Genomic DNA, 243,793 nt, shown 5'->3' on the forward strand with positions numbered 1-243,793 from the left:
GCAGGACGTCAGACTCACAGAAACAGAAGCCTGCCCTTGCAAGCCCACCTTTTTGATACTGCTTTTAACTCCTAACCCTTATTCACTTGTTCAGAACCCTTATTTTATCATCCTCACTTTAATATTCCCTTATCTCTTGTTTGTCCTGTTTGTCCTAATTAGATTGTAAGCTCTGTCGAGCAGGGACATGTTCAAGTGTACAGCGCTGCGTACGTCTAGTAGCGCTATAGAAATGATAAGTAGTAGTAGTAGCTTGGACAAGCCTGATTTAGAGGGTGCAACATTTTAAATCTAAACATCAATTATTCATATTTATTATTTTTGGAGAGTCAATTTGTAGTTGCACTTTTTCATTTTGGGAGGAGCAGGGGAATTAACTCCAGAGCCGGATTTAAAATTTAAAGATTCTGGAAAAGAGCGAAGATAGAAGAAATTAGAACAGGGGATTCTCAATCCAGTCCTTGGGACACACCCACGTTTTCAACATATCCACAATCAATATACATGTGATAAATTTGCATGCACTGCCTCCATTGTATGGAAATCGATATCAAGCTTATTCATTGTGGATATCCTGAAAACCTGACTGGTTTGGTGTGGACCGAGGACTGGGTTGAGAACCCCTGAGTTAGAATGTTCTGGTGGCACTTCTTTGAAGTGCATGTCTCTAAAGCACGGGTAGACAACTTGGGTCCTCGGGGGGCCACTACCCAGTCAGGTTTTCAGGATTTCCCTAATTAATATGCATGAATCTATTTTCATGCTGCGCCTCTTTTGTATGCAGATAGATCTCATGCATATTAATTGGGGAAATCCGGAAAGCATGACTGGGTTGCAGACCTTGAGGACTGAGTTTGCCCAACCCTGCTTTACAGCAAAGGGAAATAGACCCCTCTTTAAATAAGATATTTGGCATCTTCAACATTTGGCACTCTAGGCATTGTCTATGACTAAATCTGGGCAAGATGAATTCTTCATTTTTGTTTTCCAAACCCCACCATAAACATGACTCTGGCAATGTCCCCCCCCCCCCCCCCCCAAATAAAAAAACCCGACAGGTTTTAGCCAGAATGAGTGAGTGGAGGTCATATCATAGGCTGTAGTCTCTGACATATGGACCCCACTAGTCTAATCATAACCCCACCACAGTTCAAAACAGTAATATTCAAATTTTTCAAGGAGGGGAAGTCAAAAGTGTGATTTTACACTTGTGTTGTTTGCCTGAATTTTTTAACAGAGAAACATTTTTTTTTATTTTAATGTATATGTATGTTTTGTACTTGTCTCTTTTGGCTTTAAATTCAGAACAATTGCCAAATCAGCTGGATGGATTCTTTTTATGTGAAGATGTTTCCTCCAGGGGGCACTGAAGAGCCACAGATAATGCTGGGGAGTTCCTCTCTTTACAGGCTGACAGTGAATTTTGAAATTCTTTAAAAAGTGAGGTATATGCATGCAATCAATACCTCAGGGCAATGCGAAAAGGTCTCGTTCCTTCTACTCTAGAAAGAGTGTCCTGCACCAGAGAGAATTATATTAATTACTGCAAGCTATTGGGCATTGTATGACCCATGCAACATGTAAAGATCAGATTCAGAAGTCAGACTTAAATGGTAAAGATTTTCTTGGGTTATGCACTGGGCTTCTGATTTTAGGTTTTAGCCAATAAACACTGGTAAAACACTTCTCTTTGTATTTTCTCATCTCTCTCTCTTGCCTTTTCTTTTATCCTCCACTTGGATTTTGTGCCTTTTCTGTGCCGATGACTCCTAAGTGATGTATATTTTTGATTCCACCAGAAAAGTGATCAAGAAATAAACCTGTGGTTCAAAAATGCTACTAAAGACATTTTTTCTCTCCTCAAAGAACCCCTAGTTAGCTGGAAAATAAATGCCTACATTTTACAAACATCTGAGAATAGAAGCCCTAATTATGACATAAAGAGATTTTTCATCCTGCTGCAACACTGTAACACAAAATCTTTTTTACCAGTTCCTGTCATGCAGCAAGGCATGTTTATCCACTCCTACCCTAGCTGAGATAAAATTTAACCATCTCTCTGACCTCATGTGCACCTTTTGTTAAATTAGTCACCTTGGGGCCCTTTTACTAAGCTGCATAGTAACATAGTAAATGACGGCAGAAAAAGACCTGCACGGTCCATCCAGTCTGCCCAACAAGATAACTCATATGTGCTACTTTTTGTGTATACCCTACTTTGTTTTGTACCTGTGCTCTTCAGGGCACAGACCGTATAAGTCTGCGCAGCACTATCCCCGCCTCCCAACCACCAGCCCCGCCTCCCAACCACCGGCTCTGGTACAGACCGTATAATTCTGCCCAGCACTATCCCCACCTCCCAACCACCAGCCCCGCCTCCCACCACCGGCTCTGGCACAGACCATATAAGTCTGCCCAGCACTATCCCTGCCTCCCAACCACCAGCCCCGCCTCCCACCACCGGCTCTGGCACAGACCGTATAAGTCTGCCCAGCACTATCCCTGCCTCCCAACCATCAGCTCTGGCACAGACCGTATAAGTCTGCCCAGCACTATCCCCACCTCCCAACCACCAGCCCCGCCTCCCACCACCGGCTCTGGCACAGACCATATAAGTCTGCCCAGCACTATCCCCGCCTCCCAACCACCAGCCCCGCCTCCCACCACCGGCTCTGGCACAGACCATATAAGTCTGCCCAGCACTATCCCCACCTCCCAACCACCAGCCCCGCCTCCCGATCTCGACTAAGCTCCTGAGGATCCATTCCTTCTGCACAGGATTCCTTTATGCTTATCCCACGCATGTTTATATCGGTGCTATAGCTGCATTTAATGTCATAAAATGCAGTACTTTATTAGATAAATGATTATGTATGAAGACAGAAACAAAAGCATTGAAGGCTAATGTCATAGGCATCTGGGAAAAGGGATATATGAAGTCACTCACCAAAACCTTTTCATACAACGGGGCATAATGTTATCAAGTAGACAGACATATAGAGACAGTCATAAAGGTGTAATATCATATAAAAAGATGACAAACATATAAAAGCAAAGTCAAAAAGGGATAATATCAAACATCATGAAAAGCATCATCGCATGTAAGAAGACTTAACTGCAGTTAACTTAGATAAAGACCTGTGCGGTCCATCCAGTCTGCCCAACAAGATAAACTCATTTTACATGGTATGTGATACTTTATATGTATACCCGAGTTTGATTTGTCCTTGCCTACCTCAGGACACAGACCGTAGAAATCTTCCCAGTACTGTTCTTGTACTAAGTTCTGAAGCTAACATCGACACACCTTAAAATGTACACTCATGCCCATCCCTATCTACTCAGTCACGATCAGGGCGTAGACCATAGAAGTCTGCCCAGCTCCCGTTTTGTTTACCATTACGGGTGTCGCCACCCAATCTCCGCTAAGATTCCACGGAACCATTCCTTCTAAACAGGATTCCTTTGTGTTTATCCCATTGTAGGGTTGAGACTTTTAAGTAGAATCAGCAGGGTAGGCCTTGTATATCTGAGTTTGATTTGTCCCTGCCTTTCTCAGGGCACAGACCATAGAAGTCCGCCCTGCACCGGTTTTATTCTCCAAATACCGGCGTCGCCACCTAATGTCCACTAAGATTCCATAGATCCATTCCTTCTAAACAGGATTCCTTTGTGTTTATCCCACGCTTGTTTGAATTCCATTACCGTTTTCATCTCCACCACCTCCCGCGGGAGGGCATTCCACATATCCACCACCCTCTCCATGAAAAAATACTTCCTGACATTGGTCCTGAGTCTGCCCCCCTTCAACCTCAATTCATGTCCTCTAGTTCTACCGCCATCCTGTCTCCGGAAAAGGTTCGTTTGCAGATTAATACCTTTCAAATATTTGAATGTCTGTATCATATCACCCCTCTTTCTCCTTTTCTCCAAGGTATACATGTTCAGGTCAGCAAGTCTCTCCTCATACGGTTTGCAACGCAAATCCCATACCATTTTCGTAGCTTTTCTTTGCACTGCTTCCAGTCTTTTTACATCTTTAGCAAGATACGGCCTCCAAAACTGAACACAATACTCCAAGTGGGGCCTCACCAACGACTTGAGAGGGGCATCAACACCTCCTTTCTGCTGCTGGTTATGCCCCTCTCTTCGCAGCCTAGCATCCTTCTGGCCATGGCCTTGTCGCATTGTTTCTTCACCTTCAGATCCTCCGACACCAACACCCCAAGGTCTCTCTCCTCAGTCGAGCTTACTAATCTCTCCCCTCCTATCCGGTATCTCTCTTTTGGGTTTCCGCACCCCAAGTGCATCACTCTACACTTCTTGGCATTAAATTTTAACTGAAAAACTATTACAGAAACCACTCTTTTTCTTAATGTTTATTGATCTTTAAGTGTGGTTTCTGTACTAGTTTTTCAATTTTTACCGATTTTTATAGGTCACCCAGATTTTTGAGTAGTATATTAAATTTTAACTGCCAGACCCTCGACCATTCTTCTAATGTTCAGAGATCCCTTCTCATCGTTTCTACTCCCTCCAGGGTATCCACTCTATTAGCTATTTTCGTGTCATCCACAAAAAGGCAAACCTTTCCTTCCAACCCTTCAGCAATATCTCCCACAAATATATTAAACAGAATAGGCCCCAGCACCGACCCCTGAGGAACTCCACTGCTCACCTTCATTTCCTCTGAGCGGATTCCATTTACCACCACCCTCTGCCACCTGTCGGTCAACCAGTTTCTTATCCAGTTTACCACTTTCGGTCCTAAGTTCAACCCTTTCAGCTTATTCACAAGTCTTCTGTGGGGGACCGTATCAAAGGCTTTGCTGAAGTCCAAGTAGATTACATCTAGTGCATGTCCCTCATCCAGTTCTTTGGTCACCCGGTCAAAAAAGTCAATAAGATTCATTTGGCAGGATTTTCCTTTGGTAAAGCCATGTTGCCTAGGGTCCTGTAACCCAGTGGTTTCTAGAAAGTTAACTATCCTTTTTTTCAGCAGCGACTCCATTATTTTTTCTACCACCGACGTGAGACTTACTGGTCTGTAGTTTCCCACTTCTTCTCTGTCTCCACTTTTGTGAAGAGGGACCACATCCGCTCGTCTCCAATCTTGTGGAACCTCTCCCATCTCTAAAGAGCTCCTTCAGTATCCTGGGATGTATCCCGTCTGGCCCCATAGCTTTGTTCACCTTCAGATTCTCCAGCTGTTTATAAACTCTTTCTTCCGTAGACGGCGCAGTATCCACTCCATTCCCAGACATTCCCTCGGCAGCCAACCGCGGTCCTTCCCAGAATTTTCCTCTTCGAACTCCGAAGAGAAATAATTGTTTAGCACGTTCACTTTAACTTCATCACTCTCCACATAGCCATTCTCATTACCTTTCAGTCTCGCAATTCCATTCCTATCTCTTCTCCTTTCTCCAATATATCTGAAAAAGGTCTTGTCACCTTTCTTTAGATCTTTAGCCATTTTTTCTTCCGCTCGCGCTTTCGCTAGCTGTATTTCCCTCTTCACTTCTTTCAGTTTAATCCGATAATCTTTTCCGTGATCCTCTCGTTGAGTTCTTTTGTATGTCTTGAACAAAGCCTCTTTTGCTCTTATTTTTTCAGCTACTTGTTTGGAGAACCATATAGGCTTCCTGCTTCTCTTGTTTTTGTTTACTTTCCTCACAAAAAGATCAGTCGCCATATTTAGAGCAGCCTTTAGCTTGGACCACTGTTTTTCCACATCTCCTGCACCTTCCCACGCCAACAGCTCCTTCTTCAGGTATTCCTCCATTTTATCAAAATCAGTACGTCTGAAATCCAGTACTTTGAGTTTTGTGCGTCCACACTCCGCCTTCACCCTTGTATCAAACCATACAGTGTGATGACCACTATTACATAGGTGGGCACCCACTAAGGTATCAGAAACACTACCTCCATTAGTGAGCACTAGATCCAACATCGACCCTTCCCTCGTGGGTTCCGTCACCATTTGTCTGAGCAAGGCACTTTGACAGGCATCCACAATCTCCTTACTTCTTTCTGATTCCGCAGATGGGACGTTCCAATCCACGTCAGACAAATTGAAATCTCCCAACAGTAGCACCTCCCCTTTCATACCAATCTTTTGAATATCTTCTATCAGATCCTTGTCTAACTTCTCCGTTTGCGCAGGAGGTCTGTAGATAACTCCCGTGTGGATACAGGTTCCGTCGTCTCTTTCCAGGACGATCCATAAAGCTTCTTCTTTTCTGCAGGTTCCCCGCATTTCAGCCGCTCTGATATTCTCTCTCACATACAGCAGTGGCGTTCCTAGGGGGGCTGACACCCGGGGCAGATCGCCGATGTGCCCCGCCCCCGGGTGCAGCGTGACCCCCCCCCCCCCGGCGAAAGGACCCCCCCACCCTGGTGAAATAACCCCCCCCCCCGGGTGCACGCCGCTGGCGGGGGTGCCGCGCGCTGGTCAGCTTTGTTCGTTTTCATGCTCCCTCTGCCCTGGAACGAACGAAGCTGACCAGCGCGCGGCACCTCCTCAGCGGCGTGCACCCGGGGCGGACCACCCCCACCGCCCCCCCTTGGTATGCCACTGACATACAGAGCCACTCCTCCACCTCTTCGACCCTCTCTAACCTTCCTAAAAAGATTATAGCCCGGTACGGTCACATCCCATTCATGAGAATTGTTGAACCATGTCTCCGTAATAGCAACAATATCCAAGTTTTCTTCAAACATCAGGGCTTGCAAGTCTTGAACCTTTTTACTTAGACTACGAGCATTTGTGCATATAGATTTCCATGTGCTTAGTGAGTTTGGCTGGTTTTTTATATTTACATGACCTTTCCCTCTGCCATCATGTTTATTCTGGGGGTGACTTTCCGATATCCCATTTCCTTTTGTCACCCCCACCCTCTAGTTTAAATATCTAGAAACATACTGTCTGAATTTCTCCCCAAGGACCCTTTTTCCCATCACAGAAAGATGTAGCCCATCATTACAGTACAGCCTGTTATTTTTCCACGTATTACGCCATTCTCCTATGTATCTGAAACCTTCTTCTTTAAGACTCAAGCAACTTATTGAATTCCTCTGTTTTACATAGTCTTTCCTCTCCCCTCCCCCAATGTAGGAATTACTTCAGAAAAAGCCACAGTCCGAACCAAAGATTTCAGTCCCTCCCCAAACTTCTGGAACTCTCTCTGTGCTGTAAACCTGCTATTGTTGGCCAGGTCATTTGTCCCCAGGTGAATTACAACATCAGCGTTAGAAGCCTCACTCTCTTCTGGGACCACTTTCAGTATTTGGCCTGTACATCTTGTAGCTAAAGATCCTGGAAGACATTTCACTACGTTGGAACCCCTGAACTGTGCTCCTTAGTTAATGCCTCTGATAATGGAGTCTCCGAGCAGTAATAATTTTCTGCTTTTCACAATTCTGTCATTAGTTGGGGGTTTGTTTCTGGGGTTGTGTTATTTTCATTGCCTCTGGTTCTACCACAGTACTTCTTTTTTCGCTATCATAATGACGCAACGCTGGAAAAGAATTTGACAGGGCCAAAGCTTGGAAGGGCGAGTGTTTCTGTGTCACAGATCTTAGTCTACCAGAGCCTACTGTGACACATCTATTCCTCTGATGTTTCATAGTTCAGAACTACCACCTGGCCCGAACAGTAATTTCATTTTTTACGCGCGCCCACTATGCACGCTGCAAAATAGGCGGTAATCAGCATTGTATACGCACTGACAATTATCGCCCGGTTAATGCATGAGACCTTACCTCTAAGTGAATGGGGTGGCGGTAAGGTCTCAGGCCCAAAATGGACACACACCAATTTTCACTTTGCCACACGTCCATTTTCAGCCAAAAAAAGAGTCTTTTTTGCAGATGCGCTGAAAAATGGACCTATGTGTGTCCAATACATGCGTCTACATCAGTGCAGGCCACTTTTTGGCACACTTTAGTAAAAGGACCCCCTTATTTTTCAACTCCTCTTACCTATTTATATGTTAACCATCTCTCTGACCTCATTTGCAACTTTCTTTAAATCAGTCACCTTACTTTTTAACTTTTCTTACTCTCTTACCTATCTATATGTTCCATCTTTGCTTTACCCTTCACTATCAATTAAAATGTTCTATTACATATTGTGTTGACATTGTAAGTAGTATACTCTCCAGCTTATAATCGAAAGAGAAAAACGTCTATGAGGCATATTTTCAAAGCACTTTGGGAGGCTAAGTTCCATAGGTTTCTATGGAACTTTGGGAGGCTAAGTGCTTTGAAAATGAGCCCGATTGCGACCCAAATCGGGAGATGGGCGTCTTTCTCCCGTGGGCGCCCAAATCGGTATAATCGAAAGCCGATTTTGGGCGTTTCCAACTGCAATCCGTTGCGGAAATGGGTAAAGTTGACGGGGGCGTGTTGGAGGCGTGGTGAAGGCGGAACTGGGGCGTGGTTATCGGCCGAGGAGAGATGGGTGTCTAGATGATAATAGAAAAAAAAAGGCGTTTTTACCGTGATTTTGGGTCACTTTTTTTGGACCCTTTTTTTCACGAACAGGTCCCAAAAAAGTGTCCCAACTGCCCAGATGACCACTGGAGGGAATCGGGACTGACCTCCCCGGACTCCCCCAGTGGTCACTAACCCCCTCCCACCAAAAAAAAACCACTTTAAAAACTTTTTTCCCCCCTGCTTACTGGGTCAGAGTGTGCCCTGTTTTGTTTCCGGTAGTCCATGAGGTAGTGGCCATTTTTGTAAGCCAGTTTTAGATCCCTTTCACGCGTTAGCCACATTACAGAACTTAGTTCTTACCTTGAATGTGGTTGAAAGAGGGCATTGTACACCATTCTGCCAGCTCTGACCTACTGCTCATCTCAGTACCAGGGAGACTCGTTGCCAGTGGGGCACAACCTTTGATCTGCAGTTAACTGTGAGTAAGCATGCTTATTCCAATAAAGGACGTTTTCGTAGAGATTAGTCTTCAGGTGTCAACTGGTGTGCCAATGTTATATAGCAGCAACCAGTCCTAGAGGCCTGCATGTATGCAGGTCCCTGGAGCACTTTTAGTGGGTACCGCAGTGCACTTCAGCCAGGTGGACCCAGGCCCATCCCCCCCTACCTGTAACACTTGTGCTGGTAAATGGGAGGTCTGCAAAACCCACTGTACCCACATGTAGGTGCCCCCTTCACCCCTAAGAGCTATGATAGTGTTGTACATTTGTGGGTAGTGGGTTTTGGGGGAGGGGGGTTGTGGGCTCAGCACCCGTGGTAAGGGAGCTATGCATGTGAGAGCGTTGTCTGAAGTCCACTGCAGTGCCCTCTAGGGTGCCCAGTTGGTGTCCTGGCATGTCAGGGGGGCGAGTGTACTAAGAATCATGGCCCCTCCCACGAGCAAATGGCTCGGATTAGGACGTTTTTGAGCTGGGCGTTTTTAGTTTCCATTATCGCTAAAAAAACAAACGCCCAGCTGAAAAACGTCCATTTTTTTCGAAAATACGGTCTGTCCCGCCTCTTCACGTACCCGTTTTCGGACATAGACACCCATGGAGATAGGTGTTCGCGTTCGATTATGCCCCTCCACGCCATAATTTGTGTTGTTGTTTGAATATTTTTACTGCTGTAATTGCCTATTGCTCATGTTTGAGTGAATTCCTTAAAAAAAGCGGTAAATATATCATAATAAATAAATTCTTGGGGGGGGGGGGAATTGCTGGGTTGTGCACCTTTTTTCCTGCCTTCTCATATGTCACTTCTGCAGTGTGCCTGTGCCATTTCTTCAACTTAGTAACATAAAAGTGAATTCATAGAGCTAGTTAATGCAAGTGTGAGCATTTTTACAAGTCTGCCAGATGCCGTAAGTTTAAAAGTCAATAAACTGACCTTCAGTGGTGCAACTGCGACTCTAAAGAACATAATTCTTTTTAATATTTGTGTCAAGTACATTTTCAAGGTTGGCAGCATTGTGTTCTACTGTCTTCCAGTCTGTCTCTTTGTGGTTGGTAGGTTGACAGCTTACCTTTCTGCATTGTTTCATTGCAGGGAAGAGAGGAGGCCTTAGTAATAAAGCCTGCATTGTTTAAACTTCCTCACTGTATCTAATTTGCTGAGCTGGCAAGAACAGGTTCAATGAGTGCACTACAGTTAGGAACCATCAACAAATTACACACAGTCGTGAAGTTACACAGTTGCTGATCTGTTCATGTGTATTTTATGGTAAGTTTTAGGGATCAGCCTACCAAAAAAGGATATTTCCCCCCAGATTCTATATATGTTGCCAAAACTGCGCAAAGTTGGCAATGCGGCCAAATTGAACGTGCAACTTAATTAGTTAACAAGCAAATTGGTGACCAAGCAATTACACACCACTGTCTAGTGCCCACCCATCCAACCTGTTGGTCCACCCAAAAATTGCCTTCTGGCTACGCCACTGCAACAAAGGTACAGGGGAGGCAGGGAAGAGGGCTGTTAGACCACCAGGTTGGGGGGGGGCTTGGTCTGCAGCCCACCAGGGCTTTTTGGAGGGTAATGCAAGGGGGGTTAGGGGGCTGGAGATCCACCAGTCCTCCAGTCCCTATGTTGCTGGCTTGGGGTCAAGGTTCGGTGGGGGCACTAAGCCACCAGGGCCTTGCTGTTTGGGGTCTGGTGGTCCCATGGACCTCTAGCCCCTGTGTTTGCAGGAATCCTCCTGCACTTTACCCTACGATCACAGATAATAGCGCACATTAATTTGCATGCTATTATTTCTGCTCATAGGGGCGGTAAAGCCCCACACTGTTCCAGCGCTATTTTTAGAGCACTGTTTGGAACAGTGTGGGGCTTTCGATCATCTGGGCAAAAGGGCTAGATTTACTAATTCCCTTACCTCTTAGTTGTTCTGTCTGTTACCTGTCTTATTTAGATTGTAAGCTCTTTGAGCAGGGACTGTCTTTTTGTGTATGGTGTACAGCACTGCGTATGCCTTGTAGCGCTATAGAAATGATAAGTAGTAGTAGTAATTGTAAAAGGTGCCACTGCCTTATTATGCATTAACAAGCAATAAAGTGTATTTTTACTGTAGGCCCAATTTTATGCAATGGGACCTATGTGCGCTAACATCCTAAATCTTTAGGTGCTCATTTTCAAAGCACCTAGACTTACAAAGTTACACGGATTGTTATGTAACTTTGTAAGTCTAGGTGCTTTGAAAATGAGCCTCTATGAATTAAAATGTAATTTAGCACACACATGGATTAATAAGATTTTTATCACGCCCTGTGTAACATGCCTTGTACTTCCCCAGATCTATAGACCCAACCCACCCACTGCACCACAGGGAAGATAATGAACAGGGAGTGATTTTTTTTTTTAACCTGTCTCACTTGTGCCCTGTGCAGCTTCACTGCTGTCACAACTCTCAGATCAGCCCTGTGTTGACTTTTGGGAAAGAAACAGAATGGAAACGTAAACTTAATACTTGGTTTGCTGATTTGGATGAATTCAGACTTCAGATGTTTGATCTGGAATGAGGACTCAGTTTTAGAAGCTGCAGATAAGGCAAAGAGACACAAATCATCAAGATAGACACGGTGGACATATCCTTAATTACACAAGTTGTTAGCTTGTGCTGAGTATATGCAGGCAATATTCCAACTTATACCTGAAAGGTCTCCACATCTGTACTTTGAGCTTTGTAAATCAGTGTGGAATTCAAGGTTTGAGCAGACTCAGCTAAATTCTAAATGTCAGTGTTACTGTTACATTGTAGAGCTGACACATGAAGGGCATAAGTCTTTTGCCAAAAAATGGATGTTACAGTCACATGCATAGATATGCTCTGAAAAAAAATGTTACATTACGTAAAAGCTGTTCTGTCAGTTTTTGTCTCATACACGCAGATCATCAAAACTTGAAAAGCCATCACAGCTTTTTATTTTCAGTTCACGTGGAGGGGAATAATCGAATGGGGCGCCCAAGTTGTCATGAGGGTGTCCTCGCATGACGGCCCCGTAAAGGGGGCAGGGAAACCCATATTATCGAAACAAGATGGGTGTCCATCTTTCGATAAAACGGTCATGGATGCCCAAATGATGAAATTTAGGTTGACCTTATAGATGGTCGTCCTTAGGTCGTTTTTGAGATGGTTGTCCCCGGTTTTCGGTGATAATGGAAACCGAGGACGCCCATCTCAAAAATGACCCAATCCAAGCTATTTGGTTGTGGGAGGAGCCAGCATTCGTAGTGCACTGGTCCTCCTGACATGCCAGGACACCAATCGGGCACCCTAGGGGCCACTGCAGTGGACTTCACAAATTGCTCCCAGGTGCATAGCTCCCTTACCTTCGGTGCTGAGCCCCACAAACCCCTCCTAAAACCCGCTCCCCACAACTGTACACCACTACCATAGCCCTTAGGGATGAAGGGGGGCACCTACATGTGGGTACAGTGGGCTTCGGGTGGGTTTTGAAGGGCTCACATTTACCACCACAAGTGTAACAGGTGGAGGGGGGGGGTATGGGCCTGGGTCCGCCTGCCTGAAGTGCACTGCACCCACTAAAACCTGCTCCAGGGACCTGCATACTGCTGTGATGGAGCTGGGTATGACATTTGAGGCTGGCATAGAGGCTGGCAAAAAATGTAAAAACAAATTTTTTGGGGGTGGAAGGGGGTTGGTGACCACTGGGGGAGTAAGGGGATGTCATTCCCGATTCCCTCCGGTGGTCATCTGGTCAGTTCAAGGCTTGGTCATGAAAAAAAATGGACCAAGTAAAGTCGGCCAAATGCTCGTCAGGGACGCCCTTCTTTTTTCCATTATCGGCCGAGGACGCCCGTCTCTAAATCATGCCCCCGTCCCGCCTTCGGTACGGTGCCGACACGCCCCCGTGAATTTTGGTTGTCCCCGCGACGGAAAGCAGTTGAGGACACCCAAAATCAGCTTTCCATTATGCCAATTTGGGCAACCCTGAGAGAAGGGCGCCCATCTCCCGATTTGTGTCGGAAGATGGGCGTCCTTCTCTTTCGAAAATTCGTCTGATAGGGCTTCTTTTACAAAGCCGCGCTAGTGATTCCTGCGTGGCAAACGAGAGGAAGCCCTATTCAATTCCTATGGGTGTCCTCTCATTTGCCACATGGAAATTGCTAGCATGGCTTTGTAAAAGAGGCCCATAATTTTTATTGTATTTTAGCAAAAAATAGAATATAAACAATACTTTATAGAATAAAAGAAGAACTATCAATAAACATATAAACAATAACCAATACAATAAGATGATGGAAAGTATCATGTAGATATTGCTATTAAAATGAAAGAAGTATATAATATCAAAAGTATTAGAATATAAAACATTTTTATGCATACAAATAATACTTATAGAGAATTGAAAATTGTAAAATTAAAATTAAACTGAAAAAAGGAGTGCCCATGGGATGTCAAGGTACACAGTACCAGGGGCGTAGCCAGACACCCAATTTTGGGTGGGCCTTGGTCTAAGATGGGTGGGCAGAAAAACTGCCTTGTCCCACAAGTGATTTGGTCTCTCCCTCTCTCGACTGCATGCCATATGGTCTATCAAACGTCCCCCCCCCCCCCTGCATACCTTATAAATAGCAGATTTTCACCGGCAGCGAGCAGCAACTAATACACATTGCTCATGTTGACCCCAAAGCCTTCCCTCTGATGCATCTTCCTGTTTCCGCATAGGCGGGAATACATCAGAGGGAAGGCTGTGGGGCCAGAGTAAGCAGTATGTATCAGTTGCATCTCACTGTAGGTGAAGATCTGCTGTTTACAAGGTATGCAGGAGGGACAGTTGTTGGGAGTTTTCAGTTGGTGGGGCTTGGGGATCCTTGCCAGTCACATCATAGGTGTGTTGCTACTGGGTGGGCCTGAGCCCAAAGTGGGTGGGCCTGGGCCCACCCGAGCCCACCCTTGGCTACGCCACTGCACAGTACAGAGAGGCAACTGGTAACCAAATTTTTCAACTGATTTATCTCTATCTGAAGTTCAGCGCATTTCATTACAGAATACACTGAGTGGTGCATGTAAATTCTAATCAGTGCCAATTAGTGTTCATTATTACTTGTTAAGTGCTGTTATCAGCTCATTAGCTTAAGTTACGCACATTGTTATAGAATCTGCGCCAATTTCAGCGCAGATCTCTAGGCACGCTATATAGAATCTGGGGGTTTGTGTGGGGTCCATGGTGCTCTCATTGATTAAAAAGTATAATGATTGAGTGAGGCTAGTAGAAAGAGTGGGCCTATTAACATAACTAAAATAATTTTGTCAGTCTATGTCATTGCCAAACAAATTAGCATCCATTTCCCATGTTGTTTTTAACAATTAACTGAGGGGAAATCATTTATTTCTCATTTTCTTATAAAAGAATGAGGTGGTATGACCTAATATAATAGCCAAATTGCAATATTTTTTTTTACTTGGATATCATTTTAAAGTGTACTATATTATAAATGCTATGTTGTAATTGTATCCAATTTAAAATTGTGTGGTGGGAAGATTGTATTTCTTAATTAAAAATTGAGAAGTTACAAATGAATTCTCAATAATAATTTGCTTTAAGGACCATATTCCAACTTGACACCAAGGGCCCTGTTTTTACTAAGCAGCACTAAGGGTGTATTAGCATTTTTACCACTCACTAAACGCTAAGTTGCCTATAGGAACATATGGGTGACTCTAGCGTTTAGCATGTGCTAAAAACGCTAGTGCAGCTTAGTAAGCAGGGCCCCAAGATTGCCGCTATAGAGTTTTATTATCTATCATTACTCTGGCATTATGCCACATGGGAGCAGTCATAGATTGCCAACAAGGAACAGCTAAGGTCTTATCTAAAGCAAATAAAGCAATAAGGTTACATCTTACGGGTCAGGGGAAATGTTTGAGAGTTTAGTATAAGGCAGACATTTAAGAGGCATATTATGAAGAAGTGCCTTTTCTAACAGGGGCCAATCAAGACTGCAAGATTGATCAATACGATTAGCAAGGTGGTAAGTATAAAACTCAGGGAATCCAACACCTCTGTCTTCTTTAGAAGATTTAAGAATCTTTAATACTATTCTAGATTGTTTTCCTTTCCATAAATATTTAGTGAGTATTTTAATCAATATTTTTTTTATAAAAAACAGAGGGAGCCAACATCGGCAACATACTAATGTAGTAATCAATAGCAGGCATAAGTGTAATTTTGATAGTTTCAAATTGTACCCCACCAAGAGACTGTTAATGGGGGTCCATCTGAAGTAAGGCATCTATTTTCTTTAGGATGTTATTCATATTTATTTATTTATTTATTTAATTGCATTTGTATCCCACATTTTCCCACCTATTTGCGGGCTCAGTGTCATTTGTTCTCTGCCTCTATGGAAAAGCAAGCCCAGATATTTAATAGATAAGGGAGATCATCGAAAGTTAGCAGATCTTAAATCTGTCTGTGTTGTGTGGACATTCATGGGCACCATCTCAGATTTATCCAGGTTAATTTGAAGAAAAGTGATTGACTAATTTAAGGAGAGCCGGAATTGATGCCATTGGATCTGTCAAAAAGATCATAAGATCATCTGTGTATGGCAACAATTTGAACTCATGCCTATCAATAGCCACACCAAATAGTGTAATTTCTAATGGCAATCAATAGAAGTCAGACTGAATAAGGTAGGGGATAGTGGGCATCCCTCTCCAGTACCCCTAGCTAGACTGATATTAACAGAAACATCACCATTATCTGAATTCTAGAACATGGTTTAGTATACAATACTTGCACCCATTTAACAAAGTCAGAACCGTATCCAAACCATTCAAGAATTTTAAATAGATATGGCCATTCAATCATATTGAAGGCTTTTTCTGAAAAATTAAATTTTGGTGTTTGTAAAAGTCAAAAGATCATGAAATGCTCTTGTACTGTCTCCAAAGAATCTTCCAGACATAAATCCAACTTCATTAGTGTTGATTAGACACCCAAGTATAGATTCTAGTCTTGTAGCCAAAACTTTAGCCATGATTTTACAGTTCAAATTAATTCTGAACTTTGGTTATGTCTCTTCCTGGTTTGGGTAAAACAACTTGTGCTTCACCAGACTGACCTTGTGACGTGGGAGTTTGCCATAAGAAAGAGCACAAAATGGAAGACGAAAAATATAGCAAAATTCAACCATGTACCCATCTGGTCCAGGTCCCTTGTTGTTAGTCAGACACTTAATGGCTGAGGTTATTTCTTCAACTTTGATTGGTGCACCAAAATAATCTTTTTGTGCATTGGAAAGTACTGGATGAGGCAAGCTTTCTATTAAGTTATTCATAGTGTCTGTAGGATTTGCACAAGAAGTACTGAACAAGCGCTGATAATAGGTAACAAAAAATGTGGAAATTTCCTTATCCATGGTAGCAATATGATCATTATCTAAATGTATAGAAGATATACGATGTCTTTACTTTGTGAGTAGTTTACCAGCTTTATTAGCTGAAGTATAATGACCAGTTTTATGCAAAGCTAGATTTTGGTTAGCTTGATAGCTACACAATTTATTGTATTCATATTTAAGTTGAATCAAAGACATAAGCATATTATGGCGTTTAGTAGAAATATGAAATTGTTCCAGATCTTTCATTTCATTTTCTAGTTGAAGAAGTTGTATGGATTCCTTTTTTTTCCAGGCAGCAAAACTTACTATTTCACCACTTAAACGGGCTTTGCAGGCTTCCCAGATGGTAGGTGGTGGAGGGTCTATATTATCATGCAAAATGAAGAAGTTCATATCATATTCTAATACACCTGATGTATAAAATCAGGTGTATCAATATTGGGTGCATATGTCATAATTTTATAGAACCAAGCTGTTGAATGGAAATCACACATTGACCATTAAAATCAAAAGATTGTTGTAGAATAAAACTACTCTTCCTTTTTTAGAATGGGCAGGTGCATAAATTGAGTGACCAATCGAAGATTGTATAAAAATTAAACTTTATACAATTAGAGTCTGATAAGTGAGACTCTTGTAAATAGCAATATATCAAGACTGCATTTTTCAGTATGGTTAAAAATGTTTTGCATTTAGTTGGATGATTCAGTCCATCGATAGTCCATGAGGCTATATTACAAAAGAGTAAATCAAATCATGTCAAAAAAGCTTGAAGATTGCAGTATACCCAATAATTAGCATTAAAGGTGCATGGTATAGCAGTAAAATCAAATACAAGTTGACCAAATCAGTATTCCCATCATGAAAACTGTTAAAATAAAGAACTAATGACATTCCAGTAGACATTCCAAACATATGGAATCTTAAACGGCTCTCGATCTCTATATTAATAAAATGAATCTGTCAACCCAGATAAAGGGAAAAAGAAAAAGTAAAAAGTAATGTTTATATAGACAATGCGTAAAGTGAATATAAATTTTGGAAGAGCATAAATAGAGTCAGAAACATATCACATATCTTATGCGAAATGATATAATGATATAAAGAGACATTATATTGTAGGATTTTTTCCCACCATGGACCAGGATGTGACGCATTAGTAGGTAATTGCTAGGATGGTGAATGGTGGGCCCTTTCAATTTCAAGGATCAGATTAAAATCAATATTTAAAACGGGTAACCAATCAGTCAGAAAGAATATCATAGTTTGATTTTTCTGCTCCTTTTGGAAAACCTAAGATCCTTATATTATTTCTGCGGGATCTGTTCACTAATCTTCAAGATCCTCTCTTAGGTCTTTAATGGCATCAGAACTGGATTCAACTAGAGGCAATGCAGCTTCCAGCTTCATCATGTGTTTCTGTAAGGCCTCAGCGTACAATTGAGAAGCTGCGATTTTAGCATGTATTTCCTAAATCTCCTTTCTCATGGGAGAATTCAATATCTGAGTAAAGAATGTCTTTAATAGATTTAAGTTCAGAAATTAACGTGTTTTCAGTATTTCCACTAGGTTTGTCAGGAGAAAGTAAATCGGATTTGTGGCGTTTAAGACCAGAAGCCAAACTGAATTGACTCTCAGCCTTCATTATAGAAAATAATATTGCTAAAAAATAAAATAAAATAAAAAAACAAAATCTGGGATGATGAGGTGGTTTGCTGCGATGATGATCTAGGTAAAACATGGACAGCTCCAAGCTTAAGCTGCTAGGCTGTCTATGAGCAGAATTGGAGGACTGCTATCACAGATTTTTGAGTGGTTGTGTCCTCCATAAATTTCCAATTCCAGGCACTTACATTGGATACAGCGATTTTCAGCATGGAAAGTCATGGAGGGCTGCAGACAGGTCTGAATTTTAGGCCAGCCACAATTAATTTTTAGTTAAGTGTGTATATATATATATATATATATATATATATATATATATATATATATATATATTAGTAGTGCTGGCTTTAAAAGGTGGATGGGGGGGGGGGGGGGGGGGACATGCAGAGAAACACCCCACAATATTGTCAAAAGATGTATGGGAGCACAATCCACCCAACTTTCTCGGTGCTGGGAAGGGAGTTTCTGCCATCCCTCAAAATCACAGGTTTGGGAGCGGTCAGTGACCCGGCCCTTCTTCCCAAATCTTCACCTAGCACCTCACCTCTGAGCTTACAGCCACTACCACTGGCTATAGAGACAATAACTGTTTACTGTAGACAGCTCAGGATATCAGTGCCAATGTACGGTCACCGCCCGCTCTTTATATGTCATGCTCGTGGCACGAGTGAGAAAGGGGGGGGGGGGGGTAGGATGTCAGAGGACCTGTGGCCTCTTGTCAGTTCTGAACTCTCTTCATTTGGTTCCTGTTGTGTCCCTGCAGGAGCAGCAGTGACAGCCTTGTGAGACGACCTGCCTGAACTTAGCACTGGAAGCAATTACCTATGTTGCCCATGCCTAAATTTGGGCCTGACTGCTAGATGATTTTGTTACTGAACAAATGAGAATAAAGTGCTTCCTGTGTGTGTGACATCTGCACAATACTGTATGCTTGCAACATGTGGCAAAAATTCCTATACCCATTCCAGTCTGATAAATTCTAATCTGCTAAGGTAAGGCCACTATGAATTACAGTACTTTTTAAAGATCCATTTGTCGGTAACTGGTGTCACTCTTGCATAGGGTTACCATATGGCTCCAGAAAAAGGAGGACGGATTGAGCCAGAGTCCTGCACCAATTCCGACGGGGGTGGGGTGGGGGTGGGGGTGCAGCTCGTCCCCAAAGACAGCAACGCCTATCATAGTAACATAGTAGATGACGGCAGAAAACCAGTCTGCCCAACAAGATAAACTCATATGTGCTACTTTATATGTATACCTGACCTGAAGTGACTGTCTTATAGCAGACTTTTTATCTGATCAGGTTTAAATTAAAAGACACACTCTCTCTCTCTGGGGAATAAATGATGTATGTATGTGGCTTTAGTGTTAAGTGCTTGAAATAACTGAGTTTAAAACATGTAGCATGCCACGATACAGAAATGTATTGTTAGGTTCATGTGATGTGAAGGCATTACTTGTCAATAAAAGTAGCAGCAGCAGCCAGCACTGCAGCAGCCCTTCCTCAGCGCTCTGTTGCTTCACCCCACATGAATATTTATAAGCCCTTATCTGCGTGCTGAAGATTCCTCCGAAAACCAAAGGAATTTGCAGCTAGCTAGAAAGTCCCAATCCGGGAAAGAGAAAGAACTAGAAAGTGACAGTTCCATTCCGAAATAGGAAGTTGGCTGCTGCTTCGCTGGAGGCAGCAGGGGAGGCTCGCGCGCGCGCCCCGGCCTCGTTTCCGGAACACAGCGACGGCCCCTACGCATGCGCTCTAGACCGGCCCCGAGGTTGCGGCAGTTGTGCAGTTTGCTGTGGCAGGAGGAGGAGCGCTGTAGCGGACGGTGAGCGACGGCTGGTGGGGGTTGGAAAGCGAACTCCTCGAGGGTCCCGGCGAGATAGCCGTTATCCGTTCCCTAGCTCCTGTTAGCTGGGAGAGTGGGGGGGGACGTGCGGCTGGGCTGGGGGGGAAACGCGGCGCGCGGGGAAGGAGGGGTGCGAGGGAGTTAAAACAATGACCCAGATATTCGCCCAAAGGGGCGAGGAGGAGACTTCCCCTTCCCTCATCGCTTGTCCTCCCCCACGACGTGGCGGGCGCCAGGGCCCTTGGAGAAGGAGACCGTGGTGGGAGCCCCTCCTTCCAGGTGGTACTGCGGTGACGGCCAGGAATTGACTTGGAACAGCACCCCTGCCTCAAAGCTCCTTTGAGCTGGGAGCTCCGCATTGGCTAGTGATGATATTTCTAATAGCCCACTTTTCAAAAAAAAAATTGTTTAGGGTACGAAGCCCACTTTGCAAAGTGAAACTTTGATGGTTGCTAGGAAAAAAAAACCCCAAAACCTTCCTAGCCTTTCCTTTGTATGTGGAATGTTTGTGCTTTCCAGCACTCTTTACCTACTGATTGTCTCTGCAAGAAGGGCAGGTAAGGGTTCTTATGAGATTGAAAGGTACCAAAGCAGGGAGAAAAAAAAAAAAAAAAGAGGATGCCATAGGCGTGTTTTATAGAATGGTAGCTTAGCAGAGATCTGTTGAATTTCTGTGTACTGGTCAATGCAGGGGCAGACTGAGAGTGATCTGGGCACTAAGGGTCATGGGCCACTAACCACCTATCAAAAATGATTAAAGTAGATGGAATCTCGGGGAGAATGGGCCCCTACTGATGTGGACCCTTGGGCACTGGCCAATTATCCCAGTGGTTTGTCCGCCCCTGGGTCAGTGCATAAGTACATAAGTATTGCCATACTGGGAAAGTCACTTAACCCTCCGTTGCCCCATGTAAGCTGCATTGAGCCTGCCATGAGTGGGAAAGCGCGGGGTACAAATGTAACAAAAATAAAATACTGGGAAAGACCAAAGGTCCATCGAGCCCAGCATCCTGTTTCCAACAGTGGCCAATCCAGGTCACAAATACCTGGCAAGATCCCCAAAATGTGCAAAACATTTTATACTGCTTATCCCAGAAATAGTGGATTTTCCCCAAGTCCATTGAATAACGGTCTATGGACTTTTCCTTTAGGAGGCCAGCCAAACCTTTTTTAAACTCCGCTAAGCTAACCGCCTTTACCACATTCTCTGGCAACGAATTCCAGAGTTTAATTACACATTGAGTGAAGAAACATTTTCTCCGATTCGTTTTCAATTTACAACATTGTAGCTTCATTGCATGCCCCCTAGTATTTTTGGAAAGTGTGAACAGACGCTTCACATCTACCTGTTAAACTCCACTCATCATTTTATAGACCTCTATCATATCTCCCCTCAGCTGCCTTTTCTCCAAGCTGAAGAGCCCTAGCCGCTTTAGCCTTTCCTCATAGGGAAGTCGTCCCATCTCCTTTATCATTTTTGTCACCCTTCTCTGCACCTTTTCTAATTCCACTATATCTTTTTTGAGATGCGGCGACCACAATTGAATACAGTATTCGCGGTGTGGTCGCACCATGGAGCGATACAAAGGCATTATACCATCTTCATTTTTGTTTTCCATTCCTTTCCTAATAATACCTAACATTCTATTTGCTTTCTTAGCTGCAGCAGCACACTGAGCAGAAGGTTTCAACGTATCATTAACGACGACACCTAGATCCCTTTCTTGGTCCGTGACTCCTAACGTGGAACCTTGCATGACGTAGCTATAATGCACACATTAAATGTCATCTGCCATTTAGACTCCCAGTCTTGTAAGGTTTAATTTTTCACATTCCTCCCGCGTTTTAACGACTTTGAAAAACTTTGTGTCATCAGCAAATTTAATTACCTCACTAGTTACTCCCATCTCTTGGTCATTTATAAATATGTTAAAAAGCACCGGTCCCAGCACAGAGCCCTGGGGAACCTCACTAACTACCCTTCTCCATTGAGAATACTGACCATTTAACCCTACTCTATTTTCTATCTTTTAACCAGTTTTTAATCCACAATAGAACACTAGCTCCTATCCCATTATTCCAATTTCCTCTGGAGTCTTTCATGAGGTACTTTGTCAAACGCCTTCTGAAAATCCAGATACACAATATCAACCGGCTCACCTTTATCCACGTGTTTGTTCACCCCTTCAAAGAAATGTAGTAGATTGGTGAGGTAAGATTTCCCTTCACTAAATCCATGTTGACTTTGTCTCATTAATCCATGCTTTTGAATATGCTCTGTAATTTTGTTCTTAATAATACTCTACTATTTTGCCCGGCACTGTCGTCAGACTCACCGGTCTATAATTTTCCGGATCTCCTCTGGAACCTTTTTTAAAAATTGGCATTACATTGGCCACCCTCCAATCTTCCGGTACCACGCTCAATTTTAAGGATTAATTAACATATTTCTAACTTCTCCGCAAGCTAATTTTTCAGTTCTGTCAGTACTCTGGGATGAATACCATCCAGTCCAGGAGATTTGCTACTCTTCAGTTTGTAGAACTGCCCCATTACATCCTCCAGGTTTACAGAGAATTCATTAAGTTTCTCTGACTCGTCAGCTTTGAATACCATTTCCGGCACCGGTATCCCACCCAAATCTTCCTCGGTGAAGACCGAAGCAAAGAATTCTTTTAATCTCTCCGCTATGGCTTTGTCTTCCCTGATCGCCCCTTTTACTCCTCGGTCATCTAGCGGTCCAACTGATTCTTTTGCCGGCTTCCTGCTTTTAATATACCTAAAAAAATGTTTTTTACTATGTGTTTTTGCCTCCAACACAATCTTTGTTTCGAAGTCCCTCTTAGCTTTCCTTATCAGTGCTTTGCATTTGACTTGACATTCCTTATGCCGTTTCTTATTATTTTCAGTCGGTTCCTTCTTCCATTTTCTGAAGGATTTTCTTTTAGCTCTAATAGCTTCCTTCACCTCACTATTTAACCATGCCGGCTGTCGTGGTCTTCCATCCTCCTTTTTTAATATGCGGAATATATTTGGCCTGGGCTTCCAGGATGGTGTTTTTTTTTTAATTTATTTATTTATATGATTTCAATAATACAAACAAACAATCATTTGTAAGGTAATACAGAGAAATTATATAAACGGAAAATACATCTAAATTAAATGAAACATTTGTATTTACTCTTCCTCAGACCACCATATGGAGGGGGAGAGTGGTTTTGTAAGTACAACTCAGGGAGTATGTAACACTGAGGCAACTTTTTCTCTGAGGCTAATCCTGATCTTCATCCCTATACATCATCGCTGAGAATTATTCATATCATTCAACTAGAAGGTCTTTTAGAGTCCAGAAACGTCTTTAATTGAAGTGGATCAAAAAAAACATATTTAATTCCAGATAGGCGAATTAAGCATTTACAGGGATAGGCCAGCATAAATGTTGCTCCCAATCCCTTAACATCATTCCTCAAGAGTAAAAACTGTTTCCTCCTTTGTTGTGTAATCTTTGCTACATCTGGAAACATCCAGACTCTCTGGCCACAGAATAATTTTGAGGAATATTTAAAGTAAAGTTTCATCAACAAATTTATATCTTGTTCAAAGACTAAAGTCATAATTAAAGTTCCTCTTGTTGTAACATCTCCCATGGAGTCTTCCAAGATAGCAGTTAAATTCTGAGTATCAATATCCAAAGCAACCTTCGCTGACTCAGAGACATCTCTCTCTTTTGAAACATTTGGCAAGTAATACACTCTATTACAAGGGGGGATATCTGATGAAGAAAAATTCAATATTTCTAGAAGGTACTTCTTAAGGAAATCACGAGGTGTCATAGTTGGTAACATTGGAAAATTCAGCAATCTCAAGGTTAGTCTTCGATTATAATTTTCTAACTGCTCTAACTTTCGAGCCGAAATTATTTTATCTTTAACCAGAGTCTCCATTACACTTTTGACGAAGTTAACATTCGTTTCCAATTGCCCAATCTGTTTAGTATGTTCTTGCTTTATATTATCTAAGGAATCTGACATAGCAGTCAGTTTACTCACAACTGTAGACATCTGCTTAGTAGAGTTTGCCACCTCAACCGTCAGCCTCTGGACTGCTTGCCAAATAACTTCCAATGACGCCTCCTTGAGCTTTTCCTGCTCCTCGATGTTTCCAACCGCCTCTCCAGAAGATGAACCACCGAGCAGGCTCAAAGTCGACACATCGGACGCTATCTGGTCTGCTTCATCAAATCTGGAAGCGGCTGGGCAGGGAGGCGGTCTCAGCATAGGCGGCGAAAAAGTAGTATCCAACCCCTGAGTCAGTGCCGCTTCCTCGACATCGCTCAATGCCGGGCACGCCGTCCTTGTTCGGGAGGTAAGCACCTTACATACCGATCGAGTGTTAGCTGGGCAGGAGACGATGTTAAAGGAAGCGACGATTGCCCCCTTGTTGTCCCCTTTCTCTTTGTGTGCGGCATATCAAGTTTAGAGGATAAAAAATCTGAATCGGTAAAATACCCGCTAACACAAAGAACGTTGCAGGTCTAGCTAGGACGCCATCTTGCCACTCCCCCCCAGGATGGTGTTTTTGAACAGCATCCACACCTGATGTAAATTTTTGACCCTCGCAGTTGCTCCTCTAAGTTTTCTTTTCACCGTTCTTCTCATTTTATCATAGTCTCCTTTTTCAAAGTTAAACGCTAACATATTTGATTTCCTATGTATACTTACTTCAAAGCTAATATCAAATCCGATCGTATTATGATCACTGTTATCAAGTGGCCCCAGCACCATTACCTCCCGCACCAGATCATGCGCTCCTAGCGTGTCCCGATGTTACTTTTATGCAGTCAATATTCGGGTAATTGAAATCACCCATTATTATTGTGTTGCCCAGTTTGCGTCCCTAATTTCCTTTAACATTTCTGCATCTATCTGTTCATCCTGGCCAGGCGGATGGTAGTACACTCCTATCATTATCCTTTTCCCCTTTACACATGGAATTTCAATCCAGAGGGATTCCATGAAGTGTTTTGTTTCCTGCAAAATTTTCAATCTATTTGATTCAAGGCTCTTGTTAATATACAATGCTACCCCTCCACTAATTCGATCCACCCTACCACTACGATATAATTGGTACCCTGGTATGACAGTGTCCCACTGGTTAGCCTCCTTCCACCAGGTCTCAGAGATTCCTATTATATCTAATTTTTCATTTAGTGCAATATATTCTAACTCTCCCATCTTATTTCTTATGCTCCTGGCATTCGCATATAGACATTTCAAACTGTGTTTGTCGCTCCTATTTACATCATGCTTAGTACTTGACAGTACTAATTTGCAATCTTTTGTCTGATTTTTATTTTTATTTAGGGACACCTGATCTACTACAGTCTCTTTTGCAACCTCACTATCAGGATACCCTATCTTCCCTGTTTTGGTGATATCTTTGAAAGATACCTTATTGCGAACCATGCGCTTTTGAGCAACTGTCGGCCTTCCCCCCCATTTCTAGTTTAAAAGCTGCTCTGTCTCCTTTTTAAATGCCGATGTCAGCAGCCTGGTCCCACCTGGTTAAGGTGGAGCCCATCCTTTCGGAATAGGCTCCCCCTTCCCCAGAATGTTGCCCAGTTCCTAACAAATCTAAAACCCTCCTCCCTGCACCATCGTCTCATCCACGCATTGAGACTCTGGAGCGCTGCCTGTCTTTTGGGCCCTGCGCGTGGAACAGGTAGCATTTCAGAAAATGCTACCCTAGAGAATCTGGATTTGTGCTTTCTACCTAAGAGCCTAAATTTGGCTTCCAGAACCTCTCTCCCACATTTTCCTATGTCATTGGTACCCACATGTACCAAGACAACCGACTCTTCCCCAGCACTATCTAAAATCCTATCTAGGTGACGTGTGAGGCCCGCCACCTTCGCACCAGGCAGGCAAGTCACCAGGCGATCCTTACATCCACCAACCACCCAGGTATCTATATGCCTAATGATTGAATCACCAACTATAACAGCTGTCCTAATCTTTCCCTCCAAGGCAGCACTTGGAGACATATCCTTGGTGCGAGAGGATAGTACATCCCTGTTGGGCAGGTCCTGGCTACAGGAGTACTTCCTACTTCACCAGGGTGATGCTCTCCTTCTAGGAGACCGCCCTCCTCCAAGGTAGCACAAGGGCTACCAGACTGGAGGTGGGACTTCTCTACAACATCCCTGTAGGTCTCCTCTATGTACCTCTCTGTCTCCCTCAGCTCCACCGTCTGCTACTCTAGCCTCAAGAGAACGGACATGTTCCCTGAGAGCTAGGAGCTCTTTGCATCGGGCACACATATGACATCTCACCAACTGGGAGATAATCATACATGTGAGCACAGTGCTCTTTTGATTATTAAACTAATATGCTTGCCTTCAGCGTGGTGTCTGCATATTCCATTGTTAGTATTTGGTGGGCATCTGTGGTGCTGAATCCCAGCTAGAGGGAACAGAAGGAGGAGAAAAGTGGAAGCCACTTGAGTTGACTCGGGTAGAAAGGAGTGCGGTAACAGTAATGGCTTGGAGTGCCTGGACAGATTGTTTGGGTTTATGCTTGAGGAGGGGACCTGTGGAGCCTCCATAGAGTTTGCATGGGTATCAGGTAATATATAATGTAACCTTGCCTACACACAGTGTGGTTCTCAGACTTTGTGCATACCTCGCCACACTCTCCTCTCAAATGCCGATACCTCTTCTGTTGCTATTTGTTGGTTTTAGCTAGTAATGTTACAGATGGTAGAGTTTATATAAAAATTCTAATTCTTAAGTTGTCATGCAATGTTTGCTTTGGAATTAAAAGTGGATAAGTTTAAATATGGGTTTCATTCAGTCTTATTTTGTACTGACTACATCATAAAACAAATGCTTATTGGATAGCCTCCCAAGCAGTGGTTACAATTGCAGAACCATAGTTATTTAATAGCTTGCATTTTTGCAGCATCTTTGTTGCAAACAGAATTATAGGGTGTTATACAGTTCCATTTCAGATACGTACAGTCTTTGTTAGCGCTGGTCTGAAAGGCCTTCTAACTAGTTTTGCTTTGTTTTCTGTATGTTGTCTCTGATAGGAAAGCGGGGGAAATGAAATGTGAATGTTGTCTTTGCATATTTGACTGTACTGTTTGACAGCTAAGTTTACATAAACTTGGGGAAAGAGCAGGAAGTCAGTGAGATTCAGTCACTCTATGGCTTTTCAGGTCAGTGATTTCATTAGTAGACCGTACCTCCTCAGTGTTATAGCCTGTGTTACATAAGAATAGCCTTACTGGCTCAGACCAAACATAAGAATAGCCATACTGGGTCAGACCAATGGTCCATCTAGCCCAATATCCTGCTTCCAACAGTGGCCTATCCAGGTCACAAGTAGTTTGTATAAATCATTTTTTTATTGAAATGGCAAATGACAGACTCATTACAATGGTGACATTTTTTTACAACTTATAAACCAACTCCCCCCCCCCCACACTCATACAGCTCGGCCACGTCAAAGCTAAATATTTAAAAGATAACTTCTTGTGCTTGAGGACTGGAGGCTTGGGCCCTCATCCAAGGATGTAATCTGTTGTTTTTATTTTTTTTTATTTTTGTTACATTTGTACCCTGCGCTTTCCCACTCATGGCAGGCTCAATGCGGCTTACATGGGGCAATGGAGGGTTAAGTGACTTGCCCAGAGTCACAAGGAGCTGCCTGTGCCTGAAGTGGGAATCAAACTCAGTTCCCCAGGACCAAAGTCTGTCTAACCTCATCTGAAATAACAACAGTGTTCTCCAATGGTACAGCGTTGGCCCTATAAGTAGTTTATAAAGTATACGCTATTCCATGGGTTATCAGTGTAGCCATTTCAGTGCAGAGGTAATATGGTTGGATTTGGGACTGCCCAGTACAAGTTGTGGTGCTGCAGTGGCTGAAGAGTAGAAACAGGCCATTTATAATCACATTTCCAAAGTCCCATACAAGGCCTAATAGGTGCTTGGCAACTACATGGAAATCATGCTCTGCTAAAACAGGACACAAATGTAAATTTATGTAATGCATTTTGAATTACAGCTGTAAAATAGGAATGAAAGGTTAACTGGGCATCCTTATCAGCTAATCAAACCGCATATAGAGGAACAAAACTCTTATCCCAAGTTACAAAAAGGGCCTTGGATGTGTGGTAATTTACCATTGGGACCACAAGCTGCCAGCCTGAAGCTGAATATGTGAAAGCTATTGGGCAACAGAGGACTACAAGGACCATTGATTAGGGGCATTAGTTGCATAAAACAAAGTAATATCTGTATAAAAATGTTATAAGGATGGTCTGCATTCTCCGAGGACAAGCAGGCTGCTTGTTCTCACTGATGGGTGACGTCCACGGCAGCCCCTCCAATCGGAAACTTCACTAGCAAAGTCCTTTGCTAGCCCTCGCGCGCCCGCGCGCACCGCGCATGCGCGGCCGTCTTCCCGCCCGAAACCGGCTCGAGCCGGCCAGTCTTCTTTTGTCCGCACTCGGTACGGTCGTGTTTTCGCCGTGTCGAGCCCCGGAAAGTCGACCTCGCGCGTCCAATTTATTTTGAGCGTGTTTTTTTCCTTCGGAAAAGTTTTCTCTTAGTCGGGAAGTGCTCCGGAAACCCCCCGCCGGGTTTCGTGTAAATCCTCCCCGTACTTCCAGCTTTTTGCCCCGGTAAGTTTTCTTTCGTCGTCGGGGTAGGCCTCTTTTTGGCCTCGGTCGAGATTTTTCTCCCTCTAAATTTTGGTGCTTCAAATTTCGCCATTTCGGCTTTTGATTTCGCCGGCGTGATTTTTCCGCCCATGACATCGAAGCCTTCCAGCGGCTTCAAGAAGTGCACCCAGTGCGCCCGGGTTATCTCGCTCACTGATCGACACTCGTCGTGTCTTCAGTGTCTGGGGGCCGAGCACCGCCCTCAGAACTGCAGTCTGTGTTCCCTGCTTCAAAGGCGGACTCAGGTAGCAAGACTAGCCCAGTGGAACGTGTTGTTCTCGGGCTCTTCGTCGGCATCGGCACCGGGATCTTCGAGTGCATCGACGTCGTCAGCGTCCAGACCATCTTCCTCGGCCGCCCCTGCATCGAGGCATCGGGCCTCTGCATCGGAGCCGAGACATCGGATAGCTGCATCGACGTCGGTGGTACCAGGACCTCGTCTGCTGATGTCGTCGGACGGTGGTGCATCGGGTGGAGTGCAGGTGAGGGCTGTCCATTCCCCTGCTGGTGGCGGTGAGCCCTCGGGTGGGTCTCCGCCTACCCTGAGGGCTCCTGCGGTACAGCCCCCCCGAGATCGACCTTCTTCAGTCTCGGCCCCGAGGAAGCGACGGATGGATTCGACGTCCTCCTCGTCGGTGCCGGGGAGCTCCGGTGACATGCTTCGGAAGAAATCGAAGAAGCATCGACACCGGTCTCCTCCCCGTGTCGGCACCGAGAGCTCTGGGTCGCCGAGGGATTCGGCACCCAGCAGGCATCGGCACCGAGAGGACCGCTCACCCTCTGTTCAAGAGGTGTCGATGCGCTCCGCTCTGGACAGCCCGGAACAGCCTCCACGCCCGGAACAGGTACTGACGTCGACGCCTGCATCGACCTCTCAGCCTTTCTCTGCAGCCACTCTAAACGAGAGCCTCCGGGCCGTTCTCCCAGAGATTCTGGGAGAGCTGTTGCGCCCTACCCCTCCGGTACCGGCGGTGCTTGCGCCTCCGGTACCGTCGAGCGTGGCGCCGGCTGGCCCATCGCCCAGGTTGAGGTCCCCGACGTCGGTACCGCGTGCGGTGCCGACCGCGGCCACCTCCCAGGAAGGCTCCCCGACCACGTCGGCGGAGGGAGCTTCGCCGATGCGGGCAAGGGAGTCTACCTCTCGACGTCCCCATCGTGGACGGGGTTCCACGGAGTCGAGCAGGGCGAGGTTGCAGACACAGGTCCGGGAACTCGTGTCTGACACCGAGGGTGAGGCCTCGTGGGAGGAAGAGGAAGATCCCAGATATTTCTCTGACGAGGAGTCTGAGGGTCTTCCGTCTGATCCCACTCCCTCTCCTGAGAGACAGCTTTCTCCTCCCGAGAGTCTGTCTTTCGCTTCCTTTGTCCGGGAGATGTCTACGGCCATCCCCTTCCCGGTGGTTGTGGAGGACGAGCCCAGGGCTGAAATGTTTGAGCTCCTGGACTATCCTTCTCCACCTAAGGAAGCGTCCACTGTTCCCTTGCACCATGTCCTGAAGAAGACATTGCTTGCGAACTGGACCAAGCCATTAACTAATCCCCACATTCCCAAGAAGATCGAGTCCCAGTACCGGATCCATGGGGACCCAGAGCTGATGCGCACTCAGTTGCCTCATGACTCTGGAGTTGTGGATTTGGCCCTAAAGAAGGCTAAGAGTTCTAGGGAACATGCTTCGGCGCCCCCGGGCAAGGACGCTAGAACCTTAGACTCCTTTGGGAGGAAGGCCTACCATTCCTCTATGCTCGTGTCCAAGATCCAGTCCTACCAGCTCTACACGAGCATACACATGCGGAACAATGTGCGGCAGTTGGCGGGCTTGGTTGATGCTCTTCCCCCTGAGCAAGCCAAGCCTTTTCAGGAGGTGGTCAGGCAGCTGAAGGCGTGCAGAAAATTCCTGGCCAGAGGAGTTTATGACACTTTTGATGTTGCGTCCAGGGCCGCTGCTCAAGGTGTGGTGATGCGCAGGCTCTCATGGCTGCGTGCCGCCGACCTGGAGAATAGAATCCAGCAGCGGATTGCGGACTCGCCTTGCCGTGCGGATAACATTTTTGGCGAAAAAGTCGAACAGGTGGTAGAGTCTCTCCACCAGCGGGACACCGCATTCGACAAGTTCGCCCGCCGGCAGCCTTCAGCTTCTACCTCTACAGGTAGACGATTTTTCGGGGGAAGGAAGACTGTTCCCTATACTTCTGGCAAGCGTAGGTACAATCCTCCTTCCCGACAGCCTGCGGCCCAGGCTAAGCCCCAGCGCGCTCGCTCTCGTCAGCAGCGTGCGACTCAGCAAGGCCCCGCGGCTCCCCAGCAAAAGCAAGGGGCGAGCTTTTGACTGGCTCCAGCAGAGCATAGCCGACATCCAAGTGTCAGTGCCGGGCGACCTGCCTGTCGGAGGGAGGTTGAAAGCTTTTCACCAAAGGTGGCCTCTCATAACCTCCGATCAGTGGGTTCTCCAAATAGTCCGGCAAGGATACACCCTCAATTTGGCCTCAAAACCTCCAAATTGTCCTCCGGGAGCTCAGTCCTACAGCTTCCAGCACAAGCAGGTACTTGCAGAGGAACTCTCCGCCCTTCTCAGCGCCAATGCGGTCGAGCCCGTGCCATCCGGGCAAGAAGGGCTGGGATTCTATTCCAGGTACTTCCTTGTGGAAAAGAAAACAGGGGGGATGCGTCCCATCCTAGACCTAAGGGCCCTGAACAAATATCTCGTAAAAGAAAAGTTCAGGATGCTTTCCCTGGGCACCCTTCTCCCCATGATTCAGCAAAACGATTGGCTATGCTCTCTGGACTTGAAGGATGCCTACACACACATCCCGATACTGCCAGCTCACAGACAGTATCTGCGATTTCAGCTGGGCACACGCCACTTCCAGTACTGTGTGCTACCCTTTGGGCTCGCCTCCGCGCCCAGGGTGTTCACAAAGTGCCTAGCTGTGGTAGCAGCGGCGCTTCGCAGGCTGGGGGTGCACGTGTTCCCATATCTCGACGATTGGCTGGTGAAGAACACATCCGAGGCAGGAGCCCTGCAGTCCATGCAGATGACTATTCGCCTCCTGGAGCTACTGGGGTTTGTGATAAATTACCCAAAGTCCCATCTTCTCCCAGTGCAGAAACTCGAATTCATCGGAGCCCTGCTGGATTCTCGGACGGCTCGCGCCTATCTCCCAGAGACGAGAGCCAACAACTTGTTGTCCCTCGTCTCGCGGGTGCGAGCGTCCCAGCAGATCACAGCTCGGCAGATGTTGAGATTGCTGGGCCACATGGCCTCCACAGTTCATGTGACTCCCATGGCCCGCCTTCACATGAGATCTGCTCAATGGACCCTAGCCTCCCAGTGGTATCAGGCCGCTGGGGGTCTAGAGGACGTGATCCACCTGTCCACGAGTTTTCTCGAATCCCTGTTTTGGTGGACGATTTGCTCCAGTTTGACTCTGGGACGTCCCTTCCAAATTCCTCAGCCACAAAAAGTGCTGACCACGGATGCGTCTCTCCTGGGATGGGGAGCTCATGTCGATGGGCTTCACACCCAAGGACGTTGGTCCCTCCAAGAACGCGATCTACAGATCAATCTTCTGGAGTTGCGAGCGATCTGGAACGCTCTGAAGGCTTTAGGAGATCGGCTGTCCCACCAAATTATCCAAATTCAGACAGACAATCAGGTTGCCATGTACTATGTCAACAAGCAGGGGGGCACCGGATCTCGCCCCCTGTGTCAGGAAGCCGTCAGCATGTGGCTCTGGGCTCGCCGTCAGGGCATGGTGCTCCAAGCCACATATCTGGCAGGCGTAAACAACAGTCTGGCCGACAGGTTGAGCAGGATTATGCAACCTCACGAGTGGTCGCTCAATTCCCGTGTGGTGCGACAGATCTTCCAGGCGTGGGGCACCCCCCTGGTGGATCTCTTCGCATCTCAAGTGAACCACAAGGTCCCTCAGTTCTGTTCCAGGCTTCAGGCCCACGGCAGACTGGCGTCGGATGCCTTCCTCCTGGATTGGGGGGAAGGTCTGCTGTATGCTTATCCTCCCATACCTCTGGTGGGGAAGACTTTGTTGAAACTCAAGCAAGACCGAGGCACCATGATTCTGATTGCTCCCTTTTGGCCGCGTCAGATCTGGTTCCCTCTTCTTCTGGAGTTATCCTCCGAAGAACCGTGGAGATTGGAGTGTTTTCCGACCCTCATCACGCAGGACGACGGGGCTCTTCTGCATCCCAACCTCCAGTCCCTGGCTCTCACGGCCTGGATGTTGAGGGCGTAGACTTTGCCTCTTTGGGTCTGCCAGAGGGTGTCTCCCGCATCTTGCTTGCTTCCAGGAAAGGCTCCACTAAGAGAAGTTACTTCTTTCATTGGAGGAGGTTTGCCGTCTGGTGTGACAGCAAGGCCCTAGATCCTCGCTCTTGTCCTACACAGACCCTGCTTGAATACCTTCTGCACTTGTCTGAGTCTGGTCTCAAGACCAACTCCGTAAGGGTTCACCTTAGTGCAATCAGTGCATACCATTACCAAGTGGAAGGTAAGCCGATCTCAGGACAGCCTTTAGTTGTTCGCTTCATGAGAGGTTTGCTTTTGTCAAAGCCCCCTGTCAAGCCTCCTACAGTGTCATGGGATCTCAATGTCGTTCTCACCCAGCTGATGAAACCTCCTTTTGAGCCACTGAATTCCTGCCATCCGAAGTACTTGACCTGGAAGGTCATTTTCTTGGTGGCAGTTACTTCGGCTCGTAGAGTCAGCGAGCTTCAGGCCCTGGTAGCCCAGGCCCCTTACACCAAATTTCATCACAACAGAGTAGTCCTCCGCACTCACCCTAAGTTTCTGCCAAAGGTCGTGTCGGAGTTCCATCTGAACCAGTCAATTGTCTTGCCAACATTCTTTCCCCGTCCTCATTCCTGCCCTGCTGAACGTCAGCTGCACACATTGGACTGCAAGAGAGCATTGGCCTTCTACCTGGAGCGGACACAGCCCACCAGACAGTCCGCCCAATTGTTTGTTTCTTTTGACCCCAATAGGAGGGGAGTGGCTGTAGGGAAACGCACCATATCCAATTGGCTAGCAGATTGCATTTCCTTCACTTACGCCCAGGCGGGGCTGGCTCTTGAGGGTCATGTCACGGCTCATAATGTCAGAGCCATGGCTGCGTCGGTAGCCCACTTGAAGTCAGCCTCCATTGAAGAAATTTGCAAAGCTGCGACGTGGTCATCTGTCCACACATTCACATCTCATTACTGCCTGCAGCAGGATACCCGACGCGACAGTCGGTTCGGGCAGTCAGTTCTTCAGAACCTGTTTGGGCTTTAGGATCCAACTCCACCCCCCGAGGGCCCTGTTTGTTCTGTTCCAGGCTGCACTCTCAGTTAGTTGGTAAATTTTTTAGGTCAATCTCAGTTATGTCCTCGCCGTTGCGAGGTCCAATTGACCATGGTTGTTGTTTTGAGTGAGCCTGGGGGCTAGGGATACCCCATCAGTGAGAACAAGCAGCCTGCTTGTCCTCGGAGAAAGCGAATGCTACATACCTGTAGAAGGTATTCTCCGAGGACAGCAGGCTGATTGTTCTCACAAACCCGCCCGCCTCCCCTTTGGAGTTGTGTCTTCCCTTGAAGTGTATTGTCTTGCTACATACTGGACTGGCCGGCTCGAGCCGGTTTCGGGCGGGAAGACGGCCGCGCATGCGCGGTGCGCGCGGGGGCTAGCAAAGGACTTTGCTAGTGAAGTTTCCGATTGGAGGGGCTGCCGTGGACGTCACCCATCAGTGAGAACAATCAGCCTGCTGTCCTCGGAGAATACCTTCTACAGGTATGTAGCATTCGCTTTATCTTCACATAGAGGATGCAAATAGGTATTAAAGAGCAAAGCTGAAAGGGTTGAGCCTTAGTGCATTGCTTGTAATCGGATGCCGGGAGGATACAGTTCCCCCAACATGGATCTGTTGCTAATGCCCAGAAAAATAGTAAGAAAACCAGTGGTGTACAATGCCACCAATGTCCATGCGGCTCAATTGGCACAGTAAAATATAATTGACAGAATCAAATGCTGCTGTGACATCCAGAAAAAGTAGAAGGAAGGCTTTCCCTGGCAATTCCAAACCCCTGTATAAAAGTGAAAGGGAATGGGACTTGATATACTGCCTTTCTGTGGTTTTTGCAACTATATTCAAAGCGGGTTATGTGGAGGGGCATAATCTACTCGAAAGGGGTGCCGAAGTTTTCCTGAGGATGTCCTCGCAGGATGTCCTGGCGAAGGAGCAGGGAAAACCGTATTATCAAAACAAGATGGGCGTCCATCTTTCGTTTCGATAATACGGTCGGGGACAGCCAAATCACGAAATTTAGGTCGACCTTAGAGATGGTCATCCTTAGAGATGGTTGTCCCCGTTTTTCGGCAATAATGGAAACTGAGGATGCCCATATCAGAAACGACCAAATCCAAGCCATTTGGTTGTGGGAGGAGCCAGCATTTGTAGTGCACTGGTCCCTCTGACATGCCAGGACACCAACCGGGCACCCTAGGGGCCACTGCAGTGGACTTCAGAAATTGCTCCTAGGTGCATAGCTCCCTTGTGTGCTGAGCCCCACAACTGTACACCACTACCATAGCCCTAAGGGGTGAAGGGGGGCACCTAGATGTGGGTACAGTGGGTTTCTGGTGGGTTTTGAAGGGCTCACATTTACCACCACAAGTATAACAGGTTGGGGGGGGGGGGAATGGGCCTGGGTCCGCCTGCCTGAAGTGTACTGCACCCACTAAAACTACTCCAGGGACCTGCATACTGCTGTCATGGAGCTGGGTATGACATTTGAGGCTGGCAAAAAATATTTAAAACATTTTTTGGAGGGTGGGATGGTGGTTGGTGACCACTGGGGGAGTAAGGGGAGGTCATCCCCGATTTCCTCCAGTGGTCATCTGGTCAGTTTGGGCACCTTTTTGAGGCTTGGTCGTAAGAAAAAATGGACCAAGTAAAGTCACCCAAGTGCTCATCAGGGACACCCTTCTTTTTTCCATTATCGGTTGAGGACGCCCATGTGTTAGGCATTCCCCAGTCCCGCCTTCGCTATGCTTCTGACATGCCCCCGTGAACTTTGGTCATCCCCGCGACGGAAAGCAGTTGAGGACGGCCAAAATCGGCTTTCGATTATGCCGATTTGGGCGACCCTGGGAGAAGGATGGCCATCTCCCGATTTGTGTCGAAAAATGGGCACCTTTCTCTTTCGAAAATAAGCTTGATATTATATATAGGCGTTTATTTGTACCTGGGGCAATGGAGGGTTAAGTGACTTGCCCAGAGGCCACTCTCCAATCTTCAGGTACTATGGGCGATTTTAATGACAGATTACATATTACTAACAGCTGGCCTCAGCAATTTCATGTTTGAGTTCTTTGAGTATCCTTGGACGTATGCCATCTGGTCCAGGTGATCAACAAAAGATGCAAAAGCATACTAGACGAAAATGCACCCTTGCGAACAAGAACCATGCGCAAGCATAACTCGATACCACGGTTCAACGACGAACTGAAAAAACTAAAAACGTACTCCAGGAAACTCGACGAGCATGGAAGAAAACAAAAGATGAACACACACTAAATACTTGGAAACTAACTCAAAGAAATACAAATACGCAATAAAGCAGGCCAAAAGATCATACTATAATAAAATAGGGACAGGTTTTAAAGACACAAAGAAACTATACCAACTCGTAAACAAACTCCTAGACACCAACTTGGTCACCACAACAAATACAGACATCCCATCTGCTGATAAACTTTCTAAGCATTTCAATGAAAAAATTATAAACTTTCGCAATTCACTACCTCAAGACACCACTGACATCGAACTTTTCCTCAATGAGCTGGACCCCGCTACTGAAGGATACCTGGCCGACTGGATGTGGCTGAACTTTGCCCTCCTTACTGCTGAAACAGTCACCTAGGCGATTAACAAGTTCTCCAGCACCCACTGCAAACTAGATACCTGTCCCAACTATCTAATGAAATCCGCCCCTGGCCGCTTCATAGGGGACCTCACATCCCACCTAAACTACATGCTTCAGCAAGGTCTCTTCCCCAAGAAAAATGGAAATATTCTACTCACCCCGATACCAAAAGACACAAAGAAAAAAATGAAATTAAATCTCCAACTACCACCCAGTAGCAACGATCCCGTTAGTAGTCAAACTGATGGAAAGCATGGTTACCAAGCAACTTACAGATTACATATACAAATTCTCAATACTATATGAATCACAGTCAGGCTTTCGCCCCCTTCACAGCACTGAAACAGTACCTCTCACTCTCCTAGCCAAATTCAAGCAGGAAATAGCAACTGGCAAGAACATTCTCCTTCTCCAATTTGACATGTCTAGCGCATTTGACATGGTAAATCATAATATACTAATAAGATTACTAGATAAGTTCGGGATTGGTGGAAACGTACTTAGCTGGATCAAGGGCTTCCTAACCACAAGATCCTATTAAGTAAAATCAAACTCTTGCATATCACTATCGTGGAAAGCAGACTGTGGAGTACCACAAGGATCACCCCTATCACTGATCTTCTTCAACCTAACGATGACCTCATTAGCCAAATCCTTAGCCACCCAAAGCCTTAACCCTTTTATATAAGCAGATGATGTCATAGTGTGCATTCCGTACAAATCCAATCTGTCTGAAAGTACCAACGAAATCAAGCTCAGCCTAAACATCATGGTCTCATGGGCAAATGCATTCAAACTAAAACTCAACAAAGAAAAAACACACTGCCTCATCCTCTCATCCCAACATAACACGGACAACCCTACAATTATCAACACCCCAGACTACACCCTTCCTATCTAGACAGCCTGAAAATCCTCGGCATCACAATAAACCGTAACTTAACGCTAGAGTCAAGTGGCGTCCACAACTAAGAAAATGTTCCACTCTATGTGGAAACTCAAATGCTTGAAGCAGTTCTTCCAGTGGGAAACATTTCGCAACCCGGTACAATCAATCGTACTAAGCCACGCTGACTATTGTAATGGAATTTATGCGGGATGCAAGGAACAGACCTTAAAGAAACTTCAGACCGCTCAAAACACGGCAGCCAGGCTCATATTTGGAAAAACACGATTCGAAAGCACAAAATCCCTCCGCAAAAAATTGCATTGGCTCCCAATCAAAGAATGCATTGCCTTCAAAATCTGCACCCTGGTTCACAAAATTGTATACAGTGAAGCCCCAGGTTACATGACAGACTTGATTGATGTACCAACTAGTAACACATCCGAATCAACACGAACGTACCTAAATCTGTACTACCCAAGCTGCAAAGGACTCAAATACAAATCAACTTACGCGTCCAGTTTTTCCTTCATAAGCACACAACTGTGGAACGCATTACCAAAAGCCTTGAAAATTACAAACGACCACCTAAACTTCCGGAAAGCACTAAAAACTAACCTGTTTAAAAAGGCATACCCTACCGACCCAACCTAAATGTCTAACCCCTGCAACACAACAAAACTAAAGCATGTAATGGACATAACTCAACCCTTCTGCACTACGACTCCCATTTGTGGCTGTGCCACACAAACTTTATCTTACCATAGCATCACTTTGTATTTGTTCTGCAAACGCCTCTCCGGTATCATGTAAGCCACATTGAGCCTACAAATATGCGGGAAAATGTGGGATAGAAATGTAATAAATAAATAAAGTAAATTTTTCAATTTGGCTCAGTAGATCTTCCAGGTTCACCAAGATTTCTTTCAGTTCCACCGCATTATCATCCGGTACAGACAGATCTCTTACATCTTATTCCGTAAAGATAGAAGCAAACAATTCATTCAGTTTTTCCACTATGGCTTTGTCTTTCCTGAGTGCCCCTTTTGCTTCTTCTGCTTCTGATGTACCTGAAAAAGTTGTTAGTGTGAGTTTTAACCTCTGCAGCAAATTTCTTTTCATAGTCTCTTTTTGCCTTCTTTATTAATGCTTTGCATCTGACTTGCCTGTGCTTATGTTGCTGCTTACTTTCTTCATTTGGGTCCTTTTACCATTCTTCAAAGGACAATCTTTTGGCTGTAATGGCCTCTTTTACTTCACCTTTTAACCATGTTGGCTGTTGTTTTGGAGTGGAGGAGTAGCCTAGTGGTTAGTGCAGCAGACTTTGATCCTGGGGAACTGGGTTCGATTCCCACTGCAGCTCCTTGTGACTGTGTGCAAGTCACTTAACCCTCCATTGCCCCAGCTACAAAATAAGTACCTGTATATATGTAAACCGCTTTGAATGTAGTTGCAAATTACCACAGAAAGGCAGTATATCAAGTCCAATTTCCCCTTTCTTTCCACCTTTGCAAATACATGGAATGCATCTGGACTGGGTTTCCAAGATGGTATTTTTGAATAATGTCCACGCCTGATTTAGTGCCCTAACCTTAGCGGCCAATCCTTTTAGTTTCTTTTTAACCATTTTCCTCATTTTATTACTAGTAAAAAGGGCCCGTTTCTGAGAAATGAAACGGGCACTAGCAAGGTTTTCCTCGGAGTGTATATGTTTGAGAGAGTGTGTGTGAGATTGACTGTGCGAGAGAGAGGGAATGAGAATCAGAGTGTGTGCCAGGGGCCCATCACTCCCTCCTCCCTCCCAGTTGCAGGGTCCCCCTCCCCCCCTGCCTCCAAGTTCCAGGGTCATCCCCTCCCTCCCTCCCAGTTTCAGGGTCGTCCCCCCTCCCAGTCCCAGGGTCCGTCTGAGTTTCAGGGTCCCCCCACCCTCCGTCCCTCAGAGTTTCAGAGTCCCCACCCTCCCAGTTCCAGGGCCACCTTCCCTCCCAGTTGAAACATCTGTAGCCTTGTTTCTGATGGAGCAACAATTTAAAAACGACAATGTGGAGCAGCAGCTGCTAGGTTTGTTTGGTTTAGAGTGTATGGCAATGACTGCAGCGTGGGTGAGTAAAGGCAAGCTCCTAAGAGTCTGGGAGGAGTTAATTGTTTTAGTTGCAAGGAGCTGTGCACCCCAGCTGACCTTGTTAATCACCCAGGGCAGAGTTCAGGGCAGAGTTAATTGCTTTACTACCACTCCAGGTGCCTGAGAAAACAATTATCTCCCTCAGCTATTTCTCTCTGCTTGTTTTACGACTCTTTTCCTTTGTGTACTTGCTAAACTGGATATCTATGCCACCTCAAGTTTCCGGCTGGAGGCTTCAATTAGAACGTTGGAGGTGCCTTTTATATGTAGAGATAGTCGCCCTTTCCAAAATTAAATGCAGCTACAGTAGATTTCCCTTGCGGGTTCATACCATATAGTAGCTCAAACTTGATCATGTTATGATCACTGTTTCCCAGGGGACCCAACACCACCACTTTTCACACTATACCCTGCATGCCACAAAGGACCAGATCCAAAATGACTCCCTCTGTCATCGGTTCCTGGACCAGTTGCTCCAAGAAGCAGTCATTTATTACATCTAGAAATTTTATCTCCCTGGCACTCTCTTGATGTATCATTTATCCAGTCAATATCGGGGTAATTGAAATCACCCATTATTATAGCGTTGCCCAATTTCCCAGCATTCCTAATCTTTGTAAACATTTCTTTGTTCATCTGTTTGTTCTGTCCTGGTGGACGGTAGTACAACCCTACAAGAATACTCCTTCCCTTCACACATGGAATTTCTATCCATAATGATTCCATGTTGCTATCTGTGTATGTCGAATGTTTATTTTATTTGACTCAATTCCCTTAACATATAGCACAATCCCCCTCCAATTTTATCCTCTCTTTCATTGTGATACAATTTGTACCCTGCTAACACAGTGTCTCATTGATTGTCCTCCAAGTCTCTGAGATGCCTGTTATATGTACCTCATCATTTAGTGCTATATACTCTAACTCTCCCATCTTATTTTTTAGGCTTTTAGCATTTGTATATAGGCACTTCAAATTGTGATTTTTCCTTTGATCTACAAACTGCTTAGAAGTTGAAGGTCATTAAGCACACCTGGCTTGCTTTCAACATTGTTGAAACCTCTCTACTGGGATTCCCTAAATGTCCTGTTTCAATAGTTTCCTTTAAGGATACTGTACACCAAACCATGTGCTCCTGGGCGACTGTTGGATCCCCCCCGCCCCCAATTCTAGTTTAACAGCTGCTCTATCTCCTTTTTAAATGTTAGCTCCATCAATCTGGTTCCATCCCGGTTAAGGTGGAGCCCATCCTTTCAGAACTGTCTCCCCCTTTCCCAGAATGTCTCCCAGTTCCTAACAAAACTAAATCCCTCATCCCTGCACCATCATCTCAACCATGCATTGAGACTTTGCCTGCCTTTTGGGTCCTGTGCGTGGAACGGAAACCATCTCGGTGATCTGGACTTCAGCTTTCTACTTGAGAGCCTAAATTTGGCTTACAGAACCTCCCTCCCACATTTTCCTGTCATTGGTACCCACATGTACCAAGACAGCCAGCTCCTCCCCAGCACGATCTAAAATACTGTCAAGATGACGCGTGAAGTCTGCCACCTTCGCACCAGGCAGGCAAGTAACCATGTGATCCTCATATCCACTAGCCACCCAGTTATCTATATGCCTAATCAAATCACCAACTTCAATAGTTGTCCTAACCCTTCCCTCCTGGGCAGAAGCTCCTGGAGACACATCCTCAGTGTGAGAGGATATTGTATCCCCTGGTGGGCAGGTCCTGGCTACAGTGTTACATCCTACTTTACCAGGGTGATGTTCTCCTTTTAAGGGGGAGTTATTTTAGATCTAGTCCTTAGTGGAATGCAGGGCATGGTACAAGAGGTAATGGTGTTGGGTCCGCTGGGAAACAGTGATCATAATATGATCACATTTGAGCCGATATCTGGAGTGAAGTCAGTAAAGAAATCTACTGTAACTTTTAATTTACAAAATTAGGAAAATGGTTAAAAAGAAGCTGAAAGGGTAGTTTAAAAATACCACTGATGTATTCCACGTATTAACAAAGGTGGAAAGAAGAGCAAATGACAGCCAGCGTGGTTAAAAGGTGACATGAAAGGAGGCGATTAGAGCCAAAAGAGCATCCTTCAAAGAATGGAGAAAGGATGCGAATGAAGAAAATAAGAAGCAACATAAGCACTGTGAAGCTAGTTGCAGAGCATTGATAAAGAAGGCTGAAAGAGAATATGAAGAAAAGCTCTTAGTAATGCCTTTTTCCTTAGTGTATGCAGCAGATGAATCCAAGAACTGGTGGGTTGTGTCCATCTACCAGCAGGTGGAGATAGAGATTACAAAGCTGAAGGCAGTGATACCAGACGGCCAGCTCCTCCATCACCTCAGTACATCTCTATCTCCAGCAGGTGGTTGATGGCACTTCAGCAGCTCCTGGATTTGTCTGTTGGGGATACTCCTGGGTCCTGTGGGCCAGTTGAGTTTAGGGGTGTCTAGCTGGTGGTGCCGACTTTGGGGGCATACTCAGTCTTCTGGGCCCCTGCTTCACCCTTTCCCCCCTTGCCTCCTGGTCTTTAGAGCTATAGCCTTCCTCACCAGTAAAAAGAAAACAAACAAAAAAAAAAACACCCAAGAGAGCTCCTTTGCTTTCATTTGGTGTTAAAAACAAAACAAAACAGATGAAACAGAAGATTTCTGACATGACCGGGCAGGACAGGGTTTCCCTGTCTTAGTGCTGTGCTTTCAGTCTGTGTGCCGGTTAGGCAGCAGGCTGCTGCATCTGTGGGACTCTGCTTTTCCTCTGGAGACACCTGCTGTTTGGTGGGTCCCTGCCTTTCTGTTTCGGCGCAGGGGTACCGTGCTTTAATATGGGCGACGCTGGCGTTTGAAAGCTGTGCCCTCTGCGGTAGCAGGTGCTGTGCAGCGGGATTCTGTGTGGTGGCGTGTTTGAAAGCTGGGGGGGGGGGGAAGTGCTGAAGTTCCCCTTCTCCGAGCAGCCTTTTCCCGCGCTAAAATGGCGGGAATGTGCGCCATTTTGCTGGCGTGGCCCTATTTTCTCCTGATATCAGCTCTGATCCTTTCCCGCCCTGCGGCCTTGATGTGGGCAGGGGGGAGGGGTGGCTTCTCCTAAAGGACCTTGTGTTCCATTAGAGACTGCTGGTCCAGGGGATTCCCCTTTATTTTCTCCAGCCTTTGGTTTCCTTTACTAAAGTCACTGTTGAGTCAGAAACTGTTTGCGTGTAGCTGGGGCAGTGGCACAAACTCTTCTCAAACTGCCCCCACTATGCAAGGGGATCCAAGGAAAGAACAGAATTACTTTAAGCTGTTTCTATATCTTCTGAGCAGGATCGCCTCTGCTCTGGGACCCTTAATTTGAACTTGGCCTCAGTAGCCCTTTTCGTGATTGGGGGAGGTTTTATGCCCATCTCGGGCAGATGGGTTCTAGAGGGCTAAGTTTTCCAGAAGGAATCTGATGGTCCTGTGACATGCCTTGTTATTTTCGGGATGCACGTCAGCCACTGGGGGCTTCTTTGGGATTCACTTATCTTGATTGGTTTGTTAACTTTCTGTGATGTCTTGTACCGTTGCTGCTGGACTGGAACATTGATTTTAATCACAGAATCACTATTGCACGAGGGTGAAGAGGCCAGCAGCAACGGTACAAGACTCATCACAGAAAGTTAACAAAACAGCCAAGATAATCCAGAAATCCATCTACCTATTACTAACATTATAACTGACCGCAGAACACTTTTATTTATTTATTTATTTATTGTATTTGTATCCCACATTTTCTCACCTTTTTGCAGGCTCAATGTGGCTTACAATGTATCGCTCTTGGTGGATAATAGAACAGAAAATAGATAATTAGTGTTACATAAAGATCATACATGACATAGTAGAAGTTAAACAGTCTTACAATGTATCGTTCTTGGTGGATAATAGATCGGAAAATAGACAGTTTTACGAAAAGATCGAGCATAACATAATAAGAAATAAGAACAATCAGATATTTATTTATTTATATCAAAAACTGTTCCGATTATGGGTAATATGGAGATGAGTTACATTTACACTTGTTGGTCTTTGTGGTATGCCTTATTGAAGAGGTGGATCTTCAGAGATTTGTGGAAATTAGGTAGTTCATGAATAGTTTTTAAGTTGCGCGGCAGTGCGTTCCATAGCTGTGTGCTCAGGTAAGAAAAGTTTGACGCATGCGTTAGTTTATATTTTAGGCCTTTGCAACTGGGGAAGTGAAGGTTAAGGAACGTGCGGGATGATCTTTTAGCGTTCCTGGGTGGCAAGTCTATCAGGTCTGACATGTAGGCTGGGGCATCTCCGTGAATGATTTTATGGACTAGGGAACATATCTTGAACGCAATACGTTCTTTAAGTGGAAGCCAGTGTAGCTTTTCCCTTAGGGGTTTAGCGCTTTCATATTTTGTTTTTCCGAATATGAATCTGGCTGTGGTGTTCTGGGCGGTTTGAAGTTTCTTGATGATTTGCTCTTTACAGCCAGCGTATAGTGCATTACAGTAATCTAGGTGACTAAGCACTATTGACTGTACCAAGTTGCAAAAAATAGTCCTAGGGAAAAAAGGATACTCTTTTTAGCTTTCACAATGAATGACACATCTTCTTGGTTGTATTTTTCACTTGGTTTTCAAGTGTAAGATGCCAATCAGTGGTGACTCCAAGAATTTTCAGGGTGTCCGAAACGGGGAGGGACAGGTTTGGTGTGTTTATGGTGGTGATTTTGGTTGTGTTATGTTGCGAAGCTATTGTGGTTTAATGTGACAGGCTGGTAGGCAGGGTCAGTGCTGTGATGGTTGGATTCTGCTGGCTGACTCCGTAGCATATGGTTATATGGCACAACAGCAAATTCTGAGCACTGCATATTAAAAATTATATATATATATATATATATATATATATATAATACATTATATAAGATACAGGAGCATATACTGGTGGAATTATTGCAATTATTGATTTACTTGCGCCAGCTTAAATAGAAGGGACCCCTAATTGTTGCAGTAATTAAATTTTAACTGCAAAAAGGAGATAAGGAGGGCTAAGAAGGACTTCGAAAAAAAATTAGCGTTAGAAGCGAAAACACATAGCAAAAGGTTTTTTAGGTATATTAAAAGCAGGAAGCCGGCTAAAGAATCGGTAGGGCCGCTGGACGACTGTGGTGTTAAAGGGGCGATCAGGGAATACAAAGCTGTAGCGGAGAAATTAAATGAATTCTTTGCTTCGGTATTCACTGAGGAGGATTTGGGAGGGATACCGGTGCCGGAAAAGGTATTTGAAACAGACGAGTCAGAAAGACTAAATGATTTCTCTGTGAACTTGGAGGATGTAATGGGGCAGTTCTGCAAACTGAAAAGTAGTAAATCACCGGGACCGGATGGTATTCATCCCAGAGTATTAATAGAGCTGAAAAATGAACTTGTGGAGCTAGCTGCTGTTAGTAATATGCAATTTATCCCTAAAATCAGGTATGGTACTGGAAGATTGGAGGGTGGCCAATGTAACGCCGATTTTTAAAAAGGGTTCCAGAGGAGATCCGGGAAATTATAGACCGGTGAGTCTGACGTCGGTGCCTGGAAAAATGGTGGAGGCTATTATTAAGAATAAAATTACAGAGCACATACAAAAGCATGGGCTACTGAGACAAAGTCAGCACGGATTTAGTGAAGGGAAGTCTTGCCTCACAAATCTACTGCATTTTTTCGAGGGGGTGAACAAACATGTGGACAAAGGGGAGCCGGTGGATATTGTATATCTAGATTTTCAGAAGGCGTTTGACAAAGTGCCTCATGAAAGACTCCAAAGGAAACTGGAGAGTCATGGGATCGGAGGCAGTGTATTATTATGGATTAAGAGCTGGTTAAAAGATAGGAAGCAGAGAGTAGGGTTGAATGGTCATTATTCTCGATGGAGAAGGGTAGTTAGTGAGGTCCCTCAGGGGTCTGGGCTGGGACCGCTGCTTTTTAACATATTTATAAATGACCTTGAGATGGGAGTAACTAGTAAGGTAATTAAATTCGCAGATGATACAAAGTTATCCAAGGTCGTCTCGTCACGGGAGGAGTGTGATAGATTACAAGAAGACCTTGTGAGACTGGGGGATTGGGCGTCCAAATGGCAGATGAAGTTCAACGTTGACAAGTGCAAAGTGATGCATGTGGGAAGGAGGAACCCGAATTACGGCTATGTCATGCAAGGTTCCGCTTTAGGAGTTACGGACCGAGAAAGGGATCTGGGAGTCATCGTGGATAGGGCGTTGAAATCTTCAGCTCAATGTGCTGCGGTGGCTAAAAAAGCAAACAATGTTGAGTATTATTAGAAAAGGGATGGAAAACAAGCATGAAGATGTTATAATGCCATTATATCGCTCCATGGTGCGACCGCACCTGGAGTACTATATTCAGTTCTGGTCGCCTCATCTCAAAAAAGATATAAAGGAATTGGAGAAGGTGCAGAGAAGGGCGACAAAAATGATAAAAGGGATGGGACGACTACCCTATGAGGATAGGTTAAGAAGACTAGGACTCTTTAGCCTGGAGAAAAGGCGGCTGAGGGGTGATATGATAGAGGTCTACAAAATAATGAGTGGGATAGAGTGGACAGATGTGAAGTGTTTGTTTACGCTTTCTAACAATAATAGAACCAGGGGACACAAGATGAAATTAGAATGTGGTAGGTTTAAAACAAATCGGAGAAAGTTTTTCTTTACTCAGCGTGTAGTTAGACTCTGGAACTCATTGCCGGAGAAGGTAGTGATGACAGCTGGCCTTGCTGATTTTAAAGGGGGTCTGGACAGATTCCTGAAGGAAAAGTCAATTGATCGTTATTAAATTTTGGGTTTTTGCCAGGTTCTTGGGGCCTGGATTGGCCGCTGTCAGAGACAGAGTGCTGGGCTCGATGGACCTTTGGTCTTTTCCCAGTGTGGCAGTGCTTATGTACTTGTACTTATGTAGACCCTTGACCATTCTTCTAACTTTTGGAGATTCCTTCTGATCGTTTCTACTCCCTCCAGGGTATCCACTCTATTGGCTATCTTCGTGTCATCCGCAAAAAGGCAAATCTTTCCTTCCAACGCCTTCAGCAATATCTCTCACAAATATATTAAACAGAATAGGCCCCAGCACCAACCCCTGAGGAACTCCACTGCTCACCTTCCTTTCCTCCGAGCGAATTCCATTTACCACTACCCTCTGCCACCTGTCGGTCAACCAGTTTCTGACAGGTGGCAGTCATGAATCATGACTGCCTGAATACCACCCCTTCCAAAGCAATCCTCTAACCACATCATGGTTTTAAATATTAAACTTTGAGTAGTTTAATGGTTAGTGCAGCAGGCTTTGATCGATTTCCACTGTTGCTCCTTGTGACTTGAGGCAAGGCACTGAACCCTGCATTGCCCCAGTTATAAAAACTTAGATTGTGAGTCCTTCTTGGGACAGAGAAAGTACTTATACATAATGTGTATAGCACTGTATACGTCTATAACGCCATAGAAATGATTGCTATTAGTAGTAGCTTGTTCTCCATTTATATACTTAATATGGGCAATTTTTAAACGTCAATGACCTGGGTAAATGGGGTATTTCAAAATTACCCATTCTGCAGGTAAAAGTAGATGCTGATGTTTGTCTGCATTTAAGGAGCTGCATCCCCCTCTAGGAACTGCCACCCCTAAGTGACCATCTAGTCTTCCTGATGGTTATGCTGGCTCTACTTATGTGTTTAATGTTTAACTTACCTGAGGGCTTCATCTACTCATCCCTGACAACCCAAGTTTAGATCAGTTTATTAATTTTCCAGATCAACCATTAAGCATGTGGTAATTATTATGTGGAAATGATCTTAGTTTAAAGCTTACCTATAGTCTTCTTTAACTTGGTGATCTCCCTTCATCTGTCAATGAGGTCCCCTTTAGAGAATGACATGGGGATGGGGGTCCCATGTTAAAACAATGGTAGCAGAAAAAAAAATGTGTGTGTTTATCGCAGTTACGGGAGCAAAACCTTTTACAGCCCAGCAGGAACAGTAAAAAGCTTTGCTCCCGAGCTTAAAAAAAATGCATTTGCTGGTCCCGCATGCCACATCCCCCTGTCTGCCTGTCTTTCTTCCCTCTCTGCCGGTCCTGCCTTCTGATGCAACTTTCTGTTTAGCAAAAACAGGAAATTGCATTAGAAGGCAGGACCTGGCAGAGAAAAGGCCCCAGAGCAGGCGTGTGGAGATCGCCGTCAGCTGCATGAGAGTGCTACTGTGGTGGGAGAGGAGGCGAGGAATACACAGTGCTGGACTTGCAGGGGGAAGGAGTTGCTGGAGGGGCGGGAGGGGGGCTGCTGGACCCGCAGGTGGAAGGGTGTGCTGGAAATGTGGGAAGGGGCTGCTGGACCATGGGGGGGGTGTGAGGGGAGTGAGGGAGGGAAGGGCGAGAGGCACTGGATCCATGGGGGGGCTGCAGGGAAGGGAGAGAGGTGCTGGACCCATGGGGGGCTGGAGGGGAGAGAGGTGCTGGACCCGTGGAGGCTGGAGGGAAGGGAGAGAGGTGCTGGACCCGTGGAGGCTGGAGGGAAGGGAGAGAGGTGCTGGACCCATGGAGGCTGGAGGGAAGGGAGAGAGGTGCTAGACCCATGGGAAGGGCTGGAGGGAAGGGAGAGAGGTGCTAGACCCATGGGAAGGGCTGGAGGACAGGGAGAGAGGCACTTGACCCATGGGAGAGGGCCTTCTGGAGGAAAGGTAGAAGGATGCTGGGCCCTTGGGGGGCTGCTGGAGGGAAGGGAGAGGGTTGCTGGACCTGCATGGGGGAAGGGATAGAAGGGAAGGGGAAGAGATGCTGAACCAAAGGGATAAAGGAAGAGGGAGTGAAATACTGACCACACAGCAGAGGGAGGGCGGAGACACATTGGTGAGGGGAGAAGCTGGATAAAGGGAGGTATATAGAAACAGAGGAGAGATGATGGGCATGGTGGGGATCATAGGAATAGGAACTCAAAGGGGAGATATTGCATGCATAGAATATGGTCACAGAGTGGCAATGCCTGGCATGGGAGGGGTTATATAAATACGGAAGATGATAGAAATGGAACACAGAAGGGAGAAGATGAACTGGGGGGGGGGGGCATAAGGACACAGAGGAGTGATACTGGACACAGATGGAGAGGATAGGGACATAGAGTGGTGATGATGAATGCGGGGATATGGACACAGATGCTGTACAGGGAAGTCCAGGGGACACAGAGAAGAGATATGCTGAACATGGGGGAAGATTAGTACACAGCGATAGAAGATGGATGGTGTGCATGGAGAAAGGTCAAATGGGCAGGAGACCCTGGAGAGTGAGTTAAGAGCAGACAGAGGAAAACAGAAATCAAAGCCTGGGGCCAACATGATTTGAAAAATAAAATGACCAGACAACAGAAGGTAGAAAAAATAATTTTATTTTCTATTTTGTGATTAGAATGTCATATTTGAAATGTGTATCCTGCCAGAGCTGGTGCTAGAATGGCTGGGGCCCAGGGCAGAAATTTGAGAGGGGACCCTATCAGGCAGTGAGGCATATTTTCAAAGCACTTTGGGAGGCTAAGTTCCATAGGTTTCTATGGAACTTTGGGAGGCTAAGTGCTTTGAAAATGAGCCTCAATGTCACCTTCAGCTTCCAGCAGGCTTAGGGCTGTCTTTGGCCAGGGAGTAGTTGTCCTAGTTGCACTCGTCTACACCATCCCTGGCATGTGTCATCTTTATATTTTGCATGGTGGAGGAGGAAATGCATCTCTTTCTATTTCTTTGGTGTTGTACTACATGTGACTTCTTGAGATTTTGGTTTAATTTGTTTATCATTTTTGGTCAGCTATTTTGTGTTTGGCGTTTGTGTTCTGTGTGTGTGACGGAGGTGTTCTGTTAGCATGAATTTTCTATGTAGCATTCTGTAGTAATTTGACTTGTTCGGTTTTCCTGATAATGGAGGAGATATTTGTGTGTGTGGGGGGGGGGGGGGGAGACAGAGGTTTTGTTGATCCTTGTACTGTATTTTGTGATTTTATAAAACAGTTTTTTTTAATAATATATTTTTATTGATGATGTAGCACAGTCAACATTAATACAAAATGGCGTTTGCCTTTCCAATAAGCCTTATAGCATCAATCTGAACATTTGACAGTCTACTCCATCAATGATTTTACATTTTTGTAACCCCTACTAAAATGATTTAAGTATAAAATCATAACTGTTTGAGGCTTGTGCAAATGGGATTGTACAGAACTCGCGAGGATGGGGACAGAGCTTGCTGGGACAGGGACAAACTTTGTCCCCGTGTCTTTCTCTAGTCCCCTTGTCTAGCCCACTTAGAAAATGGGAAACGGAAATTAGAAAAAGAACAAGATGAAGGACAGGCTGAGATTTTCTTTAAGTCTATGGGATACATTTTCTGTAATCTTTATGGGAGCTTTTGAGCAGGAGGTATGCACTATTTAAGGGAAAGATTTAACAAATAGTGTACAAAAATAAAAAATCTGTAATTTTTGAGTATCTTGACAAACCTTTATTTTTAAAGGAGAATAAAAAAAATTGGGGTGGCCACCTTTAGTTTCTAAGGGCTTCAAACTCTGATGATGCATTTGCAGGTGATGTCATGCAGCACAGTGTTGGAGGAGACACATGAATGTCAGGCACAGACAGAGCACTGGAGACACTAATTTTTTGGTACAGTAATTGAGACAGGAAACCTTAATCTTGAAAATGGGTGAGTACAGGCAGCTATATAGAGAGCAAATAGTCTGCAACACTAAGAAATATAACATTGAAAACTGTTCCTAGTTTAGAGTTTGATATAGTGATAACTGGATTATGATGTGCCAGTACAAGGTTATTAATATTTTAAACATTGTTATATTGTAAAAATAATTACACATACTTTTAGATAGGAAAATCTCCTCCTTGCTGTACTGCATCTTAAAGTACCAAAACGGTATGGTATGTCCTTTTTTGGTTAACTTTACCTTTATTACTTTACATTAGAACCAGAGCAAATTTTGCACAGAGCAACCTTGAATATGCATAAAAAAAAAAAGACAACCACTTCTATTCATTGAATCCCATCCTACAATTTGAGGGAAGTGGAGAAGTACGCAAATATTCAGGAGGACACCTGAACAGATTGCTCCTTACAACAAACCAAAACAAACCACTCAACTGTAGCACATCTGGTCTTAATAATAGAAACTGTTTCTTCTGCATGGCTTAAGCCACATATGGAAAGAAACATGTTTTACATTCCTGGAACAGGCCTCATGATGCTTAATAAAGAGTTGCAAGACCTACTCTCTGGCAGTAATACAAATTGAACCATCAAAGTACAAGGAACAACCTTTAAGTTATCCTTCTCTAGAGTGAGTTACATTTAGGAAATCAAATGATAGCTGAGAACAGTAGGGAAGAGGAACATCTATTCCCTTTTTTTTTTAAGGAGGAAGAAAATAACTTTGACAACAGAAGGAAGAGACGTTTCTGCAATCTTCAATACACTTAAAAACATATGATAGTGCTATCTCCAAGTGTTAGCATAGTTACTTTAAGAAGATTCATGAATCTTAAAGTTTGACATATGGACTGTATTCTCCAGTCTTTCATTGTTATCATGTAAACTATATTATCATTTACCAAACAGTCCTCCTTTTTAGAAAACATTTTAGTCTATTTCATCCAGTTTATTGGAGTTCAGTTCACTTTATTTTCCAATAAATAAATTTTTCCATATAACCTTGAATTTGGGTGGAGAAAGACATCTCTAGTCCCATGGTAAAGTTAGGGTAAGGTTAATGCATTTTGATATGCCACCTTTCTGTAGTATAGCCAATGCAGTACACATATCCTATATAATAATTCTCACCTCCAACGTTCTGACTTGCCTGGGACCGTGGCTCATTCCGAGTTGGTCTGCAAGGATCCGTAGATCAGGGTGACATCACTGTAGCCATTATGATGTCAACTTCAGAACCCGGGGGGGGGGGGGGGGAACATGCCTCACAGCTGATCCATGTCCAGAGGAGGGTGGCTGGAGGGGGGAGAGAGGAGGGTCGCTGGACATGGGTGGCGGCAGGGGGTCACTGGACATGGGTGGCTGCAGGGGTGGCAGGGGAGAGAGGATGGTCGCTGGACATGGGTGGCGGCAGGGGGTCACTGGACATGGGTGGCTGCAGGGGTGGCAGGGGAGAGAGGAGGGTCGCTGGACATGGGTGGCAGGAGGGGGGCAGGGGAGAGAGGAGGGTCGCTGGACATGGGTGGCTGCAGTGGGTGCAGGGGGAGAGGAGGGTTGCTGGACATGGGTGGCTGCAGGGGAGCCGAGGAAAACCTTGCTAGCGCCCCTTTCATTTGTGTCAGAAACAGGCCTTTTTTACTAGTTATATATAAAGGCATATTTTCAAAGCACTTTGTAAGTTTGAAAATGACCCTAAAGTAGCATCCCACAAGTTCTCTGTAGTCACCTTAGCAGGTTTACTCATTGCTGTGAAAATTAATTTTTGATGGTGTTGTAGATCCTTTCTCCAAAATTCCAACCAAATTACATGGTTTCAGGTCCACTGATGTGGATAGACTCTTTCTCCGAGGACAAGCAGGCTGCTTGTTCTCGCATGTGGGTCGGCGTCCACGGAGGCCCAGGAACGGAGCATTTTTCCAAGCAAAAATCCTTAGAGTTTTGTGACAGCTTCCGGAGTGTGAGGGACTCGCACCTCGCATGCACGGCCATCTTCCTGCCTCAGTTTTTTCTTTTTCCATGGAGGAGAGTGGCTGCGTGTCGGTCTCTCTCCCTCAGGCCCAGAGAAAGACTTAGGCGTTTTAGCGCTGTTTATTCTGCTTTCTTTTTTGTTTTAGTTGCCTCTTTCGTCTTTTTCTTTTTCCAGTTAAAAAAAACCCCTTATATTCTTATTTTTTTCCCTTTTTAAGTTTTCTTTCGCTTTCGTCGCGGCCTTCTTAGTCCGCACATACGCGGTTCTCATTTTTGTGCCCTCTGTTGGCACAATAGAGCCTTTTGATTTCGCTGCCGCAATTTTTCCACTCGTCATCGAAGCCTCCCAGCTGCTTCAAAAAGTGTGCTCGGTGCCGGCGGTCCATCTCAGGTACTTACCCGCAAACGTGGTGCATCCAGTGCCTTGCGCCCGACCATCGCCCAGGTGCTTGTAAGTTGTGTCTGAGCTGGAAAAAGCGGACACAGGCGCTGAGAAGTGCTTTTCAGGACCGTATTTTCGGAGCTCCGACTGATTCCTCGGCGTCGATATTGGCACGGGGATGGCATCGATATCGGGAGTTCAGGTAATGGCTGTCCGGACATCACCACTGGCAGGGAGTAGTGAGCCGTCAAGTGGGTCTCCACCTGTCTCGAAGGCTCCTGCTGTGCAGGCTCACCCCCTACCCTGTGGAGGCGTGTGGATTCCACGTCTTCATCAGTACCGAGGAGTACTGGTGACGTGCTTCGAGTGAAGGCGAAGAAGCATCGTCATCGGTCTCCTTCGAGACACGGTACTGGGAGCTCCGGGGCGTTGAGGGATTCGGCACCTTAGAAGCGTCGACGCCGGGAGGAGCGCTCATCCTCCATACAAGAGGTGTCGGTGCGTCGATCTTCCAACAGCCCGGTACCGCCTCCTGGACCTCCACAGATTCTGATGCCGACTTCTGCACCGACCGCACAGCCTTCCTCGACAGCGGCTCTAGATGAGCGCACACGAGCCATTCTTCCAGGTCTTCTGGAGGGGCTGCTGCGTCAGTCTGCCTCAGTACCGGGGGTGCTTGCGCCCTTGGTACCGTTGATGGAAGCGGCAGCTGGCTCTGTGCCTGTGGTGCAGTCCCCGACGCCGGTACCGCTTGCGGCATCGGCCTCGGCTGTCGACGTCGCTGGAGGGAGCTTCATCGCCGCTGGCATGGGAGTCAACTTCTCGGCATCGCCATCGAGGACGGGGTTGCTCGGCGTCGAGACAGGCCCGGTTTCGGATTGCAGTTAGAGAACTCTTGTCCGATACTGAGGAAGATGCCTCGTGGGATGAAGGGGAAAATCCCAGGTATTTCTCTTCTGAGGAGTCTTGTGGTCTTCCTTCTGATCCAACTCCTTCACCTGAGAGGAAGCTTTCTCCACTGGAGAGTTTCTCCTTCTTGTCATTTGTTCGGGAAATATATGTGGCTGTTCCCTTCCCTGTGGTATCTGAGGATGACCCCAGGACTGAGATGCTTGAGGTCCTTGACTATCCTTCGCCACCTAAGGAGTCATCCACTGTCCCTTTGCATAATGTCCTTAAGGAGACATTGCTTAGGAACTGGATGAAACCGCTAAGTAATCCCACCATTCCCAAAAAAAGCTGAGTCTCAATATCGGATTCATGGAGAACCTGAGTTGATGAAGTCGCAGTTACCTCACGACTCTATGGTTGTGGATTCCGCTCTCAAGAGAGCCAAGAGTTATAGAGATTTTGCCTCGGTGCCCCCGGGATGAGATTCTAGAACCCTGGACTCTTTTGGGAGGAAGGCCTATCAGTCCTCTATGCTTGTGTCCAAGATCCAATCATACCAGCTCTACACGAGCATCCGCATGCGGAACAATGTGAAGCAATTGGCGTACTTGGTGGACAAGCTCCCTCTGGAGCACGCCAGGCCTTTTCACCAGGTGATCAGGCAGCTGAAGGCGTGTCGTAAATTCCTGTCCAGGGGTGCTTACAACTCTTTTGATGTTGCATCCAGATCCGCTGCTCAAGGTATAGTGATGCGCAGACTCTCATGGCTGCGTGCCTCTGACCTGGACAATCGGTTCCACCAGCAGCTTGCGGATGTTCCTTGCCGGAGGGGATAATATTTTTGGCGAGAAAGTTGAGCAGCTCCACCAGCGGGAAACTGCCCTCGACAAACTCGCCCACTGGGCACCTTCAGCATCTATCTCATCAGGTAGACGTTTTTTCAGGGGAAGCAGGAATACTCCCTATGCTTACAATAAACGTAGGTACAATCCACCTTCTCGACAGCCTTCTCAGGCTCAACTCCAGTGTGCTCGTTCTCGTCAACAGCATGCGCCTAGACAGGCCCCTGCAGCTCCCCAGCAAAAGCAAGGGACGGGCTTTTGACTGGCTCCAGTTGAGCATAGCCGCTATAAAAGTGTCTGTGCCGGACGATCTGCCGGTCGGAGGGAGGTTAACATTTTTTCATCAAAGGTGGCCTCTCATAACCTCCGATCGATGGGTTTTACAAATAGTCCGGCTCGGATACTCCCTCAATTTGATTTCCAGACCTCCAAATTGCCCACTGGGAGCTCAGTCCTTCAGCTTCCAGCACAGGCAGGTACTTGCAGAGGAACTCTCCGCTTTTCTCAGCACCAATGCGGTCGAGCCCGTTCCACCAGGGCAAGAAGGGCTGGGATTCTATTCCAGGTACTTCCTTGTGCAAAAGAAAACAGGGGGGATGCGTCTCATCCTAGACCTAAGGGGCCTAAACAAATACCTGGTCAGAGAAGTTCAGGATGGTTTCCCTGGGTACCCTTCTTCCCATGATCCAGAAAAATGATTGGCTATGCTCTCTGGACTTAAAGGATGCTTATACACACATCCCGATACTTCCCGCTCACAGGCAGTATCTTCGATTCCGTCTGGGAACACAGTACTTCCAGTATTGTGTGCTACCCTTTGGTCTCGCGTCTGCGCCCAGGGTCTTTACAAAATGCCTGGCAGTAGTTGCAGCGTCACTACGCAGACTGGGAGTGCATGTGTTAGCTTATCTCGACAATTGGCTGGTGAAGAACACCTCAGAGGCAGGAGCTCTACTGTCCATGCAGATGACTCTTCAACTCCTGGAGCTACTCGGGTTTGTTGTAAATTACCCAAATTCCCATCCTTCCAGTTCAACAACTAGAATTCATAGGAGCTCTGCTGGACTCACAGACAGCTCGTGCCTATCTTCCCGAGGCGAGAGCAGACAACCTTCTGTCTCTAGTTTCCATGGCCAGAGCATCTCAGCAGATCACAGCTCGGCAGATGTTGAGGCTTCTAGGCCATATGGCCTCCACAGTTCATGTGACGCCCATGGTCCACTTTCACATGAGATCTGCTCAATGGACCCTAGCTTCCCAGTGGTATCAAGCTGCAGGGAATGTAGAGGATGTGATCCAGCTGTCCACCGACTTTCACAATTCCCTTCAGTGGTGGACAATTCGATCCAATTTGACCTTGGGACGTCCTTTCAAAATTCCTCAGCCTCTAAAAGTGCTGACAATGGATGCATCTCTCCTGGGGTGGGGAGCTCATGTAGATGGGCTCCACATTCAAGGAGCTTGGTCGTTCCAGGAATCAGGTCTTCAGATCAATCTCCTGGAGTTGCGAGCGGTCTGGAACGCTCTAAAGGCTTTCAGAGATCGGCTGTCCAATCAAATTATTCAAATTCGGACAGACAACCAGGTTGCCATGTACTACATCAACAAGCAGGGGGGGGCACCGAATCTCGCCCCCTGTGTCGGGAAGCCGTCCAGATGTGGCTTTGGGCACACCAGCATGGCATGCTTCTCCAAGCCACTTATCTGGCAGGCGTAAACAACAGTCTGGCCGCCAGGTTGAGCAGGATAATGCAACCTCATGAATGGTCACTGAACATGGGCATAGTCCGCAAGATCTTCCGAGCATGGAGCACCCCCTCGGAGGATCTTTTTGCCACTCAGATCAATCATAAGGTCCCTCAGTTCTGTTCCAGACTTCAGGCCCACGACAGACTAGCGTCAGATGCCTTTCTCCTTCATTGGGGGAAGGGCCTTCTGTATGCATATCCTCCCATACCTCTGGTGGGGAAGACTTTGCTGAAACTCAAGCAAGACCGCGGAACCATGATTCTGATTGCGCCCTTTTGGCTGCATCAGATTTGGTTTCCTCTTCTGGAGTTGTCTTCCGAAGAACCGTGGAGATTGGAGTGCTTTCCAACCCTCATCACTCAGAACGAGGGGGCGCTTCTGCATCCCAACCTCCAGTCTCTGGCTCTCACGGCCTGGATGTTGAGGGCGTAGAGTTCGCCTCCTTGGGTCTTTCTGAAGGTGTCTCCCGAGTCTTGCTTGCTTCCAGGAAAGATTGCATGAAGAGGTGTTACTCTTTTAAATGGAGGAGGTTTGCCGTCCGTTGTGACAGCAAGGACCTAGATCCTCGCTCTTGTCCTGACCAATTTACTTCAATTCTTTGAAGGAGTAAACAAACATGTGGACAAAGGGGAGCCGGTTGATATTGTGTATCTGGATTTTCAAAGGGCGTTTGACAAGGTACCTCATGAAAGGCTACAGAGGAAATTGGAGGGTCATGGGATAGGAGGTAGTGTCCTATTGTGGATTAAAAACTGGTTAAAAGATAGGAAACAGAGAATAGGGTTAAATGGTCAGTATTCTCAATGGAGAAGGGTAGTTAGTGGGGTTCCCCAGGGGTCTGTTTTCGACTGCTACTTTTTTTTTTTTAATTTATAGAAGTCTTTATTGAACATTGGTAATCAAACACAACCAAAAACCATCTTTACATTGTACAAATAGGTTATACAATCTCACCACCTAACCAGGTCATTTTAGTCAATGTAACAGACAAACCAGCAAACAAAGTAACAATGTCATATTAGAAGCTCTGTATACTTCAAACTTTTATTAACATTTTCTTTTCAGTACTAAAACCCGTAATCCCCCACCCCCTTCCTTCCAGGTACCCCCCCCCCCCCCGTACTTTTTATTCTTTCAATGCCTATTCCTGATACTAGTTACAAACTCTTTAGAAAAGTTGTCCCAAATGGAGTGCCATCTATTCATCTGTTGTTTTCGTTCAGCCAGCAACCTCTCCATCTCACAGATGTATCTCAGCTTAGCAATCCACTTAGTTAGTGAAGGGACCCCCGCCTGCTTCCAGTGGGCTGCTATAACCACCCTCGCAGCCCCCACTGCCTGCTGTACCATTATTTGTTGAGGCGGTTTTAAACCTGGCGGCTTAGCAGTAAACAAATATAACCCAAAAGACCAAGGGATCTCACAGCCCACCCACTTCTGCAGCCTTCCATGGACTGATTTCCAAAATGCCCGAATTTTTACACAGCTCCACCACACGTGTCCCATATTTCCCCTCTGACCGCATCCCCTCCAACACAACCCCGAGGTGCTAGGGAATATTCGTTGGATACGGTCCGGTGTGAGGTACCACCTAAACAGTACCTTCACTGCGTTTTCTTTGAGTGGCACGTGCGTATACACTCCCACCGCCGCTCGCTCTATCCTCTCCCACTCGGTCCCCCCCAGGGTCACTCCCAGCTCCTTTTCCCATTTCACCCTATGCAGGGTGTAACCAGGAGCCTGTGCTATAATATTTCGATACAGGTGTCCAATCAGGCCCCGTGAAACTACACCTTTACTACATATCTCCTCCAAATTCAGCCGCTCTCGCTGTAGTACTTGCCTAACAGCCTTTGTGTTGAGGAAATGGTGGACCTGACGATATGCAAAACTATCCCCCTCTACAACAGAATATCTCCGCTGCAAGGTCGTGAACGGTAGCACGGAATCATTTTCAATTAATTGACCCCAAGTTCTCAGTCCCTCACTGTACCACCTAGTAAAAGGCCCCATGACACTCCCAGGCAGAAACAGAGGATTAAATGCTATGGGTGCCATCTGGGTCAATACACAATGTCCCCCCGGGAATAGACTGTCCCAATAGTGGAAAGTGACACATATGGACGGACACACTTCCTGTCCCAGGGCCCGAAAGGCCCCAGGCAACCACATGAGCGCCCTCAGCGGCCTGGACCCCAGTGAGTGCTGCTCCAAAGATATCCATTGTCTGTCAGGATATTCATGAAACCATTCGATAGCGGCCTTCCCCTGAGCAGCCCTGTAGTACCAATTGAGATTTGGAACCCCCAGCCCTCCCTTTTTCCTACTTTGGTAAAGAAGCTGACGCGCCAAGCGTGGTCGCTTGCCTGCCCAGACGAATCGCACTATAGAGTCTTGTAAAGAGGCAAGAAATCGTCTGGGCATTAACACAGGCAGCGCTTGAAATAAATATAACAGCCTGGGCAGCACGTTCATTTTAACTACGGCTATCCTACCAAACCAGGAAAACTCTTGTGCCCCCCATCTTTCCAAGTCTGCCTTTATGGTGTTACCCAACCCCTTGTAGTTAGCCACAAATAACTCAGAGAGGTCCGAAGTTATATTTACCCCTAAATATCTAATCCTCTTAGTGGCCCATCTAAAGGAAAACGTTGCTTTCAGGGAATCCACTTCCTCCGCCAAGAGTGTAACATTAAGGGCCTCGGACTTTGTCATGTTGACTTTAAACCCCGACACAGCAGCATATTCTCCTATAAGACGCATAAGAATAGGGAAAGTAGTCAACGGACGAGAGACGTAAAGCAGGATGTCATCTGCAAAAAGGGCCAACTTATGCAAGGTGTCAGCTATTCGAACCCCCGAGATGCCCGGTTCCAGCCTCATCTTTGAGGCAAATGGCTCCATAACTAGGGCAAACAAGAGCGGTGACAGGGGGCATCCCTGCCTAGTCCCCCTATGTAACGTAAACAACTCTGAGTTACTCCCATTGACTCGTATACATGCCTTAGGGGCATCGTAGAATGCCTGGATCCACCTCCTAAACTGATGCCCAAACCCCATTACCTCCAACACTTTATACATGAATGGCCAGTGGACTCTGTCAAAAGCCTTCTCAGCGTCCAAGCTAAGAAGGCACAAAGGCTTCCGACTTCTTTTTGCCAGGAACATAAGATCTAATGTACGCCGGATATTATCCATAGCTTTACGATGAGCCACGAATCCCACCTGGTCTGGATGAATAAGCGTCGGCAGCACAGGCGCAAGTCTATTCGCCAGCACCTTTGCCAGGATTTTGACATCTGCATTCAACACCGAGATGGGCCTATAAGAGCCACACTCGGCTAGGTCTTTCTCTGGTTTAGGCAGCACCGCGATCCAGGCCTCCATCATAGATGGGGGTAAGTTCTCCCCACCTCCCACTTGGTTGAAGAGATCAGCAAGTAATGGCGCCAAATCAGGGGCAAACTTTTTATAAAATTCGTTAGGGAGTCCGTCCAACCCTGGAGATTTGCCAGATGGCAAGCCTTTAATAGCCTCTTGCACCTCAATTGGGGTGACCGGCTCATCTAACAGTTCCCTATGCCCTTGAGTGAGGGAGGAAAGCTCGCCATCTGCCAAATATGAGTCAATAGATTCCAAAGAAGGGGCAATCTCCTGAGCATATAATTCTTTATAATATTCCATAAAGCGTTTACGGATCTGCACTGATGTTGATAACATTGTGCCTCTATCATCACGCACTTGCTTTACCGTACGATCCACCTTTTGTCTACGTAGCTTTATAGCTAGAAGACGGCCTGCCTTATTAGAGAATTCATAGGCTCCCACCCTGCGCCTATCCTGCACCCAGCCAAGTTGTTCCGAGTATATAGAGTCCAGCATCGTCCGCTCTTCTCGCAGCTGTTGTAAAACCTGAGGGGACCTCTGTGCCTTATGCTGCCCCTCCAGCTGTTGTATACGCTCCAGACAGCGTGCTATTTGTAACCTACGCACTTTAGAACGCTTACTGGCTATTTTTAAAAAATAACCCCTTGATACCGCCTTCATGGCGTCCCATACTACGGCTTGCGAGGGCACAGAGTCTATATTAAGCTCCAAGTACTCCTTCAACATTTCTCGATAGCCTACCCCCACCTTTGGCTCCTGCAATAGGCTAGTGTTCAAGGCCCATCTCCTATCTTTGCTTTCGGCCCGTATACTTGGCAAGGATACCCACACTGGAGCATGATCGGAAATAGTTGCACTACCCAGCCCCGCGGTCGGCCCCCTTTCTGCCAACGCAACATCCACAAATATATAGTCTATACGCGAATATGAATCATGAACACCCGAGTGAAATGTATAGTCCCTCTCCTCCATATGTCCAAAGTTCCCAAGGAATGTACCAAAGATTCAAGAGCTAATGTCTCTTTTTTCCCCCCTTCAGATTTGGCCTTTCCAGAACGATCCAAGATGGGATTCATAATTGCATTAAAGTCACCCCCAAATATTAGAGAACCCTTTACAAACCCTGCCAATGAGTTCTTTACCTTAGCAAAAAACTCTACCTGCCCACTGTTGGGAGCATACACAGAAGCTATCGTCAAGTCCACCTGCTGAATTTGAACATGCATAAAGATAAAACGCCCTCCCGGGTCTTTCTTAACTTGTAATACCTGCGCCCCCACAGATGAGTGTATCATGATCGCCACTCCACATGTTTTTGATGCTGCCATGGAAGCACAATAGACCCCAGGGTAACCCGAGCAGGACAGAAGCCTTTCATACTTGCGGTTGAGGTGCGTCTCTTGCAAGAGGACCACGTGCGGCTGGAGCTGCTGCAACTCTTTATATAGCTTTTGCCGCTTTTGAGGCATATTTAGGCCCTTCACATTATATGATAATACTTTTAGGTCCATACTCATCATCTATCGTGGCTAATACTTGTATCCTGAGTATGTTGCATTAATTCACCGGTCCCGGCAACTATATTTCCCATAACCAGCATCGGACCTACCCCTTGCACCCTATATCTTCTATCCCGCTCCCACTTCTGATCTCTCTTCCTTATCCCTTCCCTCCGCCCCCCCACCAATAGAGAACCCCTTGAAACCCTCCCTCCTCCCTGCCCTCCCCCCTCCACTTCCTCCCCCCCTGTCGTCAACCCACCAGTCAGTGTCAGCTATCACTGAATGGGATTATAGAGGAAGCAAGCTACAGACCCGAAAAGCTACCCTTCACCCCTCCCCCGCAATAGTCCCACACCCCAACTTTAATATACATTTATCAAATTCTATCCATTCACCCACCATCCATCCATCATGTCAAAATATGTTACCATCTGAGCATAAACCAGCATCCAAACTGAAGAGCATGTCCCAAAGCATTCGAACTGAGTTTTACAGCAGACTCATGCTAAACACCTCAGTCACGATGCTTAGGGGCCCTCTGCCCAACTCTCTTCCATTTCTGTAATTTTGCTTTCGTGGACGATGCCATCTCCGTTGGCGGGGTCGCCACGCTAGTCAGACCCGCTTCATGAAGGCTCTTCCATGCATCCGCTACCCGGCGTAACCGGAGCTGTTTACCCTTTAGTTCAAAGCATACCGCAAAAGGGAAACTCCAGCGGTATGCAACCTTCTCCTTCTGCAGAATCTCTAGGACTGGCTTCATTGCCCTTCTCTGAGCCAAAGTATATAACGATAAGTCCTGGAAGACAGTTACTCGCGAATCTTTGTATTCCAATGTGTTGTTTTGGCGAGCCCGTTGCCAGATTCGGTCCTTGAAGGTGTATGACACGAAGCGCACCACTATGTCTCGCGGCCGATTTCCCACTGCTTTACCCAGAGAGCGGTGCGCTCGCTCGATCATCATTTCGGTTGAAGGACAGGTCTCACCCAAAATTTGTTCGCACAAGGTGCGTATGACAACCGGGACATCCTCTCCGCCGCTGCTCTCCGGCACCCCACGAAATCTCAGGTTTTGTCGACGACCCCGATTTTCGAGGTCGTCCATTTTATATTGTAAATCCTCGGCTTGCTCCGTTAACTGAGAAATGCGTGATTCCATCGCCGCACTTGTTTCAGCCTGCTCCTCCGTTCGTTCCTCCAGGGCCTCCACGCGGCCACCCAGCTCCCGTAAGTCAATGCTGATGGCGTCCACATGTTCCAAGATCTCCTGACGGGAAGCCTTGATTTCCTCCCGTATCGCTTCTAGGCATCTCGTTAAATCTTTAGAGTTAGATTTCTTTTTTTGTGTTAAGCTTCGTTGGTCCACTTGAGAGGACGCTGTATCTGAGTCGGACGATCCTCGTGGCTCCGGGGACGCATGGCGGGACAGGCCCTTCGCCAACTGCCGAGTGGAATGCCTCTCCCCCTCTCGGTGTTGCTGCCCCGATAATTTACTCACCGTGGTCAGCAAAGCTCACTCTCTTCTCTCGATCGAGGAAACGGCAATATTAGAGTGGATGGGCACGGATGATGGCTCAATGGTGCGGGAAAGTGCAGGAGCTAGATGTTCAGGCAGCCATCTAGTCTCGTGACGTCACTTCCTCTCGACTGCTACTTTTTAACATATTTATAAATGACCTAGAGATGGGAGTAACTAGTGAGGTAATTAAATTTGCTGATGACACAAAGTTATTCAAAGTTGTTAAATCGCGAGAGGATTGTGAAAAATTGCAAGAGGAGCTTACGAGAGTGGGCGTCTAAATGGCAGATGACGATTAATGTGAGCAAGTGCAAAGTGATGCATGTGGGAAAGAGGAACCCGAATTATAGCTGCGCAATGTAAGGTTCCACATTAGGAGTCACCAACTAAGAAAGGGATCTAGATGTTGTCATTGATGATACTTGGAAATGGATCTAGGTGTCGTCATTGATGATACTTTGAAACCTTCTGCTCAGTGTGCTGCGGCGGCTAAGAAAGCCAATAGAGTGTTAGGTATTATTAGGAAAGGAATGGAAAACAAAAATGAGGATGTTATAATGCCTTTGTATCGCTCCATGGTAGACTGCACCTTCAATATTGTGTTCAATTTTTGGTCACCGTATCTCAAAAAAGATATAGTGGAATTAGAAAAGGTGCAGAGAAGGGTGACAAAAATGGTAAAGGGGATGAGACGACTTCCCTATGAGGAAAGGCTGAAGCGGCTAGGGCTCTTCAGCTTGGAGAAAAGACGGCTGAGGGAAGTGGAAAGTGTTGACGTGAAGCATCTGTTTACTCTTTCCAAAAATACTAGGACTAGGGGGCATTCAGTGAAGCTAAAAAAATGAATCTGAGAAAATGTTTCTTCACTCAACGTGTAATTAAACTCTGAAATTTGTTGTCAGAGAATGTGGTAAAGGTGGTTAGCTTAGCAGAGTGTTGAAAGGTTTGGACAGCTTCCTAAAGGAAAAGTCCATAGACCATTATTAAAATGGACGGGGGAAAATCCACTGCTTATTTCTGGGATAGTACTATTGTGGGATCTTGCCAGGTATTTGTGACCTGGATTGGCGCTGTTGGAAACAGGATGCTGGGCTTGATGGACCTTTGGTTTGTCCCAGTATGGCAGTACTTATGCTGTCATTCATGTGTGACAACTTTGTTCTCGGAGAACACCTGTTGCAGATATACAACTTAGTTTTATGGTTACCCTGAAAAATTGATGGACTTGGTTGTTTCAGAAGAATATATAGGAACTTGTAATGCTGTGCAAGAAATCCATGTGTGAGTCATTTTGTGTGTTGGCAGACAGGGCCAAGGCCCAGGGGTATTATGCACCCTATATGGCAGTGGCACCCTAGCCTAGTGCCCCTTCCTCCCTCCAATTAACTTTCAGGCACCATGGGCCCCACAACAGTCATGATCACACCAACACCATGGCTCCCAGAATAATCTGGGTAAATGGGCAGTTTGAAAATTGTTGCCATCCCTGCTAGTAAAATTACTCCCGTTAATTTATTTGGCTTTGTGTAGTTGTCGGGATCAATCATTTTTTGCTTTGACCGCAGCTATTCTTTGGTGCCCCCCTCCCCCCGAAGCTGCTGCCCTAGATGACTGCCTAATGGCTGGACCAGCTCTTGTGGCAAAAAGGCATAATTTTAACAGCTTTATGTGCTACTTAGGTAAGTTTTCTAACAGCAAGTGTGTTTTCCAAGTGAATATTTAATGCTGCTGGCAGTAGTGTTGGTGATTCTTGTAGGTTTCTGCCATATAACAGTAAAGAACACTTCCATATCATCAAGCTGATCAATCCATAGACTGGTGGTTGTGTCCATCTACCAGCAGGTGGAGATAGAGAGCAAACTTTTGCCTCCCTATATGTGGTCATGTGCTGCCGGAAACTCCCCAGTATGTTCTCTATCTCAGCAGGTGGTGGTCACACACAGCAGCAGCTCTGGCTAGGCCTCCAAGCCTAATCCTTAGGTTTTGTTGAGGCCTGGGGTTGAGGGCTCTTTTGAGCAAGTGCAAACCTGGTGGTGCCAGGTCCCTCCTTTTCTCCCCCCTCCCGCTGGCTCCGTTTAAAAAAAAAAAAATATATATTTTTTTAAACGTCTTTAAAGGCGTTTAATTCGACGTTTCTTTAAACGTTCATTGCAGCTACTCACTGGGACACCAGTTCGTTACAGCTCGGAGCGGCAAGCAGGTAATTTTACCTTTTTATAGCGGGCAGGGGGTTCCCCGATTCTTCTCCTCGTGGCAATGGCGTCGGAGGGCGAGGGCGCAAAGGGTCGCTCCCCGGATCGCTGGAGCGCTTCTAGAGGGGATGCGGGGGTTTTACAACCTGATTCGCCCTTGATGGGTGATAGTTTAGTGACCGATGAATGTCCCGGTCGTTCCTCCGGCGTGGCGGTTTTTTCCCGCCATAAACGCCCATCCCCCGCTCCTCGCCTCCGCCATCTTGGCCGGCCACGCGGCTCGGACGGCTTCTTCGGGGCCGCCCTTGAGGTTGGAGACATTAATGCCATGAACGCCCTTAATTTGGGCGACGGCACAAAAGCGGCTAAAGTTAAGCGCCGTTCTTCCCGCGCGGCTCCTTCACGGAGTTTCGCGCCGGACGCCATTTTGGATGCGCAGCATGTCTCTCCCCCGCTATTGCGAGCGCCGGTTGAGAGTGCGTCTAGGGCTGTTGCCCAGGCTGCGGAAGTGCACAGTCTGGGGGGTTTCTCCCCCGAGTTTGTTTTGCTGCTGCATCAGGCTTTCCTCATGCAAAACGCTGCCCCTGCTCCCTTTTCTGATAAAGAGGTTGAGGTTCCCAGAGGTAAACGCCCTCGGGTTGATTTCCAGGCCTTGGAGGACTTTTGTCTCCTCCGATGTAGATGAGGGCAGCGTGTCTGAGGTCTCCCAACGATCCTTTGCGGATTCCTTGGAGGAGATAGATCCCCGCTCGGATGGAGCGGATGACCCCTCTGCAGCGCGGCTTTTTAGCCCAGAGGATTTGCCCAACCTGTTGTTACAGGCCATGGACACTTTGAAGATTTCCTCTCCGGAGGACGTCTCTCCCTCAGCCCCTGTTGGCTCTGCCATTATGCTGGGGACGAAGCGCCCGCCTAGAACCTTCCACGTGCATGATGCCATGCACACCTTAATTGCGGCTCAATGGGATGTCCCGGAAACGAGCCTTAAAGTGGCTAGGGCTATGTCCCGCCTCTATCCTTTGGCTGTGAGTGAACGTGAGGCCTATCTGTGGCCTACCGTGGATTCTTTAATCACTGCGGTGACTAAGAAAACGGCGTTGCCGGTGGAAGGTGGCACGGCCCTAAAGGACGCCCAAGACAGAAGATTGGAGGCGGCCTTAAGGTCGTCCTTGGAGGCAGCTGCTTTAAGTTTGCAGGCCTCAGTTTGCGGCTCCTATGTGGCCAGGGCGTGCCGGACTATGGTGCAGCGGGCTTCCCCCTCGGATCATTCCTTGAGGGCTGATTGGCCGGCCCTGGAATCGGGCTTAGCCTATTTGGCAGACTTGCTGTATGATGTCTGGAGAGCCTCAGCTAAAGGCATGGCTCAGACAGTCTCTGCGTGGCGGTGGCTTTGGCTGAAACATTGGTCTGCTGACCACGCCTCTAAATCCCGCCTGGCTAGATTGCCTTTTAAAGGCAAGCTGCTCTTTGGGGTCGAGCTGGACAAAATCGTGACCGATCTCGGCACGTCTAAGGGCAAGAAATTACCAGAGGTCAGGGCTCGGGTTAGTACTCGTCCCGATACCTCCATACCGCCCGGGCAAGTCGGGTTCCTCTGCCCCCTCTTCCTTCAAGAGGAATTTCTCCCCCAAGCAGCATTCCTTTCGCAGAGACCGCCGTCCCGGAGGTGCTCCCTCCGGTCCTCCCCCAGGGTCTCGTACCCAATGACGGGGCCTTGGTCCACGCCCCAGTGCAGATTGGAGGACGGCTGTCCTCGTTTCTGGGCGAGTGGACCACTATAACTTCAGACGCGTGGGTGCTGGAAGTCATCAGAGACGGATACAAGCTAGAGTTCTGCCAACCCTTAAGAGACGGGTTTGTACTCTCTTCCTGCAAGTCTCCGGTCAAGCTGTGGTAGTGCAGCAGACCTTGGACAACCTGATCCGCCTGGGTGCGGTCGTTCCGGTGCCAAAAAATCAGATTGGCAAGGGACGTTACTCCATTTACTTTGTGGTTCCAAAGAAAGGAGGTTCTGTCCGGCCTATCCTCGACCTCAAAGGGGTCAATCGGGCCTGGAAAGTGAGGCACTTTCGCATGGAGACTCTCCGCTCTGTTATAGCGGCAGTGAAGGCAGGAGAGTTCTTGGCTTCCTTGGACATCAAGGAAGCGTACCTGCATATTCCCATCTCTCCTACTCTCCAACGCTTTCTGCGTTTTACAGTCCTGAGACGACACTTCCAGTTCAGAGCCCTCCCTTTCGGGTTGGCTACTGCTCCGCGGACCTTTTCCAAAGTAATGGGGGTCATAGCGGCCTTCCTGCTAAAGGAAGGAGTACAAGTCCATCCTTATCTGGACGACTGGTTGATCCGAGCCCCCTCTTATGCAGAGTGCGGCAAAGCTATGGACCGGGTAGTTGCTCTTTTGAGCTCCCTGGGATGGATCATCAACTGGAAGAAGAGCCAGCTGCGCCCGACTCAGTCCCTGGTGTATCTGGGAGTTCGATTCAACACCCAAGTGGGCAGAGTGTTCCTGCCAGACAATCGGATTGTCAAGCTTCAGGCTCAGGTGGACTAGTTCCTAGTAGCCTCTCCTATTCGGGCTTGGGACTACGTGCAGCTGTTGGGCTCTATGACGGCCACGATGGAAGTAGTGCCCTGGGCCAGGGCTCATATGAGACCACTACAGCTATCTCTGCTGCTGCGCTGGACTCCGATGTCGGAGGATTATGCTGTGCGCCTTCCCGTGGACCCAGCAGTGCGCAAGGCGCTGAGCTGGTGGACGCAGACAGACAAGTTGTCTGCAGGATTGCCTCTGGTGACCCCGGAGTGGATTGTCGTCACGACAGACGCCTCTTTGATGGGCTGGGGAGCCCACTGCTTGGGAAGGACAGCGCAGGGGCTCTAGTCTCCTGCAGAGGCAAGTGGTCTATCAACCTCCTGGAACTCAGAGCCATTCGCTTGGTGTTATTGGAGTTCATCCCGGTACTCGTGTTGAAGCCTGTACGGGTCCTGTCGGACAATGCCACGGCTGTGGCCTATATCAACCGCCAGGGAGGTACCAGAGCGCCCCTCTAGCCAAGGAGGCTATGAGTCTTTGCCAGTGGGCGGAAGCGAACCTGGAGCAGCTTTCAGCGGCCCACATTGCCGGAGTCATGAATGTCAAGGCGGACTTTCTCAGTCGCCATACCTTGGAGCCCGGAGAGTGGCAACTATCTGCTCAGGCGTTCTTGGACATCACGAAGCGCTGGGGCCAGCCGAGCTTAGATCTGATGGCGTCATCGGCCAATGGCCAAGTGCCGCGCTTTTTCAGCAGAGGACGGGACCCTCGATCCCTGGGAGTAGATGCTCTTCTCCAACAGTGGCCGACACAAGAGCTCCTCTATGTGTTCCCGCCCTGGCCCATGTTGGGCAGGGTGCTAGACCGGGTGGCAAAGCATCCCGGCAGGGTAATCCTGGTGGGTCCGGATTGGCCCAGACGTCCCTGGTATGCGGACTTGTTCAGGCTCTCAGTCGACGATCCTCTGCGGCTGTCAGTGGAGCAGGGCCTGTTACATCAGGGTCCCGTGGTGATGGAGGATCCCTCTCCCTTTGGTCTTACGGCCTGGCTATTGAGCGGCAGCGTCTGAGGAAGAAGGGCTTCTCAGACAAGGTCATCGCCACTATGCTGAGAGCGAGGAAGCGCTCTACTTCTACTGCTTACGCCAGGGTTTGGCGTATCTTTGCAGCATGGTGTGAAGCAGGCTCACTTTCTCCCTTCACTGCTCCAATTTCTTCAGTGTTGGCGTTCCTGCAAGAAGGTCTGGAGAAAGGCCTGTCGCTCAGTTCCCTTAAAGTCCAGGTAGCGGCTCTGGCTTGCTTCAGGGGCCGCCTGAAGGGTGCTTCCCTGGCTTCGCAGCCAGATGTGGTGCGCTTTCTCAAGGGAGTTAATCACCTGTGCCCTCCTCTGCACTCAGTGGTGCCTGCGTGGAATCTCAACCTGGTGCTAAGAGCATTGCAGAAGCTGCCTTTGGAACCCTTGTCGAGGGCATCTCTGAAAGACCTGACGTTGAAAGCAGTCTTTTTGGTGGCTATCACTTCAGACAGAAGAGTTTCCGAGCTCCAGGCGCTCTCATGTCGAGAGCCTTTTCTGCAGTGCACTGAGGCAGGAGTGACTATTCGCACAGTGCCTTCCTTCCTGCCCAAGATTGGTTCTCGCTTCCATGTGAATCAGCAGCTCTGTCTCCCTTCCTTTCGTAGGGAGGACTACCCAGAGGAGTACTCCGCTCTTGAATATCTGGATGTGAGACGAGTCATCATCAGATACTTGGAAGTGACCAATGATTTCCGGAAATCGGATCATCTGTTTGTCCTGTTTGCAGGTCCTCGTAAGGGTCTGCAGGCTGCTAAGTCTACAGTGGCAAGATGGGTCCAGGAAGCCATTGCAGCGGCTTATGTGGCCGCGGGGAAGGTGCCGCCTATCCAGCTGAAGGCTCACTCCACGAGAGCTCAGGCGGCCTCGATGGCAGAGGCCGGATCCGTCTCCTTGGAAGAGATATGCAAGGCGGCAACGTGGGCTTCGGCTCATACATTCTCCAAGCATTACCGTTTGACTGTGGCTGCACGGGCGGAGGCCCGGTTTGGAGCTTCAGTGTTGAGGTCAGGGATTTCTATGTCCCGCCCTGGGTGAGTACTGCTTCGGTACATCCCACCAGTCTATGGATTGATCAGCTTGATGATATGGAAGGTAAAATTATGTATAATCATACCTGATAATTTTCTTTCCATTAATCATAGCTGATCAATCCATAGCCCCTCCCAGATATCTGTACTGTTTATATTCTGGTTGAATTTTAGGTTCAAGTTTAGCCTTCAGTTACTTCAGGAGGACTTCGTGTTCAAGTTCTTCTTTCACTTGGATTCTTCAAGAGTTGAGACGACTTTGTGTTACAGTGAGCTGCTGCATTCCTCTCCCCTCCGTTTTACGGGGCTGGATTGAGACATAAATTCTGCCGGCACTCCCTCCCGCTTCGTGCGGCTGTAGGGCAGCTTTGTACCCCTCCCGCTTCGGCGGTGTTAGGGTCAGTCAGCTCCTCCCGCGGTTGCGGTTGCAGGATAAGCCAGATCCCCCCGCATTGGCGGGTGTGGTGTCCCTCCCCCGCTCCGCGGGGATGAGCTGGACGGATTCCCCTCCCCCACTTGTGTGGGGATGAGCTGGGTTAATTCCCCTCCCCCGTTTCGGCGGTGGTGAGCTGGGCAGAGTGTCCCTTCGTGGGTGTAATTCTCTAAGTGCTGAGTCCTGCGGATGGAGCTTTGATATCGACATACTGAGGAGTTTCCGGCAGCACATGACCACATATAGGGAGGCAAAAGTTTGCTCTCTATCTCCACCTGCTGGTAGATGGACACAACCACCAGTCTATGGATTGATCAGCTATGATTAATGGAAAGAAAATTATCAGGTATGATTATACATAATTTTACCTTTGTACTCACCAGTGTGAGCTATGCCATGCTTGCAGGATGCTTTAGGAAACATCTCAGTCTTGTAATGTTGAAATCTGTTGTTAACTACATTTCTAATACATAGTGAAGCATATAGATTCATTACAAAGAAAAAGAAGAATGAAACACACTATGGGCCTCTTTTACGAAACTGCGCTAGAGATTCCCATGCAGCAATGCCAACGAAACCTATTCAGTGAATGAGCTTTGTGAGCATTGGTGCGCTGGGAATCGCTAACGTGGTTTAGTAAAAGTGGCCCTATGTTTCACTTATTGGGTCTTCTGAATTACATTTACACTATATGTGTTCTGAAGATGAGAATAATTTTCACTAATATCGAGGTCAATATTCAGCGGTGGGGTCTGTTCATTTATCCATTTAAATTAGCACACATTGTCAGCAATCTATCTGTATAAATGCTTCTGCTGAAAATTTACATAAAACTCTAAATAGCTACTTATATTTGAAGTTGCACCAGCTATTTACCCACCATCTCATTGATAACATATATTCAGCAGCTGAATGTATGACTTCAGCTCCTTCAGTTTGTCCCCAAACCACTTCCCTTTTTTAAAATGCATAACTTTGACTGTTTTATGTTTAAAACTGTTGAAGTTGTGCAGACACCTGGTGCACTGTAGAAAGAAACATTTTGTGGCTTGCGACAGTGTTACCGACATTGTTCTGATAATTACTCCTTTATCTGTATTTCTCTGGCCGGTAAAGTCTACTACTTAGACAAAGAGGAATTTAACAAGACTGAAAATAAGTATCATTCAAGAAGAGCCTACCAAGATGAGCACAAACAAATATGTTAAATATATTTATCTGTATCAGGGTTGTACAAAACCTAGATGCTAGATTGCCATGGTAAGAACATAAGAATAGCCATACCGGTACCTGGGATTTTCCTGCACTCGTTTGTGGTGGCCAGTTCTAGTGCAGGAATGTTGTCCTTTTATGCGCCCCACGGCTCTGCTTTGAGTCTGAGCTGTGCGGTGCAGGGAGGCCAGTATTCCTGCTCTGATAGTGGCAGTGGCAGAAAGGAGTAAGCTCTTGTTTCATGGACAGCAGGATGAGGATCATTCCGGGAGAAGGATGAGATTGGCTATCTTCCTGGGGAGAGGAATAGGGCCAGGAAAGTGGCTGACTGGTTTGCTGGGGTGGAGATAAGGGTAGGAGGGTGGCTGACTAGCTGGTTGTTGGGTGGGGAAGACTATCTGGGTTGATCTGATTTAAGGAAGGACAGAGATATGAGATAGGGGAGGGAAACTAGTGGCAAGAAATGGCCTAAAAGAGAGATTGGGAGACAATAGGATGGGTGATGATAGGGTGGGGAGAGGAGAGAGACTGGATGGGGAAGGGGGCTGCTGGCTATGTATTTCTGCTAGTGGCCTGCAGGGGTGCATTATGGGCCTGATTTACTAAGCTTTCTTTTCCCTTAGACCGGAAATAGGAAAATAGCTTTAGTAAATTAGGCCATAAAGGAGCTGGAGTGAACCTCTGAAGAGATTCCCTCTTTCCCCCTTCACTCCTGAATGTCAGTATTGAAAATGGCTCCTAAATCAAAGAAGATTTATCAAGGCTTGATAAAGATATATGTCTAGGCTTTTTTTTTTTTTAGCCTGGTAGTACCTCCTTTTCTCTTTTCTTCCAACTGAATTGGAACCAGTTCTAGGATTCTGATACCATGAATCGTTTGCAACTGCTTGAGGTATTTTTCCCATGTTTTAATGATCCTGCTGTTCCAAATCTTGTGATTATGAGGATTTCCTTTTGCACTCTCATCTTACGTACCTTCACCATATATGAAACCCCTCCCTCATAGCTATAAATGTGTCATGTCACATGAAGTTATCTTCAAGTTATCTTATAGTTCTTATTGCCTCATAATGTTATCTTACTTTGTCTTCTTATAATTCCTCACCATGTAACCCATAATCAAATTGTAACAAATTGTATTTCCATCATTCATGATGTATTGTAAGCCATACTGAGCCTGCAAAGAGGTGGGAAAATGTGGGATACAAATGCAATACATAAATAAATGGTCTTGAAGCTAGGAACCATATACAAGGGCATTTTTGAAACAGAGCTGCCACTGAGCCATCAGGATACACATGATGAATTTTTTTTCTGATGTCTTCCTTTGTATAATATTTCTAAGACTTCTGGCTGCTATGTTTCTTAACTAAAATGTTTTATATTTCAGCTAATATGATCAATTACAGATTGATAACTAAAATTAAACCACAGAAGTAGTAGCAAATGAAAGAGTCTGAGGCCTAAAATTCATGATGTCATGAAGCCTCACTCTTCTTACCTTTCTTCATCAATGCTTATTGCATCTTACTAATATCTTTAGCTGGGTGGTGTAACAGGCTGTATTTGAAGTTCTCCGAGGACAAGCAGGCTCTAATATTCTTACATGTGGGTTGTCGTCTGCGACGGCCTAGGAGACGGAAAAACTTCAAAGCTGAAGAGCCTTCGCAAACATTCCACCGCACGGGCCAACCCACCGCGCATGCGTGGGCGGCTTCCCGCCCGCAATGCAAACGTGCAGCACTTAGTTTTCTTTCCTCCGCGGTCCTACACGGTCGGGTTTCTTTCTACCGCTGTAATTTTGGCTCTGGGAGACGACGACAGCGTTTAGCGCTGTATTCTTTCTTTTATTCATCGCCTTTTGACCAAAAAAAAAAAAAAAAAAGATTTTTCCTGTAGTTTTTTCCTTTTCTTAGATTTTTCTTCACCCTTTCTAAGTTTCCTTTATTTTAATCTCAGCCGCCTTTTAGGCCACTGGGCCGGGTCTTTTTCCCTTTTTTGTGCCCTCTTGATAGGCACCATCGAGCCTTTTGATTTTGCCAACGCTATTTTTCCAGCTATGTCATCGAAGACTCCCAGCGGCTTCAAGCATTGTACTCGCTGCAACCGGACCATCTCGAGCACCGACCCTCACGCGTGGTGTCTTCAATGTCTTGGGCCCGACCATCTTCCAGCTTCTTGTAAGTTGTGTAAGTTAATGAAGAAGCGGATCCAAATGGCTCAAGAGGCTCAGCTTGAGGAACTTTTTCCTGAGCGGTCCGGTCCTTCAACTTCGACCTCAGTACCGAGGGCATTGGCGTCGACGTCAAGGGAAGCAGCGACACCGAGAGTGCAGGTAATAGCTGCCGAGAGACTGCATCGAGAGCAGTGAGGCATCGAGTGGGTCTCCACCCATCTCGAGGCCTCCTGCTATGCAGGCCCCCCGGCTCCGAGGACGCGTGACGATTCTATGTCATCCTCATCGGTACCGAGGAGTCTCGATGACGGGCATCGAGCGAAGGCGAAGAAGCACCGTCATCGATCTCCTTCCAGACACAGTACCGAGAGAGTTGGCACCCAAGAAGCGTCAGCGCCGGGAGGACCACTCACCATCCATTCAGGAGGTGCCGATGCGTCAGTCATGTGGCAGCCTGGTACTGGCTTTCGAACCCCAGCAGATTCTGGCACCGTCACCTGCACTGGCCCCACAGCCTTTTCCGATGGAAGCTCTCGATGAGCATATCCGGGCCCTTCTTCCAGAGCCTCTGGAAGGGTTGCTTCGTCAGTCTGCCTCTGTGTTGGGGGTGCTTGTGCCTCCCGTACCAACTGTAGAAAAGGCATCTGGGCCATCACCTGTGAGGAGGTCCCCGCCCTCGGTGCCGCTTGCCACCCGGGTCGACTCCCTTTCGACGTCGGTGGAGGAAGCTTCACCGGAGTCCAGGCAGGGGTCGACTTCTCGACATCCCCCACGAGGTCGTCGATCCTCGAAGTCAAGGCAGGCTCGGGTTCGGGCTGCTCTTAGGGAGCTTCTGTCCAATACCGAAGAGGAGCGGTCATGGGGAGAGGAGGAAGACCCCAGGTACTTTTCGGAGGAAGAGTCCTGTGGGCTTCCCTCTGATCCTACTCCACCGATTGAAGTAAGGATGTCTCCACCTGAGAGTCTTATTTCTCAACCTTTGTGCGGGAAATGTCTAAGGACATTCCCTATGAAGGTTGTGGAAGAGCCCAGGGCTGAGATGCTCGAGGTCCTGGATTATCCTTCACCTGCAGAAGTTGCAACGGCCCCCCTGCACAATACACTCAGGAAAGTGCTGATGCGGAACTGGTCTTGCCCTCTCTCTAATCCTGTGGCCCCCAAGAAGTCCTAGTCCCAGTACGGAGTCCATGGAGAGCCTGTAATGGTGAAGGCCCAACTTCCTCATGATTCCATGGTGGTGGATTCTGCTCTCAGAAGAGCCAAGAGTACTAGAGACTATGCCTCGGCGCCCCCAGGCAGCGAGTCTAAGACCTTGGATTCTTTTGGAAGGCGTACGTATCAGGCCGCAGTGCTCGCCGCCAAGATCCAAACATACCAGCTCTACACGAGCATTCACTTACGGAACTTGATGAGGCAACTGTCCAGTTTAGTTGAAGCACTTCCTCCAGAGCTTGCTGAACCTTTTCACCAGGTGATCAGGCAGCAGAAGGTGTGTCGCAAATTCCTGGCCAGGGGGTCTTACGACACTTTTGATGTAGCATCCCCAGTAGCTGCTCAAGGTATAGTGATGCGCAGACTCTCATGGCTGCATGTCTCTGACCTGGATCAGAAGACCCAGCAGCGAATGGCGGGGGGGATATTCTCTTTGGAGAGAAAGTAGAGGATATGGTTGATCAGATGAAAAAGCATCATGATGCCATTGATTCTCTCTCCCGCGGGACGTCTTCTGCTACTTCATCCTCATCCAGGAGGTTTTTTGGAAGGAGGAGGAGTGCTCCCTATTCCTATAATAGGCGTAGGTACATTCCTGCTTCTCAGCAGCCGGTTCAGGCTCAGCCCCAGCATGTGCGTTTCCGTCAACACCGTGCACCTAAGGCCCCCAGGGCTCCCCAGCAAAAGCAAGGGACGGGCTTTTGACTGGCTCCAGTGCAGCATAGCCGCAGTAAAAGTGTCCATACTGGTTGACTTGCCTGTCGGGGGGGAGGTTGATATTTTTTCACCAAAGGTTGCCTCTTATAACCTCCGACAGGTGGGTTCTTCAAATAGTCCGGTTAGGATACACACTCAATCTGGCATCCAAGCCTCCAAATTGCCCAATGGGAGCTCAATCCTTCAGCTCCCAGCACAAGCAGGTACTTGCAGAGGAACTCTCCGCCCTTCTAAGGCCAATGCGGTCGAACCCGTTCCACCAGGGGAAGAAGGGCTGGGATTCTATTCCAGGTACATCCTTGTGCAAAAGAACACGGGGGATGCGTCCCATCCTAGACCTAAGAGCCCTGAACAAATTCCTAGTCTGAGAAAAGTTGGATGGTTTACCTGGGCACCCTTCTTCCCATGATTCTGGAAAATGATTGGCTATGCTTTCTGGACTTAAAGGATGCCTATACTCACATCTCGTTACTCCCAACTCACAGGAAGTACCTTCGATTTTGACTGGGAACTCAGCACTTTCAGTACTGTGTACTGCCCTTTGGCCTAGCATCTGTGCCCAGGGTCTTCACAAAGTGCTTGGCAGTTGCCGCAGCATCGCTACGCAGACTGGGAGTGCATGTGTTCCCTTATCTTGACGATTGGCTGATGAAGAACACTTTGGAGGCAGGGGTTCTACGGTCCATGCAGATGACTATGCAACTGCTGGAGCTACTGGGGTTTTTAATAAATTATCCCAAGTCCCATCTTGTTCCATTGCAGAAATTGGAGTTCATTGGAGCTCTGTTGGATACACGGATGTCTCGAGCGTATCTTCCCCAGGCAAGGGCAGACAGTCTTCTGGCTCTCACGGCCTGGATGTTGAAGGCGTAGAGTTCGCCTCCTTGGGTCTTTCTGAGGGTGTCTCCCGAGTCTTGCTTCCAGGAAAGATTGCACGAAGAGGTGTTACTCTTGCACGAAGAGGTGTTACTCTTTTAAATGGAGGAGGTTTGTCGTCTGGTGTGACAGCAAGGCCCTAGATCTTCACTCTTGTCCTACACAGACCCTGCTTGAATACCTTCTACACTTGTCAGAGTCTGGTCTCAAGGCCAACTCCGTAAGAGTTCATCTTAGCGCAATTAGTGCTTATCATTGTTGTGTAGAGGGTAAGTCTATCTCTGGACAGCCTTTAGTTGTTCGCTTCATGAGAGGTTTGCTTTTGTCAAAGCCCCCTGTCAAACCTCCACCAGTGTCATGGGATCTCAACGTCGTTCTCACCCAGCTGATGAAAGCTCCTTTTGAGCAACTGAATTCCTGCCATCTGAAGTACTTGACCTGGAAGGTCATTTTCTTGGTGGCTGTAACTTCAGCTCGTAGAGTCAGTGAGCTCCAAGCCCTGGTAGTGCATGCACCTTATATCAAGTTTCATCATAACAGAGTAGTCCTCCGCACTCATCCTAAGTTCTTGCCGAAGGTAGTGTCGGAGTTCCATCTGAACCAATCAATTGTCTTGGCAACATTTTTTCCCTGTCCACATACCCGCCCTGGTGAGGGCAAGTTGCACACCTTGGACTGTAAGAGAGCATTGGCCTTTTACGTGGAGCGGACAAAGCCCTATCGACAGTCTGCCCAGCTGTTTGTTTCTTTTAACCCCAACAGGATGGGAGTTGCCATCGGAAGACGCACCATCTCCAATTGGCTAGCAGATTGCATTTCCTTCACTTATGCCCAAGCTGGGCTGACTTTAGAGGGCCATGGCACGGCTCACAATGTTAGAGCCATTGCTGCGTCAGTGGCTCACTTGAAGTCAGCCTCCATTGAAGAGATTTGCAAGGCTGCAACGTGGTCATCAGTCCACACATTCACATCTCACTACTGCCTTCAGCAGGATACCCGATGCGACAGTCGGTTTGGGCAGTTGGTGCTGCAGAATCTGTTCGGGGTTTAGAATCCAACTCCACCCTCCTAGGCCCATTTCTGTTTTGTTCCAGGCTGCACTCTCACTTAGCTGTGTTCCTTTTCAGGTCAATTTCTGTTATGTCCTTGCCGTTGCGAGGCCCAATTGACCAATGTTCTTTGTTTTGAGTGAGCCTGGGGGCTAGGGATACCCCACATGTAAGAATATTAGAGCCTGCTTGTCCTCGGAGAAAATGAAGATACATACCTGTAGCAGGTATTCTCCGAGGACAGCAGGCTCAATATTCTTACAACCCTGCCTCCTCCCCGTTGGAGTTGTTCCTTATATGTTTTTGCTTTTTATTGAACTAAGTGCTGCACGTTCACGTCACGGGCGGGGAGCCACCCACGCATGCGCGGTGGGTTGGCCCGCGTGGCGGAATGTTCGCAAAGGTTCTCCAGCTTTGAAATTTTTTCGTCTCCTGGGCTGTAGCGGACGACGACCCACATGTAAGAATATTGAGCCTGCTGTCCTCGGAGAATACCTGCTACAGGTATGTATCTTCATTTTTTTTTTGTTACATTTGTACCCCGCGCTTTCCCACTCATGGCAGGCTCAATGCGGCTTACATGGGGCAATGGAGGGTTAAGTGACTTGCTCAGAGTCACAAGGAGCTGCCTGTGCCTGAAGTGGGAATTGAACTCAGTTCCCCAGGACCAAAGTCCACCACCCTAACCACTAGGCCACTCCTCCACATGACACTACTTAGAAACATAGAAAAATTAGGCTGATAAAGACCATATGACCTATCCAGTCTGCCCATCCATGCCATCTACTCTCCCTATCACTTCTTAGAGATCCTGTGTACTTGTCCCATGTTCTCTTGAATTCAGATACTCCACTACTTCCACCAGGAGGCTGCTCCATGAATTCACCACCCTTTCTGTGAAGAAATATTTCCTCAGGTTACTTCTTTGAGTCTGTGCCCTTTCACCCTCATCCTGTGCCCCCTCGCTCCAGAGCTTCCTTTCAGTTGAAAAAGGCTTGCCTCCTGTGCTTTTATGCCACATAAGTATTTAAATATCTCTATCATATCTCCCTTATCACACCTTTCTTGCAAAATATACATATTGAAATCTTTGTTTCCCATACACTTAGACAAAGATCACCAACCATTTTAATAGCCGCTCTCTGGATCGACTCCATCTTGTTTATATTTTTTTGAAAGTGTGGTCTCCAGAACTGTACACAATATTCTAAATGAAGTCTCACCAGAGCCTTATGCAGGGGCATCATTTCTGTCTCTATGCATGCCATCACCTTTTGTAAAAGTCATCACATAGAATCACACCTAAGACCCGCTACTCTTTGTCCCCAAAAGTTTTTCACCTGCTAAACAGTACTGTTCCCTTGGGTTTTTGCAGCCCAAATGCATGACCCTGCATTTTTTAGCATTAAATGTAAGCTGCCAAATTCCATACCATTCTTCCAGCTTCGCTTAATCCTTCCTCATGTTATCCACACCATCAGGGGTATCTACCCTGTTACAGATTTTGGGATCATCCGCAAAAGGCAAGCCTTACCAGAGAGCCCTTCAGCAATATCGCTTACAAAAATATGTTAAAAAAAAAAAGCAGTCCAAGAATGGAATCTTGTGGCACACTATTGATAACATCCTTTTCCTCAGAATGAGCTTCACTACCCTCTGTCACCTTCCACGCAACCAGTTTCTAAGTACTACTACTACTACTACTTAACATTTCTAGAGCGCTACTAGGGTTACGCAGCGCTGTACAGTTTAACAAAGAAGGACAGACCCTGCTCAAAAGAGCTTACAATCTAAAGGACGAAATGTCAAGTTGGGGCAGTCTAGATTTCCTGCGTAGAGATATAGTGGTTAGGTGCCGAAGGTGACATTCAAGAGGTGGGCTTTGAGTAAGGATTTGAAGATGGGCAGGGAGAGGGGGCCTGGCGTATGGGCTCAGGGAATTTATTCCAAGCATGGGGTGAGGCAAGGCAGAAAGGGCGGAACCTGGAGTTGGCGGTGGTGGAGAAGGGTACTGAAAGAAGGGATTTGTCTTGAGAGCGGAGGTTACGGGTGGGAACATAAGGGGAGATGAGGGTAGAGAGGTAAGGAGGGGCTGCAGAACGAGTGCATTTGTAGGTTAGTAAGAGAAGCTTGAACTGCATGCGGTACCTGATCGGGAGCCAGTGAAGTGACTTGAGGAGAGTGGTGATATGAGTATATCGGTCCAGGCAGAAGATAAGACGTGCAGCCGAGTTCTGAACGGACTGAAGGGGGGTAGATGGCTAAGTGGGAGGCCAGTGAGGCGTAGGTTGCGGTAGTCGAGGCGAGAGGTAATGAGAGAGTGAATGAGAGTTCGGGTGGTGTGCTCAGAGAGGAAAGGGCGAATTTTGCTAATGTTATAGAGGAAGAAGCGGTAGTTTTTGGCTATTTGCTGGATATGCGCAGAGAAGGAGAGGGAGGAGTCGAAGATGACTCAGAGGTTGCGGGCAGATGAGACGGGGACGATGGGGGTGTTATCAACTGAAATAGAGAGTGGAGGGAGAGGAGAAGTGGGTTTGGGTGGGAAGACAATAAGCTTGGTCTTGGCCATGTTCAGTTTCAGGTGGCGGTTGGACATTCAGGCAGCAATGTTGGATAAACAGGCTGATACTTGGCCTGGGTTTCTGCAGTGATGTCTGGTGTGGAGAGAGAAAGCTGGGTCACTTTAGGGCACATACTGAGGGCACTCTGTTTACTTACTAGTCATCTAGGTGGAACCGTGTCAAAAGCTTTGCTAAAATCTAAATATACCACATTTAGTGCTCTCCCTCAATCCAACTCTGTGGTCACCCAGTCAAAGGAATTAATCAGGTTTGTCTGACTAGACCTGCCTCTAGTGAAACCACCATGTTGCCTCGGTCCTGCAATCCATTGGATTAAAAAAAACTTCACTATTCTCTGTTTTAAAAGTATTTCCATGAATTTACTTACCACAGAAGTTGGACTTACCAGCCTGTAGTTCCCAACCTCTTCTTCCGTTTTTTTGGAGAGGGACCACATCTATTCTTCAGTCCTCCGGGAGCACTCCTGACTCTAGGAATGCATTGAAAAGGTCAGCAGTGGAGCAGCTAGAACTTCCCTAAGTTCCTTCAGTACCCTTGGATGTGTGCCATCTGATCCCATTGCTTTGTCCACCTTCAGTTTAAGCCAGTTCCTCACAAACATAGTCCTCGGAAAATTGTTCAGGGATTACCACCCCTCCTTTCCTGTTTGTGTTTGTGTTCTGTGGTTCTGCTCCCATCTCTTCAGCTGTGAATACAAGACAGAAATATTAAGCAATTCTGCTTTATCTTTATCAGCTTCTACATCCTCCCCTTCACCTTTGAGTCTCACCATGCCACTTTTGCACTTTCTCCTATCACTAACATGTCTAAACAATGTCTTGTCCCCCTGACTACTGTGTTCCTCTTTTTGCGATCTCTTGTAGTTTACAAAAGCTAACCTCTTTTTTTTTTTTCTTACCTTTTCAGCTACTACTTTTGAGAACCAAAGCAGCCTCCTTTTCCTTTTATTTACTTTCCATACCAAAAGTTTTGTTGCCCTTACAATAGCTCATTTCAGTTTTGCCCACTGCGTTCCAACTTCTTCCAGATATTTCTATCCAGACAGCAACTCCTTGAGATAATCCTTCATCTGAATAAATTTAGGGGTTTTTTTTTGTTTTCGTTTTTTTTTTTTTGAAGTCTAGAACCTTCACTTTTGAATGAACCCTCTCTATACCGATCTTAATATTAAACCACACTATCTGGTGATCACTGGATGCCAGATGATCATGTACTATGTGTGCGCCTGATGCAAAGAGCTCCTAGCTCTCAGGGAACGTGTCCGTTCTCTTGAGGCTAGAGCAGCAGACTTGGTGGAGCTGAGGGAGACAGGGAGGTACATAGAGGAGACCTACAGGGATGTTGTAGAGAAGTCCCACCTCCAGTCTGGTAGCCCTTGTGCTACCTTGGAGGAGGGAGGTCTCCTAGAAGGAGAGCATCACCCTGGTGAAGTAGGAAGTACTCCTATAGCCAGGAGCTGCCCACCAGGGGATGTACTATCCTCTCGCACCAAGGATATGTCTCCAAGTGCTGCCCAGGAGGGAAAGGTTAGGACAGCTGTTATAGTTGGTGATTCAATCATTAGGCATATAGATAGCTGGGTGGCTGGTAGACGTGAGGATCGCCTGGTGACTTGCCTGCCTGGTGCGAAGGTGGCGGGCCTCACGCATCACCTAGATAGGATTTTAGATAGTGCTGGGGAGGAGTCAGCTGTCTTGGTACATGTGGGTACCAATGACATAGGAAAATGTGGGAGAGAGGTTCTGGAAGCCAAATTTAGGCTCTTAGGTAGAAAGCTGAAATCCAGATTTTCTAGGGTAGCATTTTCTGAAATGCTACCTGTTCCAGGGCCCAAGAGACTGGCAGAGCTCCAGAGTCTCAATGCGTGGATGAGACGATGGTGCAGGGAGGAGGGTTTTCGATTTGTTAGGAACTGGGCAATATTCTGGGGAAGGGGGAGCCTATTCCGAAAGGATGGGACCAGGCTGCTGGCATCGGCATTTAAAAAGGAGACAGAGCAGCTTTTAAACTAGAAATAGGGGGAAGGCCGACAGTCGCTCAAAAGCGCATGGTTCGTGATACGGTATCTTTCAAAGATATCACCAAAACAGGGAAGATAGGATATCCTGATAGTGAGGTTGCAAAAGAGACCATAGTAGATCAGGTGTCCCTAAATAAAAATCAGACAAAAGATTGCAAATTAGTACTGTCAAGTACTAAGCATGATTTAAATAGAAGCAACAAACACAGTTTGAAATGTCTATATGTGAATGCCAGGAGCCTAAGAAGTAAGATGGGAGAGTTAGAATATATTGTACTAAATGAAAAATTAGATACAGTAGGCATCTCTGAGACCTGGTGGAAGGAGGATAACCAGTGGGACACTGTCATACCGGGGTACCAATTATATCGTAGTGATAGGGTGGATCGAATTGGTGGAGGGGTAGCATTGTATATTAACGAGAGCCTTGAATCAAATAGATTTAAAATTCTGCAGGAAACAAAACACTTCTTGGAATCCCTCTGGATTGAAATTCCATGTGTAAAGGGGAAAAGGATAATGATAGGAGTGTACTACCGTCCGCCTCGCCAGGATGAACAGACGGATGCAGAAATGTTAAAGGAAATTAGGGACACAAACAAACTGGGCAACACAATAATAATGGGTGATTTCAATTACCCCGATACTGACTGCGTAAATGTAACATCAGGACACGCTAGGGAGGTAAAATTCCTTGATGAAATCAAGGACAGCTTTATGGAGCAGCTGGTACAGGAACCGACGAGAGAAGGAAAAATTCTAGACCTAGTCCTAAGTGGAGCGCATGATCTGGTGCGGGAGGTAATGGTGCTGGGGCCGCTTGATAACAGTGATCATAATATGATCAGATTTGATATTAGCTTTGAAGTAAGTATACATAGGAAATCAAATACGTTAGCGTTTAACTTCAAAAAAGAAGACTATGATAAAATGAGAAGAACGGTGAAAAGAAAAAGAGGAGCGACTGCGAGGGTCAAAAATTTACATCAGACGTGGATTCTGTTCAAAAACAAATCCAAGAAGACAGGAGGAGCCTCCACAGAAAGTCAAAGCAAAACAGCAAAAGTAGAGGCTGACAAATGCGCAAACCAATAGGGAGATAATATCAAAAACCAGTTTATTCAGAATATTCATATCAATATCAAGGACCTTGATATTGATATGAATATTCTGAATAAACTGGTTTTTGATATTATCTCCCTATTGGTTTGCGCATTTGTCAGCCAATAGTTTTTCTGTTCAAAAACACCATCCTGAAAGCCCAGGCTAAATATATTCCACGTATTAAAAAAGGAGGATGAAAGACCAAACGATAGCCGGCATGGTTAAATAGTGAGGTGAAGGAAGCTATTAGAGCTAAAAGAAAATCCTTCAGAAAATGGAAGAAGGAACCGACTGATAAGAAATGGCATAAGGAATGTCAAGTCAAATGCAAAGTGCTGATAAGGAAAGCTAAGAGGGACTTCGAAAAAAAGATTGCGTTGGAGGCAAAAACACATAGTAAAAATTTTTTTTCGGTATATTAAAAGCAGTAAGCCGGCCAAAGAATCAGTTGGACTGCTAGATGACCGAGGAGTAAAAGGGGCGATCAGGGAAGACAAAGCCGTAGCGGAGAGATTAAATGAATTCTTTGCTTCGGTCTTCACCATGGAAGATTTGGGTGGGATACCGGTGCCGGAAATGGTATTCGAAGCTGACAAGTCGGAGAAACTTAATGAATTCTCTGTAAACCTGGAGGATGTAATGGGGCAGTTCTACAAACTGAAGAGTAGCAAATCTCCTGGACCGAAAGGTATTCATCCAAGAGTACTGGTAGAACTGAAAAATGAGTTGCGGAGCTATTGTTAGAAATATGTAATTTATTCTTAAAATCGAGCGTGGTACCGGAAGATTGGAGGGTGGCCAATGTAACGCCAATTTTTAAAAAAGGTTCCAGAGGAGAACCGGGAAATTATAGACCGGTGAGTCTGACGTCGGTGCCGGGTAAAATAGTAGAAACTATTAAGAACAAAATTACAGAGCATATTCAAAAGCATGGGTTAATGAGACAAAGTCAACATGGATTTAGTGAAGGGAAATCTTGTCTCACCAATCTGCTACATTTCTTTGAAGGGGTAAACAAACATGTGGATAAAGGGGAGCCGGTTGATATTGTGTATCTGGATTTTCAGAAGGCGTTTGACAAAGTACCTCATGAAAGACTCCAGAGGAAATTGGAGAGTCATGGGATAGGAGGTAGTGTTCTATTGTGGATTAAAAACTGGTTAAAAGATAGAAAACAGAGAGTAGGGTTAAATGGTCAGTATTCTCAATGGAGAAGGGTAGTTAGTGGGGTTCCCCAGGGCTCTGTGCTGGGACTGCTGCTTTTTAACATATTTAACATATTTATAAATGACCTAGAGATGGGAGTAACTAGTGAGGTAATTAAATTTGCTGATGACACAAAGTTATTCAAAGTCATTAAATTGCGGGAGGATTGTGAAAAATTACAAGCGAACATTATGAGACTGGTAGTCTGGGCGTCTAAATGGCAGATGACGTTTAATGTGAGCAAGTGCAAAGTGATGCATGTGGGAAAGAGGAACCTGAATTATAGCTACGTCATGCAAGGTTCCACGTTAGGAGTCACGGACCAAGAAAGGGATCTAGGTGTCATCGTTGATGATATGTTGAAACCTTCTGCTTAGTGTGCTGCTGCGGCTAAGAAAGCAAATAGAATGTTAGATATTATTAGGAAAGGAATGGAAAATAAAAATGAGGATGTTATAATGCCTTTGTATCGCTCCATGGTGCGACCGCACCTCGAATATTGTGTTCAATTGTGGTCGCCGCATCTGAAAAAAGATATAGTGGCATTAGAAAAGGTGCAGAGAAGGGCGACAAAAATGATAAAGGAGATGGGACGACTTCCCTATGAGGAAAGGCTAAAGCGGCTAGGGCTCTTCAGCTTGGAGAAAAGGCGGCTGATGGGAGATATGATAGAGGTCTATAAAATAATGAGTGGAGTTGAACAGGTAGATGTGAAGCGTCTGTTCACGCTTTCCAAAAATACTATAACTAGGGGGCATGCGATGAAGCTACACTGTAGTAAATTTAAAACGAATCGGAGAAACCTTTTCTTCACTCAACATGTAATTAAACTCTGGAATTCGTTGCCAGAGAATGTGGTAAAGGCTTAGTGGAGTTTAGGAAGCCGGCCAAACCTTTTTTAAAGGAAAAGTCCATAGACCGTTATTAAATGGACTTGGGGAAAATCCACTATTTCTGGGATAAGCAGTATAAAATGTTTTGTACATTTTTGGGATCTTGCCGGGTATTTGTGACCTGGATTGGCCACTGTTGGAAACAGGGTGCTGGGCTCGATGGACCTTTGGTCTTTCCCAGTATGGCAATACTTATTTACTTATGTACTATAGCATCAGAAATACTCCCCATGAGTAAGCACTAAGCCCAATATGACCCCCATCTTGCGTGGGTTCTGTTACCAACTGCTGGAATAGTTCTAAACCCTGTAGAGAATCCAGGGTTTCCAATAATGGGGATACCCCAATCAATATCTGGCATATTAAAATTACTATGCCATGTTTGATTTATTCTTACTGTCCACCGTCTTGAGTGAATTCCTTCAAAAAGACGGTAAATAAATCCTAATAAATAAAATTACCTATTAGTAGTACTTCCAATTTTGAATGTCTTCAATTAAATCTCTGTCCACTTCGTCTGTCTGTGAAGGAGGCCTGTATATCACACCAATGTAAATGTTTTCCATTCCCTCTTTCCAGCTTAACCCACACTAGCTCTTTTTTACCCTGTAGGTCCTGCAATTTTGTGCTTTAATATTATCTTTAACATATAATGCCACTCTCCCTCCCTTTCCTCCTACCCTTTCTTTCCTGAACACATTATAGCCCGGTATAACTATATCCTAGTTACGGTTCTCTGTGAACCATGTCTCTGTGATTGCCATCAGTCTCTTCCATCACAGCCTCGAGATCTAAAACCTTGTTTCCTGTACTTTGGGTGCCTCTTTTTCCCATTTGTGTAGAGATATTTAATGTTTCACTTACCTTAAAAATTGTAGGAAGTCACCTCTAATGGGTGATTTAGTACTTCATAAGTGATAAAAGTATGATTTAGAATCTTACTGAAATTGAGCTTTTGTTGTATTATTTTCATGTTGATAATGGCTTAATATATATTTATTTGTTTAGCTTCAAGCAATCACCATAAAGATGACAACCTCTTGGAGTGATAGACTGCAAAACACAGCAGACCTACCAGCTAACATGGATGGACATGCTCTCAAAAAGTACAGGCGTGAAGCATATCATAGGTATGGTGTTCTGGACATGATCATTGGTTTGTGCATGTGAAGCCATATGTGTATGATGTAGAGAATATTCTGTGACTTTTTATTTATTGGGATATATTAACTGCCTTTATGAAGAGATTCACCTGAGGCGGTGTACAGCAGGTACTATCTAACATAAAACTTACAATTTTGTTAACAGCATAATAATAGTAAAATGACCAAGTATAAACATAAATATAATAAATGAGGTAAACTTGAAAACGGCAAGTAGGACTACCATGAGTCAGGATCAAAAATATACATATTTATCAGAACTGAAATTCAAATAACAGAGATATATACCTGTAATAAGATGTCAGCATAATACTAATGAAACATCTAATAAGCCCACATTAAAACATTCAGATTATGTATGACACCAATGGTTTTCTATAGCATAGCTTACCATATAGTTGAGGTGCCAAGTACAGATATATAGATATGGACAAGATGGTATAGTACAGAGTCAATTGGGATAAATAGATGGGTGGCTAAACTCAAGGCAAATTCTTTGTATAGTTAAACAAGATATAAAGACTGATCTGTTAACCGGTGCAGAATGAGTCAGTCACCCAGTGCATTAAAGACTTGGGAGAAGAGCCAGGCTTTCATATGCTTCCTGAGGTAGTCTTGAGTTATACATAGCCCCTCTGGGAGTAAATTCCAGAGTGGGGAGCTACACCTGAGAAGGTTGGCTGAGGGGTAACACATTGTACAATTTCTTTTGATGAGGGGACAGATAGTGCTGATCTTTGAGAGAACCTTAGCAGTCTCAAAGGTGTGTAAAGAGTCAGAGGGCCTTGAAAATAAAACATAAGAGTTTTAAATTTAGCCCTGTAAGGTACTGGTAGTCAAGTGTAGTTTTTGCAGGAAGGGTGTGATGTGGTCACGCCACTTGCATCCTCCTGTCAACTAATTCTGAATTAGTTGGAGTTCATGCAAACCCTTTTTGGTTTGACCAGTGTGCATGACATTACAGTAGTCTAGTCATGTGACATGGACCACTCTGGTCAGACTCCTCTTTTCAATATATGGAGAAAGATTTCATAGCTGCCGTAGGTCATAGAGATAATTTTTAAAGGTTGTTTGAATTTTCAGGATCAGAGTGAGTGATGAGTCTAGCAGTATTCCAAGATTCCTGATTTGTGATTTTAGGGGGAGTTCATACTTCCCAAAAGTTATTTTGAAGACAGATATTTGTCCACTTGTGTTTGGTACCCAAAGAATTTCAGTTTTATTTGGGTTCAGGCAAAGTTTGTTGTTGTTTGCCCATTTCTGAATTGCAATTAGGCAAGCAGTCAATTTTTTCAGAGCTGTGGGTAGATCTGGTTCAGTGGGTTTGAGCAGTTACACTTCATCGGCATAGATGTAGAATTTTGTGTCCATTGACTGAAGCAGCTCAGCCAGAGGCTTGAGGTAGGTATCTATAAAATGGGGGATAGTATGGATCCCTGTGGCACCCCACAGTTCAGTGCCCAAATGATGTGCTGTTACTGAACCGAACTGATTTTTGTCTGTCTGACAAATAGGATTTGAACCACGTAAATATTGTTCTCCGAGGACAAGCAGGCTGCTTCTTCTCACATGTGGGTCGTCGTCGTCCATGGTGGACCCAGGACTGAGATTTTCTAGTAAAATCTAAAAGAGCTTTGTGACAGCCAGCAAAGCACGGGACGGAGGCACTGTGCATGCGCGGCCATCTTCCCGCGCGCGCCCATTCCCACCTCAGTTTTATTCTTTTCCGCGGTGGAGAGTGGCTGCTTGCGATCTCTCTCCCTTCGGTCCCAGGAAAGACTTAGGCGCTTTTTCCGTGTGCTGTTGCCGCTTTTTTCTTGTTTCTAGTCGCCTTTTTTCTTGTTTTTTTTATTTTCTAGTAAAAAAAGAAAAAGAATCCCTACTTTTTTTCCCCTTAGCTTTGCCCTTATATGTTTCCTTTCGGTTCCGTTGCGGCCTTTTGGGCTGCCCGGCCACAGTTTCCCTTTTTTTTTTTTGTGCCCTAAGTTGGCACAATCGAGCCGTTTGACTTCGCCGCCGCGATTGTTCCGCTGATGTCATCGAAGCCTTCCAGCGGCTTCAAGAAGTGTGCTCGGTGCCAGCAGTCGATCTGAGTAAATAGCTACTTAATGGTGGCATTGCAAAACAAAAACATATCAGTGTTGTAGAGCACAATTTTTTCTTGCAGATGATACTGTTCACAAGCTGATTCAGGCAGACTCTTTTTTTTAATAATTGGCTTTGAACTTTGGTACATTTTACCATTTGCGCTGACAGTGCCAACTTTGAAGAGATCCTGCTGGGCAATTATAGATGCTGGTTAGTTGCAAATCTGGCAGTATTATGTCCAGCACAAGCATAATGCTTGTTCAAAATTTCAAGTCCGTATCTTTGCATGGAAGTTGTTGCGGTCTGAATATTGGTCCATATATGTTCTGATGAGTCACGACCAATTTTGATGCACACTTTGAGTCAACTTGTTTGACTGGATTTTGCATCCATAACGTTAAAATGTATTTCATCGGAATTAGCATCAAAAACTGTACAGGATTTGAATTTTTTAGCCATTCTTATAAATGTGTTTGGATTTTATTAGACCCCAAAAATGGCATTTTGGTAAATGTTGCGCGTTCATGGACTGACAATCTTTCAGAAAAGGGGGGTCTAGATCTGCAACTATTGCAGTTAGAGACCTCAGATTTGAACAAAATTGGAGAACATGATGGTGGGAACTTTTTTAAATTTTAGACCACTTGGCATGGAATGACCCAGGACTCTTATTACTCTTATGCAATACCAACAATTAGTGGAACAACTTCATGGAGTAAAAAGCTTCACAGGTGACATCAAGATGACTTTTGGCAACTTTCTTTAGAGGAACATTGAGACAAAGGTACTTGAACAGGAATCTATATATAAATATCTAGGAGTGGAGGAAGGAGTGACAATTGCCTAAATCAGTGAAAGAAAAGATCAGTAAAGAATATTACAAGTTGATATTTAAAATCTGTACTCTGGTTAATAAAATTATTCATTGCGAATCCCAGATATATATGTTAGACCTTATAGATCTACCAGCAAGGAATACAAAAAGTTCATCACGCACATTCTTGAACCGCCACTACCCCAACTGTAAAGGACTTAAATATAAATCAATATATGCATCTAGCTTCTCCTACATCTGCAGGCAACTTTGGAACGCATTATCGAATACCATAAAAACAACGCATGATCTAGCAGCCTTCCGGAAATTACTTAAGACTAACCTGTTCAAAGAGACTTATCAAAAGGATCCTTCTTAAAGACCTGATACCAAAACTGTACCAGAATAAGCTAACATTGAACTATTTTTATTTGGTTACTTTAATCACATTGTCATTATTGAACGTTTTACATTACCCTTGATTTCAAATACCTGAAATGAATTGCATATCTATTCACTTATTTTCTTCTAATTTACTTTATATTTTCTATATTTTAATTGTAATAACATTTTGTACTTCTCATTCTGGAAATGGCACTCACCACTACTGTATAATGTAAGCCACATTGAGCCAGCAAAGAGGTGGGAAAATGTGGGATATAAATGCAGAAAATAAATAAATATTGAAGAGTGCCTTGACATCGCTGAATAAGATACAAGCCGTTAATCAGTTGGCAGTCACACATTCTTATATTGCTTTGGAATTGTGCACTAGTCTCTTAAAGAGCTTGAAAAACTGGATGTGCAAAAAAGAGAATCCTCCCCACTTTACCCACGAGCTCATATATAAGACTTACTATATACCAAGACTACATTCCCCGAGCAGAAATAGATTATACCACTATCATAGACTTCCAGGTTTACTTAATGGCATCATCAGAACTAGCTATACAAAAGGTGTGGTGAATATGAATATAAACTTCCTGAAGCCATCTCCATCATTAAACTTAAACAAGGGCATTTGATATACTGCCTTTTTTGAGGTACAACCAAAGCAGTTTTCATGTTATATACAGAATCTCAGTCTCTATCTCTCTCTCGTGGGCTCTAAGTCTTAAGTTTTTGTACCTAGGGCAGTAGAGTGTTAGGTGACTTGTCTAGAGTCACAAGGAGCTACAATGGGAATTGAACCTAGTTCTTCAGGCTCTCATCCCCCTGCACTAACCATTAGGCTACTCCTCCACTCTGAATGATTGAGAATTTATCAGTGTACATAAGGAAGGAAGCAACAGAATTTGCAAAAGAGGAGAAAAAAATCTTCAAAGAATTAGATCAGCAAATGAGGAAAAACAAGTGGGAAATACAAAGTGTTATTCCAGGATCCATTTGTTGTTCAAAATTGGATGCATGAGTGGTGGTTAAGGTCAACTGAAACTTAAGAAAAAGAGATAATGGCAGCACAAGGCAGTGGATTACAGACGAGATATACCGTTTTTTTCTTTTTCTATGTTGCTGTGAACCAACAGTCTTTTATTGATTCTGCAAGAAAGAGCTAGGAACAGTTACACAACTTGTAGCTGGCTACAAAGTTCTAATGGCAGAAACTTTCTATACAGAATGGCACAATAAGGAGGACATCTCATCCTTTGGAAACTTTGGAAACATTATACTGTTGTACTGGAAAAGCACTGGGATCATGACCCAAAGAGAACTGTGTAGAATGAAGAGGTTATGATCATCTGGGACATTTCCATTTTTACTGATGAAAAGCTGGATGCAAAGAAACAGGACATAGAGGTAAAAGCGAAAAGAACCAGAACAGCATTGATCATAAAGGTGTCAGTCCTGAGTAATTACTCTGTGAATCGTGGGAGAGAGAGAAGATCCTCAAGTACCAAGAAATGTAGTCAGAAACCAAGAAAATCTGGCAGAAAGATTACAGAAGCATTGTCCATCATTTGGGTGCCACAGTCTTGATTAAAAGGAATTTTCTTTTTTTTTTTTTTGCTTTATTTTTATTTAATTTAGTAACATTAATATCTTGTTACAGCAATTCAGAGTCAGGCATATATCAAGGAATTATCAAGCAGTATTAGGTAACAAAAAAATCTCTTCCTCAGACTACAATTGAGATAGGGCATGAAACAAAAAGATAAGGAGATCATTTAAAGAAGAAAGAAAAACCAATAAAGAAAAGCCTAATGTGGAAAAACAGCCCCCATCTATATTCATACCAGTTGATCCTCTGAGCTAACTTTTCAAGTCTAGGAAAGCACTGAGTTATTCTGGCATGAAGAACACATACTTAATTCCAGCATATTTTAATATACATTTACATGGGTAACTCAATAAGTAAGTAGCCCCAAGGTCTTTGGTCTCCTGTTTCAATGCCAGAAAAAGCTTTCTACATTCCCGTGTAGACTTAGTGACATTGTGGTACTCCCAAATTCTCTGACCATAAAACAGCCCTTGTGAGCGAGCAATGAAAATATGGTCTTAATATTGTGTTTAAATCTTGCTCAGATACAAAAGAAATAATTAGAGTAAAATGCTTTAATATCTCTGTAATTGCTTTAATAAGTCAGATTATTTACGTCCAGTTTTTTTTCCACATCCTTGCATGCCTGGATGCACACCTGGATCCGTCTTAGAAGAAATATAATTCTGTTTAAAGGAGGACTAATTTCAGGGGTAAATTTCAAGACTTTCAGAAGATATTTTCTAAGCATGTCATCAGGGGTCATCACAAGAAACTTGGGGAAATTCAGGACACGAAAATTAAATCTTCTAAGATGATTTTCCATTTGTTCAATTCCTTTGAGTCACCATTTTATCCTTCACCAAGGTAGTAGAAAGTGCTTCGAGAGATTTAACAATCGTTCTAAACACCTTCTATATTAAAAGAAAGCAAGTCAGCTTTACTCACAAATGTTGAAAATTCACCCATCAATTTGGAAACCATAGCTTTTGAACTCCACAGTGCCCTCCAGATACTCTCCAAAGTTATCTCCATGGGGGAGTCATTCCCAAACACTCAGTGGGACTCTATCACAGCTTCAGACTTGCTGGCAGCCTCACCCTCTACACAGGACTTCCAACCCTCTTTGAGAATGGAGCCCTGCTTAGAAGCTGACCAAGAAAGGGATCTAGGTGTCATCGTTGATGATACGTTGAAACCTTCTGCTCAGTGTGCTGCTGTGGCTAAGAAAGCAAATAGAATGTTAGGGATTATTAGGAAAGGAATGGAAAACAAAAATGAGGATGTTATAATGCCTTTGTGCTCCATGGTGCGACCGCACCTTGAATATTGTGTTCAATTGTGGTCGCCGCATCTCAAAAAAGATATAGTGGAATTAGAAAAGGTGCAGAGAAGGGCGACAAAAATGATAAAGGAGATGGGACGACTTCCCTATGAGGAAAGGCTAAAGCGGCTAGGGCTCTTCAGCTTGGAGAAAAGGCGGCTGATGGGAGATATGATAGAGGTCTATAAAATAATGAGTGGAGTTGAACGGGTAGATGTGAAGTGTCTGTTCACGCTTTCCAAAAATACTAGGACTAGGGGGCATGCGATGAAGGTACAATGTAGTAAATTTAAAATGAATCTGAGAAAATGTTTCTTCACTCAACGTGTAATTAAACTCTGGAATTCGTTGCCAGAGAATGTGGTAAAGGCGGTTAGCTTAGTGGAGTTTAAAAAAGGTTTGGCCGGCTTCCTAAAGGAAAAGTCCATAGACCGTTATTAAATGGACTTGGGGAAAATCCACTATTTCTGGGATAAGCAGTATAAAATGTTTAGTACATTTTTGGGATCTTGCCAGGTATTTGTGACCTGGATTGGCCACTGTTGGAAACAGGATGCTGGGCTCAATGGACCTTTGGTCTTTCCCAGTATGTACTTATGCAATTATGTACCTCTGCCGGACATGGAGGAGGGCAGACCACTAGAGGAGAAAGAGTTGTATCAAGTCCTAGAGTGCCATAGACTCCTTCCTCTGGCACCACAGCAGGATGCAAATCTCTCCTTCATTTGCTGGATGGGTGACGAAGTCCTGGCTGGCGAGGGAACTGGGCAAACCATTCCCTTATGTTTGGTATGTGGCATTGGTCTCAAAGGTAAAATTCTCTAGCCAAGCAAACGGACCTCTCCCTGCTGACAGCCTCAAGCCGCCATCTTGCCACGCCCCAAAAGGAATTTTGAATCACACTTGGCTAGGTTGCCTATACATTTTACATTCTGTGAACTCCAGAAGGAAGCTCTCTTTGGCATGATGCAAGTACTATGGCATGCAGTAGCGATAAATTTGACAGATCATATTCCATATGCCTTGGCTTAGGAGTGAGTTTCATTACTGTCATGGTGGTGTGCACAAACGTAACCCATTTGGAGACATTGCCCTCAAATAACTGTTTTGTATGCTAAAATATAGTTTGTGTAAATTAATTCTCTTTATTTCTTTTCTCTCTCTTCCATTCTCTTTCTCTTCTTTTTCATTTGCATACCTCTCTCACTCTCTCTTTCTAGACAGATTTTTTTCTTTTTTTTCCTTTCTTTTTCCCCTGTTAGATCTAATCCCTTTGTAATATAGTCATTCTTCACTTCATACCTCATGCTCTTATGATTATTCCTCTTTTTTTCCACATGAAGTAATATGGTAGTCTAAACTACAGGTCCGACTGTGTAATTTGATGCAGTTTTGAAAATGTGTGGAAATTTCAAGTATATGTAATCATTATAGTTGGTTGTGAGAGTTCATCTCTATGCTGCTGTCTGTGTACTTTGTTAAAGAGGAAGGATAATTCATACATGAGTAATAAAAGAAATATTAATACATTGTAGTTAAGGACACCTCCTACACTTTCTGCTTGTTCAGTTGTCAGGGTTAGGTGGCCTGTTAAGGTTGCTGAAAAGAAGATTGTCAACTTGTATATGAGAAGATACAGGGCCAACAAAGAGGTGGTGAACTACAAGTATTGGTGATCCAGTCTGAATATTTCTCAAAAGAAAGCAACTGAACTTATTTTGAGCAACTAAATTGCCTAGGCATCATCTTTGCTTCTGTGTAAATTCAGCTGGTCTGTTTTAATATTTACTGTTCATGAAAAAAGTTAATTTATCTATGAAAGCTAATTAACATTCAAGAATGGAACAGATTGGGATGTTGGCTATTCTTCCTGTTGATATGAACAATGAAGCAGAATACAGGTATGTTTTTTTTTTCTGCATTAGAATATTGCTGATTAATATTAAGATTGACTTGAATTTCTTCTAAATAAGTTTTATCAGTCTGAATCGTGAGATACAAGTTCTTAATTTACACTCATTTTGAATTTTCTTTTTTAAATGATGACTTTTTCATCTGCAGAAGTTCATCGTTGTTTCTTAGAGGGCAATGTCTCCAGATGGGTTAATTTTTCACATACCATGAAAGTAATGAACCTCACACTTAAGTCAGGTTATATGGAGTTTGATCTTAGTCTCTCAAATTTACAGCTACGCTTTGGGAGAGATGAGAGCATTCTTCTTGCTATGCATTTGGTAATTGCTATTCAGCCAGTCTGAATCTAAAGTATGTTTTGAGTAAGTGGAACACTTTGGGGTACTTTTACCAAGCTGCGATAAAAGGACCCTTGTGTTGGCGTCAGTGTGCAGGTTTGCCGCATGCTGAGGCACCCTTTTACCATAGTGGGTAAAAAGATGTTGTAGTTTTTTTGTTTCTTAAACAAATGGCCATGCTGTAAGTTAGGCACTTGCTGCACGGCCATTTCCTGAGGGAGCCCTTACCGCCTCCTGTTTAGGAGGTGCTAAGAGCTCCCGTGTTAACCCAGAAGTAACCGGACACTGTGCAGCGCTGCCCAATTACCACCAGTTAAGCCCATGGCGCTAAAAAAAATTAAATTATTTTTGAGCAATGGAAATGGCGCATGGCACACACTAACACTACCACTGGGCTTCCACATGGCTTAGTAAAAGGTCCCCTTTTTCTTTAATGATGAAAAAGGGCTTGGTATTACCAACTCTGAATCCTAGTCAATAACAATTTCAGTGGAAAAAAAATAAGAACTCTTTGTTGCATTGTGTAATTAAGGGTTATGTTGAATAGAATTACTTAGTTAATTGATCAGCTCCTGGTCTGAGTGTGTTGTCCTTTGCCCTAGGCCCCTCTAAGGTAGAATAGATGATTAGCTTGTCCGTGGATCTGTGCCAATAAGGGTACTACTACCTGAGGAGGAAAAATCTGGTAAAAATAAGTAAGTGTAGTCCATCAGGAAATACAAGTTAATCTACAAGACAAAGAGAAGGAAGTTTTGAGTGAGAAGTTTTCCTGTGAGCTAATTAGTTTAATAACAGGTTTGTTAATAGTTGTACCAATTATATTAATCTTAATGGAGGTGCAATACAGTGACTGTTGAAACAATTAAACTATATCATCTGCCACGTTATAACATGCTCACACAATGGTTGACATTATTTCATTGCTCACAACCCAGGAATGTTAAAATTGTTCATTGAATAAAAATCTCATCCTACCTCAGCATTAGGAATCCTCTTGGTGCAGTTGGTAGGTAGCTTAACTAACTGCACTCAAATTTCATACTGGGAAATATTTCAGGTACCCAGCCTCTGGCCAACTCAGCCACAGTTAGAGTACTGGGCCTTGTTGGGGGTTAAAAATGACAGGGGAAGGCAGTGGCAAACTACACCGCTGATTGTCCACCAAGAATCTGTCATGCAAGTGGTGGCTCCTGTAAGCCATTTGTGATTTGGTACTTGCATACAGAGGACCACCTTTAGCTTTTCACCTCAGCATTACTAAGCTTATTTTGAATGAGCATTAACTGTGTAATTAATGTGCTGTCTTAATATAATTTCTAGGTTTTGTGCACTAAAATTACTTCTCGTATGCAATTGGGCGGTTTTCCGCGACCCGCTGCGGGAAATTTTTGCCTGCGGCGGGTTGCGGTTTTTTGGGCTGGTTTTTGGGCTTCAGGGCGGTTTTTTGGGCGGCTTTTTGCTTTTTTTCGGCCGCGGGGGGCGGGGTTAGTGACGTTTTTGGGCGGGGTTAGTGACGTTTTGGGCGGGCCGATGACGTGGGAGGCGGGGCTGAAGACGTGGGAGGCGGGGCCGATGATGGGGAGGCGGGGCCGATGACGTGGGAGGCGGGGGCGGGGTTGATGACGGCGGGGGCGGGGGTGATGACGCGGGGGTGGGGGTGTCAGGGGCGGGGTTTGTGTTTGGGCGGGTTTTGGGCTGTTTTTTGGGCTGGAAAAAATTTTTCCACCTGGCAACCCTGCTTATAGCAGCAGCTTCAGAGAGCATTTTCCATCTCACAGATAGGCTGCAGAGAATACCTTCTCCTGCTTTAGACTTAGCCTGGCCTCAGAATGACATCCTATAGTATATCTCCTATCAAACTGAGCTCTCTTTTTCATCAAGCACTGCCATTTCCTCCCCTCACCCTCCCCACTGACAGTTTGAACTTCGTGGGTGTGGCTTGGATCTCTTTCAGGGAGAGAAAACTAACAACTTATAGCAGCAGCTTCAGAGAGCATTTTCCATCTCACAGATAGGCTGCAGAGAATACCTTCTCCTGCTTTAGACTTAATCCCGCCCACCCTACCCCTCTACCCACCCACCCCTAGAGTGACATGTCTTATATAACCTCCCTATCAACCCACTCATTACTTTACCTCACCCATTTCTATTCTTCTATCACCTTCTCCCACTACTCCAACCAGAGTTACACCTAATCACACTGACCACCCTTCAACATCTTCAGTCCTTCTGTGACTGTTCTCTTGTGCTTGACTGCTTAAATATTTTAAATTTAAATGCTTTACTTTTTGTCTATTAGATTGTAAGCTCTTTGAGCAGGGACTGTCTTTCTTCTGTGTTTGTACAGCGCTGCGTACACTTTGTAGCGCTCTAGAAATGTTAAATAGTAGTAGTAGTAGGATGAGTTTTTTTGAAAAATATACATTTGTGTTTATCTGATAAAAGCCTGATCAGTGAGGTATGACTGTGTGTGGAATTCAAGGAGTTTAGGGATGATGCTTGGAAAAGAGATGGCTAAAGGGGATATGATGGAAGCCTATCGAATCCTGAGTGGTGTAGAATGGATACACCACTCAGACCTCTGGCACAAATGGAGTAGCTGGACAAGAATCTGATAGAAGATATTCATAAGCTTGGTATGAAAGGGGAGGACACTATTGTTGGGAGATTTCAACTTGCCTAATGTGGATTGGAATGTCCCATCAGCAGAATTGGAAAGAAGTAGAGAGTTCATGGATGCCTGTCAAAGTGCCTTGTTCAGACAAATGGTGGTGGAACCCACGAGGGAAGGGTCGACACTGGATCTAGTACTCACAAATGGAGGAAGTGTTTCTAATGTCTGTGTGGGTGTCCACCTAGGTAATCACACAATATGGTTTGATATAAGAGCAAAAGCAGAGTGCAGATGCACAAAACTTAAAGTACTGGATTTCAGACATACTGATTTTGGTAAAATGGGAGAATACCTGAAGAAGGAGCTGATGGCATGGGAAGACATAGGTGACGTGGAAGTGTAGTATTCCAAACTGAAAGCTGCTATTAATATGGCAATTTATCTGTACACAAGGAAATAAAAACAAGAGAACAGGAAGCATATATGGTTCTCCAAACAAGTGGCTGGGAAAACATGGGCAAAAGAGACTTCGTTCAAGAAATTCAGTAGAATGCAACAAGAGAATCACGGAAAAGTTAACTGGATAAAACTCAAAGAAGCGAAGAGGGAAATACAGCTGCGAAAGCGCAGGTGGAAGAAAAACTGGCTAAAGATGTAAAGAGAGATGACAAGAACTTTTTCAGATATATTGGGGAAAGGAGAAAAGATAGGAAGGGAATTGTAAAGATGCTGAGAATAGCTATGTGGAGAGTGATGAGGATAAAATTAATGTGCTAAAATGTTCATGGAAGAAAATCCGGAAGACCGAAGGACCGTGGTCAGCTGCCAAGAGAATATCTTGAGAATGGGGTGGATATTGCACTGTTCACGGAAGAAAACATTTATAAACAGCTTCAGAATATGAAAATGTACAAAGCTATGGGGCGAGATGGGATACATCCCAGGATATTGAGGGAGCTCAGAGAAGTCCTGGCAGGATCTCTTAAGGATTTATTTAGATATGGGAGAGGTTTCGCGTGATTGGAGATGAGCAGATATGGTCCCTCTTCACAAAAGTGGAGACAGTGAAGAAGTGGAAAACTTTAGGCTGGTAAGTCTTACATCGATGGTAGGAAAAATAATGGAATCACTGCTGAAGGAAAGGATAGTTAACTTTCTAGAAGCCAATGGGTTACAGGATCCGAGACAATGTGGCTTTACCATTGGAAAATCTTGCCAAACAAATCTGATTGACTTCTTTGACTGAGTGACCAAAGAACTGAATGAAGCATATGCACTTTATGTAATGTATAAAGCCTTTGATACAGTCTATCACAGAAGACTCATGAATAAGCTGAGAGGGCTGAACTTAGGACCTAAAGTGGTGAACTGGATAGGAAACTGGTGACTGACAGGTGACAGAAGGTGGTGGTAAATGGAGGAAAGGAAGGTGAGTAGTGAAGTTCCTCAGGGGTCCGTGTTGAGGCTGATTCTGTTTAATATATTTGAGAGACCTTGCTGAAATGTTAGAAGGAAAAGTTTGCCATTTTGCGGATGATATGAAGATAGCCAATAGAGTGGATACCCTGGAAGGAGTAGAAGCAGTGAGAAGGGATCTCCAAATGTTGGAAGAATGGTCAAGGGTCTTGCAGTTAAAATTTAATGCCAAGAAATACAGAATGAAGCATTTGGGATGCAGAAATCTAAAAGAGATGTACCAGATAGAAGGGGAGAGATTGGTAAGCTTGATTCAGGAGAGGGATGTTGGGGTGATTGTGTCCGCAGCAGCTGATAGTGCACTCGTTGCACACGGACTCATGCAGTGGATACAGGCACAGGACAAGCCAGTCTGCACAAGTTATAAAGATAAGTGCTCTTTTTGTACTGAAGCACATTCAGTTTACTACTTAGCTTGAAGCTTAGAACTCAGCCAGAGATTGAGTCAGTGTAAATTGCACCAGCAATGTATGTTTCACCACTTGTATAGTGTCGTGGTTTAGACACCATCTTTGAAAGTTTTTTTACGTGCCGATGATAAAGAGAGGATCTATTTGATCCGGTTTAGCTCTAAAGATAATTTATATCCATGAGCTCTTTGAGGCCGTTTTTCCTTCTATGAACTACACAGTTCTGATAGCTTCTTGTCTATTTATACCACTTGGGGGATACATAGTTTCATGGACCTATTCTAGCGATTTGTTGTTCCCACTTCCCCTTATTATCTATTTAGTGTTTACTATACTGAACAGCTGCTTGATTGAATTGGCAGTCTGTGCAATGCCTTGAGAGAAATAATGTTTTTTGGTTGCTGATTGCCTTCCAAACTCTGGGAGGTGCCGTTTGTTTCAGGTGGTCACTTAGGGGAAATTTAATTAGAAAATGGTCCGACCAATACTGCTATCCCAGAATTCTGGGATGTCAACCCCTTTGTAGTATGTGACCCTTTTCATGGTTTGTATCACCTGTATGAATCCTAGTTCTGTCATCGTCTCCAGAGAGGCAGCTGTGGTGGTATCAGGGAGTTTGATGTGTAGATTGAAATCTCCTATGATCACCATCCTAGGATAATTCAGGGTCACTTGAGTAATCAGGTCTAGGAGTTCGTGCACAGATAATGTGTTGTTACTAGGTGCTCGGTATACCATGAGTAGCCAGATTGGTTTCTGCTCTTCAAGCTGGATTAAAAGAGATTCTGATTCATGTACGCCACATAGAGCCTGCCTTGGTGGGAATATGTGGGATATAAATGTTGACAATAAAATAAATAAAATAAAATTTAGCTGGAGGATGGAGATTCTGCGCAGTTTTATTGTATTCTGAATTAAGATTGCTACCCCTCCACCTTGTCTTCCTGGTCTTGGTTGATGTTGGACATTGAAACCTGTTGGGTATAGTTCAGCCAGTGGTAAACCCCCACTTTAATCTAGGCAGGTTTCACTTATTACTAGGATGTCAAGGTGCTGTTCATGTATGACCATCATGGTTCACTGAAGATTTCTTTGCAGCTGATCTGGCATTTACTACTTATCATTAACTAGTCCTGTAGTTCCCAAGGGTGGTCTTGGTTGCTGGTAGTAGCTTTGTTGTGGCAATGAGGTGATCTTTTAAGTACTGTTATGTAGGTGTTTGACCTCTTGCACTTTTACCTTCACTGTTGGTTGGTGGGGATTATAGTTTCCTCTCCCACACACCACTGGGATCCCCGATGTCTCTTGGTCTGCCGGACCAAGGCACATTCTTTGTCAGAAACTAGTTAGGCAAATCTCAGTGGGTGGCACTGCACCCTGTGGATCAGTAGTCTTACTAATTGGCAATGTAGGATTAAGGCTTTAAGTAATCAACTGTTTTGTAAAGTTGTAAATTCAGACCAGGCCTGGGAGATCAGACTTCCAGTAATAACGAAACAAATGGCTATACTTAGCACTTCTATGTCAGTTTCTTTGGAGACTTAATGCAGAGGAAGTTGATGGTGAACTTTAGTTTTAACGGAATGTAACAGATTCAGAATCTTAGAAATATTTATTTAGTTAAAATAAAACTTCAATTCATGGATTGTAGGTACGCGCTTCTTAATTTCTGGTTCTGATATCCTGGATGGTCCAATTGATACAGGTTGCTGTAGGCTTTTCTGTGGCAGATTGCACTTGGATATCCCTATGGTAAGAAAGCAAATTGACACAACCAGGCATCGTTGGGCTTTGACCCAAACTGGATGGGGAGTAGCCATCAGGAAGCACACGATTAATTGGTTAGCAGATTGCATCTCCTTCGCTTATGCCCAGGCTGGGCTGACTCTGGAGGGTCCTGTCAAGACTTATAATGTCAGAACTATGGCTATATCGGTAGCCCACTTGAGGTGAGCCTCCATAGAGGAGATTTGCAATGCTCTGATGTGTACATTTGTCTGTCTTAATAGGATACCTGATACGTCAGCCTGTTCGGTCAGGCAGTCCTGAAGAATTTTTTCGGTGTCTAGAATCCAACTCTACATAAGTACATAAGTACATAAGTAGTGCCATACTGGGAAAGACCAAAGGTCCATCTAGCCCAGCATCCTGTCACCGACAGTGGCCAATCCAGGTCAAGGGCACCTGGCACGCTCCCCAAACGTAAAAACATTCCAGACAAGTTATACCTAAAAATGCGGAATTTTTCCAAGTCCATTTAATAGCGGTCTATGGACTTGTCCTTTAGGAATCTATCTAACCCCTTTTTAAACTCCGTCAAGCTAACCGCCCGTACCACGTTCTCCGGCAACGAATTCCAGAGTCTAATTACACGTTGGGTGAAGAAATATTTTCTCCGATTCGTTTTAAATTTACCACACTGTAGCTTCAACTCATGCCCTCTAGTCCTATTATTTTTGGATAGCGTGAACAGTCGCTTCACATCCACCCGATCCATTCCACTCATTATTTTATACACTTCTATCATATCTCCCCTCAGCCGTCTCTTCTCCAAGCTGAAAAGCCCTAGCCTTCTCAGCCTCTCTTCATAGGAAAGTCGTCCCATCCCCACTATCATTTTCGTCGCCCTTCGCTGTACCTTTTCCAATTCTACTATATCTTTTTTGAGATACGGAGACCAGTACTGAACACAATACTCCAGGTGCGGTCGCACCATGGAGCGATACAACGGCATTATAACATCCGCACACCTGGACTCCATACCCTTCCTAATAACACCCAACATTCTATTTGCTTTCCTAGCCGCAGCAGCACACTGAGCAGAAGGTTTCAGCGTATCATCGACGACGACACCCAGATCCTTTTCTTGATCCGTAACTCCTAACGCGGAACCTTGCAAGACATAGCTATAATTCGGGTTCCTCTTACCCACATGCATCACTTTGCACTTGTCAACATTGAACTTCATCTGCCACTTGCACGCCCATTCTCCCAGTCTCGCAAGGTCCTCCCTGTAATCGTTCACATTCCTCCTGCGACTTGACGACCCTGAATAATTTTGTGTCATCGGCGAATTTAATTACCTCACTAGTTATTCCCATCTCTAGGTCATTTATAAATACATTAAAAAGCAACGGACCCAGCACAGACCCCTGCGGGACCCCACTAACTACCCTCCTCCACTGAGAATACTGGCCACGCAATCCTACTCTCTGCTTCCTATCTTTCAACCAGTTCTTAATCCATAATAATACCCTACCTCCGATTCCATGACTCTGCAATTTCTTCAGGAGTCTTTCGTGCGGCACTTTGTCAAACGCCTTCTGAAAATCCAGATATACAATATCAACCGGCTCCCCATTGTCCACATGTTTGCTTACCCCCTCAAAAAAATGCATTAGATTGGTGAGGCAAGACTTCCCTTCACTAAATCCGTGCTGACTTTGTCTCATCAGTCCATGTTTTTGTATATGCTCTGCAATTTTATTCTTAATAATAGCCTCCACCATCTTGCCCACCTAGGCCCAGTTTTTTTGGTTCCAGGCTGCACCTTCACAACTAGTATGTAAATAGTTTCAGGTTAATTGACTTTGAGGCCTCGATGCTTCGAGCGCCTATTGTCCTAGTATTGTTTTCAGTGAGCAAGTTGTAACTAGGGATTCCCAGCTGTGAGAATACAATTGGCCTGTTTGTCCTTGGAGAAAGCGAAGTTACTCATCTGTAGCAGATGTTCCCTGAGGAGAACAGGCCATGTAGTCTCACAAGCCCTCCCAGCTCCCCTTGATGTTGTATTCATTAGCTATTTTACATGACTGGGGGACCTGCACTTGCACGTTGGTTAGGAAGGCACTAGTGCACGCGTGGTGGGACGCTGCTAGACAATTCTACATTAATCTCGGTAGTCAGTGTCCGCACTGGGCTCCATCAGATGATGTCACCCAGCTGTGAGAATACTTGACCTGCTGTTCTTGGAGATCGCCTGCTACAGGTAAGTAACTTTGCTTTATGAATACATAACAAAGTTGTACGCATTTGAGACAGAAAAGAAATGTTTGACAAGAGAACTAGTTGGAACTTAATTGTATTCTGAATTTTATGCATATGGGAACCTGGTTGTGCTATGAATCTTGAATAAAGAAATATGAAAAAAAATGGCAAACAGTATTGCAACGTACTTTAAGTATAAACATAAATTATTGAATTAGTGTAATGAATCAGAATTCTGCCAATTAATATTCCTCCCAATATCTTTGAAGGGATTGGTAATTCCTTGGGATAGCTAGGACAGTTTTCTCCGATTTGTATGATTCTTTGTTGGAATGCACTTCCCACTGATAATTAAGACTTATCTGTTTACTTAATTTTGTTTGACTATTGTACCCTGCACTTGATTTTATGTATTTTTGTATGATGTATTGCTTGTATAGCTATTTTTATTTGCTGATGTAAACCGCACTGGATCTGTTTGGGAAGGGTGGCGGTATATAAGTATGCATTGACATTGACATATATACATGGCTGCACTTCCCTATACATGTTTGACAAAAACTCTATGTTCAGCTCGGCAAAGCCTTTTGTGAAATGCCACTAGAGTTTAGCACAACCCAAGCTAGATGTCTCATTTCAATATTCTATATAAAATGGGCCTTTAATTCTTCAAGTTAAGATCCTAAACCCTTTGAATATTAGCCTTAAGATCTTTATTAGGTGGGTATTAGTTTAGGGAGGTGGTGATATTTGCATATACATAGAAATACAGAAAATGGTGACAGATAAAGACCATAAGGCCTATCAAGTCTGCCCATCCATACCATCTATCCCTTCATCTGCCTTAGAGATCCTATGTACTGAATTCAGATACAGCCTTCATCTCCATCACTTCCCCTGGGAGACTGTTCCATATTTCCACCACCCTTTCTGTAAAGAATTATTCCCTTTGATTACTACTGAGTCTGTTACCTTTCACCTTCATCCTGTGCCCCCTCTTTTCAGAGCTTTCTTTCAATTGAAAGAGATTTATCTCCTATGCATATATACCATGGAGGTATTTAAATGTCGCTATCATACCTCCCCTCTCCTGCCTTCCAAAGTATACATATTGATATCTTGACAGGACTACAGATCATTTTAGTAGCTGCCCTCTGGTCCAACTCCATCCTGCTTATGTCTTTTTGAAAGTGTGATCTCCAGAATTATACACAGTTGTAAATAGTACTGTTTTTAACTGTGCCGTTTTAAGTCTTCATTCTTGTTATACTGTGCTGCTTTTAAAATTTGGTGCTATGAAACACCATAGGTATGTATCTTTCTGCTAGTATGATTAACACTCATTTTCAGGCCTTAGGCTCCTTCAGGCTTTACTCAAAGGCTTCTATTGCCTAAATATTTTGTTGTGCAGTAGAAGTGGTATAGTTGATGACAGACTAAAACGTACCTGGCAATTTTTATTTCATTTATATAGCTGCTGGTCCCTTGTGTGTGAATTTCCACCTTTTTTTTTTTTTCTTCTTGTAGGGTCTTTGTGAACAGAAGCTTAGCCATGGAAAAGATCAAATGTTTTGGTTTTGATATGGACTACACCCTTGCTGGTGAGTACACAGATACAGTAAATAGGAATAATACTTTATAATGCATTCATAGTTTTGTGGGGAGAGTCCCAAAAACCATATGTGTAGCTCAACATAGTACACATACTCTACAAAGTTAAGAAAATAAAATTATTGAAGGCCATATAAAATAAGCATTTGCTGCAGATAAGCATTAACATTTGATATGACTCCCTGAGTCGGGGTCTTGCCAAAACTGACCCAGTGTCAGAAGTTTTTTTTTTTTTATTCTTTATCATTTTTAATCAATTTACAAGTATTCACACTTGAATAGGAAAATCAGATTAAATCATTTTACAAGAATATGTTCATAGTAAAGAAATAAAAAAAATTAATACATCTTGCATTAGACCACCAAATAGGGGACAAAGACCGTAAATGCACTCAGGAGATGAGAATCAAAGCAAACTTTAAAGAAAGACTTAACAGATTATCCACTTTATACTATCAATTCCTTGTCATCAAGCAGATGAAGCCATTACGTATGGGTTGTGTCCATCAACCAGCAGGGGGAGATAGAGAGCACTAAACTTTTCACAGTGCCTCATGGCCAGCCAGCTCCACTGCCTCTTCAGTATTCTCTATCTCCCCAAGCAGGGTGGCTGCAGCTTCTTCGAGCTCCATCAAAAATCTGCCTGGGGGTGGCTCCTGGCTTGCCAGTTGTTAGCCGGGGTGTTAGAGGCTATAGCAGCTTCACTTTGAAGGCACATAGGTTAGCCCTTTCCCTGCCTTACCCATGCCCCCGTGGATGTGGACATATTAGCTTGCTTTTCCCTGTCCTTTCCCACTCAGTGGATGCAGGCACATTGGTTTGCCTTTCCCTGCCTTTCCCACTCATCTGAGCCTCTGGAGTTCTTATTACCTCTGCTTTCCTCACAGCATTAAAAAAAAAAAAGTTGTGTCGCGCTTTGGCGCAGCGACGTTGGAACAGAGGTTTTCCTTTTTCTTCTATGGGACCGGAGCTGTGATACTCGGTCCGGTGAGGTAAGAGTGTTTTCTAACTCCTCTGGGGTGGGCCCTTGATCGGGGCGTTTTTGGCGCAAAACCACCATTTTGAATTTTCCCGCCGTTTTCGGCGATGGCTGCAGAGAATGTAAAGCGCTGTTCCCGGTGTGGCAAGCGCAAATCAGCAGCGGGGCTCTGTGAATCGTGCTGTACAGGTGTAAGAGCTGGCCCGAGCATGGCGAGCGATGATTCTTCCCGCTCAGAGCTGGCAGAGGACGCCATTTTGAATTCTCCACATGGCGCGGCCTCCGTAGAGACGGAGAGCCCTAAGCCCGGGGGGGGGGGGGATCTCGAATTGAGGCTATTCAGGGAGCGGCTAGCCCCGGACGGGATCTGGGTGCCCAGGGCGAGTTTTTCTCCCCTGATTTTGTGTTGTTATTGCATAAAGCATACATGCTGAAAAGAGCTCTCCCTCAAGGGTCATCTGAGGCCCCTTCTATTGTTCCCCCCAGTGGATTCTGGCCTGGGACTGCCCGCTGAGGCTATTTTCCCTGATAAATGGCATAAAGAAAAGCGTAGAAGGGCTAATTCCCCTTCAGATTGTGGTGCACCTCCTTTCCCCCCCCCCCCCATGGTCGGGCTGTGAGGATTCAGAGAGTTCTGGCAGGCCTTGGTGGTCTGAGGAGCCAGGTGCAGAATTACCACAGGATCTGGATGATCCGTCCGCAGTGAGGATTTTCCACCGTGATGAGCTGCCAGCGCTTATTTCAGATGCCCTACAGGTCCTTTCTATTGAAGAGCCTGACAGTGGCACGGCCTCCTCTGTGAATCCTAGGATGGCTAGTACCAAAAAGCCTGCTCGAGCCTTTCCTTTGCATGACTCCATCCAAGAGCTTATTTCCGCTCAGTGGGCTGACCCCGAGGGACCTTTGAAAGTTTCCGGGGCTATGGGGCAATTATACCCTCTGCATGAGGAGCATTTGGCTCGCTTTGCAATGCCTAACGTAGATGCCCTAGTCACTGCGGTGACAAAGAGAACTACCCTCCCTGTGGAAGGAGGAGTTGCCCTGAAGGATATACAAGACCGTAGGCTGGAAGCAGCACTTAAACGGTCCTTTGAAATTGCAGGTCTTACTGTTCGGGCGTCTGCATGCAGTTGTTATGCTGCTAGAGCCTGCCTGGCGTGGTTGCAACAGGCAGTGGAACAGCCCGGAGATGGAGCGGAGCCCTTCTCGGATGTGGCTCCACGGCTGGAGTCGGCCTTGTCCTTTTTGGCTGATGCCCTTTATGATATTGTCAGAGCTTCGGCTAAACAAATGGCAGTAGCAGTGGCGGTTCGCAGTCTTATTTGGCTACGACATTGGGCAGCGGACATGGCCTCTAAGCAAAGGTTGGTGAAGTTGCCCTTTCAAGGCCTTCTCCTATTTGGTGAGGAGTTGGGAAAAAAATTGTTAAAGGCCTGGGAGATCCTAAACCCCAGCGCTTGCCCGAAGATAGGCCGAGGCCTTCCTCCAAGGGCCAGGCGGTCCACTCCTCTTATAGACCTCGCTTCCATGAAGCTAGAAGGTACCGCCCGGGGCGTTCTGCTGGGTTCACTTCTCGTGGCCGTTTTTCAGCAGAGGAACTCCTTTCGCTCGGACAAGCGTTCCGCAGCCACCGGCTCTAGGCCTGGAGTTCAGGGACGACCCTCTCAATGATGGTGCGCCGGCCCCCTCCTCGCTTCCTGTCATCGGAGGACGTCTTTCCCTCTTGGCTGAGGAGTGGGCCAATATTTCCTCAGATCAGTGGGTTCTGGACCTGATCAGAGATGGCTACAGAATAGAATTCAACGCCCTAATAAGAGACATGTTTGTGGAGTCCCGATGCAGTTCTGCCACCAAACGGGCGGCGGTAGAGGAGACTTTGCAAGGTCTGATTCAGTTAGGGGCCGTGTCCCCGGTACCTCCCGCCGAACACGGCTACGGCCGATACTCCATCTAATTTGTGGTGCCACGAAAAGGTGGGTCTTTTTGCCCTATTCTGGACTTAAAAGAATTAAACAAGTCCCTGAGAGTGCGGCATTTCCACATGGAAACCCTGCGCTCCGTCATTGCTGCGGTACAGCCAGGAGAGTTTCTCACGTCTCTAGACCTGAAAGAAGCTTACTTGCACATACCAATTTGGTCCCTGCACCAGAAGTTTCTGAGGTTTGTGGTGTTGGGAAAACATTTCCAGTTCTGGGCCTTGCCTTTCGGCCTCGCCACAGCTCCCCGAACCTTTTCGAAGGTAATAGTGGCAGTAGCTGCTTTGCTCAGGCGAGAAGGTATCAGGGTTCACCCGTACCTAGACGACTGGCTCATCAGAGCAGACTCTGTAACAGAGAGCTATCAAGCTACAGCCAGAATGGTCTCAGTACTTCAATCTCTAGGCTGGGTCGTCAATATGGCCAAAGGTCACCTGACCCCCTCGCAATCTCTAGAATATTTGGGGGCCAGGTTCGACACAGTCTTGGGCTATGTATACCTACCCGAGCTAAGGCGGTGCAAGCTTCAGAATCAGGTCCGTCTGCTCCTGAGGATGCCCCGCCCGCGAGCTTGGGACATTGTCCAGCTGCTGGGATCGATGACAGCCACATTGGAAGTGGTGCCCTGGGTGAGAGCGCACCTGAGACCTCTACAGTATTCCCTACTTCAAAGATGGTCTCCAGTTTCTCAGGATTATCAATGCAGACTTTCTTGGCTCCCTGCGGCCCGACTCAGCATGGAGTGGTGGCTCTCAGACAGCATGCTGCGGTGAGGAATGCCGCTGGCGCTCCCCGATTGGTGTCTAGTAGTGACAGATGCCAGCCTGAAGGGCTGGGGCGCACATTGCAAGGGGAAGCATGCCCAGGGTCTATGGACACCCGAGGAGTCGGAGTGGTCCATCAACCGCCTGGAGTTGAAAGCGGTATTTCAGGCGCTTCTGACCTTTCAAGTGACCCTGGAAGGATTGGCTGTCAGAGTGATGTTGGACAACACGACAGCAGTGGCCTACATAAAATCGACAAGGCGGCACTCAGTGCAGAGCACTGGCTGCGCAGGCCGAACAGATTTGCCACTGGGCCGAGCTGCATCTTCCGTTTCTGTCGGCAGCTCACATTGCAGGTCAGAGCAACGTGCAAGCCGATTATCTAAGCAGGCATCAGATCGATCCAGCAGAATGGGAACTAGCAGATGAAGTATTCCTGCAGATATGTGCCAAATGGGGCAAGCCCGTGATGGATCTTATGGCGACAAGTTCAAAAGCCAAAGTCCCGTTCTTCTTCAGCAGACGGAGAGATCCTCGCTGGGCAGGGTTGGATGCCTTGACTCAGCCCTTGCCTCCGGGCCTACTATATGTGTTCCCTCCGTGGCCCTTGATAGGGCGCGTGCTCCTGCGGATTCGGCTGCACCCAGGAGAAGTGGTCCTCATCACCCCGGATTGGCCCAGGAGGCCTTGGTATGCGGACCTCCGACAGATGCTAGTGGAGGCTCCCCTTCCTTTACCTCTGGTACCGAACCTGTTGTCACAGGGCCCGGTAGCCATGGAGGACGCCTGCCGCTTTGGTTTTATGGCATGGCGATTGAGAGGGCGCAATTGAGGGATAAAGGCTATTCAAACACAGTCATTTCCACTCTCCTGTAGGCCCACAACCGCTCCACTTCCGTGGCTTATGCCAGGATTTGGCGCCAGTTTGAGTCTTGATGTGCTTCAAAAGCGATCACCCATGCGGGCTCCTGTCTCGACGATTCTGGACTTTTTGCAGGATGGTGTACAAAAAGGCTTGGCCTATAATTCCCTGCGGGTGCAAGTGGCAGCGTTGGCCTCCCTTCGTGGTAAGGTTGAAGGCGTGTCTTTAGCTGCTCATCCAGATGTGGCACGGTTTCTTAGTGGGGTGCTTTGGCTCCGGCCTTCCGTGCGAGCACCCTGCCCAGCTTGGAACCTGAGGCTAGTTTTGAAGGCCCTGCAGGCTTCTCCTTTTGAGCCGCTTTGGTGAGCATCGGAGAAAGATTTGACACTAAAAGCCGTTTTTCTTGTGGCCATTACTTCGGCGAGACGGGTGTCAGAGCTCCAGGCGCTGTCCTGTAGAGACCCATTTCTGCAATTCTCAGAGTCCAGGGTCACGGTTCGGACCGTGCCTTCCTTCATGCCTAAGGTGGTTTCAGCGTTTTACCTAAACCAGCCTATTTTCTTGCCCTCCTTTGATAAGGAGGAGTTTCCAGAATCTTTTGGGCAGTTGCACCTGTTGGATGTGCGCAGGACTCTGCTGCAGTATCTGCGAGTTACTATCTCTTTCAGGATCTATGATCATCTGCTTGTTTTGCTATCAGGTCCTCGCAGAGGGTCTCCAGCGTCTAAAGCCACTATTGCCCGCTGGCTCAAAGAAACTATCTTTTCAGCTTATCTGCTTGCTGGCTGGTCTCTGCCTGTAGCCTTTAAGGCGCATTCTACCAGAGCGATTTCTTCCTCTTGGGCTGATCCTGGAGCACTCTCTCGTCAAGAGATATGCAGTGCAGCAACATGGGCTTCTAAGCTCTCTTTTGCCCGACATTACAGGCTGGATATGGCTGCTAGGAGGGATGCGCATTTTGGAGCACAAGTGCTAGCGTGTGGTGTGACCTGTTCCCACCCTATATAGGGATTGCTTTGTTACATCCCATACGTAATGGCTTCATCTGCTTGATGACAAGGAAGGGAAAATTAGGTTCTTACCTTGGTAATTTTCTTTCCTTTAGTCATAGCAGATGAAGCCATGAGCCCTCCCTGTATGATTGTATGCTGTGAATCTGTTTCAGGTTCTGTTCTTGTTTCCTGAAGTTCCTTCCTTGGGAGAAAGTTGGAAAACAGTCTTCAGGATTCATGTTCACTTATAGGAGGATGAGTCCATTCCCTCCAGTTTATGTTTTGGAGGATGAGTTTATTCCCTCCAGGAGGTTGCGTGTATCCCCTCCAGTTATACAATGAGGACGAGTTTATTCCCTCCAGGAGGATGTGTTCATTCTCTCCTTTTGAGTTCATGCCCTTGTTAAGGGGCCATCGTTCGCTGTGAGGAAAGTTCATGTTATTCCCATTGCGGTTTGCCATACTGCTTTGGAAGCTTCAAATACCGAAGAGGCAGTGGAGCTGGCTGGCCATGAGGCACTGTGAAAAGTTGAGTGCTCTCTATCTTCCCCTGCTGGTTGATGGACACAACCCATACGTAATGGCTTCATCTGCTATGACTAAAGGAAAGAAAATTACCAAGGTAAGAACCTAATTTTCCCATCTTAACCCTGAAATCAATACTGCTTGGCTCCAACCTGTTTCATGACAGCTTTTTCTGATCTATAAATTGTTTCAAATGGTCAGGTATGAAGAAACCCAGTGTCAGAAGTTTTGAGTCTCATCATTAAGCTGCACATTAAGCCAGTATCGCCTTATGGATGGTCCAAGGCCCCCCCCCACCCCCCCCACCCCCGTTTTTTTAAATTTACATTTCAAAATAACATTAAATTCCTTGTCATCTATTCCAGACCATTCCAGACTAATAGGTCATGTCCGTCCACCAGAGAAGGAGACAGAGAATATAATAGTTCCAAGTACTTCGCCTTTAAGGGTATCGTGCAGCCTGGAATGCTCAGTATTTTTCTCTGTCTCCTAGTGGATGGTGGATGGATTGTTCAGCTCCTGGTCTGGTTTGTTCAGGTGTCAGTTGAGCAGTGGATTATAGCTGATTGACAGCTGAGTTATTTGGGCTGACTTCCTGGAATGGATACATGCAGGAGATCTACAGTACATTAACATAATACATGGAGCCTATATAATGAGAGAGCAAGGAGTGAACCTTTCAGTGTTACCAAAAATTGCACGCGTGCCCATTTTGAGCACAGTCTAATTGAATAACAAGGTAATTAGCTCCAGTTGGCTTTTTAACAAGAGCAATTGGCACTAATTAAATTTAAGTGTGCATTTAAAAAAAAGGGTGCAGAAATGGGGTCCTGGGCAGAACGGGGGCGTTCCTAGCATTTACACTTGTTATAGAATTTAGTTGCGTACATTTGCACCATGTTTCAGTTGGTGTAAATGGCCTTGTCTAAATCTAGGTGCGATCCCAGGTTGTAAGTGTTACTCTATAAACCACAGCTACCTTTAAACACGGCTTATAGAATAGTGCTTTTTCTGGCATCATATATAGAATTCACCCCATAATATCTTATGTCCTAAAAATAATAATGTTATATGATGTGAAAGGACAGGGGACCATGAATTAATATAATCACCAGCAACTACAGGATCCATATAACAGCTTTTTCAAACATATGCTGGAATGCCACTGGGCTGGGAACAGCTGCCTTACCTCAGGTGTTTTAAGAATAAAACATCACTGGCACCCGTCTATGCCATATCCATTCTAAATCCCAACAATATTAATATGTACAAGTGCCCAAAAATTCAAATTCTAGTGTCCGATCAAGATCAAAAACTGTGAATTAAGTGCAAGATGACCACCTAGTAAGAGGAGAGTGCAGGAATTCCGCATTGTGCCATCTCTCAGCATGTTTTTTTTTCCCTTGTTAGAAGTCTTACTTTCATTTTTACCATGCTGAAGAGAGGAAAACTAAAGGTGCTCTTCTTTGCCCTTCAGTAAATACTGCGTGGCAATCTACAATTGCGGAGCATTTTGCTGGCAGATCAGATTCCTGATGGAGGGGGAGGGGAATCCTAGTCTTGAGCTTGAAGTCATGCTGTCCCTGGAAGAGAGGATCAGGTTTACCCAACTTGGAAGCAGTGACCTTGTTTGTTTGCCAGTGCTATCGGGAGTTTCTCGTGGTTTGCCCAAGGTGCAGAGGGATGCCCTGCGGTGCCTTGTTTAACCATCCAGCAGAAGGCTCCTGTAGTGCCTGGGGGAATTATGATTCCTTCATCATCAGGGTTCTAACCTGGAGAGAATCGGGACTCTGATGTGTCACAGTTGGGGGTAAGACCTGCAAATGTTACATCGGCTGTAGAAGATCTGGCTCAGATTTGTGGGCACCCCATTGTTGTTAAACCGTCACAAATAATGTTGGGATCATAAAGGACTGTTGTGGCATCATTAGATGCTTATGTTCCAACTTTGGTGAGAGTTTTTACTGCAGTTTATACTGGACTTCAATCTCAGGAAAAAGGTTTAGAGGATTGTAAGAGACAAGTTTTGGAGTTGGAGAAAAAGGTTGAGAAGATTGACAACTATACAAACAAGCCTTATACAGGATAAGTTGGTGCTCCATAGGAAAAATTGAGACTTTGTAAACTAGATCAAGGGCTCTAAATTTGAGAGTAATACATTTTCATAACATAGTAGATGACGGCTGAAAAAGACCTGCACGGTCCATCCAGTCTGCCCAACAAGATAAACTCACATGTGCTACTTTTTGTGTATACCTTACCTTGATTTGTAGTTGTCCTTTTCAGGGCACAGACCGATCTTTGGAGCAACCGATTGACTTGTTTAATAAATATCTTTAGGAGGTTTGGGGATATAAGCCAGAGTTATTCCCTCCTATGAGCATTTATCTACCTGTTGGAGGTAGTATTGGTAGAAGTGAGAGATTGTTTCCTCTGATGAGCTCTCTGTGGACAGTCTAGATGTTTTTGGTCTGTTGGAAGATCTGGATGGAGTAGAATTGAAAAGAGTAACACTTTTTGTGTCTATTTTTCCCCCCTTGGATAGAGAAATTTTCCTGAGATGACTTTTTCATCAGACATACTTTATTTCTTGGTCAAAAGATTTGGATATTTCCTGATTTGTGTAAGACCTCCTAGGATCAGAGGAAGAAATTTATTGTGACGCGCCAAGAGGTCTAGGCCCTGAGCGCATATTTCTTGCTGCACTTTCCTTGTAAATGTTTAGATTTCAGAATAAGCAGCGTGTCTTTTTTTGATCCTATTCAACTATGCACTTTTCAAAATGCTCATAATGTACCTTGGTGAATGTTAGCTTAGATTAGATAAAGATTTAAGATATACGAATCCTCACTATGATTATTTAGAGATGTGCTCTTCTCTCTTTTCTTCCTTTTATTTGTATTTCCTGTATTTCCCCATTAATTATTGGCAAATTGTTGCCCCCTTCTCTTACTAATTTGTGTACCTGAGTTATAGTATTTCTGTAAGTGCAGTGACCTTTCTAACTCCTCTTTTTTTTTCTCGACTGACTTCATGTTTGTATTTAAGGTTTATATATTAATGTATATTTGTTAAAATTCTATAAATAAATTTTTAAAAAACTGTGAATAAGGAAATAATCATGAACAATTAGCTTTCATGTCATTCTTATCACTTCTGCAGTTCCAAAAAGGGCAGAGGTCTGACGAGGCTCCTCATTTGAATTTCTGCTTCAGGGACCCAGAAAAATGCTCCGAAGGCCAACAAAACTCCAGCTGCATTAATTTGAAGGGCTACCCTAAAAATAAATATGCTGGCAGTCGAGAATCTTTACACCTATCTTTCCACAGTGACCTAACAAAACTGGCCCAAATTTAGGATATCACTGAAAACTTTACTCTTTACTAGAGCCTTTGGCAATTGGGTGGTTGGTAGCTAACCCTGACCCCTTAGAGGCATGGGTCTGAAACATCTATCTAATTGTCAAACGTTCCTCTTTCTTTTTTCCTGTTATTTTATTGGTGTTCTATTTCCATTCAGATTTTATTGTAAACTGCCTTGGTGGCCTGTCTGATAAGGCAATATAGCAAATTTAATAAACATAAACACATACATTTCCAGAAGTTTGTAAGTCACTGAATCTAGTGCAATCATCTAGGAGGAAACAAATTCTGCTTCTCTAAAAGTTTCTGAAAATAGTTATAACCTATAATATAATGTTTTGTACTGAAATCTGGGACAGAAAGCGCAAGTAGAGACTGTAGTAACTATAAAATATAGCATTTACCAGGAATGAAATTGGACAAACTAGGCTGGAGCATGAACCTCATTCAGCTGTGAAGACATTATAATCAACATTAAAGCACATGAAACTGAATTGTTGAATGATCTTTCTGAGAAAGCAACATTTCTGAATAAATATTTTAAGATAGTTTGAACTCCTAAATCTGAGTATGTGGCAGTTTCCTAGGTCAGCAGCTTCTGAGGGGATACCAATGAGCAGCTGCAGTCAAAACAAAATAGTTCTGACAGCCACAGAAACTCATAGAAACAGCAAGAGGTATGTTTACAAGTAGAGAGTTTGGGGAGTTTTCAAACAGCTCATTCACCCACATTTATTCTGGGGTGGTATATTGTTGGGGGTGGGGGCAAAGGGCATAAAATTTAATTAGTGCAGGGGTGCAAGGCTGAAATTTTATCTAGGGTACCTAATATCCTTGCACCAGCCTTGGGCATCCTAGGTCCATTTTAAATCTTTGGCCAATCTTCTGCTCATAAAGCTTGCTTATTACGTATTGCCGTTATTTTGTTCCTGTTTTATTTTATTTCATTTTAAGTATGTATATACCGCTTAGACCTAAATGGTTTACAGTTTCATTTTACAGGTACTTTGTCTGTCCCTAGTGGGCTCACAATCCAAGTAAGTACATTGTACTACCTGGGGCAACAGAGGGTTAAGTGATTTGCCCAGGGTCACACGGAGCTGCAGAGGGAATTACTGTTTATATTATATGAACACTAGTAAAAAAGGCCCGTTTCGTAAACAAATGAAACGGGCGCTAGCAAGGCTATAGAGAGAGTGAGAGTGTGTATATGTATGTGTGTCTGTGTGTGTGTCTGTGTGTGAAAGAGAGTGTGCACAGGTAGGGTGAAAATGAAGAGACAGCAGTGAAATTTTACTTAGGACAACTTAACCATTTGAGGCGTGTTTGTGTGTCTGTGTGAGAGAGTGTGTATATGTGTGTGAGTGCGTGTGTGTGTGAGATAGAGACAGTGTAAGTGTGTGTGTGTGCGTCTGTGTGAAAGAGAGCGTGAAAGTGTAGGGTCAAAATGAAGAGACAGCATTATAATTGTACATAGCACAGCACAAACATTTGAGGCAGTTCTTGTCTTGTCTCCCCTGCCGCCCCCTCCATACCCAACGATTCGTTCCTTGTCTTCCATCCCTCTGTGTCCCGTGTGTGTGTGTGAGACAGAGAGCGAGAGAGGTGCTAGCAGTCCCTGTGATAGTGGCAGGTCAGTTGCTCATTATAGCCACTTAAGAGTGAGAGTGTGTTCGTATGTGCTGGTTTTTTTCCTTCCCTCCTATGCCCTCCGTGTCCGTTGTTTGTGTGGATAGCAGAGATCTATATGGTCCTTTTAGCGTTGCTGTTGATATCGCGTAGCAATTGTGTGCTGCTGGTTTTCATTGTTTTGCGATGTGTCTTATGTCATGTTCCGTTGCTTAGTAATGGGTTTGCGATGCGATTGGTTGAGTGTCATTGGTCCGCCCTCGACGTCATGACGTTTGATGCAGGGGGCGGGGCCAACACTCATGGGTGAATTCCTGGTTTCACCACCATGCATTTAGAATGTTGGGACTTGTGGAGGCTTCAGAACATTGGAGGTGCGTTTTATATAGAGAGATTGTAAGTCACAGTAGCTTGTTCTTATTGATGACAGTTGTAGTCAGCAGATCCTCTGGCAGTTGTGATAATATCTGCTAAACTTACTCTTGTGGATTTAGATACAGCTGTTCAGTTATGTCACTGTGGAGAGATGGTGGTAAAGATTCTTGACTATATATCACACCTCATACAAAACCTGCTGATATTAAAATTCTTAATAGTTCACACAAAAAGGTAACTTTGGACTATCGGAGGCGGTGGTTTAATGATGATATCCACCTTTTATCATAATTGGTCCAATTATTCTTTAGCAAACTTTATAAAACTTTTTAATTTTTTAAAGTAAGAAGGTAATTGTACTTATTCAAATAACTTGGTGGTTTCAGTTGACTTTAAACCCATACAGTATAGAAGTCTCAGGGAACAATGTGACTGCTGACTCAAGGCAAGCCCCTAAAAAAAAAAAAAAAGATTCTTGACTGTCAGCATATTTATTTATAGGGTAGGTACCCTTCTAATAAAATGGACTAGTCATTTACTTTGTAGCACTGGATCTTTTACAGTCTTATGATCTGCCATGTTTAATTTTCAACACCATCTCCCATATTCCCAAGAAGATGCTTACTCATTTTGCATTATCTTATATACAACTAAAGATCAGACAAAAGATGTCAAATCAATAGTGTCAGGTACTAAGCATCATGCAAATAAGAACAACAAACATACTCTGAAATGTCTATATGCAAATGCTAGGAGTCTAAGAAATAAGATGGGAGAGTTGGAATATATTGCACTAAATGAAAAATTGGATATAATAGGCATTACTGAGACCTGGTGGAAGGAGGATAACCAGTGGGACACTGTCATACCGGGGTACAAAGTATATCGTAATGATAGGGTGGACTGGACTGGTGGAGGGGTAGCATTGTATATTAACGAGAGCCTTGACTCAGATAGATTACAAATTCAGCAGGACACAAATCACACCTTTGAATCACTGTGGGTTGAAATTCCATGTATAAAAGGGGAAAAAATGGTGATAGGAGTGTACTACCGTCCGCCTCGCCAGGATGAGCAGGTAGACACAGAAATGATAAAAGAAATCAGAGACGCGAACAAAATGGGCAATGTGATAATAATGGGTGACTTCAATTATCCAAATATAGACTGGGTAAATGTAACATCGGGACGCGCTACAGAGATACAATTCCTTGATGAAATCAAGGACAGCTTTATGGAGCAACTGGTGCAGGAGCCGACGAGAGAAGGAAAAATTCTAGACTTGGTCCTTAGTGGAGCGCATGATCTGGTGAGGGACGTTATGGTACTGGGGCCGCTTGATAACAGTGACCATAATATGATCAGTTTTGACATCGACCTTGAAGTAACTGTACACAGAAAGTCAAATACGTTAGCGTTTAACTTTAAAAAAGGAGACTATGATAAAATGAGAAGAACGGTAAAAAAAAAACTTAGGGGGGCAACTGAGAGAGTAAAAATTGTACAACAGGCGTGGACGCTGTTCAAAAATACCATCCTGGAGGCCCAGGCCATACATATTCCGCAAATTAGAAAAGAAAGACGGAAGTCCAAAAGACACCCGGCCTGGTTGAAAAGTGAGGTGAAGGAAGCTATTAGGGCTAAAAGAAACGCCTTCAGAAAATGGAAGAAGGAACCGTCTGAAAATAACAAGAAACAGCATAAGGAGTGTCAAAACAAATGCAAGGCGCAGATTAAGAAGGCCAAGAGGGAGTATGAAAAAAAGATAGCATTAGAGGCAAAAAACATAGTAAAAATTTTTTTCGGTATATTAAAAGCAGGAAGCCGGCAAAAGAATCTGTTGGGCCGCTGGATGACCGAGGGGTAAAAGGGGCGATCAAGGAAGACAAAGACGTAGCGGAGAGACTGAATGAATTCTTTGCTTCGGTCTTCACCGAGGAAGATTTGGGTGGGATACCGGTGTCGGAAATGGTATTTCAAGCGGACGAGTCGGAGAAACTTACTGACTTCACGGTAAACCTGGAGGACGTAATGGGGCAGTTCGGCAAACTGAAGAGTAGCAAATCTCCTGGACCGGATGGTATTCATCCTAGAGTACTGATAGAACTGAAAAACGAGCTTGCGGAGCTACTACTAGTGATATGCAACTTATCCTTAAAATCGAGCGTGGTACCGGAAGATTGGAGGGTGGCCAATGTAACGCCCATTTTTAAAAAAGGCTCCAGGGGAGATCCGGGAAATTATAGACCGGTGAGTCTGATGTTGGTGCCTGGGAAAATGGTAGAGGCTATTATTAAAAACAAAATTACAGAGCACATCCGAGGACATGGATTACTGAGACCAAGTCAGCATGGCTTTTGTGTGGGGAAATCTTGCCTGACCAATTTACTTCAATTCTTTGAAGGAGTGAACAAACGTGGACAAAGGGGAGTCGGTTGATATTGTGTATCTGGATTTTCAAAAGGCGTTTGACAAGGTACCTCATGAAAGGCTACAGAGGAAATTGGAGGGTCATGGGATAGGAGGAAATGTCCTATTGTGGATTAAAAACTGGTTGAAGGATAGGAAACAGAGAGTGGGGTTAAATGGGCAGTATTCACAATGGAGAAGGGTAGTTAGTGGGGTTCCTCAGGGGTCCGTGCTAGGACCGCTGCTTTTTAATATATTTATAAATGATTTAGAGATGGGAGTAACTAGCGAGGTAATTAAATTTGCTGATGACACAAAGTTATTCAAAGTCGTTAAATCGCGACAGGATTGTGAAAAATTACAAGAGGACCTTACGAGACTGGGAGACTGGGCGGCTAAATGGCAGATGATGTTTAATGTGAGCAAGTGCAAGGTGATGCATGTGGGAAAAAAGAACCCGAATTATAGCTACGTCATGCAAGGTTCCACGTTAGGAGTTACGGACCAAGAAAGGGATCTGGGTGTCGTCGTCGATAACACACTGAAACCTTCTGCTCAGTGTGCTGCTGCGGCTAAGAAAGCGAATAGAATGTTGGGTATTATTAGGAAAGGTATGGAAAACAAGTGTGAGGATGTTATAATGCCGTTGTATCGCTCCATGGTGCGACCGCACCTTGAGTATTGTGTTCAATTCTGGTCGCCGCATCTCAAGAAAGATATAGTAGAATTGGAAAAGGTGCAGCGAAGGGCGACTAAAATGATAGCGGGGATGGGGACGACTTCCCTATGAAGAAAGACTAAGGAGGCTAGGGCTATACAGCTTGGAGAAGAGACGGCTGAGGGGAGACATGATAGAGGTATATAAAATAATGAGTGGAGTGGAACAGGTGGATGTGAAGCGTCTGTTCACGCTTTCCAAAAATACTAGGACTAGGGGGCATGCGATGAAACTACAGTGTAGTAAATTTAAAACAAATCGGAGAAAATTTTTCTTCACCCAACGTGTAATTAAACTCTGGAATTCGTTGCCGGAGAAAGTGGTGAAGGCGGTTAGCTTAGCAGAGTTTAAAAAGGGGTTGGACGGTTTCCTAAAGGACAAGTCCATAAACCGCTACTAAACGGACTTGGAAAAATCCAAAATTCCAGGAATAACATGTATAGAATGTTTGTACGTTTGGGAAGCTTGCCAGGTGCCCTTGGCCTGGATTGGCCGCTGTCGTGGACAGGATGCTGGGCTCGATGGACCCTTGGTCTTTTCCCAGTATGGCATTACTTATGTACTTATGTATTACTCTTAGCCTTTCACACAGCAACTAGCTCCTGTTTGAACACATTGAAAAAGTTGCCAGTTGTCAGCCAGCTTCAGTCAATAAAATAAGAAAAGAAAGAAATAGGGTTATTGCTTTGCTTTAAAAAAAAAACAAATTGGAGCTTCATAATGCAGTGACAGAAGCCCTAGTTAAAAGTAAAAGCTGCTTGTCCACCCTTGTTCTATCAGGGGCCACATTTTATATTTTGTAACTTTCAGAGAGCCAAAATATGTGTGCGGACACTCACCCTCTCTTTTTGAGAATCACACACTCTGAAACACCCACACTCTGAAATACCCAGTCTATCTCTCTTTCACTCAGTCTCTTTCCCTTTCTTTCATATATCCCCTGTTCTTCACCCTGTCTCTCTCTCTCACCTCCCCCCACCCCCAGCATGTAGTTTTGTTCAGCTTCTTTTCTACTGCTATAGTCTCTGACTGGTAAAAAAAAAAAAAAAACACAATACAAAAGCAAATGGAGCCAGCAAAGCTCAAGTGGTGCTATTACAGGTAGTTGGACTGTTTCACTGAAGAAATCAGTTTGGTCCAGGTTTTCTGTCCACCCCCGCCACGACTGGTCTGCCTACAGCTTTTACCTGGCCCTCAGAAGCTTGGTGGGATTCCTGCTTCCCCTGTCGCAATTTGGCTGTCTGTAAGCTTCAGCCACATGGTGCCAGAAGTTCAGGTTGGACTTATCAATTTCAAGTCTTGAGACTTGAAAACCGCAAGACCAATCCAAACAGCTAAGTTGTGACAGGGGAAGCAGGAATTCCACCAAGCTTCTGAGGGCCAGGTAAAAGCTCTAGGTGGACCAGGTTTTGGCCCGCCAACCATAGGCTGGACAAGCCTGTCTTAAAGGTCATATTGGAAACTGCATCTGTTTTAAAAACCGTCTTTATTAAATAGAGACCTCTAATAAAGTGTGGTAAGGTTTTGCATTTGGCATGTACTAATTGCCAAAATTAATGTATGTAATAAAGAATTTCTGCATGAACTGTTGGGGATGTTCCCAGCATTTCACTATTGAGTTAACACAGAGAATAATTTTTTTTAACTACGCTTTAACTAAATGGCAGATATCTGTACCTCTTGAGATGGCATTTATTGCATTGTGTTAATCTACTTAACAGTTAACATGTGATAACTACCTCTGTGCCAACTTTAAGGTATATTCCTGCCTATTCCTCCCTTTCTGCTTTACCTGTTTAACATGGAAATCACTGTATGCTAACTGCTAAGGCATCACATTAGCTGTTAGCATATGTTAATTCCTGTATAAAGAAATTAATACAGCTTAGTAAATAGGACATCTATCTGGTATTTCTAACTGATTCCTGCAGTAATATGATAGTATCAGCTTGTGAACGCCATATTTGATGATCTAGCTAGGTCATTCTAGGGATTTGTTATCTCTCTATATAAAAGGCAACACCAACGTTCTATGAAGCCTCCAGCCGGAAGTGTGAAGGGGGCGAGATATCCGGTTTCCCCTATGAGTGTCTGCCCCGCCCTCTCTGTAACACAGTCAGTGAAGGAAAACAGCAGAGCACGAAATCAAATCGCTGGCTCTGTAACAGTGAAGGACTCAGAGGGGGGAGGGGAGAGAGGCCAGAGGGCAGGGACACACACACCCCCACATGCACACAGAAGAAAACATTGCTAGCCCCCGTTTCATTTGCATCAGAAACGGGGCTTTTTTACTAGTATTCAATAATGTGGTTTTGCATTAAAAGTGCAATAAAGGACTCTTTAGCATGAGCAGTTTTCAAAATAATGGTATCATTTACTATAATATATAAAAAAAACTTTTATTTCTGTGAACAATGAGGCCATGTACCTCCTCTCTGAGTACTCAATAGGATTGCTGCTGTTCCTTAAGTCCTCTTTACTTGTGGGAATGAGCCTGAGGTGACCTTTCTGGGCTGCCCTGATTTATATTAAATTTTTAAGAAAAAAGGGGTAAAAAAAAGGTAAGTAAAATACAAAGGAAAAGAGTAGCTGCAGCAGCTCTGGAAATAGTGGGATTGGTGAATCTCTAGGTGGCGGAGGAGTGTTGCCACCATGATCCATGGTCGTTGGGGGCCACTGGGACTGCCTTAGCACCACGAGGCATGGCTGCACAGGCAGAATGCAACCAGTACTGCATGAACTGCAGCAGCCACTTCTCTGGTGTTGATACTAGCTGCTTATACTTTGCATATGTGATGATGGATGGCAGAGAGAGAAGCGCAGTCCTGGGAGACATTGCTAATAGTGGCAACAAAATGCGTGGCAGTGAGGCTGAAGGTACTCTTGGCATGGCTGGTTCTGCAGCAGAGGTTGCTACAGGGAATGGTCCTCCAGTATTGAGCATGGTGGAAAGCTAAAGGGACTTTTGTCCAATTCTGGGCAAGCAGGAGCTAACCAATGAAAGAAACATTAACATAGCAACATAGTAGATGGCGGCAGATAAAGACCTCTACTGTCCATCCACTCTGCCCAACAATATAAACTCATTATATACGGTATGAAGTGTTACATCATATGTATACCTGCTCTTGTTTTATCCTTGCCATTTTTAGGGCACAGACCGTTGAAGCCTGCCCAGCACCTTAATGGCAAAATCACTGAACATACTGAAATAAGCTCTGGATTTGTATATTTGAGACATTAAGGTAGCATGCTGGATTTGTATACTTGAATCATTAAGTTTCTTCAGTGATTCACATCAAGTCCTAAACGATTACGGCATTTTTGAAAACTATGGAAGCTGGATTTGACTGAGCTTTTTGTGCTCGTGTTCTCAAATGATTTCGTTATGTTCAGTGATTTTGCCATTAAGGTGAGATTTTTTTGGAAGAGCATCGCATACCAGCAATAAGTGTTCTACAGTTTTACTGGATCATTGATATTCTTCACTGGACAGCTATTTGATTTTCAGCAAGTCCTGTGTTCTTATTGAGTGTATGACATTGAGAACTTCAGAGTGAAGAAACTTTTAGAGCTGATGTATTGATACAGATCGTAGTTCATCATTGGACATATTTGTGGACATTATTCCAGCTTTCTATACACATGGGTCATATATATGTGGGGCTTATTAGTGTGTATAGTGTTATTTTATAATAAATATTTGCTTGACATCTGTTCCTTGTAACAGTTCCTTTTTTTTCTTGTTTTGTATTTATTGTGAATATTGTATTTATATTATATATCATACATGATTTATTGCATATTTAGTATCCTGTGACATTTTGGGATTAAATTTTAACTGCCAGACCCTCGGCCTTTCTTCTAATGGTTAGAGATCCCTTCTCATGGTTTCTACTCCCTCCAGGGTATCCACTCTGTTGGGTATCTTCGTGTCATCTGCAAAAAGGCAAACTTTTCCTTCTAACCAGGGGCGTATCTGGACTCCGGCGGTAGGGGGGGCCAGAGCCAGAGGGAGGGGGCACATTTTAGCGCCCCCCCCCCCGCCCCCCCCGCCGCCGCCGCCGCCGAGCCCCCACCGCCACCAATAACTTAGTCTCTCCACCCCCCTCCCGCCGCCAACCCTCCCCCGCTGCCGTTCTTACTTTTGCTGGCGGGGGACCCCAACCCCCGCCAGCCGAGGTCTGCTTCCACCTGCCGCTGCCTTCAAAACTTCTTCTTCAGCCGGCGGGGGACCCCAAACCCCCGCCAGCCGCCCCGCGCTGTTTAAAATTCATCTTCGGCCTCCGTGGCCGTGCTGCTGGGATAGGCGGCGCTGTTGAAATCCACTTCGGAGTCTGACGTCGCAGCACGTACAACGTACAACGACGTCAGACTCCGAAGTGGATTTCAACAGCGCCGCCTATCCCAGCAGCACGGCCACGGAGGCCGAAGATGAATTATAAACAGCGCGGGGCGGCTGGCGGGGGTTTGGGGTCCCCCGCCGGCTGAAGAAGAAGTTGTGAAGGCAGCGGCAGGTGGAAGCAGACCTCGGCTGGCGGGGGTTGGGGTCCCCCGCCAGCAAAAGTAAGAACGGCAGCGGGGGAGGGTTGATGGCGGTAGGGGGGGCCAGGGCAAAATCTGCGGGGGCCCAGGCCCCTGAGGCCCCACGCAGATACGCCCCTGCTTCTAACCCTTCAGCAGTGTCGCGCACAAATATATTAAACAGAATCGGCACTTAACTACTCACCTTCCTTTGCTCCAAGCGGATTCCATTTACTACCACCCTCTGGTTGAAATCTCCTTAAGTAGTCCTTACCTCTGCCCCCAGCCCCAAATGGAATTGTTGCAGGCCTCTAATCTACCATTCCCGCTTCTCCTTGTAGTCATCACCATTGCTTCTGTATTTTCCTTGTATTATTATTAGCAACGGTATATGTGGGGAGTGGGGTTAAACAGTTTTTCAGCTGTGAATTTTAATATTTAGTGTGTCACGCAGGTTAACAATGTCAGGTGTGTCACAGCAGAAGAACGGTTTTGTAAACCATGAGGCTTGCATAGCGAGTTGTATTGAGACCTGCTGCTGAAGAGCATTAACAGTAAATGTCTTATTTTTATAGTACTAGAGGATGTATGCAACATTGCAATAGTCATAATTATTTAGGTATAGTAAGTTTGTTCTGCAAAGAATGTCATATGAACTTGGGTACTTGAGGGTAATGGTAGGTAAAATGACTTGTCAATTGGAGAAGTGGTATTTGAAGCTGTTGTCTACTATTTATTTTATACTTAATTGGGCAGCTACTGGCAACCAATGTTTTTCTCAACAGTGGTGTAATATGATCGCTAACCTTAGCATCATACATCGTTCTAATTGCTGTATTCTCAATCAATTGTAGTCAATTCAGTTGAATTTGTGAACACCCCACCTGTAGGGCATTGCAGTAATCTATCCACTACCCATCTAAGCTTCCTGTATTTAATAAATTAAATAAATGAAACTTCAAATCTCCCAAGAGGGGAATTCTCAATAAATTTTATACCCGCCATCACACTGGGAGTCAAATTCATATAATCGATTCCTTAAAAGAAAAAAAGAACCAGTATACAAATCTCCTAATATATGGGGAAAATGACTGATTCCAAAAAATCCTCTTCACTTCTAAACAAGATAGTGTGAATGTATAGACTTTAATTTTACTTTGTAAAGGGTTCTACTACCAAAAAAACTTTTATTGCTAGGAAAGGCTGTAGGTTGAACGTTCTACAAAGGAGTTTTCTTCCTGATGCAGTGAGAGGATTAGCAAAATCAAGTGCTCTTGTTGAAGACGAATGGGTGCAAGAATGATGGATAGGCAGTGCACTGCTTAGATCGATCAATAGCGATGGAACAGTACATAGTATGATATCTGAAATGGTGACACTTGAATAAATGAATCGCAAAAAACAGAGGAGAGTTTTTCTTCCTAAAAGATAAATGCAGCTTAATATAAGCTTTTGATCTTTTGTATTTTAGCAGGCCAGCCTTTCCTAGCAATAAAAGTTTTTTGGTAGTAGAATTCTTTACAGAGTAAAAATAAAGTCTATACATTCACACTATCTTGTTTAGAAGAGACGAGGATTTGGGGGAAAGAAGAAAGTGTGAATGTAAAACTAATGGGGATAAAAAGACTTTTAATAGACTAGGGGTCAATACAGACCCTTGTGGAACACCAAAACAAATAGAAAATTCACAGATGTCTGATCATGTATAGTCACCTTTAAAAAAATCGATTTGAAAAATAGGACTGAAACCAGTTCACAGTAATTCCTGTTGGACCTGGCTCCTTTAATGTATTCAAAAGAAGCATAGTCAAAGTCCACTGTTAAGTCTAATTGAATAATCATTGCATCTCAACAACTCTCCCTATATGTCAAAACTTCATCAAGCAGTTTAATATGCAAGGTTACTATACTATGTTCAGTTCAAAAACTGAACTGCCTAGAATGGAAAACGTTTGTCGCTTTCTAAAACTGAACAACTTGTGCAACTGCCGTTGCAAGAATTTCTGCTATAAACGGTAAGTTGAGAACAGGTCTAACGTTTTGAGGATCAGAACTATCTAAATATAGTTTCTTCAACAAAGGTCCACTAATTGAACATTTCCAGTTATCTGGAAAGATGTCCTCAGATAAGCTCTAATTAAGAAGTTTGAAGAAAACTGCAGAAAATGAAGGCCATTAGTCCTTGATTAGCTAAGGAGGGGATTGCATCTGCCAAATAGGTAGTCGAGTTAACCGATCCCCAAACTGATCAGGAGAAAAATCATTCATGCTCAATCCATAATGCTCACTAACAATATTAAACAATTGTTTTGTATAATTCTGTTCCCGATCAATTAGAGAGGAAGCAAAATCTTGTCTGGTTTAATTTTAACTTTATATTCTATCTGCAATACCTAACTCTTAGTGTATAACTGAGGGGGCCCATCACCATCTCCTTTCTGCCCTCTGTAGGTGTCTCCTACACTCATGAAACCCATCATTAAACCATGAACTCTTAATAAAAGTTTGACCTTAATTAATTTCTAAGGTGCATAGATATCTAACACTTCCTCTAGGGTTAATTGATACCCAAACCAGACAAATAATTTCTAGTAATCACCTAAATATTGCAGTAAACAAATTTAATGTGAGAGGATCAATAACAAGCATTCTGTATTTAAAAGTGGTCTGTGTTCTATATACTAATTTAAAATGTGTTTGTTGAAATGTAGCACACAGTTTATGCAGACAAAACTGTCATTCAGACAAAGCAATGTTAGTGAGTACTGCTATCTGATCCAAGTACTTTAGAGTGACCTTGGCATTGCTAACACAACAAGATGTTCTACACATATAGAATATGACACAGATCTGAAAGTTGACCTCTTGGAATTTTACACTGTTATTCACAGCTGGGGAATTTGTTCATAAGCGTATATAGTAACGTGTATGTCATAGATTTTGGCATATAGTGATAATTTGGCCAATGCACACTACTTACTTACCCAGTGCTCTTAAGATACCCTATCTTGTACAGTCTTGCATTTCTCTGGTTCTGACTATCACCCTTCATTGACCTGTACTGCTGCCTGCTGAGCTAAGGATATCGCCCAATTGTCAGCTATAAAGGGTTGGTTGCCTGTGGGAAATGGTTACTGTTTCCTTTTTATCCTTGACTGAAGTGTAGCCAAATCAGTGTGCATACCAGGCTAGGAAATTTGCCACCTCTCCCTGATAATATCTGACACTTGTGGTATGCTGGGTAGTTCACTAGTATGTTTACATGGGTTGAACCTTAGTTTCTGAGCATATGTAGCCAAGCTCTAGAAGAAAGTGAACTCTCAGAGAAAAGCAGTCTAGTGCACAAATGAAGGTCTTTGAGCACTTGTGTCAATCAAGCAGTCTCCTTGTGAAGAGAAAGAAAGCCCAGAGTTTTTAAAGAGATACAGAGAGAGGAATGCCAACAGCCAGCTATCCAGCCAGTAGGATGGCTTAGGAGGAAAAAAATTGTAGGTGGGGAATGTTTGAAACTTAGTGATCAGGACCTGGAATAAAGATCGGAATTTCAGGGTTGTTTTAAGTTTGTGTTGAGGAATTGAGAAGTTGACAGTGCAATAGATATTAACAAAGGACACTGTGTTTTCAGTGTGAAATGGTCTGACCAGAAGACTTATAGATAAAAGAAAATAAAGTGTAGGATTAAATTGGTCAAATTTTTTAAACGGAAAGGGATTTATAGTGGAGGGTCCCAAGATTCTGTTCCAGGATCTTGTGCTGTTTAACACGTAATATACATGGAGGGGCATAATTGAAAGGGGCACCAAGTTTTCCTGAGGACGTCCTCGCAGGACGTCCCAGCGAAGGGGCGGGGAAACCCATATTATCAAAACAAGATGGGTGTTCATCTTTCATTTCGATAATATGGTTGGGGACGCCCAAATCGCGAAATTTAGGTTGACCTTAGAGATGGTCGTCCCCGATTTTCAGCAATAATGGAAACCGAGGATACCCATCTCAGAAACGACCAAATCCAAGCCATTTGGTCGTGGGAGGAGCCAGCATTCGTAGTGCGCTGGTCCCCCTCAAATGCCAGGACACCAACCGGGCACCCTAGGGGACACTGCAGTGGACTTCATAAATTGCTCCCAGGTGCATAGCTCCCTTACCTTGGGTGCTGAGCCCCCAAATCCTACTCCCCACAACTGTACAACACTACCATGGCCCTAAGGGGTGAAGGGGGCACCTAGATGTAAATACAGTGGATTTCGGGTGGGTTTTGAAGAGCTCACATTTACCACCAGAAGTGTAACAGGTATGCCTGAAGTGCACTGCACCCACTAAAACTGCTTCAGGGACCTGCATACTGCTGTCATGGAACTGGGTATGACGTTTGAGGCTGGCATACAGGCTGGCAAAAAATATTAATGTTTTTTTAGGGTGGGGGGGGGGGGGGGGTAGTGACCACTGGGGGAATAAGGGGAGGTCATCTCCGATTCCCTCCGGTGGTCATCTGGTCAGTTCAGGCACCTTTTTGAGGCTTGGTCGTAAGAAAAAAATGGACCAAGTAAAGTCGCCCAAGTGCTCGTCAGGGACGCCCTTCTTTTTTCCATTATGGGTCGAGGATGCCCATGTGTTAGGCACACCCCAGTCCTGCCTTCTCTATGCTTTCAACACGCCCCCGTGAACTTTGGTCGTCCCCGTGACAGAAAGCAATTGAGGACGCCCAAAATCAGCTTTCAATTATGCCGATTTGGGCGACCCTGGGAGAAGGATGCCCATCTCCCGATTTGTGTCGAAAGATGGGCGCCCTTCTGTTTCGAAAATAAGCCTGATAGTAACATAGTAGATGATGGCAGCTAAAGACCAGTATGGTCCATCCAGTCTGCCCAGCAAGATAAACTCATTACATATGAGTTTGATTTGTCTTTAACTGTTTTCAGGGCATAGACCGTATAAGCCTGCCCAGCACTGGCCTTGTTGTAAAATTTCTGAAGTTAACATCAAAGCCCCTGAAAAGCTCCACTCCAGCCCATCCAAATCTATTCATCCACAATCAGGGCACAGACCATAGAAGGCAACCCAGCACTGGCCTTGTTCTCCAACTGCTGAATCTGCCCAGCCAGGATCAGAGCAGAGACCATAGAAGGTTGTCCAGTACTGGCTTTGCTTCCCAATTACCAGTGTTGCTTCCTAATCTTTCCTAAGAATCTGGATCCATTCCTTCTAAACAGGATTCCTTTGTATTTATCCCGTGCGTTTTTGAATTCTGTTACCATTTTTTCATCTCCACCACCTTCCATGGGTGAGTATTCCAGGTATCTATCACCCTTTCCATGAAAAAATACTTTCTGACGTTATTCCGGAGTCTGCCCTCTTTCAACCTCAGTTCATGTCCTCTAGTTCTACCACCTTCCCGTCTCTGGAAAAGGTTTGTTTGCGGATTAATACCTTTCAAATAGTTGAACGTCTGTATCATATCACCCCTGTTTCTTCTTTCCTCCAGGTTATACATGTTCAGGTCAGTATAGAAATGCTAAGTAGTAGTAAGGCTCTCCTTTTATGTGTTGCAATGCAAATCTCATACCATTTTCGTTGCTTTTCTTTGAACCGCTTCAAGTCTTTTTACATCCTTAGCACGATACAGTGAACACAATATTCTAAGTGGGGCCTCACCAGTGACTTGGGGCATCAACAACTTTATTCTGCTGGTTATCCCCCTCTCTATGCAGCCAAGCATCCTTCTGGTCATAGCCACCACCTTGTCGCATTGTTTCATTACTTTGAGATCCTTGGACACTATCACCCCAAAGTCCCTCTCCTGAGCTGAGCTTATCAGTCTCTCCCCTCCTATCTGGTATATCTCTGTTGGATTTCTGCACCCCAAATGCATCACTCTGCACTTCTTGGTATTACATTTGAACTTTTCTTTAAATATAGTGAATAGTGCTCAGACTTGAGTGCTCAACATAGCCCTAGGAGCAATCTCCTCTAGTTAGCACTGCAAACCCACCATCATTGCACTGGAATCCACCATCCTACCAATGTCCTTATTCGCTTTTTATCACAAACACATTCTTCTGATCAAGTATCAAGATCAACTTACCTTGTCGGTACAGTTTCTTCACTATGTACAAGTTCAATGTAAAGCTGCGATCTTTGCTCCTGAAACGATGATCTAAGAAACACAACATATTATGAATTGACTGCGGCAAAATAGCGCGTTTCAGGAGCGAAGATCATAGCCTTACAGTGAACTTTGCAACAGAGGACTTCTAATGAGTTCTAGTGTTTGTGTGTTGCACTTCAGCTTGCTCCTGCCTTGTGTCTAGCCTTGTTTCCAGCTTGCTTCTAGCATGTTCCTGCTTTGTGTCCAACCTTGTTTCCAGCTTGTGCCTCTAGCCTAGTCTCAGCTTGTTCCTGCCTTGGCTCTAGCCTTGTCTCCAGCCATTCCTCAAATCTTACCTCAGTTTGTTCCTGCATCGTCTCCTGCCTTGCCTCTGTTGTTCCTGTTGCCTCCAGCCCTGCTTTCAAGCTTCAGTCCTGCTTCCAAGCTCCAGCCTTGTCTGTTTCAAGTCTAAGCCTGCAATGCCTAAGCGTCGGCCCCAGCCAGGGTGATTTGCCAACCGCTAGCTGGGGTCCAGCGGTGGCACAAGGGCTCACATTTATGGAGTTCATGACAATCCATTAATATCACAGAATATTTTCAAACCCACTGTTGTGCAGCAAAAATTATTAATTGGAGAATTCTACCAAGAGGGGTACAGGGTCAGAGGAAGAAGAGAAAAATAATTCCTCTTTGGAAAGAAATGCTTTGAAAACAACATAAAATTGAGAGTAGTGGTGACTCTGATAGATGGTTAACTGAATGGATCAAGATCAGTAAAGATAGATCCAAAATATCAAACTGAGACATTCTGTATTAACAGAGAAAGACTTTATTATGCTCCAATAATAAAAATAACAGCCGAAGCACAAAAATGCGAAGATTAGAAGAAAAGAGGGATATCAAAAAAGCTGCTTAGAGAGAACCCAACGCAATTCTACAGCGAACTGGGAAAAAGCTTAAGTATAGTGAAAATTCCACCAATAAAGCTGAAACAGAACCTTTCTAAAGAAGCTGATATGAGTACCCTTTAGAGCACAGCTGAGAAGTAGAGTGACTACCCTGCATATAAGAGACTTTAGAAAAGGCAAACCTCAGTTATGGAATGGCCTGATGTAACAAAGAAAAAGCCGAAAATTGGTTGAAAGCTTCAAACTGGAAGAGCCATAGCCCAGATGGGGTGACAAACCTTTGGCTCAAACAATATCTCTTCACCAAAACCTGATGGATTGCAAAAATCATTTGGTCAGTAGCCAGCCTTATCATCACAATGGCTAATAATAGGCAGCAAACAACTTCTTCCAGAGGGAGATAAAGTAACATTCCCAAAAATTACAGCCACATAACTTCTACCTACAGTCTATAAGTTATTCATTGCAAAATTTCTGATAGAATATATGTTCACTAGTAAAAAAGGCCCGTTTCTGACACAAATGAAACGGGCGCTAGCAAGGTTTTCCTTGAAGTGTGTATGTTTGGGTGAGTATGTGTGAGATTAACTGTGTGTGTGAAAGAGAGAGTTAATGTGTGTGTGTTGTTTTTTTTTTTTGTGTGTTTGTTTCTTGTGTGGAAGGTTGGTTTTTCCTTTTTTTTGTGTGTGTGGGGGGGTGTAGCTCCTGTAAGCACTTGTGAACCTGCCTGCCAAGTTGTTAATATGCCTGTGTTCTGGTGAGCTGTGTTTGCAAATTTGAAATGCATGTGTATTTGTCAGCATTCCTTGTTCTGTAGAAGGCTGCGTTTTGATGTGTTTTTTGGGGGTGTGGGGTGGGGAGGTTGTTCCTTTAAGCACTTGGGTACCTGCCTGTGCAGTCGTTAATGTGTGTTGTGGATAGCTGTGTTTGCTTGTGGTTTGGGGGAGTGTGTCTTTTGAAGCTCCTGTAATCACTTGGGAACCTCCCTGCTTGCTGTTTTTATCTCCGTTTGTATTTGTCTGGTTTTCTGGTTGTGTGGAAGTGTGCGTTTAGATTTTGTGTGGGTTGGGGGGGAGCGAGGGGGTGCAGACGTCGAGTCAGTGGTTAGTTTTGTGTGAGTGGTCGTTTCTTAGGGTGGCTGCACATACCGGGAGCAGGAGCATGGGCATCCAAATAGTTTTGTCCTTCCAGCGAAGTTCCTTGTTTTTCTCTGTGCTGCACAGAAAGTGACTCGTGCTGCTGAGTGTCCTTGGAAGGAAAAAAAAACGTCGGTGTTCTTGGTTTTGAGTGTATGGGAATGACGGCTGTGTTGGGGAGTGGAAACAGAGATAAACCAATGGGCTTCCTTGCTCGTGTGTAGTAATCGTCGTGCACCATGGCCGGAGTCGGAGAGGAGAGGGAGGGCGGTGGAACGGTGAGGGAGCAGCTGCGGGAGGGTGGTTGAGGGGGATGGGTTCCTGCGCCGATTTTGTTTGCTTTTGAGTGTATGGGAATGATGGCTGCATTGGGAAGTGAATATATATGGCCGCCCTTGCTCTCAGTAAAATACAGGTCAATGGCTCAGGCTAAAGAGCTAGGCCTCTACAAGCAAATGCCTCATAATAAGAGCTAAGCTTCTCTTAAAAATCCACAGTCATCTCTGATACAAAATACATTTTTCTGCAGCACAAGCTGAACTGAGTTCTCAGGGAGCTGGCACGGGAGGGGGGTCCTTTGCTCTTATAAACATGCCTGGGACTGGCATCGGTGAAGAGTCATGAGAAAGATGTTTTGGGTTAATGAATGTAGATAAAGGGGTAGGTGTACGTAGTTAGAGAGTACTCAGAGGGAGGGGGGAGCTGAGAAGAGCAGAGTGACCGATGAAGTCATCTCGCCAGCTGTGCTTTTCACCTCCTTTTGTGTATAGTTAGAACCTGGGACCCAATGAAGTCACCCTTATCGGTTCCTTATCAACTGATAAGGGATAGCAAGTTCTGCTGACAAAGCTGGATCCCATTGGAATGAATTGGGTTGAGACAGTATAAAGGAAGCACCCCCGAGAGGTGTAAGATGTAGATGCTGATGGAGGAGAAAGACAGAGCACTACCGAGAGCTGGTGTGTCGTGTGATTCTGTTCCACTGTATGATTGACTGAATTGCTGGTATCCTCATTATTGGGTAATGTATCAATGCTAATTAATACTAATAAACTATATCTCTTTAGCTAATTAAAACTGGGTTCCTCTTTAATTACAGACTTAGCTACAGCTGGGTCTGAACCGAACTGCCATGAGCAGATTCAAGGTTGGGAAAGCTAGATATTTGGAGGGCATATGTAACTTTGCCCAGAGAGATGAGACGGGCCACTGCTTCCGCTGCCTGATTAGCAAAGGCAGAAAATAAACAGGAGTGGAAACAGAGATTACCCAATGACAATCCGATTTGTTGAGTGTCATTGCTCCGCCCTCAACGTCATCACGTGACGCAGGGGCGGGGCAGACACTCATGCGATCTTGCAACTACAAATTTAGAATGTTGGAGGTGCCTTTTATATATAGAGATATTGACCTCAGCATCATGGCAATAGAAGAGTAATAAGAAGGGAGTATAAGGAACTGAGAATCAATTAATGCTGAATAAAGCCATTATGGCCAATGCTAAGAAATACAGAAATGTCAATATAATATGGATTTACTATAAGAAAGCCTTTTATAGCATCCCACATTCCTGGATAATTAATTGCCTTGAAATGTACAAAATAATCCTGGGATTGATGAAATACATCAAGATCACTGTGAAAATGTGGCAAAACGCATACCACCTGCAGTATACAGATAGTCATTCCTAACATCAAGAAGCAGCACAGCATATTTCAAGAAGACTCCCTGTTACCTCCTTTGGCACTTCATACACAGAGTACTCTTATTAATTCTTTGGTCTACCTATGAGTTTAGTCTTACTTCTAAATAAGGCAGTGATCCAGAGGTAATGCCACACATGACCTGAAGCTCTACAGTTCCAGTAATCAACAATTAGTAGAACAATTTCAAGTAATGAAAATCTTCTTAGATGACATCAAGATGAATTTTCGTCTGGACAAATGTGCTAAGTCAAATTTTCATAAGGGAAGGTTGAGCAAAATTGAAAACATATCTCTGATTGTGAGATAAAGGAATTTGAACAGAAAGGTATATGTAAATATCTACAAGTAGAAGGAGCGACAATGAAGCATAGATAACTAGGATAAAAGATCAATAAAGATAGGCCTTAATTTGTAAGAAAGGAAGTGGAACTCTGGAGCCAGAAGAGAAAGTGGACAGATCAGGGGCAGGAGCAGCAGGAAAAGAGGAACTATATTAGGGTGCAGAGTAATGGGCTCACTCCATCTCCTCCACTTCACTACACACTGCCTAGAAGGGAGGGGCTGAAACAGAATACCCCTGCTGCTCTTGAGTTTGCATTTCAGGCCATTCCCCTAGAAATTCCTGAATAAAGAGTATTTATTATCTTTGAGGGCACTGAAAGTAGGCCAAAACTCTGTTGCTCAGTTAATTGGGAGTATGAGTAGGGTTGAACATGTGACCCCCAGTTGCAGAAGCTTCATTGGTTGCCTATTTTTTGGCGCATCAAATTTAAGATTGTGAAACCTCTTTAGCTATGGCTTGGAGCTTTAAGGTCTATCAGCGTTTAAGAGAGTTGAGACGTAATTGTTTTGGAGGTACCTTCGGTTCGCCAAGTCCTTCTTGCTGAAACGTGTGCTTGAATATTTTTTGTAGCAGGGCCAGTTATGTGGAATACACTTCCAATGGAGAATAACTCACTGATGATCAAAAAACAATTGACATTTTTGTTTGGTGAGGCATTTTGCTAATGATGTGACATAATTCTATGCTGTGTTCTGCTGTCATTTTTGGAGATGATGTACATTTTATTGTATAGTATGGCTTACTTTGGTCTATGTATTATTTTTATGAGTTTACATTGTAACCCGCTTAGATGTGTTGGATGGGTGGGATATAAATTTGAATAATAATAATAGTGGGACACAATTTATATTGAAGAATGCATTAACATTGCAGAGTAAAGATACAAACCATTAATAACCTGGCAATTCCAGCACTCTTATTAGAGAATGACACGAGGAAAAAATTTGTCCCTGTCCCCGCCCCGTCTCTGTCCCCCACCTCATCCTTGCAGGTCCCGTCTCCATCCCCGTGGGCTCTGTTCTTATCTGCAGAATCCTCGAACACATATGATTTTATATTTAAATCTTTTTATTAAAATATAAAAAGGAACAATATGCTGTGTAACTGTTGTGTATACATTACAAATAGAAAACAATAATAACAACTAACAGCTATAATAACCCTCCCACCACTACCCGGCCTCTATTTTTTTTTTTTTTTAGTTACATTTGTACCCCGCACTTTCCCACTCATGGCAGGCTCAATGCGGCTTACATGGGGGCAATGGAGGGTTAAGTGACTTGCCTGTGCCTGAAGTGGGAATCAAGCTCAGTTCCTCAGTTCCCCAGGACCAAAGTCCACCACCCTAACCACTAGGCCACTCCTCCACTCCACTACCCTTCTAACCCCAACAATAGCTGACTTCTACCCCAAGGAATCCTAATCCGCCCTGCTAAATTGTCCAAGGGTACAAAATACAATCCGTTCTGTATTCCCTAAAGGGAAGAAATATGCCCTATGAAGTACTGTTATGATTTTTTAATCTGTGCATGAATAAGAAGTCATCAACAATCTCAGGATTCAATCTAGCTCTCCTGTCTTCCACAGTCCCTCCTTCAATAGAAGATGTCTTCTTAGAAGATGTGCTGGTAGCAGGATGTACAGGATCCCCTATGCAAATTTTGCTAGCTGTGGCCAGCGTGCTTACTTGTTTTTCCAAAAAATAACAATATTGTCACCTGCATCAATCAAATAACAGTCCAGTTCATTAACAGGTTTCTAAGTAGAAAGTGACACGGGGACAAAGTTTGTTCCCGTCCTGACGGGCTGTGTCCCCGTCCCTGCGGGTTCTGTCTCAGTCCCCATCTCTGTGTCATTCTCAAACTCCTATACACCTTTAAGAAGCCAATTTACAATTCCAAAGACCTTGAAAAACTGGTTGTATGAAAGAAAATTCTCCCATGCCCCCCAAGGTTTTGATAAATTCCTGGAGATTGTTAGCATGAAATCTTGCTACCCTTTGGGGTTCTGCCAGGTACTTGTGAACTGAACTGGAAGCCGGATACAGGGTTAGATGGACTAGAGGCCAACCAAAACCGAATCTGTTGCCAAAAGTCATTGCTCTATTTGAGCCAGAACCTAAAATGGCACCTTGTGGATCCTCCTAGACCATCTGGTGCTGCCACCACTCCCTCGACCCCAACCCCTCTGCCCTCCCACCACTCGAATCCCCTCCCCGGGCCTACCTTTGCTTTAACGGTCTGGTGATGTAGTAGTTTTTTTGTGGACAGGAGTGATCCCCAGTTGTTCATGCTGGGCTGGATGGACCATGGTCTGATTCAGCATGGCTTAGCTTACTTTCTTATGTAGGTCTAGTATCTGGGATACCTGAAGTGGAGGAGTATGTATCATGACTATATGGTATATTGTTGAAAAGTTCTGTTTTCAGACACAATAATATAATCCATGATGTACTCAATGCCTTGGACATTAAAAATGACATAACATCACTGTTTCCCACCACATAAATGCTATCAAACACCACTAGGTTGCTATTTTTATAGCCGGTAATGCAGGGAGATTATGTGTCACACTGGAGATATGAATTAGTGATAGTTCAGTGGCCTGAAGTCATTGCTAGATTTGACTGTGATCTCATGTTTGTTTATTGCATGAAGCTGCATCAGCTCTGCAGCTTTACTACTAGACCACATCACCTTGTTAGCCAAGACGGTCACTACTGTCATAATGAATGTTGCCCTACCTAAGAATGAATAGTGGATAAAATGCTTAACACTCTATATGATAGTATGTTTTTAGGTGTTAAAATAGGGGAAATATCTGTTGATTAGCACCAACATTGTTGTAAATTTGTGAAAATATGCTGAGAATATTGTAAGAAATCTATGAAGGGCTCCTGATTTGATACATACTCTGTTGTTGCATTGTGCTCAGTTTAAACAGTTGCCTGGGATAATTGTACAATAAATCACTGCCAGGCAAACTTTAGGGGCTCATTTTCAATAGAGAAAAACAGATGGCTATTTTCAAAACCCTTTTTAAAGACATTTTTCTATGTAGTTCGCCTGCAGTATGTCCAGATTACAAAGGGATGTTTTGGGGATGGGCTTAGGGCATTGCTAACACTTGGATGTTTTATAGCCGTAGTGGAACAAAACAAAAATGTCTACGACTAAAACTTCAACATTTTGATTTAGATCTTTTACAGTGAATTAGGTACAAAAAGTTGCCCTAAATGATCAGTGAAGGGACTCAGAGATGACCCCCCCCCCCCCAAGTGGTCACTGGTCCCCTCCCACCCTCCAAAGATGTGAATAAAAATAGTACTTATCATCCTGTGTGACAACTTCATATGTTATAACCAGCTCTATTAGAGCTGCTTAGAGCAGCAAGCAGGTCCGTGGAGCAGTGTACTGCAGAGAAGGGGACCCAAGCCTATATCCCACTTTGATAACTGGTACACTTGTGGTGGAAAGTGTGAGCCCTCCAAACCCCACCGAAAACCTACTGTATCTACATATAGGTCACACGTGCCGGCATAAGGGCTATTGTAGTGGTGTACATTTGGATACAGTAGGTGTTTGGTGGGTTTTGAAGGGCTTCCATACAAAGGGGTAACGGTGAGATGTGTACCTGGGATCTTTTATGTGATATCCATTGCAGCACCCCCTAGGTTGGCCCTACTACTTTGCTGGGATGTCTGTGTGGCCAGTTTACTAAGAATGTTGCCCCCCTCCCTCCCCAAAGTACATCCCAGTGGCTTATTTTTGTGTGTTTTTCCCTTGGATGGTTTTTCCCCCCAAAAATAGTCACAAAAGAAAAACACACTGAGCACAAAACATCTAGGAAATGGACATCTTCAAAACAAAAAGACTGGCATTTTTCTGGTTCGAAAATTGCTATGTTGGCCACTTGATTTTCAGCAAAAATTCCAAAATTGGATTTAATGTCATATTGAAAATGCCCCTCCACATCTTCCAGATATGTTTTGTTAAAAGGTAAAATTGTAGCCGCTGCATATTGAAACAATCAAAGGAAATTAGGCATTATAAAAAGTTATATGTTCTCATTTATGCACTGGCAGTTTCTTTACAGCAGCAAACACTAGAGCAGTCCTAGGTAAGTAACACCTTAGGTGAATCTCTTAAGAGATTCATAAATCCCAATACATTAATATTTCTGTGTGAATAGTACCATTAAAGTGTGACCAAATACAGTGCACTCCATTTAAGTGCACGTCAGATAAGCGCATGCTCTGTTTAACTGCATGCCGTACTTCGGTCCCGTTTTTGGCGCCATCAGTTTCTATGGGGACAAACTTCGGTTTAGCGCACCACTGATAAGTGCAAGATTTGCTTATATGCATGGTTTAAGACCGCTCCTCTGCAGGAAAGACTCTGCATAAGCGCACACGCGGGATATGGAAGCCGACTGGCGTGTGACAAAGTGGCGGTAAATTTGAAATCTCGTTGGTTAACTGCCACAGGCAGAATAAGCGAAAGAATGCTGTTAGAGTGTACATTGGAGTCGTCGTTGCGCAACTGTAAGGTAACACCAGCTGAACTAATAGAAGTTCTTAAAAATTTAGAAAACAAACAGTCAAGAATCTATTGCTAAAGAATATGGTGACAATCCAAGTCAAATTTCACGTATCTTGAAGCAGAAAGATCAGCTTCTGGAAGACTGGCAAAACAATACAAATCCACACCGAAAACGGGCGGGAAAAGCTGAGGAGGTAGAAGATGCTCTTCTTCGGTGGTTTTCTCAAGTCAGGAGCAGACAGTTTCTTGTCAGTGGTCCACTGCTTATGGAGAAAGCTAATCAGCTAGCTGAAAGTCTTGGACTGAATTCAAAGCCACTGTTGGATGGTTGGAAAGATGGAAGGAGAGGAACAACATAAAATTCAAGAAACTGCATGGTGAAAAACAAGACGCTGATGACTTTGGTGCTGAAAATTGGATTGTTTCAGTTCTTCCTACCATCTTGAACGAGTGTGCACCTCGTGACATTTTCAATGCTGACGAAAACGGTATCTACTGGCGAGCGATTCCTGATGGAACACTTGCATTCAAACAAGCCGAAACTACAGGAAGTAAAATGTTGAAGGACCGACTGACGATCCTCCTTTGCTGCAGTATGGATGGGAGTGAGAAGTTGGGACTACTCGTCATTGGAAAGAGCAAACAGCCCCGTTGCTTCAAGAATCTTAAGCGACTTCCTGTGTCATACGAGGCTAATGCAAATTCATGGATGACTGGGGAAATTTGGAAGCAGTGGCTAAAGAAGTTAGACACTAGAATGCGGGCACAAAAGCGTCAGATTTTGTTGCTTTGTGATAATTGTGCTGCACACAGGGATGATGTCAGGCTGTCTAACGTTAAGGTGGTTTTCCTGCCACCAAACACTACCTCTCTGATCCAACCTATGGATCAGGGCATAATAGCCAATTTCAAACAACATTATCGGGCTCTTGTGCTATGTCGTCTGATGAGCGTTATGGATGACCAAACTGGCAAGGATAAATGTGCTGTTGAACTGGCTCGTAATCTATCACTGTTGGATTCCCTACATATGTAGAAAGAAGCCTGCAATCATGTTACACAGGCAACCATTGTGAACTGCTACAAGCGGGCAAGCTTTGTTAAGGATGTGGAGAGGGACGAAACAGATGCAGCTGTTGCAAACGCGTCAGATGAACAGGCTATTGACATCCCAGCCAGTGTTACTGAAGAGGAGTTTCATCACTACGTAGCTGTTGATTACGATCTACAAACAGCTGATGACAGCACTGATGTCGAGATATGCGCCTACATGCAGGCTGATGATGAAATGAGCAGTGAGGCACATGCTGACAAAATTCAACAACCTCCTGTCACTTTTGCAAGAGCGCTGGAGAGTCTCAACACCGTGCAGGCCTATCTGGAGGCCACTGGATGTCAGTGCTATGACAGTTTTTACCGTCTGGCAGACGTAGTCTGTGAAATTTACAGACACAAGAGTGTACAGAGGACTATGACTGATTACTTCAAGTAAGCCTAACGTTAGTTAACGGAGACTGTATAACGTCAGTTAATGGAGACTGTATACAGTACGTATAATAAACATGTTTATCAGATGTCAAGCTTTTTTGGGTCACAACGGTTAAGTGCATGCTCCGGTTAACTGCATGTATTTCTTTGGTCCTAGACCCTTACACTTAAGCGGATTGCACTGTATATATATATTTATTAAGACTTGATTACATGCCACTTTTTAAATACATCAGGGTAAGGTTCAATAAGATGAGCAGACAGTTGTAGAAATGCTATCAGAAATTAAGGAGGCTAACAAACTGGGGAATACAATAATGGTGATTTAAATTACCCCGATATTGACTGGATAAATGTAACATCAGGTCAGGCTAGGGAGGTAAAATTCCTTGACGAAATCAAGGACCGCTTTATGGAGCAGCTTGTACAGGAGCCAACAGGAGGAGGAAATATTCTAGACCTAGTCCTTAGTGGAGTACATGATCTGGTGCAGGAGGTAATGGTGCTGGGGCTGCTTGATAACAGTGATCATAATATGTTATCTGCTCTGGAGTAAGTACACACAGGAACTCCAATACGTTAGCATTTAACTTTCAAAGAGGAGACTATGATAGAGAAGAAAGGTGAAAAAAAACTTAGAGGCTGCAAAGGTCAACAATTTACATCAGGCATGAATGCTGTTCAAAAATACCATCCTGGAAGCCCAGGCCATGTATTAAAAAAGGAGGAAGGATGGCCAAATGACATCCGACATGGCTAAAAAGTGAGGTGAAGGAATCTATTGGAGCAAAAAAAACAAATCCTTCAGAAAATGGAAGAAGGATCTGATTGAAAATAATAGGAAACTGCATAAAGAATGGCAAGTCAAATGCAAGAAGCCAATAAGGAAGGCAAAGAAAAACTTTGAAAAGAAGATTGCGTTGGAGGCAAAAATGCATAATAAAAACTTTTTTAGGTATATTAAAAGCAAGAAGCTGGCAAAACAATCGGTTGGACCGCTAGATGACTGAGGGGTTAAAGGGGCACTTGGAAGACAAAGCCATAGTGGAGAGTTTAAATGAGTTCTTTGCTTTGGTCTTCACCGAGGAAGATATGGGAGAGATACTGGTGCCAGAAATGGTATTCAAAGCTGATGAGTCAGAGAAACTGAATGAAATCTCTATAAACTTGGAAGATGTAATGGCGCAACTTGACAAATTGAGGAGTAGCAAATCGCCTGGACTGGATAGTATTTATCCCAGAGTACTAATAGAATTGAAAAATGAACTTGCAGAACTATTGTTAGTAATATGTAATTTATCTTTAAAATAAAGCATGGTACCGGAAGATTGGAGGATGGCCAATGTAACGCCAATAGGTTCCAGAAGTGATCCACGAAATTATAGACCAGTGAGCCTGACATCGGTGCCGGGCAAAATGATAGAGCCTATTATAAAGAACAAAATTATAGAGCATATTCAAAAGCATGGATTAGTGAGACAAAGCCAACATGGATTTAGTGAAGGGAAACCTTGCCTCACCAATCTACTACATTTCTTTGAAGGGGTGAACAAACATGGATAAAGGTGAGCTGGTTGATATTGAGGGGCATAATTGAAAGGGACGTCCAAGTTTTGTTGAGGACATCCTCGCAAAACGTCCCAGTGGAGGGGCGGGGAAACCCGTATTATCGAAACAAGATGGACGTCCATCTTTCATTTCGATAATATGGCCGGGGATGCCCAAATCTTGAAATTTAGGTCATCCTTAGAGATGGTCATCCCTAGACTTGGTCGTTTCTGATTTTTGGCGATAATGGAAACTAAGGACACCCATCTCAGAAATGACCAAATGCAAGCCCTTTGGTTGTGGGAAAAGCCAGCGTTCGTAGTGCACTGGTCCTCTTGACATGTCAGGACATCAACTGGGCACCCTAGGGGGCACTGCAGTGGACTTCAGAAATTGCTCCCAGGAACACAGCTCCCTTACCTTGTGTGCTGAGCCCCCCAACCTCCCCCCCCCCCCAAAACCCACTACCCACCACTGTACACCACTACCATAGCCCTTAGGGGTGATGTGGGTACAGTGGGTTTGTGGTGGGTTTTGGAGGGCTCACCTTTACCACCACAAGTGTAACAGGTAGTGGGGGGGGGGGGGGAATGGGCCTGGGTCCACCTGCCTGAAGTGCACTGCACCCACTAAAACTGCTCCAGGGACCTGCATACTGCTGTGATGGATCTGAGTATGACATTTGAGGCTAGCATAGAGGCTGGCACAAAAGATTTTTATAAAGATATTTTTTTGAGGGTGGTAGGGTTTAATGACCAATGCAGGAGTAAGGGGAAGTGATCCCCGATTCTCTCTGGCAGTCATCAGTAAGTTCGGGCACCTTTTTGTGGCTTTGTTATAAGAAAAACAGGACCAGGTAAAGTCGACCAAGTGCTCGTCAGGGCCGCCTTTTTTTTTCCATGTTGAGGACGTCCATGTGTTAGGCACGCCCCAGTCCCCCCTTCACTACTCCTCCGACACGCCCCCGTGAACTTTGGTCGTCCCCGTGATGGAAAGTAGTTGGGGACGCCCAAAATCGACTTTCGATTATGTCGATTTGGGCAACCCTGTGAGAAGGATGCCCATCTTCCGATTTGTGTTGAAAGATGGGTGTCCTCTTTTGAAAATAAGCCTGATTGTGTATCTGGATTTTCAAAAGGCATTTGACAAAGTACCTCATGGAAGACTCCAGAAGAAATTGGAGAGTTATGCGATAGGAAGTAGTGTTCTGTTGTGGATTAAAAACTGGTTAAAAGAAAACGGAGAGTAGGGTTAAGTGGTCAGTATTCTCAATGGAGAAGGGTAGATAGTGGGGTTCTGTAGGGGTCTGTGTTGGGACTGCTGCTTTTTAATGTATTTATAAATTATCAAGAGGTGGGAATAACTAGTGAGGTAATTAAATGTGCTGATGACACAAAGTTAATCAAAGTTGTTAAATCGCAAGAGGATTATGAAAAATTGCAAGAGGACCTTACGAGACTGGGAGATGGGGCATCCAAATGACAGATGACATTTAATGTGAGCAAGTGCAAAGTGATGCCCGAACTGTAGTTACGTGATGCAAGGTTTCACATTAGGAGTCACCAACCAGGAAAGGGATCCTCTGCTCAGTGTGCAGCCGCAGCTAAGAAAGCAAATAGAATGTTAGGTATTAGAAAAGGAATGGAAAACAAAAATGAAGACGTTATAATGCGTTTGCATTGCACCATGGTGTGACTGCACCTCAAATACTGTGTGCAATTCTGGTCTGTGACAGAAGGAAGCAAGCTGTGTCGGGCCTTCCCTCACTGTGTCCCACCCTCCTCTGATGTAACTTCCTGTTGCCATGAAGGCGGGACAGCGAGGGAAGGCCTGAGGCTGTCTGCTTCCTTCACAGATGCTGGCGCTGCTGATTTGGCACACAGTGAGGGAAGGCCTGAGGCAGCCTGCTTCCTTCACAGATGCTGGCACTGCTGATTCAAGGATTTAAATAAATGCAGGGCAGCAGAAATGAGAAGGGGACTGGCGAGGGATCTGTGGGTGGGAGGTGGGGACTGGTGGCTGTGGCTCAAACTAGCAGCTAAAATGGGGGCTAGGGCTGGAACTCTGGGAGGGGGGCTGAAAATGGGGGTGCTTAGATGGGAGAAGGGGGTAGGTGAGAGAATGGGGCTATGGCTGGGGCAGTGGCAGGTGGGAGAATGGGTCTGGAGCTGAAAAAGGGGATCAGATAGGAGAACGGGTCTGTGGGTAGGGCAGGTGGGAGAATGGGGATGAGGCTGAAAGCAGGGCTGTAATGCAGGGCAGGTGGCTGTAGGGGACTGGGACTGGGGTCTGAAAAGGAGGGTAAGTGGAATAAAGGGGCTAGGACTGGAACTGAGGCTGGTGGCTGAAAAGGGGACTGGGAGACAGGGGCTGGGCCTGAAACTAGGAGCTGAAACTGATGGGAGAAAAGGGCTGGGGCTGAAAATAGCTGAAAGTGGGGACTGATGGGATAATGGGGCTGAAGAGGGGGGCAAGTGGGAGAAGTGGGCTGGAACTTAGGGGCAGGTGGGATAATGGGTCTGGAATTGGGGGCTAAAAAAAGAGGGGGCAGAGGCTTGGCAATGGCTCTGATTTAGGTGCTAGGAGAAGGTGGCTGAGGATGAGGCGGGAGAAGGAGTGACAGAAGTGATCTGATGCTGGGGCAGATGTACAGCTGGGGTGGAGTCACGCAGTACACAGACGTTGCAGTACTCAGATAAGTTTACTTTAGTGATGTGTTTTTGCTGAGTAGTGCCTGATTAAGCGAACAGCGTTGCTAAGAAATATAAAACATAAATATAATTTTTCAAGGTGGTTTTTGAACCATGATTACTTTTTCACTGTAGGCAAAAAAAAGAGCTGCAGAAAGAGTGGTGTAATGTTTATTGCCACAGTAGTATGAGTTCTTTTTTTTCTCCCTTTTGTGTTTTTTTTGTGATTTTTTTCAGAGTGTTGTGTTTTCCTTCACTTCTTTTGTTAATTGAGCAGGCAGTGTTTATTATTTAGGTCAGTGCCACACTTATATCCAGTATGACTCCCATTTTAACACTAATGCATGTGACTCCAGATGATGATGATGAAAAAAATAGTACTCCTTTTCCTCTCACTTATCTATTCCTCCCTCTACTTGGCCACTTTTCTGGCAGACTTGGATGGTCCTTGTTAGTCTTTATCTGCCGTCATTTTCTATGTTGCTATTTAAGACAAGAGCAGCAACAGTAGCAGCAGTCATCACAATACCCTGTGTCTCTGTGTACTGTCTAGACTACATCCCAGTACTCTGCATAGGTTTGCAGTCAAACAGGAAACCCATACAGGAAGAGGGGGCATGGCCTTTGAATGTTCATTGACTCACAGCGGGTCACATGCTGACTGACACTGTTGGGCATAGGTCGCAGTGGTGGCCAAGAGTGGAAGAGAGCAATTATGTTTCTGTGAGTCCCAGCTATTGATGTGAACCCATTTGGAGTTCTGATTTAAAGGTTGGGCACAACTGGTTTACGTCCCTTTGGTTCTACAAGTGAATCTCTTGCGTTTGGCAGTGAACTCCATGTGCATATTGAAACGTGAGGCCAGATGCCTCTAGCATGCAAAAAGTGCTGTAAAATCTAGATCAGACATGAAGAGTGTTACTTTTTTCTTATGGTTGGAGTGAGGAGGGGGGCTTTCTTAGCCATCTTAATGATGCATCCATATTTTTAAATGCCAGTTAAAATAAAAATTACTTTGTCATATAGACACTTCATCAGCTAATCATGTGACCCATTTTGTCTTTAAGCAGAATTAAAGCTATATACAATTATGGTGTATACAACTCCTACAAAAGAAATTTCCATGAGTAAAAAAATATAAAATTTAAGGGAGCATTTTTGAAAGGTATCGTTTTCTATAACTGGTTGTTATCCTGTGGAGTCATTTTTGGACTTGAAGCTTTATAGATTTTTCTTAGTTTTTCAGCTTGCTAGAACTTTTTTATATACCTTGATACTATAATGTGAATTGTTTGGGCGGTTTAGCAAATCTTATGTATTGAAGATTTCATTAGGAACATTAAACTTCAAACTTGGAGGGCTGCAACGCCATCTGGTTATCAGGATATCTGTAGTGACAGTGTGCGATATATTTGCATTCATTGCCCCAGACATAGAGGGGCATTTTCGAAAGAAACGTCTAAGTTGGAATTTGGACATTTTTGTAGAACGTCCAAATTTGGAGGTGGGGAAAAGGTCATTTAAAAAAAAAAAAAAAGATGGATGTCCATAATTGTGTTCGAAAATACCTTGGATGTCGTTGGATTTGGACGTCTTTGATTTTCAGCCATTTTCGAAGCCAAAGACGTCCAAGTCTAAAACGTCCAAATTCAAGCCATTTGGATGTGGGAGGAGCCAGCTTTTTTAGTACACTGGCCCCCCTGACATGCCAGGTCAGCAATCGGGCACCATAGGGGGCACTACAATGGACTTCATAAACTGCTCCGAGGTACACAGCTCCCTTACCTTATTTGTTGAGCCCCACAACCCCCCCCCCCCCCAAACCCACTACCCCCAACTGCACACCACTACCATAGTCCTTACGGATGAAGGGGGGCACCTACATGTTGGGTACAGAGGGTTTCTGGTGGGTTTTGGAGGGCTCACTGTTTCTTCCATAAATGTAACAGGTAGGGGGGGGGTGTGGGCCTGGGTCCACCTGTCTGAAGTGCACTGCACCTACTACTAAACTACTCCAGGGACCTGCATGCACTGTCATGGGCCTGAGTATGACATCTGAGGCTGGCAAGTAATATTTTTAATCATGTTTTTTGAGGGTGGGAGGGGGTTAGTGACCACTGGGGGAGTAAGAGGAGGTCATCCCTGATTCCCTCCAGTGGTCATCTGAGGCACCTTTTTGTGCCTTATTCGTAATAAAAACAGGTCTGGGTGAAAACGTCGAAGTTTTAGTCCTGGACGTTTTTGCTTTGTTCCATTATGGCTCAAAGATGTCCAAGTCTTAGGAACTCCCAAGTCTCGCCTCGACCACGCCTCCGATATGCCCCCTTGAAATTTGGATGTCCTTGCGACGGACTTCTAAGAAAGACGTCCAAAATTGGGTCTCAATTATACCGATTTGGTCGTCTCTGTGAGATGGACGTCCAAGTGCCGATTTATGTCACTTTTTGGACGTCCATCTCTTTTGAAAATGAGCCTGATAGTAACTTAGTAGCATAGTAAAACGATTGCAGGTAAAGATCCAAGTGGTCCATCCAGTTTGGCCATATGCACATGTCTCGATTGATTGATTTAGACTTTCTATACCGCCTTACTAAACGGGGAGATCAAGGCGGTGAACAATTCTAACAAATAATAATTTTTTTTTAAATAGGAAAAAGAACTACAATTGAGATAGAAAAGAGAAATAATAGTTCACACAGACTTCTTTACCAGAGAGCTAAGGGAAAGCAGGGAAGCGGAGGGAAGGGTGAAAAGGGGAAGGCAGTAAGGGCAGTGGAATCAGCAATAGCATTGAGCTCAAGACCCAGCATAGGCCTGGCAAAAAAAAGCCAGTTTACCGCAGCTTTGAACTTCTTAAAAGAAAGCTCAGAGTGGATCTCAACAGGAAGGGAGTTCTGAAAAATGGGGCTGCAAAAGAAAACGCACAGTGCCTGGTTGATTCAAGAGCGGCTTGATTTGGGCCAGGGAGAGCAAAATGGACATCATTGGTTGAGTGGAGCTGACAGGATGGACAGTAGAGGATAGTAATGATGGCTAGGTATGGAACAAATATCAGAGGCATGAAGTTCAGCAACACTATGTACAAAAATACTTCACTCAAACGGATATGTTCAGTCAAACTGCTCGGTTTGACTGAACATATCTGTTTGAGTGAAGTATTTTTGTATATAGAGATGTCTCATTTGTATTCATTAGGAATATACTGAATACCAAACAGGTTTGCAGTTTGGCACCCATGAGTAATAGAAATTAAAACAAAACAACAGCAAAAAAGATAGTACAATACCACTTTCTACAGGTCTTTGAAACTAGTCAAAAAAAACCCCATATATATAAAAATGTTTCATCTTACCTATTTTTTAAAATTTCTATTTATTACCTTTAAAAGTGGACTAACACAACTACTACATTGTTGCACCCTATGACTTAAATTATTATAATCAGTACTCCAAATTCCAGAGCTAGAGATGAAAATATTTAAAGACATATGACTCGGATGCCAATATTGCAGTGTAAATCTTGGACTAGTTTCCAGCATTGTCACACTACAGTCTTGTCATCTCTGCGCATACCAGTTCATACTAACACAAGTATATGGATCTCTTTCCCTGGTACTCATGTTACTTTAATGAGCGTTTATGCATCTTGCAAGAGGGTGTGAGTAGCTCATACCTCTCTCTCTGATTAGTATGGCAATTACCATGGTATAGAATGTCAAAAGCTTTTAGCAATGTCACAGTTGAACATACACTTTCTGAACTTTTGAATCCACTTAGTGGGTGAGTCTAATTTTAGAAATGTATCTTAGACAATGTCAGAGTAACTAGAGAACAGTGCTGAGAGTCCCTTTTTGGTTTTCATCTTCTTGATTGATTTCCATTGTCTTAATTGACATTCTGTAGTCCTATTTCATTTATTGACTTGATAGGCTGCCCATCATAATAATCAATTTACAGCTATGAAAAAAATAAATAAAACTATCATGCAACAGGCATCAACAAATTTTCTCTGAATTTAAGACCATCCAAAAAATTTTAGGGGCCAGTGGCTCTGACCTTGCCTCTCCCTCTGCCATCCCACATTGTCTCTACCAAAGCTGAAGAGTGGGGTGGAGGAAAGGGGGAGAGATCCCCTCTGAAGTTTTTTGCCCCTCCTTTAGGAGTGAAGTAGTAAAATGGTTAGTTCAGTGGGCTGAGAACCAGGAGAACTGGGTTCAGTTCCTACTGCTGTTCCTTTTGACCCTTGGCAAGTCACCTGACCCTTTATTGCCCTAGTTACAACTTAGATTGTGAGCCCACTAGGGACAGAGAAAATACCTGCATATAATATGTAAACTGCTTTTCATAACTCATACCATACCATTTGGGGCAGGAATGTCAAACATGTTAAAAGAAAATGTTTTAAGTGGGCTGATTTTGGAGGGGGGGGGGGGGGGGGCAGCGAGGCTGGGAGGATAGGACAGATGCATACATATATTTCTATATTTAATTGTGTTTTCATTTTACTTTTCTAAAACTGTCTACCTGACAGTACATTTATGTTCAGTTAATTTATTTGAAGCTTTTTGGGGACTAAAGGCATCTTAGTCATTTTTATTGGGGAAAGAGAAGAGGGATAGAAAGTAGGAGAAAATATGGGGAGGGGGAGTGGATCTCGGAGGAGGGAGAGGGATCTCAAGTAGGAGGGAAAGAATAATGGGGGATGGATAAAGGACTCAAGTGCAGGGGAAGGGGAGAAAAGAGGAAATCAAGGCTCAAAAGAAGGTGGGAAATTTTAGGGTGGTGGGAGAAAGAACAATCCCCTCACACTCTACAGCATCTTTATTCTTCTTGCACACACTTTTCCTACCTTCCCCTTCTTACCTCACCCATTATCTCCACCTTTTCCAATCCCCTCTTTCTCCCCATCAAGCCCCATCTTCACACCCTTGCAGCATCTTTGTACCCTTTGTTTTCCTACACATCTCCCAGCCCCTCAGATTCCCTCAATCATTTTCCCTCTTCCCCCACACAATCCACAGCCCCTCTGATTCTTTTATTCACTCTTGCCCACCCCACACATCCCTCAGTTAGTCTTTCTCCCGCATACCATCACATAGATATTTTTGGTCCTCTTTTCTCTATCCAGTCCTCTCACTCAGGAGCTGATGCACAAAGCTTACCATTCTAAGAACGCCCGGTTTTGACTGGTCCTATCCAGTTTAGCATGCATGTTATTTAGTGAGTAATGCACAAAGGGGGTCTGCGTCCATATTACCGATCATGATAGCAGGCAGTGATTATCCTATGCAAATGTATTACAGTGAGCTGATTAGTATTAAAATGAGCATTCCAACTGATGCACAGAAAGGAGTGCCTACTTTTAACATGCAAAATTTTTTGTGACGTCTGGAGCTGCTGTTGTGAGAGGACTGCTTCTGGGAGAAGCACTCTGCTTGCATTTTTCAATAGCAAAAGTTGTGTCATTGGTATGCGATTTCCTTTGAGCAAAATCAGTCACTTCTACCATGGGTCTAAATGGACATGGTTTATAATAGGGACTTTTGAGCATCGGCCCCTCAGTCTGGCGCCCACATCCCTCAATCACCCTTTTGTCTCGCTCCCGTTTTGCATTCACTTTGCTCTTCCTCCATGATGTCCTCTCATTCATAGTCCGATGATCATGCCATTTAGGACAAGGTTAACAACTGTGCTAGAAGGAGTGAAAAAAGTTTTTTTTCATTCAAGTTCTCCCACCTATCACCACCACCATCATTACCATCTTCACTAAAACTGAAAGCATCCTTCTCCTGCAGCACTTATGAATGGGATTTGTGGTGAGACTGGGCACTAGAACTGACTCTGCCACCCGGAGAACCCTCTGAAGAGCTTATTGCTTCTAGCACCAAGAGAAGAAGTCACATGACTATCACAGCATCGAGAATTCAGTAAAATGACTGCTGATGACATGTTGCTGCTATGCTATGCACAGAGTTGATGAGACACAGAGGCCTGTTTTAGTAGGCACACTCAGAAAAAGTGTTTTGTTTTTTTTCTTTTTTTCCCCCGAGGGCCTGCACGTGAGGTACATGTGCATTGAGGACATTGTGGTGCAGTGCACTTTAAAACATGGCTCTTTCATTAAAGGTATCGGTAGAAGAGGACGTAGTTGGAAGTTCTCAGTGCTGCTGTTCTGCTCCTAACTAAAAGGGTCAGGGAGGGAGTAGGCAGAAAGCAAGAGGAGGATATCGAGCTTTAGGCATGCGGTGGTTGCAGTCCAAGGTGGAACACTATCACTAACCTCCTTCTCTTAACCAAAAGGATTGGTACAGAGTATATATACACATAAGGCAAGAAACTCGTAGGCGACAGAAGCTAATTTCTAGTCACCATGGTGACCTACCTGGGATTTGTCAATCCTTTACATACAAAAATAAAATAGTAAAAAGAAAGCACAATTAATGCATACCACCCCACAGTAAAAATCATACCCGTGTACCGCATGCTGGTTGGATTTTAAGGGTAATGATGAATATGCATGAATGCACTTCTATAGAGGCAGTGCATGTAAGTATATGTGTGTGTGTGTGTGTATATATATATATATATATAGACATAACTAAGTTTAAAAACAAACAAATGTTTATATTTTTTATATGGAAAAAAAAAATAGCAAAATGTTAGTTCAAATAGATGAAAAACATACCACTATTAAAATGATGCTGTATCCCATTCAGTGTTGCTCTTATTTCTCATTTTTATAAATTGGAGGCATCCTGGCTAGCTATTCGACATCCTTGAACAGGCAGAATGTTGCATTTTACAGGATAGATTATTGATGATTTATTTGGAGTGAACTGGGATTTTCTTTTCTTTTTTTTTTTTTTCATCTATCCCCCCCCCCCCCCCCCCCCCCCCACACACACACTTTTGCTCACTGATCAAGCTAACGTTTTTACTTGTTCTGTTATGGTATAATTTCTATATACTAAAATTCAGCTAAAAAAGGATCCTACAGATCTTAAAAATTGTATATACATGAATAGGATACAACAAATTTTGAATTATTTCATACCTGCATATGTGTGTTCTGTATTTTTGCTGTGTTGTAAGACACTCCACTTATAATCATATGCTAGTAATTTGTGTGAAAACAAGTGTATTCCAAAATAGTAAACAGAAACACACTGTATTGTGTAGTCATTTGTGCTGAAGTTCTTTTCTGACTTAGCAATATCTATTCCTCTCACTGGGCCCAGCAAGGGTGTATATAATATGTCTGAATTCCTCCAGGACATCTCTTGATTATTGTAATTTAGAGTTAGGTCTTTTTACCACCATCCCAATGATCATACATATCCCGGGAAAAGATTGGAATGATAAAAGACCAGGCCACGTGTATGAGAAAAGCAATTTATTAACTTACCAATAGAGTATACAGAATTAAAATAAATTTTCTCATAGGAGAACAATTGTGCTTATACAAAAGTATTGGCTGAGACTGTCTCAAACATTTACTGCTTATATGCTAGTTTATTTATTTATTTATTGCATTTGTATCCCACATTTTCCCACCTCTTTGCGGGCTCAGTGTGGCTTACAATAAGATATGAATAATGGAAATACATTTGTTACAATTTGGTTATGGGTTACATTGTACAAGTTATGCGAGATCATCGAAGTATCGTTAGGAATATAACAATGGGACATCAACATTGATACACTGGAAGGAGACAATGGGAAGCATAAAGGGCAGTATTAAGACACAAAGACATATGGTGTATATATTTCTGTGAGTAAATGTATGAGTGATGTGGAATTACGGGGGTTGAGAGATCAGAAGTGGATGTATGATGCATTGATGAACAGTGAGTGTGGACTCTATGTGTTTTGGCTCTTTCTGTAAATTGTTTCAAACAGATGGGTCTTCAATAATTTGCGGAAGGAAGCTTGTTCGTTAATCGTTCTTAAGTTGCACGGCAGTGTTTTCCAAAGCTGCGTGCTCACGTGAGAAAAGGTTGACGCGTGTAGCGTCTTGTATTTCACGCCCTTGCAATTAGGGAAGTGGAGGTTGAGGTATGTTCGGGATGATCTTTTAGCATTTCTGGGTGGTAGGTCTATCAACTCGGACATGTAGGCTGGGGCTTCGCCATGAATGATCTTGTGGACTAATGTGCATACTTTAAAAGTGACGCGTTCCTTAAGTGGAAGCCAGTGTAGTTTCTCTCGTAGTGGTGTTGCCCTTTCATATTTTGGTTTTCCGAAGATGAGTCTGGCTGCTGTGTTCTGGGCTGTTTGAAGTTTCCTCAGTATTTGCTCTTTGCAGCCTGCGTATAGTGAGTTGCAGTAATCCAGATGGCTGAGGACGAGGGATTGCACTAGGTTGCGAAAGACAAATCTTGGGAAGAATGGTCTTATTTCCACATGCAGTAGAACATCTTCTTAGCTGTGTTGTTTGCATGGGTTTCGAGTGTTAGGTGGCGGTCGATAGTGACTCCAAGGATTTTTAGCGTTTCTGAGATTGGAAGGTTTAGGCTTGGTGTGTTTATCGCATTGAATTCATTTGTGTTGTATTGGGAGGTGAGTATCAGGCATTGAGTTTTTTCTGCATTTAACTTCAGACGAAATGCATCTGCCCATGTGTTCATGATGTATAGACTTTGATTTCGTTGGAGATTTCTTTGATGTCTTGTTTGAAAGGGATGTATATTGTCACATCATCGGCGTATATATATGGGTTGAGGCTATGGTTTGATAGGAGTTTTGCTAAAGGGATCATCATTAGGTTGAAGATAGTTGGTGAGAGAGGTGATCCTTGTGGAACTCCACATTCAGGTGTCCATGCCTTGGACATGGTTGAATTTGATGTGACTTGATACGAACGCAGGGTTAGGAATCCCTTGAACCAGTTCAGGACGTTTCCTCCAATGCCAAAGTATTCAAGTATGTGTAGTAGGATTCCGTGGTCGACCATGTTGAAGGCGCTTGACATGTCAAATTGTAGTAGGAGTATATTGTTACCAGTTGCTATTATTTGTTTAAATTTGGTCATAAGGGTGACTAATACTGTTTCTGTGCTATGGTTCGACCGGAATCCTGATTGGGCATCATGCAGTATTGAGTGTTTGTTTAGATAGTTTGTGAGTTGTTTAGTTACCATTCCTTCGGTTATCTTGGTTATTAGTGGTATGCCAGAGCCGGTGGTTGGGAGGCAGGGCTGGTAGTGGGGAGGTGAGGATAGTGCTGGGCAGACTTATATGGTCTGTGCCTGTGCCGGAGCCGGTGATTGGGAGGTGGGGCTGGTGGTTGGGAGGCGGGGATAGTGCGGGGCAGACTTATACGGTCTGTGCTTGAAGAGCACAGGTACAAATCAAAGTAGGGTATACACAAAAAGCAGCAAATATGAGTTATCTTGTTGGGCAGACTGGATGGACCGTGCAGGTCTTTTTCTGCCGTCATCTACTATGTTACTATGTTATGATGAATTTCTTCAGTAGTTTTTAATTAAGTTTGCTTAGGGCACTAGTTTGATCCTTGTCTGATATAGTTAATGAGAACAATAGTTTATAAATGCTTGAAAGTGGGGGAAGCCTGAAGCTGGCTTTGGTGATGCCAGTTTTGAAGAAGCAGTCCTTATCATTGTTAGACAAAAAATATATCATTTGACTGATCTCTAATCTTCCAATGGTATCAACGATAATTGACGTGTATAATAGTTAACTGTGTGATTACTTGAAGGAGGTGAATGGGTTAACTAGGGTTTCTCAACCCAGTGCTCAGGGAACCCCAAGCCGGTCTGGTTTTCAAGGTATCCACAATATGAATGGAGTACATCAGGTATGCACACCTTGCACATCCAAGGGGGCATCTGTGTTGGCATGCACTATGCACAGTTCTATAAAGTAGCACTTATGTGCCTTAGTGCGCACCTGCAAAGGGGGCATACACATAGGCAGGGCGTGAGAAGGCAATAGACATGTCCACCATCAGTGCGCACATCTTATACTATCAGATGCATGCGTTGAGTAGCACATTAGATGTGGCGTAAATGGACGTGCGTTCCTTTTGGGTGCGCTGAAGCAGGTTTGTGCTAGTGTTTGTAAAGGAATCAGGGTGCCCTGACTCTTATTATAGGATTGGTGCTCCCCATGTTGCATAGGGGGTTCCAAAAAAGAGGCACCACTTCATAGAATTGCCCCCATTAGAAGTGTTGCTGTCATCGCAACTTATGCTGGACTCAGTAATAAACAAGGCATGATACAAGTTCAAATTAGCATGACAGTTGGATCTTATTTGTGTCCACAACATTTCCAAACTAGTCTAGCTGACTGTTCTGAATCATCTGGGCTCCTGTAATGCTTTCTACGTGGGTTTGCCTAAATGTTCTCTTAAGAAGTTTATAGCACATTTAAAATTTATCTGCAGTGTAGGAGTCCAGAATCGGATTTAAAATCCTATGTCTGGCATTTAGGGCCATACATTATGATCTAAAAATACTGGAGGACTATTTGACTTTCAGAAAACCACTGAAGATATGGCTTTTTAATGAGTATTTTATTTTATTTTATTTATTTATTAATTTAACAATTTACAAGGATATACATCTTGTGTTAAGAAAAACAGAGATAGTAATATTGAAATAAAGAATTCTTTTCCATAAATCAAACAATTATACATCGTGTTTTCTACTCTTCCTTAGACCACTACTTGTAGGGGGTTAGTCTTTTAACAAGGAGATCAAAAGATAATCTACAGTAAAGGAAAATGGCCTGACTCTTATTCTACCCACTTTTTTCATGTTAACAGTATGTTCAAACTATGCTGGATTTACATTGGAAAGCTTTTTCTGTTCCAGAAAAAACTTTAACTGGTCAGGTTCAAGGAAAATATATTTTACATTCAAATATTTAATTATGCATTTACATGGGTAAGCCAGCAAAAAAGTGGCTCCTAATGCCCTGGTTTCTTCCCGCAGTGATAGAAATAATTTTCTCTTATCCTGTGTAGTCTTTGTAACATCCGGAAATATCCAAAGTCTCGAGCCACAAAAAGTCTTCGTAGAATTCTTAAAGTATAGTTTTTATAATGAATTCTTATCTTGTTTGAAGACAAAAGAAATTAAAAGTGTTTGACGTTGAGATATAACTGACAAAGACTGTTCCAGGAATGCTGTTATATCCTGTAAATTATGTCCACCTTTAACTTGAGCTCCTTCCCTCAATTCCCCCTGACTTTTCTTTTGTAGGGAAATATAAAAATTTTTATTCAATGGAGGTATAAGTGAGGGGGAATATTGTAGGACATCTATTAGATATTTTCGAAATAATTCCATTGGAGCAATACCATCAATCAATGGGAAATTCAGAATACTTAAATTTAAACGTTTGTTATAGTTTTCAATTTGCTCTATTTTCCTCATCATCAACGTTTTATCTTTTATTAAAGTCATATTAACTGCTTTCAATGTCGTCAAACTTTGCTTTATAATCAGTTTTTATTTTCTCCACTATATCCGTCAAAGAATTTACTTTACTCACAAGAAGTCTAGTCTCCTGGGCAGTATTCGTCACTATTTTTGTCAGACCCTGGATAGCCTTCCAAATCGAGTCCAGCGTTACCACCGGTGGAGTAATTTGCTCCAAAGATAATTCCTCTGCTCATTCTGGGGTGGCGCCGTCGTCTTCGGGCCTGTCTCCGTCGCTTTCCGATGAGATCAGGCCCAACATCCTCCTCGTACGAGCAGGACACGGCGGGGTGTTAAACTCCGGCGGTGAAAGAGATGTTTCAACAGCCTGGAGTGACGTCGCTCCTTCGACATCACTCAGTGCGGCTTGCACCACGCCGGTTTCTCTGGGGCAGCTCGTGACGAACCGATCCAGCGTTGCCTGGAGAAGCGTAGAGGTGAGGCGCACCGGCGGTGTACTCTTCACCACACCTTTTCTCTTAGTGTGAGGCATTGAATTTCTCTCCGCTTTGTGAAATATTGAAAAAGAGAATAACATCCAGCGCAGCCAGAGCGTTCAACCTCGAGTGTGAGTCGCCATCTTGGACACGCAGAACAGTACAGCCGGCTCAACCTTCCCCTTCTCTCTCAGCGTCCTGCCCTTGCGTAAACAGGAAATGAGGGCGGGACCACAGCTGAGCGGACTGTACTCTGCTTCTGCAGTCACGACTTCAATCAGGTTAGTAAAATGAGTTTTGGATGTTGTGGGGTTGGGGCTAGTTAGGGTGGGCGGGCCTGGAGCAAAAGTGGCTGGGCCTGGGCCCTTCCAGGCCCGCCCGTGGCTACGCCCCTGGTCTAACCTCTATCATGGTCTCTTTGCTTGTATTTGAAATAAATTTAGCATTAGTTTATTTATTTATTTATTTATTTGCATTTGTATCCCACATTTTCCACCTATTTGCGGGCTCAGTGTGGCTTACAATACTTTGAGAATGATGGAAGTACAATTGGTTACAGTACGATTATGGATTACATTATGATGAGTTATAGAAGACAGAGTAAATACAGGATATCATTTGGGAATAGAACATCAGAAGATAACAGTGGTGAGTTGAGAGGGGGACAAACAATATCGAGGGAACATAAAGGTTCTTGCCTCTAAAGGAAATTTCTTTTCAAACTTTTTCTCTTGGCCTGTCTGGTTAGTGTTTCATGTCTAATTGCCAGTGCTTGTGCTCATCCTTGTTTTTTTCATTAAGGCCTTCTTTCCATTTTCTGATTTTCAGATGATTAGAAAATGATAGCTTTGTCTAGTGTTGAAACTTAGACTATGGTATACAGTGGGGGAAATAAGTATTTGATCCCTTGCTGATTTTGTAAGTTTGCCCACTGACAAAGACATGAGCAGCCCATAATTGAAGGGTAGGTTATTGGTAACAGTGAGAGATAGCACATCACAAATTAAATCCGGAAAATCACATTGTGGAAAGTATATGAATTTATTTGCATTCTGCAGAGGGAAATAAGTATTTGATCCCCCACCAACCAGTAAGAGATCTGGCCCCTACAGACCAGGTAGATGCTCCAAATCAACTCGTTACCTGCATGACAGACAGCTGTCGGCAATGGTCACCTGTATGAAAGACACCTGTCCACAGACTCAGTGAATCAGTCAGACTCTAACCTCTACAAAATGGCCAAGAGCAAGGAGCTGTCTAAGGATGTCAGGGACAAGATCATACACCTGCACAAGGCTGGAATGGGCTACAAAACCATCAGTAAGACGCTGGGCGAGAAGGAGACAACTGTTGGTGCCATAGTAAGAAAATGGAAGAAGTACAAAATGACTGTCAATCGACAAAGATCTGGGGCTCCACGCAAAATCTCACCTCGTGGGGTATCCTTGATCATGAGGAAGGTTAGAAATCAGCCTACAACTACAAGGGGGGAACTTGTCAATGATCTCAAGGCAGCTGGGACCACTGTCACCACGAAAACCATTGGTAACACATTACGACATAATGGATTGCAATCCTGCAGTGCCCGCAAGGTCCCCCTGCTCCGGAAGGCACATGTGACGGCCCGTCTGAAGTTTGCCAGTGAACACCTGGATGATGCCGAGAGTGATTGGGAGAAGGTGCTGTGGTCAGATGAGACAAAAATTGAGCTCTTTGGCATGAACTCAACTCGCCGTGTTTGGAGGAAGAGAAATGCTGCCTATGACCCAAAGAACACCGTCCCCACTGTCAAGCATGGAGGTGGAAATGTTATGTTTTGGGGTGTTTCTCTGCTAAGGGCACAGGACTACTTCACCGCATCAATGGGAGAATGGATGGGGCCATGTACCGTACAATTCTGAGTGACAACCTCCTTCCCTCCGCCAGGGCCTTAAAAATGGGTCGTGGCTGGGTCTTCCAGCACGACAATGACCCAAAACATACAGCCAAGGCAACAAAGGAGTGGCTCAGGAAGAAGCACATTAGGGTCATGGAGTGGCCTAGCCAGTCACCAGACCTTAATCCCATTGAAAACTTATGGAGGGAGCTGAAGCTGCGAGTTGCCAAGCGACAGCCCAGAACTCTTAATGATTTAGAGATGATCTGCAAAGAGGAGTGGACCAAAATTCCTCCTGACATGTGTGCAAACCTCATCATCAACTACAGAAGACGTCTGACCGCTGTGCTTGCCAACAAGGGTTTTGCCACCAAGTATTAGGTCTTGTTTGCCAGAGGGATTAAATACTTATTTCCCTCTGTAGAATGCAAATAAATTCATATACTTTCCACAATGTGATTTTCCGGATTTAATTTGTGATGTGCTATCTCTCACTGTTACCAATAACCTACCCTTCAATTATGGGCTGCTCATGTCTTTGTCAGTGGGTAAACTTACAAAATCAGCAAGGGATCAAATACTTATTTCCCCCACTGTATCTGTGCCAAAGATAGATGATGTAGTTAAGAGTCACTTCATTGCAAATGAGAAATGATTATTAAATCATTTGATTTATGAAAATGCTCTTAGGTTCAGTGGCAACAGTATGTTTTACAAATGGCTGGTTCAAATCCCACTGCTGCTTCTTGTAATCTTGGGCAAGTCACTTAACCCTCCATTGCCTCAGGCGCAAACAGATTGTGAACCCTCCAGGGACAGAGAAATACTCAGTGTACCTGAATGTAACTCACTTTGAGCTACTACTGAAAAGGTGTGAGCAAAATCTAAATAAATAAATGAATAAAGTTTGGGATGGATTGATTTGTGTATTTCTTTGGGAAAGAGAGCCAGTAAATGATCTATATTCTATGAAATTGCAAGAGTAAGCAAACTTGATAGACTAGATGGGCCTTATGAGTATTATCTGATGTCATATTGTATATAAAGTGGTATGTTTTATTGCCAAACCATGAAGTGAATTTTCATCAAGGGACTGCTCTCGCACTGTACAGCTTTATTACTGTTATCGGTGAAATGCTAGTACAGCAATATAATCCCAGAACAATACAGAAACGTTGAATGATTAATTTGAATTCCTAATGAGGGTGTTTGGAGATTTTATTTTTAATGTTTTTGCAGCTGTTTTTGTTGCCAGTAACTGACACTTTTAGGGTTTTTTTTTATTTCAGTGTACAAGTCCCCAGAATATGAATCCCTTGGCTTTGATCTGACTGTTGAAAGATTGGTTTCAATTGGATACCCTCAAGAGCTACTCAGCTTTGTCTATGACCCTGTATTTCCTACCAGGTAAGATTAAACAAGAGGCCACTTAGAAATATTTGCAAGACTTTTACTACTTACAAAATACAGAAATGTAAACAAGGAGAAAACAGAATTGTTCATAACTTGTAAATTTGTGTTCCTGGGTTTGGGTTTTTGCAGTATTGCTTTTTATTAAGCCTGATTCAGATTTTCATGCTCCCACAGATCTTTAGCCCCACATACGCTGCTGAGAAGTTTGGGAACCCCCTAGGATGGTCTCTATTTTAGAAATTTTGCCAGTAGGGGGAAACGGAAAAGCTCCATGTGTTAGTAACCCCAAAAATATGTACATACTGTATGCTACTGAGTATGACTTGCCTTATTTTGCCAGTCCATCTCTATTTCTGCTGTTCTGCAGAAAAGAATTTGAGGCCTACAGGGAAGCAGGTTTGCGCTGTTTTCCAGACAACTTCTGGGTGTCTTAGTTCTGTTTATACACAGGGAAAAAAAAGATCTGCATGCAACCTTGGAGATTGCAATTTCTTAGATACACTTTCATTCATATTTGAATTTTTCAGGACCTCTCCCTGCAGTACCTGAGAGTGCTTATTATTTCTATAGCAATTGTCTTACCTCTTTGTCACAGCTATAGGTTATAAATCCTTCACCATTGTATGCTAGAGAGAACTGACCTATGAAAAGTCCCATAGATCTGCAGGTTGCAGTGACATGAACTGTGAGTTAAGGAATGTTTTACTTTCATTTAGCTATATTCAGAATAATTCTAAAGAGAACTTGCATACTCTGAAGGTCACATGTACAGCAAGAAATTCTTAAGTCAGTGATGTGCAAAAATTAGGTAATTTTTTTTATTTGTCATATATTATAAGCAATAAGACTTCCAAAATTTGTTAATCTTGCTTTCCTTGGTCTATTACATTTCATTTGTTTTGAATTTTGCAGAGCAACAGGTTTAATGTTCTCCACATACGAGTTTATCTTCTTGGGCAAACTGGATGGACCATACAGGCCTTTATCTACCATCATCTACTATGTTACTATGGGCCCATTTACTAAGCCACATTATAGGCGCGTTAGCATCTTTAAAGCACGTTAACCATGTATGTGCCTACAATATCCCTATAGGCGCCTACATGGTTAACGCGCGCACTAATAGTAGGCACGTTAAAAATTCTAATGTACCTTAGTAAACAGGGTCCTATGTATGTTATGTTCTTCCGAAGTCCCTTTCTGTTGTGATTTAATTGACCCCATTTTGCCTCAGGCCATCTCTATACTTCTTTGCGGATAAGAAACCTCTATGCCTACCCATGCATACTTAAATTATGGTACAGATGCATCCAGCATCTTTCCTTTGGAGAAATACTTCCTAGTGTTACTTCTGGGTCTGTCTTATGAATCTCAGATCATGACTTCTTGTTCTATTCACGGAAAAAATGGCTGATTGCAATGATTAATGGTACTTTTTAAAGAGGTCTGTAGCTTATTGTAAAATAGATCTTTTCTGTATCTCTGTTGGGGTACATTATATGAAACAGCTAGAGAAGAATTTTGTGGGACTTAATCCCCCAAATTCTGTATATCGCACTGAGATTTCCGTATAGAAATCGAGGCATTTTCCATAACAGTGCGCATAATCTAATTGGTTAACAAGCTAATCAGTGCTGATAATTGGATGTTAACAAGCAATTAGCACTAATTGGCATTAATTAGAACTTATGCAAACTACATACTAAGCGTATTCTTTAACAAATGAAAATTCTAAGTCACATAGTTGAAAAAGGGGCGTGGGCATGGAATGGGCGGGTCATGGGCATTCCTGAAATTATGCGTGTTATTATAGAATACCCGGTCCATGCCTAATTTAGGCATCAGCATGTGCACCAGGTTTTATTTGGCCTAACTGCCCGTGACTAAGTTTAGTCATGGCGCTTTAGGCTGCTTCTATAAAGTATGCCTAAATTAAAGCGTACTTTATAGAATGCACTTAGGCGAATATCATTTCAGCGCTGAATTTTTAGATGTAATACATAAAATTTAGTCCATTGTGTGTAATTTTATAACAGAGCACATTTGGCTGTTGAAGGCACATTTGTTGTGTCTGTTTTATAAAGTAAGTTCCATAACGCAGGAATCAAAACATGATATCATGTCAGACATCTCATAGCTTTTTTGTGGACTGGCCAAGGTACGTACATATTTCTACAGTTGTTCCTCAGCTGGAATTCCTATGGTTGATGATCTATACCTATTGTTTTAAATACATTAATAATAGGAGTTATATTTTGTATTTGGCTTTTGATTGAGACACTTTTTGTTTCTTGGGACTATAGAGGTCTTTTACTAAAGCTTAGCTCAAGTTGTCTCTATCAGAGCCCATTTTATTCCTATGGGCCCTGCTGCAGATAACTCGAGCTAAGCTTTAGTAAAAGACTCCCTTAGGTCATAAATTTTGTTCTAAATGTTAACTATTATATAAAAAGGCATCAGTGATGGCTTATTCTTTGTTACTCTGATGAACAAAGATCTCTTATTTTACAATATACAGTGCGTTTGGAGAATACTGACCAATCAGGACAGCATTGCTCTTGCATCAATTTAGACTTATTTTATAAAGGCAACATATACTGCTGCATAAAGTTAACACTTGCTCTTAGTCAAGGATAACTTTGTGCATGTGTGCAAGTAAGAATCGATGCTTTTTTTTTTTTTTTAAATAACCTGATTGCCATTCTGTCCCCTGCTTTGGGAAGATGGAAAATTGGCCATTTTCCGGTTGCAGGAAAACCCATATAAGGGCATGCTAAGGACATTTTCTACCACAGCTTTGTAAAAGGAAGCCTAAGGAAACATTTCTCAAAATACTAATATTGAGAAAAGCTGTTTCAAGTTTTCTTCCTACTGTATGTCATCTTTCTGCTTTTCCTTACCAAGTTAACTAAACATCTTTGCATAAGCGAACTGTGTTGGACATAAGCGAACTGAAGAGCTCATCTTTATACTCTTGATGGCCATGAAGACCTCTCAATGGATTCTTATTGAATTTTAGATCAGCAATCATGATGTGGTCCCAGGATTGCATTTATTAGTATTTATAGACAGCATATTGAAAAATTCACCATATATTAATATAGACACAGAGTACCGTCTTTTCTTAAATCCAGTTTTGGACATTTAATAAAATTTTGTTTGGTAATTGAAAGGTTTCAAATATTTGTATGTTTTTTGGGAGGGTTTTTTTGGTATTTGAAACTTGATTTTTATCATTTTAATAGATTTGTTTCTTTTTGCACTGATATTTTATTATTATTAATATCTGTTTACTAGGGGCCTGGTGTTTGACACCTTGTATGGAAATCTGTTGAAAGTAGATGCATATGGGAACATTCTAGTCTGCGCCCATGGGTTTAACTTCATGAAAGGGTAAGTGTATGGGACTTTGAGTGTGCTCTAGTGTTTGCTATGCCAGTTCATTTTCTACTGTTGAGCAATGGTGCTTTGTTGGTGGGGGGGGGGGGGGGGGGGTAGATTTCACAGTTTCATTACCATTAATAACCTAAATTTCTAGAGAGAGATAATTAACACTGAAGTGTCTATCTTTTACTTTGGTGAGGAGGGGTTTTTGAAATTGAGAATGTTGTACATACAGAGGATTTTCTTTTATCTTTCTTTTTGTTTGTTTTTGTTTTTACACTGGAATAGAACAAATTTGTATTCTAAAGCCATGAAACATCAAGCACTTAAATGGTATAATTATATCACCAGAAAACACGTATTCGTAGTGTCTTTTTACTTTTATAAAAAAAAAACCCTCTGTTTTGTTAAAGTGTAATGTTCTGTGTTTCATTTAATCATAAGTACTTACCATACTACTACTATTTAACATTTCTATAGCGCTACAAGGCATACACAGCGCTGTATACCATACACAAAAAAAGACAATCCCTGCTCAAAGAGTTTACAATCTAGATAAGACAGGTAAACAGACAGACCACAGATCTGTCAAGCCCAGCATCTTTTTTTTGTTTCTAATAATGGCCAATCCGGGTCCAAAAGTATCTACCAGGATGGCAAAGAATCGGACTTTTCTTTTTTTTTTTTACTTGTACCCAGGGATAAGCACTGGTTCTCCCAAGTCTGTCTCATTACAATTTTTTATGGACCTTTCCTCCAGGAACTTGTCCAAACCTCTTTTGAACCACAGCATGGTCCATCTAGTCTGCCTGGCAAGGTGACTAAAGTCATACCTGCCACACTGTTCAGGTTACACTCCTCTGTGCCATTTGTTTTATTTTGATCCCATCCTCTTGCTATATAGGCATCTTCTGTATTTGTTCTCAATATTATAGGAAAAATAGAAATAAATAGCGCTGCACATTTAACGCGTTTTTAACACGATTAACACATTAAAATTTTAACTCGTTAATCACGTCACACTCCTTGCCCCGCTACCTGTGTCTCTCTTCGTCTCTCCCTTTGCCCTCTTCTTTCAGCTTTCTCCTTCTCTTAGCTTTCTCCTTCTCTCCTGCTTCTGCAGTGCTGTCACCCTGCCTCTTTCTGCATGCATGTTCTCTGGTATCTCCCTCCCTCTCCCAGCTTGCCTTTACTGTCTGCAACACCAGGGAGGTGTGCAGCACTAGATGCCCTCCCTCTCTTGCTCCTGCCTCCTCTGACAGAACTTCCTCTTTCCTATTGGTGGGATGCTATAGAGGGAGGGCTAATGTCTAATACTGCAGACAGTAAAGGCAAGCCGGGAGGGTTGGGGCGAGTCAAATGCTGAGTGCAGGGGGAAAGGAGAGGCAGAGAAAGATGCTGGGACACAGGGGAAAACTGAGAGACACTGGGAAGGGTTGGGGGGGGGGGGGGGGGGGAGAAAAGTGCAAGATGCTAAAGTGCAGGCAAAGGGGAGAGGATATGCAGCCAGACCCGGCAAAGATGCCAGGATCTGAAATAGGGAATGAGATAAACAAACAAGGGAGGTGGAGGTGGTGCCCAAGAAGGGGAGAGATGGTGCCCTTGGAGGAGGAAAGGAAAGAGAAGATAGAAAGGAGGAGATGTTGCCCATGGAGTGGAGGGGAAGGGAGCAGAGCAGAAGGGAAGAAAAAGGAGAGAAGATTGTGCCTACAGAGGGATGGGATACAAGAGGAAAAGAAAGGAATGGAGAGGGGAGAAGAGAGATGGTGCCCATGGAGTGGAGTGGAAGGGAAGCGAGATGGGAGTAGATGATGCCCGGGGAGGGGAAGGGAGGAGATGGTGTGAGGGGAAGGGAAGAAAGAAGAGAGGAGAGGAAGAGGGAAGAGAGACAGGAGGAGATGATGCCCATGAAGGGAAGGAGAAGGGAAGAGAATAAATGAAAATTAGATTTCAGGAGGAAGAAAAATGGAAGAAAGTTGAACTTTTAAGATGATTATAGGGCAGGAAGTGAAGAAGAGAGAAAATAAATAATGAATGAATAGGATGCCGTGAAAACAAGTTCAGAGTATAGACAGGGAAGCAGAACCAGAAGCAGGGAATAAGTGATTAGAAAATAAAATCACCAGACAGCAAAGGTAAGAAAAATGATTTTATTTTCAGTTTAGTAATTGAAATTTGTCAGTTTTGAGAATTTACATCTGCTGTCTATATTTTGCACTGTACAGGAGGAAACATGAGGGGGATTCTTTATGCGGTTGTGCGATTAAAAGTTTTAAGTGATGTACAGTCCTAGAAATAATGTACATAGATTTCTACTAAGCAAAGAAAAAAGGCACAAAACTGCTTGCACAAAAGCATAAACAAACAGAAAAGCAGAATAAGGTCAAAAAGGTTTATTGGAACAATACCCGACGTGGCCACGTTTCGCCCTCAGGCTGCATCAGGGGTAAAACTATCAAAGGTGTATATAAATATATTATACACACTTATGGTAAAACCAAAAATTGTTCAAAAACCAAGTTCCAATCAATACCTTCTTCTTACTCCAACAAAACTGAATGCTGAGTAGATCAGTTTTGTTGGAGTAAAATGTTCAATATCAATAATATACCTTGATCTTCTTAATTTATTTTTTATTAATTATTTTTAGCACACATACACATGCTATAATAGCCTAAAGGTTCATTCAGGAACTAGTATTAAATATATAAAAGCTAAGCAACAACAGTACACAAACATACCACTGGTTTGGCACTTAATGCCTGCTTTTAAGGGCGTTCTCGCAAAACTGTACAATATCCTTTTAAGTAGATATTAAATAGGTTAAAATAGCATAGAACAGAATATTATGAAAAAGAAAATGTGCACATCATTTTAATATGATTGTTATATTTTGTTTTCTGTAAGCATGTGTACCTCTCGAGTGGGAGAGCCATGTTTATTTGATTATACTTATTCTAGGTGTTATTGTTTTTACTAGTGCCCATGTTCAGCTTCAGCATGCTTTTATAAGTTTGAGTAGTTTAGGTAAACAAACCCATTCTGTGATAGTGTAAATGAACTCTGTATGATTGTTGATGATTGTATGCTGGGTGATAAAAGAAAAGCAATTAAATCATTATTATGAATTGTTGTTCCAGCCATGGATTCCAGATGTATAACCTAAGACTTTCTGGTTACAAGATCAGATTTGCGTAAGCCATGCTTTTAATGAAGTTAGACATCTTTTGTGTAGCTTCTTTTCTAAATATGCAAACTATATTTTCTTGAATTGTTTATTTTGTTTTCAATGCTTTGCACCCTCCTCCTTTGCAGCATACTGTAACCATGAAGCTGGAACCTGCGTTGTATAACACACAGCACATGATTGGATTGTTTGTGCTGTGGCTTTGAATGAATATTATACTAATGCTGAAATATGTAGTGTAAGGCTAAATTTTAAGCTCAGCTTTTCTGGGTTTTCTAAGATGATATATTCACCAACTAATCATATAAGCTCTTGTTCATTGCTATAACATTACATGAAAGAGATGATGTGAATTAGGAATAATGTACTATTGGGTACTAAAAATGCACATTGTCTTCTAAATCATAGTGTTAAAGCACTGGGCTAAGAGAACATTAGTGTGATATTTTTATTTAACTTTCACAAGAATAGTCAGCTTGTGTTTTGAAATCTAACATTTTGCATACTTTTTAAATCAAAGTATTTAGGGAGCACTTAGCACATAGCTTTTGTATTAAGATGATCTGATGAGACTGTAAATAGTCAGTCTAGAAATTTCTAAAAAAAAATTCTGAACATACTTCAAAGCATTCTGAATTTATATTGTTCTTCCTTACATATGAGACATGGGAGTGCCAGTTCAAAAATAGTTTCAAACAGACATTAGAGAATGACCAAAATGTTGGGATACACATTATAAATAATGGTCTCTGTAGATAATCTATATAATTGCCTATTACAAACAGACAAAATTAATCTCTCTTCAATATTGGTATTATATTTTTAATATTACAAATGATGACACAGCTTCCTAGTGTACAGCTGCAGAGCTGCCAAGTTACCCATTCCAGGAGGGAGACTTTTTGGCCGGTCCTGGATATCTGTTTACCTCATTCTAGTGCATTATTATTATTATTTGTTACATTTGTATCCTACATTTTCCCACCTATTTGCAGGCTCAGTGTGGCTTACATAGTACCGTAATGGCGTTCGCCATTTCCGGTATGAACAAATACAAGGTGTTATTATGTTAGAATAGATATTTCTTCGCTTCCCTTGCGTCCAATCTTTTTTTAATATATATATATTTCCTCCAACATTGTACAGCATTACTACAAACACCGTTTACCTAATTTGTTGCTGCCATCATTGAGGCTAGATTATGGTACCTGCAACACTGATTTCTGTTTATAGAATCATAGACTACAAATACTACACTGCTTTGGGATGTAAGTTTAAAGCCAGGAGTGGCCAAAACGTCTCCTCCTAGAATGGGTAATCTGACAGCTCTGCAGCTGTTGAAATTTAGTATACTGCAGCTTTCAAACCTAGCAAAATTATTGTAGAAAATTAATTTTATTATTCCACAGACCCAATGTGTATTTGTTTTCTCATAGTAGGTTCCAGGTTAGAAATTCTTGCAGAATTTTAAAGGTTTGCACAATAAAAGAAGCTGCTTGTGGCCTAATTAAACAAAGAGCAAAAAATCTGGTTTGTGGGACTGAGCATTGGTTGGTTAGGCAATCATTCTGATTCTGGTGTGAGTAAAAAAAAAATGATGCAGGGACAAAGTTTGTCCCTGTCCTCACCCCGTTCCTGAGATCTCTGTCCCCGTCCCTGCGAGCTCTGTCTGATCCCATCCCTCACAAGCCTCGAACAGTTGTTTTATATTTAAATCATTTTATTAAAGTATAAAAAGAAACAATATTCTGTACAACTGTTGTTTTATAAAGTACAAAATGCAGAATAAGGATCAACAAAACCCCTGTCTCCACTCCCACCTCACAAATATCCCCTCCACTATTGGGAAAACTGAACAAGCCAAATTACTAGAGAATGCTACATAGAAAATTCATGCAGACAGAATATCACAAATGCCAAGGATGGTGTTAGGGGAATGCAACTAGGACAACTGCCCCCTGGCCAGAGAGAGCCGCAAGCCTCCTGGAAGCTGAAGAAGGCATGGTCTGGTAGTGGGCTTTGGGGTCCCCTTACAAATTTCTGCCCTGGGCCCCAGCCATGTCTAACACCAGCTCTGGCAGGATACACATTTGAAATCTAATCACAAAATAGAAAATAAAATTACTTTTTCTACCTTTTGGTGTCTGGTCATTTTATTTTTCAAATCATGTTGGTCCCAGGCTCTGGTTTCTGTTTCCCTCTGTCATCTCTTAACTCACTCGCCTGGGTCTCCTGACCATTTGACATTTCTTTTTTCTCCATGCTCACCATCCATCTTCTGTCTCTGTTCAGCATCTCCCCCCTATATTTCTCTGTCCAGCATTTCCCCTGTCTTCCTTCCTTCCTTCCTCCCTTCCTCTCCCCGCCGCGTCTCTCTACCTTGCAGCCACATGGAGGTTCCCTACAGGCCTGCTCTGGGGACTTTCCTCTGCCAGCTCCTGCCTTCTGATGTATCCTGTTTGAAGTTACATCAGAAGGCGGAGCCAGCAGACTGAAAGCCCTCAGAGCAGGCCTGTAGGGATCTTTCTCATGGCTGCAAGATTGAAAGAAACAGCGGGAAGGGAGGAAGAAAGATAGACACTGGGATGCTAGACCTGCGGTAATCGCGGGGGGTAACCACGGGAGTAAAGTTTTGCACCCGCAGTAAACGCGGTATTTTTAAATTATTATTACCGCAGGTCCCCATGCCTGTGACATTCTTTAGGTGTGAGTTCTGTCATCATGCACCTGAAACCCAGCTATTAGTCTTCTCTGCCCTACTGCTAAAATTAGTAGGACTACTGGCAGTTTCATGGTGTTTGACTGCCAGGTCTTGGCCTGACCTGTTATTCAGACAAAGGAAAAGTTAAACCTTTTTATGTAAAGAATAAAAAGGATGATTACAGATGAGAAGGTTATAAATCTAATAGGAATGAACGCATTACCCCCACTGGGTATGTACTTTAAAAATAATTGACTTTATTTTCAGGCAACAGATGGCAGAAAGCTAGCTGACCAGATTGTCTCAAGTTCTGCATCTATTGCTGTGGTTGGTTTTCTCAGATGGTGGGAAAGGAAGGGGAGCATTGAGGACTCAAGTAGCCTTTTGCAATGACTATTTTTTCCAAAGGTACAGAATTGGAAAAAGGTCTTGTTGGATAAAATCTACGATCTCCCGGTGCAGAGTGGTTTGCTTGGGCAGTCCATGACCATGTGGAACCATGTATAGAAATGAAAAGCCTCTTCATTTCTTTTACAGTCATCAAATTAATAGGTTATTTTCCTTCAAAGCTCCACAAAACAATGTATGCTCTAATCAGTGTGTCATTTAATAAACCACTACCAGGTGTTCTAAGAGAAAAATTGAATAAGGCAATATAGTCCCTTAATTTAAACTAAATTCTTGATTTTCTTTCAGGCCAGATATTCGGGAACAATACCCTAATAAATTTATTCAGAGAGATGACACAGAAAGATTTTATATTCTTAATACACTGTTTAATCTACCAGGTAAGTCTTCAAAATGTATTTACCGGTATTTTGTTGTAGATTTCGCTCTCTCTGTTTCATTAGTAGCTCAGGATGAGTTAAATTCAGGTACAGGAGGTACTCCCTCTCCTCAGAGGGCTTACAAGTTTGTACTGCAGTACTGTTTTCTTATCATTTACATAACTGCATGCAGTCCTAGCTTCATTTTAAATATAGGATTTCCTGGAAATCAACTCAGTTCCTCTCCCTTTTAGAGGAAATAAACTCTAGAAACGGTCAAATTTTTAAATCTGATTATACATTTTTGACCCTTTCTGGTGCATAAGTTGAATGTGATATTGGCAGATGAATAAATAATTCAGGACATACTACATTCATTTTTGCAGTTAATAATAAAATGACAGGGCATATGACAGATTGATGCATGCATTGGAAAAAGCATCAGAATTCTTCATTGTACACCCTGAGTTGTGCCTTTAAAAAAAATGGTTAAGTACTATAGATGAGCATTGTAAAAAGGGGGTATCTACTTTTAAATATAGTTTATTAAGTGGTATGCATATGCTTGAGAATGTTGCTCTCAAGTATCAATAATTAATAAATCCTTTATAAATTGCAAATGTATGTAAATCACGGTGGGTACCCTATTTGACAGATTAATTCATCAAAATAAAAATAAAAATTATTTCATTTCTGCTCTCTTGCTTGTACTGATTGATACCACCTGATTCTGCAGATCTGCAAATCAGCAAGTATTTAAAATATTAGATCAAATGTCAGTCAGTGACGGGATGTAAAAATTCAAATAACACCTTGACAGCTTCGGGGGGAAGGGAGTGTGGCTGGACGGTGCTCCTTGGGCTCTTCAGCTGCTTGTTCTCCCCCTGCAGCCCTCACCCTGGCCCTACTGCTGCCACCGCTGACCTGGCCGCTCACCACTGAGCAACTGGCGTCTTGAGATTGGCTGACTGTCCCATCACCCTGGAACCGTAGCGTCCCTGCAGCCTGGCAGAGGGAGCTGGCAGGCAAGAGGAGGAGAATTCACCACTGCTCTCCACAGACTGCTGCAACCATGTTTCCCAGGTCTATATTTGACGATGCCACAGGAAAACATTTGCATCACCAGTCAGCATCTCAAGGGGTGGGCTGCGCAGAACTCCCCCAGCCCATCGGTGACTTGAGGGGTGAGGCACTACGTTCCTTTTATGAAAGTGTGACAGAAATACGGTTTTACATATTGGACAATTTGCACGAAAATATGAGTTATGGGCATTGCTACATCTTGTGATAAGATGTTTTAGTACTATATAAGCTCAGAAGTAAAGATTTGGGGTAACATGGTTCCCCATTTAATGGTTAAGGTTCAGTATTTAGCCTCAATTATCTTATGTATCAAACAGCAGAGGAGTTTTAGGGTGATGGTATATGGTGATTCTAAACCTTATGAGAAGGTAGAGAGAGAGCCAGAGTAATTCTAGAGTGCTTAGGGAGATGTATATGAAATAGAAAACATTGTCTAAACATTGTTGAGATCTCATTTGTATTATTGGGTCTATTTCTGGGGGCTGCAGCTCTTAACTGAATATAGAAAGAATGGAGGCAGCCCAGATGTGGGCTTTGTAGGAGTATCTTTTTTTCAAGATCTGATGCCTGGAGTGGTAACTTTCTCAATGTGAGATCAGGTGCCAGAGGGCGGGGAAAGGGTTTTTTTTTTTTAAGTTTTTAATAAGAGGGCTTAGTTGGGTTGGTGTTAAAACCTAGCTTAGGGGTCCTTTTACTAAGTCACAGCAAAATGTGGCCTGCGATAGTGTGGGCGCATGTTTTTGGTGCTCGCCGGGCCAGTTTTTACTGCATCTGGGAAAAAGGGCTTTTTTTTTTCCAGTGGGCTGGGAAAAGGGCCTGTGGTAAAATTGAAATCAGCGCATGCCTACTTACGTCCTGAGCCCTTAATGCCAACCATTGATCTAGCGGTAAAGGCTCATGTGCTACACTCGCGGTGACCAGTCAGCGCACGCCAGCTGCCGATTAACACCAGAAATGTTGCACGTGGTAGGAAATTTTTTGGCGCGCACCAATTCCGAAATTACCACCATGGGGCGTGCTAGCCTGGCGGTAGTCTCGTTTTGGAGCACGCTCGTACAGCCTACTGCGGCTTTATAAAAGGGCCCCTGTCAGCTAAATCTAGCCAGTGAAAAGATCTAGATAGATTCAGCAGCTATTTAAACAGGCTGAATGCAGATAAATATCATGCTATAGATAACTGGGTAAATGTATCTGGTTTTCTTAACTGCTTGGTGGGGGGTTGAATATTGACCTCATGTTCTTTATAGATTCTATGCTGGCCTTTAGGATGGGCAAGCTATGTATAGGACTAAGGTATTTTAGAAATTAAATTGCTGTTTGGATAGTGTGAAGGTTATTTTTAGGGTACATATCTGCTGAAGTTTTGTCTTAAATAATGGATAGTAAGTAAGTGGATTGACAGTGATCCCGCCATTTAAAATTGTGAAAGGAATGAATGTTAGATACTTTACTTTCCAGATGGAAAAGTCTTTGCTTTTCACAGGTGTGTACACTACATTTGATGTTTGTACTCAAATTTGAGGACCTTTTATTAAGAACCTGCCAGCTAATATGCAGACATCCTTTGAGTCGCTATTTGCCAGAAATGACCATATTTGTGCATTTAGCTGAAAACCTCTATTTACCACCTCAAAAACTGAGGCATTTCTGTGAGATGATTAGGTGAGTGAATATATTTGGATGAGGTGATTGATTATGTTTAGCAGATTGCGGATACAAATTTAAAATATAGGAAGATCCAGCTGTGACTTTTTTTTCTCTTGGATTAGTGCTGCAGAATTATGGTATCTACATCACGTAATTTGACTTTACAATTTGTTTTACTTTTTTATATATGGCTGTAAGGTTGATTCACTCTAATTGCGTAATGAAATGTTTAAAATGATCCCTAAGCCATCGGGTATTACTGTATTCCAGATTATTTATCTCTGTTTAAGTATGTCAGTTTTTCTTTGGCATATTCTTCCCAAACCATACTGAACTACTCTTGTCTTAAAGCCGAGTTACTCTTTCCAGTAATGTGTTCAGGTCACCTACTTCTGTCACTAAACATGAGATAAGTAACAGATGCTCTTCCACCAAATGTATTTCAGGAATCAGAAAGCCCAATAAAAATGAACTGCACATTACAGCTACCAAATGTGAAAGAAGGTGCCCAGCTAGTGCTCCCCAAGACAGTGAAACATATAGCCAGACTTTAAAACCCATTTCTTGTATTTGGGCACTAATAATTTTAGTAATCTATTGACAGGTCCTTGGGTTGTAATTAAGTGGTTTGTTTCAGTTAATGTGGGATATAAATGCAATAAATAAATATAAGTCCCAGTGTAACATAACATAATCAGCTAGATTACATCTACCCACATCTTTCCCTTTTTTCCATAAAACCTAGCAGAGAGTCATTAATAGTTTGTGTAAAAATAAATTAATCTACCATTTGATTTAGATTCCCATACAAACATCTCGCAAAGAAGAATTAGACTCATATTCATAGTTTGTCCTGGAATATTAGATATGTGTAAATTTCTATTCTCCGAGGACAAGCAGGCTGCTTGTTCTCACGACTGGGTGACGTCCGCGGCAGCCCCCACCAACCGGAAAAAAGCTTCGCGGGACGGTCGGCACGCAGGGCACGCCCACCGCGCATGCACGGCCGTCTTCCCGCCCGTGCGCGACCGCTCCCGCCAGTTCCTTTTTTTCCGCGTCTGGAGAGAGTCGTGCCTCGCCGCTCTCTCTGATTCAGCCGCCGGATTTTCGATCGCGTTTACGCGGATCGTGCTTTTTCTTTGTTTAACTTTGTTTAGTTACCGTCCGGTTTCTTTTTAAAAAAAAAAAAAAAAGAAACCCTGCGCGTGTGGAGCACGCGCTCCCTTTTTCCTTTGCTTCCAGCGGGGACGCCGCGTTGCGGCCTAGTGGCCGCACGGTCGTTTTCCTTTTCGTGGTGTGATTTCAGCCACCATTCGCCGACGCGATTTTTCCGTCGATGTCCTCAAAGGTCCCGAGTGGATTTAAAAAGTGTCGTCGCTGCGGCCGGCCGATCTCGCAGACCGACACCCACGCTTGGTGCCTCCAGTGCCTCGGGCCGGAGCACAATATCAAGTCGTGTTCCCTGTGTCTCGGTCTCCGGAAATGGACTCAGGTTGCGAGGCAAGTTCTGCGGGACCGTCTTTTTGGAACTTGCGCCGGCCTCTCGACGTCGACCTCGACGGCATCGGTATCGACGCCCGGTCCTTCGGTACCGGTATCGATGCCCGAGACATCGGCACCGATGGCATCGACCCCAGGAGAACAGGTCCCGTCGGCCCGCCGGTCCGCTGGCGAGGGTAGAGGTGAGCGGCCGCGTGGGCAGTCGGCCCCGGTCACTCCCTCAGCCCGTGGCCCTCGGGACCGAACCCTGTCTGACCCGGCTCCTCGGGACCGAGGGGGATCGTCCTCCTCCTCCTCCATACCTCCCGGCACCGGTGACGCGCATCGGAAGAAAGACAAGAAGCGTCGTCACCGGTCGCCCTCGGTGCATCCGGACATCGGAGAGGAGGCGGCGCCGAAGCGTCATCGTCGAGAGGAGAGGTCCCCGTCGGTCGTGGAGGTACCGACGCGTCAGGGTTCCGGCACCTCGGTGCCGTCTCCTGGCCCCCATCAGCTTCTGGCACCGACACCCCTACCGGCCCCACCGCCTTTCCCGGCAGCGGGCCTGGACGAGTGCCTCAGAGCCATCCTTCCGGGGATCCTGGAAGGGCTGATGCGCCAGGCTGTGCCGGCGCCGGGGGTGCTTGCGCCCTCGGCGCCGATGTCTGTGGCGCCGGTGAGCTCTAGCCCGGCGCCGGGGCCGTCGACACCGCCGCCGCTTGCGGCGCCGGTCTCGACCGCCACGCAGGTGGAGTCCCCGTCGACGTCGATGGAGGGAGCTCCGTCCCTGCCGGTGCGGGAGTCCACAGCTCGACGACACCGACACCTCGGTGCCTCGACGTCGAGCCGGGCCCGGTTCAGGACTCAGCTACATGAGCTTATGTCCGATACCGAGGATGAGGACTCGTGGGGGGAAGAGGAGGACCCTAGATATTTCTCCTCAGAGGAGTCTACGGGCCTTCCCTCGGACCCCACGCCTTCACCGGAGAGGAAGCTCTCACCCCCCGAGAGCCTCTCCTTTGCCTCCTTTGTGCGGGATATGTCTATCAGCATTCCCTTCCCCGTGGTCTCTGTGGAAGAGCCGAGGGCCGAGATGCTCGAGGTCCTCGACTATCCATCACCACCTAGAGAGTCCTCCACGGTGCCGCTGCACAATGTCCTCAAGGAGACACTGCTTCGGAACTGGGTGCGACCGTTAACTAACCCCACCATTCCCAAGAAAGCAGAGTCCCAATACAGGATCCACTCCGACCCAGAGTTAATGCGGCCCCAATTGCCCCATGACTCGGCGGTCGTGGATTCTGCTCTCAAGAGGGCACGGAGTTCGAGAGATACCGCCTCGGCGCCCCCGGGGCGGGAGTCTCGCACTCTGGACTCGTTTGGGAGGAAGGCCTACCAATCCTCCATGCTCGTGACCCGCATCCAGTCATACCTGCTCTATATGAGCATTCACATGCGGACCTATGTGCAGCAACTGGCGGACCTGGTCGAGAAGCTCCCGCCGGAGCAGTCCAGGCCTTATCAGGAGGTGGTCAGGCAGCTGAAGGCGTGCAGAAAGTTCCTGTCCAGGGGTATCTATGACACCTGTGACGTGGCATCTCGTGCTGCGGCCCAAGGTATAGTGATGCGCAGGCTCTCATGGCTGCGTGCCTCTGACCTGGACAACCGCACCCAGCAGAGACTGGCTGACGTCCCTTGCCGGGGGGATAACATTTTCGGTGAGAAGGTCGAGCAGATGGTGGACCAACTGCATCAGCGGGAAACCGCCCTCGACAAGCTCTCCCACCGGGCGCCTTCAGCATCCACCTCCACAGGTGGACGTTTTTCCCGGGCCCGGCAGGCTGCACCCTATTCTTTTGCAAAGCGTAGGTACAACCAGCCGGCCCGAAGGCCTCGTCAGGCACAGGGACAGCCCCAGCGCGCTCGTTCTCGTCAACAGCGTGCGCCTAAGCAGCCCCCTGCGCCTCCATAGCAAAAGCCGGGGACGGGCTTTTGACTGGATCCACGGGAACATAGCCGCCCTCAAAGTGTCCGTACCGGACGATCTGCCGGTCGGAGGGAGGTTAAAATTTTTTCACCAAAGGTGGCCTCTCATAACCTCCGACCAGTGGGTTCTCCAAATAGTGCGGTGCGGATACGCCCTGAATTTGGCCTCCCTGCCTCCAAATTGTCCTCCGGGAGCTCAGTCTTTCAGCTCCCATCACAAGCAGGTACTTGCAGAGGAACTCTCCGCCCTTCTCAGCGCCAATGCGGTCGAGCCCGTACCACCCGGGCAGGAAGGGCAGGGATTCTATTCCAGGTACTTCCTTGTGGAAAAGAAAACAGGGGGGATGCGTCCCATCCTAGACCTGAGAGGCCTGAACAAATTCCTGGTCAAAGAAAAGTTCAGGATGCTTTCCTTGGGCACCCTTCTGCCAATGATTCAGAAAAACGATTGGCTATGTTCCCTGGATTTAAAGGACGCATACACTCACATCCCGATACTGCCAGCTCACAGACAGTATCTCAGATTCCGCCTGGGCGCACGGCACTTTCAGTATTGTGTGCTGCCCTTTGGGCTCGCCTCTGCCCCACGAGTGTTTACAAAGTGCCTCGTGGTGGTAGCGGCCTACCTACGCAAGCTGGGAGTGCACGTGTTCCCATATCTCGACGATTGGCTGGTCAAGAACACCTCGGAGGCGGGAGCCCTCCGGTCTATGCAGTGCACTACTCGACTTCTGGAGCTGCTGGGGTTTGTGATAAATTACCCAAAGTCCCATCTCCAGCCAACGCAGTCTCTGGAATTCATAGGAGCTCTGCTGAATACCCAGATGGCTCAGGCCTACCTTCCCGAAGCGAGGGCCACCAATCTCCTGGCCCTGGCTTCGCAGACCAGAGCGTCTCAGCAGGTCACAGCTCGGCAGATGTTGAGACTTCTGGGTCATATGGCCTCCACAGTCCATGTGACTCCCATGGCTCGTCTTCACATGAGATCTGCTCAATGGACCCTAGCTTCTCAGTGGTTTCAGGCCACCGGGAATCTAGAAGATGTCATCCGCCTCTCCACCAGTTGCCGCACTTCACTGCTCTGGTGGACCATCCGGACCAATTTGACCCTGGGATGTCCATTCCAAATTCCGCAGCCCACGAAAGTGCTGACGACGGATGCATCTCGCCTGGGGTGGGGAGATCATGTCGATGGGCTTCACACCCAGGGTCTGTGGTCCCTCCAGGAAAAGGATCTGCAGATCAACCTCCTGGAGCTCCGAGCGATCTGGAACGCACTGAAGGCTTTCAGAGATCGGCTGTCCTGCCAAATTATCCAAATTCGGACAGACAATTAGGTTGCAATGTATTACGTCAACAAGCAGGGGGGCACCGGATCTCGCCCCCTGTGTCAGGAAGCCGTCGGGATGTGGCGTTGGGCGTGCCGGTTCGGCATGCTCCTCCAAGCCACGTACCTGGCCGGCGTAAACAACAGTCTGGCCGACCGACTGAGCAGAGTCATGCAACCGCATGAGTGGTCGCTCCATGCCAGAGTGGTACGCAAGATCTTCCGAGAGTGGGGCACCCCCTCGGTGGACCTTTTCGCCTCTCAGACCAACCACAAGCTGCCTCTGTTCTGTTCCAGACTTCAGGCACACGGCAGGCTAGCGTCGGATGCCTTTCTCCTCCATTGGGGGACCGGCCTCCTGTATGCTTATCCTCCCATACCTTTGGTGGGGAAGACCTTACTGAAGCTCAAGCAAGACCGCGGCACCATGATTCTGATAGCGCCCTTTTGGCCCCGTCAGATCTGGTTCCCTCTTCTTCTGGAGTTGTCCTCCGAGGAACCGTGGAGATTGGAGTGTTTTCCGACCCTCATCTCGCAGAACGACGGAGCATTGCTGCACCCCAACCTTCAGTCCCTGGCTCTCACGGCCTGGATGTTGAGGGCGTAGACTTCACTGCGTTGGGTCTGTCTGAGGGTGTCTCCCGTGTCTTCCTTGCCTCTAGGAAGGATTCCACTAAAAAGAGTTACTTTTTCAAGTGGAGGAGGTTTGTCGTTTGGTGTGAGAGCAAGGCCCTAGAACCTCGTTCTTGCCCTGCACAGAACCTGCTTGAATACCTTCTGCACTTGTCAGAGTCTGGCCTCAAGACCAACTCAGTAAGGAATCACCTTAGTGCGATTAGTGCTTACCATTATCGTGTGGAAGGTAAAGCCATCTCTGGAGAGCCTTTAGTCGTTCGATTCATGAGAGGCTTGCTTTTGTCAAAGCCCCCTATCAAGCCTCCTACAGTGTCATGGGATCTCAACGTCGTCCTCACCCAGCTGATGAAACCTCCTTTTGAGCCACTGAATACCTGCCATCTGAAGTACTTGACCTTTATTTTCTTGGTGGCCGTTACTTCAGCTCGTAGGGTCAGTGAGCTTCAAGCCCTAGTAGCTCATGCTCCATATACCAAATTTCATCACAACAGAGTAGTGCTCCGCACCCACCCAAAGTTCCTGCCGAAGGTGGTGTCGGAGTTCCATCTTAACCAGTCAATTGTCTTGCCAACATTCTTCCCCAGGCCGCATACCCGCCCTGCTGAACGTCAGTTGCACACATTGGACTGCAAGAGAGCATTGGCCTTCTACTTGGAGCGGACACAGCCCCACAGACAGTCCGCCCAATTGTTTATTTCTTTCGACCCTAACAGGCTAGGGGTCGCTGTCGGGAAACGCACCATCTCCAATTGGCTAGCAGATTGCATTTCCTTCACTTACGCCCAGGCTGGGCTGGCTCTTGAGGGTCATGTCACGGCTCATAGTGTTAGAGCCATGGCAGCGTCAGTGGCCCACTTGAAGTCAGCCACTATTGAAGAGATCTGCAAGGCTGCGACGTGGTCATCTGTCCACACATTCACATCTCATTACTGCCTCCAGCAGGATACCCGACGCGACAGTCAGTTCGGGCAGTCGGTGCTGCAGAATCTGTTTGGGGTGTAAATCCAACTCCACCCTCCAGGACCCGAATTTATTCTGGTCAGGCTGCACTCTCAGTTAGTTGTTCTTCGTAGGTCAATTTCTGTTGTACCCTCGCCGTTGCGAGGTTCAATTGACCTGGGTTCTTGTTTTGAGTGAGCCTGAGAGCTAGGGATACCCCAGTCGTGAGAACAAGCAGCCTGCTTGTCCTCGGAGAAAGTGAATGATACATACCTGTAGCAGGTGTTCTCCGAGGACAGCAGGCTGATTGTTCTCACCTACCCTCCCTCCTCCCCTTTGGAGTTGTGTGTTTCATCTTTTGCTAGTCATTCAACTGGCGGGAGCGGTCGCGCACGGGCGGGAAGACGACCGCGCATGCGCGGTGGGCATGCCCTGCGTGCCGACCGTCCCGCGAAGCTTTTTTCCGGTTGGTGGGGGCTGCCGCGGACGTCACCCAGTCGTGAGAACAATCAGCCTGCTGTCCTCGGAGAACACCTGCTACAGGTATGTATCATTCACTCCCTTGTAGGTCTGCATTAAGTTGCCTGTCTAAAATTTTTCCATGCTTAAATAATTGACTCAATCTAACTATTATAACAAACTTTGAAAATGTGGCTGGAAAAATTAGGAGGGCTCTCATTGGAGACAGAAAACTGACTGAGGCAGAAATTCACAATATAGCTTTCCTAAACCTTTAACATATAAGAGACCAAGGGATACTTCAGAGGGAGTTTCTTCCTATATTTACCTAATGTGGCTGTGCCACACGAACTTTACCTACCAAAGCATCACTTTGTATTTGTTCACACCGGTGTCGGCAAACGCCTCTCCGGTACTATGTAAGCCACATTGAGCCTGCAAATAGGTGGGAAAATGTGGGATACAAATGTAACAAATAAGTAAAAATAATAAATGACTTCTCTCAAGGAGAAACTCTATGCTGTGTCTTCATCCGGTGGGTTCCAAAATTTGTCTCAGCTGTAATAGCCTCGGCTACAGATGTTGAGATAGTCTGACATTTTTATTTTATATTTCTACAATATTTTACCTTTTACCAGGGTAAAGCACTGAGAGGCATATTTTCAAAGCACTTTGGGAGGCTAAGTTCCATAGGTTTCTATGGAACTTTGGGAGGCTAAGTGCTTTGAAAATAAGCCTCTAAGTATAGTAAGGGGGAGTAAAACCAAAATAAATATAAATACATAGTTTTACATCGGAGGCATTATCTTTTTATTTCAAATTCCTTTTCTTTTAGTTTTAGCCTTTGGCCAAAAGAACTGTGCTTTTTAAAAACCCCAATACGATCTAGTGATGTACTCGTTGTTTTTGGGCAAATATATATTTCATACTCTGGCATAACAAAAATGTTAATCCAGATTTCACTAAATTTACCAAGTGTGGGTTGAAGAGTACATCTAATAAACTTTGGCATGTCAGCTTTCTTGATCCTAAACATTTTGTTCACGAGGGCAATAAAATTAATTTTGAACATAACTCAGTTTTAGTACCTAGAGGCAGCTGTCTCTCTAACACTGTACTTGGGCCAATATATTGTCATTTACATTGTGAATACACAAATCTGCAATAAAAACAATTTGTCATATGTATAAGTTTTGTCAAATTTTAAAGTCTTTCATGGATATATCATAAGTAATATCCTTAAATAAATGTGGTACCTAAATCACTGAATTATAGTAGTTATAGAGTTGTTGTAACTTTAGATTTTGGGAGGTTTCAGTTTTTGAAGCATGTATTTTGAGTACTTCATTTTATTGTATTTCAAATAACATAAGGAATTTGATCCGAGGCAATACACATTATAAAAGTAGAGCCCTAAAAATAAATTGTAGTCCGCATTGTATCCAGCTTGAAAAAAATGCAGTGTTCTCAAAATCTCACTCTACTTTTGATCCATTTATTTACAGAGACCTACCTTCTGGCTTGCTTAGTAGATTTCTTCACTAATTGTGACAGATATTCAAGGTAAGTGTGTGCTCTTACTGGAAAATGGGTGGTATTTTGCAGTCTTCCAGAATATTTCTGCAGTTATAGTACATTTGCTTCCAGTAGTTGGCACGCATTTGTAGTAGGTTAGTTGGAGACGACTAAGGCAACAACTAGACTTACTGCTGCTGGCCCCGGAGCTGCCTCTCTCCAGGTCTGGATTTGAGGGGTTGGCACTTGTCCCTGTCAAAATTTTAGTTGGCAGTGGCAGTCTGAGGGAATCAGCATAGGTCCTGTGTGGGAGAAAGAGGCAGGGCCGTTGTTGGACCTGTATGCATATGCTAGTTCACAGAACCTGAAGTGATTTGCTTTCTGATTTCTGCTTCTTTAAGACACGGTCCATGCCCAGGCTCTGTTTTAAGATCATGCCACCGTGCAAAAGGTAATCATAGATCAACCCCCCCCCCCCCCCCAATATATTTTTTGTTGTTTATTTTATCTTGCACTATAAAATCTTTCCATCTCATATAATATAATTAAGGCACATCCTACGCACTGCCACACAATCGTTTATACACATTGCTGTTAAAAACGCACTTGACTTTGAAAGTAAAAAAAAACTTATCTTTGTGGCGCTGTGCAGTTTATGTGAAGCGTGGTTCCACCCCAGCTGGCTGATTTAACATGTGCGCAGTCCCAACGGAATAGTAGATATAAGTGTGGGACCGCACAAATGTTAAATCAGCCAGATGGGGTGGAACCACACTTCACATGAACTGCACAGTGCCATAAAAAAATATATATATTTTTTTACTTTCAAAGTCAAGTGCGTTTTTAACAGCACTGTGTATAAACGATTGTGTGGCAGTGCGTAGGATGTGCCTTAATTATATTATATGAGATGGAAAGATTTTATAGTGCAAGATAAAAAAAAAAACAACAAAAAATATATTTGAGGGTTTTTTTAAATCTATGATTACTTTTTGCACTGTGTGCAGAAGAGTCCTCTAATTGCCAAAGTTGTATGAGATCTTTTTTTCTTCCTTGAAAAGTCATTCTTCACTATTTGGATTTTGATGAGTATCTGTAATCGATTTCAGTGAAGTTGATATGTGTTGTGGTTCTTAAGATCATGCCAGCCATTAGGTAGTCAGTTATTAGAGAATTCAGGGCCCAGTTTCTGGACACCTTCATCATTTGGCATCCTGGGCACATACATGTATGCTTCTGTTGCTTGTGCCTAAACCTGGCCCTGGCCAGATGATTTTCAGGATTGTGATGGGGTTTAGTGAAGAGTAAAAGCTAAAGGATCAGTCGGGATCAGGGGGATTAACTAAAGGGGTGTGATGTTAAAAATAGTGACTCAGAGAGGAGAGAATCCCAGTTATCATGCAGTGGCAACACCTAATGGCTAGAGTTTGGGCTCATGATTATAAGGTTCTTGAAGGAATCCTGGTGACTGAGGACTAGTGGTGATGATTGGACTTGGGTGAGGCTGGGATACAATTAAAAAAAAAAGAAAAAAATCTACTGGTAGTTTATTTAGTTGGTAGCTGCAAATGAAGATTCGTGGTATCGGATCCCCTACCAGATTCTGGCAGAGCTGGAAGCCCAAAAGAAGAGTGTTTGACATTGCTTTTCTATGTGAAATGAGTTCCTTTCTCATTTCTTTTTTCATTTGTTTTGCACACCACTTCGTCAAGCTTTAGGGAAAGTGGTATTGCAAATTTAAATAAACCATAAAACATATATGTGAAAGATTGCTGAAGGGTAGCACGTGAGAGGAGGAACACGTGAAATCAAAGGATTACAGAGATGGGGACTTTTAGTAATGTTTTAGGGAAAGGGCCACAGTGGGAGAGAGGTTAAGATAGGAGGAAAGGGGGGACCTTTGATTGAAGGGGCTAGTAAGAGAGGAGTCGATGAAAAGAAAAGCGATATTGGGTTAGACCAGTGGTCCATCTATCTCAGTATCCCTTTTCCAAAAGCGGCCAAGCCAGGTTACAAGTACCTGGCAGAAACCCAAATAGTGGCAACATTCAATGCTACCAATCTCAGGGCAAGCAGACTATGGACTTTTCCTCCAGGAATTTGTCCAAACCTTTTTTAAACCCAGATACGCTAATCGCTGTTACTACATCCTCTGGAAAAGAGTTCTAGAGGTTAACTATTTATTGAATGAAAAAATATTTCCTCCTTTGTGTTCTTAAAGTATTTCCATGTAACTTGGGTGTCCCCTAGTCTTTACACTTTTGGAACGAGTAAAAAATCGATTCACTTCTACACCATTCAGGATTTTGTAGACCTTAATCATATCCCCCCTCTTTTCCAAGCTGAATAGCCCTAACCTCTTTAGCCTTTCCTCATATGAGAGGAATTCCATCCCCTTCATCATTTTGGTCGCTCTTTTGGCTGGTGCAGAGTATGCTCATGCTCAGTGCTCAGAGGTCCATTTGGAGAAAATTTTAGTTGTAGGACCTACTGGGGTTCTTTTTCCACTACCCCCAGTTCCATCGGCTTCTCTTCTCCCATTTTGAGATTGTTGTAATCCTGCTGGATGCTCATCGGGCTTCTACTTTTCTTCCTGTGCTGGGGACAGATACTCTTGTCGTTCTTGCCACTCACATTTGAGCCAGTATGCAGGTCACACCTCGGAAACTGTTGCAGTTGTTTAATTGCATAGCCTAACACCTATGCCTCAATTTTACATGGGAAATGCCTACTGTTCCCTCGTTTTTTAGTGCTTTTGGGCCATGGGGACTCTGGATGATGTCAACTGGGTGTTCCCACAGCTCCATACTCTCTGTTTTGGTAGACTCTTCGCTCCATTTTGACTCTTAAGATCCCGTTTTTCAAATTCTTCTTCTTCGCAGGGTGTTGACGGTGGCTGCATCCCACCTAGGGAGCGATGTTCCTTTAGCCAGACTGCACTCTCAAGGTGCTTGGTCAGGCCAGGAGACAGCTCTCCCTCTCACCCTTCGGGAATTCCAGGTATCGTGGACTGCTGTACAAGATATTAGTGATACGCAGTTCAGCCACTTGGTACTTTTTATCGTGAATAATCAATTTGCAGTGTACTCCCAGGCCTACAGGGAGACACCAGATTGCACCCTCTGTGTCGGGACTGTCCCAGTGTGCAAGAGGGCACTCCCTTTGGGAGTGCTCCTCAGGGTCATCCTTCTAGCAGATGAATCCAACAGCTTGCCTGCAACACTGTGCAATGTCAGGTGGCCACACAAGTGGCCTCTTCACTTGTGTATTACCTGCGAGATCTTCCAACTGTGGGATGCTCTTTTGATGGATCTCTTGGCCACTTGAGTCACTCATGCCGTTCCTTAGTTCTGCTACAGGCTACAAGCCTGCACCAGCCTTCCATTGGTTACCCCCCTCCTTCTTAGGAGTGTGGTATTCTGTGTTCATATCCTTTCATCTCTCTCTTAGAGCAGATTCTGTTGCTGTTCAGGCAGGACTGTGGGATCAGATTGTAGGTGACTAAGCTACATATCTACAAAACCCGAAAGGGAATTGGTAAAATGAGTGAGAGGAATAATGTATTACAAAGCACTCTGGAAAATAAAACCTTATAAACAATCTCTCACCCTAGATACAATCCAAATTCACAGTCCAAAATCATTATGCACACTTATACTTTATACTGAGAGTAAAGCGCAAGACTCTGTTATTATAAAAAGATAAGCTGTTTATTATACCATAGGCAGCAAATAATAATAAATGTACTCAGAGACAATGAATCATTCTAACTCAAAATGATGGTTTAGCCAAGACAGCTCACACTCACCTAATCCCAAATTAGGATAACCTAACAAACCCCAAGCACTGATAGGCACTAAGGAGATGTCAGTTCAGACCTGACAGATGGCATCACTCACAGACACTGGATCAGGAAACACCACAGGCACTCGATGATAGTAGAACAGGAAAACCGGTATATCTCGGATGAGGAACTCAGGATCAGGCACATAGGCAGAAAGGGGGTCTACCCAGCCAGTCTCAGGCAGCAATGCCACAGATTAATGATCCTTCATCAGGTGGCAGGGCTTGGAGCCAGCTGAGAGCTGTTACAAAAGTTGAGACGATAACAGCACACATGCCAACAAAGCTGATAACACCTTTAGGGAGGGGATTCTTATACCTTTCTTAGTGCCATTCGGTCTGAAGTTTGATGTCCTGAAGTTTTAGTAGTGACGTCCATGCTGATAGCAATATAACAACAATACGTTGTTATTGTCCAGTTGTTTTGCCTTTGCTCCTCATGCACTTGGAGGCCTTCACACAGTACCAAGCCTCCGCATTAAGTCTGAAAATGGTCTGTTCTGTAAAAGTCAAGGTTCATTTTGCAGGCTATTGCCTGATGCAGGATTTTAGCCCTACATAATTTCTGTTCAATCCTTTCTGGCCTGGAAGATCTGGTTTCCTCTTTTATATCCCATCTTACAAATTCTGACCCTCCCAGCCAGGATGTTCAGGGCTTCGCATGAACTCTTGTGTCTTCTAAGGGGTGTCTCCACGATATTACTCAATTTCAGGAAAGCTTCTGCTTAGAGGTGTTCCTCTTTCCAGTCAAGGAGGTTTGCCATCTGGCATGCAGGCTGGTCCTAGATCTCCTCCTTGCTCTGCGTAGGTCCTGATTGCATACCTTCTACAACTTTCTGAATTTGGTTTGAGCCCAACTCGATGGGGGCTCACCTCAGTATACTCGGTGCTTCTCTTTTTCATTTAGGAGATATATTTATCTCTTCACAGTCTCTGTTTGCTCACTTCGTAGCAGGTTTGTTTTCTCGCAGCCTCCACTCACACCTCCATATATGTTGTGGGTCCTCCACATCGATCTCCACAATTGATAAGCACTCCATTTCAGCCACTTGTTTTTCCCATCCCTTGATGTGCTTTACCTGGTTGATTTTGTTTTTGGTATCTGTTCCTTTGGATCGCAGGGTCAATCAGCTTCAGACCCAGGTGACAGTTTCACCTTTCCCTGAATTTCATTGCATTGAAGTGGTTTTCTCCACTTATCCTGAGTTCCTGTCTCAGATTGTGTTTGATGTCTATCACATTAGTTGATTCTCTTGCCTGCATCCTTCCCATAGTCTTCTACCCCCAGCAACCTTGGACTGCAGGCGATCTATGGCCAACTTCTTGTTTCCCGTCCTGTCAATGCACAATTTCTAATTGGTTACAAATTTATTTCTTTTCCTTATGCCCAGGCTGGACTGTCCACGAGTATCTTCTTACAGCTTATAATGCCAGAGCCCTGGCTCCGTTGTTAGCCTCCATTTGGGAAATTTTCTCAGCTTCTATGTAGTCCTCCACTGACTCGCATTCAAGTAGCATGCCTTCGGCAGCTTGCTTGCCATAACAGTCGGTTTGGATAGATAGTACTGGAGAGTTAGTTTGGGTTCTAGAATTTGTCTCCGCCTGCCTAGGCCCAGTTTTGATTCTGTCTCAGGCTACACTTCTGGCGAATTGCAAGTAGTTTTAGATTTATCTGTGTTTCGCCTTGCCATTACAAGGTTCAATTCGTCTTTAGTTCTTTCCAGTGAGCCTGGTAGCTAGGGATTCCCCACACGTGAGAATATTAGCCCTCTTGTTCTTGGAGAAAGTGAAGCAGGTATTTTCCGAGAACAGCAGGTTATATATTCACATACCCTCCCACCTTCCCTTGGAGCAGTTTCCTTTTTTCTCCTATGCTGTAGTATTGTAGTGTTAGTCCCGCCCTTGTGTGGCGGGTGAGAAGGCATTGGTGCATGCGCAGTGGACCGTGACTCGCACTTCAAAGAAATTTGTTTAAAAGCTTGATACAAGTTCTGGACTGGGGCAATGCGGACCTCGTTACCCACATGTGAGAATATATAGCCAGTCTGATGAAGCTCCTTCAAAGAGTGGCCATTTTCATGGGTGTTGCCACTTTGTCCCTTTTAACCGCTTTCTATGCAGTGAACTGACTGTTTAATTCTGCTCATTTTCCTGTCTTTTAGCCAGTTGCATCTTATTCTATGACTTTAATTTCCTTAAGAGTTTAATGAGGAGTTTTATCTAATGCCTTCTGAAAATGTAAACACACTGTATTGACCGCCTCACCTTTATGTGCATACGTATTCACACAGTGAAAGAATTTTAATAGATCAATAAGGCATGGTTTGTCTTTGATAAATCCATGCTGGCTGTTCTCCATTAAACCATGATTTTCTACATGAGCAGTAATTTTGTTCGTAAGATGAGATATGGAAGTTGATTGTAGCTCTTGGACAATCTATTACCACTCATATGCTGGCAGACAGTGCTAAAATTAATAATTTGGAACAAAGAATTGAGGGTCCGGGGATCTAAAATAACTTTATTGCAAAATTCTCAAAAAATAGAAGTGTCTTGTAAATCTTTGGAAAACTCAACTGTGTTATTGGTTAAAAGTAACACTACTTTAGAGACCAAGGAGCTCATTTTCAAAAGAGAGTAACGTCCAAAAAGTGGCATAAATCTGCATTTGGATGTTTTTCTTACAAAAACGTCCAAATTAGTATTTTCAAAACCAATTTTTAGACATTTTTCTATGAATTCCATTAGAAGAGCGTTCAATCACAAGGGGGTGTGTTAAGGGCGGGATATGGGGATTCCTAACTGTTGGACATTTTTCAGCCATAATGGAACAAAACAAAACAGTCCAGAACTAGAAGTAAGACGTTTTGAGCTAGACCTGTTTTTATAAAGAATAAAGCACAAAACGTTGCCCTAAATGACCAGATGAACTACTGTAGGGAATTAGGGATGTCCTCCCCTTACTAACCCCTTCCCACCTCCCCAAAAATGTGATTAAATAGATTACTTGCCAGCCTCGGATGTTGTACTCGGGTCCATTAGAGCAGAATGCAAGTCCCGGGAATAGTCTAGTGATGGGTACAGTACACTGCAGACAGGTGGACCCAGACCCCTACCTCCCCCTACCTGTAACACTTGTGTAGGAAACTGTAAGCCCTCCAAAACTTACCAGAAACCCACTGTACCATATGGTAGTGGTGTACAGTTGGGAATAGTGGGTTTTGGGGGCTTAAGAAAAGGTAAGGGAGCAATGGTGAGTTGTGTGCCTGGGAGCATTTTATGAAGTCCACAGCAGTGCTCCCTAGGATACTCTATTGCTTTCCTGGGATTTCAGGGGGACCAGTCTACTAAAAATGCTGGCTCCTCCTACATTCCAATGGCTTGATTTTGTGCGGTTTGCACTTGGACTTTTTGCCAAAGATGCCTGGTATTTAGGTGGTATATGCTGGAATTAGTTGCTGAATAATGTGGACAAAGTAAATAACAGCTGAATTTTGAAAAGATTTGGGCAAATTTCTGGAGGACAGGATCTTTAATCCTTATTAGCGAAATCACATTCTAATCTGGGAATGAACAACAGGGAACAACTTCTAAGTGACCTGAATCTGTTGCTGCTGGAGGCAAGATGCTAGGCTTGATGGACAACTAGAGGTTAGTTCCTCTTATGTTCTTGTGACCTGTTTAGTATTAATATTCCATTTTATGTCTATGGCATTCTTTACTTAATGAGGCTTTAAATGAATTTATTACATTTTAGCAATAAGGCATGGGGTGTTTATTTATAGTCACCTTGCTTTATTTATTCAGGCATATTAATTGCTCTATCAATCAGAAGGTATTATACAATAGAATGATGTATGAAGGACATAAAACAGCTAAAAATGTACAAAACAAAAATTCAACCCAGTAATCATAATTTCTTACCAGGTGAGATTTCCTTACACACATTCAAGAAGAATAATCTTTACAGAAATGTCCTCTTATTTTAGCTCAGCAGTTTCTTCATGCTCCTTTTGGGCTTCTAGTTCAACCAAAACAGGCCAGTGCTGGGAAGAGCTGTGCCATGAACCTTTATTCCTAACCTACCCTCTTTTTTTTAACCTGTTGTCCTCTTCCCATCACAGAAAGAGGTATTTTCTGTATGCACTCAAGATCCTGAGCACCAGATACCACTTTACATCCTGTCTTGGGGCTCTCTTCCCCAGAGTGCTGCAAATGTTGTCACCACAAAATCCTAAGGGACCTTCCCGCTCCCTTTTCTTTCTTTTTTTTTTTTTTTTTGTAACTAGCGTTAGCTAAGATTTGCATTCACACACCTACTACACTTCACTGTCCCTTCTGTTTGTAATTTACAAAATGTTTCATAACAGTTGTCTATACTTTAGTTTACTGACATTCATTCTTACTGCAGCTGTGAAACAGGCTTTAAGGATGGTGATCTCTTCATGTCCTTCAGAAGTATGTTTCAGGATGTCAGAGATGCAGTTGATTGGGTCCATTATAAGGTAATACGTATTCCTTTGGTAATTTTTGGAACTCTTACTTATGTTCTTGAAATGAAGTTCTTTCGTTTTTGTGAGATGTGCCATTGCCATCTAGTGAGTAATTGTGTCATTGCAAGGTCTGAGCATAATTTTATTTATTTATGACATGTATTTATTATTTATATCCTGAATTAGCCGGAGTAGAGCTCAGGTTCAGTGTGGCTTACATAACAATGAGAAAAGCGTGAACTTGTTCAAAATATGTTAACAGAAAGTAAAATACATCTTATAATGTTAGACCAGTAAAACTTGAGTTAGGAACAGATGCAATTAAATATTTAGGGCCCTGTTTACTAAGGTGCGCTATTGTTTTTAGCGCATGCTAATGCTAGAGAAACCTATATATTCCTGTGGGTGTTTCTAGCAGTGCATGAAAAACACTGGCGCAGCATAGTAAACAGGGCCCCTAGTTATTTAAGCTAGATAATTGAGATATGGAGGAAAAAGGTATAAGGGTTAGGATTAACTGGGGTAGACAGGAGTAGTGGAAGGTCAGATGAGGTAAAAATTAATGCTATAAATTTATTTGAGAAGAGTGCTTATTTCCTTAAATGGTGAAATCTAGAATTTTGCATATTTTTTTGTATTTAATGAGCAAAGTAATTTTACAGTTTCCTTTTACAAAAATTATTACAACTTTAGGAGGATAGTTTTATAAAAGGGTGTCATGAGTAGACACCCACCTAGGTTTAACTTGATAGACAAGTAGATACCAACTATAAAACACTATAGTATGTGGCAGGAAAAGCCTTGAATGTAGGCAAAATCATTTATATCTGCTAGAGAAGTGATGTAAATAAAGGTGTACTGTATACAAGTATTCATATAAATTTAGGTATTTTGTGATCTACGCTGTTGCATGCTAACTCTGCACCTGTACATGCCCACCAGCCAAATACATGTCTTGATGCAAAAGCAGATTGTTTTTTTTTTTTACCTGTTCTTTTTATAAGACGGTCATTCACTTGCATATTGGCAACGTATGCGTGGGAGTTAATTAATTTTACAGTACATATTCAGATATGTGTGCTTTTAATCATAAGTGTAGATTCCCTGCTTAGTTTTGGAGGAAGGTGTAGGGAGGACATGATATTAGGAGAGGGGAGCTAGTTCAACACCAGGACTGCCTCTTTTCCCTCCCTTGGAAAAACTATTCCTTTTTTTTTTTAAATATTGCTACAGATGCTTTATCTTTTGGCAATTTTTCATGAGCTGTATTTGCATAGTCACATAACCCTCCATTGCCCCAGGTACAAATAAGTACCTGTATACAATATGTAAGCCGCATTGAGCCTGCCATGAGTGGGAAAATAGTGGAAGGAATTCAGTAAATGGGGCAGGAAATTGGTTGTAGAAAAAATTGAGAGCTAAGCACTATTCTATAATGAGAGTGCATCTTTTATAGAATAGTGTTTAATGTGGATCCGGCACCTAACGTTTGGGCACTGTACGTGTGCCTGGTAAAAGCAAGTGTAAATGCTGGTGCCCAACTTAGGTGCACTTTAACACATCCTTGGCCACGCCCCCTTTTCACCTACTCGTAATTGAAGTTAGGTGCCGAGCTTTATAGAATAGCGCGTAGCTATTGATGTTTCTTAGTTTATTAGTCAATTTATTTGCACACATATGTCCGATGCGCGCACACACAGTTGGGTGCAGAAATTTGGACACGATATATAGAATCCAGGGAATAGTGTTTTAACTACTCCTGATTGTACAGCTATTTTTTTCTATATGGCAATGTTTGTTTGTCCCACATAAACCAATAGTTTTGTTTTCCTTTTGTGTCTTCATTTCTATATCTATTTTAGTGTCTATATTGGACACTTTTCTTTTTTTAAACCTTTGAATGAGTTATGCCATAATGTCTATATTATTTGTATAGTGTTAAAAATATTCAGAATAATTTAAATGGTCATTAGTTTCTTACCCCAAAGTTGAGCATAGATAGATTAAGTGACTTGTACACAGTTGGCAGATGGAGGCATCATACCAGGATATTCCAGTTTGAAGGTCTGTGTTTCTTTATGGAGCTCTTGCTTAGAAAATTGTAGCCTGACAAAAATGTCTGTGGTGCTTTGAAAGCTCACTTTTAAACAAATAGTTGTGAAGATCCTGTTCCATGGCTTCTTGCATCTAACACTGCATTTTATTTTACCCAAATGTTACATATCCTATGATTCTATGATTTTGTTTATTTTTGTTGCACTAAATAATGTTTTCAGGAAAGATATGTAAAAGTGGAGATGATATGAGGTCATCTTTCTCATTGTAGAAGTGTCTAACTTCATTTTATTTTGAATGTCAGGGATCTCTAAAGGAAAAAACAGTAGAAAACCTGGAGAAATATGTGGTTAAAGATGTAAGTCTGACTCCTGTTTTACCTTTTATATTTTAATAGAAACATGACGGCAGATAAAGGCTAAATGGCCCATGCAGTCTGCCCATCCTCTGTAACCCCTAACTCTTCCTGTTCCTAAGGGGTCCAACTTGCTTATCCCATGCTTTCTTAAATTCTAACACAGTCCTTGACTCCACAGCTTCCACTGGGAAGCCATTCCACGCTTCCACCACACTTTCCATGAAATAATACTTAAGCCTATTCCCTCTCAACTTTATCGTATGGCCCCTTATTCCAGAGTTTTCCTTCACTTGAAAAAGGCTCACTTCCTGTACATTAATGCCCTTGAGATATTTAAACGTCTCTATCATATCTCCTCTTGCCCTCCTCTCTTCCAGCGTATACATGTTGAGGTTCATAAGCCTGTCCCTATATGTTTTGTGTTCAAGATCTCTTACCAGTTTTGTAGCCGCCCTCTGGACCGACTCCATCCTGTTTATATCTTTCCATAGGTGTGGTCTCCAGAACATTGGAAGGAAAAATGTTCACTAATTTGTTTTGCATTTCTGTTTTAGCATTATGTTGTGGTCAGACTGTGAAATTTACATTTATTTAATTTTAGGCAAAGCTGCCTTTGCTGTTGAGTCGTATGAATGAAGTTGGGAAGGTGTTTCTTGCAACCAACAGTGACTATAAATATACTGATGTAAGTGTTAAATATTTCATGCAACTTTGTGAGATTCACAAATGAGAGCTACATTATTTTTAACTGGGGGAGGGTTAACTGGTTACCCTGCTGTTGTCTTATAAGTTAGTCTTTTTACCCATCTATTTTGTTCTTTTCATGTATATTCATTTTAAATTCACTTATCCTTCTAGAGGTTTCCATTCAGACACATTTACCCAGGTGGATTTTTGGCCAGTTTCACCAGATATATACCTAAATGTCCCCACCTTCCCACATTTCCTCCAGTAGGCTTAATTATCTGTTCAAAAATCTTTTTTATTTTTAACTTAGTAGGTGTGTAGTCCCAATGATATAACATTTTATATTGATTTTCCCTACACACTTTAATCCTTTCTCAGCCCACCCCTTCTAGTTTCTGAGCGAGCTACACCCTCCAATACTGTTGGATAACATCATACACTTGTGATTTATCCTGCTGTTTATGGAGAACTTCTCTTAGAGATAGGAAACTTTGCTGTCTGTTCAATACATGTTTTGTAATGTATAATATAATTTCTTTTTCCAGAAAATTATGACTTACTTGTTTGACTTCCCGCATGGACCAAAGGTGCGTGTGATGTTTTTATTTATTTTTAATTGTTATTGGTTTTCAGGTATATTTAAAAACCATCTTGTTGATATGAAACTGAATGACCTATAACAAGTGGGGCAGTTATAAGGATTAAAAGTTTACACAAGACATGGTAAACATTGTTTTTGAATCCTAGATAAACTGTATTCTACATCTAATATAATAAAAGGCACCCTCAACGTTCTGAGGACAACGTTCTGAAGTCACTCAGACTCCCAGAACGGTTCGTAAGTTCGTGGTGGTGAAGCCACTGAACGACTTGCTGCCCCGCCCTCGCGTCAAACGTCATGACGTCGAGGGCGGAAAACCAACAGAAAAATGAAAGCAGGGACCGCATCAAGGAAGGGGGAGGAGTAGGGAAACACGCTCCGCGTGTTTCCCTACTCCTCCCCCTGCCAAGGAAACGCTGGCTACCAACCGCGCCGCGCGCTCCTCAGGTAACCCCGCCCCGACCGTCCGCGCACCACTCTCCCTCCCTCCCAAGTTCAGCGACGGCGACGTGGTGGGGGCGCTCCGCCCCAGATGTCAGCGGGTGGGGGGGGTGCTCCGAGTCCGCTCCCGGCGCTGTCCTGCCTTTAAAACCCAATTTGAAGCGCTGGAGTAACAGGCAGCAGCGCCTCGCGTCTGCCCTTCTACTAAAAATCTCTTCGACGACGTCATTGGGCCTTCCCACATTGAGTCCCGCCCTCCTCTCAGGTAACTTCCAATTACCGCGAGGGCGGGTGGGACTCAATGTGGGAAGGCCCAATGACGTCATGGAAGAGATTTTTAGTAGAAGGGCAGACGCGAGGCGCTGCTGCCTGTTACTCCAGTGCTTCAAATTGGTTTTTTTTTTTAAGGCAGTGAGGGTGGTGGGCCTGGGCGGCAGGAGAATGGAGCTGGTAGGTGGGGAGGGACTCAGATGGGAGAAGGGTGTGGGGCTCTCAGGTGGGGGGGAGGGGGTTCTCAAATGGGAAGGAGACTGAGGTGGGAGGGGTTCATGGATGGGAGAAGCAGAAGGGGGTGGGGAGGGGGTTCTTGGATAGTTGAAGGGGACGGGTGGGGAGGGGACTGGGGTTCTTGGATGGGAGAGACTGGGGAGGGGGTTCTTGGATGGGAGAAGGGGACGGATGGGGAGAGGACTGGGATTCTTGAATGGGAGAAGGGGACTGAGGTGGGGAGGGGGTTCTTGGATACTTGAAGAGGACGAGTGGGGAGGGGACTGGGGTTTTTGGATGGGAGAGACTGGGGAGGGGGTTCTTGAATGGGAGAAGGAGACTGAGGTGGGGAGGGGGTTCAAGGATGGGGGAGGGGGTTCTTGGATGCTTGAAGGGGACGGGTGGGAAGGGCACTGGGGTTTTTGGATGGGAGAGACTGGGGAGGGGGTTCTCGGATTGGAGAAGGGGACGGGTGGGGAGGGGACTGGGGTTTTTGGATGGGAGAGACTGGGGAGGGGGTTCTTGAATGAGAGAAGGGGACTGAGGTGGGGAGGGGGTTCAAGGATGGGAGCGCTTCATGAAACCCCATACACACACACTCACTCTCTCATCTGGCAGCGCTTCCTGTACCCCCTGCCCCACCCCCACACACACACACTCCCTCACTCTGTCATCTGCCATTGCTTCCTGAACCCCCCCCCCCACACACACACACATACTCACTTACTTTCATCTGGCAGCGCATCCAGAATCCCCCACACCCCTCTTCTTCCAAGCTGAACCCCTCCAACACATCCCCCCCACCCCACACACACTCTCTCTCTCTCTCTTCCTCTCCTCCAGCACACCAATTGCTTAGGTGCAGTGGCAGCAATCTCAGACACCAGAGAAAGAGGGGGGCCTGACACCATAGAGAGAGAGGGAGGGAGGGAGGTATCTCTGTCACACACACATACACTCTCTCTCTCTCACAGACAATGTGTTTCTGTCTCTCACTCTCATACACTCTATGTCTCACATTGTATCACATTCACTCTCTGTGTCACACAGTCACTTACATACTCGCTTGGTCTCATACACTCAGTCTCACAGACAATCTGTGCCTCACACACACTCTCATTCACGCACACACTGTATCTGTGTGAAACACACTCTCTCTCTCTCTATCACACTGTGAGGCATATTTTCAAAGCACTTTGGGAGGCTAAGTTCCATAGGTTTCTATGGAACTTTGGGAGGCTAAGTGCTTTGAAAATGAGCCTCTGTGTCTCCATACGCAATTGCACACACTCTCATTCTCACACACACACTCTCTCACAGACATGCTCACACCCAGACTCACTCTCTCTCTCACACACACACACACGCTCACACCCAGACTCACTCTCTCTCTCACACACACACACACACTCACACTTTCACTCTCTCTATCACACACAGTCACTCTCACATACACTCTCCAAAACATACACATTATGAGGAAAACCTTGCTAGCGCCCGTTTCATATGTGTCAGAAACGGGCCTTTTTTACTAGTATTACAATAAGTCATGACCAAATGACTCTTAGCATGATTAAATGATGCAGTAATAGAGGCTATTAAAAGCAAGTGTCTCATAAAGAATAAAAAAAAAAACGAGACCAGATGATGAAAATAGAAAGAAGATAAGCACTTAATGTTAAATATAAAACTATAAAAAGGCAGGCTAAGAGAGAATTTGAGAAGTTTGCCATAGGTAAAACGAAGAATAACTTTTTCTAGTATATTAGAGGCAAAGAATCTGAAAGATAGTCAATCAGTTGTACCACAAAGGCAATGGGTGAAAAACCAAATTAATAGCTTAGATTGAAGACGGCCAGAAATGGAGCTTGACGTACCGGCTCAGGAAGTCTATTCCAGGCATATGGTGCAGCAAGTTAAAAGGAACGGAATCTGCAGTTAGCGGTGGAGGAGAAGGGTGCAGATAAGAGAGATTTACCCAGTGAACGGAGTTCCCGGGGAGGAATGTAGGGAGAGATGAGAGTGGAGAGGTACTGAGGAGCTGCAGAGTGAATGCACTTATAAGTCAATAAGAGGAGTTTGAACTGTATGCGGAAACGGATAGGAAGCCAGTGAAGTGACTTGAGGAGAGGGCTAATATGAGCATAACGACACTGGCGGAATATTAGTCGTGCAGCAGAATTTTGAACAGATTGAAGAGGAGAGAGATGGCTAAGTGGGAAACCTGTGAGAAGCAAGTTGCAATAGTCTAAGCGAGAGGTGATAAGAGTGAGGATGAGGGTTCTGGTAGTGTGCTCAGAAAGGAAAGGGCGAATTTTGGTGATATTATAGAGAAAGAAACGACAGGCTTTAGCAGTCTGCTGAATATGTGCAGAGAAGGAGAGGGAGGAGTCGAAGATGACCCCAAGGTTATGAGCTGATGAGACAGGAAGGATAAGAGTGTTATCCACAGAAATAGAGAATGGGGGAGGAGGAGAGGTTGGTTTAGGGGGAAAGATAAGAAGCTCAGTCTTGGTCATGTTTAGTTTCAGATGGCACTGAGACATCCAGGCAGCAATGTCAGACAGGCAGGCTGATACTTTGGTCTGGATTTCGGCTGAGATTTCTGGTATGGAGAGGTAGATCTGGGAGTCATCAGCGTAAAGATGATACTGAAAACCATGGGATGAGATCAAAGTACCAAGGGAAGAAGTATAGATGGAGAAAAGAAGAGGTCCCAGGACAGAACCCTGAGGTACACCAACTGACAGTGGGATAGAAGTAGAGGAGGATCCACTAGAGTATACACTAAAGGTACGCTGGGAGAGATAAGAAGAAAACCAGGAGAGAACAGAGCCCTGAAATCCAAGTGAGGACAGTGTATCAAGGAGTAGGCTGTGATCAACAGTGTCAAAAGCAGCAGATAGATCGAGAAGGATGAGGATAGAATAGAGACCTTTGGATCTGGCCAGGAACAGATTATTGGAGACTTTAGCAAGCGCTGTGATCAACAGTGTCAAAAGCAGCAGATAGATCGAGAAGGATGAGGATAGAATAGAGACCTTTGGATCTGGCCAGGAACAGATTATTGGAGACTTTTGCAAGCGCTGTTTCAGTTGAATGAAGGGGGTGAAAGCCAGATTGAAGTGGATCAAAAATAGCTTGAGATGAAAGAAAGTCAAGGCAACGGCGGTGAACACCACGTTCAAGTATCTTGGATAGGAAAGGGAGGAGGGAGATGGGGCGATAGTTGGAAGGACAAGTAGGGTCCAATGAAGGTTTTTTTAAGGAGTGGTGTGACTACGGCATGTTTGAAGGTATCAGGAACAGTCGCAGTGGAAAGTGAAAGATTGAGGATATGACAGATAAAAGGGATGACAGTAGGAGAGATAGTGTTAAGTAGATGGGTGGGAATAGGATCAGAGGAGCAGGTAGTTAGTTTCAAGGAGGAAATAAGATGTGTAGTTTTCTCTTCAGTGATTTCAGAAAAGGAAGAAAAGGAGGCAGGGGTTGGAGGGTTGAGAGAATGGACTAAAGGAAGGAGAGGTGGAGGTGACTGGTTGAGAATTCAAGTTTAATCTTGTGAACCTTATCATGAAAGTACTCAGCCAGAGTCTGGGAGGAAGTGAAGGGGGAGGTTGGAGGTGAAGGCACCTTGAGGAGAGAGTTCAGTGTGGCAAAGAGACGTCGAGGGTTTGAGCCAAGAATGTCAACTGGATGTAATAGTCCTGTTTAGCAAGTAAAAGAGCAGACTGGAAGGAGGTCAGCAAGAATTTGAAATGTATGAAGTCAGCATGGGCACGGGATTTCAGCCAAAGGCGTTCGACAGAGGTAGGGAGGTAGCGGATTCTAGAGATCAGCCAAGGCTGGGGTTTGGTACGTTTTACAGAATGGGGAATGGGAGGAGCGAGAGTATCCAGAGCAGAGGAGAGAATAGTATTATAGGAAGAGACAGCCTCATTGACGGACTTGGATAACATAGTGGTAGAGAAGAGATTTGAAACATTGGAGGACAGAGTAGAAGGGTCAATAGCCTGAAGATTCCTAAGTGTATTGGTTAAGATTGGTCGGGACTGGGGAGGTGGGTGTTTAAGTGTGAAAGTTATCAGATGATGGTCAGAGAGGGGAAGAGTTGAGGCACAGAAACCGGAGAGTGAGCAGTTTGAGAAGAGGATAAGATCAAGACAGTGGCCATTCTGGTGAGTGGGGGCAGTGGGACACAGTTGAAGATTGAAAGAGGATGTTAAAGCAAGAAACTGAGAAGCATAAGAGTCAGAGGGATCATTAGCATGAATGTTAAAATCCCCAAGAATGAGGGAAGGAGATGAAGGTTCAAGAAAGAAGGAAAGCCAGGCATCAAAGTCAGTGAGAAAGGAAGAAAGGGACTTATCAGGGGGTCGATAAATGACTGCTACTCGGAGAGGCAGAGGAGCAAATAGGGTGCACTAAAGCCAAGCACACATAGAAAAAGACCATATGGTCTTTGTTTCTATCTAGTCTGCCCATCCATACCATCTATTATCCCTTCCTCTCCCTTAGAGATCCTATATGCTTGCCCTAAGCTTTCTTTAATTCAGATACAGTCTTGGTCTCCTCCACTGAGAAGCCATTCCACAAATTCACCACCCTTTCTATCAAGAAGAATGTTTTTAGGTTACTCGTGAGTCTGTTCCCTCTCATCTTTATCCTATGCCCCCTCATTCTAGAGCTTCCTTTTAATTGAAAGAAACTCCCCTCCTGTGCATTTATACATGGAGGTATTTAAATGTCTGTCATTTCTTCTATTTCCTGCCTTTCTTCAAAAGTATAGATATGGAGTTCTTTAATACTCCTCTGACTAACATGTTTTGCACACAGAAGTGACCAAGTGGGGTCCCTAGAGACCCTGCATTCAGTGCTTGCAAAAGTATTTGACAAAGATAAGGCAATCTTAATGTACTCAGTTTATTATTTTATTAGTCACTGTAAAGCTGATATTCAAGTCATAACAAACAACTGAAACAAAGTGTCTGACTGTCTCACTGTGACTGTTCTCTTTGCTTTCCTCCAAAATGCATTTTAGAGCATCTGCAGCATTAAACCTAACTCTTTTTACCATATTGCTCTTGAAGACTACACAATAACTGACTAGCAGCACAGGTAGAATGCCTTTTAATTCAAATAACGATATGGGATATTTGAGGACCCCAACAGAAATAAAATAATAATTAAAATGTTTCTGCATCAAAATGTGTTCTAATAACAATGCTGCACTGAGTGATAACTAGGCAACAAATTGCTAAAATGCCACCTGATTATTTGCTATAACACAAAATTAGCCCAACATGAAAATATGTTGGGATCCCATGGGACCCCAGTCAGTCAGTTTAGGGTTCGGTCTCTTCCCTTAGGCTTTATTACAAAAAACAGTGACCATTTTAGTAGCCGCCCTCTGGACCAAGTCCATCCCAATTGTATCTTTTTGAAGGTGCAGTATCCAGAATTGTACACAGTACTTGAAATGTGTTCTCACCAGACACTTATACAGAGGCACTATTACCTCCTTTTTCCTGCTGGCCATTCCTCACCCTATGTATCCAAGCATTCATCTGGCTTTTGCCATTGCCTTTTTTACCTGTTTGGCCACCTTAAGATCATCACATATGATCACCCCTGAGTCTCGCTTTTCTTTCTTGCACAGAAGTACTTCACACCCTGAACTCTGGGTTTTGTAGCCTAAATGCATGACCTTGCATTTTTCAGCATTAAATCTTAGATGCTTAATTCTGGACCATTTTTCAAGCTGCTAGATCCCTCGCCCTGTACTAGCCCTGTGCAAATCATTACACACTTTGCTACATCGGCCCTGAGGTGTCTAAATGTCTGTATCATGACTTATTGCCTCCCCCTATTGCCAACATGCACTATTTTGGTGTGGTACAATAAGAGTTTAAGAATGTGCTGGCCATAATTCTCGCAGGTCTGTTCTGCTTGAATGCAGATTGTCGTTGAAAAGAAAGGATGTTGTGAGGGACTGGATATTATCCCACTACGCAAAAATAGGGACAAGGATGAAGAAAATTTGTTAGTTTAAATTAGTAATGGGCAAAACTATGCTAAAGGAAATGATAGTGCAGTATCTTGAAGTAATTAGATTATAGAATACCAAACATGAGTTCAGAAAGGAAAAACTGTTATTAAAAGTGGTGATACATGCAAGTGCAATACATATTGTCTATCTGGCCTTCAGTAAATCTTAGTACTGTTCCTTATATAAGACTAGTAAATAAACCAGGAGTAAGCTAGAGAGTTGTAAATTGGATGAAGAACTGGTTAAGCAGTAGGGCAGAGTAGTAATAGCAAACAAACTGTCTCTTTTCAATATATTCATTAGCAACATTGTTGAGGAACTTGAGGGAAAATTAGGCTTGTTTGCAGATAATACAAATTCTCTAATAGTAGATGATGAAAAGGATGAAAATCAGTGAAAGGAAATTTGGGAAAAAAAACTAGAAGAATAAAGTTTAGTCGTAAAAAGTGAAAAATTGTGCATTTAGGATACATTAACTACAAGAACTAGAAACTCTTAAGAAAAAGATCCAGGAGCGATCTTCTCAAACTCCAGGTAGCACAAGTCATATAGTAAAGGAACAGGAAAAGTTTACAGTATGCTCATTTTCTGCAGTTGTAAGCTACTGAAATGACGTTCAGCTTTATCAGCAATGTTGCTAAAATGATACAAGGCTTTATAGCACAACACTACAGAAAATGGCTTAAGACATTCAGGGGCTCATTTTTGAAAGAGAAAAACATCTAAAAAGTGACATAAAGCAGCATTCAGTCGTTTTGCTTGCCAAAATGTTCAAATTGTTGTTTTCAAAACCTATTTTACAGACGTTTATCTATGCAGTTCGTCTGTAACTCATCCAAATCACAAGCGGATGTGTTGAGGGTGGGATTAGGGCTTTTCTTACACATGGACGTTTTTCTGCTATAATGGAATTAAAAAAAAAAAAAAACCCCTTTCAATCTAAAACTAAGACCTTTTGAGCTAAACCTGTTTTAATAATGACTAAGCTACAAACGTGCCCTAAATTACCAAATGACCACTGGAGGAATAAAGGAATGACCCCCATATTCCCCTAGTGGTCACTGACCCCCTCCCACCCTCAAGGATGTGAAAGAAACAGTACATACCAGCCTGTATGATAGCCTCAGATGTTATGGCCAGTCCTGTTAGAGCAACAAGCAGGTCCCTGGAGGCGCCTAGTTGTCAGTGCAGTACACTGTGGAGAAGGGAACTCAGACCCATTATGCACTCTGTTACACTTGTGGTGGAATGTGTCGGCCCCCAAAACTCACCGAAAACCTACTGCACCCATTTATAGGTGACACTTGCAGACATAAGGGCTATTGTAGTGATGTTTAGTTGGGTACAGTAAGTTTTTGTTGTTTTTTAAAGGGCTCACCATTCAATATAAGGGGGGGGTAAGGGTGAGATGTGTACCTGGGATCTTTTATGTGAAGTCCACTGCAGTGCCCCCCAGGCTGCCCCACTGCTCTGTTGGGATGTCTGTGGCTAGTCTATTAAATGCTGGCTCCGCCTACATCCCAGTGGCTTGATTTTGTGCGTTTTTCACTTGGACATTTTTTCCCCGAAAATGGACCAAAACGATAAGCACAGAGAGCACAAAAATGTGTAGCAAATAGCCATTATTGGGGGGGGGGGGGGGGGAATAGACTTTTTGCTGTTTCAAAAATGGCTATATTCTCCACCTGGATTCTGGACATTTTGAGCAAAACGTCCAAAGTCAGACTTAGATGTCATATCGAAAATCCCCCCCCCCCCCCCCCCCACGTGTACTTACTGAAGTTAAAAAAATGTTAATGGGAAAATGATGGAAACTTTCAAATATTTGACAGGCTTCAATAAATTACAGAAAGATAAAACTTTCCATTAAAAAATTATTAGTCAGGGAATAAGGGCTTATGATATGAAGCTGCAGGGAAAAGGGTTCAGAAGAAACATTAGAAAATAACTATTTTACTGAGATAGTGGTACATGTCAGAAATAGTCTACCAGCAGAGATAGTGACAACCAAAACTATGACAGAATTTTAAACATGTTTGATACAGATGCAGAATATAAGTGGTAGGGAAGAAGAGGGTATTGGGTAGATGAAATGAGTAAAGGACTTGAATGTTAACATTTAGCCAAAGAGGGAAAAATACAATCAATAGGCAGAGAATGGTGGTACAGTTATATCAAGCTTCCAAGAACAGAGGCTATGATTATAACCCTAATATCAACAGGCATAGGTTTTCTGTATGTTTAGACAACAGTTGAATGACTGGTAGCTGTGAGGACTGCTTGGTAGCTAATAACATGCCTGCTTGTTGCGAAGGTATTGGACCTCTCTCATTTCCTAGATAGAATTTTAGAGAGTGCTGGGGAGGAACCAGCTGTTTTGGTCAATGTGTACTAGGGTAGCATTCTCAGAAATCCTCACAGTAAATACACAGGATCCCAGAGTCAGGCTGACCTCCAGAGTCTCAATACGTAGACGAGACAAACCACTCCCCTTCCAATAGCTGTTTGCTTCAATGGATATCATCTGTTGATGTCTACTACATCGAATGATCAAATAAACTTGACTATCAATTGTAGTGGTGAATAAAATGTCAAGCCTGTGTTGTCTTCTGCTTGAGCCAGTAGGATGTTCTGATCAAATATTGCCTATGAGTTTAGACTTTGACTCAATTAGTAATTTTAATATGGCAGTCTAATAGTTCTGAGACAGTTATTCTTTGGGATCAGTTTTCTCCTGTGACCCTAGAGGGTCTGTGGAGTATTCTTGCTTCTTTGTACATTATTTGGTGCATTGGATCTTTTATTTTTTTTAATGCACTTGGTTGATGAACTTGGTGAATATTTTCTTTGTCTTGTGCAATATCCTTTGTCGTCTGGTGAATTTCCAAGGCAGTAGAATTTTAGAGGTAGTGACATGGCTCCCACAAAGCAGGAGAGCAGCACGTCAGTATGGTGCAGGGTCATTAAGCACAGGCCCACACTCCAGTGCTGCCATGTTGTGACTCCTCTTTCCCTGACAGGAAGTCAACATTGGAGGGGATGGGCAGGACATGACAGGGCTTCAGCGTGGGACTGTGCTGGAAGGCTCCATGCTTCCAATCCGGACAAAGGTGGTGGGTGCAGCAACAGGCATAGTAGGATTTGGGGAAGTAAAGAGGAGGAAGATGTCGGTGACCTGCGAGGGGAGCACAGGGGAGAAGGGAGGGGAAGAGGAGATGCTGGCCACCTTGGGGGAGGGGGTGATGAGACATGACCACATAGGGGAGGAGAGAGGGGAAAGGAAGGGAAAATACAGAACTCTGGGGGATGAAGTAGGCAGGGGAAGGGGAGATCATGGACTATTGGAGGGTTTGAGAGGTGAGGGAAGGGGAGGGAAGGGGAGGGAAGGGGAGGGGATGACTGCAGCCCCCTTGAGTGGGAGGGTTAGGGCTTTGAGACGTCCCAGGTGAGGAGATATAGGGCCTTCAGCCATGCACCCCTCCCTTCAGGTGGCTCAAGATATGCCTAGGGTGTCAAATATCTTTGGGCTGCCCCTGAATACAGGACATACTCTTTCAAGCCATTAAGAAGAGTATAGCCAACATCACTATTGCATTCCTCTGTCTTACACCTATCTTTGCTAGCAGAGCTAATCCAAAACTACCTTTTCATTGGGCAAATCCTGATTATCTACTTTACCTTTCAGGAAAAAAAAAAGTTTGTTTCTACTACTAAACAAAACAAATATATATTTGCCAAGGAATATTCATTTATCCTTCCTTTAGAAAGAAAAACTGTTACTCGGATCCCCTTAATACTTTGGTGCCTGCATTCAGGCCCCGATGCTCAAAACTCTGGCGCTATTCTGAATAGCGCCGTAAAAATACCACCAGAACAGCACAGAACGACAGTGCCCTAATGCTGAACGCTAATGAGATCAAATATAGGCATGTGTTGAGCATCAGGAAATTCATCAGGAGGATTGTGTTTGGCACCTGATAGAAGCCGAACGTGAAGCACACTTTGGCGTCTGTGTTCTGCAGCCTAAATATAAGCGTTATTTATTTATTTGCTTATATTTAGACGCAGTAAATAGACACCTGCGCTTTTTAAATTTAGATGCAGGAAACAGATGCCAACATGTGCTTTTGCATGGGGCTGCTGTTTTTCACGACTAGCACTTAAGGGCTTCCTTCTGCTTCCAAAAGCAATCAAAACTGGCAGATCATGAGAGAAGCATGAGAATCATGGGAAATCCTCTCTTCCAACACCCTAACACCTGCTTTGACCTGGCGTTATTTTTTGCAACAGCAAGGCAGTTTTGTTTTGGGCGCTCTTTTCTGAGCATTGGGGAGGAATACAAAATAGCCTCATTAACATGAGCTTGACTAGTTTTGAATGCTATCTGCACTAGTGCCTGGCACGCTCGTCGTTTCCCATGCTAGACTCCTCTGAACATTCTATGCAGGTAAATGCGGGCTCTAGTACAGTGCTATTGGCCTCTAGCACCCGCGTTTATTTTGGTCATTGGGGCCTCAGAGTACTTTGGCATGGTAATGGGAGACACACTTGAGAAATGTAGTAGCACAAGATAACACCTTATAAATGGCTTATGTACCAAATACCTGCAGCTGCTGATCTGTTTCTTGTTTTTTTTTTTTTTTTTTTTTTTTACCTTGTAGCCAGGAAGTACACATCGGCCTTGGCAGTCCTATTTTGATCTTATCCTAGTAGATGCACGGAAACCACTCTTTTTTGGAGAGGGAACAGTATTACGGCAGGTGGATACTGTAAGTACCATGTGGAGCATATTATTCTCTACTGAAAAACAGGATTGAATCAAGCACATACATAAGACATTTGATAGTATAGTGATGGAACAGCTCTCACAGAGCTCAGAACTAGTGCAAAGTTCTGAGTGTGCACAGCCCTTCCCAAGTACAGAAGTCTCCTCAGTTTTATTTTTTCTGCTTTGCCAAATGGGCACCTCAGCTTTCCTATTAAAGAGTCATCATTCTTTGGTCTGTTTTTTTTTTTTTTACCTTATGTTTTTCTTGCAGAAAGTTATTTTCTGTTTTTGATGACGTGTCCCTGGTACAGGCAAAGCCAAACTTCTGAAGCTGCCCAACCTGAACGGAATGAAACCTAATTGAATTGACTTTATTACTTAAAACCTGCCCTTATCCAGGGCTATGAACAAAAATACATACATAAAATCACATAAAAACAATTATTTGTTTGCGTTATTGCATCACCAGAAGTGTTATGGATTTAGATGCAGGTCCATTCAAGCCTAAAAAAAACTATCTCAACCAGCTCCATAACAACTACAAGGCAAAGGAGAAGCTTTTAAGAGTGAAGAAAAAAAAATTGTCCACACAGAGATTAGATGACCCTGTGCAGTCCAGCAGGTCAGAATTCTTCAATATTGCTTCTGTTGCCACATGCAGTGGCTTCAAAAGTTGTGCATGAAAGGACAATGTCATAATTCTTCTGAGAAGACATCAGTCTTGATTCAGACTTCTTGACTAAAAGTACAGATGTCTTCAGTGTTGTCATACAGGTCTGAGTACAAAGAACTTTCTAACCATATGATTCAAAAGCAATTGTAGAGTGCTATCTTTTCAACATGGAAGACTGTATAATCATAGTGCCACACTAAAGTGCAAGATGTCCTCCCAATGCAGGTCCTATCAATGCAAAGTCCTCCCATTTGGACTTTCATCATCTCCTGGAGGGTATACCAAGTGTCTTGTAGTTACGATAACCCACTTACACTTGCAAGGCCTCCCATTTTTTTTCATACCTTAACAGTTGGCTTATAGCATCTCCATTGCTGGATCTGTCTATCTCTTGAAGGGAGAAAACTTTGGCTTCATTATAAATGTTAACAAACCAACCCTTCTGCCTACAATGACATTTCTTTCATAGGACTACATCAGGTGAAAGCTTTTCTTCCATAAGACAGGTACAAAGGAATGTTTGATCTGTTCAGATGGTCCAGTGATCCCTTTGGGCCATGGTCAGAATCTACTTAGATGTGCTAGGCTATGTGACTTTTACAGTGCATGTGGTCCCACCTTGCATGCCTCCAAATGAGAAGGCCTTTACAGACCTCAAGTTTCAGTGAAATCAAAATGCTCATCCTTTATGATCCAAGACACATCAATCCATTTCAAACCATGTTGCAATGACGGATTACAGACACCAGCTTGTCTAAGGACTTCAATTTATACCTTAGAAACGTTGTGCAACTTATAACACCCCCCTCTCTCCCAAATGAGTTTGAGCTTGGTTGGTAGATACTTTGTTTTGCCTCATGCATTGATGCATAGAAGTTAACCAAAAACACTTCAATTTTCCTAGTATCAGCATGAAATTGTAGCTTAATTTATGGCACAAAATACTAACAAGAAAGTCAGTGGAAATATTGTGGAGTTTTTTTAATTAGTTGCCAGAGGATGTGGTGTAAGCAGTTAGTGTATCTGAGTTTAAAAAAGGTTTGGATAAGTTCCTGGAGGAAAAGTCCATAGTCTGCTATTGAGATAGACATGGGGAAGCCACTGTTTGTACCTGGGATCAGCAGCATGAATCTTGCTACTATTTGGAATTCTGTCAGGTACTTATGACTTGAATTGGTAATTTGGAAGCAGTATACTGGGTTACACGTACCATTAGTCTGACCCAATGTAGCTATTCTTGTGTTCTTAAAATACTAAACTACATACAAGAATACTCTTGATTTCCTACATACATCCTGGGGCAGCAAAATCAATAAGCAGTCAGATTCAGCAAACTATTTCTAACCTCAACAAGTGGTCACTGGATCCTCAAACTCTACAATGCATATTTCATAGCTGAGGCACTTCTAAAATTGGTTTGATTACCAGCAATCAAAATGTAAAGGTTCACTTTATCTTCCATATGCCTGTTTACAACTCATTTTGCATAAGATGCCATCACGATAGACTTAGCCATTCCCTATCCTTATCCACTCATCTCCATGATAGCCAAAACTCTGACAAATTCCAAAGAAGGCCCATTAGGTTGATTCTCTTAATGCTGTGCTGGTCTTGACAGAACTGGTTTCTTAAAAGATTCCTAATCTTAATATTGCACAACTGGGGGCACCCTCATGCATTCCAACCATAAGTCTCTGTCTCTGAATGCATGGAAGTTGAGCAGTGCTTAATTGCTTTCTTTGGACTACCACCTTTAAGATATTTTAGTGGCAGTAAGTAAATCTTCCTCACACTCTGGAATGCACTGCCTGAAAGGCTCCGCTTAACACAAGACTTCTCTTTACTTCAGGAAGCAGGTGAAAGCTTGGCTCTTCAACCAGGCCTTTAATGGAAGAAGTAACTAACTTGTTAATCTCACTCACACACACAAGGAGTGACATGGGCAGCACATACTGCAGCAGGACATGTTGATCAACTCCTACTCTAGCTGGGATAATATTTAACCATCTCTCTGACCTCATATGCACCTTTCTTTAAATTGGTCACCTTATTTTCTAACTCCTCTTACTCTCTTACCTATCTATATGTTCCATCTTTGCTTATACCCTGCGCTGTCAGCCCTTTGAGCAGGGACTGTCACTCTATGTCAAATGTTCAGCGCTGCGTGCGTCTGGTAGCGCTATATAAATGTTAGTAGTAGTAGTATTGTGTTGACATTGCTGTAATAGTCTATTTATCATGCTTGATTTATTCTTACTGTACACCGTCTTGAGTGAATTGGGCAGTAAATAAATCCTAATAAATAAAGATCTTATGCTTTCAGATAAAAGGGGTTTTCCATCTGGTGCTCTGCTAAGGTCAGTTCCTTTTACTGCCCATCAAATACCACTATTCAATACCCATACAATCTCTACCAGAATAGTACTACAGATGCTTTCTATTAAGAGTGCATTTCAGTTCTCTTTATCATATTTTGTGAAATTTTTAAGGTATATTTATCCCTCCCAATATGGTGGTTTACCCACCAATACCGAGGAAGAAATAAATCACCCAAGGCTGCATCAGTTAGGAGTTTATTTAGATACCTTATTTCTTATCAAGTATTTGTACAATTAGCAGATCAGTAATATCTCATTGGGAATACAGAACATTTGTACACAAAATTACCTCTATATCTGAGACTCCAAAGAATATACATGCAACATGTACAATCACTTGTTTATGGGAATACAGTACCACAGCTATACATAGGTGATCTCTGTGTCTGAGTCTCTAATGTTTTATTTACCAGCCAAAGCCAATTAATGGATATAAAAGACTCAAGGCTACTTATGAGAAAGCAATAGGATTATTTGCCAATTCACATACAATTGATTGGTTTCTCATGAGAGTGCAGCCCTGCTTGCACAGAGGTGCTGACTGTGACTGTCTCACTCCAAAGAAATAGGAAATACACTCTTTTTTTATATGCCCTTTTAAGATACAGACAAAATGACAGTAACACACCTTATTGGATATAATATATTGTAGTCACCACCTTAGTGACCATATATGGTACCATTTACCGTACATGCTTGTTTTTTTTCCAGCATTGATTGGAAAGCTTGGTCATCTTCTTGCGAGATCGCTCAGCTGACCATATCTTCCTGGGTGTAACTGATTCTGCCCTATTGGTAAACCGCACCATCCTGTTTATGAGGTTTTTGCACCCTAGCCCCTTCCTTATTTTGCTGCATGGTATGTCCCAACAGCTCAGGAGCTTTACTGGATCTTCCAGGGTTCAAATTATAGTTAGAGGCCTGTAAGCTTTTCTGTCATTTATAGATCTTGAACCAAAGTCTCAGGCCTTACCAAAGCTCCTAGCTATGATGATAATATTCATCTGATAGGTCATGCATCAGCTTACCAGTGTCCCATTATATACAAATTTATGAGGTCGCCTTCATATCAAATCTAGGAGACCGTAATCCTTTCTTCTTTCATGAAACCGTCATTAGAGCTTATAGAATGTGCATCATTGAAGATCCTAACATGGGGAGGACCTTTTTTAGTGGCAGTCACTTCAACTGCCAAAGGCAGTTGCATCTTTTCACATTGGGGAACCTGTACAACTATCTACTATCCTAACCTTTATTAGCACCAGCATTAGAAGACTCTCCATGGATCCAAGATGACGGTATAGAGTGGACGTACGCCCAGAGAGCTCCTGAGCCCCAAGTGCGGTTTTGGGTTGTTCGGCGCACCCCCAGGAATGGGGAAGAGAAAGGGGAAAACCGGTATCCCAGCCTCCTCGGGACCGGTTGGGAACCCCACCTTACGCCAACCTACCTTGGAGGTTTATGGAATCCGGGCATTTGAGAACCTAGAGACTACCTCAGAGATTATCGCGCCACTATCCGCGAACAGCAGCATCGAGGGAGTTACTCTCAGTTCTCCCTCGCAGGGCCTGACCCTGCTGCAACCCGGAAGCAGTGCTGTGGTTAGCGCAAGTATGGAGACGCCCAAGCCGGGTTTAGTCAGCCATGCGAGCAGAGGGGGCTCCTTCACTGACTTCTCTCTTGGTGGAACAACTGCTGGAGGCTCGAGGATGTTGTCGACGCCTGTCCAGACCAGAGAAAGTGCTCCCGGGGGAGCTTGCGGCCCGGTAAGACCAAAGACAGTCACATTGGACACTCTCTGGGAGGCAATACAGGGGGTCAACTCATCCTTGGAAAAAATTTCAGAGTCTCTCCGAGGAGAGACTATGGAACTTAAAAATAATGTTCAGCAATTGTCCACTAAAGTAGAAGGACAAAAAAATGATTTAGAGAAAATTGAGAGAGAAATTATAACATCTTTGATTAAAGAGAAAAATGTTTCTACTAGAAGAATGGAATCTCTTGAGAATCAACTCAAGAGAAATAACCTTAAGTTTTTGAATTTCCCAGTATCAACATTTCTCTCTCCTCTGGAACTACTGAAGAAATATTTCTCAGAAATTCTGGGTCTTTCAAGTGAGAATTATCCACCGCTTACAAAAACTTTTTATATTAAAAGGAAATTGAGAGAACCTGAACAATTACCTAGAGAATCTTTAAACCTTACTGAATTCTTAGAAACATCTGTGGAATCAGAACGTGCTACTTTGCTAGTTTCCTTCGCTTTTGAAATGGACAAAATTAATGTACTGCGCTTATATTTCCGTCATATGAATGAAGTTTTTATGGGAGGGAAGATAAATATTTTTCCGGACTTGTCTAGGCATACTCAGTTGAGAAGGAAGGAACTCTTGGCCCTTAAGCCGAGAATCCTAGCCCTAGGGGCAACCTTCTTTATTAAGTTCCCATGCAAGTGTTTCGTTTCGTATGAAACTAATAATTTCCTCTTTACAGATCCCAAGAAACTTCAAGAATTTGTAATTGCTAAAGAAAGTATGAGAAGCCCCCCTGTAGTAGTTAGCCAGATTAATGCAGCTGTCTGATAGTATCTCTAGTTATCATTTCTGCTCTAAGATAACTCATTAGTTATAGTTTACTTGTACTATATTTAAGATTTCCTGATTCTTGGATCATATGTGGACAATATGTATTTGAAAGTTTTCTTAAGTGTATTTCATCTATGTTAATTTTTTTTTATAATTTTCAGAGATTTCTAATTTTTATGATCATTTGTCAATGTCATAAAATAATAATAACAATAAAGAGAATTAAATATATAGAAGACTCTCCATACTTTGGACTGCAATTGAGCTCTTGCTTACTGTGTTAAACTTTCTGATGGACTCTCTCCTTTTATGCAGCTTTTACAATCCTTCAACCACAAGAGACTTGGATGGCATTTTCAAAAAAAACGTTCAAGTCAGAATTGGGATGTCCTGCTCATAACATCCAAAAAGAACATCCATCTGGCAGTAATTTTCAAACCGGAAAGGCATCCAGATTTCCTGTTTGAAAATATTCACGAAGGATGTCCTTACACTGGAGTCCATCCTGAATGAGCATTTTACAAACTGAAACATTTAAATTATAAATGGGAAAACAAGGCACAGGGACGTCTGTCTGGCAGCTTTCTTATTAAAATGGCCACACAGGTGTCCTTGCAGAACAGAGGCGTAGCCTAGTGGTTAGTGCAGTGGACTGTAAACCAAGGAACACAGTTTCAAATCCCACTGTAACTCTTTTTGTGATCTCTCCGGGAACAGAAAAAAAATGCTGTACCTGAATTTATACCACTTCAATAACCTTTAGGCTTGCAGGTGTCTTATAACTTTAGGTACAGTAAGTATTTTTCAGCTCATGGAGGGAGTCCCAGGAAAATAAATTGAGTTACAGTGGGATTTCAACCTGCATCCCTTGGTTTACAGTTCACTTCACTAACCACTAGACTACTCCTCGTTCCTGCTTGGTGCTTTGTTCAGAATGGCCACAATACCTGAGCTGACAGAGCCTGGTTTCCTTTCCAATTTCACTTTCAAGGGAGAGGAAGAGGGACAGCAACCACTGGGGATTAAGGAGGGATCATGCCTTAATCCTTGCAGTGGTTAGCTGCTCAGACTGAGTACTTTGTTGTAACTGGATGTGACTGACACAGGTCTAGATTTAAGGGTCCTCCTTTTTAGACATGAATGTTTCTTCCCATTCGAAGATCGCTGTTGGACGTCCTACCTTTGGACCCTCTCTAGTTCCACCTACAACACGCCCAAAATACACCCCCTTGCTATTTTGATGAACTGCAGTGTGAAATGTCCCAACTTCTGACTTTCCAGAATTGGAATTTGGACATTTTTAACAGATAGATGTTTCTTAAGGTATTTTGAGGTGTCATCTGCTTTGAAAATGAGCACCTTGGTATTTCATTGGCAAAGCATACCCTAGCTAATTTATTCTGGTATGATTAGGCTGATATCTCCTTAATGAGTTATAATCAAGTCCCATCAAATGAAAGCCACTGCTGCTACTGCAGCTCTCTTGAAATCAACTTGGCCAGCATCAAGACATTTTATTTTGGATCAACACAGTGTTTGGGAGTCGCCCACTTGTGTGCCTGATTCAGTTCTGCTTGTCAGTGGAAAAAGCTAAATTGCTTACCTGTAACAGATGTTTTCAGTAGACAGCAGGATTAATCAGATTCATAATTCCTCCAGATACCTGAGGGTTGATCATGAGCCTTTTTTTTAAACTTCAAATGTTTTCACAATTAAAAACCTCAAATTGACTTGGCCTCTTACCTTATATTAACATCCAACATATTTCCTTTTCTCCTCCCATCCCCCCCATGCCACCTCCCATCAGATTAACACACATTCATACCCCTCCTCCCTCCAAACTCAGGTATGTTGTTTTTTGTTTTGTTTAATGTAAACTTCAACACATATAACAATCAGCACACAGTTTTTCCTTCAGTGTGCCAAAACTCAATTTCAAGTAACAATGACAGTTTTTCAATATTTTCTTATTCTCCCCAATAATCCCTCGATCCAACAAACAGTCACACCCTCTCCATTTCAAATTCACATCTCCAACTTTTCCATTGCTCAAACAGCCCCCAGATGCCCCATATTTAGCTATTGAATGTCAACTATAAGCTGTAATCTCTCTGTGGCAGTGACCTAGTCTGCTTCCATTATTTCACTAAAACACATTTAGCAGTGAGGAGGTAATAGTTTATTAATTAATTTTATCCCAGCTTTCTCCAGTTACCCTCCTTGAATTCACAGACTATATAATCCCAGTCAATCAGAACTTCCCCATCTCCTGAATCATCATGAGCATCTTGTCTCAATATTCTTGACTACATAAGCATTCTCGCCACATGAAAAAAGCTGCCCCTGATATCTACAATTTCTCCAACACAGGCCTGTACCATGCTTATACCATTTTTCCTACTGTATTGGAATTATAAACATCCTGTACAGAACTGTATATCCAACTGCATTCAACTGTGCAGAATTATTCATAGCATTCATTTGATTGTAAATCCTCAGCCATTCTTTTTTATTGCCTCCCCAACATCCTGTACTCATCCCTTCTGAAATGCCATCACCCCCCTTTTGGACTAAAAAAGTTCACATCGGAAGCTTTATTCAGGATAAAATGGACTCGACACAAGTCGTGTTTCAGGCACAGAGGCCTGCTTCAGGAGTCCGTGTAAGAAATGATTATATGGCTATACAGCACAACAGTCACGAAGACCAAACTCCAGTTTAATATATGTCTGTAGGGAAAGTGCTGTCAAACAAAATTACAGCTTACAATAAAATCAGTTCAGTTATTTACCAGATAAAACAGAATTAAGGAGGCTAGTTTCTGAAACCGGAATTATCCATCACAACCAGAAATGGGTCTCCAAAAGCAGCTTCAAAAAATAAGTTTTAAGTCCTGATTTAAACTTATTAAAAGACGGATGCTATGGACAGTAGAAGTCTCAACTCCTGGACCCCTTACCGCCTTGCCTACCCTTTGAGACTCTCAGGTAACAAACAAAATCAGGCGAGTGAAGTTTTGTGTCATTTTTTGCTACGGTTTGGCAGCTGTTGTGTGGTAATGGCTTCAAAACCACCACACAAAGAAAAGGAGCGCAGCAAGGCTAGTGAGGCAAAGATGGCAGACCCCATGGGACCATCCTCGCCGACAGCAGAGTTGGCCAGGACTGCAGAAGTAACAGATTGAGGAATCATTGGATCATAAATTCCAACAAGTGCTGGACAAACTGGAAAGCTTGGATGAATGAATCGAGAATCTGAGCCAAGAATTCCACTCGGTGGCTCATAGAATAGATAAACTGGAGACAGATTATGGCCTCGTGACTCAGGACCATCAGATGTTCAATTCAAACAATGCAAATGAAAAAAGTGTTGTTGATCTTGAAAACCCAGCATTGGGGTAATAATTGGTGTTTTGTGGGACACCCTGAGTCTGCTGTTGATGCTGTAACTTCTGGTGCAAAGCCTGCAGATCAAAATCTTTTCAGGACCCCTCCGGATTGAGAGAGTACACAGGATTAAACCACGAGTAGTGATTTTCACACTGCTTAATTTTGTTCGTAAAGAAGAAAATTTGCAGGCTGTTCATGGAAGTAGAACACTAAACTACCAAGGTTATTCCTTCTGAGTCCCATGCCTGCGCAAAAAACAAGTTCACCTTCATATATCTGGCATAACTAAAATTAAAACACCAGGGAGAAATGTGAGTTTTTGCCATCAGAGAACCAGCAACTGTATAGTTGGGAGGGAGATGCAGTCTCGTAAGAACTTGAACACTTTCTGCTTTGCTCATTCTTACTGGGATGATTTTTGGCCCTGGACGCAGCACTGTGACAAACATTCTGGTCTTCTGGAATGCCTCAGACACTGCTGTTTGCTATTGTTTATAAAATTATTATTGGAAAGCTTATTTACATGGATCAATCTAGATGTATTCTGGGCCAACAGGTGCTGGACAGCATCAGGAGTGTACTGAAACCTATATGGTTATCCTCTTTGCTGCCTTTTTTTTTTTTTTCAAAGGGTTGTGCAGACATGTACTTTGAGGAAGATTGAACCTAATAGGACTTTGTGCTTCACTCAGGAGCAAGGGGGAGAGAATAGGGATTCTTATAACCTCCCCTTGGCGTTAGAATCTGGTAACATGCTTTGCTAGAGTCTCTGACCTGCGTCACTCTGCCAGACTTAATGTGAGAGTACCACCAGAGGACAGAACATGTTAGCTGTCCTGGATTCTATAACTTACCCAGGAAGCTGCATTCCTCTAGGTTGGTGTCTGGCTGAACTATGGGTTAGAGGAGAACTGTTGCTATAATCGATAGCCTACCATATGGTCACGGAGACTCGGTAACCCACTAGCAGGGGGAAGGATATTGCTACTTCAGTGTAATCTGCTAAGCACAGTATTACTTGAGCTATCCTCATTATTATTGCTTACAGGCTCTCTTTTTCCTCTCTTTCTTCTTCCTCACATCACTATATATTACAGGCCTGATATTCAGCCGGCAGCACGTTTGCTGTCCTCTGCCAGCATTAAACTCAGATATTCAATGCCAGTGCAGTAAGAATATTCACACAGGTCTGCCGCTTTCTTTCGGGCAGCCGTGACTGGAGATGGAAGCAAACTAATTTTCTCTTTCCTTGATATTGGATTTTGGTTTCTAATGTTAGCTCAAAAAACCAGTACTTGTTGTTTTGGGCCACACAGAGCCTCTGGGCTAATCATGTCACATCCCCTCCCCTCTATTATGAGCATTAAATTAAATGAAGGGACTTCTGCATGCGGAAAGGATTTTGATATCTTGAGAGAGCTGTTCTGTCCCAATTCCTTCAGATCCATCACTCATCTGTGTGGCTGTTTAATCCTGCTGAGTATAGAGAACAGGCACCTTTGCTATAAAGCTAATTTCTACCACATGGTAGATTCTTTTTTCCGTTAAAGCCTAAAGAAAGCTGCACTTCTGACTGTATACAAATCATGCATATTTTATTCTCCTGTGAGCTCTTGTTGCTTAATTATATGCCAGTAGATGTGGGGTTAGACCTCCTAGCACATGCCATCTACAAAGGAAGAGGTATATTAATGCTTCAGGGTTGTTGACATCTATCTGAGCAGTTATTTGGGGTTTTCCAATTATGTGTGGAGGAGTGGCCTAGTGGTTAGGGTGGTGGACTTTGGTCCTGGGGAACTGAGGAACTGAGTTCGATTCCCGGCACAGGCAGCTCCTTGTGACTCTGGTCAGGTCACTTAACCCTCCATTGCCCACCGCATTGAGTCTGCCATGAGTGGGAAAGCGCGGGGTACAAATGTAATATAAATAAATAAATAAATGCAGTATTAAGTGGACTTCATTTACATTTATATATTGTTTTTTATGTGGCTCACTGAAGGAATTCTCTGATTTTGCAGGTTACTGGCAAGCTAAAAATTGGAACCTACACTGGACCACTTCAACATGGAATCGTTTATTCAGGTGGTAAGTCTGAAACATTTTCAGTTTTTATAGAATCACGTAAGCATGGACTGTAGATTCTTTTGTTTTCTTATGCTATTGTGCATTAGTAACTGACCAAGAGAATGAAGATGACCTAGGCAAATTAGCAAATACCCACAGAAGGTGATCCCTCCACAGGAGAACCAACGACAAGCAAACAAACAGTGGATCAAATAAAAGTCCTCTCACAATGAGCGTCTTCCTGAACAAGGTCTTTATTCAAATCTACAAACACGACACGTGACGTGTTTCGGCCGTTAAGGCCTGCGTCAGGGGTCTAGTAGTATTTGATGCAATAATGCCTTGTTAATCAGATGAATAACAGCACACAAACTGTTAACAGAGATATATGCGATGCGCTGCTACTCCTCTCTGCCACACGCTGAATAGTAAAAGAAAATGCCCCTCCACGTAACTTTGTAAGTTTGTGCTTTGAAAATATGCCTGTTTGTGACCTTGGCAGTCACTTATATCCCATTGCTTCAGGTTCCCATTTAGTGTAAGCTGTTTTGAGTAGGTATGTATTGTACTTGAATACTTATCACCATTGTACAGCATATATCCAGTAGCACTATAAAAATAAGTATTATTACAGCAATGGGCCATTGTCTCTGGTACCTGTCTAGACTCTAAACTGTCTTGGACAGAGATTTATTGTACCTGTACATAGGAGGCAATTTTTCAAAACGATTGGGAATGCTAATTTCAATGCATGTTAACTCCCCCTGATGATGGTGAACAAGTTTTTTCAATACCTAGAATACTCAAGCACTCGCTGTGTCCACAGATCTGGTATCTGTATACCAGCTATGTAATTCATCTACTATAATAAAACGCACTCTCAACGTTCTGAGGACACTAACGTCACTGAAGTCAGACTCCCAGAACGGTTCGTGGATTCATAGTGGTGAAGCCACCCCACTGACCCGTGCCCCGCCCTCGCGTCAAACGTCATGACGTCGAGGGTGGGAAAAATACACTAAACTAAAGAAAGGGATCGCATCCAGGCAGGGGGAGGTTCCCTACTCCTCCTCCTGCCTAGGAAACGCAGGCTACCAACCTCCCGACCCACCCACCGAAAAAATCTGGAGGGAAACCACCTCCAAAGCTCCGGAGTCCAAATGACTCTGGAGACCACCGTTCCACATCCAACACCCCCCCCCCCCCCGCGTACACCCCGCCCACAGAATGCTGGACCCCCCCCCCATGCCCCCCCCCCAAAGCTGAAGTTCAAAAGAAGCCCCGGCAACAAAATGCAGGGCGTCCAACACCCCCCCCCCCCCCGCAACAACCCCCCTCCTAAGCCACCCACCGTCGCGTTCCTTTGCCAGCGGGGGACCCGAAACCCCGCCAGCACAAGTCCTCCTGTCTGCTGACACTCTGTCTCACATACAATGTCTTTCTGACTCTCACTCTCACACACTCTGTCTCACACTGTGTCACATTCACTCTCTATGTGTCACACAGTCACTCACACACTTGCTTGGTCTCATACACTCACTCTCACAGAGAATCTGTCTCACACACACTATCTCTCTCGCACACACACACTCTCACACTGTCTCTGACATACGCACTTCCATACACTCTCATTCTCACACACACACTCACATCCAGACTCACTCTCTCTCTCGCACACACACACTTTCACTCTCTCTCTCACACAGTCACTCTCACATACACTCTCCCAAACATACACACTCCAAGGAAAACCTTGCTAGCGCCCGTTTCATTTGTGTCAGAAACGGGCCTTTTTTACTAGTTGAAAAATTAAAAAAAAAAACTCAGTTTGGGGTGCTGTATAAATGGCTAGCAAACTAGCAAAGTCTTTGAAAGTGTCTGGTTGTAAGGCAACATATGCAATGGAAGAAATTTTAATTTGTATATTAAAGCAGAAAAAGGCATTCAGTGATCAGTTATATAATATGTAACACCTTAAGTATATAGCTAAAGGGACAAAAGTTTTGAGCTGCTAGTGTCAACAGATTAATACAGAAATATTTGTATCAGTACAATACCGTTGTTAGAGTAACATTGCTGCCAGCTTTAGTTGTTTAGGAGTACGAATGCTCGGATATTAATGAGATAAAGCTATACATACTTCTGTCATACTTCTACAGGTTCTTCAGACATTGTGTGTGATCTTTTGGGGGCAAAAGGAAAAGATATTTTGTATATCGGTGACCACATCTTTGGTGATATTTTGAAGTCCAAGAAACGGCAGGGATGGAGAACTTTCCTGGTGATTCCAGAACTGGCACAGGAGCTCCATGTTTGGACTGACAAAAGCTGTAAGAAATCTCTAGCAATTATTATCCTTCCTTCCCATTGTTGGTGCTAATTTTAGTGCCTTTATAAGCACATGCATCCTCTTCATTTTATGTGTAAAATGAAAATATTTTTTTTAATCCTAGCACTTTTTGAGGAACTCCAGAGCTTGGATATCTTCTTGGCAGAGTTGTACAAGTAAGTTTAAGAGCTATTTTATTCTTACTAATGAGCTGCTGTTCCGGGAATAAAACAAATCTCTCTAAAACTGCACTTACCGCTGCCTGCAGAAGTTGAATTTTTCCTTTTTATGTTATCAGGCATTTAGACAGCAGCAGCAATGAGCGCCCAGATATTAGCTCCATACAGCGACGCATCAAGGTAAGGAATGGTGTGTGATTGGAATGTGTGTGCATGGGCTCCAGCTCTGAGGGTGTTTGAACCAGGGGCGTATCTGGACTCCTGCAGTAGGGGGGGCCAGAGCCAGAGGGAGGGGGCACATTTTAGCCCCCCCCCCAACGACCCCCCCCCCGCCGCCACCATTGCCAGAACCCCCCCCCCCGCCATTGCCAGATCCCCCGCCAACCCTCCCCCGCTGCCATTGCTTACCTTTGCTGGTGGGGGACCCCACCCCCCCGCCAGCCGAGGTCCGCTTGCCGCCTTTAAAGATATTTCTTCAGCTGGCGGGGGACCCCAACCCCCGCCAGCCGACCCGACGTCTTTAAAGTTCTTCTTCGGCCTCCGTGGCCGTGCTGTAGTTGATAGCTGTTCAATCCAGTTCGGAGTCTGACGTCCCAGCACGTTGTACGTGCTGCTAACAGAGATACCGTATGTGTTGAAACACTGTGCTACTCTAGTCATCCGTTGCTAGGTGACGATATCTCTGTTAGCAGTATACGTGCTGTTTTACATCTGACCAACAAGGCATTATTTTGCATCACACACTACTAGACCCCTGACGCAGGCCTTCCAGGCCGAAACACATCATGTGTCGGGTCATTTGTGCATTTTCAAATAAAGACCTTGTTCAGGAAGAAACTCATTGTGAGAGGACTTTTATTGGATCCACTGTGTGTTCGCCTGTAGTTGTACTGAAAGCAGAAAGCACCATGTGAAGCTGTGGCTCTCGAGCTGTGGTGCTGCCAACTTAGAAAATGATGGCAGATAAAAACCATATGGCCTATCCGGTTAGCCCATCCATACCAACTACTAATCTCTACTAAGACCTTGGCAGGCCGATTTGGCCAGCTGTCTCCCGATTTGTGTCAGAAGATGACCGGGGATCTCTTTCGAAAATGAGCTGGTTAGTCACCAAAAACTGTGTGCGCAAATTTGGGGGTATGCCCAATTTGCACAAGCAATTTGATTAGTGATCTAATTAGCATCAATAATTTGCTTACAAGCAATTATTGGCACTAATTAGATTTAATTAGCACTTACACATGTACATTTTGGCATGGGATCCGCACCTACATTTTATTTGTGAGTTTGGTGTATGCATGTATGCATGTGTTATGTTGTAGGTACCTGAGAGAATCCCTTTGGTCCCTGGAATTAAGCAGTAACAGTAACAAAAAGTGTAGGTGGTCATATGACCGCCTGATGTAAGCCTTCATCCAGAAGTCATCATATACATTGTAGCTGTTAGTGGCATTTGAGCTGTGGCAGTATATATATTGAAAGAGCACGCTCAATTTCAGGTATAGGTTATAGTTTAGGGAAGTTTCAGAAACATATATTTTCATGGACAGGGCTATTATGCTATCTTGAATATTTTAGCTAAAATAACCTAATCAGATAAAAAGAAATGAATATTATACTAGATGCCTTTACTAGGTTGATCCTTCTGTCTTGCCTCCATTCCTTACCTCTTTTCAAGAGGACTTTAGATCTCTGTCTCTTTAAGTTTAGGCCAGTTTTTGGAATACTGTGTTAGAAAAGGTATTTGATGAGGTTGTACTATTGCAGAAAAGAAGCACTGCGATCAGCAGATTTAATCCTTGAAAGGACAAGTAATTAGAGCTGAGTGACTGGCGGAAACATCGTACTTAAATATTAAGGGGGTCTTTTACTAAGCGGTGGAAACCAAACGTGGGCTTACTACTTGCTATACTAGAAGTACTAACGGGCTACCGCAGCAGCCCAATGGTAGTTCCCACCCCTAGCACATGCCGTGTCCAGCGCTACAAAAATATTTTTATAGCACCGGTATTTACCCGGCAGTAATCGGGCAGTGCTGTGCGCTGCCTGGTTACCGCTGGGTTTGTGTGGGAGCCCTTACCGCCACCTCAATGGGTGATGGTAAGTGCTCCCCCCCCCCCCCCCCCCAAAATGGCCACATGTCAAGTGCTTTACTTACTGCATGGCCATTTCTTTTTAAATAAAAAAGTCTTTTACCCGCTGCTGTAAAGGGGGCCTCAGTGTCATGTTGCTTTAAATGGAAATGGGACTTGATATACCGCCTTTCTGAGGTTTTTGCAACTACATTCAAACGGTTTACATATATTCAGATACTGATTTTGTACCAGGGGCAATGGAGGGTTAAGTGACTTGCCCAGAGTCATAAGGAGCTGCAGTGGGAATCGAACTCAGTTCCCCAGGATCAAAGTCCACCGCACTAACCACTAGGCTACTCCTCCACTCGATGTAATAAGACTATTTTGGGCACAGACCACCATAATTAGTGTGTTCAGCTCTTGGGTCCAGAGCACCGGGACATACAGTGTAGCCTCTGCCTGTGCACGCAAGCAAGGACCCTTAAAGCCCACAGAGTCCAGCATGAAAAAACTTTTGGTTCTGCATCTGATCCATGTCGAGCATGGCAGGGGATTTGGCATTCAACACGGAATCTACATTGACATCGGGTGCTCCGACGCAACATTGAGATGGTCCAACGTTGGACTTGATACTGCGAATGCATAAGGACTCTACGTCCTCATTGTTGATGCTGCGTGCATCAAGGGTCCTGCAGCATAAAAAGCCTAAGAGACATCACCATTGTTCTCTCTCCAGACACTCTGCACACACCTCCCCTGCATCGACGTCCTCCATGCACAGGAATTGTTCATGCCTCAGTGACTGCTCTCCTTCTCTCCAGCTTATTTCTTATTGAGAGCCTTCAGGGTCTCTGAGATCTCCTAAACCTGCACAGGCTTAACTTAGGCTGTGTTGGCGCAACTTTCTCAGCTGGTACCGATTCCTACTGTACAGGAGCCAGTCAATAGAAATAAAATAAAACAGAGAAAATAAAATAAAATACTTTTTTTGTTGGACTAACAATACATATTTTGATTAGCTTTCGAAGGTAGCCCTTCTTCGTCAGATCAGAAATAAGCAAATTTTGATAAGTAACAGCATATATAAGTGAAACATCAAAGTATTTCAGTGAGAGTGAAAGGATGAGGGAGGGGTGGGCTAGGTGAGAAACAGAGAGTGGCTGAGAGGATTGGGGACAGGGAGATATGCATGGTGATCAGATCACCTTCAAAAGCTAATCAAAAATGTATTAAGTTAGTCCAATAAAAAGGTATCATCTTATTTTCTTTTCTATGTTTTATTTTATTCTATTTCTATTGACTGGCTTTAGAAGTGGACTAACACAGCTACCACATCTCTCTACTGTACAGGAGGAAATCCGGGCTATGCTCAAGGAGGAGCTTTCAGGGCTACTGCATTCACAGTCTATATAGGCTTACAGGGTGCTTGCATCAGCCTCAGCCCAGCCTGTCGATATAGCAAAGAGACAGAGGTCCCACATACCGGCTCAGCGCCGACCATCGAGGGCAGCATGAACCCAACCGACGTGTCGATATCAGTGGATGAACTTTCTCCAACCTTGGCAACGTATCTGCCTTAACACACCTTGATGCAGAGCAGATGCTTTAGTCGACATTCTGTTCCACATACCTCCCATGAACTGAGAGACTCCACTGACAGTTCAGGTTGCCCCAAATAAAATTGATACATTGTATAAAATACAGAAATGCATTAGGTTTGAGAAACAAACAAACTTTTCAATCTTCAATGCTAACCAATCTCATATTAGATTATCAACTTTATTCCACAATTTACTTAAAATATCTAATATGTAGAGCCCTCTCCTTTGTATAATTCCTTCCCTCTAAGAAGGCTACTAAATTCCATAAGCTTCACAGGAAACTTCTTGACTGTCATACATTTCTGGCAAGGCAAGCCTTTGATGTCGCTTCACTCACTTCCACCTTAGCAGTAGCAATGTGACATCTCTCCTGGCTCAGGGTCTCTGACCTCAAATCTGCTATCTAGGAGCACCTTCGGATGTCCCTTGTGGTGGAGAAAACTTGTTTGGTGACAAAGTCAAGGAAGTGACTGACCTAATAAGATACAGGTACTGTATACAGGCCACAGATTTCTGCTATCTGTTCTTTCAGAAGATTTGCAGGAGTATTTCAATGCTCCAGTTACTATATCTAAACATTGTTACACTCCACCTCCTCCTCTTCTTCCACTTGAATGGACTATGGCCCAATGTTCACATCCAAGGCAGCAGCGGGGTAAAAAATCCCAGACATCCTCTCGGTCTAAACAGCAGCCCAGTTTTTGACTCCTTCCTAGAGTGCATTGTCACCCTGCAGTTGTCTAAGCCAATCGACCTACAGGTTGGAGCGCAGCTCATCTTCTTTCAACAGAGGTAGCCTCTCATAACCTCCAAAGGTTTGAGATACATAATGGGAGAGCTAGTGGATGATAGAAATTTGAGAGATGTCTGAAATGTAAAAGGAGGAGAAGGGTGATAGAGGGTGAAATTTGAGTTGACAGAGAAAAATGAAAAAAAGAGAGAAAAGAGCTAAAAAGGAGTGATCGAAATATGGGAGGCAGGTGTAGTGAGGGAATAGGAGAGAGGAGAAAAGACAAATGGACAGCAGCCGCTTCAAGGAAAATTAGCAGACAACAGACAGGAAAGCAGAAAAAGAAACCAGAACCAACATGATGGACAAAATAAAATGTCCAGACCACAAATATAGAAAAATAATTTTATTTTGAATGCTTTAAATGGAATATATTAGCTTTGGGAAATGTGTCTTTGTATTGTGTTCCGTAGAAAAGGAAATGCATTTCTGTTTTTCTTTCTCCAGTGTTGTAGTACATGCTAAGTTTAACGTCTTGGGGTTCCCAGTTCAATTTGTATCTAAATATTTTAATTTCTAATTTGTGATTCCTTGTTTTATATTTGGTGAGGGTCTGTCAGTATGTTGATCAAGTCTCTACAGTGCTTTAATCTGCATTCTCTGTGAACTGGTCGCTGTTTTGTTGTCTTTTTAAAAAATGTTTGTTATGGAAATGCATTTTTATGTAACAGATAAAATAAAACTTTGGATTCAAATGATTAAAACAAATTTGAGAGCTTCGGATCTAGAATATCTGTGCGCTATAGGAGATTTAGTAGTTTATTTTGGAGCCATATATGATGCCTAATCTTTAAAAAATAAACAAAAATTACATTTGTTGATGCAATAAATTGATTCATAATGTGTTTGGTTAGTAGGCATTTTGATATTGTTGCCACATAGTGTGCACTCCTTGTGGTGTGATAATAATGGCAGGTAGGGAAATTGGAGGGGAGGCAGAGAGGAAAAGGGGTTCAGTTAGGAGGGGGCTGTGCTCTATTTTCTAACCTGGGCTAACAGCTAACATCGGTCTTGACCCTTGCTATATAGCTGGTGGGGATCCCCAAGCATTCTCAGCTGTGAAATTCATCCAAATATGGCCAGAACTCCCTTCTCTCAAGCTCTGCAGTCGACAACAACTATATGTGCGTGGGGTGCCGGCATCGGTGGCTTTGGGACAGGGCTGCTGCCTGCCAAGCTTGGTAAAAGGGAATTCTGGCCACCTTCAGAGAAAGTGTAATGTATATTTTGAGGTGGGGTAGGGCGAGGCAGAGAAAATTTTGTGCCCACCCACTTTGGGCTCAGGACCACCCAAAATTGGCTGTCTGGCTACGCCACTGCTCTAGGGCTGGGGTGCTCCATAGGTAGTGTTCACAGCCTTAAGGAAAAGGAAGTTCCAGTCATCGTGCAACAGTGTGACCCAGAAGACGGTTCACTTGGGTATAATAAAGCTTTCTGTGATAGATGTCTGAAAATTGTCCTCACCCACTGTGGCTAAAAGTCTGCAAATTGTTCCATGAAAAGAGTGGTGGATGCATGCAATGCTCTCTAGAACATGTGGCAGAGGCTAAAAGAGTAGCATAATGGTTAAAGTAATGGGCTGAGAACCAGGATTCAATTTCCATTTCTGATTGTGACCTTGGACAAATCCTGATCTCCCATTGCTTCAGGTACCCACTTAGATTGTAAGCTCTTTGGGGGGAGGGACATATTATATCTGAATATTTATCACCACTGCATACATCCAGTAGCATTATAAAAATAAGCTTTGATAGGGGATAAGCACTGAAGATCCTTACCTGCAGTAATTGGAGATGATGGACGTATGATCTAGCAACATCACAGGCCATAGCGGTAACTGGGTTTGTACCAGCAGGCTATAGTTCCCCAGAGTCAAGATAGGTGAATGCATCTGGTCAGTGGTGTTAGGATAACATCCAAAAAGGTCATGGTGACCTCTTGTGGTCTGCTATTCTGGTAAGAGCCATTCTAATATTGGTAGCCATTTAAATTCTTACAAATTTGTGGTCAGACATGAAAAGAAAGAGATGCTAGAGGTGGAATCTTGTGTGCTTATGCATTCAAGATGATAGATTTAGTTCACAACTTTTTTTCATTTCTAGCCAAAGGCAATTAAATTCAGATACAGTAGATATTTTCTAGCCCCCAGAGGCAATGGAGCCTGTTAAGTGACTTGAACCAAAAACAGGGTGGAGAGAAAAAAAAACCCCACCCTGTTTTTGGTTCTTGTTTTGTGGAGGTTTGGATTTCTCCTTTTCTTGTTGTTGGGGTTAAGTGGCCTGCTCAAGATCACAAGGAGCAGCAGTGGGATTTGAACCCAGGTTTCCCTGGTTCTCAGCCCACTGCTTTAACCTTTAGGCTACTGTCTTAGATAGGGAGTAATACCTTAAAACCATTCACACTCTATGACAGGCAGCTGGGCTGTATCTTTAGCAGTGTGCCATCATCTACTATGTCACTGTGTTTCATATATTACACTGTAATTGAAGAGTGTTTTCTTTTTTTTTCCTTTGAAGAAAGTGACACATGACATGGACATGTGCTATGGGATGATGGGAAGCCTGTTCCGGAGTGGGTCACGACAGACGCTGTTTGCCAGTCAGGTTATGCGTTATGCTGATCTCTATGCTGCCTCATTCATCAATCTCCTATATTACCCATTCAGCTATCTCTTCAGAGCTGCTCATGTGTTGGTGAGTTGCAGTAGTCTTAGACACATACCAACCATTTAATTGCTACTATAATCATTACCACAGATTAAACAGGCAAAAAGCAGTTGTAAAGTGTGATACATGGTGCATTTCTACTTCCTCTGTTATTAGACTGAGGAGTTGATACAGACACCTTGTGTTAGAGGCTGCGTCAACACAAGGGTAAGGCCAAAGGTTTCCTCAATGCATTAACCAAATGATATGCACATTTGCCCTGTGCAAAAAACATGAACTAATATGGGAGCGTGCACACACACCTGTAGTTGTGCTGGAATGCTATTCTCTGCATAAAATGTTTGTGATTCCTATAGTTGTGCACAGAATAGGTGTATGCTTATGCAGTTCAGTTGCCAATGTCATTTCATGTGTGAAGACCTGTGTCTCCCTACTGTCTGGTACTTAGCTCTTTGTATACACAACAATATCAAAAAAATGGGTGAAAAATATTCCAAGATAGCTGTAAAATATATGACTGCATATACCAACACTCACAGCTATGTGCAATTTCAAGCATTTATCATTATTATCACATAAAAATTATCCTACTACTTTCATACAACTACTCAAACACATTCCACTCTCACCATTCATACGCCACTCCACAACCTTCCATAGATCAAACATCAAATTTGACCAACAAATATTATAACACTGAAACTAATATCATTATAGACACAACTGGCAGAAGACTTCAAAGAAGCTTGTATTCTGTTAAGAGCAGTTTGTCCAGCAATTACCACGCCCTTTTGTAAGTCTGTACTCTTGTAAACAGTCAGGCAATTTCAAAAGTCCCACTGTCGGTATCACAAACTTCATGCGCTGTATCCCGCACATGGGGCTATATCAATTTATCACCTCGCTGCAACATATTCTCTAACTGCCAACAGCATGTCTCCAAGAAGTCGCTATTGCACTTGTAAAGCCATTCGATTCTTCAAACTATCATGTTGTCCAATGCACCACATTTCTCCGCTATGACCCTACACGGTGCTGTGTTTCGCTCAAACGAGCGTCTTCAGGGGTCTGTGCAGTTCAAAACACAAAAATTAAATCACCCATAACCCACCACATACATACTAATATTTAAATATCTAGAACCTACATACTTGAAAGTATTACTGACCTGAACGGGTGTCCAGGAGGCCAAACCAGAATCCCATTAAGGGCTACGAGCCAAACGCTCAAGAACACCCACACATGCGCATAACAACAAGGCGGGAAACTTCTTTTTAAATACCCTGCATATCACTTGACTAACCATTCTATTTCTCTATTCAACCCATAGGGGGCCACAGTGTTCCATTGAAATATCATTCAATGTTCCTTTCTCATCAATATCAATGGAACATTGCCTCCCCTGTGAGCAGACACCGTCTGCAAAACTACAAACTTTAACTCTTGTATCTCATGACCTACGTGCTTCCTTAGTTTGAAAAACATGCTTGCAGTAAACACACCATTTACATCTATAATGACCCCTCATACCTTGAATGTCTTGTCCATCTGATCTAAAATCCCTAGTATGAGACATCAGACTTCCCCTAAATTTTGCCCTCTGGTAAAGGCAAACATGGGTGGTTGCTGAAATTGAGGGTGTATTGTCAAAGTTCTCCAATGTTTCCTAACAATCTGTACAATGGAAGTGGATACATATGTGTTTACTGCAAGCATGTTTTTGAAATTAAGGAAGTGTTCATTCCCCACACGCAGGGACAGGTGTTCCACTTGCATGTTCGGACCGATTGTAACTCGGCCTGTTGTGTTTATGGGATCACTTGTCCCTGCAGTTTATGGTATATTGGCCAGACTACACGCGAGATTAAATCTCGTATAGCGGAGCATCTAAGCAACATACAGTTGCAGCGCATGGAGGCTCCTCTCATTTCTCACTGGCAGCGCATAGGTCATGAGATACAAGAGTTAAAGTTTGTAGTTTTGCAGACGGTGTCTGCTCACAGGGGAGGCAATGTTCCATTGATATTGATGAGAAAGGAACATTGAATGATATTTCAATGGAACACTGTGGCCCCCTATGGGTTGAATAGAGAAATAGAATGGTTAGTCAAGTGATATGCAGGGTATTTAAAAAGAAGTTTCCCGCCTTGTTGTTATGCGCATGTGTGGGTGTTCTTGAGCGTTTGGCTCGTAGCCCTTAATGGGATTCTGGTTTGGCCTCCTGGACACCCATTCAGGTCAGTAATATATTTTCAAGTATGTAGGTTCTAGATATTTAAATATTAGTATGTATGTGGTGGGTTATGGGTGATTTAATTTTTGTGTTTTGAACTGCACAGACCCCTGAAGACGCTCGTTTGAGTGAAACACAGCCCCGTGTAGGGTCATAGCGGAGAAATGTGGTGCATTGGACAACATGATAGTTTGAAGAATCGAATGGCTTTACAAGTGCAATAGCGACTTCTTGGAGACATGCTGTTGGCAGTTAGAGAATATGTTCCAGCGAGGTGATAAATTGATATAGCCCCATGCGTGGGATACAGCGCATGAAGTTTGTGATACCGACAGTGGGACTTTTGAAATTGCCTGACTGTTTACAAGAGTACAGACTTACAAAAGGGAGTGGTAATGCACTGAATACATTCCAGTGAGCATATTTCTGCATGCTGGACAATTGCTGGACAAACTGTTCTTAACAGAATACAAGCTTCTTTGTAGTCTTCCGCCAGTTGTGTCTATAATGATATTAGTTTGTGTTGTTATAATATTTGTTGGCCAAATTTGATGTTTGATGTATGGAAGGTTGTGGAGTGGCGTATGAATGGTGAGAGTGGAATGTGTTTGAGTAGTTGTATGAAAGTAGTAGGATAATTTTTATGTATTTGATTATAATAATAAACGTTTGAAATTGCACATAGCTGTGAGTGTTGGTATATACTTAGCTCTTTGTATCAGAACACCTCCCACATGCTCTGTGTCTGGTTAAACTTCGCTATCCTGCTATCATTGACCACTGTCTCTGACAGCAAATTCCATAGCCTAACTGTTCTCTGAAAATATATTTTATTAGATTTAAATCCAGTGGAGAGAATCATAGGTATTTGATAGAGCAAAATCCCATCCCTCTTAACTTGGTTTTGTACACTTCTATCACAGGGGTCCTAAAACGTTGCAAATAGGCAACCTAGACTAATTGAAATCATTAAGAGGGCTAGATGGTGAGGTCCTTCTTCAAGGTGTTCTGGGGAGAGTAGGGGCACAAGAGAGCAAGATTAGTAGGATGGTGTTGGCATCCTCCCCCATATGACTCCTGCTTTAGTCTATCCCTGCTCCCCCCTCCCCCTCAAGTCTAGTCCCTTTCATTCGCCTAATCCTACTCTGGCAGCTGTTATTACCTGTCAGTTATCCAGCCTAGTGGTCTCTTCTTGCCATGCCCTACCTTTGGCTCTTCTTATTACATCAACAGTCCCTCTGATTCTTCTATTTGCACATGCCCAGTGATAAACCTGTTGATGTTCCCTACACTGATGTATCATTCAGGCTGTGTAGGGGAAGATGTGTTTTAAGGATCTGCCCTGATGCTTCTAGCCAAGCCATATGACATTTGTAGGCAGGCCTGAAAACTGCTCTGCAGTCTCTACTCTTTCATATCCCCTAGGTTCTGTTCTCCAAGCTGAATTGGCATTACCTGTCTTTCATCATAAGGGAGCTGTTCCTTTTTTTTTCTACCACCATTAGGGCTGAGAACCTGAGGAACTGGGTTCAGTTCCCACTGTAGCTTTTTGTGACCTTAGGCAAGTCACTTAACTCTCCATTGCCCCAAGTACAAAACCTAGCCTACTAGAGTCAGAGAAAGTACCTGCATATAATATATGTAAACTGCTTTGGTTGTACTCACAGAAAATCAGCATATCAAATCTACCACCCTTTACCCCTTTATGTGGGAAAACTCAAAAAAAAAGTCCAAATTAGCAAAATGTATATCACCAATAACGAAAGATAAAAAAATATGTGCAAAAGTCTCTAAAAGACCTACATTTTAAATATATATGGGTCTAAAATTTGTATCAAAATCATCCAAAAGGATGCTGAAACACTGTAATAATGTCACAGTGACTGTTGTAGGTGTACAAATCAGACCTCATCACCTGCCAACATAACAGCAGATATGGTCCATACATTTATTTTATATAGATATACAGTGGGGGAAATAAGTATTTGATCCCTTGCTGATTTTGTAAGTTTGCCCACTGACAAAGACATGAGCAGCCCATAATTGAAGGGTAGGTTATTGGTAACAGTGAGAGATAGCACATCACAAATTAAATCCGGAAAATCACATTGTGGAAAGTATATGAATTTATTTGCATTCTGCAGAGGGAAATAAGTATTTGATCCCTCTGGCAAACAAGACCTAATACTTGGTGGCAAAACCCTTGTTGGCAAGCACAGCGGTCATACGTCTTCTGTAGTTGATGATGAGGTTTGCACACATGTCAGGAGGAATTTTGGTCCACTCCTCTTTGCAGATCATCTCTAAATCATTAAGAGTTCTGGGCTGTCGCTTGGCAACTCGCAGCTTCAGCTCCCTCCATAAGTTTTCAATGGGATTAAGGTCTGGTGACTGGCTAGGCCACTCCATGACCCTAATGTGCTTCTTCCTGAGCCACTCCTTTGTTGCCTTGGCTGTATGTTTTGGGTCATTGTCGTGCTGGAAGACCCAGCCACGACCCATTTTTAAGGCCCTGGCGGAGGGAAGGAGGTTGTCACTCAGAATTGTACGGTACATGGCCCCATCCATTCTCCCATTGATGCGGTGAAGTAGTCCTGTGCCCTTAGCAGAGAAACACCCCCAAAACATAACATTTCCGCCTCCATGCTTGACAGTGGGGACGGTGTTCTTTGGGTCATAGGCAGCATTTCTCTTCCTCCAAACACGGCGAGTTGAGTTCATGCCAAAGAGCTCAATTTTTGTCTCATCTGACCACAGCACCTTCTCCCAATCACTCTCGGCATCATCCAGGTGTTCACTGGCAAACTTCAGACGGGCCGTCACATGTGTCTTCCGGAGCAGGGGGACCTTGCGGGCACTGCAGGATTGCAATCCGTTATGTCGTAATGTGTTACCAATGGTTTTCGTGGTGACAGTGGTCCCAGCTGCCTTGAGATCATTGACAAGTTCCCCCCTTGTAGTTGTAGGCTGATTTCTAACCTTCCTCATGATCAAGGATACCCCACGAGGTGAGATTTTGCGTGGAGCCCCAGATCTTTGTCGATTGACAGTCATTTTGTACTTCTTCCATTTTCTTACTATGGCACCAACAGTTGTCTCCTTCTTGCCCAGCGTCTTACTGATGGTTTTGTAGCCCATTCCAGCCTTGTGCAGGTGTATGATCTTGTCCCTGACATCCTTAGACAGCTCCTTGCTCTTGGCCATTTTGTAGAGGTTAGAGTCTGACTGATTCACTGAGTCTGTGGACAGGTGTCTTTCATACAGGTGACCATTGCCGACAGCTGTCTGTCATGCAGGTAACGAGTTGATTTGGAGCATCTACCTGGTCTGTAGGGGCCAGATCTCTTACTGGTTGGTGGGGGATCAAATACTTATTTCCCTCTGCAGAATGCAAATAAATTCATATACTTTCCACAATGTGATTTTCCGGATTTAATTTGTGATGTGCTATCTCTCACTGTTACCAATAACCTACCCTTCAATTATGGGCTGCTCATGTCTTTGTCAGTGGGCAAACTTACAAAATCAGCAAGGGATCAAATACTTATTTCCCCCACTGTACATAGGTAACATATATCTATGTAAAGCTTATGTAGTACAAAAAATGATTATCTTAAGAAATGCCCCGTGGCATCCATCGATCAGTGGTTAGAGCAACATATGCCAATCAGGCTTGCATCTGGGGTGGACTTAACTGGAACAAATGTATGCCATGTTATATATACTTTTTTTGTAGAACATGAGGGTTGTAAATGGGTAAATTAAGTTATCATCTAAATTTAACATTTCAGCCAATCACATGTGAACTTAGGGGCCCTTTTACAAAGCTGCGGTAAGTGCGACTGCACACGCCACAGCTTAAAGTGGTGTAGTGCAGGAGGTGCTCAGGCATCCTGTGATAAGTTCCAACTTCGTGCACGCAAACTGTGTGCTAAAATTATTTTTACATTTTGTTGGAGGGGCATGTTGGGACAGAGAGCGGGCATTCATGTGCTAGCTAATCAGCACATCTACATTACTGTGTGCTAACTGGTTAGTGCAGGATTACTGTGTGCACCCTTACCACCTACAAAATAGGGGCCCTGTTTACTAAGCTGCGCTGTAGTCGTGCTAACGATAGAGACACCATTATATTCCTATGGGTGTCTCTGGTGTTAGCTTAAAGGTTTGCGTGCCTACAGCTCGGCTTAGTAAACAGGGCCCTAGGTGTGGTAAGTGCTCTTGAAGTAATTTTTATTAATGGCCGCACACTAATGCCACCATTAGCACATGGCCATTAATACGAAAAATGGAAAATCGACCATTTTACTGCTGGAGTAAAAATGGCCTTAGAGCATGGGAAAAACCCACACAAGGGCTCACTAAGGCCAGTTTTTGCTACAGCTTAGTAAAAGGACCCCTTAATAAGACAACTGAGCCATTATTTGAAATAAAAATAAAATGGCGCCTTTAACTGATTAACCAATCATAGCAAACCTTCCTCCAAAACAAAGGTGTCTCTTAATTCAAAAAAGCCATTCAGAAATTTCGCTCTTCAGACGGCACCAGTTGAGGAAGTCTGTGAGATCCTATATTACCGAGCATTCATTGTCTGATACAAACTTTAATTTCCAATATCTTTAAAATTTGGTCTTATAGAGATTTTTTTTATACATATCACCTTTTGTTATTGATCATATACCTTTTTGGAGCTGCATTGGTTTTAAGTCTTAGGTTGGGGGAAGGGTTGACAACCAATTAGACAAAAGGCACCCCTACACTTTTTTGTAGCTTACAGTATTTTCTTCTATCCAGATTGGGAAATGTTTTTTGAGAGTGGTGCTTGCCAAAATGGAATGACACATACTTAGAATCTTTTCTTGTTGTTCAATCTGGTCCCATTTTGGAGAAGGGAATCAAAGAAGGACTTTTGTGTTACTTGAGTAGTGCAGAATGCTATTGGGTAGGGGGGGGAATGCTCCAGACTTTCATGTGAAGATATGCCTGGTGAGATCTCTGTGTTGGGAATAGCAAATAGGGGAAAAATCTTCTAGTAATTATGAATGAAGTTTCATAGTGCTGGGATCTTGGCCCTGGTTCTAATTGAGCTGGAGGTTTAAAAGAACTGGATGGAAATACTAGGTCCATAAAAACAATGCCTGTATTGACTCCACAGCCAGGAAGGACACAGATGATCAAGGTTAGATTTTTCAAGTAATAGCAGCAAAAGTAAGCTGCATGTGTATTTATATATTAAGAAAATTAATTTGTATTTATTTGGGGGCACTAGCTTTCTGCATGGCAGTGAGTGTAGATTAAAGGACAGTTGTATGTTAATGTGATAAGTGAGTTGAATGTTTTGCTTTGTTCTGTTAAATTCTGTTATTAGATGCCACATGAGTCAACAGTGGAGCACATTCATGTAGACATCAATGAAACAGAATCACCTATGGCAACCCGCAATCGCAACGCCTTGGATTTCAAAGATTCAGATTACAAGAGGCACCAGCTGACAAGGTCTATCAGTGAGATAAAACCTCCCAACCTGTTCCCTCAAGCTCCCCAGGAAATCACGCACTGTCATGATGAGGATGATGATGAGGAGGAAGAGGAGGAAGAAGAAGAATAGAGCTGGGGAACTCCAAAGTATTCATTAGAAAACAAAGCTTTTCTTTTCAGTGTTGAACAGATTTCTCATATCTTGTCTCAGGAGAATGTCTACACCTTTGAGGCATATTTGTAAAGACCTAAGAAAACTTTTAAAATAATCACAAAAGACCCTTTGTTCTGTCTACTTTTACTTGTCTACATTTACAGACAGATTGCAATGTGAATGGACTATTTGCATTTAGTTTCATGTGTATTTCTCTTGGAATGTATGCTACCGTCAACTGTAATTCTGCTCTTGTTGGTTACAAGGGGTATTGCATGTTCTTTTTCTTTATCAGTTTAACTGTATACCTTCCACTGCAGAAAGGATTAGATGGGAATTAGGAACCAATTCATTTTGTTGTAGATAGGGAAGAACATATCCATGTACCAGAAACTGTAACGTAGCTGCTCTAAAGAAAATTGCACTGTGGTAGGACCTGATTTGGGGATAATATGGTTATTAACAAATTTAGTTGATTTTCATTTTTAAAAAAAATCATGGATGAGGTCACTATATGGGAACATCAATTATTCCCTAATGCAAAAAGACCAGTTTTGCATCCTTTGGCATGTAATGTGCACAAATGCTAGTTTATAATTAGAAAGTCTACAAAATATGGCTCTGGAACTGTTTTTTATTTTTACATTTTTCCTGAGAATATTTTAGTTTGTTCAGCAGCAAAAAGCTATAGACATACCAGTAGTTATTTTAAGTAACCCGGTGGGACATGGTTTTAGCCTGTTTTCATCAGCATTTTTTTCCAGTGGACAATCCAGTCCAGCACCTTTTCTAATGAAGGTGTCATTAATATTTGGAAAAGACAAGAAATAAAAAGTAAATAAGTTTTAGTATCTTTAATCAATATACCATGTAAGCCAACAAAAGCATTGAGACAAAGATTGATAAGTAAATCTAATTTATTATTCTGCTCCTGTTCTGTGCTCTTAATTACTTGAGGAAAGTACGATTCTACAGCCATTTAAACCCAGAAAAACTTCCAAACTTTTTTTTTAAATAAAAGAAGGAATTGTGTGCTCTAAAGCAATCTCACTCCCATATATAAATAAGTACTTTCAGTCTACAGATGTTGTCCATAAGTTTTTTTTTTTTTTGGGGGGGGGGGGGGGGTTAATTGTGTAAAATACTAATTTAAAAAAAGACCTTATTTTTTTTTTTTAAGTAGCTGGGACTGATTTCAAAACATTATTGCTAATGTGAAATAAGTTCTGTACTCTAAGGAAACTGTACAAAATTTCAGTGGTAAACCTGGCAGGTGCTGTTTTCTTTCAGTTGTATAGCTGTACATAAGCTATGTTTGGGACAATTTTCCCCCCAAACTTAAAGAAGATGATGCCATTGTATGTAGCTGAATGAAGACAGGTTTGCGTTTGTTGGTTGTATACTGTTACCCTGTTTACTCTTTGGTTGTTTTACTGTGTTTATCTTGACATGCTGACAAGAGCATTTCTTTGCATATCTGTGACTTTGAATTTGCTGTGAAATTGTAACAGGTTTTTGTTTTGTTTTTTAAGTTTGTTTATTCTGTCTTTTAGCATGTCACTTGCCTGGTTGCAATGAAATGAAGGAATGATTTTAAAGAGAGAGGAACCAGCCTTTATTTTCATGACAGTAGTATAGACAATATTGTCTCTGAACAGCAATGGCAGAGCCGTCAATGAACTTCAATAACAGCAGTAATCCTAGTTAAATAAAATTGTTGAGTGTTAATGCATTCTGTGGAGCCATGCAGTGAGAGACCTCATGATGGAATTTCCTGGCATGATGTGGAAGGTCTTGCAATGGGAGGCAACTTATGAAGTGCTTCACTTTTGCAGAGATGAGTCAAATACGGTTAATTTAAGTACAACATCAGAACTGTACAAATTCATGTGGACTCCCCCCCCCCCCAATGTATTACTCTTCATCACAAATGGGTTTCCATTTGCAGTACCTTTTGGCACCTTTCCTTAAGTCTGTTCTGTTGTGATACATTTATACTGTAAATATTTTCTAGTCTTTGTTTTGTTCTGGCTACAGTATTACTTAGAAAGCAAAATCACTCAATGCACAGTTTCCTCAAGATGATAACAAGCCCCAATTATTTCTCTTGTCTTCAATAGTTCGCAAAACAGGAGCAAGAAGTGTTACATGCATATCCTTTTGACAAGTTTATTCAACTTTATTAATTTATGTATACGAGTTCAGCCTGGGTGCTTACACGAAAAGTAAATGCTTAATGGAGAAAGTGAGCACCTAGAAAAGCAGTATTTTTATTTCTCAGTGACTAGAGTATAACATTAGTCTAAATAGTAATTTTGAATAATAATCTGCCATCCACCATTTTATGCTTTGAAAAAAAATTGTAATTTGAGTTTATATGTGAAAACCAGGTTCTAGTGTGCTACACAGATAGTCTCCTAAGGCTGCTTGCATCACATTGTGTTTTTTTAATTGCTTGCAAATATTTATATAAAAATAAGATCTGCCAATACAAAATGAAATCAAACTCCCAAAAGTGTCAGTCATAGCAAGTGTGAAATCCTCTGGCAACAAGGTTTATTTTTAACATTGCATGAAAAATAACAGATTTTAGCCAACACCATGCTGTTATTTCTGATGTAATGAAGTGATAAGCTTCCACTTTACAGGTGCTCATTAATGTCCTCTGGTATATGGAGGTAATTTCCTGCTTACCCTTACAAAATATACCTCTTGTTTTCGGATTTGCTGATTTGATCACATAGAACATTTGGAGCCACAAATACTATTTTACTTTATTACAAATTGGTTTTTTTTAATGAACTACTTTGTTATGGGGAGCTGATAATTTGCTGAAGACAAAACAGCAAGAATGGGGGAGAAACGGGGATTATAAAGTGCACCTGCTGCTCTCATCAGCCTCAGATTCCAAAGGGAAACGCCACGTGGCATTAGACTTTGGAAATCAGCTTATAGATGCAAAGTACCTGTGGACCTGAAAGCTCCCTTTGTGGTTCCAAAATTACTTCTCTGTGTGGTGAAAGGAATTGAGTGTTCAAAAAGATCTCTAGAAGCTATTAGTGGTAAAAATACATGAACATTCAGTGTGCCACTTTTACAAACATATCAAATCTCAAATGCTTTCATCCTTCAGTATCTAAATTCCATTCTGCTCTCTGCTGGTTTAAAAATCTTGGGCAGTAAGAATCATTCCTAGCTCCTATGCTTTCGGCCCTGTAGCATGGAACCTTACATCTTTTGAGCATAAGGTATTTATTCCCTTGCTTTGGAATTGTTTTTCCAGTAAATGTATATAAAATAAATCTTTGCATTGCACTGTTTCACATGAGCAGTTAAGAGATGAGATTCATCCTTTGTTATACTGTGATTAATGCCATTCAGAAGGGAACAGTGGTTCTCCAGGCGCCTCCATCCTTACTTATAGGTGGCAGCTCTGTGGGTGTAGTGGTTCTTCCACACCCTTAGTATTAACAGGCTCCTTTACTGGAGGGGTAATGTGGTGTGAGTTAAGCACCCTAATCATTTTGAAAAGTTGACTTCTAAGTATTTTACTGTGATTATGCCTTATAACCTAGAAATCTCTAGTCTCGCCTGTGATAGTTTAGTTTGAAATGCCAGCTGCTTTGAAGACACAGTGTGTCTCTGTGGATCTTATGTAATATGTGTGTTCCCTTTCATGCTGTGTCATCCCCAGCACAAACCTCAGTAATATGAATTGTGGGTTAAAAGGTATTGATGCCAGAGCAGTGTAAATAATGTGGCAAAATTCAGATTACAAGAGCTCAATAACAAGATTAGAGGTTAAGGGTATTTTCTGTTTTTAAAGCTAAGATGAAGCACAATTTTAAGGGAATGAAAGTAGCACAAAGAATGCCTGGAGAAAGCTTGTTCTGGACTATTGTATCACTATAATACAACAGGACTCCTTTGGAATTAGATTAATTTTGAATACTGAAGCAATAGTCAACTGTTCTTTCAGAAGAGCAACTTCTGTATTAAAGCATGGCCTTAGTGGATAGATGAGCTTTTTTTTAGCAGTAGATTTATTTAGGTATTTTTGTTGGAATCTATCCTGGTTTATAAAACTAAATTTGTTACACTGTAAATAAAATGATTAAAATATATAAACTACATTTGGAGTGTTTTTTGTGTATGGGATAGATAAAATAACAATAATGGGTGTATAATTCTGAACCTATCACCATGATAGAATGTTGGCAAACTAGGTTATGAAGTGTGGGGTCTTCTCTCCTAGCTGTTTCATGCAAGGTATATCACAAGACTGCAGTAAAGAGAATGAGAATGTTTGAAAACATGTTTATAGTTAGCATTTTATTTTCATTGGCATGTGATTTTATTATATAACTAGTAAAAAAAGGCCCGTTTGTGACACAAATGAAACGGGCGCTAGCAAGGTTTTCCTCGGAGTGTGTATGTTTGAGAGAGTGTATGTGAGAGTGACTATGTGTGAGAGAGTGAATGTGCGAGTGTGTGTGAGAGAGTGAGTCCGGGTGCGAGTGTGTGTGTGAGAATGAGAGTGTGTGCAAGTGTGTATGTGAGAGAGTGTGAGAGAGAGAGTGTATTTCACACAGATACAGTGTGCGAGAGTATGTGTGAGACACAGACTCTGTGAGACTGAGTGTATAAGACCAAGAGAGTGTGTGAGTGACAGTGTGACACATAGAGAGTGAATGTGATACAGTGAGACAGAGTGTGTGACAGTGAGAGAGAGAAAGACATTGTGAGAGTGTGTGTGAAAGAGATACCCCCCCCCCCCCCTTCTCGTATCTGAGCGTTACTGTGCAGGACGCTGAGCTCTGGCTGTGCTCCAAGGAACTGACCAATCCTATTTAATAGAATGTACCTCCAACATTCTGAAGCCAAGAAACCTCGTGTGGTTGGTCACTTCTGCTTGTGATGAACCCTTAAGTACGTGATGTCAGTTCAGGAGCTGGATACAGACAGCAGGAATGCCTCAGCCATGCAGTCAGCTTCAGAATGTTGGAGGTGCATTTTATTATATAGGAAGTTAAGTACTATATCAAATTTAATAAACTATAACTACAATATAGCTGCACAAAATAAGCATTCTTCTTGGTAATCTTTTCTTAAAATTCTGATTTTGAAGTATATTAGAAGGGGAGATAGTAGGAAAAAGACCACAGACTCCAGATTAAAACCTGACATTTTTACAATCTGAAGACTCACATTGTTGCTTCAAAGGTCTTTTTCAAGACCAATCCATTGAATTACAGTCTGAAAAGGTTTATTTCTGGACATTTTGAGATCCATTTGTCAAAAAAAAAAAACCTGAGGCAGGCTGTTTGGACGAAACACAGTACTATGTTGAGTCTTTGATCAATAAATCTTCTTGAGCTTTAAGATTGTCCTTTTCTTCTCTGGAGGCCGTGGTCATTTTCCCCACTATCTCCCCTTCTAACTGCTTCTTTCCGTGGAACTACAGCGTTCTCTGACCAAGCAGAAGACAGTGAAAGTGACAAAAAAAACACACAGGATGCTCAAAAGGTCTTAGTTTATTATTCAGTGACCAGACTCGACACGGCCATGTTTCGGCTTACCCAGCCTGCCTCAGGAGTCTCCTAATGTTGTCTGATCCAAAGGGATAATTCTGTATTGCACACTGGAAGATATATCAGTAACAGGTGCCGATTCAAGTAGCAGCTGTTTTTCTTGAGAAGTGATTTTTAAGAAAATATGTTTGATTTGAAGTAGTTGATCACACGGTCAACATTAGGAGAATCCTGAGGTAGGCCGAAACACAGCTGTGTTGAGTCTGGTCATTGAATAATAAACTTTAAGATCCTTTGGAGCATCTTCTGTGACTTTTTTGAGTCACTTTTCTGTTTTCTGAATATCTTCGTGTCTGTGAGGGCTTTGTTTCTTCTTTGTGTACATTATCATTGAAGTATGACATGCTATCATTTTGTGTGCTTGCTTTATTCCGAGAACATGTTTGTGAATCCCATAGGATGGTTTGTGAATACAATTCGTACTCAAAGCATGATTTAATCCTAATCTAAACCCTGAAAAGAGAGAAAGATAACACCATTGAATAATTAATTCAGACAAAAAGGATATATTTTCATTATTCAAATAAAAATGTTAACAAATAAGTAACTTTGTGTGAAAAAGTGTGTGATCCCTTCATTCAGTAACTGGTGGTGCCTCCTTGGCAGTAATAACTTCAACTAAACATTTCCCAGATCAATCTCTCACATCACCCTTGGGGAATTTTGGCCAATTCTTCCATACAGACCAGTTTCAACTCTGACACTTGAGAGCTTCCTTGTATGAACAGCTTCTTTCAGGCCTTTCCACACTTTAACAGGGTTTAGGTCAGAGCTTTGACTTGGCCAGTATAAATCATATAATCTCTCTTTCAGCCAATGTGTAGTAAATGTATTTGAATATGTGTCTTGCTACATGAACCAGTTTCAGGTGAACTTTAGCTGAGGAATGAATGGTGTGATATTCTCGTCTAAAATTTTCAGATATACAGCAGAATTCATAGAATAAAAGCACAATGTTTTGGTCCTGCTGCAGTAAAGCAGCTTCACCCCATGATATCTCCACCACCATTCTTAAGAGCTGAGATGAGGTCCTTTGAGAGGCCAATGTGTGGTTTTTGCCAAAAATAAAAATACATTTGTTGTAACAGAAAAGTTCAATTTTTGACTCATCTAACAAATATTCCAGAAGTCTTGTGGATCCTGCAGATGGAGAGCATTGATTTCTTCCTAGCTATACTGACATCCCCATTCATTTCTCTCCTGATCGTTAACACATGAACCCTTACACCAGCCACAGTGAAAGAGGCCTGCAGATCTGTAGATGTTAGCGTGAGATTTGTTGGGGTGGTCTTGGCAGGATGACTATTCATGAGTACATCTAGTTTACCCTTCAGCTTTTTCCATTTATAGACCAACAACGGATTGATGGAGCCCCAAATGTTTAGTATCAATTACTTTTTAAAGGTCCTCTGAAATTCCTTTTGATCATGGCATAAAGAGTTCCCATGAACTTATAGTGAAAACTAAACTCAAAACCTTTTTGACATTTATGTAGGACAGGGTGCCCGAACTCAGTTCTCCAGATTTACTCTGCAGGGTGGTTTACTTAATTAGCCAGTTAACTGAATAAGGAAACTGGGGGTTCACATACTTTTTTCACACAATATTATTGTTGAATAAATAGCAGACAAAAATGACATCTATGTATTTTGATTATTCAATAGGATTATCTTTTATATTAGGATCTACAATAAACCATTTAAAAAGATTCACAGACTTTTTCTCAGCACTGTCTTTCAGGTTTTAAAAAAAAATGGTAAATAGGGTATTGTAATTATTTCTTTCTGGTTACTAGAAATAGAAGACTTCTGAAAGGTTGCACATTTGATTGTGACACACCAAAACTGTTTGAAGTGGTAATTCATTTTTGACAACTGCATAAGGCAGAGATTTGTACCCTTTATCTAAGGAGATTTGCTTTAATTTTGTTGAACAAAAGTAACCAAAGCATTAAAAAAAAAAATCCATTAATGTATATGGTTTCCATGTACTACTACTAACTCGGCTGAACAAAGCAGAAGCAGAACAAGTTTTATTTTCTGGAAAAATTGCCATGTGTGAGTGGATCAATTTACTTCAATTCTTCCTGAACTCCAGCCATGCACTTGCCAGAAACTCACCTTTCTTTTGATGTCCTCACATAGGCACCCTATATAAGAAGCATCATCAGTTCATCATGGGCATGCACTTGCTAAACACAGTGCACAGTGTTGTGGAGTTTTGCATTCTCTTTCTAGGGATGAGTCTAAGGAACTTAGCTGATTAGTAGTGTGGAAAATGCATAGTCCAAGCAACTTACGATATTTGAGATGCAGTGAGAGCTGTTGCCGTGGGGATTGGCGCCTGCAGATTCATCTAGCTGTGGGCCAAGATGTGCAGAAAAACTTGATATGCCATGGAGAAAATTTCTTCATAGATAAGTTTTAAGAAAGTGCTATTCTCAGCTAGTTGCATACTGTAACCCTTAAAATCCTCTCTAGAACTCCTGACTCAGCTGCCTCAGGAAGTATCAGAGCGGAGGGTGATGAAGGTCCTATTACTCGCATAGGTTTAGAAATCCACCTTCCTGCTCCTCCCAGTCTCTTGATCCAGACAGCAGAGGGCCCAGAAATCCCAACCTGCAGGAAGAGGTTTTGACTTTTTGACTGCCTCCATGAAAATATAGCCTCAGTTCCCATATCTATTTTGGATGGCTTACCTGTAGGACGAAGAATGATTTATGATTTTTTTTTTTTTGCAGGCAAGATTTCAGATGGATGGTTTTTCAAAATAGGCCAGATAGAATACCATCTTCAGTTGGCAGACCATCTTCAGATAACTTAAAAATGATGCTTTCAGTGATCAATCAGCGTTAGGAAATACAAACGAACTCTCCTCCCTCTTACAGGCCAATGCAGTTGAGCCCATTCCGTCACAGAAAAGAGGGATTTTATTCCAAGTTATTTTCTGATCATTAAAAATATGGGAGTATGCTGCCTGGTATTAGACCTGAGAGCCCTGAACAAATATTTTGCAAAACAAAAATTCAAGATGGTCTCCTTAGGCTCCCTTATTCCACGTCTTCAAGAAGGAAACTGGCAAATTCTCTGGATTTAAAGGATGGCTACACTCGCATTCAGATACATCCAGGCCACAGGAAATAATATTATTTGTTACATTTGTACCCCACATTTTCCCACCTCTTTGTAGGTTCAATGTGGCTTACATAGTGCTGGAGAGCAGTTGCAGACTCCGGTGTATACAAATACAAGGTGAAGTTGTGATAGGGTAAGGTTCATGTGGTAGGGCCACATAGAGGAATCGTTTAACGGGAGAGTTCGGTGATGGCCATTCGAACTTTTGCATTGTTGTGTCACAGAGATCAGGCATTTACATTGGATCTGTAATGTATGCCTTTTTAAACAGGTGGGTCTTGAGTGTCTTTCTGAAGTGTAGATGGTCGTATATGGTTTTCAAGTCTTTTGGTAGTGCGTTCCATAGTTGTGTGCTGATGTAGGAAAAACTGGATGCGTAAGTTGATTTGTATTTGAGTCCTTTGCAGCTTGGCTAATGTAGATTTAGGTACGTTCGTGTTGATATGGATGAGTTTCTGGCTGGTAGGTCGATTAGGTCTGTCATGTAATCCGGTGCTTCACCGTATATGATTTTATGAACCATAGTACAGATTTTGAAGGCAATGCATTCTTTGATTGGGAGCCAGTGTAGTTTTTCGCAAAGGGGTTTTGCGCTTTCAAATCGTGTTTTTCCAAAGATGAGTCTTGCAGCCGTGTTTTGTGCGGTCTGAAGTTTCTTTAGGAATTGTTCTTTGCATCCTGCATAGATTCCATTGCAGTAGTCAGCATGGCTCAGTACCATTGATTGTATCAGGTTGCAGAATGTTTCCCTCAGGAAGTATTGTTTCACGTGTTTGAGTCTCCACATTGAGTAGAACAATTTCTTTGTGATTTGTTATAGGGAAACACCATTACCAGTACTGCATACTGCCATTTGGCCTCATGGCAGTGCCCTGAGTTTTCACCAAGTGTTTAGCAGTCATCACACTATCTATGCAGACTGGGGGTACATGTTTTTCTCTATTTAGCTGGACACAAAAGGCAGGAAGAGCTCTGAAGTCTGAATACGTGGTTGAGACAATGGTGCAGGGATGAGGGATTTAGATTTGTTAGGAACAGGGTGACATTTTGGGAAAGGGGGAGACTGCTCCGACACGATGGACTCCACCTTAACCGGGCTAGAACTAGGCTGCTGGCGCTAACTTTTAAAAAGGAGATGGAGCACCTTTTAAACTAGAATTGTGGGGGGGGGGGGGGGGGGGAGCTGACAGTCACACAGGTGTGCAGGGTTTGGTGTGGAGTATTCTTGGAGGATACTATTGAAATGGGACATTTAGGGAATTCCAGTAGCAGTGGCATAGCAAGGGCGGGGCGGTGGGGGCGGTCCGCCCCAGGTGGCTGCGGGTGGGGGGTGCTCTGCTCCCGCTGCTCCCACCCTATCCTGCCTTTAAAAAAATTTTCGAAGCGCCGAAGTGGCAGGCAGCGCCTGCCCTGCTAGTAAAAATCTCGACGTCGCGTCGGCCTTCCCACATTAAGTCCCGCCCGCCCTCGCAGTAATAGGAAGTTACCTCAGAGGAGGGCGGGACTGAATGTGGGAAGGCCGATGCGACGTCGAGATTTTTACTAGCAGGGCAGGCGCTGCCTGCCACTTCGGCGCTTCGAAAAATTTTGTTTTAAGGCAGGACAGGGTGGGAGCAGGACAACGGAGCTGGTAGGTGTGTTGGGTCGGGTGGGAGACTCAGATGGAAGAAGAGGATTGGGGAGGGTGGGGGAGCCCAGATGGGTGCCCAGAGAGAGGAGAGGGGGATTGGGGAGGGTGGGGGAGCCCAGGTGGGTGCCCAGAGAGGGGAGAAGGGGATTGGGGAGGGTGGGGGAGCCCAGATGGGTGCCCAGAGGGGAGAAGAGGATTGGGGAGGGTGGGGGTGCCCAGAGAGGGGAGAAGGGGATTGGGGAGGGTGGGGGAGCCCAGAGGGGAGAAGAGGATTGGGGTGGGTGGGGACAGACCCTGGATGGAAGGGAAGGAGCGTGAGGGAGGGCAAACGGATTGAAGGGGCAGAGAGAAAGGGCAGATGGTGGGTGGAAGGGGGGGGAGAGAAAGAGGGCAGACTGGGGCAAATGGTGGATGGAAGGGGCAGAGATAGAGGGCAGATGTGGATGGAAGAGAGAGAGAGGGCAGATGTTGATGGAAGGGGGGAGAGAAAAATGGCAGACTGGGGCAGATGGTGGATGGAAGGGGCAGAAATAGAGGGCAGATGTGGATGGAAGGGAGAGAGAGGGCAGACAGTGGATGGAAGGGGCAGAGAGAGAGAGGACAGACAGTGGGTGAAAGGGACATTAGAGAGGGCAGACACTGGATGGCATAGCGAGAACGAAGACAGATGCTGGATAGAAGGAAGACAGTGAAAAGAAGATGAGGAAAGCAGAAACCA

The 243,793-nt window shown here is 43.8% G+C and overlaps 1 protein-coding gene and 1 long non-coding RNA gene across 8 annotated transcripts; one reads left to right on the forward strand and one right to left on the reverse strand.

The window, feature by feature from the left end:
• The first annotated feature begins 19,767 nt into the window (after positions 1 to 19,767).
• On the forward strand, positions 19,768 to 233,816 carry NT5C2 (5'-nucleotidase, cytosolic II). Of its 7 annotated transcripts, XM_030202815.1 has the most exons (20): positions 19,774 to 19,832; positions 50,108 to 50,226; positions 85,799 to 85,920; positions 104,424 to 104,497; positions 159,112 to 159,229; positions 162,533 to 162,628; positions 165,760 to 165,813; positions 169,204 to 169,295; positions 180,336 to 180,393; positions 188,600 to 188,693; positions 191,041 to 191,094; positions 191,696 to 191,779; positions 192,327 to 192,368; positions 204,020 to 204,127; positions 215,170 to 215,236; positions 217,375 to 217,545; positions 217,669 to 217,720; positions 217,843 to 217,903; positions 224,706 to 224,882; positions 232,457 to 233,816. In XM_030202815.1, the coding sequence occupies exons 3-20, from the start codon at positions 85,820 to 85,822 to the stop codon at positions 232,694 to 232,696; spliced, it is 1,743 nt and encodes a 580-aa protein (XP_030058675.1). In that variant the 5' UTR covers positions 19,774 to 19,832; positions 50,108 to 50,226; positions 85,799 to 85,819; the 3' UTR covers positions 232,697 to 233,816. The 7 variants fall into 7 exon arrangements, with proteins under 7 accessions (XP_030058674.1, XP_030058680.1, XP_030058675.1 ...); XM_030202814.1 differs by lacking the exon at positions 50,108 to 50,226 and having other exon boundaries at positions 19,768 to 19,832; XM_030202817.1 differs by lacking the exons at positions 19,774 to 19,832; positions 50,108 to 50,226 and adding an exon at positions 20,058 to 20,410.
• LOC115469990 lies at positions 56,943 to 72,337 on the reverse strand. Its single transcript, XR_003942100.1, has 3 exons — positions 72,326 to 72,337; positions 63,100 to 63,104; positions 56,943 to 57,140 (listed from the first exon to the last, which is right to left on the reverse strand). It is a non-coding gene; the product is annotated as an uncharacterized LOC115469990 (long non-coding RNA).
• Positions 233,817 to 243,793: the final 9,977 nt, after the last annotated feature.

This window comes from Microcaecilia unicolor, chromosome 5 (assembly GCF_901765095.1).
Source record: "Microcaecilia unicolor chromosome 5, aMicUni1.1, whole genome shotgun sequence".
NCBI lineage: Eukaryota > Metazoa > Chordata > Amphibia > Gymnophiona > Siphonopidae > Microcaecilia > Microcaecilia unicolor.

Coding starts and splice junctions, on each gene's coding strand:
- NT5C2 (XM_030202814.1), top strand. CDS start 85,820: ATGACAACCTCTTGGAGTGATAGACTGCAAAACACAGCAGACCTACCA. Junction 191,780..192,326: donor GTGACTATAAATATACTGAT/GTAAGTGTTAAA, acceptor TTCTTTTTCCAG/AAAATTATGACTTACTTGTT. Junction 204,128..215,169: donor TATTACGGCAGGTGGATACT/GTAAGTACCATG, acceptor CTGATTTTGCAG/GTTACTGGCAAGCTAAAAAT.